Source organism: Symphalangus syndactylus, chromosome 7 (genome assembly GCF_028878055.3).
Source record: "Symphalangus syndactylus isolate Jambi chromosome 7, NHGRI_mSymSyn1-v2.1_pri, whole genome shotgun sequence".
NCBI lineage: Eukaryota > Metazoa > Chordata > Mammalia > Primates > Hylobatidae > Symphalangus > Symphalangus syndactylus.
Window position 1 is genome coordinate 101,826,417 of NC_072429.2, and position 283,237 is coordinate 102,109,653.

Here is a 283,237-nt window from a genome sequence, read left to right on the forward strand (position 1 = left end):
GTTTAGTCTTACCAGGGTCAGTCTTTTATTCTGTTCAGCCCTTCAACTGATTGGGTGAGGCCCACCCACATTATGTCTGCTTTACTCAAGACAAGTACTAATTTAAATGTTAATTTCATGTAAAACACTGATGTGGTTGGGCTGTGACCCCACCCAAATCTCATCTTGAATTGTAGCTTCCATAATTCCTTCATGCTGTGGGAGGGACTCAGTGGGAGATAATTGAATCATGGAGGTGGTTTCCACCATACTGTTCTCATGGTAGTGAATAAGTCCCACGAGTCCTGATGGCTTTATAAGGGCTTTCACTTGGCTCTCATTCTTCTTGTCTGCTGCCATATGAGATGTACCTTTCACCTGCCACCATGATTGTGAGGCCCTCCAGCCACGTGGAACTGTGAGTTCATTAAACCTCTTTCTTTTGTAAATTGCTTAGTCTTGGGTATGTCTTTATCAGCAGCCTGAAAACGGACTAACACACCCTCACAAAAACACCCAGAATAATGTTTGACTGACCATCTGGGCACCTTGAGGCCCTGTCAACTTGATGCATAAATTGAACATCTCAGGCAGCTCTTGCTTTCTCAGTTACAACAGGCCCCGAGCCTGGCCTTGGGGTTATTTGTTGTTTGATATATACAGAAATTAAACCCAAATTAAAAAAAAAGGACTGAAATCTCAATTCCTAACCATGGCATTATTTTTACATTTATACCACTCTGATGCCTGTTTACCACATTTTGTACGCATTGTTTTTACTGGTCTCTGGTCATCTGTCTCCCATTCTTCACAAGAATTGTTCCAAATCTTCTCCCCTTTTCACAGGGTCCCTTCCCAAAACTCCAGCTCTTTTGTGCTTTGCTTAAGATCTGGCCTCTTCCCAGATAGGAGAGATTGTTTACCTTGCTAAGGTCACACAGCTACTGTATGGTAAGACTGGGATTTAATTTGAAGCAGTTGGTCTTGGTAGTCATGGGAGCCTGCTGGGTGCTGGGTGCTAGGCACTGTGCCATGTGCTAAATGACCCAGACTTCCCCATGCTGGGTCCTCCTCATGCTGGGAGGGTGTGTCCTCTTCCAGCCAGCATGCCCTGCCCCTTCTGCATGCCACACTCTGCTCTGACCTTCCACCCAGCACCCGTCCCTCTGCACGCAGGCCTTTGGCGCTTTGTTTGCTCCTATAATTTTCTTCTCTTTTCTGTTCAGTTCTCTCCTTTTTATTTGCATTATATAAACACAGTTCTGTTTCTTTCATTAAGAAAACACCTCTCACAGGCACAATGGCTCACATCTATAATCTTAGCACTTCGGGAGGCTGAGGTGGGAGGATTGCTTGAGCCCAGGAGTTCAAGACCAGTCTGAGTAACATAGTGAGACCCCATCTCTCTTAAAAAAAAATAATTAGCCAGGCGTAGTGGTGCACACCTGTAGTCTCAGCCACTCAAGAGGCTGAGACAGGAGGATGGTTTGAGCCCAGGAGGTTGAGGCTGCAGTGAGCCAGGATCACACCACTGCACTCCAGCCTGGGCAACAGAACCAGATCCTGTCTCAAAAAAAAAGACAGCCCTTTTCTTTGACCCCTATGTCCCTCTCATTTGAGGAAGTATCTATCTTTTCATTTTCCTCCACATTTTTATTCTTTTTAACCTCCCAAGAGGCCCTCCACCTGCATTACGTGCCTTGCCCCATTAATAATGTACTAGTGCTATGTATGCTTGAGTGTACATAAATGTTTTATTGTGCATTAAGATCCATTCCCCATGCATATGCGCATGTACATTGCACTAATTACAGTGCACAGCATGTTATATTGCAAGATTACATAAAATAGATTCAACACTTGGATATTGTCCAGTACATTAATTCCTTTATTTTACATAGGAGATAATATCATTGATTGATTGTGCATGGCACATTAAGTCACATCAATCCTTAACAACATGCTTATCACTTCCAATAGGATTTCTTTGCCACCAAGCTTTGAGAAACCAGCAACCTACTCGGGAAATGTCCTTCTTGCTTTGGGCCCATAAAACCTGAGGGCTTCTAGACTTGAAACTATACCTGCCATGTGGTTCTTACTTCAGGGCCATAGATTTGAAACCACTCATTTGTTCCCCCTAAATAAGACATCTCAGTGACTAATGACTAACTAGCACAAGATCACATGGAAGTGTGGTGTCATGCATTTGGTATTTTTTAATTTTGGGGGGTGCTGTGATCCAACATGGCTGTCAATGCCTTGACACAGTCAACTAGATCATAGCTGCGCTTAAATAGAATGTTCTTTACTCACATAAAATCATTTGGTGCTAATAGATTCATGCTCAATGAACATAATAAAAACAAGATATAGACACAGACACATACAAGCAGTTCTTCCTGCCATGTATGATTAACTTTGTAAACCCCTCTACCCGCCTTAAGCTCTTATAGTATCTGAATAAGTCTTTTATTCTTGCCAACCCTGCCCAAATAAGAAACCTTGTATCTATTGACTGCTAGCTAAGGCTCCTATACATACTCACATGCTATTAAATTTAGTTACAAGTTCCTCTAGCATTAACCCAACTCCTAATTAAAGCATTTTTCAAAAATCCAAACATCAATTAAAAATTAGGCTTTCTAGGCTAAAAGTTTTTTTCTTACTAAGATTACCAAAAGAGCCCCCAATACTAACATAGCACATAATTTAGCAGTTTTTCCCCATGAGAGAATTTTCTAGATTTAAGTTGATGTAGCTCAGTCCACTAAAGTAAGGCACTGAAAATACCTAGATGAGTTTATGTAACTCTATAAACACACAGGTTTGGTTCTGGCCCTTCTATTAATTCTTAGTAAGATTACATGTGCAAGTATCTACATTGCATGTGTAATCAGCAAAGGAGCAAAAGGAGCAGGCATCAAGCACACTAATTGTAGCACATAACATCTTGCTCAGCCACACTTCTACAGAAAATAGCAATAATAAAAAGCAATAAACGAAAAGTTTGACTAAACTATGCTAATTTTCCTTAGGGTTAGTAAATTTCATGTCAGCCACCACAGTCATAAACCCAAATTAATAAAATCTGAAAAGCACGTTTGTGTTTAGGATAATACAAATAAACTACAAAAACGACTTTAATATGATCTGAATACACAATAGCTAAGACCTAAACTGGGATTAGATACCCCACTATGTTTAGCCATAAACTTAAAGTTATTCACTAGAGTACTATCAGCAACAGCTTAAAACTCAAAGGACTTGGTGGTATGGTGTTTCCATCCCCCCTAGAGGAGCCTGGTTCATAATTAATAAGCAATGATAAACCTCACTATTTCTTGTCAATTCAGCCTGTATACTACCATCTTCAGCAAACCCTAAAACGGTCATAAAGTAAGCACAAGTACTTACATGGAAACATTAGGTCAACATGTAGCTTATGAGATGGAAAGAAATGACTTACATTGTCTGATTAAAGTACACCCAACCCATGATAAGGCTTATGAAAGTACAGGCCAAAGGAGGATTTAGTAGTAAATTAAGAATAGAGAGCTTAATTGAATAAGGTTGTGAAGCACACGTAGACCGCCCATTACCTTCCTCAAATGCTTCAATAAACCCAAGTTTATAATTAACACAGACCCACCTATAAGAGGAGATGTCAGAACAAAGAATACGGGAAGGTGTGCTTGGACAAACCAAAGTGTAGTTTAACTCAAGGCACCTGGCTTATGCCTGGAAGATTTCATATTAATCTGACCACTTTGAACTAAAACTAACAAAATTTAACAGCTACATACCCATTTTAACCAAAACATTATTTACAACAGGGAGGACAGGAGATAGAAATTTATTTAGATGCTATAGAAAAAGTACTGTAAGGGAAAGATGAAAGAATAAACTGAAAAAAAAAAAAACAAAGCTTACCCCTTATGCCTTTTGCATAATGAATTAACTAGAACAATTTTACAAAGAAAACTTTAGCTAAAAACCCCAAAACCAGATGAGCTACTCCTGGACAGTTACAAGAACAAACTTGTCCATGTGGTGAAATTGTGAGAATATCCTTGAGTAGAGGTAAAATGCCAATCAAGCTGGGTGAGCGCTGAATTTCAATTCAACCTTAAATTGACCTAAAGAAATATTTAACCTTAATGTAAATTTAAGTGTTAATCTAAAGAGGGACAACACTTTAGAAACAGGAAACAGGCTTTTATAGAATGTAAACTATTAAATTCTCATAATTGGCTTAAAAGCAGCCACCAATTAAGAAAGGGTTCAAGCTCAACAATCAATATCTTAATTCCAACTATTTATATAAACTCCTAATATTTTACTGGACTAAGCTATCTATAAATAGAGGCGATTCTGTTAATATAAGTAACAATAAAAAATTTATCCTTGCATAAGCTTATATTAGATACTATAGCATTCCTAATGTTAGCTGATAGTTACCAACTCAGTAAATTAAACCAATCAATTGACTGTTTATCTAAACAAATATTGCAGGGTTCAGTGGCTCACACTTATAATTCCAAAGTTTTAGGAGTCCAAGGTGGGAGGATTGCTTGAGGCCATGAGTTCCAGACCCCATCTTTACAAAAAATAAACCAATTAGCCAGGTGTGGTGGCATGTGCCTGTAGTCCTCACTAATTGGGAAACTGAGGTAGGAGGATCCCTTGGGCCCAGAGTTGGAGGTTGCAGTGAGCCATGATCACGCCACTTGCACTCCATTCTGGGTGACAGAGTGAGATCTTTTCTCTAAAAACCAAAAAAGACCAATTGTTAATCCTACACAGGCATCCACTACTGCACTACTTAAGGAAAGATTAAAGAAACTGAAAGGAGCTCAGCAAATACAAACCCTGCCTATTTACCAAAAACATTACCTCTCATATACCTAGTATCAGACTAGTATGTCACCTGCCTTGTGACACATGTTTAACAGCTGCAGTATTGTGACCAGTGCAAAGGTAGCACAATCATTTGTTCCCTAAATAGGGACTTGTATGAATGACCACAAGAGGGTTCAAGTGTCTCTTACTTCCAGTTAGTGAAATTGACCTTCCTGCCCCTGCGGAAAGGCAGGGATATTAAAATAAAACAGGAAGACCCTATGGAACGTAAATGAATTAGTCTACATAACACAACTTTAACCTAACTATTCAAAGGAATAACACCTAATCTACCAGACTAAAAATTTTGGTTGAGGTGACTTCAGAGTACAACACAACATCCAAATGATTAAAATCTAGACTAGACCATTCAAAGTAACATAATCGCTTATTAACCTAAGCAATTTAATCAATGGAACAAATTACCCTAGGGATAACAACACAACCCTATTTTAGAGTTCGTTATCAACAACAGGGTTCGCGACCTCAATGTTGGATCAGGACGTTCCAAAAGTGTAGCTACTGTTAATGAGTGGTTCGTTTGTTCAATAATTAAATTTCTATGTGGTCTGAGTTCAGACCAGAGCAATCCAGATCTATTTCTACCTATTCAGTATTTCTCTTAGTACAAGAGAATAAGAGAAATAGAGCCCATTTCAAAAAACTTCCTCAGTTTTAATAGATTATATATAATCTCAACCTAATATACTATTAAATGTCCTGCCGAGAACAAGGGCTTATTAAGATGGCAGAGCCCAGTTATTGCATAAAACTTAAAACTTTACAATCAGCTCAACTCCTCTTCTTAACAGCATGTTTATAGTTAATCTTCTACTTATTAGCCCCCCTCTCCTTGCAATAGCATTACTAACAGCTGAATAAAAAGTATTAGATTATATACAGTTTCATAAAGGACCTAATATTGTAGACCCCTATGGCCCACTTCACTTCTTCACTAATGCCATAAAACTATTCACTAAAGAACCATTACGACCACTAACGTCTTCTATACTATCATATGCCATTGCACCCACCCTGGCCCTGGCCCTTGCACTTACTATGTGAATTCTACTAATCTTACTGTACCCACTAACTAACATGAATATAGGAACACTATTCATTTTAACCACATGAAGCCTACCCATGTATCCATCCTTCAATCAGGATGAACATCAGTTTTAAAATGTGCATTAATTGGTGCACTATGAGCAGTAGCACAAACAAATTTATATGAAGATATCCCAGCCATCATTATTAGTTCTCTCAATAAGCAAATCATTTACATTACCAACTTTAATTGATACCTGAGAATACATATGACTATTTTTTTCATCATGATCCTTAGCCATAGTATGATTTACTTCAACAACAGCAAAAACGAATGGAGCCTCATTCAACTTGACACAAGGTGTTGGAACTTGTGTCAGCCTTTAACATTCAGTATGCTGCAGGCCAATTTGTCCTATTTTTTTTTTATATAGCAGAGTACAACAACATCATTATAATAAATGCCCTAACCATCATCCATCGCCTAGAAGAACTCCATGATATTCACATACCAGAAATTTATATACTCAACTTCATCGTGAACACCCTTTTCCTGTCTTACAGTTCTTGACTTTGAGCATTATACCCATGATTCCAGTATGATGAACTCATGTACCTTCTACGAAAAAATTTCTAACCACTCAAATCAGCCTTATGCATATGACACATCTCAGTACCTATTTTACTACTGCATATTCCACCACACACATAAGAAATTTGTCTGATAAAATAGTTACCTTAAGAGAGTAAATGATAGAAATTTAAGTCGTCTTATTTCCAGAATGTTACGAATTGAACCTACTCTAAAGAATTCAAAAATCAGCCGGGCATGGTGGCTCCCACCTGCAATCTCAGCACTTTGGGAGGCCAAGGCGGGTGGATCACCTGAAGTCAAGAGTTCGAGACCAGCCTGGCCAACATGGTGAAACCCTGTCCCTACCAACAATACAAAAATTAGCTGGGTGTGGTGGCACATGCCTATAATCCCAGCTACTCTAGAGGCTAAGATAGGAGAATCGCTTGAACCTGGGAGGCAAAGGTTGCAGTGGGCGGAGATCTGGCCACTGCACTCCAGCCTGGGAGACAGAGTGAGACTCCATCTCAAAAAAAAAAAAAAAAAAAAAAAAAAATTCAAAAATCTCTGTGCTGCCTAATATACCATATTCTATAGTAAGGTCAGCTAAATAAGCTACCAGGCCCATATCCCTAAAAACATTGATTTATATTCTTTCCATACTAATTAATCCCCTATTTTTCTACTATTCTATTTACTCTCTTCATAGGAAAACAATCACAATATTTAGCTCACATTGACTAATAATCTAAATGGGATTAGAAACAAGTATATTAGCCATGATTCCCATTTTAATGAGAAAAGCAAATCCATGGTCCACAGAAGCAGCTACCAAATATTTCTTAACACAAGTAACCATATCTATACCCCTAATGATAGACAGCATCAGTAACATATTGTATTCTGGGGCAATTAACAGTCATAAAAATTCCCAACGAAACAGCATCCCTAGTAGTTACCATAGCACTAATGATAAAACTTGGACTCTCCCCATTCCATTTCTGAGTGCCAGAAGTAACACAAAGAATTTCATTAATATCGAGCATAATCCTATTAACATGACAAAAACTGGGACCAAGTTCAATTATATTTTCAGTATCATTATCATCAATTAATCCATCAATTAATCTAAATATAATACAAATAATTGCCATATTATCTATTCTAATAAGACGAGGAGAATTTAATCAAATGCAACTATGAAAACTCTTAGCCTATTAATTTGTCAACTGTACATATAGGCTGAATAATAACTATTCTTATTTATAATCCCCCACAATAATCATAAACCTTCTAAGTTGTATCATTCCAATGATTACCATATTCATAATATTTAGTTAAAACATAAATACCACAACATTATCACTATTGCACACATGAAATAAACTACCAATAATAACTTCTATAATCCTTATAACTGTTATTCTTAGGAGGCCTACCCCTACTTAGAGGATTTCTACCCAAGTAAATTAACATTCAAGAATGTTATTATGCCAACATTCATAATTATTTTCTTTTTTTCTTGCCCCCCATTCGTAACTATTACAGTGTTTCTCAACTTATATTTTTATGTATGACTATTCTTTATCATTAACTATATTTCCAACAACCAATAACAAAAACAAAATGACAATTGAAAAATAGAAAATGGCTTGGGTAACATAGTGAGACTTCATCTCTACTAAAAATTAAAAAAAAAAAAAAAGTAGCTGGGCATGGTTGCATGCTCCTGTAATCCCAGCTACAGGGAGGCTGAGGCGGGAGGATCACTTGATCCTGGGAGAGCAAGGCTGCAGTGAGCTGTGATCATGCCACTGCACTCCAGCCTGGGTGACAGAGGGAGTCCCGGTCTCAATAAAAAAATTAAAATATATACATATGAAACAAACATTCTCCCATCACTTGTTATACTATCAACTGTTTTCCGCCCACTTTCACCAATATTTTTAACATCAAACTAGTGATTTAGGTTAGATAGACTAAGAGCCTTCAAAGCTCTAAGCAAGTACCCTATACTTAATTCTTGAAACATAAGGATTCCAAGACTCTTACATCAATTGAATGAAAAAAAAAAACTTTAAGTGAAATCCTTACTAGATTGGTGAGATCCAACGTCACAAAAACTTAGTTAACAGCTAAAACATTCTAATCAGTTAGCTTCCATCTGCTTCTCCCGCTGTCGAGGGAAAAAAAGGCAGAAGAAGACCAGGCAGAATTGAAGCTGCTCCTTTGAATTGGCAATTCAGTGTGAACATTCACTTCAAGACTGGGTCAAAAGAGGGTTCAACCTCTGTCTGTAGATTTACAATCCAATACTTACTGAACTATTTTATCCTCTACCTGTGCTCGTTAACCCTTCATCAGTCTCAACAAACAACACAAGATAGTGACACTATAATTTCCTACGTGGTGTTTGAGCCAGAATAGTAGGGGCTACCCTAAATCTTGTAATCTGAGCAGAATTAGATCAACCAGGAGTCCTATTAAGTACAATCAAATTTATTTATTTATTTATTTATTTATTTATTTATTTATTTATAGACAGAGCCTCGCTCTGTTGCCCAGGCTGGAGTGCAGTGGTGCAAACTCAGCTCACTGCAACCTCTGCCCCCCTGGGCTCAAGCGATTCTCCTGCCTCAGCCTTCTGAGTAGGTGGGACTACAGGTGTGTGCCACCACCACATCTGGCTCATTTTCGTAGTTTTAGTTGAGACAGGGTTTCGCCATGTTGGGTAGGCTGGTCTTGAACTCCTGACCTCAGATGATCCACCTGCCTTGGCCTCACAAAGTGCTGGGATTATAGGTGTGAGCCACCGCGCCTGGCCAAGTGACAATCAAATTTATAATGTCATCAGCACTATATATTTATGGCATACCTACTCCAATTAGGCTTTTAATATGCAATATCACCTATGATAGAAGAACTTCTACACTTCCATGATTACACTTTAATCAGTTCTTGTGTCCATAATAATCGTTTTAATAGTTATGCCTATTTTAGTGAGAGGACTTGGCAACTGATTAGTCCCCTTATTAATCAGATACCCTGATTTAGCATCTCCCTGAATAAATAACATATGATTCTGACTTCTCCCACCATCATTTCTACTCCTGCTTGCTTCCTTAATAGTGGAAACCAGCACTGGCACAAGATTAGCCACCTTTAGGCAGAAGTCTTGAGCACGCAGGAGCCTCTGTAGATTTTGCCATTTTCTCATTACACCTAGCAGGTGTCTCATCAACCTTGGAAGCTATTAATTTATTACAATTATTAACATGAAACCACCAGCTGTGTCCCAATCTCAGACACCACTATTTGTCTGATAAGTGCTAATCACAGCTGTATTATCATTTCTCTCCCATTCTGTTCTAGCAGCCATATTCTTAAAAGACTGAAACCCTAATATCACTTTTTAAAAAATCTAGCTGCAAGAGGAGATCTAATTTTATATCAACATTTATTCTTATTTTTTTGCCACCTGGAAGTGTATATTATTATCTTCCCTGGCTTTGAAATAATCTCACATATTATAACCTATAATCCTGGGGAAAAGGAACCATTTGGTTATATAGGAATGGTGTGAGCCATGATATTAATTGGTTTTCTAGGCTTTATCATATGGGCTCATCGTATATTTACAATAGGGATAGACATTGACACTCAAGCATATTTTACGCCAGCCACTATAATCACTGGTATTCCCATAGGAGTTAGGGTTCAGCCAACTGGCAACCCCATGCAGCTATATTATGAGCTTAAGGCTTTATCTTCTTATTTACAGTTGGAGGCCTCACAGAAATGGAATCAGCTGACTCATTGCTCGACATTGTTCTTCACAACACATATTATGTGGCAGCACATTTCCACTGTGTTCTATCAATAGGAGCAGCCTTTGCCATTATAGGAGGATTTGTTCACTGATTCCCACTATTTTCAGGTTACACACTCAATTCAACCCAAGCCAAAATTTATTTTACAATTTTATTTGTAGGTATTAATTTAGCTTGCTTTCCACAATACCTCCTTAATTTATCAAGAATTCTCTGAGTTACTCCAATTACCCTGATGCATATAAAACATGCAATTCCATCTCATCGATAGGCTTATATATTTCATCAATGGCAGTAATACTAATAATCTTCACAATCTGAGAGACTTTCATGGTAGTGGAAAGAAGCCAAGAAGTGCCAAGAAAGTACCGAGAATTCTCAGTAGTGGAATGTTCAACTACAACTTGAATGGCCTCCTGGCTGCCCAGTAGCATATCAGACATTTGAAGAGCCTATTTACGCAAAAGCTTAAAATAAGAAACAAAGGGGCCTGGCACGATGGCTCACGCCTATAATCTCAGCACTTTGGGAGGCTGAGGCAGGTGGATCACCTGAGGTCAGGAGTTTGAGACCAGCCTGGCTAACATGGTGAAACCCCATTTCTACTACTAGAAGGTGGATTTTCTGAAGTCATGTTTTCTAGGATAAGGCATATATTGTCTTTGCTGTGCAATGATGCAGTTATATTTATCCATGTAAACCTAGTGAATTGTATTAATCACATGGAATATGTTTAATAAGAGAAGTTTCTGAGCTGAACACACCACATACCTTTAAACATGGAAACATAACTGTCTCTTCTCTTCTTCTTTCGCTGATTCCAAGCACCTCATCTTACCCGTCCGCCCTTGAAGCTGGACCACATTAGCCATTGAAGCATGTGCTGCAGTGCAGGGCTCTTAATCAGGGCCTGGAGAAGCCTCAGTGTGAGGGAGTGAATGAGGCACTGAGACAATCTCGCTTCAATATGGCTAATGCCTAATTAATTTAGTTCTCTGTCGTTTCTATTTCCCGCAAAAGAGAACAATTCAAATAATCCATAATCCCACATAATTATGTTATTTTTATAATGCATTACATTAAGTATGTATGTAGTATGTGTGTGTGTGTATATATAGATATAGTGTGTGTGTGTGTGTGTATATATATATATATATATATATATATATATATATATATATATATATATATATTGTAGTTGTGATTTTTTAAAATGTCCTATTTGGTAATCTGTTTTCACTTATCTAGCACATTCTTATTTAGTGTGCCTGATTACCCACTCTTAATTTTAATGCAAGTGTTCAGGCTATTTCCTTTTAATAGAAAAGGAAATGAAACCAGATATAGATGATCCTGTTAATTAAATCTATATTTATCTATAGAAGCAGCATGCCTGCTGACTTAGCTCTAAGAAACAGCAAGTCTTAAATAGAAAAGCAACAACCAGCTTTGCCTTATTTACTACTGAACTAAATTCCACCTACGAGCATTCTCAGAATCAAGTTCTATTTCCAATCTACATTATTCCTTGGGCTATTCTACGTAGACTTGTGATGGGGAAATCAGTTCTGAATTCACACTTCACATGGTATTTTGCTAGTGATCATTCTGGTGGCAGGGCCTGAAGTGGCTATAAGCCTTTGATATTCTAGTATGATTGTTTGCTTGTATGATGGGGGCTGCAGAGTGCCCCACTGTCTTGGCTTGAGGGGTAGCAAAGAGTTGAATCCAGAGCAAATCCTCCAGCTAACCGTGTCCAAGGGCAAGTGTGAGATGTTTCCCTTCCCTGTGCCATTGCCCTGATGGGTTCTAGGGACCTCTTCCCCTCAAAGAGGCTTTATGCATGTTCTGCAACATTAAAAGTAAGTCAGAAAGGGACCAAGTCTTGGGTGCAGACAGGTGCCACTCTTGGAGGATGGCTAGTGGATGACAGACAACCTATCAGAGAGGTCGTGGCATATACTGATGGTTTTCTCTTTAACAGAGTAGCTCCATATTCCTTTTCCATTCATCCCTGTGGGTAGCACTCACTTTCCCCTATAGAGATAGAATATGCCAGATATTCCTAGGCTCTACTGCAGCTAGGGGAGGGCACATGTGACCCAGTTCTAACCAATGAGATGTAAGGGGAAGTCAGTTGAGAGTTTCTAGGAAAGATTTTCTTCCTTGCTAAAACGAAAGATGCACAAGAATAGCACTCCTTCTCTGCCTTCTGGGGTTCTGTTTGTGGATGCTGTCACATGAGGGTGTGATGCTTGGAGCTGTGGCAGCCACTTGTACCCACGAGGTGACAGCCTAAGAGAAAGCTCATCCCTCTGAGATAGCAGGAGATAGAGCCTGGGTTCTTGATGGCAGTAAGCTGCTAAACCAGCCTTAAGACCTGTTTTTTAAGACTTCTTATGAGATAATTGTCTTTGTTAAGCTGTCTTTAGACAGAAGTGTTACTTGCAGCCAAAAGCATTGTAACGAGAAGTCAATGGGAATGACCTTCAGAAAGCTCCTCCACTCTGGTGGTGTTTGGTGCCCACCAGGATGGAAGGTGAGGCTGCTGAGTTAGCTCCTGAACCCATAGCTCTTTCAGGAATAAGGTCCCCTTGTCTTGGGCTCTGTTAACCTCTCCCTTTCTTCCTTCATCCCTGCTGCCCTCCCAGTCTCTACTTCCAACAGCCTGGGAAATCTCTTTTTTGTCTGAGTGTATAGAAATCTGACCCATACTCATCATAATTTTTCTGTGCTCTGAATTTTCTCAGGGCCTAAGCTTTTGAAACTAAAAATTGACCTCTTTTTGAGGGTTTTGTTTTTGTTTTTGTTTTTGTTTTGAGGTGGAGTCTCACTCTGTTGCCCAGGATAGAATGCAGTGGCATGATCTTGGCTCACTAACACCTCTGCCTCCCAGTTTCAAGCGGTTCTTCTGCCTCAGACTCCCAAGTAGCTGGGATTACAGGCACCTGCCACCATGCCTGGCTAATTTTTGTGTTTTTAGTATATATAGAGTTTCACCATGTTGGCCAAGCTGGTCTCAAACTCTTGACCTCAGGTGATCTGCCCACCTCAGCCTCCCAAAGTGCTGAGATTATAGGTGTCAGCCACTGCACCTGGCCAATAGACACGTCTTTTTTTTTTTCCTACCATAGCGTCTTTCAATTTGCAAAATATTCTAGATGCTTAAATGGGAAGAAAGCCAAGAGGATGTGTGTGTATATGTTGTAGTGGAGGACAGGGGTGGGGTGGGGGAAGGCTATGGTGGTGGTGACAGAGGATGTGGCAGATAGAAGAAGAAAAACACAGAAAGAAAACAGTGTTGAAGAATATTTTAATCCTTTTATCCAGTTTCAAACTCTAGCCTTTTTATTTATTTTTATTTTATTTTATTATATATATTTTTGAGACAGAGTCTCACTCCGTCGCCCAGGCTGGAGTACAGTGGGGTGATCTCGGCTCACTGCAACCTCCACGTCCTGGGTTCAAGAGATTCTCCTGCCTCAGCTTCCCAAGTAGCTGGGATTACAGACATCTGCCACCATGCCCAGCTAATTTTTGTATTTTTAGTAGAGAAGGGGTTTTGCCGTGTTGGGCCAGGCTGGTCTTGAACTCCTGACCTCAAGTGATCCTCCGGCCTTGGCCTTCCGTAATGAAACTCTAGCCTCTTTAGAGATGCTTGTCATGAACATTCACAGTCTTAATATTTAGAGGAGGACATGAGTAAAATCACAAATAACATTTTAAAACTTTTAAACTTTGCCCCTTTGTGATCTGTCAAGAAGGCAAAGCCATTTTCAAATCCGATAAGTAACTTTCATTTTCTCCAGTCATTAAAAAAATAGTTTCAGAGCTTCTGTGTGCTAGGGTCTAGGTGCTAGGGATATAGCAGTGTATGAAACAGAAAGAAATCCTGCCATCAAGGAGTGTATAGTCTAGAGGGGCAAGGCAACTAACAAACAAATAAAGCAAAAGAAAGAGAGAGAGAACCAGGAAGCACTGGAAGATGCTGGGGGAGGGACTGTCATTTTGATTAGGATGTCAGGGTTCCTGAGAAAGTGAGAGATCTGAGCAAAGGAGATAAGGAGGAAGCCATGAAGATACCTGGGATAGCAGCTCTGGGGCAGAGGAAACAGCAAGTACAAATACTGAAGGCAGGAGACCTCCGGGCATGGATGAAAACAGTTTATATTGGTGTGGCTGGAATGGAGCGGGCAAGGGGAAATTAGGAGGAGACCAGGTTTCCAGAGCTGATGTGCAGCCAGACTGAGGAGGGCCCTGCTTTGGGCAAGGGAAGCTTAGAAAAATGCCTCTTGGTTGACTTCCCTCTGAATGGCTGGCTAACTGATGCCACATCCTATACTCTTGGTTGTCAGAGGTCCCAACTTGCCTCTGGGTTTATTCTAAGCTGTAGTAGACAATTTTAAAGTCACCTGCATATCACGCAGCTGATGTGTAGGAATTTCTGGAGAAGCCTGAAAATTCAGACACCATTCCCTCAGGCACTAGGCAATCGAATTTTGTTTTACTTCTTTTGTACTCCGTCTCTGGCACATTTCTCTCTCTCTCTCTCTCTCTCTCTCTCTCTCCAGAGTCTCTCTCTGTCACCAAGGCACCAGTGTAGTGGCCCTATCTTGGCTTACTGCAGCCTGGACCTCCAGAGCTTAAGCGATCCTCCTACCTCAGCCTCCCAAGTAGCTGGAACCACAAGCACACACCACCACATCAGGCTAGTTTTTAATAGAGACAGGGTCTCACTGTGTTCCCCAGTCTGGTCTTGAACTCCTGGACTCAAGCAATCCTCCTACCTCAGCCTCCCAAAATGCTGGGGTTGCAGCCACCACTCCCTGTCCTTCTGGCACATTTCTGTTCATGATATTTCTCCTTCCAGAGGCAACAGTGACATTGAATATCTGCCATGTATATATGTATATGTATATATTTGCTGTTGAAGATTAAAGGAAACCAAAGTTGCATTTTAAAATCTTGGTAAAAGAATATGTCATCAAAAGTATATATTTATCATCAATCCTTTAAAAAGTGTACCACTTCGGTTGGCTTCTGTAGCCCCTTCTACTTGCTGTGTGTTGATATGGCATCTCCGTTATCTATGCGGATGTCGCTGTGGGTAATTTTTGTTCTTCTCTTGTGGAGGAACAGATTTAGCAGGAAACCCTGCTGCTCCCTACGTTGGTTCATCTCTCCCTTTGCATTTTGTCACACTGGGTCTTCCCCTTGTTGGTATGGTGGTGCAGCAGGGCTTCTGGCTGCAGAAGGTGGGTTGAAGGCTGGGAGGAGGCCACACTGGAGAATTCTGCAGGTTTGATGGGAACAACAGATAGAACTGAATTTCTTCTCCCATTGTCTAGTATTGACCCCACCTGTAGTGCCTCTGAAATTTTGACCTGGTATAAAATCTTCGAATGAACAGGGATTCTGAAGGACAGCCCATTTCTGCCTTTATCATCCATACATGTGCCTCAAACTGTTCTTGGCAGATGGGCAAAGGATTGAATAATTCCACCATATTAATGTATTTGTTTTTCACAATCTCTCTGCTCAGTTAACATTTACTTAATTATTTGTACCGTGTTCTAGTTGGAAATGCCCACCAGCTGCTCATCAACTCCATACCAAACCTTGGTGTTCTCAAAGGGAGATCTGAGTGTGCTGAGTGGGATGATCACGTCAGTCATTCCTCAGTAGACATCTACTGAGCCCCTGCTGTGTGGGGGTCATTGTTAGCTGTAGGAGTTACAGAGAAAAGAAAATATTTTAACTCTGGAGAAGCTCGTGGGTGTTTTTTAGCAGTATTGAAAGGACTCAAAAGATGTTTCATCCTTCAGCCCCAAGGTCCATTTTGATCCTTTCCTTGTGGATTGAGGATTTTTTTTTTTTTTGATGGAGTTTTGCTCTTGTTGCCCAGGCTGGAGTGCAATGACGTGATCTTGGCTCACTGCAAACTCCGCCTCCCAGGTTCAAGTGATTCTCCTGCCTCAGCCTCCCAAGTAGCTGAGATTACAGGCATGCACCACCACGCCTGGCTAATTTTGTATTTTTAGTAGAGATAGGATTTCTCCATGTTGGTCAGGCTGGTCTCAAACTCCCAATCTCAGGTGATCTGCCCGCCTCAGCCTCCCAAAGTGCTGGAATTACAGGCTTGAGCCACCATGCCCGGCTGGATTGAGGATCTTTATGTCCTACTGGGGCCAGAGGCTGGGAAGGCAGCTCCAGTTAGAGATGCTGATGATGATCTAGAAAGCAGTGAGGCTCAGAGAAGGCAAATGCCACCCCGGGGTCACCTGGTGGTCTGGTGAAGATGTTGGGGAGGGATCCCAGTCACTGCACTAAAAAATATTTTGGAGACGCCTGAATTTGGAAGTAGGAGAAAAGCTTAATTGCTATGACGCAGGAACATCTCCAAGGAGATGGGGAGGGCTTGACGCCTGCAGATGTTCCAGAACAGAGAAAGCTCTCTCCTTTCCTTCCTCCTCTTACCTGGCATGCTTCCTCACTCCAGGATCTGGAAGGAGTTCAGATGCTCTCCATTCTGGGGCCTGAGGACAGAACTCAAGAGTTAATCAATGTAATGTGCTTAGAACCACACCTGGCACAGAGTAAGCGCTATGTAAATGTCTGTTTATTGTTGTTACGCTATGATGATAACTGGTCTCAATGATCTAACCAAGCTTTTCATCTGAGTGGCTCATCAGCAGTGGGGTTGCTGGGCTGAACCCTATGCAGGCCACCTTTTCTCAGATGGCACATCTCTGCTGCAACCCTTGCCAGTACCATGTGACTAGAACCCTCTGCAGCCTGCGATTAGTACTTACCTGGGAAGGGTAGGAGCTGGGGGAGGCTTGCAGGCCCCACCCTCCTTAGAGCAGGACAGAGGGTTACAATGAGTTGCCTGCCATGGTCATTCTGGTTCTTTCCACATAGCAAAGAACTCCAGGACACATTTTGTACAGAGGGCAGCAAGAGGATTCCAATCACTTTGTGAGGAGGATGGAGGTTCTTATTTGGGAAGGGGGACTCTAGAGTACTCAGAAAGTGTCAAGAAATCCCAACATAACCTGCTGTTGGACAGGATGCCCTGTAACTATGGAGTGGGCAGGTTTTCTCATGTCCTTGGTGGTGTGAGACCTATTGGGTTATGACCTGATGGGTTAACCAATCCTGCCGAATCTCACCAGGATCCTTCCTAGAAGGTACTCAAGAATTTGTCTGGAAACTGGATTTAAAAAACAAAATAACAAAACAAAACCTCCCCAAAACAGGTAATTAGGGCTTCCCTGACAGCAGGGGGCTCCAGTCACCCACATGATAACTGTAAAGCAAACGTTTCCATTACAGATTTGTTTGGGTAGCGTGATTAGACATTGAGTTTAAGATACATGCTTAAAATTCTTTTACAGAGGAAATCTTAAGACTGCCATTATAGAAGCTGCCTAAAAAGTGAGACAAGAGTAATTACTTACAGTATCCAATATCTACCAGATATGTGGCATGATAATTATTAAAAATTCATAATACCGTTATCACCCACATTTCTAGAAGGTTTGCTAAGTGGCAGGCTCCATGCTAAGAAGCACTTTACAGTCATCATTTAATTGTCATAACAACGCTGTGATGGTAACAACTCTAAGAAACTAGATGCAGTGTCACTGCGGCCTGCCCGAAGTCACCTTCCTTAGCCCTGTCTGGCCCCAAAGCTGTGTTCTTAGAACCACTAGGGCAGGCCATACTGCCTAATGCCTGGAAAGTCACTCTTTTCCTTACGAACAGTTATTTGTGTTCTGGAAACCAGCCAAGCCCTTATAGGAAGACTCTTGTTTTGGATTTTGAGGAGCAGGGAGAGAGTATGTATCATGATCTGAAATACAAGGGAGAAAAAAGGGAAATGGTCTGATTTGTTCTGAAATCTGAAATTAAATAGAAGGTAGAATCTTTTCAGCCAAAGTGGGTTTTTGTCTCCTGTTGGGGCATTTTCCCAGAGGTCCATATTTTTAGACCCAAAGTCCTTTTTCCTCTCCTGTTGCTTTGGGATTAGGCCAGGAGGCAAGAAACTGGATTCTAGCCCGGGCTTCTCTCCTTAGCTTGGGTCAAATCCTTAGCCTCCTAGAATGTTCAGGGGTTTTATTTGCATGTAATGTGGGGATACTCACCCTGCCCCTTTCAGAGCTCAGGCTGGCAATGCTGAGTGTTGCACAGTAGTGCTGCATCACTGTGGTCAGGATGACGCAGGCAAAGAATCTAGGCACTCAATACAGAAGATGCACACCGACTTCCTTTTAAGGAGGGCCTGAGTGAGGGAATAGGCACGCTAGAGAGAGCAGAAAGCTCCGCAGAGGTATATTTTTGGGACTGATGCAAAATTCCATGCAGTGACGTTCCAGTGACTCAGCCCAGTGGGTGGAAGTGATTTTAAATAATGACAGTATCATCATCTCCCTCCTCCTACAGTGTCACACATCACTAAACACACACTCACCAGCCCCAGCTCTCCACAGGGCTGAAATGAATGGAGCCAACACATGTGGTTCTCTGAGCAACAGGGTAAAATAATACATTTTTTGTGCAAATGCTTTCTCTTCCCCGGAAACCAAATCTAGGTAAACAAAGGGTGATTTCTAAAAAGTCACCTTGCCCAGCCTCAAATTTTAAACAGTCCTCTGGGAGTTAAGTGATTATAATTGTAGCCACCACCATAAGGGAAGAGGCCACTTGAATTAATTAGAAAGGGAAGCCACCCAATTTCGGTTAAAAATATTCAGAAATTGGTAGCATTTTAGAAAAAAAACCCGCAGTAATTGGACCAGGCAGCTTACAGATGCCTCTTTTCCACAGAACAATAGGGGAATCAGCTCAGGAAAGAGGGTGCAGGTCATGACGAGTTTGGATCTAATAAGTGACCAGTGCAGGGGGTGGCTCCTGGAACCAAAACAATGCCCGGCACAGTGGGGAGTCTCGTGTCCTCCCGGAACCCGGGGGCCTCCAGAGGGAAAGGGTCAGTTAAGGATGTTGCTGGGGCTTCTGAAGGAGTGCAGTGACCCCAACAAAAATTAAAGCCCGGAGCTAGCAGTGGGGGAAACGAGAGTGGTTTCCTAGGAGCTGGCTTCTTGTGAATAAAAATGAGTCGGAGATAGAAAAGGTTGGATCGGAAAGGAAAAGAAATGCTGAGTGGCATCCACTGTGGGAGCCAGAGGTTGTGGGGAGGGGGGCAGGGTTGGAGCCTTCAATTTCATCCTCACCTTTGCTCATCCCAGAGCCTAAGTCTCCAGATCGAGAGCTGGAACCAGACGTGATTTATTTTGTATGCATCATCTTAAGAAACAGTCATCGTGTACTTTAAGGCCAAACACGAATTAAAAAAAAGAGGCTTAAGTCTCCCTGTTAAAAATAAGAGATTTCTCTCCCCTCCTTTTTCTTGGAGCATTTACTTTAGAAATCTTGTCATTGTGAATAATTTCTTCTCTCTTTGAAATGTATATAAACCCTTTCGAAGACTAGATTGGCATTTCCCAGCTTTATGACCTAGGAATGTCTTTCTCAAGGATCAGGAGGCCATCTCTTTGCAATGTAAGCATTAAGGGACGTAGTATCCCTATGTCCCAGTTTCTGAGGGAAGAGAGGGGCCTAACCTCAGTGGGCGCTTCGCTCCAAGTTGCAAAACCACCTTCTCTCATAAAGATAGGGGACGTTGGCCGGGCACGGTGGCTCACGCCTGTAATCCCAGCACTTTGGGAGGCCGAGGTGGGTGGATCACGAGGTCAGGAGTTCAAGACCAGCCTGGCCAACGTGGTGAAACCCCATCTCTACTGAAAATACAAAAATTAGCTGGGTATGATGGCATATGCCTGTAATCCCAGCTACTCGGGAGGCTGAGGCGGGAGAATTGCTTGAACCAGGACCCAGGAGGCAGAGGTAGCAGTGAGCCGAGATTGAGCCACTGCACTCCAGCCTGGGCGACAGAGCGAGACTCTGTCTCAAAAAAAAAAAACAAAAAAAAAACCAGAAACAAAAAAAAACCCAAAAAACCGAAAAAAAAGGGGGGGGACATTTGTTCGTCTTCTGAGTAAAGCCAATTAGCTAACACAGGCAAATAGTTCTGTCTAGTCCTCTTACTTGACAACTAGTTATTGTTCATCTTGAAAACATGTATGTATGGGTTGTACCTACTTGACTATATAAAGGGATGAGATTTCTTTCTGTCTTTGCAATCTCTCAGCAGATTGCCTGCAATGTGCACTACATTCTGGTTTAATGCTTATTCAATTCTCAAAGTGTTTTTGTTTTCTATTACTTTTGTGGGGAGGACTTCTGGGTTAGGAGAAGATTTTGTTTTTGGTTATATTTCCCCAACATATCTTACCATATGTCTGTTCTGTGCCTGGCCTCCTGGACTCAATGCGTATTTGGTAAGTACGATGTATGTCACCTTGGCTTTTTATAGCTAAAGTTCTCTTAAAGGACTCGAACATTTCCCAAGAGATGATCTTAAAGCTTGGTGAAGTAAGAATCAGATATTATTATTTTCATTTTGTGGTGGTCCCAGAAGGTAAGGGGCTTGTCCAAGCTCATGTAATCTGGAGAAAAGCAAGAAATTGTTAAATCTCTGTACTGCAAGACACTCCATGCCTGCTGCCATATCTCCCACCCTGCAGGAACCCATGCTACATGAATTTCCACTCTATTATAATATTATAGTTTTCTATCATCTGGAATATTCACTTTTCCCCCAAATCTCTGCTCCTGCTCTGTATCAGCATATTTGATCCACTCCTAAGTATAATATGTGTGCAAGACAAAGGGGGACACATGTCCACAGAAAGACCTGTTCATTAATGTTCACAGCAGTTCTATTCACCATCGCCCCAACCTGGAAGCAACCCAAACGCCTATCAACAGGCCAGTGGCTAAACCAGTTGTGGCGTATCCATACAATGGAATACTACTCAGCCACTCAAATAAACTACCTATACATACGTGCAACAACATTAGTGAATTTCAAAAGTATCATGCTGAGCTTAAAAAAAGCCAGATACAAAAGACTGCACATGAATCCATTTATGTAAATGTATGTAAAAGATTACCAGAGTCCATGTATGTAAAAGACTATACATGTGCCCGTTTATGTAAAATTCTCTAACAGGCAAACTAAGCTATAGTGATGGGAAGCAGCTCAGTTGTTGGCCAGGGTGGGAGTGAGAGAAACTGACTGCAAATGGACACAAGAACACTATGGGATGGCAGAAATGTTCTATCTCTTGGTTAGGATGGAGGATGCACACATGTATCATTCGTCAAAACTCAAAATGTGCACATAAATTGGGTGTCTTAGTCTGTTCAGCTGCTCTCCCAAAATATCACAAATTGGGTGACTTATTAACAACAGAAATTGACTTCTCACAGTTCTAGACGCTGGAAGTCCAAGAGCAGGGTGCCAGCACAATCAGGTTCTGATGAGGGCCCTCTTGACAACTTCTCGCTAAGTCCTCTCCTGGTGGAATAGATAGGGGAGCTCTCTGGGGTCTTTTTAACAAGGGCATTAATCCCACTCATGAAAGCTCCACCTTCATGATCTAATAGCCTCCCAAGGGCCCCACCTCCCAATACCATCACACTGGGGCTTAGGTTTCAACATACGAATTTTGGGGGGAACACAAATAGTCCACAGAAAAGGGCATAGTTGATTGTATATAAGTTATACTTCTGTAAAGCTTATTCAACAAATAATTATACATTTTTGTCTGTGCACAAAATTTGAAATAAAAAAGAAAAACAAAAACAAAATGCAGTTTGCTTTCTCAGCCAAGGTGACCTAGTTCACAGATGACAGGAGAGCGACCTTTCTGCAGAGCCCTCTGCATGCATCACAAGGGTTGCCCCTAGCCCATCCCCAATCTCTGAAAAGATGCAGACAGAGGGCTGGTCATAATAACCTGCAGCTGGGAGTGGTGTGTTCCCAGAGTTCTTCTCCCAGGAAAGCCTACACTGTCAGGAGAATCACATGCAGCCTACAGCTGGCGGGCTTTGTGATGAATCATGTTGCTTTTATAGGAAAGAAAGGGCTGTGATTCACATGTGTCATCGTTGATGGGAATATTAAGGGCTCCCTTCTCCTGGGGGAAAAATAGAAACCTCTCTCTTTAAATATTTCATTTCTTTCAAAACAAAAAGTCACTTCAGCTCCTCCCCACTGATTCATTTGAGAGAAAAAGCTGTCAGGCCCTGTATTTGGTTAAGGCAAATCCTTTCTCAGAACAAGATAGTGCTGTGTGTAGGAAAATCACCTAACTCTTGTCAGTGTTTATCAGATGTGGAGAGAAAACTTGCTTCTCTCTTTGTCATGTGACCCATCGCTCCTGCTGGCATCGTGCCATCAGCTGAGGGGTGATTGGGTTTCCCACCCACAGCAAGGGTTCAGGTAGGGGCCATGGGCCTGAATTGTAATTCAGTGTTTTGAAACAGATAGCACAGTTACTAGAGGCTGGGAAGGAAGGGGGATGAAGAAGGATTGGTGAATGCGTGCAAATATGCAGTTAGATAGGAGGAATACGTTCTAATGTTTGATAGCACAATAGGTGACTGTAGTTAACAACAATGTATTATGCATTTCAAAATAGCTAGTAGAGAAGACTTGAAATGCTCCCAACACAAAGAAATGATAAATACTCAAGGTGACAGATATCCCAAATGTCCTGATTTGATCATTACACATTGTGTGTGTTTCCAAATACCTATGTACCCTGTAAATATGTACAAATACCATGTATCATTTAAAAAATGAAAAAAATAAAATAGACATCATGAAGTCAGCAGATATCAGAATGGGATCTCAGAGAGATTTTAAAAGAGGACTTTGTACATAAATCAGATTTCTATTCACCTTAAGTACGGGCTTCCTTGAAGTCTTAAGGAAAGAAAATGAACCAGACTAGCATTTTCAGTCCAGAAATTGTGGGCTGGCAAATGATCTAAATTCTCTCCAGTAACTCCAGGAGCAAGGAAGCTGAGAAGAGGATTGGAGGGCCTGAGGCAGAGGGGACTGTGTGGTTGCTGATATGGGTCTCAACAGCCTGAGGAGCTGCTACTGGGGACAACTTGAGGCACACCAAGGTCACCCTCTACCCTGCCACCCTCAAGTCCCTCTTGCTTTTGGAAACCTCGAGTCTATGAAGCCCGTGAAGCCTCCTGAACCACCTCAGAGTGGCTGGTTTTACATTAACAACCAAACCCATCACCCTGTCCCCAGGGAGCTTAAGTCAGAGACTAAGGTGATTGAAGAAAAAAAGGAAGGAAATAGAATAAAGACAAGAGTCAGCTCAAAGCTTCCTCTTTCCTGGAATTAATGGCAGCCTCAATTTATTCTCATCTGTATTAAAAATTGTTAAGTAATTAATGTGTCCCTCTCTTCTGAAGCAGATGTCATGTAAGACACTAGGAAAACTGAGACCTAGTCCCTACTCTCAAAGAGTTCCTGGCTCAGTAGGGGAAGCTGATACAGAAACCTGATCTCATCATTCAATGTTTTAGAAACAGTAACAGTGATAACAGGCTGGTGGGGTGGAGTTGTGTAGAGAAAACAGAGACAGCATCCATGGTTCCAGACATCCTGATGATGACAATAATAATAGTTTACATTTATTAAATGCTTACTGTGTACCAGACATTGTGGTAGGTTTTTATTGCATATCTTCCCTTTTCCTTCCAGCAACTCTGTAGAGGAAGCAGTATCATCATCTTCAGGGTCACCTTGATGGCAGAGCCCACTCTACTCTGGTGGCCCTGGGGGTAAAAGGCATCCCTTCAGGAAGGACTGTCCTTTCACCAACACCACCTATGGCTGACAGCCAGCATGATTCATTTCTAGCTGTGCTTGGCTGTGAAGTTCAGCTGATCCTGCTCTAGCTATTTGGGCTGGTGTTGAGCTTCGAGGTGGCCCAGGGAGAGGGAAAGCTGAGACAGAGTTTGAGACCTGAGTAATGAAACGGAGCTGTCAGGGAGGTGGGGGTGGGAGTGAGAGATTTATGGACAAAGGCAGTGGTTTTGGGCTTGAATTGTGTCTTCCCCAAAAGATAAGTTGAAATTCTAACCGCCTGACTCCCTGCAGGATAAGACCTTATTTAAAAATAAGATTGTTGCAGATGACTTTAGGTCGTACTGGAGTAAGGGAGGCTTTTAATCCAATATAGCTGGTGTCCTCCTAAAAAGAGGAGAAAGACCCACAGAGAGAAGATGACCGCGTGAGAATGAAAGCAGACTGGAGTGATGCAACGACAAGCCAAGGGACACACAGCATTGCCTGTTGTCGCCAGATGCTAGGACAGAGGCATGGAACAGATTCTCCCTCAGAAGGAACCAGCCCTGCTGACACCTGGATTTCAGATACCTCCAGAATTGGGAGGGATCGATTTCTGTTTTAAGTGCCCAGTTTGTGGCCCTAGGATGCTAATCATAAACGCTAGCATGAGAAAGGGCTTGGTGAGTCTGAAGAAAGATCAGAAGTCTGGCGGGGCTGGCGGTGCTGAGTGAGAAGATGGGAGGGCCTCCATGATCCCTCTGGCTGGGCTGTGGGCCGCTGTGGCCAGCGTGCCTGTCACTGCCCCCTGGTGGCCACTGTGGGATACTTCGAGCTGCACACTGGCCTTGGGCCAAAGAAAGAACATTCAGATTGAGTTAAGAGAGCTGGGTTGAGCCTACCCCTCTATCGATTTCTAGTTAGGTAACTCGCATTGCCACTTTGCTCCTCTGTCACATGGGAGGATGATTATGACATTTGGCCCATCCATCTCTCAGGGTGTGAGTGGGGAGCAGGGAAAACTGTGTTTGGATGCTTATTGTGAATCATTTCTACCAGGATGTTAGGTGCAACTTCTCCTGTTACTCCACAGTTTCAGCAGAGACCCAGAAGGAAAGAAAAATAGCTGCTTATCTATGCAGGACTCATTAAATGATTATAAAATCCATTTCGAGACTTAGGTCCTGGTCCTTACCTACCGGGTGACCACATAAGAAGAGGCTGGGGGGACGGAGCAAGGGACAGGCAGAGGGGAGTTCTTTAGAATGAGAGCTGTTGGAGGGATAAGGCAGGAGTGTCTCCCTGTGCCCCATTCCTGTCCCTACCACCACCCCACAACAAGCCTCATGAGATTTTGAGGCTTCAAAACACCCCGTAGAGAGCTTGACAGGTGCACTGAGGAGTTGGAGGGAAAAAGGGACTCATACTTGAGACACATTTCAAACCCTAAAGGCCGAGCCTGGTTAGAGTGGCCTATGGTGGCAGGATGAAGAGAGGGGGTGCGCAGTGAGCTGCACTCACAGCCACAGGGTGCAGGAGGGTGCTTCCCACGGCTGGATGAGGACCCCACAGAAGAGAGCAGGCACTGAGTTACCTTGAATGGGACTCTGCCCCAAAGGATCATCTGCAAGGCAAGGCGATCCCAGCAGAGTAACTCAGTGGGGAGTGGACTTCAGAAGCCAGGGGCTGGGGAAGTCATACATGACATTGCTTGAGGAGCATCATCGGGGACCTCCAAGGAACCTACAGGAGTCCACATGGGAGAGAGGGAGCATGGGGTGTGTCATGCCCAGGGCACTGATTCCAGAAAACTCCTGCAGTCATCAAAAACTGCACTGGAGGCCGGGCGCGGTGGCTCACGCTTGTAATCCCAGCACTTTGGGAGGCCGAGGCGGGTGGATCACGAGGTCAGGAGATCGAGACCACAGTGAAACCCCGTCTCTACTAAAAATACAAAAAAAAATTAGCCGGGCGTGGTGGCGGGCGCCTGTAGTCCCAGCTACTCGGAGAGGCTGAGGCAGGAGAATGGCGTGAACCCGGGAGGCGGAGCTTGCAGTGAGCCGAGATCGGGCCACTGCACTCCAGCCTGGGTGATAGAGCAAGACTCCGTCTCAAAAAAAAAAAAAAAAAAAAAAAAAACTGCACTGGAGCTTTCCGCTCCTTATCCACATCCCCAAATTTGGAGGTGCCAGGAAAGTATTTGAGCAAGATAAGGAAATGGAAAGAAGTCCCCAGACTTCTCCTTCCCTGTGTTGAGTTTTTGAGCCCGTATCGGTTCTGAGTTTTAAAGTGGATGTGGGATTATAGCTTTGGTAGTCGACTAAACTATCTCAGAGTAGACTGAACTATCCCACAGTTTTATGGGGCCTCATTCTGCCCTATTCTGGACTTTCCAGTATCTGAAAAAGAAGACCCTTCATTAATAAAAGGGATGACTGGAAAAGCTATGGCACCTTTCTGAGAATTCATCCAGGCACAGGGAAAAATAATTTGAGAGAAGTTGCTCAAAGAGATAGAGGTCAGAAAGAGTCAAGACTTTTTCTGTTTGTACCATACTGAATATTACTCTCTCAACAAAGAAGTGTGGTTAGGTAAATGCTAGCCTTGGAGCCTTCTTTCCCAGAAATAAAAGGATCAACAGGGCCCACTCTCCTTATTGTATAGCCCAGTGAATATTTACTTAAGGGAATTAGCCCAGTGAATATTTACTTAAGGGAAATGTTTTAAACAGTTATCAAATATGGAGTATTAGAAGCCATTGTTCTCTTTCATTAATTTTATTTAGATTGAATCCTGATTTAGCAATAAAAATACATGTCTCCACTTAAGAAACGCTATTTCCCGTCAAAGAAGGAAATAAGACTTTCTTAAATTGTGCTTTGCTATGATGTTGTTGAATTGAGATGACTGGAAAAGATTATGATTAAGATATCAGTGTCATATGTCGTATAGGTTTGTAGGCACTTTGAAATGAATAGGAATGCATTAAGTCATAAAATATTATTAGAACAGCTGTATAGTTTACCAAGAATCTGATGTATACAGAGTACCACAAATTCTAGTGCTTGAGTCTCATACATATTGCTGTTGGCGTTTGTCAGAACTTCTTTGGCTAAGAGTAAAAGGCACCCAATTTAAACTAGCTTGAGCTGAAAAAGAATGCATTGGTTCATATAATTGGGAAGTGTCTAGGCATGAATTTGCTTTCAGAGATGGCTGAATATAGGGCTGCCTCTCTGTGTCTCAGCTCTGCTAATTATGTTTCCCTTCATTTCAACAAACTTTCCTCTTAGGTGGGCAAGATGTCTCTTGGTCCTTTTTGACTCCCGTGTTCCCTTCTTCCCAGCTCAGCAAACACAGTAGAAGGGAGGCTTGTTTCAGCAGAGTCCACAGAGCTAGAAATCCTAGAGACAATTCCACCCCTGAACCAACCTCTTTGGCCAAGAGATGGGAAGCCCTTATTGGCCAGCTTGGGTGATGTGCCCATCTCTGTAGTGGGAAGCTGGTGCACAATGATCTACAGTCCTATTAGGACCTCACAGAATGGGCAAAGGTCCCTAAGGGGAACCAGCAGAAGGGGATGGAATAGACTGCTGCTTCAGCCAATACAAGCCCATTTTTCCCTTTATTCACAGAATTGGCACTTTCTTGCCTGGAATTGGAATTGAAATGACATCCCTTCACTGTGAGCCACTATTCTTCCCATCCACTGAGTTAGTCTGCCTGTCTGAGACCAAATCATGCAACTACTGGCCTAGAGAAAGAAACTACTTTGAGTATGTGTAGTTTTCTCCCCAAAGTAGCAGGGTTTTATTTTTTATCCCATCTATCCATTTGTTTATTAATTATGTACATACATTTGCATTTGGGGAGGATTCAAGGTATCTTGTAACAGCACAAATATTATATAATCAGTAAGATGAGGGCTAAAAACAGCACATACCAAGTAAGAAGGGCATCAGAGAGATAATTGTCTAAAAGAGTCTAAGCTAAACATGGCAACTTGCAGTTCTGCTTTTGATACTGGCAAAATAAGCTTTCATTAGACCAACCCTCCCACAAATTGTACGTATAAACTCTGGACAATCAATACTTGGAAGATGGAAATAGCATGGGGTGAGTTTTTTTTTTGTTTTCATTGCTTCTCAGCTAAAGGCAGACCTCATTGTACCACATGGCAGATAGCTAAAATGCCAATCCAAAAGCTACAATCCTTCTGGCCTGAAGAATCAGATGATAACAGTCAGGGCAACCACAACTCCTGGAAAGTGAAAGAGGGGAAATCCAGACAGGGAAAGAGCCGGAGAGCCCCAAATTCCTTATATTTTGGCCAACTGTCTGACTGACCATTAAATCATGCATACGTAGTGCAGATTTCAAGCAACCCAGTGAATTGAGATTTGAGCTGCACCACGAGAGGCAGAGTTTGCAGTTGGAATCCAACCAAGTTAATTCCCTGCTAAAAGAAAATCAACCTTCACTGGAGGAGTATGGCAGAATCCAGACTCTGCACAGCCCAGCATTCACAACGTCCATGATACCATCCCAAATAACTCAACACACTAAGAAATAGGAAAATGTGCCACATTCTCAAGAAAAAAAGATAATTAGTGGAGGTTGATTTGGATATGACCCAGATGTTGGAATGAGCAGACTAATAAAAGCTTAAAATAATTTTCAAAGCAGGTATTATAATTACGCTAAATGATACAAAGAAAATATGCTGTGATGACTTACAAAAGAGGAAATCTCAGCAGAGAAATAGAACAATAAAAAGAACCAAATGAAAATTATAGAACTGAAACAAATATATACTTGAAATAAATTAAGTCATTAATGGGCTTAATAGCAAAATGGAGATGAAAAGAGGGAAAAGTCAGTAAATTTAAAGATAGTCTAGTAAAAGTTATCCTATCTGAAGGTGGGTACTTTGACTTAGCAAAGTGTAGCCCTAAGTTTACTGTTCACCAAAGCACAGAGGGAAACCAGGTGGGTTGTCAACTGAGTTGCTCACCTGAAGAGTTGTGACATTATGTTTAAGGGGCTCTAACAGCCAGCGCTTGCATATCCTGAGACACACCTTGGGCCAATTATTAATCTCTTTTCCCTCCACTCCAACACCCTCCTGTTCTCTGCTCTGTGATGCTGGGGTGGATATTCTGCAAACTGCATTTCTTTTTTGCCATCTAATTCCTTGTTAGGTTCTGCCAGCTACTTCTTTGTTAGGCTCTGCCACGTGGGCAATAGAGGGAAACCCGAAGACTGAAGGACAGAGAAGGGACCTCCTTTCTGTTTGTTTGTCAGTCTGTTTGCATTTCCCCTATAGCCCCTTCCCTACAGCTGTAAGTGGTCTGGTCTCCAGTTTGTTCCAACACGCTCCCTCTAGAGGTACCAGCACCTGCTGGGCAGTGCAGTGTCTTCTTCTTAGAGGTCTGTTGTGCCATTTGTATGTGTCCGTTTTTTAAGCATTTAATTTCTGACAACTTCAAACTCTTTTCTTTGTTCCCTCAACCTTAGAAATGATAGCTGCTTCCTGTATTTATGATCTCTGTGTAATTTGTTTTTCTTTTGAAATTTTCAGTCCTCTAATTCTTGTTTTAAATTTTCTGTTAAAACAACTCCTGGGGTTTCTATTTTCCTGACTTACCCCCAACTGATCTATATCCCTTTTTATTAACTGAAGTAGATCTCTGATTACCATATGTAGGGCTGGCAGTGGAAAAAATTGTGAAGAACGAAGTTTGTTCTTGGATCCAAGATACCTCCTTTCAGAGCCCTGATGCCCGGATATCCACCACAATTATGCAATGTCCCAGGCTCCTGCCAGCCCTAGACCCCTTCCATTCCATCACTCATACCCCTAGGGACTGCATTCTGATAGGTAGCAATAAGTGATCATGGATTTTGGTGAGATAAACTAGTTCCCTAATACGCAAGCTAAAGTGTTTCCCTCTCATATAACCTACTTCCTTGGCTTAGATAAACATACTTCTTAGAAAGGCCTTAATGGAATGTCAAAAATGGAGGAAATCTCAGATGTAGTAGCTAATCCATGGTTTTCATGCAGTAAACATAGAAATAGCCATCTCCTCTGTTCACGTGTAGAAACATGGGTGCTTGGATATTCTTTCTTCTTTCGATATCTTTTTATCTGGGCCACTGGGAAAGTTAAAGGAGCTCAGGCGTGAAAAAAACGAAACAAAACAAAACAAAACAACAACAACAACAACAAACCCTAGAGTTTCACAGACACTATTTGTTAGAAATACGCAAATTATTTGTAGCTGGTTACAGATAAATTAGTTTAATTTTCTCAAGTAGTCAGTTGAAATAAAATGTTCTAAACTTTGCTTTGAGTAATTGAATGTAATTTGAATTAGGGGTTGTGTGTAACTCTTGTATGTTTGAGAATCAACAACTATCCCCACTTCTTTCTGTAGAAAAGAAAGGATTTTATTTTCTGTGACTTTCAGATCACATGCCTTATGTATATTTCCATGCTAAGAAATACCCTCCTAACCCTGCAATTTAACCAACCAATCCAATGCTTTAAGATACTTCAAGATAATACAAGCAAGTCACAAGGCATATGGCTCAGTAAATGGTAACTATAATAATACTGTGTCCTATTGTATTTTCCAAAAATGGTCTTAACAATCTTTTCCTCCCCACATATTCTTTTGAAACCTTGCCACATCTCCATCAAGAGGGGGAATCTATGTCCCCTCCCCTCGAAACTGGATGGGCTTTTGTGACTGTCTTCCCTGGTAGAGCATGAAGAAAGTGATATCTGAGACTTATGATGCTAGGGCATCAAAGGTGATATTGTGCCTGCCTTCGTGCTGGACAGTCTTCATTGCAAAATGACACAGAGATAGAGAGGGTTGCTGGAGGAACTGGCGGTTCCAGTCGTCAGCTATTTGAGGCTTCTCATCCTAGGTGCAGACACACCAGTGACCCTTCAGAGAATTCTAGCCCCAGTCACCATCTGACTGTACCTGCATGAGAGAGAGAACCCCTAGACTCATGAGGTAATAATAAATTATTGTTATTGTTTGAAGCCACTCAGTTTTGGGCTGATTTGTTATGCAGCACTGGCTAATAGATATAATATTTAATGTTTGGCAGGTATTGATGATGAGTCACTTACTATGCTAAATGCTTTGCAGGGATTACCTCATTTAATTCTGATTATCCCAGAGATAAGAATTTTTATCCACCCTGAGAGAAGTTAAGTGATCTGTCCAATGTCACACAACAGTCAATCTGATATTTCAATCCAGACAGTCAGACTCTAGAGCCCCGAGCATGCAACCACTAAGCCCTACTGCATGCAGTTCTCCCCATATTCACTGCTTTTCTGCTGAGTAACAGCATCCCCTCTGACCCTGGCACACCCATTGCTCTGTCCTCCAGCAGCAGAGAAGCATGGTGGGTGAACAGACGGGTGCCAGCAAGGCCATATGGATCCAGCCAATGCTGAACCGCAATATTATCACTTTATTCCTTTGGCTTTAAGACTATGTGTTGTGTTTTTTAAAAACTACTCACTGGTGGTGGCAGTGGTGGATGGAGACATGCTATGTCATATTGCCCGTGTGCACTTGGTAAGGATGAGTTTGCAGGATGTCTTCCTATTGGAAGGTTTTAATGACGTCTGGGGATAGGAGAGGGAAAGAAAAAGAAAGAAAGAAGAAAAAAGAGACGGAGAGAAGGAGGGAGGGAGGGAGGAAGGAAGGAAGGAAGGAAAATAGTGAAAACATGGAACAGACACCCAGAAGGGAAAGGGTTTGGAGGAGGTCGAGGTGCCAGAGGCAAGCATTCATTTGTGTAAGATTCATTCATTCATTCATTGTCATTCAAACATTGTGTTGAATGTCCACTGCATGCTGTGCCCTGCATGGAATGCTAGCAATCAATCTACCCTCTAGCAAAGGGTTAAGTCCTACCCTAGTTCACTCATACAAATAGAGGTGCACACAATGTATCATGGGAGCACTTACTCCTCAATAGGCAGATGGATCAGAAAAGGATTCCTAGAAGAGGCGACAGCTGAGCTGAGGCTTAAAGGATAACATAGTTAACCAGGCCACAGGTGGTGAGTGTCAGGCCAGGAAACAGCACGAGCAAGGGCATGGGATAGGGTGCATGGGAGCAGGAGCACTTTTGAGCTGCTGGAGGTAAAATGCAAGTTAGGAAGCACTGAGAGATGAGCCTGGCTTACAGGTGGCAGAGAGGGCCTTGGTGGTCATTGTCAGAGCTGGGGTTTTGTCTTGTAAGTGATGCAGAGCCAGTGAATGGTCTTCAGGGGACTGTGAGAGACCATACATCACCAGCTCTTCCTCTTTCTTCTGCCAAACTCTGCCCAGCAGGATTTGGTGTCTAAATCCTGCACATTGAAGACCAACCCTTAAAATGAAATTTGTTCAAATTCCAGTGGCAAAATCAGAGAGGAAAATGTTCTATCAGAGAGAGGAAACCTTTCCCACCATGTCTGCAGCCCCTAATCTGTGAGGTCAATACGCCCAGCTGCATGGTCTTCTGGCAGAGATGTTATTGCTGTCATCCACAGCATGCTTCTAGGGTCAGGACTTAATTGAATTTAACAGCAGCTAAATGCTCAGCTAAAAAGAGAAGTTATGGGCCGGGTGCGGTGGCTCACGCCCGTAATCCCAGCACTTTGGGAGGCTGAGGAGGGTGGGTAATGAGGTCAGGAGTTCGAGACCAGCCTGGCCAACATAGTGAAACCCCATCTCTACTAAAAATACAAAAAATTAGCTGGGCATGGTGGTGGGCACCTGTAATTCCAGCCACTCGGGAGGCTGAGGCAGGAGAATCGCTTGAACCCAGGAGGTGGAGATTGCAGTGAGCCGAGATCATGCCATTGCACTCCAACCCAGGTGACAGTGCGAGATTCTGTCAAACAAAAAAAAAAGAGAGAGAAGTTATGGAAAATCGTGATGCTGCAGTGAAATGAAATCAGGCTGCTCTGTGTCAGGCTGCGATGTGGGGCCCTGTGTCATGAGTCACACACCAAAACAGGGAATCCCCTATTCTCATCTTGAAAAATTTCTTAGTAAAATAAAGTAAATAAGACCAAGAAAAATAAGGCTGCTATTATTTCAATCATTTAGTAAAAAAGAAAAGCTTTCTAGAACCGACAGAACATGCTGATGAACACTCTGCCCCCATATTTATCAGTCTGTATTGGCACTTTCTGTGTAACATACCTTTCTTTCCTACTAGAAATAGTTTCTCTAGTTCAGGATACTTACCATCTCCCAAAACTGTCCCTTCTTTGAATTCCTTTGACACTTAATACCTAAGTCACTCATTTGGCAACTTATGTTACCTTGTATGGTCTATTGTATTTCTATTCTGTTTATACATACTGACTCTTGAACTGGACTATAGACTCCGTCGAGGTAGGAGTCTTGCTTTGAACATTTTGTGTCCCCATTTGTTATTTGTTGAAAACAAGGCACGCTAAGGAAGGTGCTAGGGGCTGGATATGGGATAAGAGACCCTGGCCTACCTTCGGGGATTCACAATCTGGGGAATTTCCTCAGGTGGGGCACAAAACCTACCAGACAATCGTGCTTTCCTGCTGAACTTGGACCTGGGATGGGGTGGGGATGGGTGAGGCTGGAGCTGCTGCAGCAGCGTGCCTCCAATGCCTATAAATTTCCCTTTGGCTCTCATCCATCTGAGCTGAATTTTCTATCAACCAATAGAAAATACAGGCAGGTATTATGAAAGAGGGTGTTAGGAAATCCCATGCAATTATTCTACATGGCACAAATGTGTGGGTGCATATGCACCTGTGCATGTGTGACAGACAGAGAGAGAGGAAGGGCACTAGGAGGAAATGCCACCTGAACCGAATCTTGAAAGACCAACAGGAGTTAACCAAAGATGTTCCCGAGAGAGTGGCAGGTCTGGGCTTGCATCCTGGTGTCAGAGTCAGAGAAATTCCAGAAGCCTTCAGGGCCTCTGCACTCTATCCCAGTGCTTCCCCAAACTTCTGTTGAGGGTAAACTCTTTTGGAAGATGTTAATGAATGGATGTGCATAAGAAAACCATCTTCTGAGAACAAAATTGCTCTAGTTTCTGCATTACTGATTTTCTCTGAGCCTTTAATATGCTGATAGGCACCCAACAACAGAATCCTTTGTTGGCAGAGCACAAATTACCCTCTCTCTGTTGAACAGTTTTAGAAAGTTTATGAAACACTTTTCAATGAGGTGTGGAGTAATAAATGATTCAGCAACACTTAAGTCCTGCCACCCTAGGCCTAACTGGTTACACTGTCATGAAAATTGACAAATTACATGGTACCTAAGACAATATAAACATAATCTATTGGGCAAACAATTGCATGATGGATTACTGTAGACTTATCAATAGTTACTGCATAATTCAGTCTTTATTTTTGCATATGAAAGGCTCTCCAGCATTTTTCTGTAGCTCATTGGAATACAGTATAGATGGCCTGGATCAGTGCAATGTGCAACAAGAGGACTATATCGTCTCAGTAAAAACTGATGAGCCCATTTCAGAGACCCAGCAAGGGATCACCTGCATATACAGGCATCAGCAGAAACAGGAATTTGGGATTTTATCCTGAAGGTAGTGGAAGCTTTTGGAGGTCTTAACCAGGTGAATGCAATGATCAGGTGTATTTTAGAAAGCTCATTCACAGGGAGAGAGGACTTGAAGCAGAGTTGCTACTAGAGACGAAGAAACTAGTTAGGAAGTTATTTCAGGTAATGAGGGAGACATAATTTAGGGGCTAAACTAAGGAAGCAACAACAGGAACGGAGAGAAGGCACAGCTTGCGAAGCATTTAGGTGGTAGAACTGATTGACTCAGCTCTGAGGCAGCTGTGGGGGTGAGAAGCTGGGGTGGGTGAGGGTGGGAAGAGGGTGGGGAGGGTTGGAGGAGTCAAGAATGAACCATGACTTCTGGTTTGTGCAACAGAGTGAAGGGCTGAGGCCCCATGGTTTCCAGGCAGCCTGTGCCAGTGAGAGAAATGCAGAATAGAGTTTGATTTGAACTCTGGCTCTGTCAACGACTTGGTACTATGGCCTTGTGCAACCAAGTTAATGTCTCCAAGCCTTACTTTTATCCTTTGTAAAATGGGACGATGATACCCCTCTCTTGCATGTGTGAAATAACTAACACATAGTCTGTGCTTCAGAAGTGAAGTCACTGCTACTCAGAGAACACAGAAGAAGAAGCAGTTTACAGAGAAAGATGAGTTTCATTTTAGAAGCACTGCGCTTGAGGTGACTGGGACAGCCACGTGGAGGTGTCCGGTAAGGCATTAGATATATAGGTGTGGAACTCAGGAGAAAGATCTGGGCTGGAGAGAGTTCTAGGGGCCACTGACTTTTTGAAATTAGGCCAAGGCAAGGAGGTATATAAGAACAACCAGAGAGAGGTGGAGAGGGAGAGAAATGCAGACCCTAACGGACGGCCTTGGGAGCGTCACCATTCGACAGCTGAGGAAAGGAAGGAGAGCCGGCAAGGGAGATGTTCTGGAGCCTGCAGGGCTGTGCGGTCAGAAGGAGGTGCAAACCAGAGTCTGAAGACGCAGGTTTGAGTTTCAGCTCCCTTGCTGACTAGCTGTGTGATCCTCGCAATTCAGGTAACCTCTGTAAGCTTGTCTTCTCATTTGTCAAATGGGAATGCGGCTGATAATGTCTATTTCCTGGAGATTTTGGTGAGCTAAGGTGTATAATTTTTTTTTTTTTAAGCTAGAGAGCCTTATAAGTGGTTCCATGTGGTCATTTTTTCCCCCTAGACTGAATCGGCTTGCATCTAAAAGCAAGGTCACTTTAAGAGGGTCTCTATGACTCTGGCCTTGCTTGCTCAGCAGGAATTCCAGCCTGCTCGAATTCCTCTAGGCAGCTCTGGGATCCCTGGGCGGGAGGTACAGTACCTGATGCCTGAGTGCCCCAAGCCCCTTCCGAGGAAACAGGGCCTTATGCACAGGCCCTCATGTTGTCCCACTTGACTTCACCACCCTGGCTACACCTGGTGGGAATTGGGATGGGCCCTGTTCCCAGCGGAGCTGACAAGCAGATCAGCCAGCAGCTCCCCACGTCTGCCCGGGGTGAGACAGGAGAATATGGTCTGGAGGCAGGGAACATAAGACTGATTCATGCTGACTTCCTAGAACTAAATCAAATGGAAATACTTCAGCTGTTACAGGAAATATCCTCACCATTGACGCAAGGCATAAACCCAGTAAATGTCGTTGTAACTTTACTTGATCCTCTTCATTTACATAGGGCGTACACCAAGTGAGAAACCTCTAGAGGGTATTTAAACCCCAGAAAATTCTGTAACGGGGCTCTTGAATCCCTATGACCGGGCCCACTCCCACCTCATTTTCAGTAAATCTCTGCTTTTGTTGCTTCATTCTTTCCTTCCTTTGTTTGTAACTTTGTCTAATTCTTTGTTCAAGACCCCAAGAACCTGGACACCCTCCACCTGTAGCAGGGGGGCCATGTGACAGAGACCCTGCCCCTCTCTTGCACGGACATTTGGACTCAGCAAGCGAGGCCAGAGTCACGGAGACCCTCTTAAAATGACCTTGCTTTTAGATGCAGGCTGATTAGTTGCCAAAGCCGAGCAACTGGCAGGACGGGAGACGTGGTGACAGTGTCTGGGTGGCTCATGGAGCCCCTCACAGCCATGGGTGGTGGCAGGAAATGGGCAGAGGTGCCTGGTGCCCAGGGCAGGGCTAGTCTCCACCTGCCTTTGTCAAGCTGCTTCCTAGTTTCTTTTTTTTGGTCTGTGTTCTTGTGTGTCTCACAGTGCACTCCATTTGTTAAAGTAACTTGAGAACTTGGCCGTGTCTTGTGGCTTAGAGGAGCCTAATTGTCACGGGAGACTCTCAAGGTCTCTCAGGAGGGAGTGGGAGTTTTCTCAGAATAAAGAGCATCAGCTACAGTGAAGAATGGAAATGGGGCTAATGTTTATTGACTGGGGACTGGTGAGCGAGATCATGGCACCTCCACACACGATGAAATCCTGCAGCTGGAAAACAGAACGAGGAAGCTCTTTGTGTACTGATAAGGAGCGATCTGCAAGATAGTTTCCTAGGTGAAAAATGTGAGCTTCAGAATGGTGTAGCAAAATGAAACTCAGAAAATATCTCTAGAATAGTACATCTCATCTAATGATGCTGGTTGCCTATGAGGAGGGAAGCTGGGGGCCTGGGGACAGTGATAGGAGAAGAAATTTTCACTAAGCATTGTGTAATAATTTTCCTAAATCTTGAATCATGAAATTCAGTCACCTCTTTAAACAATCAAATCAGAAAAACATCTATTAAGAGCATGACCTATAAAGCTGAGCAAGTCCTATGCTTGGGCTTGCCTCCACAATTTATTCCTGGGTAAAGTTGAGCAAGTTACTCAACCTCTCTGAACTCATTTTGCTCATCTGTAACATAATCACAGGAATAATACCTGCCTGATAGGGCTGATGCCATTCAACCCTGATTGATTGGTTATTGTTGTTGTTTTGTTTTCTTTCCTTTTTTTTTTTTTTTTTTGAGACGGAGTCTCGCTCTGTTGCCCAGGCTGGAGTGCAGTGGCGCGATCTTGGCTCACTGCAGCCTCCGCCTCTTGGGTTCAAGCGATTCTCTTGCCTCAGCCTCCAGAGTAGCTGGGACTACAGGCGTGCGCCACCACGCCCGGCTGATTTTTGTATTTTTTAGTAGAGACGGGGTTTCACTGTGTTGGCCAGGCTGGTCTCGAACTCCAGACCTCAAGTAATCTGCCTGCCTCAGCCTCCCAAAGTGCTGAGATTACAGCTGTGTGCCACCACGCTTGGCTGTTGTTACTGGTTTTCACACAAGGCATTTTCCATTTCCCATTTTCCTCTTAGCCTAATAGCATGCTCCTTAAGCTACAAAACTGCAAAGCAGTGCTATCCGTTGTTTGCAGTTTTCCTTTTTTTGTTGGGTGCTCTCCATAAGATAAGAGCCGTTGAGGTTAGGCCAGGAAAATTAAAACCAGCCTCTATTGTACTCAAAATTAGCTCTTCTATTTGGAATGGGCTCATTGTCTTTGGACCCAGCCCATGCCTGACGCTCTCTCTCTTTAAAACGAGTTCTTTTCCTAACCCCTTCTTGGTCCCTCCTGCAAAGTTTTCTATGGATTATGTAAGCACTTCTAGATTCCCAGTGAACACAGTTTACCTTAAGCTATTAATTAAAACATTCGTTATTATTATGGCGCCCATTTCTCATTATCTTCGATCACAGTATTTTGTGCATTGTAGTCACTGAAGTGTGACCAACATTTCATTCCCGCATAGTGATGCCTCCAGGGCTTGTGGACTGGACAGTCTAGGGTCGTGCTCTGCTCTGCAGGAGACAGGCAGCACCCAAGCCAAGTCGGTTCCTACCTTCCTGGCACTAGGGCGTGCTATCTTGTTTAGCTATTTTCTTAGTTTTTATTTTTGCCTTTGAATGGATGGGCCTGCTGCATTTACATCTCCCTGCAAGGATAGCAAAAGCTATAGGAAGATGATTGTGGAAAGGAAAATAGGGTCTGTGCAACCAGCTGTCTGGCTTCCTCTCTGTGGGGAATGAGTGTGAAGACATTCCCAGGCTCAGTAGGTCTGGAATGGGACCGAGATATGTGCATTCTAGTAATTATTCAGGTGATATTCAAAGCCACAGATGGGTCTTTTATTTCATTCGTGATTTGCTTTTCCCATCTTTTCTTTAAAATGTGTCTGCCGACTCTCACTCATGGTGGCATTGCCCCTCCTGGGCCTGCTGATCTCTGACTGTGTATTTATTTGATCTTCATCTGTGGGAGTCTTCTTGGCTTAGGTTGGGGGTGCTCTCCTTAGGGAATATTTGCATCTGCTGCTTCTGAGAGCCATGGGTCACTGCCAGCTTGGAACCATTTAGAGCTCCTCATGAGTTCTGGTTTAATGAAGGTCTTAGGTTTGGCCTCCCCTCCTCATTGCTGGCCCAAGAGTGAGGATCTGGATCATTTGCTCTTAGGGTAGTTCTGCTCCTCCCTGCTTGCTCACTGCTGCCAGCTCTAATTTCTACTTATAGTTTGCTCCATTTCATGTGGAGGAGTCCCTTGGCAACATCCTCTATCTCCTACAAGCCCATCTCATCTATGTTTTATCTAGGATGTAATTGTTTTGCAGAAGGAGAGCTGTATTAGTCCATTCTCATGCTACTAATAAAGACATACCTGAGACTGGGTAATGTATAAAGGAAAGAAGTTTAATTGACTCACAGCTCCACAGGGCTGAGGAAGCCTCAGGAAACTTATAATCCTGGTGGAAGGGGAAACAGTCACATCCTTCTTCACATGGCGGCAGCAAGGAGAAGTGCCGAGCAAAAGGGGCAAACGTTCCTTATAAAACCATCAGATCTTGTGAGAACTCACTCACTGTCATGAGAACAGCATGAGGGTAACCGCCTCCATGATTCAATTACCTCCCACCGGGTCTCATACGTGGGGACTATGGGATTACAATTTAAGATGAGATTTAGGTGGGGACACAGCCAAACCATATCAAGGGCCTACGAGAATATTTGGTCTGAGATGTTATCAGTGGAAGTCTTTTCTTTTTTTTGATGTAGATGTTCTTATTTCTATGAGACAAAATGGTAATACACCTATTGTGAGGGAATTATTCATCAAACATATGCAGTTTTATCATTCTGCACTGTAGGAAGGTTGAAGGAACACATGTCTGGGTGTAGTTTGTGTGTTACTTCTCACAGAATTACTGGTGTATTATATTATGTTCTATTCTGGGTGTCTTGAGGCCTGATAAGACAAGCATGGCCATGAGAAATTCTATAATTCCGCTTGTGTCTCCACCTAGCTTTTTCTTCCCTTTTGTTCAGTAAAGGAGGTGTCTCTCTTGCATCAAAGCCCACCCCACACGGTGGGTTTTAGATCCCATCCCCTTCATCTTCTCAAGGACCCTGCTCCATTGGAATCCTCCCTCTGCTGCACCATCAACTCCCTCGCAGGGAGACAGTTCCCATCTGAAATGTGCTCTATTTCTCATCTTTAAAAGACCCACCCTTGGCCAGGTTTGGTGGTTCATGCCTGTAATCCCAACACTTTGGGAGGCTGAGGATCACTTGAGCCCAGGAGTTAAAGACCAACCTGGGCAACATGATGAAACCCCATCTTTACAAAAAATAAAAAATTAGCTGGGCATGGTGGCACCCAGAGAGCCAGGGGTCACTGCCAGCTTGGAACCATTTAGAGCTTCTCATGAGTTCTGGTTTAATGGTCTTAGGTTTGGCCTCTCCCCCTCGCTGCTGGCCCAAGAGTGAGGATCTCGATCATGGCACATCTACTATAATTTACTCTTAGGGTAGTTCTGCTCCTCTCTGCTTACTTACTGCTTCCAGGTACTTGGGAGGCTGAGGTGGGAGGATCACTTCAGCCCAGGTGGTCAAGGCTGTAGTGAGCCATGATCGTACCACTGCACTCCAGCCTGGCTGACAGAGCAAGACCCTGTCTCAAAGCAAAACAAAACCCACCCTTGACCCCACCTACCCTAATTCACTTTTCTATTCCTCTTAAGAACCAGATCTCTCAAAACATATGTCTATAGCTGCCACTTTTCCTTTTTCACTCTCCATTTGCCTTTGCTTTTATTTGGTTTCTATTTTTAGCAAGGTTATTTTCACATATTTTAAAGACTCAAGAGTTCTATAAGACTTACTATGAAAAACAACAGCCCTGGCCGGGTACAGTGGCTCACACCTGTAATCCCAGCACTTTGGAAGGCCGAGGCGGGTGGATCACGAGGTCAGGAGATCGAGACCATCCTGGCTGACACGGTGAAACCCCGTCTCTACTAAAAAATACAAAAAATTAGCCGGGCGAGGTGGCGGGCGCCTGTAGTCCCAGCTACCCGGGAGGCTGAGGCAGGAGAATGGCGTGAACCCTGGGGGGCGGAGCCTGCAGTGAGCCGAGATGGCGCCACTGCACTCCAGCCTGGGTGACAGCGAGACTCCGTCTCAAAAAAAAAAAAAAAAAAAAGAAAAACAACAGTCCTCTGCTTTCCCCATCAGAGACAACTGCTTACAACTCTTTTAGCTGGTTTTTCTTTTTGGCATTTAGCTCTGTGTTTCTGAATAAAATGCTAGTATTGTGTTACTTCATGATCCCTCAATTGTGAGCAGTAGCGATTGACTGCCCCTACAGAGGAGGAGGATTTAGCTCTCATTCTTTCCTCTTCCCATGGCACGCACATACATTCTTTCCACCTCCTACCATTCCTGCATGGTTACATCTTAACTTTCCTTGGTTCAATAATCCATGTTTACTTTATTTTGATTATATAGTGATATTGAGAGCAGAGCCATCTAGTAAGCTTAGACTACTTTTTCTTCCTTACACAACTTTTAATTTTCCTTGGGAATAATTTTTTATGTGCTTAGTTTTCTACTTATTACCAGTCCAACTTCAAACTGCCATACTTTATCTTTCTGCTCAAAACGTCTAGATTTATACTATTCGTTTTGTCCTCTTGAAGAATTCCTTCCAAAACCTCTGACTTTCTCCAATTTGGATTGTCTCCAAACCGCCCTCAAGACCTGGTGTAGCACTGTTTTGTTTTCTTGTGTTTTCTTTTTCTTTTAACTTTTATTTTAGGTTCAGGGGTACATGTGCAGATTTGTTATATGGGTAAACTTGTGTCATGGAAGTCTGGTGTACAGATTATTTAGTCACGCAAGTACTAAGCCTAGTACCTGATAGTTATTTTTTCTGATCCTCTCCCTCCTCCCACTCTCCACACTCAAGTAAACCCCAGTGTCTGTTGCTACCCTCTTTGTGTCCATGAATTCTTATCATTTAGCTCATACTTATAAGTGAGAACATACGATATTTGGTTTTCTGTTCCTGTATTAGTTTGCAAAGGATAATGGCCTCCAGCCCCATCCATGTTACGGCAAAGGACATGATCTCACTCTTTAAAATGGCTACATTTAATGGTGTGTATGTACCACATTTTCTGTATTTGAGCTACCATTGATGGGCATTTAGGTTGATCCTATGTCTTTGTTATTATGAATAGAACAGTTTCTTTAGAGGTCTTTTCATCAGTCTAGGGATTCCCTTCATCTTTTGCCTGGGCCCTGGCTCCAAACTTTCCCTTCCTGTTTTGGTGGAATGCATCTTCTAGTTACTTCTTCAGAAGTGCATGTGAGGTAAAATTTTTGAGACCTTGCAAATAAAAATGCCTTTATTTTGACTTTTCACTTAATTGATGGCTAGGAATAAAAAATCTAGGTTTAAAATAATTTATTCACAATTTTGAAGGCTACAGTCCACTGTATTCTAGCCTCCAGTCTTGTGATTGAGAATTCCAAAGACATTCTGATTCTTTTAAAACTTTTGTTTTTTATTTTTAGAGACAGGGTCTTGCTATGCTACCCAGGCTGGATATGAACTCCTAGGCTCAAGGGATCCTCCCACCGTAGCTTTCCAAGTAGCTGGGATGATAGACACTTGTCACCATTCCTATCTGGCGTTCTGATTCTTAATCTTATGTATGTGACGTATTTTTCTCTTGGAAGCCTGTAGGATCTTCTCTTTGTCCCCAGGTTTCTGAAGATTTATGATGGCATTCTTTGGAGGACGTTTAATCTGTTTTGACCGTTTAATTATAGAAAAATTTCTTGAATTATTTCATTGGTGATTTCTTCCCCTCTGTGCTCTCTTATCTCTTTCCGGAATCCCTATTATTTGGGTGTTGGACCTCCTAGACTGATCCTCTAATTTTCTTTTCTATATTCTGGGTTTGTTTTTTTTTTTTTTTGGCCTTTTTATGCCTCTGTTTCATTTTTCTAGCTCTCTACTAAGTTTTTTACTTCTTCCATCATATATTTAATTTCCAAGAGCTTTTTGTGGTTGTTGTTGATTGTTCTCTAAAGGTTCTATTTTATTTGTATTCTTTTCTTTTTTTAGGGTTATAACATCTCCTCTGATCTCTCTGAGGACATTAAATACAGTTTTCTTGACGTTTTCTTCCTCTATAATAGTTTCCATTTTTTCCAAGTAGCTCTTTTGCATTAGAGTCTTTCTTCAGATATCTTTTAATACCTGCTGTCTGCTTATCCTTGACTGCGGAAACAAAAAAGCTGATTTGAAGCTTTGTTCACCTGAGTGGAACTTACCCACTATGAGCTTCACAGTAGGGCAATCTGGCTTGACTATTTCCTTGGGCAGCCCTGATGTATCTTTAGGTGTTTTCTCTGGATTGGTTGGTTTTCCAAGAGAATCTTTCCTACTTGTGTTTTGGAAGGTGAAGAGGGAAAGAAGCCTGAAAGTCTCAGCACATGTAAGCATATAGTTTCTTAATCGTCCTATTTGATATCCCAGTCAAGAGACTCATTGTTTGATCTTTTCCAGAGAATGAATCCAGTCTTCTGCCAGGATGGGGAAGGGCATCTATTAAGAATATGGTAGGGGTCTGCAAATATAATTACTTTTTAAATTGCGTTCAACTAATTCTCCTTATTTTAATGCCAATTCCCACCCACTTGCCCTACCACTACTTTTAAAGTTCCTGGTGCCACTAACTCCTGAGACTTTGAAAAATTTGAGGTGCAAATGATGTTGGTTTTAAGTTTCCTCACTACTGACATAGGATTCCACCTTCTTCAGCCTGCTAAATTAGCTAAAACTTCTCCACATGGTTTCCAGCTTTCAAAATACTGTGGCGTTTTTGTCCTCTCCCCGTCTTACCACCCTCATGAGTTTAAGTTAAAGATAGTCACTTTAGTGTTTCTGTGTGTGCGTGTTTGGCTTCAAAAACAAGTAAAATTACATGCATGTGTTCCCATCTACTCATTAACCCACTTGCTCTGGCTGTGAACCTACCCCTCCACTGCCACTTTTACCAAATTCACCGGTGATGTTCATGTTCCCAACCCAGTGGGCTGTTTTTCATCCTTGACTCACACAAACACTCAGGAGCCTTAGTCAAAATTGAATGCTTTCTTCCTCACAGGTGCTCTTCTCTGGGCTTTTGTGACACTATACCTTTTTGGATTTGATTTCTGCTCCTTTGATTTCTCCTCCCCAGCTTTCTCCTCAAGTTCATTTTCCTCTGCCAGTCCTCTAAAGAGGGGCTTCCTCAAAGCGTGATCTCAGGCCATCCTCTTTCTATGTCTACCACTTTCTCCTTAGGAAATTGCACACTTTTGTTCATGGCTCCAACACTGATCTTCTTTTGATTCTTCATCTTCTCTATCTAATTGCCTACTTGTCTCCCAGGCATGTTTAACTCAAAATATCCAAAACAGACATCCTGATTTTTTTTCTCCAAATTTATTCCTCATTGTCTTCCTCACCTACCCAGATATACAAGCAGAAACTGAAAGTCATTCTTGTTTTCTCCCTCTTCCTTACTTCTGACATTTAAAATATCAGCAAGGCTTCTTACTCTACCTCCAGAATGTGTCTTGAATCTATCCATTTTCTCCATCATCACTGCCACTGCCTTAGTGTATAAATCACTATTTTCTCTTGCCTTGACTATTGTAACAATCTCCAAACTGATTTCCCTGCTTTTTCTCTGGGCTCCCCAAATCAGTTCTCCATACGAGTGATCTTTTATTTCTTTTCTTCTCTTTTTTTTTTTTTTTTTTTCTTGAGACAGTCTCATTTTGTCACCCAGGCTGCAGTGCAGTGGTGTGATCTCAGCTCACTGCAGCTTCCACCTCCTGGGTTCAAGTGATCCTCCTGCCTCAGCCTCCTGGGTAACTGGGATTACAGGTGCATGTCACCATGCCCAGCAATTTTTTGTTTTTGTTTTTGTATTTTTAGTACAGACAGGGTTTCACCGTGTTAGCTAGACTGGTCTTGAACTCCTGACCTCAAGTGATCCACCCACCTCAGTCTCCCAAAGTGCTGAGATTATAGGCATGAGTCACTGCTCCTGGCCGCAAGTGATATTTCAAAAACAGAAAATCAAATTATTCTCTCTTTTAATAAAAATACTTTTCATTGCCCCTAAAACAAAATCCAAACTTGTTACCATGTTTTCTGCACCAGACTTGCTTTTCCCACTGGAGCCCCTTGTTAATTCCCTGGATGCTACCACTTCTGGGTACTAGTCTCCTGCTAGGACATGGAGCTCTAGAGGTGCCAAAGGACATCTCTCTCCCACTGTGGTACATGTTGCTTCTGGTCAGAAGAGTGCCAAATGAGTGGAATCTATCCTTGAACATCAAAGAGCTTTGAGTGGAATTATTTTCCAAGTTTCACTTATAGCCTCCTCCTTTCTATAGGATTTGGCCACAGGTTCATGGAGGAAGGGAATTTGGGGAGCCGAGGAATGAGTAGGGCAGGAAGCACATACGAATGTCCTGCACCAGGCTGCACTAAGAACCTTCCCTCTGTTTGATGGCTAAGGCCTTGCTTTGTGAGCAAGCTTGCTGTCCTAAAACCTTCCTCCCAGAAGGATTCTCAGTCTGTCAAGCAAATAGAGGCCACCCAAGCCTTTGTCCAGATGTGTTTAGAAATATTTGAATAATTTAGCTTTAACCTATTCCCCACCACCACCACCGACTTTTCTTTTATTCTCTAATCACCACTATTCCCCCCTAGAATATCTGCGTGCATTCTTGAGGTACATTGTTCTTTCTAATGTAGGGCTTATTCAGTAGGGTGCTTTTTAAATATCTTTTTTAAAATCCTAAAATTCTGTTCTTTTTTGAGATGCTTTGATAAGAGTAAAACAACCTGCTTTCTGGCCTCTGTGATAGCAGCAGTTCTCTGAGATTCACTAAGTTGCTTGCTGGTAGCTGAGAACTTGAAATGCACATCAGTTAATTCAACCTTATGAAAGAATGTATCAGGAGACAAAATCAACAATGCAGATAATTCAAACATTCTACCAGCCCACACATCATTTTTCCTAACTTATTTCTCCTCAGAGCTGCCAGGCTAAAACTCTGTGCAACATAGATAATAAACAAATTCAAATCATCATTCTTATATTCATGGCCTGTTCCTGGATTTGGTCATATGACTGTTTATGAGGGAGTTCTCAACTGTGGAGGGAGTATTTTTTTTACCCTATTTTCAGTAACTGTTCTATTTTTCTCAGTTCTGAATAGGATTACTCACAGCATAGATGCTTCTTGGAATTGGAAAATTTTTCTCAAGGCCTTTAATCATTTCTGATTTTCCTCCCGTGAACTGTAGGATAGCACATGTGGCTTTCCTGCAATGGGATCGTCCTTCAAGAGGACCTCACAGGCTCTCCACCCGGACAGTGATGTAAGCAGCTGCAGCAGCCTTGGATGTTTCTGGATAGCCAGCCCCATGAGAACAGCTTTAAAATAGGAGACTGGCATTGTGATCAAGTGTGGACTTCGCTGTCATATAGATCTAGATTTAAATCCTGGCTTCAGTGTTTATGGATGATGTTGGACAAGTCATTTAACCTCCTTAAGTCTCAGAGTTCTCATTATGGAAATGGAGCTCTTAATAGTACCTACCCCCCAGTGTGGTTGTGAGGGTTGAGATCATCTATGTTCAAAGTGCTTATTATAAGGAGACTGGGACATGTAAGTGTTACATAAATGTTAGCTTTTATTAGTCACTGGAGTGGAGGAGAGAGGACTGCTGCCTCCCTGTCAATGTCCCCATCCTGGGAAGCCTGCCTGTGTGCACCAAGGCCCATCTGACCCACTGTATCAGAAAGCATGCCCTTCTAGGGAGCGACACCTCCCACCAAGCCCCCCAGTCAGTGTCCACGCTTTCCTCTCGGTTCAAAATGCAGCTGCATCTGTGCAGAAACCAGGTGTTGCCTGTGGGTTCTGCCTCGCTGGCCAGAGGTGGAAGAAGGAAAGAGGTAGAAGGAAGGAGGAAAGGAGAGGGGTCTTCATACTTCCAGAGCCCCACTAGGGGTTACCTTCGCTTGCCCCCACTCTTTTTGTCTTGCTCTGAGGATGCCAGGACTTTAAGGACATTGTCAGCGAGCATGTAAGTTCACCCCTGCAAGGTCAAAGGCAAGACAGAAAGAAGACCCAAATGTCCCAGTTAGTCAAGGAAAAACAATCACAAGAATAAAACATTTTTAAAGATTAAAATAATAGCTGCCATCTGTTGAGCAGTTGCTATGTGTTAGGACTTGTGTGAAACATGTTCACACAGTGTCTCTGCTTCCTCACAATACTGTGAAGTAGGTATTATGCTTAATTGAACATAGGTTCATTTAAGAAAACAAATGTAAATATCATTCTAATCCTTGATTTAATTACCTTAAATTCAGGCAGAAGCAGATCGGCTCACGCTAATGGGCAGTGTACCAGGAGCTTTGTGCCTAGGGACAACTTTCACCTTCAAAATGCCCTGCGGGCTGCCTCAGCTTCTTCTCCACCAGCCCCTGGGCTCCCAGCTCTCTCAGGAGGCAGTGTTTTGCTGGGTAATTACAGTGAAAGACCGGATTGTCCTGCTCATGTTACCCCCTTCTCCCTATTTACTATAATCAGGAAGTCATGTTTTTCATTTAGGATAAGGCAATTACTCTTCTGTTGACTGAAGTCCAGCAAAAAGCAAACTGAATCTCATTTCCACATTAATGTAATGGGGGCAGGATGGAGAGGCAGCCTGATTTCCTGGTGTCTCAGCCTCTCTCTTCTATGTCTGTATCTCCTCTGATGGAAGCATCAGTCATAATAGCAACAACCAATATGGCACTGAGAGAGTAAAGTATTGTAGTTCCTTTCCCTCATCTTGGGAAATGATGAATAAAAGTCACCATCTGCTCCCCTGAGCCTTGCTGTGGTGTGACCTAACTTTACACGCAAGTACAACACATGACCTGCCCCATCCTAAGAAGCAGTAGAATAATATGAAAAGGACTTTTTTTCTGCTCTGCCTGGGTAGACAAGCAACTCTTTGCAAAGGGAAAGGAATAAGATGTATCACGTCTCTTTAATGATTGAAGATCCAGGTTAACTGTGGTAGAATTAAGCAAAGAGCAAACAAATGTTCTGAATGTGTTTTCTTTTCTCTCAGAGAAAGAATCTCAGTCATCTGGACTGCTTTGTGCGATATGAAAATCTCTGAGAACCTTCAAGAGCCCAAGAAACAGTTCTCCTTCAAGCTGTATGCCATGGTCAGCGGTTAAAGAGAACATTCTGTTCCACTCCTCCAGCTCTGCCTTAGAAACCCAAGCCCTGCACTCCTAGGCTCCTGGCATCATACACTAGCACCAGCAATTTTTTGCCAAAAGCATCAGCCAAAATCTATTCTATTTCAGTTCCTCTCTTTTCGTCGGATTGTATTTTTACAGGTGATTGCTGATTCTCACACTGCTCTTCAGATTCATGTACAGCTGTGGTCTGAACGTGTGTGTTTTCTCAAAATTCAAGTTTAAAACTTAATCCTCAATGTGATAGTATCAACAGCTGTGGCCTTTTGGAAAGTGAAGGTGGAGCCCTTGTGAGTGGGATTAGAGCTCTTATAAAAGAGATTGAAGAGAGCTACCTAGCCCTTCCATCTCTTCTGCCTTGTGAGGACACAGTGTTCATCCCTTTTGTCTTCCCACCATTTGAAGATACAGAAAGAAGGTGCCATCTTGGAAGCAAAGAGCAGCCCTCACCAGACACCAAGTCTGCTGGCACCTTGATCCTGGACTGCCCAGCCTCCAGGACTGTGAGAAATGAATTTCTGTTGTTTATAAATTACCTAGTCTAAGGTATGCTGTTATAGTAGCAGGAATGGACTAAGACACACATTGTCAAAATCTTCATAAGTTAAAGGTGAAGGTACAATCAGAACTGGTGCATGGAATTGGAACCATAGGTCTTAGTAAACACTGTAAAAATGCACTATTCAAATCTATAGAAAATGCTCTCTCTCCAAGTTCAGAAAGAAGTTACAATCTGCTTTTCCTTTTTTTCTGAAGGGAAGTAAAATTCCATGTTTCTGGACTAAGAGATCTACACCCCAGTCTTTCTCTTTCTGATATTTATAGTAACCTTTGGCAAATTACTCAAGCTTTCTTTGTTCTAGTGAAAAGAAAGTGCACAGGACAGTATTACTAAGTGGCCTGAGCAACATTAGAAGTTGATAATGATGATTCCAAAGGCCTTTAAGAAGGTGTAATGCTACATGGATGTTTTTATTGAAACCTTCCCTGGGTTTTCAGAATTCTCTTTGGAATTAGTCCTGTGGGAATATGCCTTTTGGGATCTATTCTCACTTCTTATTCAGTCCCCCTTTTCTTGTGTTAAAATCTATAATTTGAAGTTATTCTGTCATTTAAAAATTAGGTCCATGACCTCATCATCACCGGGTTTTCCTCTCCAGGCCACTTCCAGTAGAATGTTGGTCATATTCCCATATGAGAGAACAAATCAGTTATTCATTACATCTGATCAACGAGCTAGTACTACACCATAAGGAAGTGTAGTAAAACCAGAAACTGGGAAACACCAGAAAAAATTTGCTTTGTCCTCTGTTTTAATTTGGGGTATGTTAAAGTGCCACAGGACATTAATCCAGGGACTGAGATAGACTCTTAAGTTTGGCAATCAGTGAAAGAACTTGCTGAATCTCTCTAGAATTCACCTAAAGGAGCCAGCCTCTCTTCTCATGAGAACAATTTATTTTAGGGTTAGTGGTGAAGTAATTCTACAGTGTTTAATTCCACATATAAACTTCATTTTCTATATAAATGTTTTGTTGTAACATATTCAATTACTTTCTTTTGTTGTTTTTCTGCAACATTCCCTTTTTCACATTTTCTAACCTCTTAAACCAAATAAAAAACTCACTTATCTTCTTGCCGTTGTAATATTTGCTTTCCTTTCTTGTTTACATTCTGTGATGATGTTTACCCGATCTGTCCACATCACCTGGATTCCAGGTGTACCATTCATTCCCTGGGGAAAGCAGTCGTTCTTCAAGGCAACAGATGCAAGAATGAGCTGATATTTTCTGATTTTTTTCTCCAGATGTGGGGAACGAAATTGGATCTTGTGCTTTTGGGTGCTAACTTTGAGCCCTCTTCCTTTACATCTAAATGACAATTTGTGGATCAATGAGGATGTGTCAACTAGCCAAGATCGAGGACCTGGAGGGATGCTCTGTGGAAACTGCTTTAAAATCCTTCAGAGGGAGGGCACGGAGCTCTGGTTCCGGTATGTTCACTGAATCTGGAGCAGTGGGGAAACTTGCTGAGATTTGGCATTCAAGACCAAAGAGATTTACCTAGGATCTGTACCCTGTTGGCCAGAATTATTGCTACTGTTGCTCCTCAATTATGCTACCTTTTCACTTGGAAAAAGGTGGAAACTTGTAAGGCAGTGAATCTATCTTTACTCCTTTTCAGATGGCTGATTCTAAAGGTAGGTTTAGGTTCCTGCCGACCCTTCTGTTCCATCCTGATTGTCCGCCTTACTGAAGGTCTCTTTTCTATAGCTCACAATAGTCGGGTAGAGCCCAGTGATGCCAAGCCACAGAAATGAGACCTTGGAGGGAGAAGCACTACAGGCCTTTGCTCCAGTTTCCATAGAAATGAGCCAGAGGTGGTACCGGTCACAGGGGTTCTTAAAGCCAAAGAGAATTTATTTTGAGAATCCCATCACATAGCAAATACCACTCTGTAGTAGTTTTTACAGGTGTAATTTATTTCATTGCTCTGGATAGCTTTGGCTTAGGCTTTCCAATGCCCTGTTGCAGCCTTTGTCCTTAGGAGAATTCTTTTTTTGTTGCTTTCAAACTTGATGGAAAAAGATAACCAATTCATGCCAGTCAAGCTACAGATTCTGAACAGAGGGTTTAAGATAATGTATTACATTTTACATATTTACATTTAATTTATGGCATTTATTCCTGAAGGTTTAGGAGAAAATTCAATCCCAACTAAAGAGCTATAATTAAAAGAGCACAGAGCCAGCAGCCAGAGGCCCCGAGCTCTGGCTGAAACTTCAGCTCTGCCAGAGATAACATTTCCTGTGTGACCTTGGGCAATTTTACAACTTTCTGAGCTATGATTTCCTAGTTGGTAAAATAAAAGGACTGGATTGGCTGCTCTTTAACTTTTTCTGGCTTCTGAATTTCTCTGAATCAATGGTGTTATGTAATGCCAAGAAAGAGATTCCATGAAAAAATGTAACTGCTCTGTCAATGAGGATTACTTAGAAATGGGTGTAAAAAAAATTTACTTGCAGGAAGGTTGTTAGCAGTAACATCACAAGGGAAGGAAAAAGAAAGGAAAGAAGAGAAAAAAACCTACCTATTTACCAGACTTCTGCAGTGTGCTAAGCAAATTCACAAACATTATCTCATGTGAAAAGACATAATAATTTCAGGGATTTCCCTCTTAAGGAAGAGAGATGACATTGTTGCTTGTTGCCCCAAAAGTGCTGTGATAGCAACATTCATGGAGTGTTTCTATGTGCCAGGCACTCTTTGAGGCCCTTTACACATACTGACACAATTCATTATTCCAATTTACAGATGATGCAGTTGAGGCATAAAGAGGTTAAGTAGCTTGCCCAAGACCATCCACTTAAGTAGCAGAGCCAAACTTTAAACTCAGAAAGTCAGGCTCTTGAAATTGCACTTTTAACTGTATCCCCACCTTGTCTCTTGCTATTCATTCATTAAGCAAATATTTGATGAGCACTGACTCTATGAAGGCGTTAAACTAATCCCTTTTGAAGATTCCAAGCATGTCACCATATCTTTGTCTTTAAGAAGCTTAAACTATACACAATAGATGATCAAAAATGTGTGTGAAATGAGTGACCACACTCAACCTTAGCCAGGCAGTACTTGATAACCATCTCCTGTATTCTGGAAATGTTCATAATTCCATTCAAGTAAGTAGACAGGGCCTGGCAAGAGGGGTCCCTGCTCTGGGCCCCTGCTCCAGAGGTCCCACAATGGTTCTCCAGCCCTGGTCCTCTCTATGGCCAAGGAATCCAGGGACCACAGAATGCATGTACCTGGAGCCTGAGTCTCAGCCCCTTCTAACCTCCCTGGTGGGTAGTTGAGACCTTGCAACTCTCTTCTCCAAACCCCCTGAGCCTACTTCCAAGGCTTGTACTGGAAGCAAACCCTATGAGGGCAGACCACATCTCCCAGGCACATGCTCCTCAGCCAGAGGGATGGCCAAGGTCAGCTATTTGTGGGAGGGGAGTCTGGACAGACCTTAGACCCATGGGCCCATAAGGACCTGTGTGTAGCAGGACTGAACTGAGGATAGAAAGAGGAGTGGGTGGGTCAATTCCACCCACAATCCCACTGCCATGTTCAGTGCAGAACTCCAAAGATTGAGAGAACTCTACATTAGAACCTGGCCTTTTAAGTTGTTATGAAGATAACTTGTCAAGGTAAGAGGACAGCTCATGTTTCAATTAAACTTGCTCACTTGGTTTATACCTTTTACAATGTAGACATATGGGCATGTGGGTTTCTATTTGGCCCCAGCATACCCCTCTACTTCATCTCATGTTTACTCTGTTTCCTGTGCTCACCAAGCTCCAGCTCTTTCAGTTTCTTTCGTTTTCTAGAACTCCCCCAGGACTGCCTAACTCAGATACTCTTTCTGGCCTGTCTGCTCTTTGGGTGGTGACATCACGAAGTGGCTGGTTATGAAAGGAGAACTGTGCTGTAGAACTGAGGAAAGCACAGGCTCTGCTAGAGATGTTAAGTATTCTCTCTCCCTGAAAGCTGGTTCTTCTGAAATCGGAATATTCAGGGGGGAAGGAAAAGGGGCACAGGGCATCTGAATTCCAAAGGACTAGGGAAGCCACTACTTCCCAGATAACTGCACTCCCTCTACCTTACACCTAAAACAAGGTTGAAGAGGCCTGTCAGGGCCATCTCAAAAGGAGAAGCAAAGCCTGCAGAGGAGGCCAGCCTGAGTCCTGGGGTGGGAACGGGTGCTGGGCTCAGCATGAGGAGGAGGAGACCCTGGCCACAGTTCCATGAATCTTTGCTCCCTTCCGCATTATGGATTCTGGTTAGTGCCTGCCGGAGGGATGTCTGACGGCTCTACCCTCAACTGGATCATCTTTAGCCCAAATTGCAATAGTTTAAGTGAATCAAATTACCGTAAAACGATACTTTATTATTCATTCACTGGACATTTACTGAGGGCCTACTATGTGCCAGGCCCTCAGAACTTGCCCTACCTATTGGATGCTACGTGCTAAATGTTATACACAAAGTACTCTAGTACATTCTATAAATTATATAGGATATAATGAGTACTATATTCTCTATGCTTTACATGTTGTATTAAACATCACACCCTATAGTCTACATACAATGGATAATACACAAAATATATATGTATTATGTCTACTAGAACAGTCTTTTGTCACAATAGGAATTTAGTAAATATACATTAATTGAATGAATGAATGAATGAACGAATATGATACTTAATACCATATTCTAGCAGAGCTTGGTCATTGAAGAGTTATTCTTCCAAACCCTTCCCTTTCCTACCCCCCTCTTGAAGGCTAAGAAGATTTTCATCTTTCACCACCTGTTCTGGATTCTTGGAACAGGTAAATTCATTGGCCTACCCAAGTCTGAGCTCTAGGTCTGAACCCGCATGGACCTGAGGGTGCACTGGGAAAAGAAAGGCTGACAACTGGATCCCGGGAATGTCACGGCCACCCTGGGCTTGGAGGGACCGGCCATGCCTCCAAGCCCCGCCCAGAGAGGGGGTTCAGGATGCTGCGTGGTTCAGGTGATCTATTGCTTTCTTGAGTTTAAAGTTCAGAGGATCATGAAGTCCCACAGCTGGAAGGGGTGTTAGTGACACTGCCTAGCCCAACTCTCTTAAAAATCATAGCCCTACTCCTGCCTCCCCAAATCAGATACAACAGGCATAGGCTCTGACTCTTCCTTAAGTCTTAGTGGCAATACTCTCTGGCCAGTTTTGCGGGGTTGCCCCCAGTTCCATTGCTTTTGTAATAGGTGGCCAGAAAGCTTGGGGTCCCGTGATAAGTGTTGCAGTTCTTTCCAGGATGGATGGAAAGAAGGAAGGAAGGATGGATGGATGAATGAATGAGTGGGTGAGCGGATGGATGGATGGATGGATGGATGGATGGATAGATGGGCCAGAAACTGGGAACGGTAATCCCGGCCAGACGGGTCCGAGCCCCTCGGGAGCCCCAGCCCTCCTCCCGCTGCGGGGCCGCTGCTCCTGCTCCCGGGCCAGCACGGAGCCCTGAGGGAGGGGGCGGGCGAGCTGGGGCCCTGGGGCGGCCAGGGCGCGGGGAGGGAGGACGGGGCGGTGGGGACTGGAGGCGAGGGAGGGCCTTGGAGGCGGAGAGGAGGGACGGGCGGGGAGAGGGCCCGGCCGAGGGGCGGCGGGCACCGCGGGAGCTCCGCGCGGCTGCAGCGCAGGCGGGAGCGGGGACGCGATGTCGCCGCCGCCGCCTCCTTGCGGGCCGGGGCTGCGCCTCCGGGGCTGAGCCGCCGCCAGAGCCGACAGCAGAGCAGCCGCCGGGCGCTCCCGCGGCGCAGGAGGATGGGCTGCGGCGGGAGCCGGGCGGATGCCATCGAGCCCCGCTACTACGAGAGCTGGACCCGGGAGACAGAATCCACCTGGCTCACCTACACCGACTCAGACGCGCCGCCCAGCGCCGCCGCCCCGGACAGCGGCCCCGAAGCGGGCGGCCTGCACTCGGGTAAGTGGCCCGGCGCCTGCAGACTCTCGCCCGCTCGCCCGCTACCCCGGGCGCCTTGGCCGGGGCACTGAGAGAGGAGCCGGTTCTCTGAGGAATTGATGGCGCGGCGGGGGTGGCTGGGAGGAAGCAGAGGCAGGACCTGCCCGCTGATCGGTGGACAGACGCAAGCCCAGGGAGCGGGGTCGACCAGAGCCCCTTACCGAAGGCTGCGCCGATCCCCAAGCTTCGGGCAGCCTAGTGCTGTTTGGCCTTGTCCAAAGCTTGCTCGTTGGTCGGCAGACCGGTGGGTGGGAGAACAGCCCACTTCCTCCGCACACATATCCCTCAGCGACCCACCCCCTGATCCGCCTGGGGCCGCCTCCGCCCCGCTTTGGCCCATCTGCCATCCCCTGGCCACCTGCGTACCCAGCCGGGTGACTTCTCATCCATTGGCACCTGGTGCCCCTCTCTCCCTGGATTTATACACAAGGCGCCTGCCTGGGATTGCCTGGGTGGAGTCTTGTCGCTTCGCCTTTCTCCCTCTAGAGAATGAGCCCACTCGCGGGCTTCAAAGACCAGAATCCCAGTTTAGGTCAAAATAAATGCACGCCCGCCCCATTGCTAGTTCTGCACTTTAGGTTACTTTGGGAGCAGTTGTTCCATAGCAAAGGACTTCTCTCCCTACTCTATGGTGTCCGAATGCTTTGTAGGAGGCAGGGCATACACGTGGATTTTGACCATAAATTAAATACTCTTGCCTAGGTCATTCCTCATCCAGCAGAAATCTGATAAAAGGAGATGCAAAGAATTGTCTGGTCAGGTCATAAGTCAGAAATTTTTTTTTTTTTTTTAGCGGAACAAGTAATTATAGTGCAGAGATGCAAACTGTTGCCACAGACTGATCTTTAATCATAAACATACTGGTGACATTAAAAGGAAAAAATCTCACTACTTATTACATGGATGTTGTCCAAAGCTAGGTCAATATATGGATAAAAATGTTTTAAGTGTTTCCTCACCCACTGATGTTATTGGCATTTTTGAATAATGAAATCTAAAATGGAAAATAGGGTTAATTTGAAGCATAATGTATATCATATGGAGGAGGAAGGAAATGCGAATTACTTTTACGAGGTTAAGAATCTTAAATCCATGCCTACTAAATAAGAGCTGTCACTTTAATCAAGAATAGGTTTCTCCATTTTTAAGGACCAAAGCTGGCTCCTTTTCCACATTAACTTTGTGACTTGGTTTTATTTTAAAATTGAGGACTGTCTGTGAAAGCTGTACAATACGTTACACTGTATTTGTCTCTAGTTTTTCTGACTCACAGTGGCAATCATAATGTTATTTTGTATTGCCAATGCTTTTAGCAAGTTACCAAATGGTGTGCTGGCTGAATTCAGTGTCAGCATGAGGATAGATATGAGCCTTATAGAGGGACCTGGTAAATGTTAGATGTGACAGAGTTTTCCAAGGAGGTGTGGTACTTCTCAGCAGAGAGTCAAAGGCCAGAGATGTACTCCAAAGAAATAAGGGTGAAAAGATCTAGCATAAAAAAATAATAATAATAAAAAACAACCAAAACCCCGTAAGTACAGCTTTAAGAAATGGTTGCCGTGGTGACTGGGAGTATATGGTGTGTGTGTGTGTGTGTGTGTGTGTGCGTATATGCATAAGTATGGGTATGGAATAGTTATTATGGGATGGCTCTATATGTACATACATGTTCCTCACAACTTTCCTGACACTCCTTGATTTATTACTCTGCCATACTAATTCATATCCCATCCATAATGAGATCTGGTCCCTGCAACAGGTGGGGCCTGGGACAGACACACTCATTCATGGTACCCTGCCAAACATGGGCCAGCCCTGCCAGACAGGTGGTCCTGAAGGCCTGCATCCTCCAGAGGAGAAGCTCCACTTCAGCCCCAGGACAGCACCCTGAAATTGGCAAGATGCTTGTATGGGCAGGGTCATTTTAATTTCCTAGGAATTTCTGTTAGCCTCAGGGGAGAGGGATATTTCTGAAGACCAAGATTAAATCAAGGCCTTCCTTGGGGGTGTACTGGCATTCCCTAAGGCCTTTGGGAATGGCTTGACTTCTGTGGGTTTTTCAGACTGGGAGCTGGTCATCTTTAGTCAGAATGGGTCATCTGTGAAAGCTACAGATCTCCTGGGTTTCAGCCACCCTGGGAGATTGGCCAGGATTCTGTATTCCTTTCATCTTCTCTGCCCCCTCACTCCCACCTCACCCACCCCCTGCCAGTGCTTTACTGGTGATTTTACCCCCAAGCTGCTGGGGGACACCTAATAGCCCCCAGTGGCTGCGTTGTGATAGGAGGCCAGAATGCCACTTTTTCCTGTTTACAGAAGTTGTTTTCTGAAGGGAGAGGCGGGTAGGAGTAAATGAAAGAGCTAGATTCAGGAGAGTCCAGACTGTGAAATCAACAAAAATGGCTTCCCTACTAGAATTCTAGAGCTGGAGAAGGTCTCTGGAAATCAGCCATGTGAGGCAAATGAGACTCTCAAGGGAATCATCCCCATCTGAACACTCCTTCAACCACTCACAGACTTTACCCCCAGTTCCCAAGAATCCCTTCTTTCTGGGACCTTAGTGATTCTCCTTTGGTGTCAAACTGAAGCCACCTATTCTCCTGGCTACTTCAGGACTTTTGAGGGCTAGGGGAGAAGCTAATTCATCTCTGAATCTTCTGTGCTGAACATACCTATGACTTTGTAAAAGTTTTCAGAATGAATGGATGCTCTGTCTGAACCTGTCCTCCATCCTGTCAGCTCTTCCTAGAGCCCCTTCTGCCTCTTCTTTGCAGTCCTTCCTACTGAGGTTTTCCCACTTGAATCAATTTAGCCTAAATTCTCCCAACGGCCTTTCTGATCAAAGAACTTCTCTTTAAAAAGTTCTCCCCAACTTTACCCTACTCCATTCAAACACCTGGCCCAACCCAAAGATTCCATTTCTTCTGTAGCCTCCCTGAACCCACAACCTCAACTCCACAAACACATCTGTCCAAGAAAAGTCCCATTTAATCATATCTGCTTTTAAATCTCACTTGTGTTTCTCTTAGCCTAATCCAGATTGAGGGTGTGTCACATGAGAGGTGTTCAGCAAATATTTGTTGAATGAATTCTGAATTTCACTGCAGGGAGGGGGCATGTTTTCTCCAGTTCCACAAAGAAGAGGGTTTCTTGCATCTTCTTCTTACTCAAAAAATGATCCTGAGCCTGTGGTTCCTGTTTTTGGAGATCATCTCCACTACTCAGTGGGACTGAATTAATTTTTTAGATTTGACTGTTATGTAGGCTAGAATTTAAGACCCAGCTGAAGCCATGGTATGTAATATCCATTGCTTTCCTGTGTCACCGAAGTCGGTCCCTCTGCTACAGAAAGGAATTAAATTGGTCTGACATAATTTAATCCTCGTAAAATCAGTCTGCTGGATTGATTTTTAATTCTGTTGCCTGGTGGGGGTCTCCAAGGAGAAAGGAAGTCTCTGAAGTTGCCATGACCCAACCTAGCTCAGTCATTCCATTCATTAATAACTTCCTAGCTTCATCTCAGTGTAATCACAAGCCCCATAAATTGCATCCTTAAGCACACTTTTTTTCCAATTTCTCCAGAGAAAACATTTCAAAACTTTCTAAAGAACTTCTACTTTACATTTTTAAATTGCTAAATAATTGTCTTAGTATAATAGAGGTTTGCAGAATTACAGACAGCAAAATGATTTACCTAAATAAACTGAAAGATAGTCAAATAAAATGGACAGTATTTAATATCACCATTACCCATCATTTATTAATGACTTACCGGGGCCTGGTGCTTTATTGGGCACTTTGAATTTTCTCATTGAATCCTCACTTCAGGAATGAGGCAGGAACTATAACCACCCTCCTTTTACAAGTGAGGAAATGAGGCTGGAAGTCTGCAAGTAACTTTTCCCAGTTCCAGCCTGGAATCTAGCTCTATCCATTTCCAAAGCCTCTACTCCTAAATACTGCCTTCCTGATTAATAGGGGATATGCTATGAAATTCTTGATTTTACAGTTCATGAAACTCAAAGTCAAGTCTGATCTCTTGATATTCTACTCTGATCTCAGACAGCACAATTGTCTTCTGCATCATCTCTAAGGATAGAATATCTTTTCCCTAAGGAAGGAGGCTTTCCCATACCTTTATGGAGCAGTTCTCTTGTGAGACTCTTCCTGCTTCCTTGTAATTTCTACCCGGTGAACTCCAGACCCGTGTGATCAAGTCTTGCACAGACAACTCTTCCAATATTTGAAGATGGCTGTCATATCTCTTACCATTGGTCTTCCAGGCCAAATACATGCAATTCCTTCAATCACTTCTCACACCTCATGTAGGCCTGACCACATTCTCTAAATACACTACTCGGTTTGTCAAAGTCCCTCTTGATACAAGGGACCTATGGCTAACTCCAAGCTACTGATGTCAGCTGAACAGCATAGGGCAATACAAGGTGTGCTATGACAGGCTCATTGAACAAACCTCTCTTGGTGCATGTAAAATCAGGTTAGGATTTGTTTGCTTTCCTGCTGTTGTTGTTGCCATATTACCTTGATGACTCACATTAAGCTTATGATTTGTTAAAATCCTTAGATCTTTCTTTATAATCAAATTTAAGTTTTACAGCATCAAGGACATTGTATTTTCTCTGCTATGTACCCAGCACCTGGTACAGTGACTAGAACATAGGTGGTGCTCAATAAATGTTTGTTGAATGAATGAATTTCTTTCCTTATGAATCCTGAATTGGTATAATTGACTTCAGTAACCCAAATAAGGAAATTTTGCATTTATTTCTGTTAAATTTCATCTTATTGGTTTCAGTTTAACGTTTAAATTTGCTGACCTTGATTCATTTTGATAGAGCTATGAAAACAATATTCTAGGTCTTTGTTTCTCTGTGTTGATAGAATAAGATAAAAGACATGTCTTTTTTTGCTCTTTTGTTCACTGAATAGACATTTGGCACAAAGATGACCTGAAGAAGTTACTATTATAGGGAAGACAAACATAAAAGTGGACAGCATTCAGGTCAGCATGGTCCATGGTCCATACTAGAAGGGCATGGAGAAAAGCATTAGAGGCATTCAGGAACGAAGCAGTTTTTTCTACCTGGGGAGGGGTCAGTGTGTATACAGACCCCTGCAGGAGCCCAGCAGAGAAAGGGGGACTGTCCCAGCCAACCCTCCCACCCCGGAGAGGAACAGGAGGGCAGCCCAGCTGGCCTGACTCCATCCCTGAGAGTGAGAGCACCTGTGGAGAAGACAGCCAGGGCTTCCTGGTGGATAAACCCCCTCCACCCACACCCCAGCTGCCTTGACTTACCTGTTACCACTTGTGGTTCTATCTTTGAATAACTAGTGATTAATGTCTGCTTCCCTCAAGGATGACTGTTAGGTTTGGTAAGGCAAGGGTTCTGTTGGGTTAGATAAGGGGTCATTTCACACACAGTCCTATCCCTGTACCTAATGCTGTTCTGGCTACATTAGGACCCTGAGTAATTTCTCATAAATGAATAAATCTAAAACTTCTGTTTGTCAATTTCTTCTTGTAGACCCCAGAGATGATGTTCTCTTTCCTCATCAGTTCTCTCTGCTCAACTTTTTGTTGTCTGTCTGGTGGGCTGCATAGTAAGAAAACATCCCCACCTTCCTTACACCCCTTTTGCCAAACACAAGCCTCTTTGTTATAAGTTGTTTCTTAAAATCACAGCAAGAGACAAGTGGTAAAAAACCTAGGCAGTTTGTAAAGGTTTAGGAAGCCTCATGTTCCCACGGCCCTTGTCTCCTGGGTAGAGTATCATGTTGTGCCGTTGGCTCTCCAGACACTTTGAGAGTCTAGTGATGGTACCTGTCACACCGCATTGCCAGGGCTTGGTCATTCCTCTGTCTCTCTAGTTAGTCTGTGAGCTCTTCCAGGTTGGGGACCACATGATTGACATTTGCATGCCTGTCATCTTTCGCACATTTGTTGAATGACTGTGAAAATGAATATATGAATGAATGATCTAGCTGTGCAAATGAAGCTTAGTCTGTCATTCTTATAACCTCTTTCCTGAGTCTCATCTTACATGCTTTTGTCTTAGATATCAGTCCATTGAACCTTGTCTTCATTGGACATTAGATAAAGCAATTCCAACCCTAACCAAAGATAAATTTAAGGTGACTCCACTGCAGGGTGTAGTAGTATCCTAAGTGCATTCCAGAATTTCCTCCAGAATATGTAGAAAGAATGAATAAGACCTACTATTTGATAGCACAATAGGATGACAGTACTCAATAATAGCTTAACTGTATATTTTAAAATAATTTAAAGAGTATAATTGGATTGTTTGTAACTCAAAGGATACGTGCAGATTTTTTTTCTGCAAAAAACATTGTAGATTTTTTTTTTTCTGCAAAAAACATTGCAGATTTTTTTTTTTCTTCGATTAATAGGCCCTGGTGGGAAGAACCTAGTCTTCTTTGAGTCAGAAAGGGATCTTTTCCTGGCTCATCCTGCACTCAGCAATCCCTCAGGTTTGGACTCCTGGAGGTCCCACCTTCACCCTGGAATCTGTGCACCTGTGATCCACAGCATCTTCCTGCTGATAAGGCCATTCTGCCCTTGTGAAGTTGGGTGTCTAAACCTGTTCTTGGATGATGGTGCTGGGCCATTCATCCCAGGAGCCCTCCCATGCCAGGCCTACAGCCTCGAGACACTCTCAGCAGACCTTTGGCCTCTGCTGCAAAATACTATCACTATGAAGACTCCTTCAGAGACTCTGGCCAGTCTATATGCCACATTTACTCTCCTCTGCAGAGCACACTCGAGGAGTTTACCCTGAGCCCAATTGTGATATAGCTCCTGCTAGCTTGGCTACCAGGAACGCATGCTTCCTCACATGCCTGACTCCCATTCTGTCTCATGCCCAACCACAGCCATCTCTCTTGAGAATGTTGTTCTTTTAGAATGTTATGTGCTGATTTGTGTCTCCCCCAATTCACATGTTGAAGCCCTAACCCCCCCTCTACCCCGGTACCTCAGAATGTGACCTTATTTGGAAAGAGAATCTTTAAAGAGGTAATCAAGTTGAAATGAGTTCATTAGGGTGGGCCCTAATCCAGAATGACTGGTGTCCTTATGAAAAGGGGAAATTTGGAGACAGAGACAGACACACAGGGAGAACTCCATGTGGAGATGAAGGCAGAGACTGGTGATGCTGCCACCAGCCAAGGAGCACCAAAGTCCACTGAAAACCACTGGAAGCTCAGAGAGAGGCAGGGGACGGATTCTCCCTTAGGGCCTTCAGAAGGAACCAACCCTGCTTTTTCATTTTTAATTTTTTCATTTTTCATTTTTTTATTTTTTTTCATTTTTAATTTTTTTCATTTTTAATTTCTGTGGGTACATAGTAGGTGTATGTATGTATGGAGCACATGAGATGTTTTGATACAGGCATGCAATGTGAAATAAGCACATCATGGAGAATGGGGTATCCATTACCTCAAGCATTTATCTTTTGAGTTGCAAACAATCCAGTTATACTTTGTTATTTTAAAATGTACGATTAAGTTATTATTGACTATAGTCACCTTATTGTGCTATCAAATAGTAGGTCTCATTCATTCTTTCTGCCTTTTTTTGTTTGTTTTTTGTAACCGGCCTGCTGATATCTTGGTCCTGGACTTCTGGCCCCTAGAACTGGGAAACAGCAGGTTTCCGTTGCTTAAGCCATGCGGTTTGTGGCACTTTGTTATGGCAGCCCTGCAAACTAATGCAAGTGTGTTTATGAGCACTAACACTATGAACATTTGCAAATAATAAGAGAGACGGATTTCCACTGTTACTTCCTCACACTTTTTTCTGAGATTGGACCTATTTCCTGGCTGTTTAGACTCAAATAGCATTTATTTGAATCTACTATTTGCATTTACTATATGTGAGAATTTTTCTTTTTGACATTAGTTTATATCACCCTCCGAAACAACCTCATAAACCATTGTTCTCCTCACTTGCCAGATGAGGAGCTGGGATTCAGTGAGATGAAGAGCTGGGATTCAGTGAGATGAAGCTCTGTCGCCCAGGCTGGAGTGCAGTGGCTCAATCTTAGCTCACTGCAACCTCTGCCTCCCGGGTTCAAGCGATTCTCCTCCCTCAGCCTCCCAAGTAGCTGGGAGTTCAGGTGCCTGCCACCATGCCCGGCTATTTTTTTCTATTTTTAGTAGAGACGGGGTTTCACTGTGTTAGCCAGGATGGTCTTGATCTCCTGACTTCGTGATCTGTCTGCTTCGGCCTCCCAAAGTGCTGCGATTACAGGCGTGAGCCACCTCGCCTGGCCTAGGCATTCGATTTTAACAACAGGCATTTATCAGCTGTGTGACCCTGAGCAAGTTTCTTAGCCTCTCCGGGTTTCAGTTTCCACATTGTAGGATGGGACTTACTGAAGAATTAATGCATTCACAAGTACAAAAGGCTTAGTGTTTCAGTGTTGTGCATTCTAGCAGCCAGGATCCCCTCACATCCTCAAGCTTGCACCAGGCTTGTCTTGCCAATCTCAAACCTTGGATCACCCTTCCCCTCTGTTCCTTACACTCTTGTTTTGGAGCTGCCCAGCATTTCTGGAAAAAGTCATGAATGTTGTGATTGCCCCTATGAGGAATTCATGCTCTAGAACAATGATCTCACCGCCTCTCAGCAATTGTATTCATTCCTCATTAATATGCAGTGACAGACCCCATATAATAGCCCCCGGTGCTATCCTATACTTTCCCTCTGAATATAAAAAAAAAAAATCACAGACTTGCTGTGAATTCTCCCATTTTTCCTTCCAGTGACCCAGCATACATCCTTCTTGCCATATGACCGTTTCTAAACATCTTTAGCCATCCTTTCCTCCTAGTCTGTCCGTTTGAATTCTAAGTGCACTGACAAGGTTGCTCCTTGTGTAACCATATACAGGAACCTCACAGCGGCTCCATTTGGATGAAGGTCTACTCTGCATCTCCATGGGCCCTCCCCAAGCCCAAGCCACATCCGTCTTCCACTTGAACATCTGCCATAGCCTGCTTCCATTCATACCCTTGACAATTCATTCTTCATGTCATAGGCAGAACGATCTTTTAAAAACATATGTCAGGTCCTGTCACTCTCTTGTTTAATGCCTTCTGATAGCTTCCTGTTCTACTATGTGTAGAATAAAATCCCAGTCCCTTCCTTGGCCTCCAGGGGCCTGCATGACAAGGTCCCTGCTGCTTTTCCAGCATGATTTCATTGTTTACTCTGCTCTGTTTTTCGCTCAGCGTGTTCCGGCCATGCTTGATTCCCCTCTGTTCTCTGAATACATGGAGCCCCTTCCTGTCACAGGCCTTCACACTTGCTGCAACGCGCTTCCTCCCCACACCCGCTGCAACGCACTTCCTCCCCACACCCGCCCCCTCTGTGTGGTTAACTCCTCTTCACCCTTTGGTTCTCAGTTCAGATGTCACCTCCTCAGAGAGACCAGCCTTCCCCAGTGGCCATCTGGTCATTTCCTTCCTAACACCACAGCCTGTCATTGTCTTGTTCATTTACTGTTTATTTCTTGACTCTTTCACTCCGAGAGGTCAAGGATCTGACAGACTCACCCACTGTTACAGTCCAAGTGCTTAGAACAGTGCCCAGCACAGAGTAGGCACTCGGTGGATCTTTATTGAATGAAGGGAACCCTCCTCACCTTTTGTACCAGTTAGGGATTGCATCTGGCCGCCTGAACAGAAACCAACTCCAGGAATGGGATTTAGCCCGTGGAAGGTCTGCACAGAGGTCTGGAGGTCGGCGGCCACACCCAGTCACGGACACTATCGAGGAGCTGGGCTCCTTTGGGTTTACTGCTCTGCCATCCTTAGTGTGTGGATTTCATCCTCATGGCTGCGAGATGCTGCACCATCTTATTTCAAATGGGAAGAAGGAGAAGGGCAGAAAGGGGCATTCTGCCTGATCTGTTCCTTATCTGTAAAATGACAGTTTTCCTAGAACCCAGTAAACTTTGCTTGGGTCTTATTGGTCAGAAGTGTATGACGTAGGTGTTCTGGGCTGCAAGGGTGTCTAGGAACTCAAGACTTTTAGCTTTTTACCCTATATTGACCAGGCATTGGATGTGGGCTTCCCCAGCAAGGGGATGTGATGTTGTGTGAGGTCATTTCCTTCCACACAGGGAACTTTCAAGCTACCCTAAAAGTATCAGGGTCCTCTTGGCAAAGGAAAAATGGGGAGAACAGATACTGGGCAGGCTGCCAGCAGAGTGGTCACTTCTTTCATCCTAAAGCTGTGGTCAGAGAGGTGAGAAGATTTGCTGGAACAAGAGAGAAGGGGGAAAGGAATTAGGTAAGTGAGGAGGGAGAGAAGTTCTGCCAGAAACCAAGCTGACATGATTGCTAGTATTACAATTTTGCCATAACAACAATAATAATATTGTTTTTAATATTTTCAAGTTTCAAGTAAGTTCATAAGGTGAACATTTTCTGGAAAAACTACATGTGCTAATATTGAAATAATTTTAAAAATAATGCTGCAATACCTTAAACTTTAATCTTTTGGAATGATCTTTTAACTTCAGACTGTGCTGTGTACATGAAATGCATGGTGGACATTCCCTTGTCTTCTGCCTTATTTTCCTGCAAGGTTAATGCCACAGAGACTGATGTGCCAGCTAATATTCCACGGCACCAATTTCCAGTTAGTGGGAACATTTGTGGAAGTCTGCTGTGCAGGGTCACACTGCTGCTCACGCTGGGAGCTTCTGTTGGAGAAGCAGCTCACAGCCAACTGGCAAATTTAAAGAGCTGACAGTGTTTTCTGTGGAAGTTCAAAAAACCCAACCTGCTGCTGTCTCTAGGGCTTGTGGACTTTAGGGCATGAAGAAACTGGAAAGGCTTGCAGAAAATAGCAGGGCAGTTCGGGAAACCGGTCGCCATAACAACAGGGCATGGCAGCAGTTACAATGGAAGCAGAGATTGCCTGTGCACCCTTCCTAAGAGGAATGATTCAGGCTTAAGCACCTCAGTAAACAACTGGCGTGTTGGAAACCAAGGCCTCATTAAACGATTACCTCCAAGAATCACTTTTCAAGGGCAGTCTTCATAGCAGTCAGGCTCACACTTTCTTGCTGGGGTGATAAGTGACGATGTACAAGCACAAACGAACACAGCTACGACCTCATGGTGTGGCTTCCATTAATTGGGTGCTCAGCATGTGCCGGGCTTTGCAGATTTATTACCTAACTCTGTTATTTCCATTTTACAGAAGGGGGTAGTCAGAGCGGTGGGATGGCTTGTCTAAGTGTACACGGGCTGTGAGCAGCAGGGTGGGGTTTGGAACTCAGGTCTGTCTCATTCTGAGCTCTGTGGTCTTTCCTGTACACCAGTCCCTTCATGGATTGTTAGCTTCTGTCCTCACCGCCTTTCACCTAGATATCTGCAACAACTTTTGGACTAGTCTTCCCACCCCCAGTCACTCCCACTCCAATCCCCTTCACATTGTTGCCAGGTGAATACTGCCCAAGTACAGCTGGGATCATTATTGTGTTATTCTTCTACTCAAAGCCTTTCATGATTTCCAACTATCTACTGAATGCACATGTCTTAGTGTGGAATTCAAGGCTTTCTCTCCAGCCTCTCCATACAGACTTTGGGGTGATGGGTGTGGCAATGGGATCAGGTGCCTCAAAGGGCATCCCACCTGATCCCACAGCCCCACCTGTCACCCCAAAGGCCTGCTGCTCCTGCCCTTCTGCTTCAGTTATGTGTTCCCTGATAGCACACACCATTTAGGGCACTTACTCCCATTTGAGTTTTCTTATTTATGATTGTGACTTATCTCTGCTATTATACTGTATACTCTTAAAGACAGAGCCGAGAAACAGACTCTGAGATAAACCCTTACTGGAGAGAGCTCCACTAACACCACCTGTGATGTGGGCCTCTTACCTATCTCAAGCTATATATATACATATATATATATATATATATATACACACATATATATACATATATATATACACACACATATATATCTATATATGGAGAATGGTATAATAAACCTCCATGTACCCATCATCAGCTTCAACAGTTATCAACATATTGCAAACTTTGTTTCATCTCTGCCTCCATTCCACTTCACCAATTAAATATTTTTGAAGCAAATTCCACAAGTCATGTAACTTCATCCATGAATACTTCAGTATGAATCTCTAATAAACTGGGACTCTTTAAAAAAGATATTAGATTGGACCATATCTATTAGATTGGGCCAAAAAGATATTAGATTGGACCATTTTGTTATTTCTGTAGGTTGAAATAGTGTAATATTAGCAATTTCATATACTTCAAACTAATATATAACCACAATACCATCATCACACCTAAAAATTAATGAAAATTTCTTAATTCTCTAATGTAATAATAATTCAGTCAGCATCCCAGTTTCTCTAACAGGGTGAGGGGCACAGTCCAGGGCAGAGGGAGGAGTGGAATGGCTGTTGTAATAGGGGCTTCAGCTGATGCCCTGGGGAGCTCTGGAGCTGGGATGGCCATTCAGCAATTGAGAAGACCGGGCCTTTTTACCCTGTATCAGCCAGGTGTTGGATGCAGGCTTCCCCCAGCAAGGAGATGTAACCTTGGGTAAGGTCATTTCCTTCCATAGGAGCAGTGCCTGGAGAGGCACTCAGCTGTGATCCTTTAGCGGCTAACTCTCCCAGCAGCTGGAGAATCTGGTGCTGCAGTCCCACAGGAAGACCTGGCGGGGGGGGGGACTGTAATCACCTTACTCATCTTTCTGCTTCCCTAGTGGCTGCATATCAGATTCACCTGGGGAATCTCAAACAAAGGTCCCACCCCAGCACTTCTGATTTGGTAGTGGGGGTGAGGCTAGAAAACCTGCAGTGTCTCCATGTACTCTAGGTCAGGGGAGAGTGAAATTTCCTGGGTCTGGGGTGGACCTGAGATTCTGCGTGTTTGACAGGCTTCCAAGTGATGCTGATGCTGCTGGTACAGAGGTCCGAGATCAGAGGTTGGCAAACTTTTTCTGTCAAGGGATAGAGGGTAAATATTTTAGGTTTTGTGGGCCACGTGATTTCTTTTGCAACTACTTAACTTCTCTGTTTTCAATGCCAAAACAGCGACAGACAATACATAAATGAATGAGCGTGTCTGTGTTCCAATGCCCACTGCTGTCCTAGGTGATTTTGAAGCACAGCCAGATTTAAGAGCCACTGTCTTTAATCCCCAGGCAGTGTGGAAGAGAGAAAAAAAACATAGGATTTGCAGTTACTAGTCCTAGCCCTCAAAAACATCTCTAAATAGCTCAGCACATGCTGAATACTCAAATAATGTTTCTAGAATAATGAACAGACAATGAATTAATGGAATTAAGTTCATTTCTCACCTTGAAGGTAGTTTTTAAAGTATCTCGGATAACATTTGTTCATCAAAGTATTAGAGATTTTATTATGCAAATCATGCTCTTGAGTTGTGTGGGATTCAGGAAGAATATGGCATCACGCAGAGTAAGGTAGAGGGTGCTTGAAGATCAATTTCATCTTCTCAAGGAGTTCTCCTTGCCTTGGGCTCTGAGGAATGTTGGGATGCCTTAGTCCCTTCAGCACAGGTCACTGTTGATTTAGAGAGTTCGGTGCAGCTACCATGGCCTGAGTTGTTTTCTCAGCTGAATCAGATTCAGACAGGGCTTCTTCTGAAAGGGTGGAATGCTCTTTTAAGAGGTGTGAGGAATAATCATCTCCCTGTGTCTCTCTGAGTTTCACTTACCTTTCCTTAACTCTCAGTTATTGCCACAGGCTGTAATGCCAGAAATAAGGGTTTTTGGAAAGCGCTGCATGTCTGCTTGGTTGTGAGTCTGGGCGGCTGATGAATGGGTTGCTGTTATGGTGTTTACTTTTCTGAAGCAGGTGTTCCTTTGCAGAGGCGGGGGGCTTCCAGCCATTATGTAAGCTTTCAGAAAATACCCAATGATCTTCTTAGAGAAAAAGCACCATTTAAATAGAAGCTACTAAAATTGTTAACACAGGGACCCAGAGAGAGTGTGCCCATGCCCTTTAGCCATATTTGTCTCTTTTGCATATAAATTCAAAATTCAAACACTGACTATTCTTGGGATCCCAAAACCCTGTAGCAGTAAGCAAAAAATTAGTGTGGAATGTATATGATATACAAAAAAGTTATATGAAAAGGTGATCTGAGTATGTGTGTAGGTACACACACACACACACACACACCACACAAATGGAGATTATATCTTCAACTGAGCATCAAACACCATCTGGTTGCAATTGCTCAAAACAATTCTAGAACTCCTTAATTGTAGCCTTAGACATTTTTTAATATAACATCTCAAACATATATGAAAATTTGAAACTTTATACACACATTTTACTTTTGTATTTCAGGAAAAATTACTGTTTCTTTCATTTCAGTTTAATTTTGTTTTATATTGGTCAAACATTTACATGGTTCTAAAGACAAATCTATAAAATAAGCTACATATAAAAAGTTTGGCTTTCATCATCTCTGCCCCTTTTCCTCTGATTCCTTTGTCATCCTATAGATAACCATTTTATTAGTTTTTGGTTTATCTTTTCTTTTTCAAATAAGCAAACATACGCACACATACACACAAATCTCTATATCTATATCTGTATCTATATATTTAGATGCTTTTCATTTTTAAGATAAAAGGCAGCATACTATACCTACTGTTCTGTCCCTTGGCTTTCACTGAAGACTATATCCCAGATATCACTTCAAAGCACTATATAAATTCCTCATTCCTTTTTATAGCTGCATAGCGCTCGATTGTGTGGATGTGTCCTAGTTTATTAAACCAGTCTCCTACTGATGGCCATTAGGGCTGTTCCCAATCTTTTACTGTAACAGATAGTCTTGTCCATGTGTCTTTTCATTTTTTGCCGGCGTAGATTTAGGTAGATCCCTGAAAAGTGGTACGGCTGGGCCAAATGCTGAGTGCAAATGTAATTTTGCTAGATATTGCCAAATTTCCCCCCAGAGGCCTTGTGCCATTTTGCATTCCCATCAGCAGCATATGAAAGTGCCTGTTTCCCCATAGCCCTGCCAGCAGGGTATATTATCAAACTTAGGGATTTTTATCACTTTAGTTGGTAAGGAATCGTAGCTCAGTTAGTTTTAGTGTGCCTCTCTAAGAATGAAGTTGCCATCTTTTTATACAATTCTGGAAAAACTGCCATTTCTGCCCTATATACAATCTGTTCACATCTCTGGGCCTGTTCTTTGTTTGTTTTTTGTTTTCGTTTTTTCGAAACAGAGTTTTGCCCTGTCACTCAGGCTGAAGCACAGTGGTACGATCACGGTTCACTGTAGCCTTGATCTCCTGATCTCAAGCAGTTTTTCTACCTCAGCCTCCCAAGTAGCTGGGACCATAAGTGAGCTACCACGCCCAGCAAATTAAAAATTTTTTTTCATAGAGATGGGGTTTTGCCATGTTGCCCATGCTGGTCTCCAACTCCTGGGCTGAAGCAATTCTCCCACCTTGGCCTCCGGAAGTGTTGGGATTACAGGCATGAGCCGCCATGCCCAGCTTGGGCCTGTTCTTTTGCCCATATTCACTAGTTGTAAATCTTCATCCTTTGAAGGTGACTGAAATATTTTGAAAAGCAGAAAGTCAAAAAGCAAAAACCTAAAGTTATTTGTTGAATAAAATTGCTGGGGTTTTGCTGGCAGATGGAACAGCTGGGACTGGCTGGGCATCTCTCTCAGTACAGTCCCAGGACTTCTCCATATGCTCTTTCTGCAAGGGATAGTTTGGGCTTCCTCACAGCATGGTGGCCCAGGGCAGTCAGCATGTTTGCATAACTGCTCAGAACTCCGGTGCAAACCCCAGCTAGCAAGGTAGAAGCTGAATTGCCTTTTATGTCCTAGTCTTGGAAATTATACAGTGTTATTTCTCCTGTATTCTATTGGTTATAAATGAGTCACAAGCTTGCTCAGATTTAAAGGGAGGGGAATCAGACTCCACTTCTTGATGGAGGAATGGCAAGTTTCTAGAAGAGCATGGCAGTTTTAATAACTATGAAGGACCTGAGATTTTACCCTACAAGTTAGCCCGTCACAGTTTCTTGAATACTGGTAAGACGTGAGACTCCAGCGTCAGAAACAAAGGACGTTACCACTGTGACATCACAAACCTTTTGAGCATTAGCATATTTGCATCAGTCCTTGTTCCCTCAAGCCTTACTGGGGAGAAGCAGACGGGTCCAGATAGATTCCTGCACATGTATTACAGGAAATTTCCATTCCTATTAATCTACTGAAACTCTTCTCACAAAGAGTACCAATTACCTTGTAAGTGGAGAGTCAGTACCCCTGTCCCTTTCTGCAGCTTTCAGCACCACTGACCTGGCCAATCTCCTCTGCCTACCCTTACTCCGCATTTTGGAAATGGACCTGCTCCCTCAGTTTCACTACACCACCATTTCCCTTCCACCTCTGATTACATCTTCTCTGTCTCGTCCTCTTTTTTAGTTCCTCTTTCCTGATTTGTCACATGCTCCACCCACGTCTCTTCACACCCTTACCCAGTTCTCTTCTCCCATCCAGCAGTCTCTCCCAGAGGACTTACCTCCTGCTGGCGTTATCCTCCCAGTGGCTGCTTCCCGCCATATCTGCTCTTGATTCCAGACCACATTTCCAACTATCACAAGGCATCCAAATACTGTCAGCCAAGTTCCTCAAATTCAACTTGCCCCAAACCAAATTAACCTCTTCTCCCTCACACCTGCCCACCCTATGGTGCCATCCCTCTTTGTTCATCAGAATCATCTCTGGTTGTTCAGGTGTAAGACTTTGGGGTTATTTTTGTTTTACTCCTATCTTTCTCTGCGCATCTAATCAGGCACCAACTTTTACGGTCTGTCTCTGAAATGAATGGTTGCAGTGAATTGCTCCTTTCTTTCCAGGCCCAACTGCCACCCTAGTTCAGGCCCTCATTAATGCTCCCCTTCAAATCACCTACCACTGCCCTTCCTGGATGTGGGGGCATCTTGGTGGCTAGGCATTCATTCCCTTCCTCCCCTATTGCTCCATGTGTGTCTCTTACAAAATCACAAGCTCAGTTGAATTTTGTGTATTTATCACACAGAAAATCCTTTCCTTCCTTCCTTCCTTCCTTCCTTCCTTCCTTCCTTCCTTCCTTCCTTCCTTCCCACAAATATTCTTCAGCAGCCACCCTAGAGTGAGTGCTATTTTAGATGCTGGGGCTGGAGCAGTGGACAAGACCAAGATTCTTCTCTCAGAGCTTACATTTTGGTTTGAGCTAATGGTGGTGGGTAGAGAAAGAAATAACCAAGGTAATTTCAGACATTGGTAATTTCAGACATTGGTAATTTCAGACATTGGTAAGCACTGTGAAGAAAACCAAGATAATGAAATAGAGAGTGACTGGAGATGGGGAAGCCTAGCAGATTGGGTGGTGAGGGGAGGGGTCTTTGAGGAAGGAGCTAACTTGTGAGTGAAGAGCAGGAGCTGCCTTGGGAGCATCAGGGCATAGAGTGCTCCAGGAAGGGCCCCCAGCAGTGCAAAGGCCCTGAGACAGGAATGAGCTTAATGTGATTGAGGCACAGAGTGAGGTGAAAGTAACTGGGGGAAACTGGGAGGGGGATGTGGGGCAGGAGAAGATGTCTGTAAGGAGGTAGACTATTTAGGACCTTGTGAGTAATGGGCAGGGATTCGGGCTTTATTCCAGTGCCAGTGGAAGCAGGGATAGGATTGTGTGTCCCCACTGGAACCTCTAAACCTCTCATTTACTTCTGACTTTTCTTCAGTTCATTTCTCACATTCCTGCCAAAGAGTCTTTCTGGAGGATGGATGTGATCGTGTCACTCTTGTGCCCAGTAATATTTCATGACCGCTATTTCCTACTAGACAAATGATGAAATTCTTGGCATGGCATTCCAGGCCTTCAGCCATCAGGTCTGAGTCTTCTATTCCTACCAATTCCACACTATTGAGTCCTCACTAGGCCTGCCCTTTCCTTCCTTCTCTGTTCTTTAGTCTTGCAGCTTCCTCCGATGCAACATTTTACCTTCACCCTTACTCATTGTACAAATCTAACCCAAAGGTCACCCCCTATGCAAAGCCTCCCTAGGCCCTCCCCAAGTGGAACGAATCTCTGTTTTCCCCATACGCCTTTTCTTCTCATTGCTATTTCCACTGCTGTATGGTCAGCCTTGTGCACATGTGCACAGGTCTATCCTTCCCCAGGAATGAGTGTTTCTTGGAGTCAGGAATTGGGTCTGGCTCATTACCTGTCCCCTAAAAAGGCTTGCCATTACTGTTGTCTGAGACTGACAAGCAGGAACACACTTACTTTGGTATCTGTCTTGCATTTGAAGAAAGTGATAGGCTATTGCTTGGTTACAAAACTGTGGGATTTGGGGCATGGCTTCATGGACATCCAGCTGTGTGGTTGCATAGCTGCATAATTGTGTGACTGTTTAGCTGCATGATAATATGGAAGCATAGCGGTCTGGCCATAGTTTGCATGGTTCCATGGCTGGGTGGCTCCACAACTTTGACAGAAAACCTTCCCTTTGCATTTCTGTGAGTTACATCATGATTTCTACCAGCATTCTGAAGCTGACTGTATTTTCCACAGGAGAGCCATTGGCATCTTGGGTGGGACTGCAGCAAGCATTGCTAAACACTAAGCATCCCTTCACTCTCCTACCAAATGCAGTATGACCCCCTTGTCATCAAGACAACCCAAAATGCCCCTGTTCCTTTACAAACTTCCCCTCTCCCTACCTGTTAAAATCCCTAGATTATGAGCACAAGGGGAGTAAGGTGAAGGAAAAGCTACAAAAAAATCATGTTCCGTTCATCAGAAAAAGCTTGGAGCTGAAAAAGGATCCAAATAATCATTGAGTACAAACGCTGAGGTTTTTAGGAGGCAATCAAGACCCAAGAGTTTCACGGCCTTGCCTGGAGTCTCATAGTTTGTCAGCAACAGAACAAAAACTAGAATGCATTTTCTTATCTGTAAGATGGAGATTTATGACTTATTTGTTTTTGCGTAACAAATACTTGTATATTTTACTTCTTCAGCCCGCCACTGTTCTAATTGTAAAATAAAACTAATTGAATACTTGTGGCAACCTCATGGGATCAGATTACCCCTGCTTGGCAGATGAGCCACATAGTTAGTAAGACACTTACCCTCTTTGTGCCACAGTTCTCCTACAAAATACACCCCCAGAACGTTGAGGTGCACATTGAATTCTGTAATGTAATGTATGCTGAGGACTCAGCCAGTGCTTGATACATGCTAGCCATCATTTATTACAGCTGTGACTGTCTCTTCCTGTGTGACTGGGGCTCCTCCCAGGGGACTCCACTGCATCGAATTGTGTAAGTGCAACTCCTTTCAGTTGTCCCAGGTCTAAGTATCATCCAAGCAGGTTCTCTACTGTTTGCTTTTCCTGAAATGGCCACACACGGTCAGTGCGGGATGAGGACATGTCCTTGGGAGAGGAGGTCATCTTTGCATCATGTCCTTTAGGGACTCAGAATTTAATTTTCTGCCACTCCATGTCTTGCTTGATTCTTAGAGTCACTCGCTTCTGTAACCTTTGTTCCTGCTAGTGTCTGCTCTTGGAAGGCCGCAGGCCCACCTGCTATTTGTTTTGTTCTAGAGAGTGGGAGAACCAAGAGGGAAGAGAGACAGATAAAGAGAAGGAGAAGCTAAATTTCCGTCATTGAAAAAGAGCCAAAGAGCCCTGCTTCCTCACACTCTTTTTTTTTTTAAGCCTCAGGAATATTTTCTTTGTTTCCAGGGACCTCCTTGAATCCAGGCTTGAAGTGAAGCAGATGTGTGGGTGGGTAGAGGAGACGAAGGGCCTGAGGGCAGAAACCGTTTTGTTTTTTTGTTTTTGGAATGGACAGTGACACTGGCAAGGAGATTCTCCCACAGTCAGCATGCTGGGGAAAGAAAGATAGTGATTTTACTGTTGTCTTGAAAGATCCGATTTTATTTTTTTGAAAACCTCCAGAATGCTTAAATAAATATATTTGAATGCATCTCTGGGTTGTTGAATTTGTTCAAACTCAATGAACACATTAACTATTAATGAGGTGCTTGTGCTCCTTTGAAAGCCTGGTAATAATCCTCTTAAAAGAAAATTGTACCTGTTTAATATCTTTCTTTGTGTATAATGCTAAATACAGCGTCTAAATTGGACTTATAATCCACAATGCCCAAAGTGACTTCACTTGGCACAGTCAAAGGACACTTTAAGGATGCTTTAAATCTAAACGGACTCTGAAAATACACATCTTCCAGGTTAATTCTAATGATTGGTTTGTAAGACAAATGGGGAACCTATTTCTAAGAATGATACCTGGAGTGAAATGGAATGCTTTGCCTTCATGAGTCTCTTAAGTCCACTATTATGACCTAAATGGTCCCATGAGTATTTATTTATTTTGCTACCTAAATTTTAATTTTCTTTGATGTGGATTTTGCCATTGGGATTATATAGAAATAGACATTATTGAAAGGCTTAAGATACTAAGATAGACCAAATATAAATGTCTTTTCAGACAGAGCAGTGGCCTTACCCTAAATGAATGAATGAATTTATTTATTTGACAATGATGTAGGGTGCACTTTCAAAGTGCTAGACATAGTCCTAGGCACTCAGGCTAGATCTAGGAGGAGCCCTTGTGGAGTTTGCAGTCTAGAGCAGCACTGTCCAGAGACTCAATGTTCTTTGCATTGTCCAATAAGCCTTGTGACTATGGATCACTGGAAACAGGGCTAGTGCTGCTGAAGAACTGAATTTTTCACATGATTTAATGTTAATTTAAATTAGCATAGCCCAGTGGAGCTGGCGGCTACCATATTGGACAGCACAGGCAGAAGAGGTAGATAGCAAACGAACTCATACAATTTATTATTATTGTTGCAAGTGCTACAAAAGAGAAGTCAGATATGATGAAAAGTTGGTATGGGGAACATTTCTAGCAAAAGGAACAGCATGTGCAAAGGCCTTGAGGCAGGAAGAGTTTGGCATTTTCCAGCTTTGGAGGACAGCAATGTTATTGGAGCATCATGCAAGCCATGAGTGAGGGGAGGCAGTGCTGGGAGCAGGAAAGGCTGGATCACATGGGAGCCTGTAGGCCACAATGAGGAGCTTGGACTTTATCCTAAGAGCAATGAGAAGCCTTGGATGGGTTTTGAGCAGGAAAGTCCCTTGATCCAATTACATTAAAGTTTTAAAAAGATATTCAACAAATACAGCTTCTGTTTTTAGCACAGATGCCAATATCTCAGATAAGTCTTAGCTGACCCTTAGATTGGGTGACATTTCCCAGTTTTATTTTTTCATAGTTCCTGACTTCTCTTTCAGAGCACTTACATTTGTAAGTAACTAGTTGTGTAAACTAGTTTGTTACTTATTTCTCCATCTACCTGTGTTGTCCAGCGTGGTAACCACTAGCTCTACTGGGCTATATACCACATGAATAAAATTTAGACAAATGGTTCTAAAAGGCTTGCTATGAAAATCAACCCTGTTATGCGTCCCAGTTTATCAGTTCTCTTGGAGTAACTACTGTCAACTATTTTTTTTTTTTTTTTTTTTTTTTTTTTTTTTTTGAGACGGAGTCTCGCTCTGTTGCCCAGGCTGGAGTGCAGTGGCGCAGTCTCGGCTCACTGCAAGCTCCGCCTCCCGGGTTCACGCCATTCTCCCGTCTCAGCCTCTCCGAGTAGCTGGGACTACAGGCGCCCGCCACCACGCCAGGCTAATTTTTTGTAGTTTTAGTAGAGACGGGGTTTCACCGTGGTCTCGATCTCCTGACCTCGTGATCCGCCCGCCTCGGCCTCCCAAAGTGCTGGGATTACAAGCGTGTACTGTCAACTATTTAAGCTCATTCTCTTTTTTCATTTCCTTGTCTCTAAATAATTGGCAAGTCATACTCTTTCTTGATGTTTCGGTCTAAGGCCTGATCTATTGATTACCCTCATGAAAGGTGAGGATTTCACTCTTTCACCTCCATCCCACCACTGCCAACACATTGTAGCATAACTCGGTTAGATCAGTGTTCTTTGTTGGTATTTTGTTGACACTTTTCGCAGCTAAACCAGATTAGGATTACTTTTCCTTTCACAGACAATATTTTATGTTTGCTGCATTAAAAAGTGTGTTTTTTTTTAAATGTGAACTCATCACTAATTCACATCAAACCCTCCTCTGGTTGTATAAATCTCCTTTCAACATGTTTAAGTACATTAGGAATTCTATCACAATTTTTTTTTTTTTTATTGCCCTTAGAGCTTTCTGACCTGCTTCAATCTGGGCTGGTTGCTGTCCAGGCTGGCTGCATACCTCTTGGCCTTGACTCTTTCTTTGACATTAACCTGAGGATTTCCTTGGCCTCTCTCCTGTGTTGAATTGATCTCATAGTTCCTGTATTCTGTGTCTTTCTCTTCCTTGGTTTGTTCTCTTGTTTGGCCAAGAACATCCTCAAGTAGCTTTCTATGTGAGAGGTGACTTTTTTGAAACTTTACTTTTCAAAAAAATTTTTATGCCTTCTACATTTAATCAATAGCTTGGCGAGGTATAAAATCACATTTCCTTAGGGTTTTGAAGGTGTTGTTGACAAGTCTGATGTCATTCTGATTCTCAATCCTTTGTATGAGATTTGTCCTTTCCTCCTGGCCCCATCTCCCTGTGTGCCTTTAAAAAAATATCTCATAGCCTTCAATTATGAAACCATTTTCTCAAGTTATTATTATTATTATTATTTGCCCTAGCCTGTCCTCTAATTTTCTTATCTTTCCTCTCCTATCTTCCATCCTACTTTTTTGGAGATTTCTTCCATATTGTCTTCCAAATTTTCTTTTGAATTTTTCATTCCCTCTACCTTAGTTTTAATTTTTAAGAACTCTCTTTTGGTTCTCTGAATGTTCCTTTTCATAGCTTCTCCTTCTTAGTTTTTTAGATGCAATATCTTTCTGATTATAACATTAATTAGGTTTTTTTTCCCCTTATAGACTTTGTTTATTCAAGTTTATGTCCCCCCTCCCCCCGTCTGTTTTGTTGGCCTTTCTCTTGTTTGGAGGCTTTCCTCTAATGTCTGCTGGCCCTGAACTGTTGGCTCGTATTTAAGGAGAGGGCACTCCGATGTTGCTTGGAAGCTCCATTTATGAAGTTGGGGCTTAAGGTCTGTCGTCTTCACTGTAGAGTATCTGACTGGATCATTCCTTTCAGGAACTTTTGATGTCTGTATTTTCAGGCCTTTTTGAGGGAAAGGGAGTGATCAGATTCCACTGAGCAGACTCTCCCAATTTCCTACCTGGAGGGCACATGCCTGACTGAGTAGGGGAAGAAGCCTGGAGTCCCAGTGCTTCATATTTTCAGCACAATAGCCCCGACCTCTATTTTTCTAAGTGATCCTCGGTCCAGAAAGTTTCACCAGGAAGTTTTTTATTAGAAAACAAAACAATAACTTCTTTCAGGGTGAAGGAGGGGCAGTCATTCAGATTTGATATTTTTGGGAGAGGTCCTTGGGTTCTAACTGCTTCTGAAGCCAGTTTTCCACAAATCCTTTCTCTCCCCCTTCCAAAGGTATCTAGTGGCTTCCATTCCTGAGTTCCTTGGGGATAGAGGGATAAAAACCACGTTGTACTCAAGTTTCCCTTTTTTCCCCTTAGGATTCAGATTTCTTGAACTGCTAAGATAGTAAGCACTTGCTTATCTTCTTTCCAGCTTCCAAAATTTTGTAGTACATTTTCTCTCTCCTCTTTTTCTATAAGTTTATGCCTCTAAAAGTTCTCTTATGTTTGTTTTAGTGGGATTTGGGAGTGGGACAGAGCTCACTGCATTTGCAATGACAAAATTTGCCATTTAAAAACTGGAATTCAATGAGCCTTTTTTTTTTTAAAGCCCGTTGGTTATGTTGTAGAAAATGGACTTCATGGTTCTGTTGGTTTTGTGTTGGATGATATAGAGAGTAGAATTGTATCCCCCAGAAAGACATGTTGAAGTCCTAACTCTCAGTACTTGTGAGTGTGGCCTTATTTGGAAATAGGGTCTTTACAGATGTAATCAAGGTAAGATGAGATTATAAGATATTAAGGTGAACCTTAATCCAATGGCTGGTGTTCTTGTAAGAAAAAGGAAATTTGGACACAGACACAGAGAGAGAGGAGAATGCCATGTGCAGTGAAGGCAGAGATTGAAGTGATGCATCTACAAACCAAGGAACACTATGGACTGTCTGCAGCCACTGCAAGCTAGGAGAGGGCATGGAACTGATTCTCAGTTCCTCCAGAAGGAACCAACCCTGCCAACAGTTTAATTTCAGACTTCTAGCTCCCAGAACTGTGAGACAATACATTTCTGTTGTTTTCAATCACCCAGTTTTTGGTTCTTCGTTACGGCAGTCCCATGAAACTAATACAGATAGGTATTAAGTTACGTGATTTAGTGTTCTTAGAAATGGGGCCCTTTGAGAAACTTTCAGTATTCTTAGAAATGGAAGATGCTTTGAGAAATGGAAGGTGATTTTCCCTGAAGCAGCAATTTATTCTCTATATCATTTGTTATCTGGCAGTTTCATTGAGTAAATGTCTTAATTATTCTTCAACACTATAAAATTGTCATGGTATAGAACATATCTGATATGTCTTCTTATTCTGGCTAACTTTTAAAATGCCAATCTGATTTATTTGGAAAGATATCAAGCCAAACAGAGCCAGCTGAACACTGAGAAAGCTAATCAGAAGAAAGGGAGAAAAAGAAAGGGAAAATAGAGAGAGAGAAGGAGAGAAGGGAAGAGAAGGGAAGGGAAGGGAGAAAGAAAGGAAAGGGAGAGAGGGAGGGAGGAAGGAAAGAGAGAGGAAGAAGGAAGGAAGGACAGAAAGAAAGAAAGGAAGGAAGGAAAGAGAAGAAAGAAAGAGAAGGAAGCGGGGAGGGAGGATGAAAGAGTGAGAGAAAGAGAGAAAGAAAGAAGGAAGGAGGAAAGAGCAAGGAAGGAAGGAGAAAGAAAGAAAGGCAAGAGAGGAAGGAAGGAAGGAAAAAAGGAAGGAAAGGAGGAAGGAAGGAAGGAAAGAAAGAAAGAAAAGAGAAAGAAGGAAAGAAAGAGAAAGAAAGAAAGAAGAAAGAAAGAAAGAGAAAGAAAGAAGAAAGAAAGAAAGAAAGAAAGAAAGAAAGAAAGAAAGAAAGAAAGAAAGAAAGAAAGAAAGAAAGAAAGAGTGAGTCCAAATATATCTTCATTCATTTTGACCTAAACTCTGGAAAATCTTCCAGCAATATGAACCCAATATCCAGATTCTAGTTCCTCCACACAGATTCTTCTATGGACTTTCTGTTTTTGCAGTTGCCCTGGGGCTATAGCTTTTCCCAAAGAGCTAGAAAACACTAGTTCTAAAGGACACATTAATAAATGCAGGTGACCACAAGGACTTGTGGAGAACAAAGAGAAACAATGAGAAGAGCCCTAGGAAAGACCTCACTAGCAGATTTTCTGTCTCCTTTGTGTCTGTTTACCTCTCAGGTCAGAGTGAGAACCTAGCTGGATGCAGGAAACCCAGGCAAAATCTGCTTCCCAGTAGAGTTCACTATTGGTGAAGAAATAGCCCCAAAACTAGATTTCACACAGTTCAAAAGCCAATTCTCCCAAAATAAATTTGCCGGTTAGTGAACCCACCTGAATACCTAAGGTCTTTCCCCAGGTTTTGATTCTGCCTCAACATTGCTGCAGCTGCCTTGGCTTGGAATTGTTAGTCCAGGAATTCTTCTAAGTGTGAATGACTGGGCTTTCTTTTAAATCCATTTTTGCTGTTTTATGTCCCCTAAACTCTCTCTTTGGGCTTCTGCTCTGCTCCTGTTCCTGCCCCTGCCTGTATCTACTTCTGTTTCCATGGGGTAGTGTTTGGGAAATTGGAATCTTGGGTCCTTTTTTTACCCCTCTTTAATGAAAAGAACATTTGACTAGCTCTTGGCTAGTCTTTTTGGCCTTTCAGTGAAATGGTTGTTGGTGAATTACAGCTTGATAAAATGATCCAGAGGCCAGATATCCTATCCAAGAAAGCATCTTTTGCTTTAGGAAGGCAATAGAAGGTCATTAGGATTAGGTAGACTGAATTCTATTCTGGCTTGCTTTTTTTTTTTTTTTTTTGAGACAGAGTCTCGCTCTATTGCCCAGGCTGGAGTACAGTACAGTGACACCATCTCAGCTCACTGCAACCTCGGCCTCCCGGGTTCAGCCAATTCTCCTGCCTCAGCATCCTGAGTAGCAGGGATTACAGGCACCCACCACCATGCCTGGCTAATTTTTGGTAGAGATGTGGTTTCTACCATGTTGGCCAGGCTGGTCTCGAACTCCTGACCTCAGGTGATCCCCCTGCCTCAGCCTCCCAAAGTGCTGGGATTACAGACATGAGCCACCATGCCCAGCCTCTGACTTGTTTTTCACTCATTGAGGTAGAGCTCTATATCCCCAAGCTCCAGTTTCCCTGTAAAATGGAGATAATATTGCCAACTTCACAGATGTAGAGATTAAATGACCCTGGGGATAACCTGAATGCTTTATTTAAAAATTATGATTTACTTAAAAATGTGCATATTAAATCAGGTAAATTTACTCCTTATAGCTTATAAACAATTATAAAACAACAAAAAAATGATTTACAAAGGAGAGAGGTGCAAACCAGGCCAGTGACATTCTGAATAATAGCATTAATCTAATATAACAAATAGTTTTGTTTTATGGAAACTGAATCACAAATATTGCTTTTAGTGGTAGAAAGATACATTTGCTTATTTTCCATTTCACTTTTGCCCACTGGATCCTTTTGATTTTTGAGGCACGATGGGCCATCATTTGAATTGTTATCACTGTCACAGTTATTTTTCATTTTAATGGTGATGCCAGCTTTAGCCATCCACTGCACTTACTGCAAGTTGGTGCATCTAAGGATGGGAACTGTGTGGCCACACAGATGTGGATGCCACTGTTTCCATCACAGGGCTCCTGCACAGGTGACGATTCAATTCTGTCTCGCCCTCTTCTATATTTAAATGACTCAGAAGTTTTCATCCATGATGCCATTTTGCCATAATGAAGTATAGAGATCTCATTTATATCTTCCTTTTTTCATACTTCAAGACTATTGAAGGAATTGATGCCATTTCAGCCTTTAAAACAATACATATGTCAGCACCAAATCATGGAATCCTACTAAGTTGAGATCATTTGGATGATTCCAAATTTGCTAATAATATTTTTTTTCACAATTACTGTGAAACAGAAGAATGATAGTAAATCCTCAGATCCCCCCAGGAATTTGCTGACTGTCACATTTTTAGGCAAATTGGCCAAAATGTAGGAAAGTGTCTGGCATGTAGTAGGTACTTGGTAAAGAAAAGTTTTTTATGAAATTCATGCCAAAACCATCCAGTAAGGCCAGAGATTTCCAAACTTTATATTTAAAGTTCCATCAACTGGACTTCAATGATTCTATGTCTCAAAATTTAAAAAGCATTAGGGAAAACATTACTCAACTTAAACCTTGACAAAGTTGAATTGGAATATTAAGTAACTAGCAACACTGGCGCTAGAAGTGAGTAAAGTTATCTGCACAGTGCAAAATTAGCCATGGTCCTTGCCCACAGACTTGTAGTCTACATAAGAACCAAAAGGGCCTGAAGAAATTACTGTGAAACCTATCATATTAAGGAGCAAGAGGCTATGGAAAGGACACCTATTCTCACAATGAGAAAGGATGTCGTTGTAGAGAAACTGGAGGCCTTCACCCATAGACAATCCAGAGCATGAAAATTACAGGGCCAGGACACAGAGCAGCTTTTGGAAGATTCAAACCCCAGAAGCTGATAGCTGTTCAGACTGTGAAAGGGATCCTGAATCCATTCTGCCAGCCTCCCCCATCAAGATGGAGTTCTCACAGGAAAGGACAAATGGACAAATTCCAATGTGGTTGTCAGGGAACCCTCTGGCAAAGCACCAAAAAAAAAAAAAAAAAAAAAAAAAGTGCCAGTGTGTCCTGGGAATAAAGGAGAAAGTCATTTGTATGTTTTCTGGGAAGCAACTGTGGTGAGACTGGAATTTCGCACATCAGGCACAGCCAGGGGCCTGATGGCAAAGGAAACTGCATGCTAAGCCCCAGGAAGGGCTTCCTTCACAGACTCACAGCATGGCCTGCTACTCTTCCAGCCATGACCTTGGGACTCTGCTGCAAGGATGCCAGTTAGCTGATTTTCTGGGCTCAACTTGTGAACTGCAAAGATGCAGGCAAGGGGCAGAGAAAACCCTGGATGAATGCAGTTGGAAATAGATCATAGGCAAATGGTAATTCATAGATGTTTGGATCTGGAAGAGACCTGAGGATAAAGCCACTTTTTTAGACTCACTCCAAGAAGGCACCTTGGCCATGCTTCGTGGTTCGATAAGCTTGGGAAATGCTCTATACCCTGAACTCCTCTCTTAGAGAGCCACAGTGTAATTCCCATAGTAATGGTTGGAACTATGTCACATGGCCACATCTAGCTGCAAGGGAAGCTGGGGAACATCTTTTAGCTGAGCAGCAACAGACCAGCTAAAAGCCAAGATTCTGTTACAATAGCAAAAGCAAAGGCCTCATACTGGAAGGCAGCCAGCAATCTGACAACAGTCCCCCAAATTCTGGGGCATCATTTTGAAAAAATGGTAACCACTGCTAAAGGGGGCTTTTCCCTTCCATTTCCATTGCATGGAATTATACCAGTTGATCTCTACCCAGGATAACTCCAGGACAGAGCCTGTGAGCCTGTGGCAGAACTTCCTCACTCCCTGCAGTTACTCAGCTCTCTGCTCTCCCTGCCCTAAACAGTTGAAAGCCCAGAGAACTTTTTCTCAGGCCTCCTCATTTTGACTCAGCTCTGTCTTTCTCAGGGCTAAGCACCAGAGACCTCATCTCTGCTTCACTTTCTTTCTCTCTACACAACCCCAAGTTTACTCACTTTCCTTTATTAACACAATTCTCTAATAGTGTGAACTACAACAAAAGGCAATATTGTGTGCTTTCATGAAAGCAAAAATATAAACGATTGAAAATGTGTGCAATTCAAATAGCTCAGAAATGATTTGTGTTTCTTTGTTTACTTATGTTGTAATTTCAGAATTGTTTTGTCATCATTTCTGAATGATATCCTTCTGTGAGGTTCCTGACATGATTCCTCTCTTTCCTAGTTAAATGGGGAAAGGAATTCATGTGTAAATCCATTAATTTGGGAGAATCTTGGAAGTCACCACCCCCAAGCAAATAGGCTTTACTTCAGCAATTTGGAAGTGGTACCTTAAAACCTTTGATTTCAATGTTCAAATTTATAGCACTGGAGTTGAATTTGAAGCAGGATTGAATTAAGAATAACTCCACTGAAGGCCAGGAAACTGCCTTTGGGTGGCATTTGTCTGGGCATGACCTCAGTTGTGGGCAGTCTCACTGGAGTAAAGAGCTCAAACCCCAAGGTGGCTTTTGAGACAAGGCCTGGGTGGAGAAGTCCTGCCTTGCCCACAGCAGAGCCACGCTGGGGGTGTCGTCTGTTTATACCACTAATCCTACCCTGGACCAGGTCCCTGCTTTACATAGTATCCTCTCAATTAATTTCTAGAGTTTAGCGTCACTATTTCCATTTTGTAGGTGAAGAAATTGAGGGTTCGAGATATAAAAGAAGCTGCCCGAAGTTACACAGTTGAAAGTGCCAGACTCAAGCCAAGCTTTGCTTTACTCTAAAACCCTTTTTTGAGACCACTGAGTCCCAGACTTTTGGAATTCACTGGCCAGTAAAAAGGAAAAAAAATGTGTGAGATTTAAAAGAAAAAAAGGTGTGAGTGTGCGTGCATACTGAACAAGGTGCTAACTTTTTATTTAGGGGGGCATGAAAAAGACCTGTCATTTATTACTTCTACCATTTCACAAGAAAGGCTCTCTCACGCATACATGCACACATGCACATGCACACACGCTGCAGAAAGCACTGCTAAATTAATTCAGCAAGTATGTACTAGCACTTATGATGTGCTAGGCACTGTTCTAGTCATTGCAGAATATAATAGTGACAAAAAAACCCAAAAATTCCTGCCCTCGTGCTTAAAGCCTAGGTGCAGGGTAATAGATTTAAAAGAAAGAAGAAGGAAAGGACATAGTATTAATGTTAGAACTAAGTGCCATAAGAAAAAAAAAAGAGAGAGGAGAGGGATAGATATATGAGGAAGGAAGCCCTTCCTTAAGAAGGGACAGAAACACACTGATCTTGCTAAGAAAGGGAGTGAGCAATCCTAGCGCCCACACTAACCCACCACACTATCTCATTTTTCTCATTGTACCATGTGCCAGGGAAATTGTCTCTGTGGCCTGCCTTTTGGAAACCTCTGCCCTGTGCTGTCCTAGCTCCACAGAAGTTGAAATGGGAGGGACCTGCATGAAGGGTTCAGACTCTGCTTCTGGTTCATTTCCTATCTGGGAAATTTTTCATTTTGCCCCAATATGAATCAATAGTTCGAAGGAAGAACTGTGAATAGAAAACTTCTGCTTTCTGAGGGCAAAGGCTGCAGGGCCCTCACATGCCTTCCTGCTGTGCTACCTCCCCATTTGCTAGACTTGCTGAGTTAGTTTGAGCTGGTGGGTACTTGTTTCATCTCCCAAGTGTTTCTAGCCTCTTGTGGGAAGAAAATTTAGACAAAGTATGCTTGTGCTCATTTTATGAAGGTTTTCCTCTGGGTTTTTGTTGAAGTTGTTAAAAGGGCTATTTCTCAAACTTCATAAAGATGGAGAGCATATATGGAACTCAAAATTTCCTTTTCTCCTTTTCTCACTCTCTCTGTGTGTGGGTTTTTTTTTTTTTTTTTGAGACAGGCTCTCATTCTATTGCCCAGTGGAGTGCAGTGACATGATCTCGGCTCACTGTAGCTTCAAATTCCTGGGCCCAAGTGATCCTCCCACCTCAGCCTCCCAAGTAGCTGAGACCTGAGACTACTGGTGTGCACCACCACTCCCAACTAATTTTTGTATTTTTTGTAGAGACGGGGTCTTACTATGTTGCCCAGGCTGGTCTCAAACTCCTGGCCTTGAGTGATGTTCCCACCTTGGCCTCTCAAAGCACTGGGAGTTTATAGGTATAAGCCACTGTACCTGGTCTTCTTCTTCTCTAGATAGCCACCTATCCCATGCAAAATTCCCCACCATCTTGGCAGTCTGTGTTCCCCTAGGACCGCAGTTTCTGGTTTTTACTCTGAGTACAGCATTCCAATTTCTCACAGAATTCCAATTTCTCACAGTAAATAGGGCAAGGTGGTGCTTGGAATCACAGAGGCTAGAGTTCTAATTGTTGCTTTACCTCTTACTAGGCTGAGACCTTGGGAAAATTACTTGAACTTTCTCAGTCCTAGTTTTCTTATCTGTTGTGTTAGGGTAACAAGAGTCCTTACCTCATAAGATTGATGTGGACATTAAATGAAATAATATACCATAAAATTTATTGAAATTTATATGTGCCATGCACTAATCTAAGAGCTTTGTGTATATTAACTAGTTGAATCCTCCACAAATTCCTTAAAATCAGAGCTATTATTTTAGAGAAGAAGGAACTAAATCACATAGAAGTTAGGCTGCTTGCTCAAGATCACTGTGTGTTCCTAGTATGTAGAGTGATGGTTTTCATTAATATAATCTCTGGTGGGGAAATTAGGAACCATCTGGTCTTGTCATTGGAGCTCAGCTATCAAGTTGCTACTTAAAAGGTAGTTTCATTAAAAAGCAGAGGACTATATCAAAGTATATTTCTCAAAATGTTAAAAACTTAATTATCATACAAATAAATAGTGAGCAGGTATCACTATCTTTTTAACTCATTGATGAGGGTCACGGCTGGATGATAAAGTCAGCTCAAAAGAGAATATGAGGATGTGATTATTAGAAGGGTGACATGAAGAATCCTTGTGGTGATGGAGCTGTTCTGTATCTTGGTTGCAGTGGTGGATAAGTAAAAGTGCACATGTAATAAAATCATATAGGATTAAGTACAAATATACAAATGAGTACCAATTAAAACTGGGGAAATCTAAATAGGACGGGTGGATTGTACCAATGTCAGTACCCTGGATAGGATCTTGTACTACAATTCTGTAAGATGTTACCATTGGCAGAAATTAGAAAAGAGCATGGAGATCACTCTGTACAGTTTCTTACAACAATCTATAGATGATTTTGAAATAAAAAGTTTAATTTAGGCTGGGCGCAGTGACTCACGCCTGTAATCCCAGCACTTTGGGAGGCTGAGGTGGGCGGATCACAAGGTCAGAAGTTCAAGACCAGCCTGGCCAACATGGTGAAACCCTGTCTCTACTAAAAATACAAAACTTAGCTGGGCATGGTGGCTTGTGCCTGTAATCCCAGCTACTCGGGAGGCTGAGGCAGGAGAATTGCTTGAACCGGAACCCGGGAGGCAGAGGTTGCAGTGAGCCGAGATTGCACCACTGCACTCCAGCCTGGGATACAGAGTGAGACTCTGTCTCAAAAAAAAAAAAAAAAATTAATTTAAAAACAAAATAAATAAATGGCTCAGAACAAAAGGGAATATGAGAAACTTTTAAAAATTGTTGGTGGAAAGAAGGAAAGCTGAGATAAAATTGCTAAATTAAATACAAAACTAGTTACATCCTAAAGGACAAAACAAAACAAAAACAAAAAAATCCCACAAAACCCAAACCCATAGTCTTTGGGGTTCTCTTCTCAATCACACAGAAAAGAAACTCATCACGCATGATCAGTTCTCAGAATTGTAAACTGTTTGGCACTAATCAAATGTGCAAACCAAGTTGCATGCTCTAGGCCGGGATCTCTCAATGCCTCCAGCACTATGGAAATTTTGGGCCCAAATAATTCTTTGTTGGGAGTGCTGTCATGGGCACTGTAGGATGTTTAGTAGCATGTGTGGCCTCTACAGCTGAAACATCTCCACATGTCCACTGGGGGTAAAGTCATGCTGGGTAGGAACCCCAGAACACCTTTAGGTGAGCTTGTTGGAAAGTGCTCCTAGCATTAAGGTTAATCATCTTTTCCGCATTATCCCAAACTCTGGATAATTGTTCTTCACAAATAAAACTACCATTTGCAGGGTCACTGTGCTGAATAGAAGCGCAATGTGCTCTAGGTGGAGTCACAGACTTTTAGCAGAGCAGGGTCCTTAGAGATTTCTAGGCCTGCTTCACCCTCCTCGTTTGCCAGCTGAGGAATACCAGTGGAGATGGCTCAGCTAAAGGTACATAGCTAGTTCATGTGGGTGTGTCCAATTCAATCCTGTCTTCTTCCAAATGGATGTGAAGCAGTCACTATGAAGTCTTTAAAACTTTGTGGGTGCCAATTACGTGCCAGACCCTGCGCTGGGCTCACAGCCAGGTGATGGCTAACACAAGGTCCTGCTCTTGAGGCACTGATGATCTTCCTGGGGAGATGAGGATGTAGGCAAATAATTACTGTGGGAACGATATTCAGTAGTGCAGGCTGAGGATGAAGGCTGCGATGGCCTTAGAGTCTCAGGAATAAGCCCGAGGGGAGTCTGACGAGGACCAGAATTCCCAGCTCCATGATCAAAGAGAGGTGGTTGTCTCATTGCAGAGGGAAGTTGTTGTTCCTGGCTCAGAGGGATTGTGAGGCCCAAAAGCGAATCTGCCCACAGTGCAGGCCTGGGCCAGGTTCTGGGATTACTGGGAGGCCCAGAAGACAATGATAAGCAGGGGAAGTGCAGAAATGGGGAGCTGTGAAGAGCAAGTGGAAGAAAGGAGCAGATTTATAGCCAACAGATCAGGCCAAAGATAGGACAGGGTGGGCGAGTGGGAGGAATGCAATTCTGAGATGGAGAAATTAAGGCAACTAGAGTTCCAGGAAGAAGAGAACAACTGGGTAAAATCACAGCACTGTTTAGAGCACAGTGGTGCCCGTGGTTTACTGTTAGTGGTCAGTATGGTTTCCAGAAATCTAACTGCATGAATGGCACCCAGGATCTGAATCTGGGACTTCCTGGCTGGCTGCACCCTGCAAGGCTCATGTGCTTGGCCTCAGAGAGGAGAGGGACTGGAACTGGGACTCAGAACAAAAATTTGGCAGAGCAAGAATTCAGGTCTGGCTGGCACAGGAGCTGCTTCCAAGATATTTTATATCCAAAGCACCAACCTCACATGTTGTGGCAGTTACAGGAAGGAGGCTTCCAACTTTAGCATCCTTCAAGCCCTTGCCTCATTCCTCGTGACTCACCAGGGAGAGAGAAACTGGAAAACAGGGACCAGAAGGATGTAGGGAGAGGATTAGACAAAATAAGGGCCAGAGCAAGGTGCAAAGTGGGGATGCTGCCCGACAGTTCTTTGGGATTCAGCGGGCAAGCCTTCCTTGGGGAAACCCTTTCAGGCAAGGAGGAGAACAAGTTGAGATATAAAGCAATGATTGTGTGAAAATAGATAGGATTGAAAATGAACCAAGACAAAATTGTATCTGCCCAACTTCTTGAATCCAGGTGACTCTGGATGACAAAACATCTATGTAATAGCGTTTCTGTTATTCTTTCCATTCTGGATAATTGGATTAGAAAACTCTAGTAAACCTCAGTTATAGCATCCCTGAAAACACAGCTCAAAAGGGGAAAAGTTGAAGAGAGCTGGCTTTCCTTTCTCTGGGATATAAGATATAGAGTTTAGGTTTGGTGATGAGGTTTTGAGGCCTTTCAGAATATTAAAAGGAAGAGAGAGAATTCTCAGGAAAGGGTGGAGGTGCTGTAGGAACTGACTATCCCACAAGGGTTCCTTCCTGCCACTCCCCAGAGGTGAGTGGTTGTGCTCTGGAGGTGGAAGAGGAGGGAATTAGCAATTTTGGAGTGTTCATCTTTGCAAAAGCTCCCTGGGTGCGTCAGGCTGTGAGCAGGGTGTTGTAGGAATATCTTTTTTTTGTTTGTTTTTGAGACAGAGTCTCGCTCTGTCACCCAGGCTGGAGTGCAGTGGCGCAATCTCAGCTCACTGCAAGCTCCGCCTCCCGGGTTCATACCATTCTCCTGCCTCAGCCTCCTGAGTAGCGGAGACTACAGTCTCCCACCACCACGCCTGGCTAATTTTTTGTATTTTTAGTAGAGATGGGGGTTTCACCATGTTAGCCAGGATGGTCTCGATCTCCTGACCTCGTGATCTGCCCACCTTGGCCTCCCAAAGTGCTGGGATTACGGGCGTGAGCCACGGCGCCCGGCCAGGAATATCTTTAGGTAACCCCATGCCGCTAACAAAATTCCCTATGTGCTGTAGCTAAATAGTTTCTGTCTTAGTGTACATTGATTTCCTTGGGACCTAGGACCACAGCTACAGGGGATTTGGACCTAATAGCCATAGCAAAATAAAAGAGAATTTGGTTAATAGTAGGTAATATTAAAACTAATATTCATTAGCAGTTTCTATGGGCCAAACATGCTGCATACTGGTGGTGGTACCCACTTAGGTAGCAGGTGAAAAGTTGGCTTCTTTTAACCTGGGATTTTGCAACCAAAGTTAAGAACTCCAAGTCTATATTATAGAACATACCTTATGCTGTTCACTGAACATAAAAAATGTATTCATATATGTAGCCGTACTTTATATACTGGATAGATTGTGCAGTGTCGTTCTGGGGCTGACTCCGGATCCCTCTCCATGAGGATTTTGGGTGAAGCACCTAGCTGGGCATGAGACATGAAATTTCCTTTCTGCTTCATCCAGAGCCTTTTCTTCCTTTATCTTCCTCATTCTGCATCCTTTTCTGTTTCATATCGCACCCTGGTTTGCCACAGAATTAATTAGCTTCCAAGGAACCCTCATTTCTTCATCTGCGGGTGTGCAACATCTCAACTCTACATTTTCTGAGGCTACAGCCAGCTCCCTTCCCAGTATCCTACTGTTTAGATCTGCACAAGGCTAGGGCTTTGGGCTTTTGAACATTTACTCCCCTTTGATGTGAACTCTGCAAAGTGCTTGATTCAGCTGCTCTTTTGCCCAGATAGCTTTTATTGCTTTCTGGTTCATTCTGTAGGGTTGAGAAGAGGGACAGAAAGACTTAACATGTGGTTATATATGGAACACCTGAGGTTTTTTTTTTTAATTTTAATTTTTTTTTATTATTAAACTTTAGGTTTTAGGGTACATGTGCACAATGTGCAGGTTTGTTACATATGTATCCATGTGCCATGTTGTTTTGCTGCACCCATTAACTCGTCATTTAGCATTAGGTATATCTCCTAATGCTGTCCCTCCCCCCTCCCCCCACCCCACAACAGTCCCTGGAGTGTGATGTTCCCCTTCCTGTGTCCATGAGTTCTCATTAGAACACCTGAGCTTTTAAGAGAACAAATTTTCCAGCTGACAATCAATATCTCTAGTGAGACTTAAATGTGGATTTAACATGAAGTAAGTGACAAGACTCACACTGTCTTCATGACTTCTGGAATCCAGAGGTAGGAGCAGGTAGGAAGAGGTTTCCATCCTCACAGTGTTTGACTGTGAAGTCCTGATAGTAGAGACCCTGTGTTATTGATTATTATTGTGTTGTCCACTTGGTCCATACGTCTCCATCAAGAAGGTGCTAACTGACCAGGAATTCCTGAGGTCTGCATGAATCCCAAGATACTTATCCATGAGAGAGCTTTCATGGGTAAGCTTTTTCAGCTGCAAGTGACAGAATGACCTACCAGGCTGCTAAGTAGCAAGAAATTTGTTATCTCCATAGCAAGAAACTCAGAGGCAGGGAGGCTCCAGGGCGAGCTAACTCCATAGTACAGGGAGGCCAGGCTTCCAGGACTTCTTCCCCATGAGGACAGGTCTTCATTCACTCTCAGGCAACACCATTCAGAGGCAGGAAAGGAAGTTTCCTCCATTATCTTTTTCTCAGAAGCCCCACAGAAGATGACCTTGACATATCATGGGACAGAATTAAATCACATTCTCACCATAGAACACATCACTGGGAAATGAGAGGATTTAACCATTATTATCTCAAACCAGTCATGTTTTGTTTCCTGGGGATGGGAGAAGTGCTGCTGGGGAGCTGGGAGAGCCAGGATTGCCATTTCAGCCTTTGTCATAGGAGATGAGGTCTGCCAAGGAGAGTGAGAATGGCTGTTGGGTGGACACCAGCAAGATGGCCAAGAGTCCTTTGTCAGAATCCCAAAGGTGATAGGAAGTGGAGAAAAACGTGTAATGTCTTATTTCCCTTTTGAGTCCTAACCACTTCCACTGTTCTTATTTTCCTGGTTTTGCCCATTAGCCCATTAGCCTCTTGTCTTTGCACTTGCCTGGAGAGACAACAGTTTAGGGGCTCTGCTGGTTCAAGAAGGACTGTGCAGGTAGCATGGCCACACACCATGTACAGGTAAAAGAGGGTATGGGGGGACCAGATCTGGGGAGGTGGGTATGGGACAACCCTGCAAAACCAGGTAATCTATAGCTTGGGAGAGCCTCTCAGGCCCAGGTGTCATGAAGCACATTTTCCGGCAGTGGATGGACACTCAGGCTTCAGTATGACTGCCATGGAATTGCTAGCAGTGGTCAGTTCTTTTCCAACAAAGTTGCAGTGAGTAGCTATCCAGCCCCACCACCTCTGCTCCACATCTGCTCATGAACCTAGGCATATAATTACTGAAGCTGGTTGCAGGCATAGAAGTTATGGTTGTGTCACTGGAATACCTAAGTTTACAGAGCACCATCAGGTATTAACTGAATTCCTGGGCATGGTCCCTGAAAACAGAATGGGAAACTCCCATAATGTCAAGTGTGTTTGTTTCCATTGCTACTGCAACAAACTACAACAACTTTAGTGGCTTGAACAATATAAATGTATTATCTCCCAGCTCCATAGGTTAGAAGCCTGATATGTTGTCATAGAGCTGCATGCCCTACTGGAGGCTCCTTGGGAGAATCCATTTCCTTTCCTTTTCCAGCTTCTAGAGGCAGCCTGCATGACTTTGTTCATGGCCGCTTCCTTCATTTTCAAAACTAGCAACATTGCATCTCTCTGTGCCTTTAAAAACAGTCATATCTCCTTTGAGTCTCTCTTCTCTGGTTCCCTCTTTTACCTTTAAGGACTTTGGTGATTACATTGGGCCCACCAGGATATTTCACGACAATGTATTTTAAGACCAGCTGATTATCAACCTTAATTCTACTTACAACCTGAATTCTCTTTTGCTGTGGAACCTCATATATTCACAGGTTCTGGCGCTTAGGAGTGGACATCTTTGGGACTGAGGGTTATTCTGCCTTCATACCATGTCACCAGAGTTGTGCTAATACACAGAGAGCTGCAGGGGATGAGATCTGCCATTCATTGAGCACCTACTGTGTGGCAGACAGTGTTAGGTACTTTATAAATGATTTCACTGCATCCTCCAACATTCAATCCCTAATTTACAAGTGAGACAATGCTGGCTCTGAGAGGCTTAGTGACTTGCCCAAAGTCACATAGCTGGTGATGACAGAACTCAGTCCATCTGTCCTCCAGTCCATGCTGCCTTGTGTTACCCTTTGCTCTCTCCCAGATAGTTCCAGAGGCTTCAGCATGTGCATGAGCACATGTGAGTGTATATGGGAGGGAGGACAAAAACATAGTAAAAAGTCATCTTCTGAACTTGAAGCTAAAGAGGTTCAACTTAAAATAGATGAGCGTGGCAACCAGATATGGTGACTCACCCAGGGCAGAACTGGTGACTGTTCAGCTGCTAACAACCAGGATGCAGGCTCAAGAGAACCATGTGGACTAAACCACAGAGAACCATCATTTATTCTGTTGATTTATGACTTACCTGAGTCTGATCAGTGTGGGAACTGGGTAATAAGAATGTCTCAGTGTTTATCCAGCCGTCTGTAAAGGAGAGATCTACGTCCTTGGGCGCGGTGGCATGATGGGCAGTGGAGCAGTGTTCTTGTCTCCGGCTTCACCACTCCCTAATCTCCGAAGAATAGCCTCAACACCTAATTCTCTGTGCACTGATTCTGTACATACCAGGCAGCTTTCTGCTTGATTTGATATCTTTATAGCTGATTGCCTCTATTGCAAAAGCGTAATTTGAAGCCTCAGCCAGGCCCTGGTTGCTGCAAGATGATTACTTGACTCAATCTGGATGGTCTCTGCTCATTCCGAACTCTCCCGACTCCCATCATGGCCCCACCCTCTCCAGGGAGCACCACGCTTTCTACTCATTGCAAAGAAATGGGCCCATAAAATTCTTCAAATTGTCTCCTCCTACTTTTCTATTTTTTCCTCTGTGTTTTCATCTTCTTTTGGATTGTTCTTCATTTCTTATGTTTTTCCCTATAATAGTTTGGAGTCTTTGCATTCTCTTTCTATTCTAATGGTTATCCTAAAGTTTATACACACATAATTTATCAAAGTATAAAGATATCAACATCATTCCCTATTCCTATGTCAATTTAATTTCTTGCTATAACAAAGACATCAGTGCTTCAGAGTAACATATGGGGCTCTGCCCCAGGCCTCAAAATTAAATGACTCCCCAGAGACTGAGACCAATGACACCTCACTGAGCGATCTGGGGAGACTGGAGGGATTGGGATTGTAAACTGGATTCTCTATGATACTATGTTTCTTTCCTCCCCAAAATGGCACCATTTTTCATTTGAGAAAGGATTATCATCTAGCACTGGGGATGAACATAACCAAATCATTAATGAAATAGTCACAAGTGTACAAAGGACTTTGAACTTGAAATACAAGTCACTGTGGCCATGGGCCTTATAGGGACCTTTGGTTACTTGTTCATCTCCTTAACTGCTTAGTACATTGCCTGGGGAGCACAAGCCCAGTCTTCATCTCTTGTTCGTATGAAACCTTATTTGTCTTCTCTGCTTGTTCTGGCATCTTGGGTTAGTTCTCATTGTAGCCCACATTGCCCATTTCCACACCTGAGCAAATGTGAGTGTTGAGTAGATCTGGAGAACGGGATGCCCAGCCTCTTCAGGGCTAGGGACCCAGCCTCATTCATCCGTGAGTCTCCCTCAGGGCCCATCTGGTAACAGCATCCAAGGAACACTCATCACCTTACTGGATGTCCAGGAGTTGCTTCTCTTTATGAGGGGCTCCCCAGCATGTAGTAAGGCACCTGCTAAGTGTCAGGTCTGCTCTAGCCACTTTTTTTATGCTACCTTCACAATCATCCTGCGAGGAGGCAACTATGGTCTCTGCTTTATTAGATAAGGAAATTGAGACTTGCAGAAGGAACTTGCCTAAGATCACATAACAAGTAGGTGGTGGTGAAGGGTCTGAACCCCAGCGCTGTTTGATGGCAAAGCCAATTCTCATGACACTATAGCCCCTCAGCATTAGACATAAAAGGGCCAATAAAAATGCAGTGAATAAATGGATCTGGTTACTTTTGAAAATTCCAAAGGGCCCTGCTTCTTCCACCAAGCTCCATGTCTGCCCCAATAGAGATGATTTTTTGTCTGTCTCAAGGCCTCTTCATTCAAACTAATCTTCCTGCTACCCCAGGGACTCTTGATTAAATTTGCCCAGGAAACCCCTTCCTGCTTTCTCTCAGTATGAGCCTCCCAATCCACACACTGCAACGTCCATGCCCCAGAAATAGAGAATGCATTGAGTTTAAACAGTGCTTTCTGGAGTTTCTTATCCTTGGCTATAAGTAAATGAACTTGTGACTGAGCAGATGATAATGGATAATCTTGAGCCGAGCTATTTGATATGGTTCAAGGTTATGCAATTTTCCAAGTTTAATCCAAATGTCCTCAAGTCCCACTGGTCTTTGGATATAAATGGGCTCACATGGAAAGCAGTGAGCTCAGAGAGCTGTTTCACTGTTTCATGCCACTACTTGTTCTCTCAGGATCTTAGCCCTTTTGCAAGTCTCCCAAAGTATTTCAGCTGGCCCTTACAGGTAATATTGGCCACGTGCTGTTCTGCTACCATTGCGGATCCTATTTTTGCTTTTTCTTCTTTCATTTTCTGCTTTAAGAAAGTGCCCCCTCCCTCGATGTTCTTCCTCCCATCCCATACACACACCCCAGGCACTGTCATATCTTCCAGGCATATTTATTTTTGTGGCTGGGCATGATTGCCACTTCTAGTGGGCACTGAAGTCCCCTCTTAATTATTGCCACAGCCACCAATGCTTGAGAGCAGTGGTTCTCAACTGGTGGCTTCGCAATGTCTAGAGACATTTTGGGTTGTTATAATACAAGGTGGGAGTGGGGATGCTATTGGCATCCAGTCGGGTAGAGACCAGGAGTGCTGCTAAACATCCTGGAATACTCAGGACAGTTCCTTACAATAAAAAAATTACCCATCCCAAATGTCAATATTGCTGAGACTGAGAAACCTTGCTCCAGAGCCAGGGTGTGCGGAACAAACAGAGTTGCATTGTAAAGCAGGAGAGGAGACTCTCATCCCTTTTTGTGTTAAGCTATAAGCTTAGAGGGGCCCCCAAATAATGTTGCTTGTACTCTATGTCTTAGTTAATATTTTGGCAGACAGCTTTCTGTTTTTTGCTTATGGCCCCTCATCTCTTTGGGGTCAGGCTATGGACAGGACACATGCTCCTCCCCTCTGACCTCTGGGGCTTGGCTTATCTTCACACTGGGTAAGGCTTGCTGGGCCTGGGTCCTTCTTCCCTTAGAGGGAGTTATTTTGGTGAGACCCCTTAATCCCTAATGCAGATATGCTTCTGGCACCCACCAGTTGGTCCTGACACATCTGGACCCCAGTGTAGATCCCAGCTTCCATGCAAACAAGATAGAGAATCTTTTGTGACTTGGTGTCCAAGGAGTGCTGAACTTAGGTGAGTGCTAATAAAGATTACAGCTTGAAGTTTACACTGTGTGTCAGTTAGGGATCTTTCGGTGGCAAGTAATAAATTAACAAACAAACATCCAAAAAAACAAAGTAAAACTCGAAGCAAAGAAACAGGTCTATATTGGCTCAGGTAACAGGAAGGCCTAGGAGAGGGCTGGCTTGGAGTAAGGCTGGGTTCAAGTCGCCTGATGTCATGGACCCAGCATCTCCCTCTCTCAAACCCCTTATTCTGTTGGCTTCATTCTCAAAAAGGCCCTCCCTTTGCCATGGCCAGACCACTGCCACAGCCCCACCTCATAGCTCCCAGATTCAAGTCCAATGGATAGAGCCATTTTTCTAGTAGCTCCTGTAGAAGCCCTAAGATTTACTAACTCGGGCCGTGTGATGCCCCTGAACCACAGGGTCTACAAGAAGGTTGAGTGTCACTGGCTTTGCCCTTGGTCATGGGCTCTGACCCCACACAGTCTGAAAGTGGGGATGGGGTTACTGGGAAAAGGATAAGGGATGTTGAGGGACAGGCAGCTGCACATGGCTTAGAAGTTCAGGCTCTGTATAACAGGCTGTGGTATTAGGTCAGGAAGGGAATCACTAATGAAGAATGTATCCTTTTAAAATAATAAGAAAGAGTGGATAATTTTGTGTTTTAGGAAGTCAGAATGCAGGGTGTGTGGAGCAGAGGGGCTCAAAAATGTAGAGATTTCTAAAGGAATTCTGTGAGATAAAATATACCTGTATGTTCCTCTACTTACAGTTTTCATAGCCCAGTAATCAGGCACACGCTCCCCTTCCTCAACCTTTCAGTATCTTGAAGTTATAAACTGTTTGACCTTTGCTCGATAACATGCCAAGATGTATTCAACAGTGAGAAAGGAGTACATATATTTTTAAATCTTTGTTCATGTTATAGATTTTCTCTAATTGCTTGTAAAATCTCACATCTTTATTTTAATCGATGACTTTCTAAAACAATGTCTCATTATTTTCTTTGAAACATTGAAAGTGGAGATCGGAGTACCTTTTAGTTCCATTAGACTTCAAAGTGCATTTTTTGACATATGCAATACTATTTTTAAATATAACTGTTAAATAAAAATACATTTTTAAGGAAACAAGGATAGTAGTGAGGCTTAAATAAAATAAAGCAACTAATTCAGTGCCTGGCAGGTAGTGTGTTCCCCATGAATAGAAACTTCTCTCATGAAGAAAATAAAGCAACTAATTCAGTGCCTGGCAGGTAGTGTGTTCCCCATGAATAGAAACTCCTCTCATGAAGAAAAAAGAAATAGAATACATCCACTACAACTTGTAGACATGGAGATGTTCATGTTTGTTAAGAGGTTATGACCTAAGAGATAGCTTCACCTTAAATCTTTGGTTTTAAAATATGTAATTTAATAATTATAATTTAATAGTGTAACATGAATTAGAGATCAAATTGTGCGAGAACTTTCAAACATTATTGTATTTTTCATGCTTTATATGGATAAAAACATAGCATAAATATGATCAAAAACTGAAATACTAAAGCTCCCTTGAGATCTTTCTTCTTCCAGGATTAGCAGAGACAGCTGAGCAAAGTGAGAGATTTCTGTTCCCAAGGGAATAGACAGCCCAGCTGGCGGGAGAAAACTTGGACACTTGGAATAAGAAAGGGATCGTTTAGGGTTAAGCTGTGTGACACTGACTGCAGATGGCAGGCATCAGCAAGCAAGGCACTGATCAGAGGTCGCCCCCTCACCAGACTGGAAAGGTGAAAGAGGGAGGAAGAGCATTCCAGGTGGGGGATCATGTGGAGCAATAACACCTAGGTGGGCATGAGCCTGGCCTTTCTGAGGAGCCTAGGGATACCCACCTGACCAGAACCGAGCTTGATGATTACCATGAGCCCACAGGATGGAGCTCTTGCAAGCCAGACCGAGGTGTTTGGACCAGATGCAGTGGGGCAATACGGTGTGAAGGAGAAAGACATGCTGAGGGAAGATCCGTCTTCCTGTCGTGATTAGGATGTGCTGGACAGTGGGGAGGAGACTGGAGTCAAGGAGGCCAGCTGGAGGTTACTGCAGTAATCTAGAGGTGAGATGAGGTGAGCTGGACCTTTCCAGTGGAAGCATAAATAGAGAACAAAGGGTGATTTGAGGAGATACGCAGGGATTAGTGTCAGACGTGATTATGGGGAATGAAGGAGAAGGGAAGGGAAATGATAGGTCACCAGTTTTTAAGGCCAGAGGTTAGAAAATTGGTGGCATGTCTGACAGAAATGGCAGAGTCAGGAAGGGGAACTGGCTTGAAGGTAACATGGTAAATGCAGTTTGGACGTATTGAGTCTAAAGTGACTCAAGAAATCTCCATGTGAGAAAGTTAGACTTTCAGCTAGTTCTGCAGGGCTGTCAACATCACTTCCTGAATCTCTCCCTCACATCTCTCTTAAATATCTCTTGAACTCGTCCTGTTCAACTCCACCCCCATCCCACTGTTTGAGTTGAGGTTCTCATCACCTCTTGCTTCCAATTACTACCATGATGATAGGTCTAGCCAATTTTCCTTCCTCCAGTCTCACCCCCTTTCATCCATTCTCCTCCATGTCTTTGAACTTTTCTCTCATATTTTCATTAAGCCTATATTTCTGTTTTCTTGACTATTCAGCAATTATCTAGGGATATTATAAAGTGTTGCAATGGAATATGAATGAGACTTTCTTTGCTTTTCTTTGAAAAAAGCAAGTAAAGGATTTAGATGACTTTCCAATAACTTAGGAGTGTTGAACATTATTTCCTTTAATCTAATGGCACTCCAGGACTAGACCACAAGGATGACATGATTTATAAGGACTTCATTGATTTCCATCTTCAAATCCTGCCCTAGATCTGAGTGCCTGCAGGGTGAAGATGGCAGTTTATGCCTCTGTGAGTCCCAGAGCCTGGTGAAATGGCTGGCATATATAGACAGTCAGCAAATCCCAGTTGAGATGAACTAATGGGAGCAGAGAGTTGGGTATCAGATGTGAGTTAAATTAGTTGAAAACAGGTTGAGCACAGTGGCTTACACCTGTAATTCTAGCACTTTGGGAGGCTGAGGTGGGTGGATTGCCTGAGCTCAGCAGTTTGAGACCATACTGGACAACATGGTGAAACCCCATCTCTACTAATAAAATACAAGAAACTAGCTGGGCATGGTGGCACATGCCTGTAGACTCAGCTACTGGGAGGCTGAGGCAGAAAAATTGCTTGAACCCCGGAGGCAGAGATTGCAGTGAGCCGAGATTGCACCACTGTACTCCAGCCTGGGTGACAAGAGTGAGACTGTCTAAAAAAAAAAAAAGTTGAAAACAGATGTGGTTTCTGAGAGAGGAATATCTTAGAACAAAGAGTGGGGAACCACTTCTTAGGGTGACCACCTTCTTGGTGATGCATGAGCTACGTGTGCTGATTTCTAGGACAGAAACTGCCAAGCCCTGGGTCAGTAGTGTAGAGTCTTGATAAGCCAGTCCCAGTTCTTCCCTAAGTCTCTGCATGACCTTGAGTTCATGAGGTTTTCCACAGGGATTCTTGTATATCCCTGCAGGGTGATCCAGATATTTTGAATGGGAAACAAAGAAATGGAAACAAAGAAATATCAGTTTTGCTGTTGTTTTACACTGAAGAAAAACTACCGTACAGGATTTCAATTTTTCTGTCTTCACATGCCCTGGTTCTAGTGTGCCAAACCAAGCAGAACTTCTGGTTCAAAATGGAATCCATGCATTTAGAGTGGGGTCAGATCACACAAGCAGGTTATGGACTTTACAGATGATGATGTTCAAGCTGTTCCATCAGAAAAGCCAGCCCCCTCCATAAATATCAAGAACAGGAATACGATTTAAGGCAAAGCCAACTGCATCTACTCCCGGAACTTTGCAGGCACTTGTCAAAAGGGGGAGCTCAAATTAGATTTCTCACAAGAAAAAGTAAGCTTAAACTTGTTTTCCAAGCTACCCAGGGAAAGCTGCAGAGACAGGAATGGGGGCTTAAGAGTCAATTGCCGCATTTCAGAAATACAAAATCAAATCAGCTCACTTGGAGTTTTTGTTTTATGCTTTCAGTAGAAAACTCATAGCATCAGTGTCTTATGTGACTGCCACAACAGAGAGTTTGGGTGTCACCAACTACTTAATTATTATTATTATTGTTACTATTATTATTTGAGATGGAGTTTCACTCTTGTTGCCCAGGCTGGAGTGCAATGGTACGATCTCAGCTCACCACAACCTCCGCCTCCCGGGGTCAAGCAATTCTCCTGTCTCAGCCTCCCGAGTAGCTTGGATTATAGGCATGTGCCACCACGCCTGGCTAATTTTTGTATTTTTAGTAGAGACCGGGTTTCATCATATTGGTTAGGCTGGTCTCGAACTCCCAACCTCAGGTGACCCACCCACCTCAGCCTCCCAAAGTGCTGGGATTACAGGCGTGAGCCACTGCACCTGGCCAACTACTTAATTATTGATAGTGAGCTATGTAGTGAGTAGGTTGTCAAACATAATCCTGTTCATCCTGTGTCCTTTCTAAACTGTTACTGAAATCCTTCTCATTTAGATTGTGGCTATAGACACAGGATTATCCTTATTAATTCACCATTGTTTTGCTTTTCCCCCTTTCAGTTGCACTTATCAGGTGAGTTTTTTGGCAAAAGCCATCATTCTGAAGTGGCACAATTCCCAAATACAGCCTTCTGAGAGAGATTTCCAATTCAGTGAGTCCAGCTGGGAAGATAATACATTTAGATGGCCAAGGGAAACTCTAAAAGGAGACAGCACCCCAAGGCAAGGCTCCCTTGGCTGGACTCCGTACCTCCAGGCTTGAGCCCTTCTAGTGGATCCTTCACACAGCTCCTGGGCTGCCGTTGCCATGGGACAGCATCCACTCCTTAGCAAGATACATATGGCCATGCATGACTTGGCCTGTGCTTCTCTGTGGCCCATTCTGTGCTTTGCCACCAGCAATACCTCTTAGACTTCTCTCTTACCAGCATCCCATATATCACCACCGGGGGCAAGGACTGAGCCTCTCTCCCTCCCCTCTGCTCCCCCAGCCCTAGAGCAGAGCCTAGCACATCAGAGAGGTGCAGTGAGTATTTGGTGTAGAACTCCATGATCTGCAACCCCGTGGTCTGTTTTTCTATGGCTCTGTCCACTTCTATTCAGCATAACCAAGTTTCAGTAGCTAGCCAAGCCCCCAATTATCTGTCCTTCTAAAGAAGGTGAGGCATAGAAAGAGCTTGTGAACATTATGCTTTATGGCTTACCCCTGTCACAGGCCTGTGATATGCATGCATTAAACAGACCCTGATAGAGCAGCAATCTGCTCTGTAAATCTGGGTCTCCTGCTTCAGCTCAACCTCTGATCTCCTGGTTGGCCTCCTGGGGCCCCTTAGTATCTGGATTTTAGTTCCTTTAGGAGTCGCTATATCCTGGCCAACTTGGCAAAGTTGATCTTTGGTGACATTCCCTTATCCCTGCCTCTTTTCTCCATTTTCTTTCACCCACTCAGTGCCCTCTCTTGCTCTCAAGAAAGGATCTGAAATCAGCCTTTTGCACATTGTTGCACCTGGGAGTGGGGAACTGTGAAATTAGCCCTCACTGTGTGTCAGCTCACCTACTCTTTCTTCTTTGATGGGAACAAATAGATGGGAGCAAGACATCTTTGGAGTCACACAGATCTGGGTGTTGAGTCCTGGGTCCATCACTGGTTGGTTGTCTTTTAGCAAGTTATTTGGCCTCTCTGAGCCACTGTTTCCTAGTCTGTAAAATGGGAATAACAATGCCCACTTGCAGGAGTAAATATGGCACGTGGTCAATATTACTATTTAGCCTCTTCTGAAAGGTCATACAAGGGACAGAGCTGGGATTTGAACCCAGGCCTGTCTGACTCCAAAAGCAGTGCCCACACCATGATAGCACATTCTTCTCTGGTACATAGTGAACCAGCCACCAAAGATGCTTGTTGGGTGAACATGAATTTAAGTCATCAGTGCAGAGATGCTTAAGGCCCCAAGAGGTTCAGTTTCAAAATGGAGTCAAATTCAGAGATATGCCAATGAAGAAAGAAAAAGCAACTCAAATCCTGCTTTGTCTTGCAAGAAAAAATATCAAAAAGGAAGTCGTTTTCTTTTGATGCAAAGAAAACCTCTTTGAAATCCTCTTACTCTCAGACTTTCGTATGAAGCAGGGAGAGATTTTACCCAAATCTTCTTTCCCTGATACCACTCTTCTGCTTCTCCATCCCTTTTCCACCTAAAGCCTATTAAATAAATCAACTTAATATTTCTCTTTTCTTTGACTTGCTTTCCACTGGCTAATTACCGGGACTCCTTAACCCTGAAGGAAGCCATCAGATCATTCTAGCAAATAAGAATCTTTTGCCTTTAAGGATTAGGGGAAGTAGAGAGACATTGCAAATACACACAATATAATGTAGTCTTTTCTTTAATTCCTGTCACAGAATGATGTGAATTTATCATTTTCTCTCTCCTTCTTCAACCTAGAAGCAAACTGTGAGGTCATTGTAACAAATAAGAATCCTGTGCCTTGAACAGTTTGGGAGAGCTGAGTAAAAGTTACCATATTCTCTCTCCTGGAGGTAACTAAAATTTAAAGCTTAGTGAGAATCATAGTATAATAAAAGATCAGATTCTCAGCTGTCAGTCCATTCATGTTGTTATAACAAAATATCTGAGATTGGGTCATTTATAAATTAAACACAAATTTGTTTCTCACAGTTCTAGAGGCTGGAAAGTCCAAGACCAAGGGGCCAGCAGGTTCAGTGTTTGGGGAAGAACCATTCCTCATAGACGGTGCCATCTAGGTGCCCTCACATGGCAGAAGAGACAAAGGGCAAAATGGGCACAAATGCTGTGTCCTCACATGGTGGAAGAGCAAAAAATGGCCTAAGCTAGTTCCCTTCAGCCTATTTATACAGCAGTGATTCATAAGACTCTGCCCTTATGACTTAATCACTTTCCCATATGCCCTACCTTTTAATACCATCACAGTTGGGGAGTAAGTTTCAACATGAATTTTGGAGGGGACACAAACATTCAAATCATACCACCTGGGCAAGGAATTTTAAGCATCAGTGAAAAGGAGGTACATTTTGGAGGCTGGAGACCCTTCCTGTTCTGCACAAAGTTGGCTCTGTAGACCTTCTAGTCCCAGAATCAAAAAGTTTGGGGGTCAGGCCCTCAGCACCTTACTGGAGTCCCATCATCAAATCTCCCCTTCCCAGCAGCGATGTAGCCATCTGTGGCAAGAAGGAAGGAAAGCCCTATATGACTCCGGTCTACATGAACCCTCACCAGCCCCTGTGCAGTATCCCTAGCCCCATCACCAAGCTCTTCCTGTGAGCTGAGTTCAGCGTGATCTTTACCAAGCTGAGGTTGGAGAACTGCTTTTGCTACAGAGCTTTGATGTCCATGAGGAGAAGGTATTTCTCCTTCCTGCAGCACAAACCCCCAAATGGCAAATGCAATCGCTCATAACTTCAGGAGGAACCTGGAGAAGGCTCAACGTACTGTCCTCAAGTTTTCACCCAGCCCTGAACTCTGGAAAGACACCAGCTTTCACTGGGAGTCCCTGGGAACCATAGCAACCCCTTACAAGGAGGGTGAGACAAGTGGCTGGCACCCTATGACAAGTCTCTGTCAGGGCTGACTTCACTGTTTATGCGAGCTGTTCCTTTCACTCCCTGATATCTCCATAGGAATTAGAACAGCAAGCATGGTTCATGTTTGTACTTGCTTTCTTTGGAATTTCAGCTGTTTGGTACATCAAGGGAAAAAACACTTTAACACATAGAGATCCATATGGCAGCTTCTTCCTGCAGTGATGATACCTACTCTGGCAACCGGCTCAACAGTTCAAGACTCTTTCAACAAATATTGTTTGAGCAACCCAAGCATGGTCCTTGTCTTCATGGAGCTCCCAGACCAATGGGGCAAGCAGACATGGAACAAATGATACCAACAGTGATGAATGCTCCAAAGAGAAGTGCACTACTGTAGGAGTGCAGGGGAGTCCAACCTGGTCTTGAGGAGGAGTCTGGGAAGGTGCCCCTTCCCCAAAAATTCGTGTTTAAGTCAAGATGGAGAATTAGGCCAATTGGGAGAGCCTTCAGAGTAGAAGGAACAGTGTTATAAAGACTGTGAGGTGCCTTCAATGTCCCATAAGGCTGGAGCATAGAGGACGGAGAGAAGTGCATAAACCCATCAGGCCAGAAGAAGCAGGAGAGCTCACAAAGAGCCTTGCAGGGCACACAGGGATTGGTGTGTCTATCCCTTAGGTCATTAAGAAGTTGATGAAGAGGTAAGCCATGATCACATTTGTAGTTTTTGTTTTTGTTGTTATTCTTACTGTTTTTCGAGATAGGGTCTCATTCTGTTGCCCAGGCTGGAGTGCAGTGGTGCAATCTCAGCTTACTGCAACCTCCACCTCCCAGGTTCAAGTGATCCTCCCACCTCAGCCTCCCAAATAGCTGGGACTACAGGCATGCACCACCACGCCTGGCTAATTTTTTTATTTTTTGTAGAAAAGAGTTTTTGCCATGTTGCCCACACTGGTCTTGAACTCCTGGACTCAAGCAATCCTCCTGTCTTGACCTCCCAAAGTGTTGGGATTACAGGTGTGAGACACCACACCTGGCCAGATTTTTAGCTCTAAAAGAATGCACTGGCTACCCATTGTAGAATGAAGTCCACAGGCCGCCATCCTTTCTCATCTTAGTTTGGCAGCCTCACTCAGCCCCCTTAATTGGATTACCAAAGGTCTGCAGCACCCTGGCTTGATGAGCCTCCCTGGAATTATTTCCCACCTCAGAGCAATCCTCCCTGGAGCACAAATTGACCAACACCAGCTGGCTGTACCCCTGACACGGGAGCTGTTGAGTGCAGAAAATGAGCCTCGTGGTGGCTTCTGAGTATTAGGGAATCAGTGTCTAATCTTTAGTGGGTGACCCAGAGGGTTGAGCTCCTGGCAGGAGAACATTTCATGGGTCTGGGGAGAAGAAAATGCACCAAGGTAGTTTAATTAAATATGCTCATTTTCTCACTGGCTACACTTCAGTGTGACCTACTTAATTCTGAAGGCAAGTTACTTGGATTTTAAAGATATGCTTCACCCTAGAGGAGTAAGACATTTGAACTGTGGATTACCTTTAAAGCAACAAACAAAAGGCTTTCATTTATTCTGATGACACCATACACCTACTAATTATTGCCTAGCTCTGAAAAGGGAAAATATGATTCATTGTAGATTTTTTTTTTAATAATGTAAGTTAACACAAATGCATGTGAAAGGAAAGATTTTAGAGTCTGGCAGATCTGGGCGGAAGCCTGGCACTGGCACCAGCAGCAGGACCTCAGGCACTTTAAATTGCCTGACCCTCAGTTTCCTCTTCTTAAAAAAAAAAAAAAAAAAGAGGTGGCAGGGAGTGGGGATCATAACATCTACCTACAACATTGTTGTGACAATGAAGCAGAGCTGGGAATCAAATTCCAACTCCATGATATTAGATATGAATTGTTTTTCGAGTCTTTCCATCTTTGTATCCTTAGGTCTGAACATAAGGCTGGCACGAATCCACAAATGTATATTTCATTTCATTTCTTCTTTCAACCTTTGTATTAGGCCATTCTTATGTTGCTATAAAGAAATACTTGAGGCTGGGTAATTTATAAAGAAAAGAGGCTTAATTGGCTCATGGTTCCACAGGCTTTACAGAAAGCATAGTATTGTCATCTGCTTCTGGTGAGGCCTTAGAAGTTTACGATCATGGTGGAAGGTGACAGGCAGCCAGCGTGTCACAGGGCAAGAGCGGGAGCAAGAGTGGTGGGGGAGGTGCCACACACTTTTAAACAGCCAGATGTTGCATGAACTCATTCATCATCAAAGGGATGGTGCTAAGCCGTTCATGAAGGATATGCCCCATGATCCAAATACCTCCCACCCAGCCCCACCTCTAACACAGGATTACATTTCAAGATGAGATTTGGAGGAGACACGTATCCAAACTATATCAGGCTTCATCCCAAAGATGCCCAGTCTTTCCTTTTAAACATTGCTCAAGAATCCTCTGCTCTGTGAGGACTAACCATGCCTGATTTGAGCCATTAAGTATCCCACAGGTTCTTATGAACAACTGTAATCTTTTTCCATCTACATGTACTGTTAGGGTGCCTTGAGGAACATTACCATCTGACTGCCCTACAGAAAGTTGGGCATCTCAACCATTGATTTAAAAAGGTAGGACTTTTTTTGTAAAATAGGCATTGCAGTGTATTGATTCCTATGTGGTGTTTCTGTTCTTATGTGTCATTATATTTGATTACTATTTTGATAGCATATTTGATGATTGAATGTGATATAATAACTAAAAAATAAATAGCCTAATATTCTGGGTGAGTCTAAAGCTATTACTAATTAGAAAAGACAAAATGTGACATGGCTCCATTTCTTAAAAATCATTCTTATTTCATGAGTAATATATCAAAAAAGGTAGAAATGTTATAGATAATGCCCTTTTGATCACCCCGTGATCCTGGTCCCCTGACTTTTCCCCAAGGACAAACAAACATTGTTACCAGTTTGTTGGGCATCTCTCTAGTTTGTTTTCTGTGTGTATATGTGTGTGTATGTATCCCTGTACAAAAATAGCATAACATAGATATAACATTGTTTTTTAAACATAAAAGCTGGCCAGGCGCCATGGCTCACGCCTGTAATCCCAGCACTTCGGGAGGTTGAGACAGGCAGATTACCTGAGGTCAGGAATTTCAGACCAGCCGGGGCAACATGGTGAAACCCTGTCTGTATTAAAAAAAAAAAAAAATTGCCAGGCGTGGTGGTGCACACCTGTAGTTCCAGCTACTCAGGAGGCTGAGGCAGGAGAATTGCTTGAACCCAGGAGACAGAGGTTGCAGTGAGCCAAGATTGTGCCACCGCACTCCAGCCTAGGCAACAGAGTGAGACTCTGAAAGCTGTCATTTGTACGTATTTATGCTCTACTTGCTTTTCCATTCATCACTATATATTTCTATCTATATAAATCTACTTTATTAGCTTTAAATTGCTATATAGAATTCCATAGTCTAGATAAACCACAATTTATTTAGTAATTATGCAACTGATGAACGGCTACATTGATTATATTTTTCATTATTACAGTGGTGTAAAGAACATCTTCAACAACCCCCTTTGTGCAATGGTTAAGAGGTTTTCTAAAGCAGATATTGAAGACTGAAATTGCTGAGTCATTTTGATGTGCACATTTTAAACATGAATAGGCTCTGCCAATTGCCCTCCAAAATGGACAGTTTTACTTGCACTTCCACCAGCAGTATATGAGAGAATGTGTTAACACACATCCTTTCAACATGTAATAATATCACACTTTTTAACTTTTGCCATTCTGATGGGTAAGAAATGATATATTATTTAAATTTCGCATAGCTCTATTTTTCAGTAATTCTTCAATAAGCCACAAGTTTCCAATTAAATTACAGACACATAAAGGGTTCAGATAGGCAAGTGTTTTATATCCTCCTCTAACAGCACAGTGCTAGGCACAGGGTAAGCACCCAAGGGATACTAGATAATTGATTGATTGCTTTGAGCGATTTTAAAATTTCAAGACTTAAAACAATTCAGCTGATTGAATTCAAGTTTTGATTGGCCAAAATATATTTCTTACATCTAATAAAGGTATGTAATCTAATTTCTTTCTTTCTTTTTTTTTTAACTTTTAAATTCAGGGGTACAAGTATTAAGTTTGTTACATAGGTAAACTTGTGTCATGGGGGTTTGTTGCACAGATTATTTCATTACCCAGGTATTAAATCTAGTACCCATCAGTTATTTTTCCTGATCTTCTCCCTCCTTCCACCCTCCACCCTCCAGTAGGCCTCAGTGTGTGTTGTTTCCCCCTATGTGTCCATGTGTTCTCATCATTAAGCTCCACTTATCAGTGAGAACATGTGGCATTTGTTTTTCTGTTCCTGTATTAGTGTGCTAAGAATAATGGTCTCCAGCTCCATCCATGTTACTGCAAAGGACATGATCTTGTTCTTTTTTATGGCTGCATAGTATTCCATGGTGTATATATACAACATTTTCTTTATCTAGTCTATCACCAAGGGGCATTTAAGTTGATTCCATGTCTTTACCATTGTGAATAGTGCTGCAATGAACATGCATGGGCATGTGTCTTTATAATACAATGAGGTACCATCTAACACCAGTCAGAATGGTTATTATTAAAGAGTCAAAAAATAACAGATGCTGGTGAGGTTGTGGAGAAAAAGGACACTTATATACTGTTGGTGGGAATGTAAATTAGTTCAGCCATTCTGGAAGACAGTGTGGCAAATCCTCAAAGACTGAAAGACAGAAATACCATTCAACCCAGCAATCCCATTACTAGGTATATACCCAAAGGAATATCATCTAATTTCTAATATCCAGCTCAGAGAAAAATTTAGTGCCAACTACAGTTGATGTGGAAATAGCCTAATGAAAAGGCTAGTTGTACTAAGGTCAGAAAATGTCAAGGAGTAAAAAACAAATGAAAACAACCAGGAAAACAGCTGCCACTTCCTTAAAAAGCTAACCACCCCCCCAAAATAATTTAACCAAGTAGTAAAAGACAACAGGGAATGTCTTACTCTGTTCTGGCTTAGACTGAAATACCTATACTGGTAATTTATAAGCAACAGAAAATTATTTCTCACAGTTCTGGAGGCTGAGAAGTCCAAGATCAAGGCACCAACAGATTCAGTGTCTGATGAAGGCTTGCTCTCTTCTTCAAAGATGGCACCTCTTGCTGTGTTCTCACATGGTGGAAGGGTCCATGAGCTCTCTTCAACCTCTTTTATAAGGGCACCAATCTCATTCATGAAGACAGAACCGTCATGGCAATTGCTTCCTAAAGGTCCTGCCTCTTAATACTATTGCATTGGGGCTTAGATTTATACATATGAATTTTGGGGGGACACCAACATTCAGACCATAGCAGGGAGGAAAATTGCATTAGAATACTTTTTCCCTAAAGAAAAATTCCAGTGACTAAGAAAAAGAGTCTAAAGTGAAGGCCATCACGCATCCTATCGTACTAAGTACCTTTGGAGCAGTTTAAGGGAGTCACCTCCAGGGCGTTTTAAAATCTCTGACTGATTAGATCTGCTGACTCTGTGGAAAGAGGTCAGGCTACAAGCAGGGCAAATTGTCTGGATATGTAACGAAGTGAAGTAAGAATCAAAGATCAGAGTAGATCTCTGTATTCAAGCAGAAAGGAGGCCATGATGGGCAGGGCCTTGGCCAAGGAAAGTCAGCAACTCTTCCTGAGTAAACCAGCCACCAGAGGGGCAGTATGATTCTGACGACCACCCCTCATATGCAACCCCTGGGACTTTGTTCCCAGGCACCTGTTGGTCACCCTAGGGGAGCATTCCATGGTAAGGGTGCTGCTTGTTGGGATTTTACAGGTAAACAATTCCCTGGAGAGACCATTTGAGCTTGAGTAAGGTGAGATCTATACTGTGTCACATGGAAGAGGAAGGAGGAGTTAGACATGTGGATGGATAAGACATATTGCCTTCTAAATGTTCTCCACTTTGCCTTGTTCTCCCTATCTTAAGGAGAATTGTGTTAATGCCCATTCAAATTCTTCTCTTTCTTCTCCCTCCGATGAGAATTCAGTCTTTGCCATCTATGCCCTGTATCCTGTCTGGTGTAGAATTGAGAAACTAGGCAGAAACAGGGAGAAGCAGCAAGGAAACTAAGGTGGTTGGGGATAGGATTTAGCTGAGAGACTGCAACCTACTGCTAAACTAGAAGCCTCAGATATAAACCCAGCACCCAGCATAATGCCTGGCACATAGTAGGTACCAAATAAATAGTTTTCAAATAATTAGCTGATTGAAAGACAAGTGACAAAGGAAAGAATAAATCATCTATGATGAGGAAGAAGCAGATGAAGGAAGAATGAAACAGGAGAAATGTTGGCAGATAAAGGTGGAAAATGGAATTGTATTATTGTATAGTCTCAATTTTTAGAATCTATGCATGTCTATGCACTGAATGAAGGGACACAGTAGGCAAAATGTCAATAATAGTTATTCCTGGTAGATAAGATTATGAGTAATTTTGTTTACTTTTTTCTTACCAATATAGTACAGTTTTCTACATGAAACACCTATTTCTTATGTGAGAAGATCATAAATGTTATTTTATAAAAAGAAATGCAAGGTAATATGGGCTGAGCTGTGTACCCCTAAAATTCATGGCTTGAAGGCCTTTCTCCAGTGCCTCAGAATGTGGTTATAATTGAAGACAGGGCCTTTAAAGAGGTAATTAAGGTAAGATGAGGTTATTTGGGTAGGCACAAATCCAATATGACTGGTGTCATAAGAAGAGATTAGGACACAGACACACTCAGAGGGAAGATCATGTGAAGACAGAGGGAGAAGACAGCTATCTACAAGCCAAAGAGAGGGGTCTCAGGAGAAACCAACCTGTTGACACCTTGATCTTGGACTTCCAGCCTACAGGACTATGAGAAAATAAATATCTCTTGGTTAAGCCATCAGTCTGTGGTACTTTGTTATGGCAGCCTGAGCAGACTAATACAGGAGGTACATATTTTAAAAGTGTCAGAGAATGATTCAAGGAGACACAAAGAGGAAAGAGAAGAGCATAAGAGAAGTGTTTTGAGCAATTTGGGAGGAAGGCTCTGGTAAAATATAGAGTATTGTTACAATCCTAGCAATATTGCATACCTTAGAATAGTAAGATATAAACACATTTGGTGGGAGAGAGCTGAATTTCATGACCGAGTTGGGACACCCCACAGTAATTAACACAAAGATATGGCAGTACCTGCCTCGAAGAATCTGCTCTGTGGTGCTCTTGAAGCAAAGGTGAAGTTTCAAGGAAGGGAGGCACCTCTGAAAGGAGCAAAGGGAGAGAGGAAAGTAAGTACACCCTCAGAGAAGGCTGGCAGGTCCAAAGAGTAGCACTAGAGAGAAGGCAAGTGAGATTTTTACTTTTCCTTTTGGCTGCCTTCCAGTTCATTAGCTTGTCTGTTGTCTCCTGGGCATCTTTTTGGGAAGAGAAGAATTCAGGCCCATTTCACCAAAGACAAACAGGACTCTCCTTGCTTCTGCCTCCTGTCCTGTCAGTTCCAGTTGTCGGTGTCAGCAGGCTCCTGCCTCACATGCTGCTGGGTACCATGGGGAAGCCATTTCCCCTACCAAACCCTATGGCCAACGGCAGATGTTACAGGCTGGTGGTTCATCACAGGGAACAGTGGTCTTCCAATATCTTCCTCAGGACCGATGTCCTTTGGGGGCTGTTGCTAGTGCTACATTGTCTACTATACGAGTCCATTAGTCAGTTTCTCTCTGTGATCATTGCTGTTCAAATCTAAATGTGCTTCTATATTTTCTTTAGTCAATAAACATTCCAAAATGTATCACTCACCATTTGAAAAATGACAGCTTTGTTGAGGTATAATTCACATACCATACAATTGACCCACTTAAAGCATACAATTAAATGATTTTTTAAATTCTTGGGGTTGTGCAACCATCCCCACAATCAATTTTAGAACATTTTCATTGCATCAGAAAGAAACCCTGAACCTATTAACAGTCACTCTCATTTCCTCCCAAACCCCCAGCCCTACACAACCACTACTTTTCTATCTATAGAATTGCCTATTTCTGAACATTTCATATAAATGGAATTATATAATATGTGGCCTTCCGTAACTGGCTTCTTTCACGTAGTGTAATGTTTTCAAGGTTCATCAATGTCGTAGTATGTATCAGTACTTCATTTTTTGTCAAACTGCCAAATAATATTCCATTGTATATACATACTATATTTTATTTATCTATCCATCAATTGATGGATATTTGGGTTGTTTCTACTTTTTGGCTATTATAAATAAGATTGCTAAGAACACTCATGAACAAGTTTTTGTGTGGATATAGGCTTTCGTTTCGCTTGGGTGTATACCCTAGAGGAATTTCTGGGTTATGGTACCACTATGTTCAACCTTTTACGGAATTGCAGACTGAAAGCAGCTGTCCCATTTTGTCTTCCCACCAGCAGCGTATGAGATTTCCAAATTCTCTACATTTCTGAGAACATTTATTCTCTATCTTTTTTTTATTATAGCCCCGTCCTAGTGGGTGTGAAGTGGTATCTCCTTGTGGTTTTTGATGTGCATTTCTTTGATAGCTAATGATGCTGAGTATCTTTTCATGTGTTTATTGGCCATTTGCATATCTTCTGTAAAGAAATGTCTACTCAGGTCCTTTGCTGATGTTTTATTTGGATTATTTATCTTTTTTATCATTGAGTTGTAGGAGTTCTTTGAAAGTTAGTTCCTTACCAAATATATAATTTGTAAACTTTTTCTCCTATTCTGTGGATTGTCTTTTCACTTTCTTCATGGTGTCCTTTGAATCACAGAAGTTTTCAGTTTTGATAATGCTCATTATATCTATTTTTCATTGTTGTTGCTTGTGCTTTTAGGGTCATTTCTAAGAAACAATTGGATAATCCAAGGTCGTGAAGACTTACACCTATATTTTCCTTTCGGTGTTTTATGATTTTAGCCCTTACATTTAGATCTTTGATCCTTTTGACTTAGTTTTTGTATATGGTGTGAGGTAGGGGGTACACTTCATTATTTTGCATGTAGATATTCAGTTGTCATAGCATATGTATTGCAAAACTATTCTTTACCCATTGAAGTGTCTTGGCACCATTGTCCAGAAAAAAATGACCATAAATTTAAGGGTTGCTCAATATTTTCTAAGAATGTGTTTGTAATAGCCATGCAAAAGGTCACATATTAGAGTATTATACATAGTATGAGGCAAACAATTTCTCATCAGATTGAAGAAATGACACTGTCCCATTCTATTTCATTTTAAAGATGAAACAAATTCTTAGTGGCTGAGCAATCACAGCTTGTTCTACTTATACCTCAGTTTAGACAAAATTATTATCTGCCATGTGTTCAGGACCTGAGAGCCCAGACAATGTTTGATGAACCAGAGTTTCACTGGCTGTGACTTTAGGAGATTCTTTCCATATTGATTGCCAATGTCTTATACTTTGGTTTTCTGTCATTGAGAAGAATGACTTGCAGGTTGTTTCTGATGATTTTGGACCAACTCTCTGTGACCACCTTCACCAAGGAAAGCCAGGTGCTCAAGCTAAGGAGAAATTACCCCTTGACCTGGTCTCCACATGGCTTCCAGCTACCATTTTTAATTTCTGTACACTTCCCTCCTGCCCAGCTCCATTTCCAAAATAGCAAGAAGCTTTGGCAAGGAATCCCTGGGGTTGCAATTTATCAGCAAGCTGTGGACACAGCTATTTCCTATCTTTTGGCAAAGTTCAGTGATTTGACTTGTCTCCTGCATGGAATGAAAATTTTGTGAAGGGTGTCAAACAAGACATACTCTAGGGGCACATAAATGTCTCCTAATTTACTGATACAGACTTCACTATGGAAAAAATGTAGATGAGTACTTTGTGACCCTCAAAACTAACACAAGTGTTGATCTCTGTGTCAGATAGATAGATGATAGATAGATAGATAGATAGATAGATAGATAGATAGATAGATAGGTCTATATATATCTATAATATAGATGAGCCTCTGCAGTCTTTAGAATCCCCTGCCTTAGAATCCCTGGGGGTGGGATACAGGGAACTTGTTAAGATGCATATTCCTGGGCCCCTACTGAATCAGAAGTTCTGGGGGAATGAATGTAGAGATCTGCATTTTAACAGACACCCCAGGTGAGTTTCATGTAGTTTCATGCATTCAAATTTGAGAACTGCCTACTTGGGAGTATTTGCTAATACCACAAGCTTTGGAAACATACAGAACCTGGGTTAAACTTCAATCTCTTCTTCTGTAAAATAAGAGTAATTCTCCCGTCTCCCCAGCACGAGAGATGTGGTGTGGAGTAGACATGCAAATAGAGCCCAGGGTTTAGTACAGTGCAACTTTCACAACAATGTCCCCACTCTGGGGCACTTGATGAGCATTTTGCATAACCCCAGTAGGGTTGCCAGATAAAATTGAAGACACCCAGTTAAACTTTTATCTCAGAAAAATAATAAGTTTTGAATATAAGTGTGGCAGCAGTGCTGAGGGCAGTTTCCAGAGTCTAGGGTTGGTGGAAAGATTTAGGAAGTTGTCCCTTGATAGCCTCCATGCCTCAACTTCCAGCCTTCCCAGAAACACTGTGAGCTCCCAGATTATTTTAATAAATCCTTTCTTAAAGCTTTAATTCTCCAATCAATTTCTGTTGCTTACAGCTGAGAACCCTGACTGATACAGCATCTGCAACTCTCTACTCAACAACTGACCATCTATCTGTCTTCCATTCTCCTCACTTGCCTGAGCTCTCCCTGAAGTCATCAGGGAGACTTAACTGAACAATCTCTCAGGCTTTTCTTGCTGAGAGATTTTCTTGGAGAAGTATGCAGAGGACATGCTCCACCCAAGACAACCTGCAAGGAAGGAGCTAGGGAAATAAAAATCTGACCTCAATGTGCCGCCGCAGACACTTCCCCTCTAAAGCTAGCTCCTCCCATTGGTCAAACCCCACTAGAAGCCAGTGGACAAGAGAGCTGTTGACATGTGCATTCAGGTCAGTCTCCTGGGACACAGAGCAGGGTAGAGAGAAGGGGAGAGTGAGACTGGAGGGGCAGAAGAAATATATCCAACAAGCAGGGTATGTATATTGTCTTGGCTTTGGTTCCCTAGAAACAGCCTGAGATGGAGATTTTGTGCAAGTGACTCCTAGGGGCATTCCTGGGAGGACAGTGTGAAGGAGGGAGGGAGAGAAGCAGGATGGGGCAGGACAAGGAGCTGAGCAAAGATGTGGTTTCAGGATTAGTCTAGCCTCAGCCTGATCCTATGGGTCACTTTGCAGTGAAATTGCTTAGAAGCAAAGGAGCTGGGCTGTTGTACCCACTCTCCCCACCAACAGGTTTTTAGTTGGTCATTAGCATAGACTGCCACTGATATTAATATAACCGGCAAGGCTTCTCCTGGTAAGGGGGCTCCCTTCAGCCAAGGGCAAGCCTTAGGAGAAGAAGCCAGGGGTGAGCTGTTAGCTACCAACATCCACCACACCTGGGGATGGGTGCAGGGTCAGGTGTGTGGATCTGGGCAGGCACTAATAGCATCTGTTGGAAGGACATACAGCTCTATTGACAGGTCCAGGGGAGGAAAAAATAACTTTCTTTCCACTCTTAGTTCTTAGCTGTGATTAATTCTGTAATGAAAGACAGATTAATAAGATAAAAGCAAACAGAAGCTCATTAACATGTATCTTTTACATATACATGGGAGATATCTAGGCAATTACTAAATCTCAAAGAAGTGGCTTGGAATTCCAGCATATGTAGCATCTTCAACGAAAACCAGTAAATTTTTAGAGAAGTGACAAGACAAAGGAAAAGGACTTTGAGTCTCTAGGGGTGAAAAATTATGCGAAGGCAGATAGACAGTAGATAAAGGCTAGTTAGTAAAGCTTGTTAATGTAGATTCCTCTGGTGCCCTCTCCAGGCTGATAAGGGTCTAAAGTTGTCTTCAGTGATCAACCTTTGTCTTTCCTGGTAGAGAGGGGAAGAAGCCTTTCCTCTTGTTTAGTGACCAGTGAAAAGTAAATTTATGCCCTACTTTTAGGCAAATGGCAGGCGGAGGGGGCGGGTGGGAGGCGGTGGCAGAGAACTACTTCTCCATTGCCTTCAGCTTAAAATAATCCTTATGCCAAAGTGGCATATTTTGGGGTGGCATATTCTGGTCTCCTACACAGGACATATCGCTGGGTGAGGAGGTAAAAAAAATTATTTTTCCTTTGTGTTTTTCTGAATTCTAAAAGTTTTCTAACATTGAATCTATTTTTCATAACTAGAAAATATGAGTTAAATAAAATCCATGCAGCAAAATCACCTGGTTTGTTACAGATAGAAGTAACAGAAAATTACCTTATATTCCTAACCCCTTGAGGTGTCCTCTTGGCCACACTGGGCAGATGACCCCTGCTTATTGTTTGGCAAATGCCAATCCCCCAAGCTGGCCCTTCTTGTCACAGAGCTTCTCTGTTTCATCATACTCAGTAAGCCAGTGGCTTAGCACTTAGCTGGTTGTGTGACTCATAAGTCAGGAATGCAACCAGTGTGGCTAATGGAGAGGGGCAAGAGGTGGGGATAGGCTGTGCCACCAATCATCAGTGCAATATGTGTGCAGGCATTTTTAGAACCTTTAGATATGGTCTCATTTAATCTTTACAATCGCCCCATGAAGGTGGCAGTATTATCTCCATTTAATAGATGAGGAAGTCTAGACTGGGGGGTTAAGAAACCAAAGTTGTAATTTTTGTTTGGCCACCAATGAAAAATAAAAACTCTAGACCAAATGATGGATTTTTAAACTGCGTTTCTAGCAGCCCTTAGGCTTAGCAAAGATGCCAGGGATAGGAGGAGCTGCTGAGAGGGAAGGACTGGCCATTGGCACCTCAGTTATGGCAGCTCTGCCTTGGTCTGTTTTATGGGTTGGCAGGGATGGCTTCGTGAATGTGCAGCCAGTGCAGCCTCACAGGGCCTGCTGGGCTCACAAGGGGCCCTGCGCTTAGGATCTAATGCTCTGCAGGCACCATCTTGAAATCCTTCATAATTTTGTCTTTTAATGTGTGTTTTATAAGTAAATCCAATGGACAATGGAGCGTGTCCCCGGGCTTGGAGCTCTAAATCATACTTGGCCCCACTTGCTGTTGCCTTTCTGCCTCCCTGGGATATATTCCCTGCTGACTGCTCTTGATCCTGGTGCATAAGGCCTCTCCTTGTTTCCCTGCTGCCCTCCTCGTGGATCAGCTACTGGATTGCATTGGGGGAAGGGAGAAGGGAGCTGTGTTTCATGTCCTTCAACCCCCAGAGGGACCTGGCCATAGGCATAGGGAGGATTGGGGGCAAGTGTGCCCCTTGAAGTGTCTCAGGTATGACAAGGGAGTGGCCATCCCCATCCAGGCTGGCAGCATCATGGTGCATTCAGTGGATGGCTCAGTAGGGTCCTCTCACAGACCTTTGACCCAGGTGCCAAGTCATGACACACATAGAAAATGGCAACATCTGGAGGCTGGGTGTGGGGGCTCACACCTGTAATCCCAGCACTTTGGGAGGCCAAGGTGGGTGGATCACTTGAGGCCAGGAGTTTGAGACCAGCCTAGCCAACACGGTGAGACTCCATCTCCACTTAAAATACAAAAATTGGCTGGGTGTGGTAGTGCATGCCTGTAGTCCTAGCTACTCAGGAGGCTGTGGCAGTTCAGTTGCTTGAACCCAGGAGGCAGAGGCTGCAGTAAGTTGAGATCATGCCACTGCACTCCACCGTAGGCGACAGAACGAGACTCCATCTCAACAAAACAAGGCAATATCTGTATGGCACACTGGGGTAAACAGCAAGCAAAGGGAGCCCTGGCCAGCCTTGACTCCCATTCAGCAGCCCCAAGGGCTGAAGGCAGTTCTACCCTAGGCTTAGGAAATGAAGTCTTTACCTTGGTCTTGGGCTTCAGACACCCCTTGCCCCTTTCACCCCTATCAGCCCCACCCTTCCTACAGGGTGTGTTATCCAGAGGCCAAAGGGACGTATCTACCAAAGCCTCAGCCCTCCTTCAGAATTCGTTGCTTTTGTTCCCCCAGTCCATCACAGACAAATATGTGGTCCTACTTTGTGTGATTAATACACAACTCGCCCCACTTGTGACTCAACCCATGAGTTTAAAAGCACTCAACCTAGTTTGCACCCTGCTCAATCAGTAAGTTCAGTCAGACAAGTCTGCCTTTGGATGTTCTGGCAATGTCAAGTTGCTATAGAAATTTGTAAATGCTTTCACTCAGTTCTTATACGTATCCCACAGCAGAGAGTAACAACAGTTTGGTCCCTGGAGGACACCGAGTAGCACTATTCTAGGCTCTTCTGTGGGCACTGGGACCCTGGAATCCAGTCTGAATCACACCAAATCCAAATCCACACCAAGCCTGCTTCCAGGGTCTTCATGGGCCTGTTTTCCTGATCTCTTCTGCAGGTGTACACTGCCCTAGCCCCAGGCTGTTTGCAGGGAGGAGTGGGCAGAGATGAGACATGTGTACTGTGGTGTTCATACACATGCATCTCAGGCCCCTTTAGGTACAGGATGGAGAACAGGTGGGAATGGGAAGAGCAGGGGCAGGCTGTAATTGGTGGAGGAAGGAAGCCACAAGGATTTGGGGCAAGCCTAGCTGCAGGAATCCATTTCTCTGTTCACCTTGAATCCATCACAGCACTCCAATGTGCTGAGGCCTGACAGTCAGGGAGCTCTGGACCAGATATTTTCCACTGTGACTTTCAATGTTTTGAATTCTGATTTCTATCCCATGGTCACAGTTGAAAGCTCTTTAGCTTTTGGCAGAGCAAGTGGGTGACACACAGATAGGTGTTCTGCGGACACTGCCATCTCACTGTGTGGGAACTGCAGTCTTAGCAACTCTGCCAGTCAACACCCTCCCGCCCTTGATATACAAAAATAGACTCTGCTTCCGATGCCTGCCCCATGGCAAATAATTTCTCAACACCCAGGGAAAGGATTTTGTTTGTTTTTCTTTACGTTTGATTAAAAGCAAGCCCAGGCAAATACCCCAAAGGAAAAAGAAACAAATGACTTTACAATTAAAATATAAACCTACACAATTAGTCATTAGGCATATAAATAATATAACATCTTTAGTAAATCAAGAAGCATTACTCCAAGCAATGAGATACTTTATTTTGCCTCTTAAATTGACAAAGATGAAAACCAGAAAAGAAAATATTCAGTATTTGTCAGGATTTAGGGAATATTGCTGTCTTATATACTGTTGGCAGATGGTCAACAGAAGACAGACTTGTAGAGGTACATTTGAAAATATATTGCAAAAGACTTAAAAATGTACATATCCTTTGAAATCTTGAAAACATTGTTTCATAGTCTTCTTATGAAACAATGTTTTCATAAGATGAGTGAAAAGTTGATGTCAGTCTCGCTCTTGATTTTTTTTTCCTCTTCTGAAGCTGTCCTTGATATCATTGATGTTCTGAAACTTCACTAAGGTCTGTCTTAGGTTGGGCTTCTCTTTTTACTTATCTTGCCAAGTATTTGGTAGCCTACTTCAAATTGAGGTTTCACATCTTTCTTTGGTTCTAAGAAATCTTTATTATTTCTGTGAATATTGCTTCCCCTCAATCTTCTCTAGCCTCTCATGTAAAACTCTTATTAGATCAAGGCTTAATTTACTGGATTTCTATCCTGCATTTCCTAATAATGTTCAGCCCTCTGTGCTACCATGGAGAATTCCTTGCTGCCCTTTCAGCTCACTAAACTGCTGTTTCTGTCTATCGTGTTATTCAGCTTCTGTATTGAGGGCTTTTTCTTTCAACATTTAAGATTATTATTTCAAATATCTCTGATTGAACATTTTTGGGTAACTCTTGTCCTCATTTTGTGGTTGTATTATCTTCATTCTTCTGAGCAGATTGACTACACTTATTGAAAATTCTTTTCTGAATACCATATTAACTCCATTTCTTTTGGGGATCTCCATTGCAGAGTTAGTTGTCTCTTTTTTATGATGTTGGCCTTCCTCAAATGTTTGCTCACTCTTGTTTTTGTACTGGTTTTTGTAACTGAAGTTTCCTGCTAGAATGTCATCTGCATCTATTTGAGAGAGCCATTTGGAGAGCAGGGATGGGAACTACTATTGGCCTAACTCTTGGCACTATTTTCAAAATATGAGTCTCCTTAACTTGGGTTTTTCTTTCTCTCAGGTGTCTCCAGCTCCTGAGAGCACTGCCCTTCTCTCTAGTCCCTGCCACTCACAGACTGCTCTATTGTTGCTGACTGGCCTCAGCAGGTGGAAGAGTAGAAAGGCTGGGCTACCTTGCTGCTCCTTGCCTCCCTGTAACTATGGCAGAAACTCTGTCAGCTTCTAACATCATGCTTGGCATTCCCTGTCATGCTTCCTGGGCCACCTTTTCTCTTTCCAACAAGATTCTGTTCATCCTTTATTAACTCCTCAGTGTAGTCCTCTCCTTTTCAGTGAGGCTATTTATTTAAACTTCTATCATTTCTTGGCATTTGTTGTAAAAGGCACACATACTCAGTCCAACACTTCGAGCTGGAGCTATTAAAAAAAATCTCTGTATTGGCCGAGCATGTTATCTCATGCCTGTAATCTCAGCACTTTAGAAGACTTAGGTGGGAGGATTGCTCAAGGCCAGGAGTTCATGACCAGCCTGGGCAACATAGTGAGACCCTGTCTCTACAAAAATTAGCTGGGCGTGGTGAAACGTGCCTTTAGTCCCAGCTACTTGGAAAGCTGAGGTGAGAGGATCGCTTGAGCCCGGGAGTTTGAGACTGCAGCAAACTATGATCATGCCACTACACTCTAGCCTAGGCAACAGAGTGAGACCGTCTCTCTAAAAAACAAAACAAAACAAAAACCCAACATTTATATAACCTTCAAGCCAGTAATCCCACTTCTAGGAATTTATCCCAAGGAAGTAATTTAAAATAAAGCTTTAACCACAAGGCATTTCATCACAGTAGGATTTATTACAAAAATGTGGAAACAAATATCCAAGCAAAGGGGATTGGGTAAATAAATGATGACACAGACATGTGAAAAATAATATGGCAGAATATTTAATGGTATAGAAAAAAGTCATCAAGGTATCATTAAGTAAAAATTTCAGGTTACAGAACTGTTTTAAAATCTCCTTTTTGTAAAAAGCATACATGTTCTTATAGAAAATGGTAGCTCTGCATGGTGGGATTTCTGGCAACTTTTGTTTTTTCATTTTGACTATCTTTTTCTCCACCATTTTGGGATTGTTTGCAACATCTGCCATGTGCAAGCTTCTGGTTCCATCCTCTGCTTACCTCCCCCAGGCGTGCTGGAAGATGGACTGCCCTCCAATGGTGTGCCCCGATCTACAGCCCCAGGTGGAATACCCAACCCAGAGAAGAAGACGAACTGTGAGACCCAGGGCCCAAATCCCCAGAGCCTCAGCTCAGGCCCTCTGACCCAGAAACAGAACGGCCTTCAGACCACAGAGGTAGGGTTGCAGCCACAGAATGAACTGGGGACTGGAGAATGGGGGCAGGGCTTGCTTCAGGGCAGAGCCACCGAGCAGCTGTGTCCAGGGAGGGACCAGGGATGGCTCACCTTGGAAATAAAAAGTCTCTACCCCACCCATGTAAAAATTGCTGCAAACCCCACCCCAAAACCCTGCCTTGAGGGTTGCTGCTTTTTGTTTCCATGTGTATGTTTGCTTAAGCACAGCTTTATTCAAGGATCTTGTTTTCTGTGGCCACTGTCACCATGTTGATGGTGAGGACTGTGCTGGTTAGAGGAACCAGTCTTAGGCCAGGCAGCTGGCCAGTCTCAGGGCTTGGCAGGGTGGGGAGTGGGCAGAGGAAGGAAAGAGAAGACCAGAGTGGTTGGAAACAAGCCTGGCATTTTACTCAGGCCCTCCAACCAGGTGGGCAGTGGAAGGGCCCCCAAAGGTGGCTCTCATAGCAGAAAGTGGTGACAGCATCATCCCCAGACTGTTGGAAGAGGCAGGGCAGTGATGTCCCTGGACGTGGCTGGCATCCTTTCTTTTCTCCCAGAGCTATTGTTGGGAAGCTCCTCTTATGGGTACAGGAGGGGCAGCCCAGAATGAGCACTCTCAGTAGGCTGGGCTCAGGCATCTGCAGTCTCTTCCTCTTCCACCCAGTTCCTCCTTCTGACTTCCTTATCTTCCCTATGCCCCACCTCCTTCAAAATCCGCTGCTTACCCTAGGCTCCATACCCATTTTCTCCTATCTCTTCTGTCAAAATGATACTGAACCAGGTTCATTCTGTCTGTGCACAGCAAACCAATCACTGTGACAATGGGTTTTGCAAAAGAGAAAGTTTATTCATGAGGCAGCCAAGTGAGAAGGCAGAAGAACAGATCCCAAATCTGCCTCCACAAAGAGGGTTTAGGGCTATCTATGAGATAAAGAAGCCAGGTAATCTAAGGCATGGGGAAAGATGATTGGCAGTGGGGGATAATGAGATAATCAGTGGTCTGTGCTTGCCTAGTCATGGTTCATGGCTCTTCACAGGACTCATATTCAGAAAATGGCTGTGTTTGCATGATCTTCAGGAAGAGTTTTGGCCTTCTAACTTCAAAAGGTCACCTCTTGGGCATTTCTACAAACCCAGTTGAAGGGTCAGTGATCTCAACTGGCTTTAACTGGACAAGAGCTAACCCCAAGTTCCTGAAAAACAACTTTAAGCAACTGTTACAGTGGTGATCTATATGTCAGATATGTAGTTTGTAACAAAGCTAGTGGATTGGTTAGCTATGGGACTTTCAGCTATATAGGTTTTAAGATTAACTAGAAGTAAGTGATTAAAAGCAAGCAATGCAGGTTAAGTTTGATAGGCTTAATCAGGTTAGCCCCCCATTCCAAAAACTTACTGGTCCTGTCCCCTAGGGCCAATGCCACCTGTTTTCTGAGAGTACAACTCATTATCTAATGATGGAATTCTTGCTCATATCAGTGAGTTGCCTCTCTAAGTTTTGGTCAGAAAACCTGTTGCAAATTCATCTCTAAAGCTCATTAACTAAGGGCCTTTCAGAAATGACTTAATCTCCCAGAATCTCAGGTTCATTATCCACACAATGGAAATAATACCAAAATGAGTGAACAGATGGGCCTGTTCTTATAAACTAGGATATAGATAAGAATGGCAGTAAGGATTAACAGGGAATAGTTAGGCACACAGCACCATAATCTACTTAAACGAAACACTAACGGTGGCCCTGCAGACACTGGAGAAGGTAATGGGGGGTGTAGACTTCAGGGTTGTGGTGTCCTTCCTAGAGTTTTGTATTGTCTACTTTGCCTGTGCATAAGCTGGCCTTCTAGAGACCTAATCATCATTGCCATCTCTCAAGACAGTCTGGACCCACAGAACTATGTAAAGAAGCTTGGTGACTGCTCTACCACAGGCCCAGATATTTGTCTTCTAGTCTCCTTCCCACAGTTGTGCCCTTACCCTCTGAGCCAGGATGAGCCGTGGTCAAGAGGAAGCAGCTTTGCCTGGTGGATGGCATGATCCATACACTTGTTTCCCCACCTCATTTCCTGGCCCCCTCATCCATCACTTTAAAATTGTGTTTTGCAGTTTACAAAGTGCTTTTAAGTCTACTGGCTCCTTAAGTTCCCCTAAGAGCATGGTGAAGTAAGCATTATCCCCATTTTATAGACAAGGAAACTGAGGTTCATTTGATTGAGTTACATGAATAAGGCCATGTAAGTGCTGTAGAAGGTTGTTGGTAACTTTAAATTGGAAAAGGTTTCTATTAAGAAGATAGAACATAAGAGCTTCAAGTACATTTTAAAAATGAATAGTGTATTAGTCAGTTGTTACCTCAATAATGCTGCATAACAAAACACAGCAACATTCAGTTGCTTGAGACAACACCTCCCCCCACCCCCACCACTGCCACCATGGTCAGCTGTAACTTAAATAGGCTCAGTCTGACTTTTCCAGGGCTGTCTCAGTCTGTTCCATATATATTATTCTGGAAACCAGGCCAAGAAAGCAGCAGCTTTCTGGGGTATATTCTTATGACTATGGCAGAAACCCAAGGGGGCAAAACCAAACTGCTTGAACACATTTCATGTCTCTGCTCACATCATACTGACTAATATCCCATTGGCCAAAGCAAGTCAAATGGACAAGCCCAACTTTAAGCAGGGAAACATACTCTGTCCAAAGTGGAGAGAGAGCAAAGAATTCGGAGCAATAATGCAGGCTACACATACTACATACATACTACCACATACTACATACATACACAAAAAATAATGCAGGCTACACATACTACATACGTACTACCACATACTACATACATACACAAAGAAATGCAACTCATAACTTCAATGAATTCTTATAAGGTGGCACATCCATGTAACCATCATGCAGATGAAGACATAGAACATTATCACCAGCCCAGAAATCCACAATGTCTCCATTCTTCTCACCCCTAGTATTATAGATCAGTTTGGTTTATCTTTGAGACTTTTATAAATAGAATCATACAAGTGTGACCTTTTTCATGTCTGGCTTCTTTTGCTCAACATTATCCTTGTGAAAATCACCCATGTTGTTCTGAGTTGCAATAATTTTCTCATTTTCATTGTTATGTATATTTCCTTATATGAATACACTGCAATTTAACCATTTTACTTGATAAACATTTGGATTGTTTCCAGTTTGGGGCTATTGTGAACAATACAGCTTTTAATGTTTGTGTGCATGTCCTTTGGTGGATAGCACTTCTTTTGGGAATATACCTAGGAGTGGAATTGCTGGGTCATAGGACAGGAGTATATTTGACTTTCATAGGCATTGACAAATAGTTTTCCAAAGTGGTTATGCTGCTTTATACTCTAACTAGCAGTGGTTGAGTTCCAGTTATGGAACAAAAGAATTAAAAATCAGTAAGTTGTGCTTAGTCTGTCTTCCTTGTGGTAGCAACAACTTATTTATTTATTCATTTATCTATTTATTTATAGATGGGGTCTCACTCTATCACCCAGGCTGGAGTGCAGTGGTTCGGTCACTGCTCTCTGCAGCCTCCAATGCCTGGGCTCAAGTGCAGCCTCCTAACTAACTGGGACCATAGGCACGCACCACCATGCCCAGCCACTTTGTTAATTATTTGAAGAGAGGAGATCTCACTATGTTGCCCAGGCTGGTCTCAAACTCCTGAGCTCAAGCAATCCTTCTGCCTCAGCCTCCCTAAGTGCTAGGATTATAGGTGTGAGCCACTGCACCTGGCCACTACCAACTATTTATTCATGTGTGGTCTAGGTATGACATAGGGTGCTGAGCACTTTGTTATATTATCTCTTAATCCTCACAATAACTCTAAAATGTTGACATTGTTGTCTCCAATTTACAGATGGGAATTGAGACTCAGATATAGCTAGGGAAAGCACGCCCCCATGCCACACACACACACACACACCCCACACACATTTTGGGAGCTCATGGGCCTTTAAAATGGGGCAGGCAGAGTCAGCCCCCATAGGGCTTCAGCAGCAGTGGAAACTGTCACAGGGGAGTGATGACCACACACACCTGCCCAATGCAGCACCCCTGGGCAGATGATGCATATCGATGAGCAGCCTGTGCAGCTTTTGTTTTCATAATTAAATGAACATGGCTGTGTTGTAACTATTTTCAAAATAAGATCAGGGAGCTGATAACTTCAGTTTTAAGGGTTTATATTTAAAAGATAATCAGTGGTCTTCACATCCCGAGACCTCACCAGTCACTGGCCATTCTGAGTCCCTCAAAGGCCAAGGCAAAGGTTTTCTGTCTAAGATGTTAGTTTAGAAGCTAAGTTTACCTGTGATTGATGCTTCTGTCAGCAGAGCTACCTTATACCAACCCTCAGGCCGGCTCTCAACTGCCTACTATTTGCCCAAAGAAAATACTTTTCTTCCTATTCTCTCCTGGGCCTTTGATATACTGTTTTTTTCCTAGTGTGTCTCTTAGACTCTGGGCCAAAGCTTTGTGCATTTTCAGTATCTGGTTCAGTCAGTATCCACTTGCCTCTTCCAGTCTTCCATTGAACCCCTATATGAGCTATTAGCATTTCACCACACCCCCCTTAGGCACCATCAGGCCACCTGGTTGGTGGTTTTTTGGCATTTTTTTAAAGCTTTCCTTCTCTAGAAGACCCCTTTCATGAAGCATGTGTCCTCATCCACAGGCCTACTGCAGTGCTGCCATTCAGATTTACAAAACAAATTTGTATGTGAAAGGCAATCCTTGCCAGGCCTGGAAAATTTTTTCATCAGTTCCTATAACTACTCTTAAGATTCCTTCATCAAATGTTCATTGAGTGCTTTCTAGGTGCTAGGCACTGTTCCAGTGCCAAGGATCCAGGGGTAGAAAAGACAGACATGGCTTTTGATCTGAAGCAGCTGCTAGTTTTAATGGAGTTGGGTTGGGAGCCAAATAATATAGAATAAATAAAGCATTTAGACTCTGAATGGGCTATGAAGGAAGTAGAAGGTCACTAGTCAGGGGTAGCAGCTACTCTATTTAATGCAAGTGCCACCTCACATTTAAACTGTTTTCCGAAGGGTGATGGGGCAACTAATGTTGCTTATGGCTGTGAGCGATAGCACCTTGTGTTTGGAGCCCTTCTCCACTTCATGTCCCATCAAACAAACCATATCTTCCTTTTTGTCAATTTCCTCCAATCCCCCCACCTTATGCCTGGTGTTAATAGGTTGTTAACTGGCAAGAAGATTGTGGCAAAAATGATCTTTCATAAATTGGAACTGACTGTCTCGGTGGGGAGCTCTTTCTCTTTCTCTATTGCACCTTGATTTCCCCAGTCATTTGGGGCCTTACTGACTCCACAGTGTCTGATAAATCACTGGCGTGGTCTCCTTCATCCAGCTCCCTACCTGAGCTCAGCAAACAACACGAGAGGCAGCGCTGTAGTTGCTTGTCTTCTCCCGCTATTTAGTTGTTCAGGAACTTTGGGCTGCCTCCAAACATTTACTCTCTAACCTGAATGTGCCATTTCCTTAGGCTTAGGACTCTTATTCCCCCCCTCTCCAACCCCTTAAAATACCTCCTCAAGTATTCAGCTACAGTAAAAGTGTATATGTGGCTATAGCTCAAGTAGAAAAGGCTCTGACATGTGGCTGGCCTTGCAGGGAACCCTCCTGTCTTCAGAAGCTGCATATTTTCAAGTTGCTTTATTATTCTTGACAAAGTGACCGGACCGTGCTGAAGGAATTAGCACAGGGACTGATTCTCAGCCAAGGAGTTTTCTCCTCCTCCTCCTCCCCCCTCCCCCAGTGTCTGGTCAACATCATTGGCAAGGCCTGGCCCAGTCTGGGAAAGACAGGTGAAGGTCCACAGAGATATGAGACCTGATCAAGACAGGAGGTTAGGACCAGCCCAGGATTTCTCCTGGATAAGACTAATATAAGACATATCAAGGGAGAGTTTGGAAAGCAAATATGAGTCTCTCCCAGAAAAACAAAAACAGACATTAAAAGGAGAGAGCGAACAACAGAAACCTCTGGGAAAACCAAAGAAAGGGAAAGCTATTAGAAGGGCACCTTGGCGTCCTCTCTAGTGCGAGCCTGGGGAAAAAAGGAAGGAATTTAGCAATACAGAGATGTGCACCTACCTACTGGCTGCTACCTCTTGTAGAGATTTGTAAGACTCGGTATTCATGTAAGGGTCTGCAGTCAAACCAGTTCAACTGGAAGGCTCTCAGGGCGGAGACTGCCTTATTTTTCTTTCTATTCTTCCCTTGAATCCTGAGCCTACTTCAGGGTTATGAACCTAACAGGTACTCGCTACCTACGTGTTGATTAACTGAGACAGCCTAGTCATCACTCAGATTAGAAAAGGTTCCCATAGCTTCGACCCCACCCATCCCAGCTCTGCACCACTACCCTGTGATGACTGTTCTGTGGTTGCCCAGTTGCTTTTCTAAAGCAGGTTCTGCTGCCTTCCTAATATCTGATCTTCTATCTGAGGTTCAAGTTGAAAAGCAACAACTCCTTTTGGCACTTGATACAAACTCCCGGGGTAAGTCTAAGTGTAGATGGGGAAGGGGGCTGTGGTCTGCATAGAATGTGCTCCAGGCTTGGAGGATTCTTGAGAGTTTTACCTGCAGCATAGTCTGACCCCTGCATTCTGAGGCTAGCAGCTGGCCCTTGGTGGAGTTGCTAAGATCAAATGTCCCCTGACTGACCTTGCATTAATGCCGTACAAATTCACAAAGCAGCAGCAAATAAATTCACAGAATTTGAGAACAATTAGGGTGTGTTATTGTGTATCTTCCTTTCATGAGACCTGTCTGAAAAGAAGTCAAACATCTTGGAGTTGCAGCTGCCAAAGCTCTCGTCTTTAATCTTTTGGGAAGGAAGACAGGATAAAACTAATATTTTGAAGTGCCTACAACGTGCCAGACACACTATGACATCATTTTTAACCCTTACAACTCTAAAAGGTAAGCAGCATCATTTCCTACCTGGGAAAACAGAGGCTCAGAAATTAGATATCTGGTCAACATGGCCCAAGGAGTCATGATTTGGCTGTGTTCAAATTCAAACCCAGGTCTGTCTCCATCTAAGCCCCAAGTTCTTCCTTCCCATTATCTGAAACTTAATTGTGGAGAATTTACAGTGAGCTTGGCAGAGTTGTGAGAGAGGGGATATGAAACCTGGGGCCACCATCTTTAGTTTGACTCATCACCCATATTGACATTGGCCTTGAGTTAATTGCATTTGCCTGAGTGGTTTCAGCTGCCTCACTGGGAAAGCGAATACAGTAACATTCCCACCTGTCTCTCAGGGATGGGGCAAGGGATGATTAATCATGGATGTAATTGAAATCTTGTAGGAAAGTTCTGGGACACTGAGGCAGGGCAATGCACACAGTTTCTGTTCCCAGGGATTTTTCTTTTCTTTCTGAAGATTTATCTTCACACATGTGTTCATGGTCAAATTACTTATTGAGTGTCTATTATGCGACAGGTACTAAATTAGAGTGTGGCGATACTATAATGAACGAAATAGACTAGGTTCCTACTGTCTTGAAGTTTACAATATGAGGAGGAAGTAAAAAAGAAGTGAAAAATAAATGCATAATTTAAACTGTGGTTAAAGGCCAGGAAGGAAGTAAAGAATATAGGGAGAGAGAATAACAGAGCCCTATGCTTCTATATGCCTAGAAAATCCCTGCAACATTCCATAAGAAAATATTAGCCATAATTATCTCTGGGGAAGGCACTAGAAGCCCTTCTCTACTCTTTGAATTTCTTTTTGCCATAATTATGTCTTCCTTTTATAATTAAAAATACTACTTATACAGAAAAATTGGTGTCTCACACATCGTAATCTCAGAAGCCGTGTTTTTCTTTGTTGTCTGCGAAGAACTATGAAAAGGTTTGTATAATCCCATGTTAGGTACAGATATATTTGTGGAATTCAAGCAAAGCTGAGAACATCTTTATTTCCATTTGGGGGTAAAGTGAGTAAAGGCTGAACAAAGGTAGCTGCAGTCTTGAATCCAGGTCTCCAGGAGCAGCCAAGCTGTCCCAACCTCCACAGGAAATGGGCTGATTATTGACATCTGAACCCCAAGATAAACAAGTCCATCTGGGTCAGAGACTGCCAAGAGGTTATCACGGTCAATCTGGTTACCCTTGAGAAATGGCAGACTACTTTTAATTAAAGAGGCAGTATCAAGAAGACTAAAATCTATGATTCATGGGGTACTAAAGCTGCAGAAATTAAAATGAGGTAAGGAAAGAGTTGAAAAGCTGTAAAACTAGGTGAAAAACCAAAGGTGGCCCATTAACAAGAGTCAATGGTGATAAAACTCACAAAACAAGAATGTTAGAAGTAGAGGAAGGATTGGCACGGCTGCATGAGAGAAAGGTGCTAATTAGGTTCCTCTCATTATGGAATTGGGGACCATACTTTTTTTTTTTTAAAGCCAATAATTGCAATAGAAACACATTTTCTTTTCCTGTCATTAAAAAGGGATGGGGGCGTGATGTTAAATAAAAAGGTTTGGCTGGCTGAAAACTACATCAGAGGGGAAAATATGTTGTATAAAGCATCACAGGCACTGAGGGACAAAATGGTGTGATTGTTTCTTGTATTTATGTTGCTCTTCTCAGCGGAGGGCAAAACAACTCACTTCTCCAAACTTCTAGATAAAATATCTGGCATTGTAGTTCTTTTTCTCATATTCTTTCTCTCTCTTGTTTGGGCTTGAAATCTAAGGTTTTTGAGTTGTAACTAGATTGTGTTGATGAAAAGAGTCAAACTCTAAAATATTTGAAGAGATTTATTCTGAACCAAATATGAGTGACCATGGCCCATGACACAGCCCTCAGGAGATCCTGAGAATATGTGCCCAAGGTGGTTGGGGCACAGCTTGGTTTTATATATTTTAGGGAGGCATGAGACATCAATCAAATACATTTAAGGAATACATTGGTTTGGTTTAAAAAGGCGGGACAGCTCAAAGCAAACTGGGCAGGCAGGGGGCAGGGGCTTCCAGGCTATAGGTAAATTTAAACATTTTCTTGTTGAGTTTGTCTAAAGACCTGGGATCCGTAGAAAGGAATTTTCAGATTAAGGAAAGGGATTGTGGAGACCAAGTTTTATTGTGTAGAGGAAGCTCTTAGATGGCAGACTTTAGAGAGAGCAGGTTGTAAATTTTTTACAGACTTATAGAGGTGGCTGGCTCTTAGTTGATTATCTCCTGGATCTGGGAAGGAAGGAAGGAAAACAAAGGGGAAAAAGGATTCTTTATAGAATGTGGATTTTTCCCACAAGAGACTCTGTGGGGCAATTTCAAGATATGTCAAGGAAATATATTTTGGGGTAAAACATTTTGATTTTCTTCCTTGTTATGCCAGAGTCAGACTGGAAAGTAAGACACAATATACAGGGTCAAACAAAACCTATCTGATGAGAATTTATGGTTTGTAGGTCATGACTCCCCAGGCACCTTAGATAGGAATTTGGGCAAGATAAAAAAAATCAGAGTTTAGTCCTCAATTGCAACGACTACCAACCTCTTAAACATCCTCATGGCTGCTTTTGGTTGGGTACTTTTCTGGTGATGTCTCAGATTCAAAAGCTTCTCTTTCATAAAACATTTCTGAGAAAATGCATTGTTGTTCTAATTGTTTAATTTGCTAACTTAAATGCAGTGTCATTAGTTGAAAGTGGATTTGTTTATGGCTTGGAACCTTTTGAGCCCATATCATGGGAGTTACAGAACTCTAGTTTATCCTTTATCTGGAAGCACAACTTTTAGAGTTATTGTTGTTGCCATTTAGAAGTAGTAGTAGCAGTAGTCATCATTTCAGTATAATGAGGCTTTATATTTTAATTTGCTGTTTGACTGACATCATCTTTTTACAAATAAAATTAATGATAATGGCTATAATTGAGGTGACTAACCGTCCTGGTTTGCTGGGGCCTGAGTAGGTTTCTGGGATGTGGGACCTTTAGTTTTAAAACTTTTTGGCAGGCCGGGCGTAGTGGCTGGCTCACGCCTCTAATTCCAGCACTTTGGGAGGCTGAGGTGGGCAGATCACAAGGTCAGGAGATTGAGACCATCCTGGCCAACATAGTGAAACCCTGTCTCTACTAAAAATACAAAAATTAGCTAGGCGTGGTGCACGCCTGTAATCCAGCTACACGGCAGGAGAATCTCTTGAACCTGGGAGGCAGAGATTGCAGTGAGCAAAGATTGAGCCACTGCACTCCAGCCTGGCGACAGAGCGAGACTGTCTCAAAACAAAACCAACAAAAAAACTTCTCGGCCCTGGATAAACCAGGATAAACTAGGAGAAGTTGGTAACCCTCTCAATATTATGTGACATACTTAATTCTCTCAAAGAAAAGTAAAAAGCAGGCATTATTTGCTTCATTTTTCAGATAATAGAACTGAGACTCAAATGTCAAAGCAACATGTCTTGTTGCAGCTAACTGGCAGCAAAGGCTTGCTCCATGCCCAGGTCTATCTGGCCCCAAAGTTTGTGCTCTGAACATTTCCATTGTGCAGGCTTATAATATACAGATTTAAGAAATGACCCTATTGTAATTGGGATTACAATTATATATATATATATATCTGTGGCTGTTATAGGAATGACTACTTTGTAACCTCTTAAATAGGCTTGGAAATCCAACTACTGGATTTTTGCTTAGATTTTTAAGCTTAGAAGTGTAGGCTGAAATAGCTTTGTATCATCTGTGTGTCATCTTTAATAAACTTTTGTGAAATCTTACCAACAGTCTTTTCTAAAGAAAAGGATTTCTGCAGTTTGGAACATTTCCATTTCCATTCTGGAAAGCCCTCTTACCTCCCACCAATTTGAGGGGAATGCTGCACTCAATTTAGCTCACTTTAAAGAAGGCCTCTGCATTGTAGTCCATGCCCCAGTCCTCAAAGCTATTTAGTGACACCCGAAATGGAAGACAGATGGAATTGGTCTCATAATCACCACGGTTTTCTTTAGGAAACAGAATCACTGCCTTCTTTTCCTTCACAACGCTTTGTGTGTGTGTGCATATGTGCATGTGCATCTGCGTGCGTCTGTGTGTGTGTGTGGTTTAGCAGGCATGGGGCAGTCCAATGTGAACTCAGAAAATGAAGTAACTACTGTTGATGAAAAGAGTCAAACTCTGTAAAATATCTGAAGAGATTTATTCTGAGCCAAATATGAGTGACCGTGGCCCATGACACAACCCTCAGCAGGTCCTGAGAACATGTGCCCAAGGTGGGCAGGGCACAGCTTGGTTTTATGTATTTTAGGGAGGCATGAGACATCAATCAAATACATTTAAGAAATACATTGGTTTGGCTCAGAAAGGCGGGACAACTCAAAGCAGAGTGGGTGGGCGGGGGGCGGGGCCTTCCAGACTATAGGTAAATTTAAATATTTTCTGGTAGACAATTGGTTGCGTTTATCTGAAGACCTAGGATCAATAGAAAGGAAATGTTCAGGTTAAGATAAAGGATTGTGGAGACCAAGTTTTGTTGTGCAGAGGAAGCTCTCAGATAGCCGACTTCAGGGAGAGCAGGTTGTAAAATGTTTCTTATCCGGCCTAAAAGGGCACCTAGCTCTTAGTTGATTATCACCTGGATGTGGAAAGGAAGGAAGGAAAAAAAAGGAGGGGGAAAGTGGATTCTCTATAGAATGTGGATTTTTCCCACAAGGGATGGCTTTGCAGGGCCATTTCAAAATATAGCAGAAAAACGTTTTGGCGTAAAATATTTTTATTTTCTTCCTTGTTATGCCAGAGTCAGATTGCAAAGTAAGTCACGATATACAGGGTTAAATAAAACCCATCTGATGAGAATTTATGGTTTGTAGGGCATGACTCCCCAGACCCCTTAGATAGGAGTGGGCAAGATTAAAAAAATCAGAGCTCAGTCCTCACTACTCTTCGAAAGAATGCTTTAAAGGACAGGAGGAGTTACAGACAAATAACAAGAGATGCTTAGTTTCAAGGTTGTGTGATTTTATCAGTTCTCTGCTTTTGGGGAAAAATAAGCCCATAAAAGTCTTTGCTAGCCCTGGTGCCAGTTCAGGCTCAGAAAACCTGAGCGTAAGACTGAGCCCTAAATAGTATTGCCTACTGGTTGTTAAAGCAAGGGTACGCTGACAAGTGTGGTGCATTTATTCATACATTCACTTATTCAAACAAAGTTAAACTGAGAGCTTATGATGTCTCAGAACAGTGCTAGGCACCGGGAACACAGAGGAAAGCAATGACATCCTATCTCATGAAATCAATAGATAAGACTAAAATTATGTAGAGTCAAAATTATCCTTAAATGTTCCTCAAATCACCCATAAAGTATGATCTTAGGTTAGGTTCCCTAAACGCAGAACCCGAGATAAGGATGTAAGTAATTGAAAGGATGCAAGTAATTCTCATGCAAGTAATTGAAAAAGTACCCTCAGGTGAAACCTGCATGGTAATGGAGGAAGCAGGGCAGGGCAGAGGATCAGATTCAGCAAATGTGTGAGTTCAGTCAGCTGAACAGCTCTAGTCTAGACTCAGCCTGATCCCACAAGGAGCCCTGGGGCACGCAAAGCACCATGGATTTGTACCCTCAAGAGGCAAAGGGGCAGCCTTTTGTATCCTAACAATCAGGCATGGGATATGGGCCTCTCCAGGACATGGGCCTGTTTGGCATCCCTGGAGGAGGTGGCTCCAATCAGATGAGGGCAATTCTCAAAAGAAGAGTGTGCTGTGAGCAGTTAGCAGCCAACAGTCACAGCAGCTGGGAGGGTGCTCTGGCAGAGTAAAGGGAATCTAGAGAGGGGTGTCGCCATCAGCTACACAAGGACACAGGATTTATGTGACATGTTAGAAACATACATATCGTTTGTTAATAAATACAACAGAACAATGGATTTTTCTTCATCAGTGCAATAGTTTACCATTTATTTGGATCCACTACAGAGGAAGTAGTTTGTGTTCAGGGGCCATGTTGTTTGAAAAATGTGCATCTCTCAACACCCAGCACAAGGAGGTGCTCATGCCTGGAGCGGTGTACCCACAGGATCTGGCGCAGGCTATGTTCCCAGGAGGCAGACCGAGATGTCATTATACAGGATGTTAGGAAGTGCCCTTGAGGCCAACACCTGTGGAAAGGGATGATGGAAGCAGGAGTGGGTTAATGGAGAAGTCCAGCCACAATGCAAGCTGACAACAGCTTCAGCCACCCCTGCCCCATGCAGCTAAATGGCTTGTGGGAGCTGACCTGTTTAGGGCCCAAATGGTCAGACCTTTATGCCCTTCCATTTACCTGCACATTGGGCCATCTTGGGAAGGGCATGAACTTGAGTGAGGTGGCTCTCTGCAGCTGATGCTGTCCCCAACTGGAGGCTATTTGCTGACTGTTCTCCCTGCAGCGAGGCAGCAGGTCCTTTCTGGAATGGGGCTGGGCAGCAAATAACTGTATCCATGCACTAGTGGAGGTGACTCACGGGCTCACTCGTGTTCACCCCCAACACACAATCACAAGAATAGGCACAACACTGCCCCTCACCAATGTTGTTTTCTCTTTCGGGGGATGGAGAGTCAGGGACTGGACACATACTTAAAGAACCTACAATTTAATTAATGCTTTAATGTTCAATATTAATTCAGAACTTTTGTCATTGGTTTATCCTTAGTTAGAAGTGGATAGTCTATCCTACTTTTTAAGGTTATTTTTTTCCCATTTTCATTTAGTGACAGTCATTGTACTAAGTACCTTACATGCATTACCTTATTTAATCCATACAAAAACCTTATGAGAGAGATAATATTATTATTCCCCATTTTACAGATAAGGGTTAGAGAGGTTGGAAAAACTTGCCCATAGTGAAATCATATAGCCAGTATTTGAACCAAGTCTCTCTGACTCCAAAGCTCAAACCCTTAACCACTCTGCTAAAGCCAACTATGAAAACTTTCACATTACCCTTTGATGGACCATAGCTTATTCACTCATTCACTCAACAATGTTTTAATGAACATGCCCTATTCCAGGCTCTGTGCTGTCTTGGTATTAAAGATTCAACAAAGAAACCTCTGATAGGAAGCATATGTGCATGCATTCTTGTGGGTCATTCTTCCTGACTGTGTGTGTGTGTGTATTTGTGATAATCTCAAGAGATTAATGCAAATTGTGAGGACTTTCGCATATTTCTGTGAAAGGAAAATAAAAATCTCAGGACCCCAAACTCACTATGGAAAGGGAAAAGTTAAGCTTAGGAGCTAAGTCACCCAAAACTGCCTTCCATTTTGTTCCTACACAGATAACTGCAAAGATAGAAGGCCACATACCTTCCAGGGGGACTCCCTCACAATTTCTCACAAAGAAATTCCTTGTGGGCCCTAAGATCTTTACCCTAAAACAGAGTTCTGTTGGATTTCACCCCATGTAAATTAACAGCTTATCTTCACAGGTATGGGACAAAGACAGGACTAGGAGTCATCCCTCTGCTCACTTGGGACAAATGCATATTTTACTCATTAACTATTCTATGTTTCTTTTGTCTTATGTAAAAAATGCAAGTTCATTGAGCATGAGACAAATTCATATTTGAGTGTTCCTCTATCCCCTCCTTTCACACATAAAATGTGGATTCAGTGAATGCTCATCAAAGCCTCAAAAGAATGTAACTGTTTGCCCCTTTTCTCTACCCTCCCTTTTCCTTTCCTCTTTCCCCTACTGCCCACTCTTTCCCCCTTAAATATTGAAGTCCTCAAACCCTCTTTGGGAATTTTTGCACAGATCACAAATGTTCCTGTGATTTGTGTTCCTTTTTCCCAGGCACATTCTCAACTATGGCACAATAAACCTCTAAATTGATTGAGACTTGCCTCGGTCATTTTCTTTGGTTTACATTTCCTAGTAACTCAATTCACTGTTTTCAACTTAACAGGCTAAAAGAGATGCTAAGAGAATGTCTGCAAAAGAAGTCACCATTAATGTAACAGATAGCATCCAACAGATGGACAGAAGTCGAAGAATCACAAAGAACTGTGTCAACTAGCAGAGAGACCAAGCAGAAGGGCAGACGGACTTCTTCAGTGTCCTTCACGGCACTGGATCCCATCAAAGAACCTTGAAGAAGTGGCTACCCCTTGCTGGACCTGAATGCTACTCAGTCCCTGGCAAGACTGTCTTACCTGGCAGCAAACTGCTGCCTGATTTGTTGGGACCTTCTGAGCCTTCTACTTATCATGTAAATGTATTGGCACAGTGCTTACATATGTTAATAAACTGCAAATGTGCAGTTCAGTTTGTCTCTTTGCAACTCCTGTAATACAGTCTGGTGTAAAAGTAGTGAGTTAAAGCTACAGGTCAGTTTATGAAACAGAAAAGTAGGATTGCATTTTCAGGGTGAAAGAGTCACACCTTAGTGCTAAACTCTCCTGCCTATGATAGTGTGTTCTGTTTCAGGCAAGCTTATTCTTTCCTTCTTTCATTTTAAATATTATCATTACAAATCTTACCAGGTTCACTTGAAAGCTGGCTTTCATCCAACTCTAAACCCACATATTGAAAAAATCAAAGTACAGGAAAACTCCTTATTATCCTTGTTTCCTTAGCTTGGTATGAGACAGATCAGATCCAGTTTCCCATGCACCAACCCACTGCCCATGGCATGTCTTTGGGAGGTGTCTGTGAAGCAGTCATACCTGCTCCTCATCTGCCTGGAAAGTCCTCCTATTCTGGTGTCCATGTTGGCCTCCAGTCCTTAATGTCACCATGCTTGTGGCCAATGCATCCAAATAAGGATACCCCTCAGGGCTCAGCTAGACATTGCAATTTTGCATAGCTTTCCAGTTCCCTTTGCTTGTCTTCTTGACTGTCTTCCCTCTCTATCGGGGTCACTTGCAATTGTTAATCAAAGATTGAGCACTGCGTAGGAGAGGGAGATGATCCAGAGATATGTGGCAGCAGGCATGGCTTCCCCTTGGCCTCTCTGTACACTGCCCCAGGACTGTCATTTTGGCATCTGCAAAGGAATCACTTTAGAAAGCCAGCACCTGGTTGATGTGTATTCACACTGACATTAGATTGATGTGCACTGCATTAGAAATGAGGTAGCTGACACAGGAAAAGGATGTTTTGATAGGAGTAATTTTCTAGTATGTCTTGAAACATGTTCATCTGGAAGTATTTTCCTCCAAAGTAAAGCAGTATGATTTTTCAAGGATTGTTAACATGCCTGGGATTGGGAAAGATAGGACTAAAGTTGTGCCAACTATACCAATAAATTCCATGTTTAGCAGAAATAGGCAGCCTATTGGTGTTATGTTTATGTAACATAGTCCAGAGAACTGACATGCAGGTCAAAAGTCAGATACGCAACCTCCTTATCTGCTAACTCTGTTATTCTTCAAACACAAGTGGGTAGTGTCATTTTTCCTTCCTTCCTTCCATTGGCAGATTGTATATTTATTCATTAAACATTAAATGTCCATCCTGTGCCAGGTACTATGCAGATGTTGAGGGATTTGGCATCTGGTTAGTCATGACTATCTATCCTGAATCTAACAGTGACTTCATAACTAGGAGACTGAATTAGACCCTTAAGGTATAGTGTGTGTTGCAAATCACTCTGCAGTGGAATCTTTTATATTCAGGGTAGGTTTGTGTCTTAAACTAGATGTTCTAATCACTGTACAAGACTTTACCATACACAAAACTATAGTTTTTCTAAACCTTCATCATTTTGTGATTCTTTGAGAAAGGGCTTTTAGGAACTTTATGTTCTAAAAAATGTTTTTAATAATAATAAAATAAAATAAAAACCTGTGATTCATATGTCCCCACTGGCATTACTCAGCAGGAGCCCCCAGCTGCCAAAGGTTGGCAGTGATCCTGCGAGTTCAAGGGCTCTTTCTCCCTGGGGATGTGCTTTGTGGCTTCTCTTTACAGCTTTGTTTCTGCATCAGTTCACTGCTGCATGTTGTTTGGAATTTATCACCTTAGGAAAGTGTCTCTGTTTTATATAGAAACACTTTCTCACTTACAGGGGAGAAGGAAATGCAGGGCATATGATCTGGCCCTCCCCAGAACGATCTGGATTTCACGGAGACAGCAACCAGAAGTTAAACCATGTGACTAAAAATGCATCTGGCTACTTTTTCATGTGTGTATGAGACAGAAACTAATCCTTACTATCCTATTAGGATAACACTTTTCATTGCAAAGTTTGTGGCAATAAAGTCATTAATTTTAAACATATATGGGCAGTTACAGAGAATCTTTACTGAAACCTTAAATTTGTATGCAGAGCTATTTAGACTATTTTTTAAAAACGAAGATCTTTTATATAAGTGATCCCTGTGAATCCTCCAAAAAGCCTTGTGAAGTAAGTAAGGAGAATGCTGTTAGCACCAATTTACACTTATAGAAATATTTATAGTCCAGTCAACTAGTAACTTTTGGTGCAGACATTCAAGTTGGGGAAGCCTGTCTGCAAATTCAGTTCTTTTCCTACCACCACATGGTGCCAACATGGCAAGAAGGTCTGGAGTAACTGGGAGTTGAGGCCATTTAGAGGGGAATTGTCATGGAGCCTCAGGCTGGGCTGAGTCCAAGTCTAAAAGGACAATTTGGGTGATTGGAGGGGGCTAGAGAGAGAGGATTGAAGAGGGCTGGTAGTGAAGGCAGTGATTGGAAAGGGCCAGTGAGTTCTCAGGGAGTTTGGGTCTGGTCTAGGCTCACTTATCCCTCCAGAGAGAGTGACCTTGACCTGTTGTGAGAGGTCAGAACACTGAGAGGGACTTTATAATTCAGAGAAAATAGAAATTGCACCCCTTGGAATAACTGCTTAGACCTAAAGGTAAGGGAAGCCAGGGACCTCCCATGTTGCTGCCAATGTCCTGAGCATGGCTTGGATGTACAGGTAACAGACAGCAGCCCCTCACCCTTTATTCATGGCCCACTTTCACAGTGCTTTCCACAACCCACCCCCACCTCCCAGGGTACCTGAACACACTCCCGTTTGCACTGCCTGTCTGAGTCCTGCTAACCTGCATCTGTTTTTGATCCTCACCAGCCAGACTTGTGGGATGCCCCATGTGACACTGAAGTGCATCCCATTCACATTTGCTGCTCTAAGCAGGGTTCACAACACTGGCAGCTCCTCTGCTGAAATCAGGTGACAGAGCTGCTGTGTTTAGCTGTCATGGTGTCAGAACTTAGGAATTTCACATAAATAGCCAGCTCTGGCATAGACTCCTACTTTAGAACTCCAGTATCCATCCTTCCCTTCTTTCTTAGTTGAGCACATGTCCACTTAGAACAAACATTACACTTTCCAGCCTCCCTTGCAGCTAGAAGTTGCTGCATGATTAAGTTCTAGACAATGAAATGAAATATAAGTGAGGCATAGAAGCGTCCAGGAAGTCAGGCCCTTTCTTTCCCCTTTTGCTTCCTGGTGTGCAGAATGAGGAAGTAATGGCTGGAGCTACCTCAGTCCATTGGGCCATAAAGTAACTTCGAGAATGAAAGCCATGCCAAGATGAGCAACAAGTTAGAAGAAGCATGAGTCCCTAATTCCACTGAGCTTCATGAGTCTTGGACTATATACCCCAAACCTCTTTTTGTGGGAAAGAAATATACTTCACTTCACTTAAGTTGCTGTTTCAAATGATTACTCACAGCCAAAACTAATTCTTTTTCTTTTCAAGTCTGAGAAATTGAACAAAACTAATTCTAATTTGTATGCATGTACTTGCATCTTTCAAAAAATTGGAAGATCACTCACCCTTGGGGTCTTGGCTGCTTGGCCACATCTGGCTGGAGCTGATGAGTCTGCATTAGCTGGAGCTGGGGGGTCTCCAGATTGTGATGGTCCCTACCACTCATCGTGGTTTACATATGGTAACCTCCCCATTTCTGTTACCTGCCAGAACCGAGAGACATTTGAGATTTTAACTCCTGCTCCACTGTATGTTCCCAAACATGTTGTTTTCACACTCTTTTCAGGAGTCATTGAGATATATAAGGTCCTTTCCTCCTGTTTCACCAGTCTAGAAAGTGGCCAATCTCAGGAGAATTTTCTGAGCAAATTATGAATATTACCTAATATTTAAAATCATGCATTCACTTGCTCATTTATTTAATTCAAATATATTTACTGAGACTCTTCAATGTGCCAGAAGTTGGGATGTGGTGAAAGATACAACAGATCTGGTCCCTACCCTCACGGAGATGGCAAAATAGTAGAGGAAACAGACAATAACAACATAAAGAAATAAGTTATTACAGTAACTTAAGATGGGGATAAATGCTGAAAAGAATGTTAATAGAAGAATGAGCTGGACAGAAGCAGGAAGGGAAGCAGGAGGCCGTTTAGGAGGCTACAGCTATAGTCCTAGGAAGAGATGTCAGTGCAAGGAATAGGGTAATGGTTGCAAAGATGGATGAAAATAGATGGATGCTGAGAACATTTTAGAAGTAGAAACATTAGGACTTGCTGATGGACTGGGTGTAGAAAGTGAAGTCAGGGAGAAATCAGGGTAATTCCTAAGTTTTTTGGTTTGAGCAACAGGGTTCTTGGCAAGATAGGCGAAAACAGGATGGGAAAAGTTTTTTTGGGGGAGGCAGTGAAAATCAAAAAGAACCATTCTGGACCTATTAAGTATGAAATAACCAAGGGGAGGTGTCCAGTAGGGAACTGGATGTACGAGTCCAAAGTTCAAGGAATTGGTCAAGGGTAGAGCTGTGCATGTGGGGGTCATCAACACATGGAAGATATTTAATGGCACAGGAGTTAGTTCACCTGATGAGAAGCTAGTGAGGAAAGTCTAGGGCTGTGCCAGAAGACACTCCAACATTCAGGGAGTTGGTGGTGGAGGAAGAGTCAGCAGAGGGTACTGAGAATTGCTGAGGCAGTTAGGAAGAAAATGGGGAGCTCATTTACTGAAGCCAACATTAAAAAAAAATGTTTCATGAAGGGAGAAGTGGTCAGTCATGGTGAATGCTGCCAAAAGGTTAAATCACGTGAGAACAGAGATGTGACTCCAACTAGCACCATGAAGGTGACTGGTGATCTTAACAAGAACAATTCTAGCAGAGAAGTGGTCATAGAGCCAGACTACAGAGGTTGATGACGGGAGGGATGGCGAGGAAGTGGAGAGAATGAAAAAACTGTCTTTTGAGAAATGTTGCTATGAAACAAAGCAAAAAGAGGCCAGCAATTGGAGAAAGAGATGGGTCAAGGAGAAGTTGTAAAAAGTGGGACATACTAGAGTATGTTTCTCAACAATTGCAAGGATTCCTTAGGGTGAGGTTGAAGCTGGAAGGGTAGGGTCATTATCCACAGAGTAAAAAAGTCCTTGAGGAAGTGAGAAGAGAACAGATCCAGGGCACAGGTAACCATATTGAAATTTAAAACCTCTGTATGATAAACATTCACATAAAGACATAATAGTCTATTAGAAGATATCTACAGCCCATGTATCAAAGAGTTAGTATAGTGATATACATTAAAAAATGAGAATTTCATAAGCAAAAGACAAATGACCAAGAGAAAATACCATGAACAGGCAGGAGGAAAGCTGAATGGCCAATAAAAATATAAAAAGATCCTCAATGTCATCAGTAATTAGGCAAATTTGGGTTTAAAAAAAAGAGATGCCACTTTTTAACCTATCTGATTAGCAAAGTTTTTAAAACGTGATAATATCAGTGTTGGGAAGGGTGTGGGAAAGAAGTAATGTCAGACACTGCTGGTTGAAATGGAATTAGTGATACTATGTTGGATGGTGTAGGGCAGACAAAGCTTTACCTCTCCCTTCATAGGAACCCCAGCAGGGCCTGAGAATTAGATTGACACAAAACAGACTAGCAGGAGAGGAACATACAGATTTATTTAATTGTAAGTTTTATGTGACTTGAGAGACTTTATAAAGAAATGACGGCCCAAAGAAGTTGCAAAATCTCAATGCTTTCCTACTATGTTGGACAAAATGAGGCAGTTGTGAAAAAGTAATTAAAATATACAGGAAAGCTAAAGAAAGATAAGAGTTGTCCTAACAAAATTCGATTGTTTACAGAGAATTGTCTCTGTCTCTGGTGATAAAGATATTCCTTTCCTCCTGATACAGAGAGGGCATCTTTTACATGGGAGTTTTATATGCTTTCAGGAAAAAAAGAGAACTCAGAAAATTCTGCTTGAAGAACTAAGCACGTTGGCTCATACCTGTAATCCCAGTACTTTGAGAGGCTGAGGTGGGAGGATCACTTGAGGTCAGGAATTCAAGACCAGCTTGGGCAACATAGCAAGACCCCATCTCTACAAAAAGAAGAAAGAAAAGAAAGAAAGAAAGAAAGAAAGAAAGAAAGAAAGAAAGAAAGAAAGAAAGAAAGAAAGAAAGAGGAAAGAAAGAAGAAAGAAAGAGAAAGAAAGAAAGAAAGAAGAAAGAAAGAAAGAAAGAAAGAAAGAAAGAAAGAAAGAAAGAAAGAAAGAAAGAAAGAAAGAAAGAAAAAGAAAATTAGCCAGTCATGGTGGTGTGCACCCGTAGTCCCAGCTACTCAGGAGGCTGAGGCAGGTGTATCACTTGAGCCCAGGAGATCAAGGCTGCAGTGAGCCAAGGTCGTGCCACTGCCCTCAGCCTGGGTGACAGAGTGAGACATTGTCTCAAAAAAAAAAAAAGTTCTGTTTGCACCCACTTTTTAAAAGTGCTTTTAGCTCAAAATCACCCTTATGCCAAAACGGCATATTCTGGAGAGGCATATTCTGCCACTCTTCAGTGTCAACTTAGCCAACTTATTCAAATTTAAAATGTCTATATTCTTTGGCCAAACAATTCCATTTTTAAATATACACCTGTCAAGGGCTGAACTGTGTCCCCCCCAAATTCAAATTCATATGTTGAAATCCTAACCCCCAATACCTGAGAATGTGACTGACTGTATTTGTAAATAGTGTCTTTCAAGAGGTAAGTAAGGTAAAATAATGTCATTTGGATGGGTCATAATTCAATATGACTGGTGTTCTTATAAGATTAGGAGATTAGGACAGGCACACACAGAGGGAAGACCATATGAAGACAAAAGAGAAAATGATCACCTACAAACCAAGGAGAGAGGCTTCAGAAGAAACCAACCTTGCCTCAGACTTCTAGCATCTAGGACTATGAGAAAATAAATTTTAGTTTTTCAAGCCCACTGGTCTGCAATATTTTGTTATGGCAACCCTAGCAATCTAATACAATACCCTAGAAAAATATCTGCACATTTTTATGAGGCAGGTATTTGTGGGACAGGACTCAGACTTGTAGAACTTGATTGAAAGGAATCAGAATGGCAGAGGACAAAAGAGCACAGGACTACAGCAGACACCACTGGCTCTACCTTCCCTTCAACCCCTTTACTGCACCCATGCTGACTTCTAACTGCAGCACCTGCTCTCTGTGGCCTGAAGTCTTTATCTCACCACTCCCATGGCAGGAGTTGCCAGGACATTGGTGCTATTGATGCTTCTTCATTCCTATCCTCATCCCAGCACCTGTCAATCAGTCAATGACTGATGAGAGCTCCTTCAACCTTGGGTGGGGTAATGCTGAGATATGTATTTTATACAAGCTTCTAGAGTTTTCCCAGCTGTATTAAGTTCCAGTTACCCAGCAGGTAGCTGGTTTAATAACGCATTCCTTTACTAGATGCTTCCTTGATCAATCTCCAGGGTAGAGTCATTGTTGTAGTTGCAGGCTTCTATATAAACAGCATCATCTCTCTTGTCTTTCTTCTTTATTATCATAGTCAAACATCATCTTTTCCACAACTTGGTTTCCACCAGTAGATAGTCCTCCACTTCCTCCCTAGCATGAGATATGCATCCCACTGCCACTGGTCTATAAATGTTCTGTTTATGTATATTGTACCACAATAAAAGATGTTAAGACCAATAAATAAGTAAATAAATGTTCTGTTTTGCTTCAGAGGGAATCTCTGATTTATCCTAGATATAAGAAGTTACTTGGAAAGGAGCCCCAAGAGATACCTTAACAGAAGTCACAAACTACATGCTTTCAGGGGACAGGCAGGTGATATAAAAGGATGCTGTAGGGCATTGTGAGTAGTGGGAGCTGGGATGAGAAGGAAAATGCATACACACTTAAGAGCACCACACAGTGTGCCTGTCACTCTCCCTGATGAAGAAAGACATTTGCAATAGCTGACTCAACTAAAAATTGTTAAGATGGCACTTCACGAAATGTGGTGCCCAGTACAGATTTACTGACTAATTGAGATTTCATAATCAGTAGTTGCTTGGGATGCCAGAAAAGTCTTCCACTGTCAGTGAGCCCTCTGCTCCATGGCTCCACTTCATCACTTTGCATTTCCTTCTCAGGCCTCTACCATCTCACTTCTGATTCCACTACTCCAACTGAAACTACACTCTAGGGTCACGAATACTCTAACTGCCAAAGTCAATGACACCATCTAAGTCCTCATCCTGCTGGACCTCTCTGCATCTGTTAAAATAAATTTTCATTTTTAAAGCCCACTGGTCTGTCGTATTTTGTTAGGGCAGCCCTAGGATGGGTTTCCTCAAAGTTTCGTCAACTTTTGCATTTGGAAATGCTACCCTGCTTTTGGTCACCCCCGTCTTTCTGATTCTACTCTTTGTCAGTCTCCTTTGCCGATTCCTCTTCCTGTCCCTTAATTTCTGGTATTCCTCAAGGTTCCCTTTTCAACCTTTCCTCTTCAGACTCTACCCAATTTTCCTTAACAAGTTAATCTGATCTCATGGCCTCAACAACTTAGATGCTATTTCCACTCTATCCCAAGCTCCTATGCCATATTTCCAAATGACCATTGCACACCTCCCCTTGGATGGCGTGTGTGGCAGGGATTTTGTACCTATTCTTTAAAGCCCATTCTCTTCCTTCCTAGGAACCCAGCTTGGATATATTTCCCAAGTTCCCTTTCAATGAGCTCCCAAATCATTTCAGCAATATTTGATTCTTCTTAAATTACTTCAAAATATCCCACAATTTGAATTTTTATGGTCTCTCATGGGAGATCATAAAAGCCAGCAGCAGAAAAATTTATGCTTAATTATCTTAGGAATGTGGATCTGATGTGATTAGACAATGGCTCACCCAGGTTTTTTGTTTTTGTTTTTGTTTTTGTTTTTAGTTCAGCATAGAGCTAAGGCTAGGAGTACTTAAGCCAGAGGGAGATTTGCAATTTCAGTTTCTTAGATGGGAGTTCTCCAGGTAGAGCTCCACCTTAAAAGGAAAAGGGTTAAGTGATAGTGCCCTTTCTGAGCCAAATAGACTTTCATAACATTATCATGTGCTTGGAAGATAGCTGAAAATTTGTTTGCCTTTTAAATTTGATTCCATTATCCAGAGACTCTCTCCCTCTGTTCTAATAAATACATCAGCTATAGGATGGCCTGTGAAGCAAGGTGTTGCAGCCAGCCTTCACAGGCTTCGGGTACAGAAGACCAATCCTAACTGGACATCTCATGGCTGTGTGCCTTGGGGCAAATTGTGGAGCCTCTCAGGGCTCACCTCCATCAATGAAAATAATAGCATCTTTTTGAGGGTGTACTATGAAGATAAAGGGAGATAACAAATGTGGATAACATGGTGTCTGCCATATGATCATAATTATCGCCACGCGTCAGATACTGTACTAGATGCTTCGCACACTGTCCCATCAATCATACAGTCCTGCCAGGTAAGGCTTCTCAGCCCCCACTTTACAGATGAGGAAATGGAGACTTAAAGGCCCAAGGCCGACCAGGCATGGTGGCTCACGCCTGTAATCCCAGCACTTTGGGAGGCCCAGGAGGGCAGATCACCTGATGTCAGGAGTTCAAGACCAGCCTGGACAACATGGTGAAACCCCTGTCTCTACTAAAAATACAAAAATTAGCCAGGTGTGGTGGCACATGCCTGTAATCTCAGCTACTCGGGAGGCTGAGGCACAAGAATCGCTTGAACCCGGGAGTCGGAAGTTGTGGTGAGCCGAGATGGTGCAACTGCTCGTCAGCCTGGGCAACAGAGTGAGACCCTGTCTTAAAAAATTAGAACAAACAAAACCAAAAAAACACAGCTAGTAAATTGCAGAGTTGGGATTTGAACCCATGTCTGCCTGTCTATGAAAACCCATGTTCTGTCTATTAAACCATGAGTAAGTGCTCAATAAATATTCATTTCCTTTTTGTCACTATGCAAGTAACTTCACAGCCCTTTGTACAGCATCACATCTTGGCAATTCCAAGTTGTCAGTGCCACTCTAGGATCAACTATAGCACCCTAGATACAATTCTGCAAAATTTCAGCTTTGTTTTTTTTTTTCTTAACAGCAATAAAGCAGTAGCAGTGTTTCCCATTGTGTCACAATATTAAAATTCATTTGAAGGTAATACTAATAAATTTGTTCTTTTTTTCTAAAACATATTAGAAATCTAAGCATTATCTAGGTACCATAGTAATCACTTTATCCTCTTCCTTCTTGAATAGGAAAGTGAAGGCCTGAGCTAGCTGGGTCCCCAAAGAGAAAGGAAATGCAAATATAGGAGGTATACAATGTCTTGTACTCATTGGCCTCTTAACTATTGCTTGTGGAAAGCAACACATATAATTATTTTCTAGTTTTAAAAAATAACAGGTGGAGGCCAGGTACAGTGGCTCACACCTGTAATCCCAGCACTTTGGGAAGCCGAGGTGGATGGATCACCTGAGGTCAGGAGTTTGAGACCAGCCTGACCAATATGGTGAAACCCTGTCTCTATTAAAAATACAAAAATTAGCCAGGCATGGTGGTGTGCGCCTGTAGTCCCAGCTACTCAGGAGGCTGAGACAGGAGAATTGCTTGAACCTGGGAGGCAGAGGCTGCAGTGAGCCGAGATTGCATCACTGCACTCCAGCCTGGGCAAGAGAGAGAGACTCCACCTCAAAAAAATAATAATAAAATTAAAAAATAACAGGTGGAAAGAATTACGATTGTATAGCACACTGACTGGCTATATGGCTGCACATTGGAATCACCTGAGGAGGTTTAAAAACTATTGCTGCCTGGGTCCCACCCCCTAGAGATTCTGGCTTAACTGGTCCGGGGTACAACCTAGAATCAAGATGTTTAAAAATTCCCCAGATGGTCCTGATGTACAGCCAGGTTTGAGAATCACTGGCTCAGCAGATCACAGATGGAATTCATGTCTCAAAAACTCCATAAGGCAGCCTTAAGTCAGACTTCCTGGGTTGAATGCCAGCTTCACCACCTACTAGGTTTGTAACCTTGGCAAGTCATTTCAGTTCCCCATGTTCCCTTTTGCCCATTTGGAAAATGAGGCTCAAAATATCTCATGATATCGGGAGGATTTAGTAAGGATATATTGATAAAGCACTTAGCACAGTCTCTAGCATAGGAAGGTAAACACAAGGTTATTATTGTTGAACTGTGATTCAGCCCTGATTTTCAGGACATAAGCAAGACTGGCATAGAAAATTCAGCTGTCAAGGGTAAATGTACCAGAAGGCTGGCCCTTTATTTAAGTACTTTGTTCTCATCCACCACAAAATGAACCTGTTTTCAAGATAAGCGCTTCTTGTCTAACACAAAATGGACCTTAGACAGCCCTGGGGTGAGGAAAGTAATATCTCAAGAAACCATCCTAAGGAGCATGTACTTGTTGGTTCTGGGAAGAAGCACTGACTCCAGATAATGTAGAGGAAGAAATCTCTTTATTTGGTTTGGGCTCTAGGAACTTTATGATGTCCCTTTAAACTTGACATCTTTCATTTGCAGACTCTTTGGCGGGTAGTTTTCTCCAAACTAGTAACTGGCAAGGGAGACATGATTTTGGATGTAAAGATGTGATTTGTTAGGAGTTGTAGGGCAGTGAATTTGGGGCTTTCACATCTTTCCTTTGTACAGATAAACTGCCTAAAAGTTAGCATCAAATATGCAATGTTGTTCTCCAGGCAGACATAATACTCATACCCAGCAGTGTGACAAGGCCAGCAACACTCCCTGTAGATCCAGGAAAGACCCAAGTAAATATGTGTATTCAAATACATCAATTGAGTGAGCAAAGAAAGTTAGATTAAATCCCTTTAAAAAAGAGATGCTTCCAAAACAGTTTTTTATTTGAGATCTTCGAAAGAGGAAGAACTGGAGTTAGAGATTTCTTTATTGATTTATTTATTTTATTTTTATTTATTTATTTTTGAGACGGAGTTCTGCTCTTGTTGCCCAGGCTGGAGTGCAATGGCATGATCTCGGCTCACCACAACCTCTGCCTCCTGCGTTCAAGCAATTCTCCTGCCTCAGCCTCCTGAATAGCTGGGATTGCAGGCATGAGCCACCACACCCGGCTAATTTTGTATTTTTAGTAGAGACGGGGTTTCTCCATGTTGGCCAGGCTGGTCTTGAATGCCCAACCTCAGGTGATCCTCCCACCTCGGCCTCCCGAAGTGCTGGGATTACAGGCATGAGCCTCCGTGCCCAGCAGAGTTTTTATTTTTAAAGGATCCCTCTGACTACTATTAACAGAAGTAGATGGATTTGGGATACATTTTAGAGGTTGAACTGACACAACTTTCTGTTTTGGCCTGGAATTGGTACACAGAGCAGATGAGAAAATCAAAGAGGATTCCTAGATATTTGGTTGATGTCATTTTGTGGGAAATAGAAGGTATGTGGAAGAATAGGTTTAGGAGAGAAAATCAAGAGTTCTTTGGGCCTGGGCACAGTGGCTCATGCCTATAATCCCAACACTTTGGGAGGCCGAGGCAGATGGCTTGAGACCAGCCTGGGCAACATGGTGAAACCCTGTCTCTATAAAAAACAGAAAAGGAAAAATTAGCTGGGTGTGGTGGCATGGACCTATAGTCCCAGCTACTTGAGAGGCTGAGGTAGGAGGATCACCTGAGCCCAGGAATTTGAGGCTGCAGTGAGCCATGATCGTGCCACTGCACTCCAACCTAGGTGATAGAGTGAGACCCTATCTCAAAAAACAAAACAAAAAAAACAAAACAAAACAAAAACAAAAAAGAGTTCTGTTTAGGCATGAAAGTATTTAATGTTTATCAGACATTTGGGTGGAGATGTTGAGTAGGCAGTTGGAAATTCAAGTCTGTAGCTTAGGGATGAGAGCAGGTGGTCTCTCAGCAGTCACTGGCAATGCATGATTTGTGGGACTGCAGGAGCTCATCATGGAAGAGAATAGAAAGAAGCTCTTTCTCCTCATTCTGTAGATGAAGGAACTATGCTCAGAATAGATGTATCTGTTTTCACAGTGAATCAGCAATAGAATCAGGATAAGAATCCAAATTTAATCCCACTGAGGGATTCCAGGGTGCAGGACTTGCAGTGCTAAAACCATGGAAGTTCCAGGCAGCCAAGGAAGATTGATCACCCTATGCCTAGGCCAGTGATCACCTAACCATTTTCTCCTTTGGCGACCTGGAAGTGATTGATTGCTGTGAGTGCTTTGTTTATTGTTTTCAAGAGAAGATTGTTTTCATTCTTTTCTATGTCAATGAAATATTATGTTCATTTGGACGCAGACTTAGCTTTTCCCGAGAGGAAATTACAAAGTGGTAATTACCATGTTTTCTTGCTCCTCCTGGAATAATCAGAGCAAGAAAGACAATATTTTTGATGGTGGCACACGATTAACTCTCAAGACAAAGCTGAAATCTCAGCTGGAGGGAGAGGGGCAGGAGAGAATAAAGTGCCTCAAACTGAGCTCAGCATCTCCCTGAACTCAGCCACTCCTCCTGACTCTTCTGCTTATGTTGCTATCACATCTTTTCTCTCCCCTTTATCTCTCCCTTCCTGATACCACTCCAGTTTCCTAGCTCTATAAATTTGTCCTCATCAACATGCCTTGCATCTGACATTCAATGACCCACTATACACAAAATTGCTCAAAACAGAAACTCTGGAGTCACCCTTGACCTTCCTTTCTCCCTCTCTGATGGAATCTTTTCTCCCACACTTCCCAAATGCCTCTTATGCCTGTCTTTTCCTCTCATGTCTCACAACCACCACCTTAGCACAGGCCACCAAAATCCCTGGATTTCTGTAGAAGTCTACCGCATTATCTCCCACTTTGCCTCTAATCCAGGCTCCACACTGATGACAAAATTATCTTTTTAAAATGCAAATCTGATTATAGCACTTGTTGCCTTCATCATTTATGCTTTTTAAATTTTAAAATTTTTATTTATACATAAAAGTTGTACATATTTTGGGAATGCCGGTGCTATTTTGATGCCTGTCTTCAATGTGTAATGATCAAATCAGGGTCATTGGAATATCCTTCACCTCAAACATTGATCTTTTCTTTGTGTTGGGAACATTACAATTCTTCTCTTCCAGCTATTCTGAAATACACAATAAATTATTGTTAACTATAATATCCCTACTGTACTATCAAATACTAGGACCTATGCCTTTTCTCTAACTGTATTTTTGTACCCCTTAAGATTCAGACTTTACTAAGACTGGCTTCCTCCATATTTACTTCAAAATCTGGCTCCTTCCATCACTTCCAGTCAGTTTCTATATTCAGATCAGATCTTTTTGGATCCTCTCATTGGGAAGATGGGAGATCGTCTTATGTTTGAGGTTGCTTTGCTTGTGGCAGTGATTCAGTGCCTGAATGTAAAGGAAACATCTCTCCTTCCTCTCAGCTGGGATCCCTACCTTCAGTCACCCTCGCTGCAATTCAGCCTATCCTGCTGCGCAGCGAGAGGAGTGGCTGTGGTGTGCTGGGAGTATTGATCTTGGAGTCAAGAGACTCCAATAGAATTCTATCTCTGTCACTTTCAATCCGTCTGACTTTGGGCAAGTCATTTAACTTGTCTGAACTTCATTTGCCTAATCTGTAAAGTGAAGGCAGTCCATAAATGTTAATTAAAACTGAAGCTTCCTTGCTCTAAATTTTTAGTAACTCTCATTGCCGGACTTACCCAATTTCTCAGTCTGGCTGGTTTTCAAAACCCTCCCTCTGTCTGCAGCTTTAACCAACTTGCACATACTTTGTGCTACACACCAGGCTACTTGCAGCCCTCTGGACACCCATCACACTGTGCCTTAGGCACAAATGTCCACTGGAGCATCTCTCTCGTCACTGTTGTCACACTCATTCACCTTCTGAGGTTCAGTTCCATTGCTACCTCATTCTGCAATGAAACTTTTCTTAATCCCTCAACCAAATGTAACCTCTCCCACTGCTAAATGCCCGGTCTCTCTATATATAGTTTATGGTACCAATCTATTCATGTTACAGAAGTTCTTGTGCTTGTCTAGTAAGTGATTAGGATCCTCCACTTTATTGTAAGGACCTTAGCATCATAGGACACATTATGTTGAGCATTCTATGTCCTCAACAATTATTTATTAAACTTAAAGTACTTATGGGACAAGGGCATTAGCAAAATCCATCATCTAAATGACTAAATAGGAATCTATTAATTCATTTGTTCGCTTATCAAGCATTCACTGTTTCTTAAATCCTGGAGATTTATAGAGAATTTTAGACAGAATTCCAACCTTGAATGATCTCATAACATAATCAGACAGCTAAAATATAATGTGATAAATACATAATAGGAAATCAGCAGATAAATAAACATGATTACAAATACTTTATTTTATTGATTATAGTGAAATGCCTCAAAAGATTCCATTTTAGTCTTTGTAAAGTCCCACAGTTTAGATACACAAACCCATCCATGTCTGCTTAGGCAGAAGGAGCAGGGAATTACTATTTGTTGAATGCCTTTTAGGTGCTGTATTAGTTCTTGTACTGCTATAAAGAATACCCGAGGCTGGGCAATTTATAAAGAAAAGAGGTTTAATTGGCTCATAGTTCCACAGGCTGTACAGGAGGCACGGCAGGGGAGGCCTCAGGAAACTTACAATCATGGCAGAAGGTGAACAGGAAGCAGGCACACTGTACATGGCTGGAGCAGGAGGAAAAGTGGGGTGGGGAGGTGCCACACACTTTTAGACAACCAGATCTCACGAGAACTCTATCATGAGAACAGCTCTAGGGAGATGGTGATAAACCATTAGAAATCACCCCCATGATTCAATCACCTCCCAACAGGTCCCACTTCCAACATAACAGATAACATTTCAACATGAGATTTGGGTGGGGATACAGATCCAAACCATATCTGGTGCCAAGCAATATATACACATTATTTCATTGTCAGAGGTATTGTGGGATATTGTTATAATCCCCACTTTATAGCTGAGGAAACTTAGGTTAAGAATTGTCACATAACTTGTGTAAGGCCTTATAATTAGAAGTCCTGAGTCAGTTTTCAAACCCATGACTCTTTGATATCAACTGGCCTGTGACATCAACTTTTTAGACGACAAACAGACAGCAACCTAAGGGCCTGCGGGTAGTCTGTCCCAGGAACTTGAGCTACTGATTTGGAACTACAGGAATTTGCTTCTTGGCCTGAAGACTTAGATATCAAAGGGACCAGGGATTTTTGGCCAGGCTAAGATAAGATTTAGAGGAGTCATTCAACCAGGAAATATGGTAAGATAGTCCAGGTGACAACTCAGGAAAGAACTGCCACTTTGAAGCCGGAACACAAAACCCTCTCCCTGAAGTTCTATCTTTGAAAAATTCACCTCTTTTGAAGCACCCTCCAAGGGAAAGGAGCCAAGGGCTGCTCCTGTTCTAAGTTTTATCTGCTAACCTCAGCTTCCACTCAGTCACCTCATTAGAACAATGGAATGTGGTGAAACTGTAAGCACAGAATGATGAAGGTGGGAGTGCCGTCAGGAGGAACACCACGCTGTGATTTCCAAGAATGTAGAAAAAGAAGCTAACATTCTCAAGACTTTGTGGAAAGATTAAGGAGACAGCTTTCTAGGGGGGAAAATGCAATAATTCCTCTAACAGATGTGTTTGCCACAAAATAGATAGAGACAAATTGTATTGTATAATGCAAAAACGTTTTCAAATATTTGTACAAAAAAGTGAGGTGGTAAAGAACAGACTGCTATTTTTCTGTCTTTACTCAAAGATCTCTAAATTCCACTAAAATTATGTTTTCCATTGTAGAGGGCAGAGCTATGGCCAGACAAGGCTCTTTCTGCATTCAAATTGAAAAGTGGGGAGAACTGTGCTTATTTCTGCAGCTGGTGCTAACACCAGTCCATAGATTTAGGTGTTCAAGAAATGCAAAAATTTGTTTAAGTTTTGTAACTCAAAATCTACCATAGTCTTCATTCTTCCAGGTGAAAGAAACTTAATCTCAGCCTATTTAGGGTTTCCACTTTTCCTAAGAGTTATATCTTCGTACCAGGTATACCAAAAGGCTGGGGCGGGGGTGCACACGAGAGACAGTATCCGGACATATGTCCCTATCCATCCACACTGCCATCCACTGAGGTAGACTTTGGTCTGCATGATGACTCATTCCAGTCTGCAAAGTCCTTTCCTATCCAGTGGTTTTCTTACACTCTTGTGGGCGCACAGGAAACATTCTGTGGCTTCCAAGCCACACTGGGTCCAGGAAAGCAACCCCGTGCTTCTAAGACCCTATCTGCTTCCATGCGGTTTGGGGGCCTATGAAGTTATTCCACTGCCCTGTGCTATGCAGGGCTGCAATAGCCTCTGCCGTCCAGGTCCTTTAGCCAGGACCAACCACACTGCCCCTTCTCCATGGATATTTTCCCTCCCTTCTGGGGACTCACTTGGGAAAGCACCTCTAGTACCCTCACTGTCTCAACCCAATCTTTCAAATCTATCTTGAGATTCTCATGCTCTCTTCTCCCTCTCAGGACCACACCTTTAAAACTCCAAAACCAAGTGGATAATCTGACTGGAAGGAGAGAAGGAGGCCATGGGGTAGCAGAAAGTATGAGGGGGAAGGACCAGGTAGGTCTTGTCTCAAAATGGCACTCACAGTTTTCTGTTTTGTTGTTGAGTCTAAATGATCCTCTCTTCCCAAAACAAACAAACAAGGAACATGTTTTTTAAAATTTAAAGACATATTTCAAGCTGTTTATAGCCCAATTCATTTAGCTTTGATGATCTCTCCTATTTCCGACAGTTACAAATGCAAATGTTCTCTTTGGGAAATCAAATGTTACTTTGAGTCCCTGGGATGTTTATGCAGAGCTATCAGAGAGGGAGGCAATTTATGACATGGGAATACAAACTTAGCCAGGGGTAGGGGGGCACATTTTCCTCACACTCTAAGACAGGACTAATAGCTATAATTTCACCTGCATTCCTGGATATCAGCCCTTTCTTGCCCCAGGCTCTGGCATGATGCCTCCCAAGATAAGGGTCTGATAACAGACCTGGCTATACAGGAAAGCAAAGTAGGTCATCCTAGTTAAATGATTTGAGGGCAATTACCCTCCATTTGAGGATGCCGCCTGCTCCAGGCATCTTCTTTACCAGCTTGCTGTGGGCTCTCCCCTTCCTCTGGGGAAAATTTGTTTCATCAAGGTTATTTCTTTGTTTTAGAAAGCATAGATTTGAAGACCCTGCCTTGACTCCATACAGACAGAAAGCCCTTCCAGATGGCTTTTGATTTCTCCTGGCACCTGCAGACTGCAGGGCAACCAAAGGAACTGGGATGCTTGCAGTGTTCTCTGTTCATTCATAGAGTCTTCCCATCTCTTTTCTCTCTTCCCCACAGCAAGTCCTCTTCTGAACCCTCATTGCCAAATATCTGCATGTTGTTATGGAGCTGTCTCAGCATGGGGCCTTTGACGCCTGTATCCTCACACCCTTAGAAGATCCTGAGAAAGGAAGATGACATGTGAGAAACTTCAATGTCTTCCTGCCATGAGCAATGTCTTCGTGCAATCAGCCTCCAACTCTATGCATCCAAAGGTGGTAGAATTTGTTAGCAAATTTGTTCAGCAAATTTTAGTTACAAGCCGGAGCATAATTTTCTTAGCTTTTATGAAGTCCTTCAGAACTACAAGTGTTGAAACAATGTGCTGAAGATAGTTTTCATTTTTCATCGGAAAACAATTTCTAACCCACTCCAGTTTCAAGAGGAGCCCTGGGAAATACACAAAAGACTGAAAATTCCCTTATTCTGCCAATTTCTCCATTTACTATGGAGGTAACCTGGAGAAAATGGTTTGAATCTTTGTGCTCAGTTCCTACTCAGAATTCAAGTTGGAGAGAGCAATGTTGATTACATTTCTAGCAGCAGCAAATACAATGGGAAGTAAAGCTCTTTTGGTATGTGTCAGGGTAATTTTTATCATAAACAATTGGGTTCTCACACATTAGTCATACAAAAGTATTAGGTCCATAATAATGTGTTCATTCTCCAATTTTGACATTTAACATTAAGTTTTGTATAGAGATTTTTCAACCATAGCTGCACATTAGAATAATCTGGGGATTTTCAAAGCAATAGTTAAGCCACACACAATCTCAGAGATTCTGACTTAATTGCTTTGGGGTGAAAGTCAAGGTGTCAGCATTTTATTCAAATCTTCACAGGTGATTCTAATCTGAAGCTGGGGTGTGGAACCACTAATAGAGAGAACATAATGCAGGCTTTGGGGTTGGACAGACTTTGGTTCAAATCCCTGCTCTACCACTAATCGGTTGTGTGATTTGGGGGGAACTACTTAATGATTTTAAGCCTAAATTTCCTCCTCTGTCAAAAGGAAGATGGAGTAGTCATATAGTTTGAATATATGTCCCCATCAAATCTCATGTTGAAATTTAATCCCCGACCTGGGAGGTGGGCCTGGTGGGAGGTGTTTGGGTCATGGGAGCGGATTCCTCATGGCCTGGTGCTGTCCTTGAGCTAATGAGTGGGTTCTCGCAAGAGCTGGTTGTTTAAAAGTGTGGCGCCTGCTGCAGTCACTGCTGCTCCTGCTTCATATTCTGCCATAAGTAAAAGCTCCCTGAGGCCTCCCCAGAAGTGGAGCAGATGCCAGCAACAGCTTGTACAGCTTGCAGAACCATGAACCAACTGAACCTCTATTCTTTATAAGTTACCCAGTCTCAGGTATTTCTTTATAGCAACACAAGAACAGCTTAATACAAGTAGTGTTTAAGGGGCAGTATTAAAGATTAAATGACGTAACTGGCATATGTAAAACATGAATTTCCTGGCACAGAATAGGTATGCTATGAATATCGGTGCTCATCCTCCCCTTTTATACTTGATCATTTTTAAGATTCAAGTGCTAATCCTTGAGGGAAATGGGGGAAACCCTATGGACCTAGTGATTGGAATTGAAGTGAAGGCAGATTTGGTGTTGATCAGAGTAGAGAATAAGGAGGATGAGGTCAAATCTCAATTTTCTGTGTGACGAATAATCATACAAGGGTTGCAAATCACAGTTCCATAATCGCAGCTCTCAGAACATTCTGGTACAGTTTCCTTTTTAAAAATTAAACCTTCTGGTACCATACTGTAGAATCTATATTTTAAATTTAATATTCAATAAAGTTTTCCTGAGGTGTTTTCAGATATGAAAAATCACTTGGATATTCTGTTCCATGCACTTTATTTGTTCTCTAATATTGGCTATCAGTAGGAAATTTACAACTTCACAGTTGTATTTACAACAACATTCACAAAAGATAATTTATTGAAGATACTCCACCTGTTCCTCCTAAACTCCTATTTTGCCCCCGTTTTGTGCTGAACCCTTATTAACCTCAACAAAGAAGCTTCCATGTTCAAGAGGCCAAAGAAGAGACCCTGAGCCAGGACACGAGACATGGGGTTTTATTAGGGGCTCACAAACAGCAGAGAGAGCCCAGTGGCGGTGGGCTGGACAACGTATCCACCTTCCTGCAGTCCAGTGGCAGCGGGCTGGACAGGAAAACTGCAATGGCTTGAAAATATCCAGTGTACATAGTATTTTCACTTAACACCCTCCCCTTAACAACCTCCACTTGGCAACCTTCGTATAACCCAAAACTCAGGGCCTCAATCCCCTGTATGGCCTGTGTTCCACAGGATGAGACAGGGGCTTAGATGTTCTTCATAGACAAGGAGCAAATCTCAGGGTTGGCCACTCCCAGATTCTATAGTTTGAAACACTCATTCAGGTGCGTCTGCCATATAGGGTCATGATCAGGGTATGCTTACATTATTGCTATCAGGTACATTTCCTCTATACCACCTGCCAAGAAAGAGCCCTGAGATTGCTGTCTAAATGTCTTAAAATAAAAGCTGTGAAGAAAGACGATGCTATCCAGGCCATCAGCAAATAACAAAAACCCTGTGAGCAAGAACATGACTCATGCTCCGTGCTATATCTTTGAGGGCTCAAGGTGATCTTCTCTGGTAAAAAGCTCGAGATGCCAGAAAAACCCCTGGACAGGCTGAGGGCAATTGGAACAAGGAATTCAAAAGAACAGAAAAGTGAGGAAGAGCAGGTTTGGGGAGAGTGGAAAGAAAGACATGCTCCAATCGTTGAGATAAACCGGGTAATGTGGAACTGGGCCCAACTGATTGCTCTGTTGGAAACCAGCTGAGCCAAGAGTCTAAGAATTTGGTAATTCTGGGTCAGATCCTTTTCGTCTTAGCACTAACAAATTAGGAGCTAGCCTAGCACAGGGAATGACTCATTGTTGTATTGCTTTCTTTCCTCACCTCCCCTCTCGTTTTTTAAAAAATGGGGACAGGGTTTTGCTTTGTTGCCCAGGCTGGTCTTGAACTCCTGGGCTCAGTTGATCCTTCTGCCTCAGCCTCCCAAAGTGCTGGGAGTACAGGCATGAGCCACCACAGCCTGCCTCTTCCCTCTTTTTGAGGATGTAGATATAAGATACTATTTTTTTTAAATTAAATAGCTAGAAGGGAACCTGGGTCATTTAATCTAGACCGTCTTCAGCAGAGCAACGCTCAACTTATAAATAAATCTCCAATTCATACACACACACACACACACACACACACACACACACACAGCTGGGTAAAATTTCCTTATAAAAGTTGAAATATAAATATATTTTATGTCATATAGTATAGACTAAGAGTTTTGGCTCAGGAGCAGCACAAATGTGTATGCTAATCCCAGCTTCCCAATTACGAGCCATGTCGCTATCTTGCTAAGTCTCAGTTTCCTCATCTTTGGACTGAGAATAATAATAGCATCTACCTCACAGATTTGATGTGAGGATGAAGTGCTAGTGCTGGACACAAACGACCACTCCAAGTAGTGAGCTATTGATGTTAAAAATATGGGGAAAATCACATATTTATAATTGATGACATATGGTATGGAAAACACTTAAAACAGTGTCTGGCACATGGTAGGTGCTGATTAAACCTTAGCCGTTATCACTGATGTCATCACCCTCTTCTTCCTCCTCATCACCATACTAGACTGCATTTCATTTCCTAGATGATATTAAGTCCAAGTTATTTTTGTGATACCTTTCTTTCTTTCCCCTCTAATTGCCAATGCACTTCTCCTAATATGAGTGATATGTATCTCAATATTTCCCAAAATTACTCAAAAAAGTATTAAATCACCTCCACATAGCCATGAGATAATATTGGATATATAAATAATATATATTTTTAATTGGTATTTCAAAATGTTATTTCCATATACAGCTATTGTATTTTGTAACCCAAAAGTCAGGATACAACGTTATATCCGTGGTCTGACAAGGGGACAGAACACTTAGAATTGAGCCTTCCCCACATCAGCTTGACTACATTCGATGATAGAAATGTATTAGACTTGACCAGGCTTTGTCCTCAAAATTGCTTCCTAATCAAATTCTGGCCTAGGAACTCCTTGGCATGCCTCCATGCAAAGATGGAATGGGTCTCTTCTTGAGGAGAGTACTGGTGGGTTCCTCCCTGGTGCAATAGGATGCCAGCCTTCCTCTTCATTGTCTGGTTTCTAGGATATCTGCTGTCAAACAGGGTCTCTATCTACCAGTATTCCAGAGCCTTGCAAGAGAGAGTAGCATCAAACAGTCTGGTCTGCTTCTATCAAAAGCCTCCCCAATAAAAAAGATATATACTTGTTATTGGCTGAAGAATATACTGTTTTTCACCTTTCCAGGTACTCTAAATTACAGACTTCTATCACATTGAATCTAAGGCTGCCTATACATATTAACAACTGATGTTTATTGAGCACTAACTAGTGCTAGGCATTATATAAGCACTTTACTTTCATTATCTTACTTTATATATTTTATATATATATATATAAAGCAGAAATACAGAAAGAGCCTAGACCCAGAAAACATCCATGAATAGCTGCACTGGCCATGGATGGCCCAACCTTGTGCTACTCCTGAGCTGTAGCTCTTAGTCTATACTATATAACATAAAATATATTTATATTATAACTTTTATAAGGAAAATTTTCCCCATTTTGTGTATATATAGTGTGTGTGTATATATATATATATGTTTTTTTTTTTTTTTGAGGCAATTCCTTACTCTGTCACCTAGGCTGGAGTGTAGTGGTGTAATCATGGCTCACTGCAGCCTTGACCTCCTGGGCTCAGGCAATCTTCCCACCTCAGCCTCCCAAGTAGCTGGGACTACAGGTGCATGATACCACACCTGACTAATTTTTAAACATTGTTTTGTAGAGACAGGGTCCCACTATGTTGTCAAGGATGTCAAAATAAGTCTGAATGACAGTCTCTTATTATCCTCCTATGGCTGATGCTGTATATTGGCTACTCATAAACAATGTACATTTCTTTCCTCCTTCATGACTGAAATGCTGATGTGAGAATGAAGGTGCCACAGCCATTTTGCAACCATAAGGCAACAAGCATGAAGACAGAGGCCTCCATGCTAAGGACATCAAAGCAGAAACACAGAAAAAGCCTGGACCCAGAAAACATCCATGAATAGCTGCATTGGCCATGGATGGCCCGACCCTGGACTTATTATATCAGAAAAATAACCCCCTAAGTAATTCTGATAGATTTTTTTCCTTCTTCGAGCCAAACACGTTTCAAATTGATGTACTTCATTTTATGAACGAGGAAACTAAAGCTCAGTGAGTTTGGGTAATTTCTCCAAAGTCCTGTGGCCAGTAGATGCTAGAAACAGGATTTGTACCCACATCTGCCCAGCACCAACACACATGCTCTTACTCACAAGAGCACTGCAGTGCCCTCCCATCACTGTATCTGCATCAGTTCACCACGTCTCATCCTTCCCAAACCATGTGTCACAGAACTCAGATATTATTCATAGATATGCCTCAGCAGAAAGGTTTTGGTGGTAAGTTAAGTTCTAAGAACACAGAGTTTTGTATTCCCTTTTTGTAGAGAACCAACAAAGCATATCAAAATGTCAGTTTCCAAAAAAAAAAAAAACAACTAAAAACCTATTATTAAGAAACCTGCTTGACTTTGATTAATTCAGTGGTTCCCAAACTTATTTGAGTATGGAACACATTTTCTTAAATGACTTTCCTATAAATATCTTCCAGAACATTGTTCCCTTGAATACCAATTTGGGAGATCACTCACTGAATTTTAAGCATTATTTCCTCAGCTTTGGTTTAAAGTAAAAGGAAAGTGAGTAACAATTTTGTCCATTCTGCACCTCCCGGTCCCCTATGAAGTCCCAAAGGATAAATTTCTTTGAGAATCTGGTGCCCAGGGCAAAATATGTACCTCCTGAGGAAGCTATTTGCTTCCTTTTTAAAAACAAAAGTATGTGACTTACAGAGTTTCTCCTTTTGTTTTGGCTTTCTGGAGGCTGAGACAAATAGGAAGCAATTATCAGCTCAGGTTCCTGGGTTTTACGGATTTGTTGGTTTTTTTTTTTAATCTGATCTTGATTTTCCTTGTCTTAATTCTGTATTTGAGTTTTATTTAGCATTATTGTATATGTTCTTGTGAATGACATTATGTTTGTGGAATACAGTGGAGTACAAATTCATTAAATAAAAATCAAGACTGACCTGAGGCTGGGCGCAATGGCTCATGCCTGTAATCCCAGCACTTTGGAGGCTGATGTGGGTGGACCACAAGTTCAGGAGTTTAAGACCAGCCTGGCCAGTACCATACTGAAATCTCGTCTCTACTCAAAATACAAAAATTAGCCAGGTGTGGTGGCGGGCACCTGTAGTCCCAGCTACTTCGGAGGCTGAGGCAGGAGAATCGCTTGAACGCAGGAGGTGGAGGTTGCAGTGAGCCAAGATCGTGCCACTGCACTCCAGCCTGGGTGACAGAGTGAGGTTCTGTCTCAAAAAAAAAAAAAAAAAAAAAAAAAACTGACCTGAAAAATACAAGTCATAGGGCCTGTTTGTCAACATGATTGTACTGATAGTATCTGATCGAAGATTCAGTGTAGTTTTTAATAATTGATACTATAAAACTTGAAATTACGGCTTATGAATATCTAATGAGAGGAAGGAATAGATTTTCAAATGGGGATATATCTTGGAGATAGAACATAAATGCCTTTGCTGAACTTTTATTGAAATTAATTATACTTCTCTAGATTGCCAAGCTAAATCAATAACTATACCATCAAATTCAGTAATCAAATTAATCACAACCTTGCAAAAATAAAATAAAATTAAGAAAGACATGCCCTGTGATACATACCTATTTCAGGAAACCTAGTTAACCATGGTTGAATAGCCATCACTTCCTTAAGAAGGAATACAATTTGCTATAATTGTCAACACAGAGGAGCAGTAAGTTATTTATGAAGTTGGTGACTTGTGCCATTTATTGAAGAGTCAACCCAACAAGCTCCAGATCAATAAACAAATGTCAACTAAGGGACATACTGTGAAATAGAGTAGGCAATACAAAGAAATATGATCCTGCAGCTGCTATGAGAGAACACTCAAGTATTAAGAAGGGGCTAGGAGAAGCAGCTCAGAATGTTATTTGCGGCTTTTGTTTTAAAACAAACTCCTATAGCGCTGCTTTCAGACATCGTCAATTGTATTGATAATCTTTCATTTTTCTATATGGCCTCTCTTAGATCTTTAAAACCCTAAAGTCCAGATTTTAATCCGAGACATGGTGACTGCTTAGATAAATTTCATGTGTGAAGATAGAACATTTAAAAATATTAGCATTTGTTTCTGTCTCTCTACTTTTTCAGGCAGCAAAAAGATGTCCTCTTGGTGGCTTTCAGAAAAGGGTTCTTGCAATATAAATGCAAAGAAACAAAAGGGATCTGATTTTATCTTTTGAGTTTCTATGTCAATCTGTGGACCCATGGCTGAAAAAACAGCTTGAGAGAAAAGAGTTTTCAAGAATGAAAGCCAAATCCCTCTTAGAGTTGGTTAGCCTACATAAAACAGAGAATGGAAAATCTTGAATACAGTTTATTTCTCTTTCTTGTAGAAGAAGTCTGGTAGATAGGCTAGAGTGGCGTGGTTATCAGAGATTCAGACTCTGTCTATATTTCAGTTACCTCCTAGTACTAGCTTGCAGCCTCAAGATTACCTGCTGGTACAAGATGGTTGCTAGAGCTCCAACCATCATAACTACATCTGAGGCAATAGGAACTAGGGAAAGGCAAAGAGTAGCCCTTCCCGCTGAGTCAGATCACTTATGCAGCCGTCTCAGAAGTACCAGGCAACTCTTATGATTATATTTCATTTGTCTGATTGTAGTTACATGACCATGCTGGGCTTCAAGGGAGCCTGGAAAACATAATTTTTTAGCAGGGCACACAGCTGATTAAAAAAAAAAAAAAAACCAGCACTTGTTACTGAAGCAGAAAGGGAGAATGGATGTAGGGTTGCAAATAACAGTCCCTGCCACATCCCTAAAGAACCCAAGGGGTAAAGTTGATACCGTAAGTGTAAGTTGAGAATAATTCTTGATTATGCAGGTGCAAATTTTCTAACCCCAGATGAGATAAACATCCTTTGGACTGGAGGATGAGCAAAATAACAGAAAGGAAGTGAAAAGAAAATAGATGTTGTGCATCCCCACACGGGTCCCTGTGCCCTAAGAGTCATCATCAGATCCTCCAGAGGGGGCACCAGAAACCTCAGATAGACTGGCAGACCCAAAGCAGAGAAGTCCTGTGTCTTGCACCTGATAGAGGCCTGGTAGATAACAAGCTTCATGGCATTTCCCCTGACCTGCCTGGTGAGATATCCATACTGAAAATGGCAGCCTGGCACGTCTAGGCAGCAAAGCCTGCGACAACTCCATGAGATCCCGTGTGATCCTACAGTAGTTTGGAAGAGCACCCAAAACGTCCCAAGGCCTTCACACTCCATTATGAGGGGCTCAAAAGTAGCTGAGAGGGGCCAGCAGGTTTGAAGACTAAGTCAGAGATGAGAAGGATATGGGGTAATCTTCCTGGACCAACTACCAGAAACCAGATGGGGAACCCAGATGTCCTAGAAATTTCCTTTGGGGATGATGTACAACTCCATAGATGCCAGCAGGGACAGATGCCTCCCCCTCCCTCAACACGTGGCTCTGTGAAAACTCCTCAGAATTTAGACATGATCTAGGGAACAGAGGGTGGCAAAAACCCTGAACTGACTGGGGTGGGGGGGAACGCAGATTTGAAAGTGAAAATTCTGATTTGACTGTGTTTTCTTTAAAATGGCTGGGGTTAAATTATCCTACCAGGCAGAATGGAGATTTAAAATTAAAATTCAGTTATAGAAAAAATTATTTTGTACAACTGAGTGTGTGACTTGTGAAAATTCATCTGCAAAACATGCTTTCTCAGTTTGCCAATTCTCACGTCTAAAAGTCACTTTTGAAAGCTCAGAATTTTGGTACATTCTTCACTGATGTATGAAAAAGTTGTAACAAATGTGTATTTTGCTGTTTCGTCATTGCTTCAATAATATTGTACCTCATACTCATGACTCACAAATACCCTTTTTAGCCCTTGCCAACAAGTCAGGCATTGTATTTGTACAACAAATACAAATAAAATTTGTATTTCCCAACACTTTAGCTGCATCTAAGTGCCCAATTTGTCCTAGCTTGTTCAGGACTTTACTGGTTTTAGCAATATAGTCCAGTACCCCAGAAATCCTCCCAACGATCTCAGACAAACCAGGATGGTTGGTTACCCTCTCTGCATCAGAATCACCTGGAGGACTTGTTAAAGCACAGATTCCCGGGCTGCACTCCTAGAGCTTTTAATTCAATAGAAGTGGGGGGTTGGGGCTCAAGATCTTTTATTTGTAACAAGCTCCCAGGCTACAAATCTAGGGACCTTGTTGCACTGACCAAAGACACAGGTCACAGTTTTTTCCCAACATTAACATAATAAAGCAATTGTGTCGATCCATAACCAACATAATAATGACAAATGAATGATGGATTCTTAGCAAAAGCTTTGACCAAGGTCTCAAGTTTTTCTCCTTTTCTTTTATAGCAGTTCCCTGAACAGGGCAGCTCTGTGGAGCTGTACCAGAGTTCATTCGTGGGAGGTAAGCTTAGAACTTGCCCCTTAGCCCTTCCAGAGGTTCATTAAGCATCTAATTTTTCATATTAAATCCCTTTCTGCTAAAACCAGCAAGAGTGTTCTGTTATCTGTAACTAATCTTGATGGACACATCATGGGGACACTGTGCCACAGGGTTTGATAAGTGGTAGAAGAAGGGGGAAAAAAGTTTGTGCACATTTCAGGGACAAGAGGAAAAGGAAAAGCAGAGATTTCCTGTGAGTGCAAAGGCCTGTCTAGGCAAAGATGCCCCTGCCCACCTTGGGCCATTTACAAGGAAAACACTTACAAACCCAGCAGTAGAAAACCGTATCAATACATTCCTGAACAATTACTACAGTCAGCAGAGATGACATCATTCTCCTTCCCATCAGAACAATAAGCCTGGCTCTAACTCTAAAAACAATAAAAGCAAAACGTGTTTCTCTAACAGATGGAAATGAATAGGTTTGAAGTTGATAGTGATCTTTCTGTGGTCTAAAAGGCCTCACCCAGTACAGATATCTTACCCTAGACAATTACAAATGTAAACACAACCAAACACAGTGAACACCCCTGAGCCGAGTGAAGACTGCCAGAACCAGAGACCCAGGTCCTGGCATACTCAGACATTTAAGGACAATCTAGAAGAAAGGAGTCCCTACATTTTCACACATCTCCAAAGAAATCAACTTCAGAGCCATTCCTTTTGAATTTTTATTTAAGCCTTAAAAGTTAATTCACCATGTAAGGTAGAGAGGCAAAAAGAGACGACAGATATACTCTCCACTACCAGGTCACTAATCTGCTAAATCAAGCATGGCAGGGAAGCAGGTAAACCATGAAATCTCAATGTAGATGACCCTTGATTTTAACTCAAACATGCCGATTAAATCTTTGACATTGGATTGTGCATATGTAAGGAACCAGTGTTAGATGTTAAAGCTAATATTTCTCCCGATGAAGCAGCACCTTTGCTAGGACATAGTGAGTTGGTAAGTGTGCACTGACGACCCCGTCCTACAGCAGTGGCATCCACACACTCAGGGAAGTACCACACATCGCTATAGTCTGATTCTCTTATAGTGTTATGGACAACTTACACCATCTCTGATTCACTTAAAAAATTCTCAGCTGACTTGCAAAATAATTGCAACAGACTCTCTTTGTGTAAACTTGATTACTATTTTGTAAGGTCCCATTTTTATAAGGCCAAGGAATCCGTGAAATCCGTTTTTTTTCCTTCTTTTAAAACTTGAATTTTTATCCCAATAGATATTTTTTACCCATAGGACTTAATACAAAGTATAAAACTGTCATATGTTATGGTTTTTACAGTTTTATTTCTGCTTTTCTTTCCTGCTGCACTTGCAATGAACTTACTGTAATAATTGTATCCATTCATTAGAAGGCACTTTATATCCAACAAATCTTCAAGTCACAGGGTTTGTAAGAGGAAAAGAGTGGTTAAGAATATAATGACTAGTTTCTACTCTTGAATATTTCCAATCTTTCCTCAACACAGCAGCAGGCCCTTTGTGAGATTTAAACCCAAAAACGGCTCTCTCTGCTGAAAATCCCTCAATGGTTTCCCATTGCATTCAGAATAAAAAGACGCCCCTTTACAAGGCCTACAATAACAGGCCGCTCATCTAGGGTATTATGTGAGTTAATAAATGTAAAATTCTTAGAACTGTGCCTGGCACACAGCAAGTGCTCAGTGAATTCTAGCTGTCCTTCTCCTTCATTCTCGCCCTCTCCCTCTTCCTCCATGCTTACCTGGCAAGGCTTCCCATGACCTCTCCCTTGCCTCACTCTGCTGTCAGCCACCTTCTCCCTCCTCCAGTATGCTGCATTCACACTGGTCATCCTCCAGATTCTTGAACACATCAAGCTTTTGCCTATTTCAGAATCCTTCCCCAAGCGGTTCCTTCCCTGTCGTCCAGGTGGCCCCTTCTCATCTTTTAGGCCTAAATGGCTCCTCCTCAGAAGAACTTCCTTTTCTGCCTAATCTAAATTGGTCCCCCTATTATTTTCCCACAGACTAAATTCTTTTCTTTTAGTGTCCTAATTACAACTTGTAATTGATACTTGTTTGTTTTAAATGTTCAGTGTCATTCTTTCCCATCAGCCCTTAACTCTCTCTGTTAGGAAAGAGGACAGATGTTTTGTTTGCTGTTTATACTCAGTGTTTAACACTGTGTTTGCCATCTAGAGGAAACTCAATTAGTAAGGAAGGAGAAAAAGAAAAATTATTTAAAAGTAAATTCAATATTTATTAAATGTTTACTATGTGGCTAGGCATTCTACTAAATACTTAGCATGTACTAGTTCCTCTAATCTTTCAAATATCTATGAGCTATGTTATTATCTCTTTTTCACATTTGTAAAAAGTAGAACTCAAAGAATGATGTAAGCCATACCGGGACTAAGTGTCAGAGCTGAGATTTGAACTGAGGTCTTTGTAGCTCTAAATCATTTGCTTTTCCTCTCATACCAAGTTGCTTCTAGTAACAAGGGAGTGGAAGTATGTGAAATTACACAATATGATAAATAGCTACTTCTGCTTCATTTATGGCATGTAAAATTTCCCTGAGTAAGTGGTTCAGTTGTCCTTCTGGAACTGAAATATCAATGAGACAATTTTGCTGCCATGTAATGAGCTTTTCCCCGGGCATGTGCTGTATCTTTTATCAGCCCAAGTAATACTTCAGGGCTTTTGTACACACCATGTATTAATTATATGACTTCAAAATATTGAGTAGTGCTCCCTCAAGGGCGTGCTCCCTCAAGGGCTGTGTTTTCTGTCAGGTGCCACTGTGGACTTGGGTTTGTTAAATGAGAAAGTGATCAATTTTCAGAGCAACCAGAAGAATACTCTGCAGAGTGAGCTCAATGGAAAGAAAGCAATCAAGTGTTAAGGGATAAGGGGAAATAATGGCAAGAGGCTGGGGGTGGAGGGGAGATCTATTGGTTCCAAATCAGATGCGCTCAGTCTTAAAATCAGTAACATCTCCAGTTATACCAGTGATTACTCCCAGACTAAAGGCTCTTTGACTCCCATTTCATTTCCCAAATAGTGAGATGTTCTTGAATATCAAATTGAAAATTAGAGAGCCAAGAAAACAAGAGAGAAATAATAATATTTAACATTTACTATGCTAGGTCTTTTACATGAATTAACTTATTTTGTCCTCGAAAACCCTCATGGTAGACACTAATATTATTCCCAATAAACAGATGAGTAAGCTGAGGCACAGAAAGGTAAAACAAGTTGCAGTGTGGTCTTACTAAAAATTGTATTGGATGATAAAATCAGCAAGAATGATGGAATAAGAACCATTGAATATCATCTCCTCTACAAAAGCAACAAAAACACTAGAAAAAATTATGTCAACTTCTTCAGAATCCTGGATATTAACCAAAAGCTTGCAACAATTCAGGAAGCATTAATTCAAGAAAAATGACTGAATCTTAACAAATTTTTTTGACATTTTAACTTGCTTTGTTTCTATGCCTCTCTCCCACCTCTGTGGTAGCCTTGAAAACAAATAGCCCACTGTTACTGTGAAAACCAGAAGCTTCTGGGGGACACACAATGGGGTTGGAGTTCTTTCAAAGCCTCATTTTCAGAGAATTGTCATTGCTTGACCTGTCTGCGAATTCCCTGGAAAACCCCACTTGCAGAGTTTGCCTTTATCTGACCTACTAGAGCTTGCCCAGTGACAACATTTTCCCCAAGAGTGTTTATTGAAAACAATCAGTGGCAGTTATATACAATGAAACAGCTGTATGAAGCAGCAATAACAATTTGGGTAAGCAAAAAATCGGACCAAAAAACTTAGAAAAATCTGGGGAATGATGTTCCACAGGGGGCTTTGACAAGTTCCAACATATTCCTGGAAATCTAGAAGTCCATGCATGTGTATAGAGCTGTGTACAGGCCCAGGAAATACTTAAGAAAGTCCTAAGCTCATTTCTCTGGCTGACTTTGAGGCTCTGCACAAGCAAGAAGTAGAAATTTGGCTGTGTATAGTGGCTCACGCCTAGAATCCCAGCACTTTGGGAAGTTGAGGCAGGAGTATTGCTTGAAGCCAGGAGTTCAAGACCAGTCTGGGCAACATAAAGAGGCCTCATCTGTACAAAAAATGGAAAAAATATCCAGGTATGGTGACGTACACCTGTAGTCCCAGCTACTTGGAAGGCTGAGGCTGGAGAATCTGTGAGCCCAGGAGTTGAGGCTGCGGTGAGCTATGATTATGCCACTGCACTCCAGCCTGGGTGATACAGCAAGACCCCTATCTCTAAAAATAAAATAGGCCAGGTGTGGTGGCTCACGCTTATAATCCCAGCACTTTGGGAGGCCAAGGCAGGCAGACCACCTGAGGTCGCGAGTTCCAGACCAGCCTGACCAACATGGAGAAACCCTGTCTCCACTAAAAACACAAAATTAGCCAGGCGTGGTGGCGCATGCCTATAATCCCAGCTACTCGGGAAAGCTGAGGCAGGAGAATCACTTGAATCCGGGAGGCGGAGGTTGCGGTGAGCTGAGATCGCGCCATTGCACTCCAGTCTGGGCAACAAAAGCGAAACTCCATCTCAAGGAAAATAAAAAGTCAATAAAAAATAAAAAGAGGTTGAGGTTGTAAATGGTGTGCCTAAGCATTGATGGTATGTCCCAACATGTACACAAAACCTCTTAGCAAAGGCTAGAGCACTTAACCGGTTTCAGGTATTTAAGGATCTCTGCATCCAATTATTAGCTGACCACAAAGCTGACTGAGCAGATTTCAATGGCTATACACTACAATGAATATAGACCTTACAGAATAAGTTTAGAAATGCCATTAAACAAACAACAATAAGAAAAAACAGAAATAACAACAATCCTGGGGAAGGAGGAAGAATCAGATTTTCAAAGTCGCTATATTTTATAATTTAAAATGTCTAATTTTCAACAAAATAAGAGAGATATTTTAAAAATCAAGAAAGTATGGCCCATACACAGAGGGAAACAAAAGTAGTCATTATAAATATTCACTAAGGAAGCCCAGATGTTGGACTTAATATCCAAAGACTTTAAAATACCTATTTAAATATTTTCAACTAACTAAAGAAATATTATGTCTAAAGAATTAAAAGAATATATGAGAACAATTTCTCACCAAATAGAGAATATCAATAAGGAGATGGAAAGTACCAAAAAGAATTAATAAAAATTCTATAGTTGGCAAGTAGAACAACTGAAATTTAAAAATTATCTAGAGGGATTCAAAAGCAGATTCAAGCTAGCAGTAGAAAGAACCATCAAATCTAAAGATAGGCCAATTGACATTATCCAGTTTGAAGATTAGAGAGAGAAGAAAAAAGGAATGAAGAAAAATAAACAGAGCCTTAGACATCTGTGGGACACATCACGCATGTCAACATACTCATAATGAGAGTGCCAGAAAAGGAGAAAAGAAACAAGAGCAGAAATAATATTTGCAGACATAATGACTGAAAACTTGCCAAATTTGATGAAAAACATTAATTTACAATCCAAGAAGTCTCTACAAGCTCCAAGTACAATAAAACTCAAGAAGATCCACCCATAGACACATTATTGTCAAGTTGTCAAAAGACAAAGATACAATTTTGAAAGCAACAAGAGGGAAGTGATTCATCACATACAAGTGATCTTCAATAAGATTAACAGGTAATTTCTCCTCAGAAACTGGAGGTCAGAAAGCAGAGGGATGGGGTGGGGGTGGGGGCATCCTGTCAACCAAGACTTTTATATCCAGCAGAACTAACCTCTGAAAATAAAGGAGAAATTAAGATAAACAAAAACTGAAAGAATTTGTCACTAGCAGACTTGTACTACAAGAAACACTAAAGAGAGTGTTTCAGGCTGAAATGAATAAAAACCAGATAGTAAGTCAAATACAAATGAAGAAATAAAGAGCACTGGTAGGGCTGGGCTCAGTGGCTCACACCTATAATCCCAACATTTTGGGAGGCCAAGGCAGGAAGATCACTTGAGGCCAGAAGTTCAAGGCCAGCCTGGGCAACATAGCAAGACACTGTCTCTACAAAAAAATTTAAAAATTAGCCAGGTGTGGTGGCATGCACCTGTAGTCCTACATACTTGGGAGGCTGAGGCAGGAGGATTCCTCGATCCCAGGAGTTTGAGGCGGTAGTGAACTATGATGGCAACTGCACTCCAGCCTAGGCAACAGGGCAATACCCTGTCTCTGGAAAAAAAATAAAAGAGTGCTGGCAAAAGTAACTACATTGGCTGATATAAAAGATAGTATAAATCTTTTGTTTGTAACTCTTTTTTTCTTCCTATCTAATTTAAAATGCAACTATATAAAGTACTAATGTAAATCTGTTTTATTAGGCAGATAATATATAGAGATGTAGTCTGTATGACAACAATAAGACAAAGGAGTGGTGGGGCAGAACTATATAGGATAAAATGTGTGTATACTACTGAAATTAAGCTGGTATTAATCCTAACTAGATTGTTATAAATCAAGATATTAATTATGGCTGGAAGTGCTAGCCTCCCGAGTAGCTGTAAACCAACCAGTTGGTTTACAGCTACTCGGGAGGCTGAGGTGGGAGGATTGCTTGAGAACAGGAGTTTGAGACCAGCCTGAGCAATATAGCAAGACTCTATTTTTAAAATTTTTTAAATTTAATTTACTTTAAAAAAGATACTAATTATAATTCCCAGGACAACTACTATGAATGTAACTAAAAATATGTATAGTAAAAGAAATAACAAGGGAATTAAGATTATACACCAGAAAATATTTATCACAAAAAAGGCAATAATGGATGAATAAAGGAATAAAACATAAAAGATGAATAGAAAACAAATATAAAAATTACTTACATAAATCTTACCTTATCAGTAATTACATTGAATGTAAATAAATTGAACATTTTAATTAAAAGACAGAACTACATTTTGTAAAAAAAACAAAAACAAAACATGATCCAACTTTATGCCAGGTACAAGAGACTCCTTTAGATTAAAAGACACAAATAGATTGAAAGTTAAAATATGGGGAAAATATAGCATGTAAACAGTAACCGAAAGAGAGATGAAGTGGCTGTACTAATATCAGAGAAAATAGACTTTAAAATATGATGGTAAAAGACTCAGTCCAGCAAAAACATACAACAATATACATACACATGCACCTAACAACATGAAGCAAAACTGACAGACTTGAAAGGAAATGAAAATAATTCAACAATAATAGTTGGAGACTTCAATATCCCACTTTTAATAACAGAAAAACCAGACAAAAAATCAGCAAGAAAACTGACTTGAACAACATTATAAACCAACTAGACCTAACAGACATGGATGAACCTTGAAAACACTATGCTACACTTTTTCACACAAAAAGTCACATATTATGTGATTCCATTTATATAGATTGTTTAGAACATAGAGTACAGAGAGTAGATTAGCGGTTTCTGGGAGTTGTGGGGAGGAGAAAAAGGGAAGTGACCACTAATACGATTTTTTTTTTTTTTTGAGATGGACTCTCACTCTGTCACCAGGCTGGAGTGTGCAGTGGAGGGATCTCGGTTCACTGTAACCTCTGACTCCCTGCTTCAAGCGATTCTCCTGCCTCAGCCTCCTGAGTAGTTGGGATTACAAGCATGTGCTACCATGTCCAGCTAATTTTTGTATTTTTAGTAGAGATGGGGTTTCATCACGTTGGCGAGGATGGTCTCCATCTCCTGACCTCATGATCTGCCTGCCTCGGCCTCCCAAAGTGCTGGGATTATAGGTGTGAGTCACCACGCCCAGCCATAATATTTATTTTGAGGGTGATAAAAATGTTCTGGAATTTGATAGTGGTGATGTTTGCACAACAGTCTGAATATACTAAATACAACTAAATTGTAAGCTTTAAAGGGGTAAAATTTTATGGTATGTAAATTAAATCTCAATAAAAATTATATGAAGTTGGGAGTTAGTTGTGTCTTAACACACCTTCAGCTATTTTCACTTGTGAATTATCTAGAAATATACCATATATTATTCAAGACTTCTGAGGGTGCTCCATTACCAGTTCATTACTTTATATTAGATGTTGCTGTCCCAGAGTTCTCTTTTAAAACATATATCAATTGCCTTAAGGGTAATTGCCATATGAAGTCTCTAACTCCCTCATGTGAGTGGATTTTTAGTCCCCAGAGAATGGGCAAAGAATGGGACACCAGCTTTTTCAGGCTCATGACTCTGTTTAGCCCAGAGGGGAGGAGAAAGAAACATTCCTATTTCCAATTATCAGATAACTCTGTGTCCTTAGAAATGAGTTTTAACCTTTCTAAGCATTTCCTTGTAATTTGCTAAGTGAACTAATATTAATTGCCATTCATGTGTCACTGGAGTTTTGCTAAGATTTATGAGATATTAAGCCTGAGTCAACCAAGCTGGGAAGGGCAGTAATGCGGCCCAGCAGAGAAGGATGAAGAATGGAAAAGAAAGACAGAAGAACAACCACTTTCTCTTTATCCACAAAATAATACTTGTTTGGCCCACATCATAGGGGTACTGCAAGGATCAAAGGATGTTGTGTCTGTGTAAGTGCTTTGCATCCACAATACGCCACACAAATGAGAGGAATCATCACTGTTTAATGAGCTAGAGAAACAGTTCACTACATTATTAGTGGTCTGAGTTACTGTTCAGTTCTCATGTGTAGGATCTTGCCCAAATTTTTCATAGAAAAAATTGGTATTTAAAAGATTGGTGTGTTACAAATATGAAATAATAGCATTGTCATTAATGATTATAAATTATTCAGCAACTGTGATTGAATGACATATCAACAAAAGTCTAAAGTACTTGAACAACATTATAAACCAACTAGACCTAATAGACATGGATGAACCTTGAAAACACTATGCTACATAATCAAATGTTCTCAATATGTTGACAGAATTTGAGCAGAATCAAGACAAAGATTTAAAAGCACTTTGTTAATGGGAAAATGCCAAATAAATGCCAGTTATTATTATTAATTGAACTAAGAAACTTTTATTCATTTTAATTTTTAAGCTCATGTTGAAAAATATTAACCAATTTCTAATGCAGTCCCATGACAGTATTTATTGTGCCATCTGCTGGAAGTTTCTGAAAAAGTGATGAGGTGAAGATGAACAAAATGATAAACAGCACAGCACATTGTATTTTAAGTACACATATTTCTATTCTTCACATATTAAAATTAATGTAGGTAAAGTTCCTGGCATGCATTTCTTGTATTAATATTTGCTATGTAAAACATTTTAATGCTAAATAAATGGATGTGTGTCTTGAATTATAGCATCATCATTCACTCATTCACCAACATGTTTTGAGCTCTTGCTGTCTCTGCCAGGCCCTGTGCTAAGAACCAAGCATGCAAGGAGGTATAAGTCACTGTCCCTGCTCACATGGCATTTCGGGCCTCCATTTGGTGGGGCAGAAGACAGATTCACAAACAACTAATGTAACACACTGGAAAACAAAAGCTCCATGGGGGAAACTGAGGAGGGGGCTCTCAAATCCAAGGGATGGTAGTTTTTTCCACAAAATATTGAAATCCACTATCTTTGCATAATTGGGGGAAAGAGAGAAGAATTACTGAAGAAAAATCAAACTAAGGAAATGAAGCCACCAGGCGAGTAGAAAATAAAGGTATAAAGAAAACAAAACTTTCTCCAATCCTGTGAAACATCACAGGTGTCAAGCGGTCTCCGTGATCATCAGATTAGATTTAAATTAGTCTAGCCTTCTGCCTATTAAATGCACCATAGATTTCAATATAGAATATATAAACTCTGCAGACCAATATATTTATGATGAAACCCCAACATAATTTGCCCTACAATGAATTCAGACATAAGACAACTGTAATGAGCTTTCATCTTACTCAGCAGGCTCATCCCAATCAGTTTGCCAACCCCACAAAAATGCAATCCTGCATTTTACATGACTGAAATTTTTGGACCCCACCCAGAGAGCTTTAGTGGGGACTAACAGGTATGTGAAATAAAAGTTATCTTTAGACCAGTGGTTCACAAACTTTAATGTGCATAAAAATCCCTGGAGAGCTTCTTAAAACGCCGATTGCTGTCCCCTTCGCCCCCAACCCCGAGAGTTTCTCATTCAGAAGGTCCTAGGCACTGTCTGAGAATTTGCATTTCTAACAAGTTCCCAGGTAATGTTGATGCTGCTGGCCCAGAGACCACATTTGAGAACTACTGCCTCAGACTATGGCAACACAAAGGAAACGAGGACAAAATATTCATCAGCTTTATAAGCATTTTAAAATAACTTATGGTGGTTTGTTCTGATTTTATTTTATTTATTTATTTTTTTATTATTATACTTTCGGTTTTAGGGTACATGTGCACAATGTGTAGGTTTGTTACATATGTATTCATGTGCCATGTTGGTTTGCTGCACCCATTAACTCGTCATTTAGCATTAGGTATATCTCCTAATGCTGTCCCTCCCCCCCCCCCAACCCACAACAGTCCCCAGAGTGTGATGTTCCCCTTCCTGTGTCCATGGGTTCTCACTGTTCAATTCCCACCTATGAGTGAGAACATGCGGTGTTTGGTTTTTTGTCCTTGCGATAGTTTACTGACTGATGTTTTCCAGTTTCATCCATGTCCCTACAAAGGACATGAACTCATCATTTTTTATGGCTGCATAGTATTCCATGGTGTATATGTGCCACATTTTCTTAATCCAGTCTATCGTTGTTGGACATTTGGGTTGGTTCCAAGTCTTCGCTATTGTGAATAGTGCCACAATAAACACACGTGTGCATGTGTCTTTATAGCAGCATGATTTATAGTCCTTTGGATATATACCCAGTAATGGGATGGCTGGGTCAAATGGTATTTCTAGTTCTGGATCCCTGAGGAATCGCCACACTGACTTCCACAATGGTTGAACTAGTTTACAGTCCCACCAACAGTGTAAAAGTGTTCCTATTTCTCCACATCCTCTCCAGCACCTGTTGTTTCCTGACTTTTTAATGATCGCCATTCTAACTGGTGTGAGATGGTATCTCATTGTGGTTTTGATTTGCATTTCTCTGATGGCCAGTGATGATGAGCATTTTTTCATGTGTTTGTTGGCTGCATATTGTCTTCTTTTGAGAAGTGTCTGTTCATGTCCTTCGCCCACTTTTTGATGGGGTTGTTTGTTTTTTTCTTGTAAATTTGTTTGAGTTCATTGTAGATTCTGGATACTAGCCCTAGATTTGTTCTGATTTTAAAAGAAATACAGGGTATATTGAAAAAACTGAAAAATAGAGACAATTACAAAGAAGAAAAGGAAAATCACTTAAAATTTCAACACCCAGAAATAATCACTATAAACATTTAGTATCTTTCATTCCATGTTTCTTTTGATGTGTGTATGTCCACACCTATACATAATTGAACTCCTTCAGTGTATACAATTTTGGCATCTGATTTTTTCTTTGGGTATCATATTTTGAGACTATTCCGTATTATCTAAAAGTTAGCCAATAGAGAGTACATCAATGATCAGGAAATTGTCTTGAGCAGCTAGGGTTTAAAATCATGGGACCTCTGGAAAATGGGAAGAACACACCACAGACTTGACCCATTCAAGAGGCAAGGAAGCTGGGGAATTTATCTTATATTTTTTCTTTGTCATTAGTTGAGGGCCAGTGTTTCCAAGACTATTAACTTTTCAATACTGCTGGCCTTCCAATGCTTGGCCAAGAGTAAGCCCTAAGAAAGTCACAGGTGATTCCAGTAGGATGCCACTGGTATGTAAAGGAATGATGAATAAGTATGGATAGGCTATGGGCGGGTAATCAATAACAGCTGTTACAGGCAACAAATCTAGAGTGAGGATGAAGCCTCCCACAGAGATGACTTTGAGAAGCACATCCATCTAGTCTTCTATTACATTCATTTGTTTTTTAAAATATCAGTCCTATTGTTAAACAGTTACATCTTGCATTCTTTCTATTGAAGCAGTTTTTATAGATATTGTCTTTCTGGAGATGTTCTTATGAACTAAGCCTTACATCTTGCTATACTCATGGCTTGGAAACGAAGTACCCTTCATCAGCTTGCTCTGACACCATACCTTCCAGCATTCCTTCATGCTGTATTATTTTCTGTAGTAGTTCAGCGTATCTTAGACGCCTGTGGTTGTCTCCATTTTAGCTCTCTTTCTACAGGTGGTAGAGTTTTCTGAGATTAATGTATTCCACTTTTCTCCAAATCATTTAAGCTGTCTTCCAGTCAGTACCACCTTACTATGGGTAGGGCAGCTCCAAGCTGTTTCCATGTTTATCTTCTTAGTGTGATTTTAGGGATGCTGAAAATCTTGCCTGCCCCAAATTCTGGCCTGGTAGAGACAGCCTGTAAGAGAGCTCATGGGAACAGTTATATCTAGGGGCCAGTTATTCTATGGCAATTCGCTTTTGGAGTCCCTGAGCTGTCAAGAAAGTCTTAGCTGAGCTATGGGAAGTTAAAAGGAGAATCCATGCATGTGGGAAAAGAGAGTCAGAGTTCCCTGGGGGCATTGTGGTGGTGACAGCTGTGATGAATGTGAGATTCCTAAGGGAAAGGAAGATCTCAGAGGACAGGAGATAGGTCTCTAACATCAGTTGCCTTTCAGTGTCAATTTCCCACCCACTGATAACTTTAGAGGATGACAGTGTGGTTTTATTGAGGAAGATGATAGTTCCTTATATGTGTACTGAACATCATAGGTACATGAACTAAACAATGGATAGTAAATGAATCTCCAAAAGCAAGAGATGAGTTCCCTTGCTCAAGAAAGTGATACTGGACCAGCCCTAGCCACCTTTAAAGGAGCACTACAGAATGGTAGAAGAGCAGTAATAGACCACTCAGTCATTGAGGATAGAAAGGGTTATACTTGTTTGAGTTCAAACCACTTTGAGATCCTCAATAATAACTGTGTCTCTTATATAAGGTTCAGCAGTATTCTTCTATGAAAAATAAGCAAGTCACATAAACCCTCTGAAGCCAAGGCTACCTCATACATAAAATGGATGTTGGGACTATACTAGGCCCTATAAATGGCATCCATATTTCCCATTCAAGTTCAAAACCAATCATGGGATAGCCAAAGAGGTCAGATAGCTAGAAACTACAACACCAACTTTATTACTAAACGAGCTGATACTGGAAAACCTGGGCTTAGGTGCACAGCAACAGTGGGCTTCCTACTACTGCATGCTAGAATTGGGCAGGCATATTCACCCAATCACTGGCTCAGATGGACAGCAGAGACCTCTTCATTCCTTCCTTCAGGCATGGAGAGGCAGGAGTAAATGCACACTAGCTGCTGGTGGGCAGATTTGACAGAGACAAAGACAGAAATGGGAGAGAAATAGGAGAGAAATGGATCAACAGTGCTTGTAAAGATCTTTCTTCCAAACTCTTCCTATAGGGAATACAAAGTTATGGGTGTATTGTACTAATGAAAGCTTCTCTGCCTGGAGACAGGCAGAGTAATAGGAATAAGCAATCATCCTCTCCAATAAGGATAATCCTACTTACTTGGCAGAGTTGCTGCAAGGCTTAAATGAGGTAAAATCACATTCATGGTTCATCACATGGGCTTAAGCTTCCGACAGCTCTGAATTTGGAACCATGCTCTGTAACTATTAGCTGGCCTTGGCAGAATACTAAACTCTTTAGCCTCAGTTTCCTAACAAATAAAATGAACATAATAATTGTTTATTTCATAAGGTTGTCTTAAGAATCGACAAACAGCATTTAGCAAAGAGCTGGACACATAAGAACTCAATACCTACTAGATATTTAATCATATTAAGGCATGTAACACAGTATCTAGTACATGGGCTTAGTAAATAGCAGTGGTGGTGGTAATTATTGTTGTTGTTATTTTTATTGGCCTAGAATTGTTCCTAGGCCTCCTAAATGCTATTATTTTCTAGGAAAGGAGGTCTTTTCAGTACTGTTGTTAAGACTACTTTCATTGGTTTTGACTTCTAACTTCAACACAGCCCTACTTGCAAGCAGTGTATAGAAACTATCAGCTGAGTCAGGACCATTTCCTGAGCCTTTCCCAACACCTCTGCTATTTAGAGGTCAGATGTCAGCAGCAATTCAAGAAAAAGATGCCCATATTAGGAGAACTCTCAGATCCCCATGGAGCTACATTGCCCAACACCATCTGTGTTGGTTTCATGCCGTAACACTCATCAATTCCCAATTGACAGCAGCACTGGTTCTATTCCAGTAATTGTGACAAAGAACATAACACTCAGAAACTCCAGGAGCAAAGAGATACATGTGTTCACTTAGTGTGGATAAAGGATTTTTGCTCTCTAAACTACCAGAGATCTAATAAACATTCCTTGAACCTGTGATACACTGTCCTATATCCAACTTTCTCACAATCTCTTACTTTTGTTAAAAGAGCTTTATTAAAATATAATTCACATACCATACAATTCACCCATTTAATTGTTTTAGTAGAAACACAAGGTTGTGCAACCATCATCACAATCTAATTTTAGAACATTTTTGTCTCCCCTGAAAGAAACCCAGTGTCCACCAGCAGTAATCTCCATTCCCCTGTTAGGCCCTCTCTAGCCCCACACAAATGCTAACATATTTTCTGTCATTATACATTTTCTTATTCTGAACATTTTACATAAATGGCCACATATAAAATGTGGTCTTTTGGCTCCTTTCACCTAGCATAATGGTTTCAAGGCCCATCTATGTTGCAGCGTGTATTAGAACTTCATGCCTTTTTATGGCCAAATAATACTCCATTGTATGAGTATTGTACATGTTACTTATCCATTCACCAGTTGATGAAAATTTGGGTTGTTCTCACTTTTTTTGGCTGTTCTGAATAATGCTACTCTGAACATTTTGTGTAGACATAGGTTTTTATTTCTCTTGGATACAATTCCTGGGTCATTTGATAACCTTAAGTTTAATTTTTTAAAGAATTGCCAAATTGTTATAGAAAGCAATTGCTACATTTTACATTCCCACCAGCAAAAATTAGCATCCCAGTGATATAGTTTGGCTCTGTGTTCCCAGCCAAATCTCATGTTGAATTGTACTCCAGTGTTGGAGGAGGGGTCTGGTGGGAGGTGATTGAATCATGGTGAGGGGATTTCCCCTGTGCTGTTCTCATGATAGTGAGTTCTCACAGAATCTTGTTGTTCAAAAGTGTGTAGCACCTCCCCACTTTGCTCTCTTCCCCTTCCTCTAAACATGTAGGACGTGTCTGCTTCCCCTTCACCTTCTGCTATATTCTAAGTTTCCTGAGGCCTCCCCAGCCATGCTTCCTGTACAACCTGTGGAACCATGAGCCAATTAAACTTCTATAAATTATCCCATTTGAAGAAGTTCTTTTTAGCAATTTGAGAATGGACTAATACAGAAAATTGGCAACAGAGAGGTGAGTCATTGTTATACAGATACCTGAAAATGCAAAAGCAATTTTGGAACTGGGTAACAGGCAGAGTTTGGAACAGTTTGGAGGGGTCAGAAGAAGAAAGGAAGATGAAGTAAAGTTTGGAACTTCCTAGAGACTTGTTAAATTGTTATGACCAAAATGCTGACAGTGAAATGGACAATAAAGTCAAGGCTGAAGTCATCTCAGATGGAGATGAGGAACTTATTGGGAATGGAGCAAAGGTCACCTTTGCTATGCTTTAGCAAAGAGACTGGTGGCATTGTGCCCATACTCTAGGGATCTTTGGAACTTTGAACTTGAGAGTGATGATTTAGGGTATATGGCAGAAGAAATTTTTAAGCAGCAAAGTATTCTAGAAGTGACCTGGCTGCTTCTAATATGGTTGTATGCATGAACAAAGAGATGATCTACAACTGTAACTTGTATTTTAAAGGGAAGCAGAGCATAAAAGTTTACAAAATTTGCAACCTGACCATGTGATAGAAAAGAAAAATCCATTTTCTGGGGAGGAATTCAATCCAGCTGCAGAAATCTGCATAAGTAAAGAGGAGCCAAATGTTAACAGCCAAGATAATGGGGAAAAGAATTGGAAGGCATTTCAGACCTTCACAGCAGCCTCCCTCCCATACAGGCCCAGAGGCCTAGAAGGGAAGAGTAGTTTCAGAAGTCAGGCCTGAGGCCCTGCTGCCCTGTGCAACCTCAGGACATTTCTCCCTGTGTCCCAGACAGTTTGGCTCCAGCCTTGGCTTAAAGGGCCCCAGATACACCTCAGGCCACTGCTCCAGAGGGTACAAGCCATAAACCTTGGTGGCTTCCATGTGGTATTAAGCCTGCAGATGTGCAGAGGGCAAGAGTTGAGGCTTGGGAGCCTTCACTTGGATTTCAGAAGATATATGGAAACATCTGGATGCCCAGGCAGAAGTCTGCTGTGGGGGTGGAGCCCTCATGGATAACCTCTTCCAGGGAAGTGTGGAGTGGAAATGTGGGGTTGGAGTTCCCACACAGAGTCCCCACTGGGGCACTGCTTAATGGAACTGTGAGGAGACGGCCACAATCCTCCAGACCCCAGAATGGTAGATCCACTGACAACCTGCATCATGTGTCTGGAAAAGCCACAGATAACACCAGTCCATGAAAGCAGCCCTGGGGACTGTACCCTACAGTGGCACAGGGGTGGAGGTGCCCGAGGCCTTGGGAGCCCACCCCTTGCATCAGTGTGGCCTGGATGTGAGACATGAAGTCAAAGGAGATTATTTTGGAACTTTGAGATTTAATTGACTGCCCTACTGGATTTCAACTTGTATGGGCCTGGTAGCCCCTTTGTTTTAGCCAATTTTTCTCCCTTTTGGAATGGAAGCATTTTTCCAGTGTCTGTACCCCCACTGTATCTTGGAAGTAACTAACTTATTTTGATTTTACAGGCTCATAGGCAGAAGGGACTTGCCTTGTCTCAGATGAGACTCTGGACTTAGGCTTTTGAGTTAATGCTGGAATGAGTTAAGACTCTGGGGGACTGTTGAGAAGACATGATTGTGTTTTGAAATGTGAGAAGAACATGAGATTTGGGAGGGGCTGGGGGCAGGAAGATATGATTTAGCTCTGTGTCCCCACCCAAATCACATGTCAAATTGTAATCTCCAGTGTTGGAGGAGGGGCCTGGTGGGAGGTGATTGGATCATTGGGGCGGATTTCCTCTTCGCTGTTCTCATGACAGTGAGTGAGATCTCATGAGATCTGGTTGTTTAAAAGTATCTAGCACCTCCCCGTTCACTCTCTTCCTCCTGCTCCAGCCACGTAGGACATGTCTGTTTCCCCTTCACCTTCTGCCATGATTGTAAGTTTCCTGAGGCCTCTCCAGCAATGCTTCCTGTACAGCCTGTGAAACCATGAGCCAACTAAACTTCTTTTCTTTATAAATTACCTTGTCTCGGTAGTTCTTTATAGCAATATGAGAACAAGCTAATATACACATTTTCTCCACATCCTCACCCACATTTGTTATTGTCTCTTTTTTTCTCATAACTATTCTAGCATGTGTGAAATGGAATTTCGTTTTAGTTTTTATTTCCATTTTCCCAATGATGTTGAGCGTCTTTTCATGTGTTTATTGGCCATTTATATATCTTCTTGGAAAAAATTACAATTCAAGTACTTTCCTCATTTTTTACCAGGTTATTTGTTTTATTGTTGAGTTGTAAGAGTTTTCCATATGTTCTTGATACAATAACCTTATTAGACACGTGATTTCCAGATTTCACCCATTCTGTCATTATTTTTCATTGTCTTCATACTTTCTTTGAAGCACAAAAGGCTTTAATTTTTCGGTAGTCCAATTTATTTATTTTTCTTTGGTTTCTTGTGCTTTAGGTGCAATATCTAAGAAACCACTGCCTAATCCAAGTTCATAAAGATTACTCCTATGCTTTCTTCTAAGAGTTTTATAGCTTTAGCTCTTATATTTAGGTCTTTGATGCATTTTGAGTTAATTTTCGTGTATGATGTGAATAAAGGTCTACATCCATTCTTCTGCATGTGGATATCCTTTGCAGAAAAGACTATTCTTTCACCTATTGATGTCAAAACTAAACTAACCAGGGATTTATGAGTTTATTTCTGGACTCTCCATTCTATTCCATTGATCTATATGTCTATCCTTATGCCTATAACACACAATCTTGATTACTTGAAGTTTGTGGTAAGTTTTGGAATCAGGAGTGTGAGTACTCCAAATTTGTTCTTTTCTTGTCATTATTGTTTTGGCTATTCTAGATGTCTTTCATTTCCATATGAATTTTAGGATCAGGTTTTCCATGAGGTGTATACCATAAGTTTTCGTACATTATGTTTTGTTTTCATTCATCTTGAATATTTTCTAATTTTCCTTGTGATTTTTTTTCTTCAAACCATGGTTAATAACATGTTGTTTAATTTTTACATATTTATCAGTTTCCCACATGTCTGTTATTGATTTCTAATCTAATTCCACTATGATTGGAAAAGATACTTGGTATTATTTCATTCTCCTTAAATTTATTGAGGTTTGTTTTGTGGCCTACCATATAGTCTATTCTATAAAATGTTCCATGCTCACTTGAGCAAAATGTGTATTCTGCTGCAAATGTGTATTCTGAGCAAAATGTTGATGGAGTGTATCCTATAGATCTCTGTTAGGTCAGGTTGGTTTATGGCCCCATTCAACTCTCTCATCTCCTTATTGATCTTCTGCCTCATTTTTCTATCCATTATTGAAACTGGAGTATTGAAATCTCCAACTATTATTGGGAATTCGGGGGGAGGTTTTATTGTCATTATTGTTGTTTTGAGACAGGATCCCACTGTGTTGCCCAGGCTGTAGTGTAACGACCATTATAGTTCACTACAGCCTTGAACTCCTGGGCCCAAGTGATCCTCCTGCCTCAGCCTCCCAAGTAGCTGGAACTATAAATGCACACCACCAAGCCCAGTTTATTGTTTTTTGTAGAGACAGGGTCTTGCTTTGTTGTCCTATTGCCTTCTGGCCTTCACTGTTGTGGTGAAAAGCTGGCTGTTAATCTTAGGATTTCCTTGTATGTGATGAGTTATTTTTGTCATGCTGTTTGTAAGATTTTCTTTTTGTCTTTCCACATTTTAAAAGTGGAAAGTGATTGTGTTTATCTTAATTGGAATTCACTGACCTTCTTAGAGGTATATGTTTTCTACCAAATTTGGGACATTTTCAGCCATTGTTTCTTCAAAAATGTTTTCAGTCCTTTTTCTCCCCTAATTTGGTGACTCACACTAATGTATATGTGGGTGTCCTTAATAGTGTCTCACATTTTTCTGAGACTTTGTTCCTTGTTCTTTATTCTTTATTCTGTCTGTTTTTCAAACTGAATCATCTCAAAAGATCTATCTTCAAGTTCAATGTTTCTTCTACAAGCTCAAATCTACTGTTGAACCCCTCTAGTGAATTTTTTATTTCAGTTATTGCAATTTTCAACTCCAAATTTCCACTTGGTTATTTTAAATAATATCTGTACTTTTACTGATATTCTCTATTTTATGAGACACTGTCATCATACCTTCTTTTAATTCTTTATGGTTTTCTTTAGCCCTTTTAACATATTTAGAATTGCTTCTTTAAAGTCTCTATCTGCTTAGTTTATCATCTGGGTCCTTTTGAAGTCAGGTTCTATTTCTACTAATTCTTTTCCTATGTATGGGTAACATTTTCCTGGTTCTTAGTATGTCTCATAATTTTTTTGAAAACTGGACATTTTAATTAATGTAACAACTCTGGATACAGATTCCCCCTCACCCCACCCCAGGAGAGTGTTGTTTTCCTTGTTATTTGCTTATTTGTTAGGTGATTTAGCTGAACTAATGCCATGACGTCTCTTTCCCCTGCAGTGTGCAGCCTCTGATGTCTCTGCTCAGATTTTTTTCCCCTTGATTTTATCTTTTAACCTGGATAACTACAGATTGTCCTTGGATTGGCATAAGCAACTTACTGGTCAAAGGTTGTGCTTAAGTTCATTCAGCTAGTTGGATTTGTACTCTAATACTGGATGTATGTGTGATTTGTAATCTATTGTCACAATTCAGGGAGTTTATTTTTATTTATTTTTGTCCTACATTTAGCCAGTGATAACTAGCTTGAAGATTCCCTCTCTGATCATTCCTAGGAGGATAAAGCTTTGGGCATGCACATATTATTCCAGAGAGTCGGGGATGACTATGATTATTTTTAAGCCTGACTTCCTAGGAGTCATCCTTGTGGCAAAGTAGTATATTGTGTAGTCAGTATTTGCTCATGGGGTTATTTTATGAGCTGGGGTAGGGATGAGTTGTGGTCCCAGTATCCTTTGTCTGCAATGCCTGAGATAGAGCTTCTGCTTATCAATAGTGACTGGAAGGCAGAATAGAGACCCAGTTCTCTCCGCCATGGCTGTCTGAAATTACCTTTTTCTGCAGAATTACATACATTAAATACAACTCTTTTTAATTACATACATCACATACACTAAAATAATTTATCTGCAGAATTACAGAGATTCTGCAACATGGTACTGAGGGTTAGGGGAGAGAATTTCTAGTGGCCTGCCCTTTCATGGTGAACCATGACCCCAGACTGAGGGAAAGAGACAGAGCCCCTGTCTTCTTAGCTGCAAACACTTGGAGTAGAACTTTTGTAACACAGAGCTGGAGGCAGAGGCGAGAGTAATGTAGCTGGTTGCAGCTCAAATGCCACAAGCTGCCACTGTTCTTAACAAAATTTAGTAGACTTTCTTGAATGAATGTTTCTTCATTGTCATATTCCCTTCAGACAATTTCCAGATACTTTGAATGATTTTTTAAAAATAGTTTTCATCAGTTATATAATGTTTTGCTGGTGAGAAGATCCATGTAACTCCTGAGCCATCATTTTGGAAGTCTCACCTCATCCTTTTTTACTATTTCTGTCCCTGATCAACAGTTGGTGGGAAGAGCATGAATAAGCAGGAAGTCAACAATCAAATGTCTCCTTTGTGGAAAGTTCTCTTAAGCAGTTAGATTCATAGAAACTATAGATTCTATAGAAACTCATAGATACTATAGATTTCTATATCGTATATTATGGATTTATTATTAGAAATAATAGGAGAATTTACATTCTGGGATCTTCCCATCTTCTGTATCTTCAACCCCTTTAACCATTGATGAGTAGTATTAACTTTGAATATGTTAAGTACAGTAGGTGTAAGTTGTAATTTTTTTGAGACCAAAATCAGCTGCTTAATCATGGAATTAATCAAATTGATTATTTTCGTATCCCTAATAAATCTGATTTTAGGTTTGTCAATAAAAATTTAGGGTAAGATTAAAGATCAAGGGAAGATCTATAATTTCTAAATTTTAAAAAATATTTCTATGTAAGTAGTAACTGTTCACCATAGAAAAAAGAGTTATAGCTCTGCTTCTCAAAGTATTTTGATTGTTTAGGCTTTCATTCTAGCTAATATTCACTCCAGCTTTGGTCTAGATAATAGTCATTCTACATTTGGTTAAATCTTAACTCTTTTCATTTTCTTTCAACCATAACTTACTGGTTAAGATCTTAGACTCAGAGTTGGAGTCTAGTTAGAAACAATCTAGGTATTTCAAATTGAGGAGTTAATAGAAAAAATAGTTACAAGTGCTGGAAGGGCTGAAAGAGTAAAAATGAGACTATGAGATAACTGAGAAATTAGCAACTGCAGGAATCTGCTACCACCCTAAGGCTGGAGCAAAAGAAAGGAAGAAATTGCTGTTACCAGTCCCGTCAGGCATTCATCTCTATTACTGCTGAGGCTTGCTATTGCTGCCAGAACCACTGACACATCACCGGGGCCTGCAGCTGCCACGACTGCTACACACTGCTTACCAGCAGCTATAGCCCACAGCCAGTGCTGCTAAAATTGCTAAATGACACCAGAGCCTGTAGCCATCAGAGGTTGTTAGAGGAAGAACAGTGGTTTCTCCCACCTCCCATCAGTGCTTTCCATTGGCACTAAGAGTTTATTGAAAGAAAATGTTGTTTACAGGGTCTAGAATTCAGGATTCTCATAAGCACCTCCTGACATGAAGCAGAATTTTCTGCTGTGATGGAAATGTTCTGTAATCTGTGTTGTCTGATACAACAGCCCCTAATTACATGGGGACTATTGAGCACTTGAAATGTGTATGAGATGACTAGGAACAAAATTTTAAATTAGTTTAATTTAAAGAGCCACATGTGGCTAGTGGTTTCCATACTGGACAGCATAGATTTAGCATCTACAATGCAAAGCAGATAATAGAAGTGTGAGATTGGAGCTAGGAGTAGGCAGGCAAATGATTGGCAGCAGATCATAATGCTCAGACAGACGTGGTTCCCACCCTGGCTCTGTCACTCACAAGCCACAGCTTGTGGCAAGTTCCTGTGGAACAGCCTTGGGCAAGTTCCTCAATCTCTGCGAGCCATCTGGAAAAGTGACAATAATAATAATACTTCTTAGGATTAAAGAGTTATTGGAACAACTAAACAAGATGATGCAACCATTCTGCAAAAACCTGACTAAGTGCCCAGTAAATGTTCATTATAACTATCACTTAAAAGAAATATTTTCAAAACTTTAATCATGGGGAACAGAGTAAGATGCAGAAAGCCTATGGAGAGATGGTAGTCCAATTTGTCTCCTAATGTTCCTTTTAGCTATAATTTTGTGAATGTATTTGCTAAATATTTTCTTTCTCCCTTTTTTCTATGTTATTGTCTTTTTGTCTAGCTGGTAATTTCAATGTCTTCTTATTCTTCTTATAGTATGGATCATTTTTCCTAGACTTAATTGTCATACATTGTGGAAGTTTCATACTATTATGGAAGACTGACTTAATTATCATATGTTATGGAAGTTCATGATTATGTCAAAATAATGTTTGTTGGACCTGGCACCATGATATAAGTTTTCTTGCTCTTTGCTCTTTTGTTCCCAGGGGTGATTTTTCTGACACCACTCTGACATGCTAAGACTTTAACCAGAACACACTGCACTGTTTATGTTGACTTTTCCTTATCATATGCTTAAAGATAAAAAAGAGTTATAAATATTTACAAGTGTTTTATAATAGTTCGAATACATTTCAGAGGCTTAATTTATTAAGAAATATCATATTTTGTGCCAAACCTAGCCATCTCTCCTGTAATCTCTTTTGCTCTTTCAGTGGTTTAAGAGAATAGATGAGCATCTAGAGATATATCTCTTAGATAAATAATGTTGATACAGCCTATATATTGTCAGCTGCTTAAAGAACAATATTCCAGTTGAAATGACAGGAATCTCACAAGACAGAACCACTCTTGCAACTGTGTTAAAGGAGCACCTTTGTTTAAGAGAGAAATGGTGCTAATGAGACACACCTGGGAGTGAAATGATTTTCTCATGGGGCAAAAAACAACAACAAAAAAAATTTTCATTGCTCAACTACATCTTAGACATAGTATTTTTCTTAGATAACTTACAGGGAGCCTTTGGAAAAAGAAGAGTAAACATAAAACAATGCTGAGTCCTAAATGGAACCAAACCCAACAATAACAAGATGAGCTGCATGCAGCTACAGTGGGCTGCTATTCATAATATGTGATGGCACATCAGGCCTTTCACCAAAGTCAGGCAATGCTGTGTATTGCACTGAATTTTTACTGTGGATTCTCTATTAACACTAGTGGGAGCTCTTTACATTAAAAAAGTCGTTAAGTCCCACAACTGTTCTGCAATCCTCTCCTCATATTAAATCTACTCATCATGTCTGGGGGAGTTATCTTTAAGGAAATCATTTGCCAAGACTCAGATTTTTAAAAAACATTCTAAGGCACTAGAATATGGAAGTGAATAATTTGCTCCAGTCTTCCTTTCCACCTCTGAACAAAATGTAGCCAGTGAAAGGAAATTAGCCCCTGGTCATTAGTGCTTTTCAAAACAGACTATCTAGTTGCCTGACCTTTCAGTTACAGCTACTGTGACGCCCCATATTCTGTTTAACACTGTATATAACTCCTGGCATAATGCCTGAACAAAGAGGGCAATTTCTCTCCAATTTTGACTTTCCAGATAGTCATACTTGATCACCAAAGCCAGGGTGGCCTGGCACATTCCTGGGTAGCCAAGATGCTCACAATTATGGGATTATTTCATCTAGAAGGGCTGTGAATTTCCATTTTCATGCACTTTCTATACTCCAACACTCCTACATAATTCTATTTCTGATAAAGGAAGTAAAGGAACAATCTGGAGGAAGCAATTGCTGGACTATCAGGTACCCTGGGGACCACAGAACTGGTCCCTTTCCTTACACATTGAGGTGAAGACTCCAAGAGCTGGAGTGAATTGACCTATTTTCTTCTGATTCTTTCCAGGGCACCGTGCTACTCATAACAAAAATGTATTGAATAAAATGCACAGTTTCCACTTAGTGGAGAGTGGGCAGTGCAGGGACGCACTAAGTGTCAGGCACCAAGCTAAGGGTTTTATATACCTTCTTTCTTACAGTTCTCATGCCAAAGCTTGGAATTCTTCTTCTTATTTTACATATTTATACACTGAGGTTTGAGGGTTTAAATAACAGAGTTAGTAAATGACTGAGCCAGTATTCAAATACAGATATGTCTGACTGCAAAGGCCATTTCCTCAAACCACTATGCTATACTCTACTGTATATGCAGAATAATACTCATTCTAAAGAAGGAAGCATTGTTGGTTGGGCACAGTGGCTCAAGCCTTTAATTCCAGCACTCTGGCAGGCTAAGGTAGTTGGACCACCTGAGGTCAGGAGTTCAAGACCAGCCTGGTCAACATGGCGAAACCTCGTCTCTACTGAAAATACGAAAATTGGCCAGACACAGTGGCTCATGCCTGAAATCCCAGCACTTTGGGAGGCCGAAGGGGGTGGATCACCTGAGGTCAGGAGTTTGAGACCAGCCTGGCCAACATGGCAAAACTCCATCTCTACTAAAAATTAAAAAACTAGCCAGGTGTGGAGGCGGGCGCCCGTAGTCCCAGCTACTCGGGAGGCTGAGGCAGGAGAATGGATTGAACCTAAGAAGTGGAGGTTGTAGTGAGCCAAGATCATGCCACTGCACTCTAGCCCTAGGCAACAGAGAGAGATTCTGTCTAAAAAACAAAAAAGGAAGCATTGTCAAGACATGAAGAATAATTTGAGATCACAACAGGAGATGGTGAGATCACAGAAAACATATCCAGAATATTATTATCCCTTAATAATAATGATTAATAGCTACCATTAACTGAGTGTCCAGTATAGGCCAGGCACTTTATATTTGTTATTTTATTTAACTATTACAATCTCCCTGTGAGGTAGGGATAATCGTACCCATTTTTTAGGTGAGGAAACTGAGAATTAGAGAAATTAAATAACTTTCCCCAGTCTCACACAGTTGGCAGATAGTAAAATGAGGCTTAAATCCAAATCTAAGTGACTTGAAACCCCACACCTCACTTACCTTAAGATGCATTCCTGACCCATGGAAACTGCTTAATATATATTGAGCATATGAATAAATAAAGGACTATGAATAAACAGTGGCTGGAATGGAGCATGTATCTGTTATGTAATGCCCATGTTGGCCTTGATTAGAAGCTCTTAAAAACAAATGAGTAACAAATACATGTTTTGTTTTGCTCCAAAAGGTAGAACTGGGACAAATCAGTGGAAATTGCAGACTTCCTGTGGCTTCCTGTACAGGAACCTGGCTTCAAAGAGTCCATTGCCTGAATGACCTTCAATTCTGTGATTCAGAGATTCTGTGAGAGTCTGTGTCTCTACAGAGGGATAATAAGGGAAAGCACTCCCACAGTGAGAGCTGCCTAGTAAAACAGTGACCTACCCATTTTTGAAGATGTTCCAGGTACATGACTACATGCCAGAAATGCTGAACAAGAAATTACTAAATTGTGTAGTGTAGAAGATTGTTTGGAAGATGGCTGCAGTTATTCCCTTTCCTTTATTCATTCTCCTTTGCAAGATGACTCCTAAGCTCCTCCCATTGAGAGATGGTATTTCCCCAACCCTTGAATCTGTGCTGGCCTTGTGACTGGCTTAGCCCAAAAGAATGCAGCAGAAGACATTTCATGCCAATTCTAAGTCTAGGCTTCAAAAAGCCTTGCATAGTTTCAATCTCCTTTTTGAAACCCTGAGGCTACCAAGTGAACAAACTGTAGCTAGACTAGCCTGCTGGAGGATTAGAGGCTACATGGAAGAGAATAGAAATGTCCCAGTAAACAGTTAGCCAACCTCTAGAAGCAGAAGCACCTAGCTGCCTTGTAGCTCACCACATATTCATGGGCAAGCTCAGTGGAGACCAGAAGAACCAACTAGTTGACCCATAAACTCAAGGGCAATAAGAAATGGTTGCTGCATGATTCTCATAAGCACCTCCTGATATGAAGGGAAGATAAAAGAAATGCCTGATGTCCCTGTCAGAATAGTTCATGCCACTATCATCTGCCTGTATGTCAGAAGGCCTCCAGGGGCTTTCCTCAATGGACATAGTAACATCCAACATTAATTGGGCATCTTACTACTTGCCAGGCAATAGTCTTAGTGTTTTGCATAAATTAATTCTTAAGCCTCACAACAAGCAGCAAAAAATTGATTATTGTTATGAAACTGATTTCACAGATATAGAAACCATGGCAGAGAACTTAAGAAACTTACCTAAGGTACAGAGTTAGTAAATGCCCAGCCCAGTATTGGAACCCAGAAAGTCTAAAGCCACAGTTCTTGCTATTAGCCACACCACATTGCCTCCTGCTAGTCGTCCTAAGGGGAAGGTTGTGTGCAGGGACTATACTTGCACTCACAAAAGCTAGTAGTTGTATTTCCTGATTATTTTCACCAGGCTTTCTTTGCAGAGTCTGGGATGTCACCAAATACCTTGTTCATTTTCCACGCTTCTCCCACCTGAAAGTCATTTTCTTACTGCCTGTTTCTGAGTAATCTCACTATTAAGCTTGAAACCTAGAATCTATGATCAGGAGAAATGTTTTAAAAGACTCATTACCAAAAACATGGGAGCAAGTGGAAGAAACACTGCTTTTCCAAAAGAGAATTCGTTCTCCAGTATGAGAGTTTCCATTCGATTCACAATTGGAAATGCGTGTAAATCAGGTTTAAGAAACATATGAGATGGGCTTATGCAAAGGCCTTAAGTAGGGAATCAAATGCTAAATAAAATGTTAAAAGCAGGTTTAATAATCATGCCTGACATCCAAGATGGGTCAGTTTTTTTTTCTCCTAGATATAGTTTCCCTGAAGCTCAAGATAATTACAAAATGTCTTAAATCCCTGTTTTTCTTATTGAATACAATGGACTGCCAACATTTCAACTACAGTTAAACCAGCCCAACAGGAAAAAAGCCAAGGAATGTGTCTATTCCAACATTTTCTGCAAAGTCTGGTAGTATATAGCTCTCTGTTTTGAGATACCTTAAATGGAAATTCCATTTACAAAACTGGATGAAACATGACCAACATATATATACTTTTCTAGAAATTTCTTCTGCCTTATCTAATTTCCCCATTAGAGGAGGCAGTATCACTTATTTCCCTGCCATTGTGGGTTTTTTCCCAGATACCTCTTGGGGCCCTGGTGCAGTTCTCCCCACCCCTAACGCACACACACACAGAGTACAACTTAGTAATTGTTGACTTAATTAATGTGGGGCAGTGGGAATCCCCTAGGACCCCCATCCCCATCCCCCGCCCACTGCTAGGGATTTGACCACTGCCTCTAGGCAGAGTAGTGTCAATGCCTGTGTGTCTGCACAGACCTTGCTTTTATTTCACCCACTATGTAACTAATGTTTTAGGAAACTCTGGTAATTTCAACTCCCTCTTGCCCACGGCTTTTTAAGGCCCAGATAGAAGCCTCCAACCCCTTCCACCCTTTAAATTAACCACCAGACTCTCGAAAGCAAGATGTCAGTCGTGTTCTGGGAAGTTTTCACGGAATCCTTCCTGCCCCCTCCTCCCCTCCCCTCCCCCCTCCCCTCCCCTCTCCTCCTCTCTCCTCTCCTCTCCTCTCCTCTCCTTTTCAACTATATTTTTTTGAGAAGCTTTAGGTTCACAGCAAAACTGAGCAGAAAATACAGAGATTTCCCATATCGCCCCCTGCCCTCACACATGCACAGCCTCCCTGACTATGAACATCCCCCACCAGATGGTATATTTGTTATGATCCATGCACCTACGTTGACACATCATTATCACCCAAAGTCTGTAGTTTGTGTTAGAGTTCACTCTTGACGTTTTATATTCTGTGGGTTTTGACACATGCACAATGACATGCATCTGCCATGATAGTATCATACAGAGTAGTTTCACTGCCCCCAAACCCCAAATCCTTTATGCTCTGCTTATTTATTCTTCTCTCCCTCCTAACCCCTGGCAACAACCAATCTTTTTTTTTTTTTTTTTTTGAGACAGAATTTTGCTCTTGTTGTCCAGGCTGGAATGCAATGGCGCAATCTCAGCTTGCCGCAACCTCTGCCTCCCGGGTTCAAGCAATTCTCCTGCCTCAGCCTCCTGAGTAGCTGGGATCACAGGCACGTGCCACCACGGCCGGCTAATTTTGTATTTTTAGTAAAGATGGGGTTTCCCCATTTTTGTCAGGCTGGTCTCGAACTCCCGACCTCAGCCTTGGGTGATCCACCTGCCTTGGCCTCCCAAAGTGCTGGGATTACAGGTGTGAGCCACCGCACCTGGCCCAATCTTTTTACTGTCTACATAGTTTTGCCTATGCATAGTTTTCTATATTTTCAAAATGTCACATAGTTGCAATCATACTGTGGTGTTTTGACTTTTCAGATTAGCTTATTTCACTTAGTAATATGCATTTAAGTTTTCTTCATGTCTTTTCATGGCTTGATAGCCCATCTTTCTAGTGCTGAATAGGATTCCATTTTCTGGATGTACCACAGTTTATCCATTCACTTACCGATGGACATCTTGGTTACCTCCAAATTTTGACAATTATAAACATAGCTGCTACAAACATCCATGTACAGGTTTTAGTGTCAACATAAATTTTCTATACCTTTGGGTAAATACCAAGGAGTGTAATTATTGGATCATATGGAGGGAGTATGTCTAGTTTAATATGAAACAACCAAACAGTCTTCCAAAGTGACTATACGATTTTGCATCCCCACCAGGAAAGATTGAGAGTTCCTGTTACTGTACTTTCTTGCCAGCATTTAGTGTTGTCACTGCTTTGGATTTTGACCATTTTAATAGCTGTGTATGGTACATCATTGTTGTTTTTACCTTTGTGTATTTATTTCATTTTTGCCTTTTGCTTTTTTGTCTATACTATACTGTGAAATTTTCCTATTTTCCTCCAACATGTTTTCATAAAAGTCATGCATGATTGATGTGAAAGGCAGGCAACAGTCTCCTTTCCACATGAGACTCCCACTTATTCCATGCAGGCATAAGGGACCCAAAGTTGATAATTTCTTATACTTGCTTGGAAATATATATTTTATCTCCCCTCTCTATGTTTGTCCCTCCCATTATATTCCAGTCTCACCCAACTCAAGCCTAGACCTGCCAATTGTGTGTTTTTTTTAACTAAAGAAAATTTTATGTAGGAAGACATACTGTAATTTTCAGTTTGTCTTGTAACTACAGTAAGACCATAGAATGGCATTTACAATCTCAGATGTCTCTAGTTGTTAAACGACCCATATAATTCTCTTATTGTCATTTATGTTACAATGAATTTGCATTTATTCTATCCAGAGTTCTTACTAAGATAGAAATACTTTATAAATAAGATTCTTGTTTAAATAATCTCTCTCTCTTGAATATTATCTTTAAGATTATAATCCATTCAATTTGAGCAAAAGTATAATCATTTTAGTTAGGGCCATGTTTTAAAATTAAAAATAAAAGTGATCATCCAAAATTACATTTAAAAAGAGTCAAGACTGACCCATGTTTTTATTGTGAATTAAGCTGTTCATTAGTGGAGTTACTTGGAGGCTGAATCCACATTGAGGATAACTCAATTCTACTTTCAGACATGGCAGTGTGGGGAAAAATCCAACCCAGGGCAAGAGGATAATGAAGAGGACCGTTTGATGAAAATAAATTCTTCATCATTAATGGAGAAGGTGGAGGGCCAGGCCGAGCAACGAGAGAGGAGAGTTTCCTCTTCCCACAAATTCTTCCTTTGGCAGCAAGAATCTCTGGATTGGAGGAAGGAGTGGACGGACAAAAGCTGGCAGGGCTTACCTGGTTTGAAGATCTCTGCAATAAAGATCTTCCATGTATATGGGCTGCTCAGGGCTCCATCTCCCCTCAAATAAATAAATAAATGAATACATAAATACATAGTTTTAAGTTTTGTCAAATTTATGCATACAAAAGTTAACTAGTAATACAAGGTTTATTATTCAAAAAAATATATGTCAGCAACCTCCTCTTCCACCATTCTCCCTTTCAAAGGAGAAATCAATTAAACTCTTCTAGATGTTATTAACTGCCTCAAAACCCATCTGAATTGCCCAACTTCCCTGGTCTCCACTATATTATTTTCCTCCATTCAAGAGAGCGAATTTTGATTGTGAGGTTCTTAAAGCTTATACAATTTTGAGACCTTTTTAAAGAAAAATAATGTAAGATTCCAAAATATCAAATTAGATTGAGCCTTGGAAAGGTCCCTGATGCTTAAGCTTCATTATTCATAGTACATCTGCTTCTGCCTTCAAGTGAGAACATACAAGATCCTTTGTATTAAATTATCCCATTGCTGCCTCTAAACCATCTCCCCATCCACATACCATGTCGAGATCACCAAATCTCTCAATAATTTTACATTCAAGTAGCTCCCCAAAACCCACCTCCTCTATAAAATCTGTTCTATTGAACTGAAATATAGTCATATTTCTTTAATTCCACTTTCTCTAAAAATTTAACTCCATGTTTTCCTTCACTTCTCAACCTATGATACATATTTATCCCATTGTGCTTATTTTTTATATTTCTTTTCCCCTAGCTTTATTAAGGTAGAATTGGCAAATAAAAATTGTGTATATTCAAGACATACAATGTGATAATTTGATATACATAAACATTGTGAAATGATTACTACAATCAAGTTAATTAACACATTCATCACCTTACATAGTTACCATTTTGTGGTATGTGTATGTGTGTGTGTGTATGTGTGTGTGCGGTGAGACACTTAAGATCTACTTTCTTAGCAAATTTCAAGTATATAATACAGTATACAACTATAGTCACCATGTTGTACATTAGATCCCCAGAACTTATTCATCTTATTTTTGTTTATTTTATTGAGACGGAGTCTCGTTCTGTCACCCAGGCTGGAGTGCAGTGGTGCGATCTCGGTTCACTGCAACCTCTGCCTCCCAGGTTCAAGTGATTCTCCTGTCTCAGCCTCCCGAGTAGCTGGGACTACAGGTGCCTGCCACCATGCCCAGCTAATTGTTTGTATTTTTAGTAGAGACACAGTTTCACTGTGTTAGCCAGGATGGCCTCGATCTCCTGACCTCGTGATCCATCTACCTTGGCCTGCCAAAGTGCTGGGATTACAGGTGTGAGACACCCTGCCCAACCCAGAACTTATTCATCTTATAACTGAAATTTTTTCTCCTTTGACCAACAGCTTCCCATTTCCCCCATCCCCCATCCCCCTAGCGACCACCTTTCTACTTGCTGCTTCTGTGATTTTGACTCTTTTAGATTCCACATATAAGTGAGATCTTACAGTATTTGTCTTTCTGTGTCTGGCTTATTTCACTCGGTATTACATCCTCCGGGTTTATCTGTGTTGCTGCAAATGGCAGGATTTCCTTCTTTTATGGCTGAATTATATTTCATTGTATACTTATATCATGTTTTCTTTAACCATTAATCTACCAACAAATGCTTAAGTAGTTTCTATATCTTGGCTATTGTGAATAATGCTACAATGAACATGGACATGAATATACCTTTTCAACATACTGACTTCAGTTCTTTTGGATATACAACCATAAGCATGATTGCTGGATTATATGGTAGTTCCATTTTTAATTTTTTGAGGAACCTCCATACTGTTTTCCATATGGCATACAGGCAAACTTAGGAGATATTTCAGGTTTGGTTCCAGACCACCACAATAAAGTAAATTTTGCAACAAAGCAAGTCACATAATTATTTGGTTTCCCAGTGCACATAAAACTTTTGTTCACAATATACTGTAGCCTAATCAAGTGTGTGATAGCATTATGTCTAAAAAACAATGTAAAATACCTTATTGCTAAAAAAATGCTAACAATCATCTGAGCCTTTAATGAGCCATAATCTTTTTGCTGGTGGAGGGTCTTGCCTTGATGTTGATGGCTGCTGACTGATCAGGGTGATGGTTGGTGAAGGCTGCAGTAGCTGTAGCAATTTCTTAAAATAAGACAACAATGAACTGTACCTTATTGATTGACTCTTCCTTGCACAAAAGATTTCTCTGAAGCATATGATGCTGTTTGATGCCATTTTATCCACAGAACTTCCTTTAAAATTGGAGTCAATCCTCTTCAGCTGTGTTACTGCTTTATTAACTAAGTTACATAATATTCTAAATCCTTTGCTATCATTTCAACAATATTCATACTTTCACCAGGAGTAGATTCCACCTCAAGAAACCACTTTCTTTGCTCGTCTGTAAAAAGCAACTCTTTATCCATTAAAGTTTGATCGTGAGATGGCAGCAATTCAGTCACATCTTCAGGCTCCACTTCTAATTCTAGTTCTCTTGCAATTTCTACCACATCTGCAGTTCCTTCTTCCACTTCAATCTTGAACACCTTAAAGGTCATCCATGAGGGTTGCAATCAACTTTTTCCAAACTCTCACTTATGGTGTTTTTTGTTTTTCGGTTTTCTTTTGTTTGTTTTTTTTTTGAGACAGGGTTTTGCTCTGTTGCCCAGGCTAGAGTGCAGTGGCACAATCTTGGCTCACTGCAGCCTCAACTTCCCAGGCCCAAGCCATCCTCCTGCCTCAGCCACCCAATTCGCTGGGACTACAAGCACGCACCACCATGCTTGGCTAATTTTTTGTACTTTTAGTAGAGATGGGGTTTTGCCATGTTGCCCAGGCTGGTCTTGAATCCTGGGCTCAAGCAATCTGACCACCTCAGCCTCCCAAAGTGTGGGATTACAGGCATGAGCCACTGCGCCCAGCCTCTATGTTGATATTTTGACCTCCCATGAATTATGAATGTTTTTCATAGCATCTGGAATGCTGAATCCTTTCCAGAAGGTTTCAATTTACTTTGCCTAGATCTATCAGATGAATCACCCTCTCTGGCAGCTATAGCCTTATGAAATTTGTTTCTTAAATAATAAGACTTGAAAGTCAGAATTACTCCTTGATCCATGGGCTGCAGAATAGATGTTGTGCTAGCAGGCATGAAAACATTAATCTCCTTGTATATTTGCATCAGAGATCTTGGGTGACCAGATATATTCTCAATGAGCAGTAATATTTTGAAATAAATCTTTTTTCTGAGCAATAGGTCTCAAGAGTGGGCTTAAAATATTCAGTAAGCCATGCTGTAAACAGATGTGCTGTCATCCAGACCTCGTTGTTCCATTTATTGAGCACAGGCAGAGTGGATTTAGCATAATTTTTAAGGGCCTTGGAGTTTCTGAAATGGTAAATAAGAATTGGCTTCAACTTAAAGTCACCAGCTGCATTAGCCTTTAATGAGAGTCATTCTATCCTTAAAAGCTTTGAAGCAGGTATTGACATCTTCTCTCTAGCTACCAAAGTCTTAGACGGCATCTTCTTCCAACATAAGGCTGTTTAGTCTCCACTGAAAATCTGTTATTTAATGTAGCCACCTTCATCAATGATCTTAGATGTTCTGGATAATTTACTGCAGTTTCTCCATTAGAACTTGCTGCTTCCCTTCCACTTTTATATTATGGAGACGGCTTCTTTCCTTAAACCTCATGAACCAACCTCTGCTAGCTCTGCAGCTTCCTCACCTCTCTCAGCCTTCATAGAATTGAAGTGAGTTAGAACCTTGTTCTGGATTAGGCTTTTGCTTAAGGGAATGTTATGGCTGGTTTGATCTTCTATCCAGACCATTCAAACTTTGTCCATATCAGCAATAGGGCTGTTTTGCTTTCTTATCATTTTTGTGTTCACTAGAGTAGCACTTTTAATTTCCTTCAAGAACTTTTCCTTTGCATCACAACTTTGCTAACTCTTTGGCACAAGAGACCTACCTCTCCGCCTGTCTCAGCTTTCAACGTGCCTTCTTCACTAAGCTTAATTATTTCCAGCTTTTGACTCAAAGTGAGAGATATGTGACTCTTCCTGTCACCTGAACATTTAGAGGCCACTGTAGGATTATTAATTGGCCTAATATTGTTGTATCTCTGGGAGCAGGGAGGCCCAAGGAGAGGAAGAGAGATGGGGAAAACAGTCAGTCAGTAGAGCAGTCAGAACATACTTAACATTTTTCTGGTAAGTTCGCCATCTTCTATGGGCATGGTTTGCAGTGCTCCCAAATAATTAAATAGTAACATCAATGATCACTGGTCACAGATCACCATAACAGACATAATAAAAATAAAAAAGTTTGAAATATTGTAAGAATTAAAAAATCTGACATAGAGACATGAAATGAGCACAGATCACTGGGAAAATGGCACCAATGACTTGCTCCATGCAGGGTTTCCAGAAATCTTCCATTTGTAAAAAGCACAGTATCTATGAAGCACAATAAAGCAAAATGCAATGAAATGAGGTATTCCTCCACTAATTTACATTCCCACCAGTAGTGTGACAAGTTTCCCTCTTGTCCATATCTTGCCAGTATTTATCTCATCATGTTGATAATAGCCACCCTAAGAGGTATAAGATGTATCTCATTGTGGTTTTGATTTGCATTTCCCTGATGATTAGTGATGTCGAGCACCTTCTCGTATACTTATTAGCTATTGGAATGTTTTATTTGGTAAAACATCTATTCAGGTCCTTTTCCTATTTTTTAGTTATTTGTTCTTTGGTTGGTTTTGTTTCGTTTTGTTTTTGTTTTGTATTTTTTGCTATTAAGTTGTATGGGTTCCCTATATATTTTAGATATTAACTTCTTATCAGATATGTAGTTTGCAAATACTTTCTCCCAGTCCATAGGATTGCCTTTCCATTCTGTTGATTGTTTCCTTTGCTGTGCAGAAGCTTTTTAGTTTGATGTAGTTCTACTTATGTAATTTTGCTTTTGTTGTCTGTGCTTTTGATGTCGTATCGAAAAAAATTATTGCCAAGACCAATGTCAAGGAGCTTTTCCCTTATGTTTTCTTCTAGGAGTTTTACGTGTTGGCTCTTATATTTAAGTCTTTAATCCATTTCAAGTTAATTTTTTCACATTGTATAAGAAAAGGGCCCAATTTCATTTTTTGGCATGTGGATATCTAGTTTTTTCAACATCATTTACTGAAGAAACTATCGTTTCCCTATTGTACATTCTTGGTGCCCTTGTCAAAGATTAGCTGATTGTGTGTACATATATATAGTTATATATATTATATATACACAAAATATATATATAATATATATATACACAAAATATATATATAATATATTATATATATAGGCTTATTTCTGAGCTCTCTCTACTGTTCCATTGGTCTGTTTTTATACCAGCATCATACTGGTTTGATTAATGTAGCTTTGTAATACAGTTTGAAATCAGACAGTGTGATGCCTCTAGTTTTGTTCCTCTTTCTCAAGATTGCTTTGGCTAGCCAGGGTCTTTTGTGGTTCCATATGACTTCTAGGATTATTTTTTCTATTTCTGTGAAAAATGCCACTGAAATTTTGATATAAATTGCATCAAATCTATAGATTGCTTTGAGTACTATGGACATTTTAACAATATTAATTATTCTAATCCATTTGTTTTTAATGTAATTTTAAAAATCAGAGTTATTAGCAGCCCATGAACCACAATTGGTATAAAGTTGGTTCTGCACATCAAAGAAAATTAATTTAGCTATTGTCTAAATTACTAAATTGCAGCAAGAAGCCCTTTTCTAGATGCTACAAGCTTTATAAAGGGAAAATACTATTTCTAATATTCGACTTAACATGGCTGCTTTGGTTAAAAAAAGGATAACATATTAAATATTTAAAATGACCAGATGGTAGGTTTTAATCCACTAAAAACAAACCCAGCAGGGCAAACTCACAGGCACAAAATATAACTCAAAGCATTAGTAGAGCTGAGGCTGTTTTTCTTTAGCATTATGAATCTCTTTATTTGTAATGACTATACCAGAGCTCCAAAGAGCTCTTATACATCAAACTGTCATTAAAATATGTGGCTCTTTCCTGCAGTATCATGTTACTACTGCACTGAAAATTTTATTTTTCCAGTAATACCAGAGGTAGTAATTAGAAGGTCTATTATTTCTGGCCAACCATAATGGATACAACCATAATGGACACAACCCAAAGGTTAATTGCTGTGCTACAAACACTGCAGCAATTAGCTTTCAGAGTAGGGAGTGACAGGGAATGTATTTCAAGTGAAAGTTAGTTTTTAAATAGAAACTATCCTCTACGTCATGTGCGTAAACTTCCCTAAATTAAGTCAGTGCATGATCAAATTCACAATGTTACATGGAGGGAGTGAAGCCATGGTAGAGCTTTCAAGGGTTAGGGAAAGAAGTATTTGGGAGAGAACTTCATGAGGGAAGGGGTTCATACCACTGGAAGTTCTAACTGCTTCCTCCCAAGTTCCTCTTTGCTTCTGTACTCTTCTATGCCTCTGCTCAGCCCAGCCTCCTCCAGCTGGAGTCCCTCTACTGCTGTTTGTTCTTCAAACTGCTAATGTCTCAGCATCAGGTCAGTGGCCACAAGCAGGCCTATCCCCCAGTATGTGTATAGGGCCCAGGCAGGAGTACAAAGGAGGACACCATGCTATATGTCCACATAGCTAAAATTCATATATCAAACTAACAAACTGCTACTTGAAATATGTTCTATCCTCCTACCTTGAAAAAGTGTACTTTTATAAAGACAGAAATGTTTTTAATGTGTAATGCTATGTTTTAATGAGTAGGCAAAATATCAAAAGTAGATAAATTCAATTATTATGGCACGTGTTTGCACAGTCTCGTGATAGGCTAGAGATGTTCAGGTAAGTAATTAAATAAAAACTTACACAGTTTACAAATTACATATTTACCCCTGTGAAATTTACTTTCTTCCCTTCATTTTAGCAAAATCCTTTAATTATATTGTCATAATCAAAATTTTCATATAGTCAGTATTCTATGAATACTAATACCAAATCACATAACTTTTCTGAATTATTGCAGCTCTTGGGGTTTTTCAACTTGATTTTAACTTGGAGAAACTTTGCTTTGCTAAGGCAGTAGCAACTGGAATTATCAATAAAATTCTTAAAGTCATATTTTTAAAAATGAGAAATTAAGGTTTGTAGTGTGGCATGTACGGAGCTTAGCTGTTACTCTGCCCTGACAAAAAGTAGAAAGTTGCACAAACTGAAAATCAACAACTTTTCCCAGATCTAGCAGAGAAGTGGGGACACAGAGCAAGCCACTGCCCCCAAAGTTGGAGAGACAAACAGGCAGATACACAGAATCACAATTTACTAGAGCAGAAACCCACCAGCAGAAACCTCCAGGGGCACGAGTACAGGGTAGGAAGACCAGAACTGTAACTGATGAATTGCTAGAGGCTCAGTGTGGTCAAGACTAAGTGTTTAAAACTCCAGGGGGTCAGCTGAGCACTGTGGCTCACACCTGTAATCCCAGCACTTTGGGAGGCCTAGGCAGGCAGATCACGAGGTCAGGAGACAGAGAGCATCCTGGCCAATATGGCGAAACCCCATCTCTACTAAAAATACAAAAATTAGCTGGGCATGGTGGTGTGCACCTATAATTCCAGCTACTCGGGAGGTTGAGGTGGGAGAATCATTTGAAGCCGGGAGGCAGAGGTTGCAGTGAGCCAAGATCGCGCCACTGCACACCAGCTTGGCAACAGAGCGACACACACACACACACACACACACACACACCACACAAAGGGGAGGAGCCTAGTCTTTGGAGGGCACACTCACACTTCTATAAGTTTTACCTCCAGGACTTCTTCCAGGTTCTCTCAGTGAAAATCAAAGAAAAATCACCTCCTACATCCAACAGGGAGAGGTGAAAAGTAACCATTTTGAAATATGTCAAAATATTCTGTTCTTTTTAACAAGGCCTGCCCTCAACAGAAACTACTTTACCCTGACCTATTACAGTTTTAGCAGAGCCTAACCAAGCTGGTAGATGGGAAATATCCAACCCCAGCCCCCTCTAGACATCCTGTCCCACCTAACAAGGGGGATAAAAACTAAGAAGCACTTGTGAAGTTCCCAGCCTAGGGACACAAGCTCACTAAGAGTGAAATCTAATCATAGGTCTACAGAATGCTTCCCCTCCTCCCACATCTTACCACCACATCACTAAAGCCCATTTACTCCAGTGCCTTTCACCCAGTACATCATGTCCAGCTTTCAACTAAAAATTACAAGGCACACTATACAGCAAAAAACATAGTTTGAAGAGACAAAGCAATCATCAGAACTAGACTCATATGGCAGAGATGTTGGAATTATCAGACCAGGAACTTCAAATAACTGTGATTAATATACTAAGGGCTGTAAAGGTAAACGTGAACAACTTGAAAGAACAGGTGGTTAATGTAAGCAGAAATGAAAATTTTAAGGAAGAATAAGAATTGCTAGCGATATAAAATTCTATAACAGAAATGAAGAATGCCTTTGATGGATTCATTAATAGATTGGACATGCTTGAGAAAAGAATCTCTGAGTTTGAGGATATGTCAATGGAAACTTCCAAAATTGAAAAATAAAGAGAAAAAGGACTTAAAAAAAAAAGAAACAATATCCAAGAACTGTGAAACAACTACAAAAGTATAACATATGTGTAACAGGAATACCAGGAGAAGAAATAGAGAAAGGAACAGAAGAAATATTTGAAGCAATAGTGACTGAAAATTTCCCCAAATTAATGTCAGTCACCAACAATGTTAGATCAACTCTCTAAAATCTCTTCCAGAAGATAGAAGCAAAGGGAATACTTCCTAGCAGCATTGCCCTAATACCAAAACCAGACAAAAACATTACTAGCAAAGAAAACTATAAACCAATATATCTCTTGAACAAAGATGTAAAAATCCTCAACAAAATATTAGCTAGTGGAATCCAGCAATGCATAAAAAGAACTGTACAGCATAACCAAGATTTATCCCAGGTATGCAAGGCTGGTCCAATATTTGAAAAATTCATTCATGTAATCTACCATAACAATAGCCTAAAGAAGAAAAATCACATGATCACATCAGTAAATGCAGAAAACGCATTTGACAAAATCCAACACATTTTCATCATAAAAACGTTCAGCAAACCAGGGACAGAGGGGTAACTTTCTCACTTGCTAAAGAACATCTACAAAAACCCTAAGGTAACAACATACTTAATGATGAGGAACTTACCTACAGAGGAACAAAAATAAATAATGACTTCCAACTTCTCAGAAACCACGTAGACAAGAATAGAGATGGAGTAAAAGTGTTGAGAGAAAAAAACTACCAACCTATAATTCTGTACCTTGCAAAATTAGCCTTCAAAAGTAAAAGTCTGTTTCTTCTACTTTTGATCACCGCTGTCCCCTAGCACCAGCCCAGAGGAACAATGCAAAGAGAAAGAGAAGGAAAATGAGGAAAACTGTCAGATAGTTCCATATCCACAGATGAAGAAATTAAAGAGGATCTGAATAATTTGCTCAAGTTCACACAGCAAGTAAGTGCTGGAGCTAGGTTTTGAACCCAGGCATTTTGAACTCCAAAGTTTGTGTTCTTAATCTCGTACATTGGGATGAAATTTGTACAGTGAAAGACAAGCCATAATATAGATGATTGCCTAATAAGTATTCCAAATCCATCCTGACACAAAAAAAATCATTCTAGTTCATCACTGCTCACTATGTAATTAAATACAATGAAAAATAAAACAGGCTTTACTTCTGTATAAATCAACTTACTACAAATTTTCCTTCCAAATCATGGAACAAGTATTCACTTGAATTTCAAAACTATCATTTTCAAATGATACTTTAAAAGTATCGTTTTCAAATGATACTTTAAAAAGTATCGTTTTCAAATGATACTTTAAAAAGTATCGTTTTCAAATGATACTTTCAGTGATACTTCACTGCCTTGTAGTCACTGGAGCCTGATCACAAAAAGATCATTAAGTTCTTAGAAACTGGGGAGAAATAGTCTTCCGATGTAGAAAATTAGAAATTTAGGGGAAAATATTCTTCCTACATAGAAATTTATTCTGCAATACATCAACTATCCAGCTTTTAATGATGTTAATATTTCTTTATCACTACCTGTCTCCCAACATCAGTCCTAAGCTTTTGATAAAACTGGGGAGGAATTCCCCACTCCAAATTCAAGTCTTTCCCCTACAGATTTCAAAACTCTTACTCTGGTTGCTCAGGGTTGTCCTTCTAGGTATGGAAATATGACATTCCTTTTCTGCAACAGGATGATTTATCTGACAAGAATAGCCTCCCATTTACAAGTTACTTTGCATTTTTCAAAGTACTTCTACAAGTTCATTTGTTTCTCATACAATTCTGTCTGTTTCATAGGAGGGTCTTACAGGTTAGGTGTAAACATCTGTAACGAACTTGGCACTATTTGACTTACAGCCAGTGCTCAATTAACGTTAACCATCATTACAACTATTGTCATTCCTATACTGTGAGGAAACTATGCCCCTGAAAGATTAGCGTAATTTATCTAATATCTATGACAGAGTTGGTACCCCAAACTAGGTTGATTTCTACAGCAGTTCAACTTCCTATTAGGGTTTGTATCAATAAAACTGTAGGACCCGCCAGGGCTGGAATCTCACTGCTACCTGAGCATCCGGTTGGTGACCAGACTCCCCGAATTAATAAAAGGATTTGTTGTTGCTGTTTTTATAGCAGTTGTCCAGGAAGTATCTCCTTTCGAACTCAAGTCACTTGGGCAATTGACTTTACAAAGCAAATTGGCCCCGTTTAAGGATTCTTGGCTCCTGAAATCCGCAAGGAAGTGGGTTCTTTCAGAGGGAGCACCAAGAGCTTCAAAAAATCCTTCTAAGGTGAACCACTCCAGACCCGGATAGTGAGATGAGGGTCAGCCTTGTGCCTCGGGGGTCGTAACAGACGGCAAGGTGGAGGGGGCTTCCCGGCCCCGCAGCCGGACCTGGGCACCTCGAGCCGGTTCACCGGGGCCAGGTCCTGGCGGACCGCGGAGTCAGCCCGGGCGGCCCAGCGCAGGCGGTTCCCGGGCGCAGGGCCAGTCCCACCGCCGCCGCCGCCGCCGCCGCCGCGAGCCCGGACCTGCCCGCCCGACCTGGCGGCGCAGTCTCGCGGGATCGCTCAGCTCTCGCTCCCCGTGCAGCTCTCGAGGCAGCTCCACTCCCGGACGCTCCCCGGAGCCGTCTCAGGTCGCTGGGGGCACGGTGGGCTAGACGGGGACGGGAAGGGACAGCGGCCTTCGACCGCCCCCCGAGGTGAGGCTCCCACTGCCGGGACTGGGCAGGGGCCGGGCGGGTGCCGGGGGAAGCGGGGAGGGCCTCGAGGGGCGCGAGGGGCCGCGGCTGGGATGAGGCGCGCCGGGAGCCGCAGGTGCTGGGGAGGCGGCGGCGGCGGGACGGCCCGCACCCGAGTTTCCTCGGAAGTGGGAACCGGCTCTGAAAGGCGATGCCGGGGCCCCGCGGCACCGCGCAGGCCAGGAACGCTGCTGTCTGGCTCTAGGCCTGGGGCAGGTGCCCGGGTGTGGGGCGCTGGCAGACTGGGCATCAGTGTGTGTTGGGGCGCGGGTAATTCGTAATCCGGGGCCCACAGCCTTCCTCCAGCAAGGGGACTGTGTTCGCCCATCCCCCAGGACAGATTTGCGCACTTTCCTTTCGACGGCAGCACTACACCCTCCTAGCCAGTGAAAACTGCAATGTTGCTCTGCCACTGGAGGAATCCTAAAAGTGTCCCTCTTGTTGGCCTTATGAAAAGCGAGAAACTTACATACACAGAAGACTGCCACAAAAACTGACTCTTTAGAATCTTTTACAAGTTTAAGAACTCTCTGGGTCTTAAGGAATTTCCCAGGGCCTTAGTTTTCTTGTACTTAATAAGCTTTCCAAAAGGGCCCTTAGATTGTATGCTTATATTAATCCTTTATAATTTACTCCGTATCACCAGCGTTCCTTGTTTCCTCCATCTTACTCTTGCCATTCCCTCTTTTTAACCCTGTATTCCATACAGCACCAACCTCCTAGCATCGGTTTCCTAGAGGTGCAGCTTCCTTAGCAAATTATATATTCCATGCTAAGGCAGGTGGAAGAGTATCTCGCTAGGACAGAATTTTCCGTTGTTTTTCCAGTGTTTGTTACCTGGGATGAAAATCTTAACTCTGCACTTTGACTCCACATTTGAGTTTATGACAAATGTTGCTGATACACCCTCCTTTTGTTTTTACAGTAATTGACCCAGGACTCATTTTCAGGAAAGCCTGAAAATGAGTAAAATACCGAAATGAGGAATTTGAACATTTTATCTTTGGATGGGGATCTTCTGAGGATGCAAAGAGTGATTCATCCAAGCCATGTGGTAAAATCAGGAATTTGAAGAAAATGGAAATGTTTACATTTTTGTTGACGTGTATTTTTCTACCCCTGGTAAGAGGGCACAGTCTCTTCACCTGTGAACCAATTACTGTTCCCAGATGTATGAAAATGGCCTACAACATGACATTTTTCCCTAATCTGATGGGTCATTATGACCAGAGTATTGCCGCGGTGGAAATGGAGGTGAGTAGTGCTTCATACCTTTATAGAAAAGTAGTTTATGCTCTGTTCTAGAATAAACTAGTAATGTGACTTATTTTTAAACAGAGCCGATTTCTTCAAGTTGTGTACACGTTGTGTTTTGAAAAGTCCTTTTGAAAATTAAGTCCCTCTACTGACTTAATGTTTTGTGTACCTTTGCAGCCCTGTTTAGTAGATTCGTTTAAATAGGGTTCATTTTATATACCGAAGTATGGTTACACATGATTTCTAAATACCTTGTACCTGGAAAATATTTTGTTTTCCTAAATCAAGTATGATAGTTCCTCTAGAAATGCAAATTCTGAATATTTTTCTAATTCACTGAACATGTAATATTTATTGCCTGGACTAAAAGTGAAGAAATTTACATGTTTTTATAAGTAGTTGTAATATTCACTTGGTACAGTTTTTCTGAAATAAATAAATTATCAGAATATTTTGTTGCTGTAGACTGTATTTTAAGGCTATCGCAAAGTCACTAAAAAGTGACTTTGTTTTCTAAGCATAGCACTTATATGTTCTTTATAAGATACTTGTTATAAGAAATCACTTGGGAGGAGTACAGTGACACTAAAGATTGCCTTAGGTGCCTTAGTTACCTGTCTCTGGTTTAGAGATATGCAAATTACTAGGGAGTGTGGGAAGAAAGCTACCTGTACAGACAGGAACCTGCCTTCCCATACAGATTTGTTAGGTTGTTAAGTCTCCTGAAGGAAACTACACACATGCATTGTTTTTGTAGTTTTTCTCCAGAAAAACAGAATAATAAAGGCTTTTTTTCCTCAGATTGTTGCTAAGAGAGGAAATCCCTACAAATTTAATATATATACTATTTTTAAAATTGATTAGATTTGATTTTGCAGCTTTGAAAGTTTTCTATTGTTCAATTGAGTAGTTGTCTGACTGCCTCATTGTGGACTCATGTCTGGAATAGGAAAGCTTATAAATACTAAGTAGATGTTATTTAAAAGGATAGTACAGATTATATTATTGTTATCTTTCAGTGTTTTTTTTCAAACCGATGCAAGATGTCCTTTTGAACACTGAACAAATGATGCACTGAGACTTTCATTAATCAGAACCATTTTGATGGTTCAATCTGATTCAATATGAAGTATATAGTGAGAACACTGTGAAGCAATAATTACATCATTCATTCACTTTTTCTCTGATGATAATATGTTTTGTAGTGTTCATGTTTTAATAGTGTTCCTAAATTTTTTAAATCTGATTTCCTTTGTATGTGGTAACTACATACATTTTAAGGTTTTTGTTTTTTCTTTTAGAGATGGGGTCTTACTATGTTGCCCAGGCTGGTATCAAACTCCTAGGCTCAAGTATCAAACTCCTGCCTCAGCATCCCAAAGTGCTAGGATTACAGGCGCGAGCTACTGCACCCAGCTGACCATTTTAAGTTTGAATGCTAACAGTGACCTTATAAATTCACACCACTTAGACTTAAGAGAGATGCATCCCTGCTGTTAAATGCCTGTAATTATAAGATGGTAGCAACTAGCTTTGTTCTACACGTCTTTTTAAAACCAATTGTTTTTTACTTTAAAAAAAAATTACTTTTTAATTTACCTAGCTTCTTTCCCAAGTAGTTTTGTGCCTGGATATTATCAAGAAGGCTTTTTGTTCTTACCTCTTTTATATGATTGCTAACACTACCAATCTCTTCATTATATAATTTTCCACATATAACTAACCTTTCTCATAGCCTTTACTAATGAAGTTTTTTTTTTTTTTTTTGCTATAAATCATACTTCAGTAAGTTTAAGGATACAAAAGAAGACAGCCATCAAGCAGTCACAATACCAGCATTAACCTAAGTCTATAGAAGAAAGGAAAGAGAAATGAAAAGGCAAAAATAATGTCAACCTGGGTCAGACTTTTAATCCCTATATGTAATTTTTTAGTGTATACTGTTGTGTTTTTCCTACTGCCCCATTCCTATTTATCCTTATACAGTAGTATTCTCTTTTAGTTCCTGTATTTGAATGTCCTATAAGTTGAGAGTTGTAAGTGACCCTAAAGATCATACAGAGCTTCTTAACCTTTTTTGTACCATTAACCCCTTCTCCAAAATAAGAGAAGTTTTAATATTTAAATAAATAAAATGGGTAGGATTACAAAGAAAACAAATTATATTGAAATATACTTATAGCTCAGGTAAAGAACCCCTGAACCCTTCATTATACAGATGAAGAAACTGAAAATTTGAGCACTCCGATCTGATAGTCTTCTCTGTCTACATGGACCATAATGTCATCTTTAACTGGTTTTTTTTAGGCCCTTGTCCTGATTGGATAAACAAGATAATATTTCTTATGATTTAGAATGCAATGTGTAAATTTCAGACTTTGCTACTTATTTGCAAACTTCATTTAGATAAGAATTAAATGGGTGATTGTTTTACCTCTGTTTAGCTCTGTCTCTCTTTTTCCTTCTTACAAGTGCCTTGAATACAAAGTCTTGTTAGACCAAAAATAAAATCTCTGTGGCGCACACCTGTAGTCCCATCTACTCTGGAGGCTGAGTGGGAGGATCACTTAAGCCCAAGAGTTGGAGGTTGCAGTGAGCTGTGATGGTTCCACTGCACTCCAGTCTGGGCAACAGGGTGAGACCTTGACTCAACAAAACAAAATGAAAACAACAACAACAAAAACAAAGCAAAAGTTAACTCCCTAATCTTCAGTCTCTCTAGTGGTGCCACAATGATTTTATTATAATTCAAATTTGTGCAGTCCACTTTAGGGTTAAAATCCTTCATCATTTTCCCTAAAGCTGGGGAAATAAAGACCTGATTCTAGAGCACCCCAGGCCCTTCATGTGGGACCCTGGCTGCTTGTCCAGTCTCTCATCTTGTACCTTCCCACATTACACACTCTGCTTCAGCCAACTGACCTATTTGGAGAATTCAAATCCATATTACTGTCCGTCACCTCCGTATCTTTATACATACTCTATCCTCTGGTGAGCGATCTGTCTACCTACCTTTCTTCACCTGCTCAATTCCTTCAGGTCTCAGTTAAAGCAATAACTGTTTTTAGCGAACCCTTCTTTCACCTTTCTCCTGAGCATATTTAATCAGCCCACTCTACACCCTTACAGTACTTACAATGTACAGTTGTTCTTATACTTATCATGCTATTTTACAGTGATCTACATGTCTCTAGATTGAGAGTTTGTTGAAGGTAGGGATGGTGTTTTTTTTTTTCATCTGTATCCCTAATACTGAGTACAATGCCTCTGAGCATGGTAGAGGCTACATAAAAGCTAAATAAAGAAAAAGGTAGGATTTTATGTCCCAATAAGGTAGCAAAGGGAATTTTCCCTCCAAATCTTTACGTTCCACTTCTATCATCTACAGTGTCCAAGTCAAAGACATGCTAATATTTTTAGGTGGTTTACATACCATTCTTTTTCATTCTGTCTGAGCCTAGCTCTAATGAAATATATCAGTTGACATCCTCTATTTTGTTTCCCACATTAGGTCTACACATATTCATTAGAATTTGTTTAAAGAATTTGATTTTTAACCATTTCTAGTTATTTATATGAAGTAAAGGAATTCAACTTTTGATTGGACCATTGGATTATAAGCTATATGAGTCAGTTTTTTTTTTTTCAAACATTGTACTTTAGTCCTTAAGTGTATATTCCAGTTGAGTACTAAATTGTAGCTGCTTGTAACTTGGCTTTTACTAAAAATGTGTTTTATAGCTTCTCTAAAGATCAGATTGGGTTTTACACCTCCAACCCAATTACCTTTAGTTTCTGCTGGTTCCTATTGAATTTCCAGGATTCACTGTGAATTAGTGTTAGGATGAGAGGCTGAAAAATTGCCTGATGGCTATGGCAGTGAACTACTCTCTTAGCCACCAAAAATTCTGTATAAGTCAAAAGATCTATCTCACTCCTTTTTTGTTTCTAGTTTTCATTTTGTAACAGCTAGCCTGTTTTATGGAATTTAAGCATTTATGGTCATTTTTAATCCGTGATTATATGAGATGGTTTAGAGCAATGGTTCTTAAACTTTAGTTCATAGACCAGCAGCTTGTGAGCTTTTTGGAAATGCAAGTTCACAGACTCCTATCCCAACTTACTGAATCATGATCTCTGAAGATGGAGCCCAGCTGTGGTTTCACAAGCTGCCCAGGTGTTTCTTTTGAGTGTTAAAGTTCAAGACCCACTGGTTTAGAAATTTGGATTGCAAATTTTTACTGTAAAAGACCAAATTATTTTGACTTTCCAGACCATACAGTCTCCATCACAGCTATTCAACTTTGAAATTGTAGCACAGAAGCAGTCACAGACAATATGCCAACAAATGAGTGTGGCTGTGTTTCAATAAAACTTTATTTACAAAAACAGGCGGTGGGCTATATTTGGCCCAGGGGCTACAGTTTGCTGAACCTTGGTTTAAGTACTTGAAAATGTTTTAAAGATAGTATAAAATGTAATAAGTGGACATTATTGTGCATCCTTATGTTAATACATTACCTGAGTTATATGTTACTTACTTTCCACATCAAATTTTTAAAGTAAAATTTATCACAAAGCAAAAGGATCTGACTGAGACATCTTGGTTCTTTAGTTTTGTTTCAGAGATTGCTTAAAATGAGGGACTTCAGTTTTTTCCTTATTTTATTATGTGAACCTGAAATCATTTGTATTACAAAGAGTTAATTTACAATTCTGCATAGTAACGGGGCTTTGTAATGAAAAGGATGTACAGTCTAACTCTCCCAAGTGGAAAAACAAATGGCTGCTGGCTTTCCATTGTGTTCCTTTTGTTTCATATCTAGAGCATTGTTTCACAAATTGTGAGATTGAGGTCCCTTGAGAGACTGATTTCATCCAGAAAGAGCTAAGACTGATCTAGGGAAAATGGAAACAGGAATGTTGTATTTTTCTTTTTCAATTGCCTTCATCGAGGTCTAGGCAAAAACCAGGTCACGTATTGTGTTTGGAACAGCAAGTGGTCATTCCCCTTTTAAACAGTCTAAAGGGAAGTGGACCAAAAGAAAAAAAAAAAACTTTCCTTTCCACCTGTTAATATGTGCTGTTAGAATGTCTCTATTCAATTAAAAATAAATGGAGAAAAACTGGATAGATGGACTTTTAAGGAAAATATCTATTTCTGTTGTATAGTAGCTTTTAAGCATTTTTATTTTCTTGCTTTTAGAAGAGTCCAGTCCCTTCCTGCTTTCACCTTTCTTCCATATTCTCTACCCTTGTATGTCCATACACAAAGAAAGAAAATGTTTAGTGAGATTAACCTGTTTGTTTTTCAGGAAAGACTATCTGAAAATAACTGTAGCTATTCTGAAAGTAAGACATTAATCATATAAAATGAAATAAATACTGAGAAGTGTTCCAAGCCAGTTGTGTGTATAATGACTACTGTTGTGTTTTAAAGGTAGAAACCTTCCTTCGTGATGTTGCATTGCAGTAGTAGGGAAAGTCCCTTGACTCCTTCTTTTGAATCTGCAGAATAAGGGCAGGCCTGTATGTGAAGAGAAATATGGGCAGGCCTGTACGTGAAGAGAAAGGATATTTCTCCTGGGAGGCTCTGCTGATAAGCACAAGGTTCCTAGTCCATTCCTTAGTATTCCATGGGAAGACTGTCGTGATTATTTCCTTTCCCCAAGAATGTGGCATGTAAATAATGAAGCTTTATTACTCTAGGTTATATATTTGTCATGTGTTTATTCATATTTATTGAATATGTACCTGAATATGTAGCTTTCCCAGAATTACAGTTTTTCAAGTTCTAAGGTTTACATTAAAAAAGTAATTGATTCTAGACACATTCCTTTGTAGTAGCAATCAGTTAATATGTACATTTGTCTAATTTCCAGAGGTACTCTCTTTTGGAGAAATGATTTAAATTTTCTAATGGTCCCTCACAAGAAATAGTTTAAAAATAACAAGTTTTCCATTATGGAAATAATGTAAATTCCTGCTTTTTGTTCTCTTGTATTCCAGGCTCCACTTTACATTTTTTAAAGAAGCTGACTTGCCTGAGATTGATCACATTCATGAAACTATGTAGCAAAATTTGCACCACTTTCCTATACAGTAATCCATTGACATTCTCAAAGAATTTACTCAAGACTTTTGTAACCACTTTAACAGTATTTGCCCAGTGAAGTGTAACTGAAAACATTTAAGGGCCCCTTTAGACTTTAGTGAGCCTGTTGTTTTGCTAAGTTTCATCACTTTTTTTTTTTTTTTTTTGAGACAGAGTCTCGCTCTGTCGCCCAAGCCGGAGGGCAGTGGCGCCATCTCGCTCACTGCAAGCTCCGCCTCCTGGGTTCACGCCATTCTCCTGCCTCAGCCTCCTGAGTAGCTGGGACTACAGGTGCCTGCCACCACGCCTGGCTAATTTTTTTGTATTTTTTTAGTAGAGATGGGGTTTCACCACTTTGGCCAGGCTGGTCTTGAACTCCTGACCTCGTGATCCACCCACCTCAGCCTCCCAAAGTGCTGGGATTACAGGTGTGAGCCACCGCTCCTGGCCCCAGGTTCATCACTTTTTTTCAATCACATTTTTAATTTCTTTCACTCAGTTTTAATCACTATCACTGTAAATCGACTTTGTTTTTGGTGCCAATTTAGAGCAAGAAATATAGCTTTTCTCACTGCATGGGAGTTACTGTGTATGTCACCATGAGTAGAAAGCACAAATCCTGATCTTAGGATCAGATGCTTTGGAGCCACTTGGTCTTGTTCACTGATGGTGTGGCTTGCTTCCATGTGCCAGTGGGATTCTGATTCATGCTTCAGAAAAGTGACAAACATTTACGTAACCCATATTTTCAGTACTCAGGGAAGCAAGGCACTGCCAAGATACTGCTGCTGGACCACTCTGCTTAGGTTATGCTTTATATATTTTTAAGAAACCAAACAGTTCCTTCTTTTGATCCCTCTCAATTAAAATTCTAGCCCAGACTTTCCCTTCAGGATCTTACAGTGCCACCAACCCCAGGCCCATATTATGGTTCCTTTCATTATCATATTATTATAGCATCAGGAGCTAGCTGGTCCTTTCCCTGTATATTTCACTGAGACTAGCTGGTGTTTATTCATTCAACAAATATTTGAATGCCTAAATAAATAAATATTTGAAGCACTGTTCAGGTACTCGACATGCAGTAATGCACAAACAGACCTATATGCCCTCATAGAATTTATATTCTGGTGGAGGGAATGTAAAACAACCTATCTGTTTTTGTCATTGTACTTTCAGTTCTACTTTTTGACAAAGGCTTATTTTCTTAGATTACTTTTTTGCCCTCGTTTACTCATTTCCAAAAAATACTTTTAGACTTATTTTAATATTATTTTGCCCTGGTCATTCCTTCATTGATTTTATATAGCTCTTAATTCTTTTAACTCTGAAAAAGGAGCCTGCTTTCCTTGTGTTCCAAGGTGTATTCTTTTTTCATGTCCTTTCCACCTTAGATAGGGTACGCAGACTGGTTAAGCAGAAAAGGAATTGATTATAAGAGTAGCAGGTAGCTCATAGAACCAGCAGGTGGGCTAGAATTCAAGCTCAGGCTGTAAGGAACATGCCACAGCTAAGATGCTGGCACAGGTATGGTCTACTTGGGAACTTATAAGCAAGGGATTTCAGTGAGGACAACTCTTGGATGGAAAGGATCCAGGATACTTCTTAACCTGACACTAGATAGTTGGTTGATCCTGCTGGGACATGATACCATATTGAGGGCTTAAGGTTGGTTACTGCTCTGCTTCTGGCAAATGAACTACTCAGCAATAGCCAGATCATCCCAAGAAGGAAAGTCTATGCTATTGGATCTGGGCACTCTTCTGCCACCATGGCCCTTTTGTTCCTGAGCCTGTTAAGCCTATACTGGTGTAACTAGAGAAAAGGCTGATTGACATCCACAGAGTAGATTATTTATTCTACACATTTAAGAGCCTCCTCTGTTTTGGGGCCTTTGGGTTTGCATTCACATGCAAAAAAAAAATTTTTTTTTTTTTTGAGATTATAGGCCCATTTTGGAGAAGTCCAGTCACATACTGCTTTTCTGGACTCCTAATACCAATTCTCTAGAATTCTTCCAAGCTCTTGTTGTTTGCAAGTCCCTATCTTGTTGTACCATTAGATATAGCCCATGAATCAATGTAACTTCTTAACTGAGACCATCTTTCTACTGATAACATAGACAGTGATTAAAGTTCTGCCTGCTAGGGCCACCTCTGAATGGAGTTATAATCCTATAGTAGCTCACTCTTGGCTGGGGCCAGCTATTGTAAGCCAGGCTGTAATTGTTTCTTCATGAGTCATTTGGTCAGAGGGAACTCTGCTTGAAGACATAGGTGTGTTTTAAGGAAAGGATTATAATATGGCAGAAGCAGGCATTCTGAGAATGCAAGCAATATGCTACTTTCCCATATCTTTGAGATGTATCCAGCCACTTGAAGATGGAATGCAATTGGTCCCTGACATCACGAGTAGTTGAGTTCAGTAACACTCAATTCATGAGAGGTAACTTGACTTGATGATCTCTAGATGTTCTCTCCTGTTTAGTTTCTATGAGGAACTAGTAGCAAAAGCCAAGGTCCCTTTTAATTATGTAGGGTTAATCTCCTCATCTGCACTTGTATCTTACTATGGCATCTAGGGAACATGTCTATGGCCTCATCAGCTTTATGTCTTCGATAAGTTAGATTAGTGTGATGTCCTGTGAAGTTGGTGATATGTTTCACTGACTGAAATTGAGGCACAGAGCTGAAGAGCTGATGTTCCCCTAAGGCTGAAGCTCTTAAGCTTTGGTGTGCATCAGAATCATCTGAAGGACTTGTTAAAACACAGATCACTGGCTCCACCCCTGAGTTCCTGAATCAATAGGTCTGGGATGGGATGGAAAAATTCCACATCTAACAAGTTCCTAGGGGATGCTGATGCTGCTCACTCAGGGGCCACTTGTTTTGAACCACTGCTCTAAGGCAAGTTGGCAAAGATATGTTGCTGTCCCTGCTGGGTGAGAACAAATTGCTTTTGTAGAAGAAAGAACTGGCTAGCTTAGAGAGGCATACAAAGTGCTTGAGCTTTACTATTTGCTGCAGCAAAGAGACCACATCTGGAGAATCACATTAGCCAATTGAGTTGAGGTTGCTTAAGACAATCCACTGGAAAGTTGAAATGAACAGGTGGTAGGAACTGTTACCCCTGAATATGTTTCTAGTGGTGTTGCCAATCTCCGAAAATCTCCTTGATCTGCAGTATTGTTTTTGATTTTCTATCATGGTAGGGAGGGAGACCTCTAATGGTTTTTGTTTGGCCCCTACCATAATAACATTTATCCAGGAAACAAATATGTCTATTGTGCTTTTGCTAAATAAATAAATATTTTAGATGTACATACATGGACTTGGAAAATTGCAGTGGGTTGGATTTAGGTCTCACTGAACCCCTGTCAAAAGCCCATTTATCATCTTACCTCCAAAAGCCCAGTCTCTGAAGCTAGCACACTGAATCTAGAATCTCTGAGAAATAACCCCATATCAGTACGTCTTAGCCCCATCTAAAATTGTATTCTTTCCTTCTCAGTTCATAACCCTCAGAAACCAATATAAATTAACAGTCTTACAACTAGTTTGTAGGTCTTTTTTTCAGATTTGATTTTGACTTGATGCTCCCAAGGTGTGCTGGGGTGAAACTCTAGTTACAGGTTGAGACATTGAAGACTGGTGGGGTGGGGTAGGGGACTATTTATTTTCTTCTTACAGAAAGGGTCTACCTTGAGAGCTGTAGGTTCAGAGCACTCTGCGATATCCTGAGCCTTGTCATGTGTCCCCACTACAGAACTCTGGGTCTCAGTTTCCTAGTTACAATATCACCAGCTCTCTTATGTGAATGGGAAGCACATTAAACTGATATAATTTAGCCACCTGCAGATGAAACTGTGCTTGGTTTTCAACTCCTTGAGCCTTAAGTCCTTTTCGTCCTTTTGTGTGTGTGTTTCATTTTTTTTAAAGACAGGGTCTCACTCTGTTTCCTGGGCTGGAGTGCAGTGGCACAATCATAGCTCACTGCAACCTGAAACTCCTGGGCTCAAGTGAGCCTCAGGCCTCAGCCCCGGAAGCAGCTGGGACTGTAGGGCTGTGTGCATCCACAACCTGCTAATTTTTTTTTTAAGAGAGAGGGTCTTGCTATGTTGCCCCAGCTGGTCTCGACATCCTGGCATAAAGCAGTCCTTCCACCTTGGCCTCCCAAAGTGCTGAGATTACAGGTATGAGCCACCATGCCCAGCCTAGCGTTTTGCTCCCCACCTTGAGTCAAAAATTCAGAGATGCCAGTTTGTTATTCTCTTCCTAAACCAAGCAGTACCGTTAGAAGTCCTCACCCTACCCTACAATCTGATAACTCATGCTCTTTATGTTATTTTCTGGTTCTCTGGCAGCAGCCACTCATTTGATCTCCCACAGCCTCGTGTTCATGGGGCATATCATTCTATTATGTACAGAGAAGCTAAGCTAAAACCAAGCTAAGTGGTTACAAGGATAACTTAATTCACTTTGCCATGGGTTGCCAGATTTCCATCTTTAAATACTAACAGGATGCTCACTGCCTTTGGCCTTAGACCGGAAACCCAGTTCTAGAGTTCCTCCTGTTTTGCTGAGATCACTTGCAAACCATTCTTTATGTTTTTTTCTGTACTAGTTAGTCTTCTTGATTACAAACAACAGAAACCAATTCTGACTAAGCAGAAAATTGATGGATATTGGACAGCTTGTAAGATCAATGGGAAGGCAGGAGAACCGGATTCAAAATGTAAGGAGGAGCAAAGGGAACTGGGGCATAGCTAAGGTCATACCATAGGATTAGTTTGTCACCAGTGCCAATACCATTGGATACTTCCTGAGCCATTATCTCTGGATGCTTATTTGGCCACTGCAAGGATTACTGATCACATTGCAGCTTCCTTAAATAATCTGACTATATCTGTTCTTTTGCATAACCCTCTCCCCAGGAATCACAATACCCAGAGTATACAAATGGCCAAGCTTAGATTAGGTGCCTGTGTTTTCATTGCCAGGCTGTATCCCTGCATCCCTCTTAGCTTCCATGGTGTCTTACCTACTTTTGGATTCCCCCAAATAGTAAATATTCACTCTAGAGCACAGTGCAAAACAGTATTACTCTCTGGGAACAGTGGTTCATACCTGTAATCCCAGCATTTTGGGAGGCTGATGCAGGAGAATCACTTGAGCTCAGGAGTTTAAGACCAGTCTGGGCAACACAGACTCTATCTCTACTTGGGAGGCTGAGGCCTGAGGCTCACTTGAGCCCAGGAAATTGGAGGCTGCAATGAACTATGATTGTGCCACTGCACTCCAGCCTGGGCCACAGAGTGAGAACCAGTCTCTTAAAAAAAAAAAGTGTTACTTACCAAGGAGAAAATTTCACTGTAGCACCTACAGTTGTTTTGAAATTGATCTCCAGTTCTTCTACTCAATTCTTTGTTACCCTCTTCATAAACTTTTGAGCCATAAATCTCCTTAGTGATCATCTAATTCATCACTGTCACTTTACTGATGGATACTCTGAGACTCAGAAACAGAAAACTGCCTGCCAAAGGTAGCACAGGTAGTTAAACTAAATAGTTAGAATTAAAGTATTAGAATTAAGTAAGAGTTAGAACTTAGTTAGAAATAAAATGCTAGCATTATTTCCAGCAAAGGATTATATAAAAAACTCCATGTATTTTCATTCTCATTTTTCATTTATCTTACTGTTGGCTCAGGCTGTTTTTCACGATAGAGATGTGAATTGCCTTCTCAGTTGCCCTCTTCTTTCTCATCTTTGCCAGTACTAATAGTAACTGCTATTTCCAGGGATTTCTGCCAGGGACTGACCATTTCCTTAAAGGAGCCTACCTTTTATTTCTTGATTTTTGAAACTAATTAATAGCACTGTTTTTGTTATTGAATGGTAGAATCTCAGAACCAATATTAATAGTTATTAGATGAGTTTTTTGAGAATGAAATTTGAAAGGAGGAGTTTGTAAGTGAGATCATGAAAGCACTGGGTTACTAAGAGAGTTGAAGAAGGTGGTATCACTAAAGGAGAGTAAAAGGAACAGACTGATGCGACCAGGTTTGATATTTGCTCAATCCATGGATTTGCACTTTAATTCATGAGTTTAATTCACAGCTTTGGCACTTACCATGCTAAATGCTAGTTTAATGATGTGATGAAATTCATAGCATAAAATTAAGGACATAAGAAATATCTCAATGAGTCATGTTAGATTTGGTTTCTGGGAATGGTACCCAGGACATTTTGAGGAAGAACATAAAACATTTCAATCACGATTTTTACTTCAAAAGACTGTGAAAATATGTTCATCCTAGTTATGTTTCAACTGATTGGTATAATGAGTTCAATACTAGGCTGACTACCCATCATTTAAAGTGCTGCGATTTGTTCTGAAAGTACTCCATATGATGGAATACTTGCTCTTGCTTCAGGAGATAACGCATCATCTAGAATGTGATCAATATAGCTTGAGGTTTTATAGTCTTTGATATGTATCCCGTGAACATTTATTTTTTTTTAACTGAAGAGTTTCTTTCATGTGGAAGAGTCCCAATCCTCTTGATATATTTTCTTCCCTTCATCCTCATTGGCATTTTTGCCTGTCTCTGTGCTTTGGGAAAGGGTAATTTTCAGGGAGAAATGGGTAGCAGCACAGAGTGAAAGTTAAAGAGGACATACTCTGGAGTCATAGGAACATAGGTTCATATCCTAGTTCTGCTTCTTACTACTATTGTGACTATACAAGTTACTTAACCTCTCAGAGCCTCAGTTGCCTCAGCTGCAAGGTGGAGAGAAGAACAGGTTGTGATAAAGGAAAATGGTATGTGAAAAAGCACAGTGCCTGGTTTACGGTAAGTGCCAAATAAGCCAACGCTCTGATTTATTATCAGTAGCCATAGAATTGGTAAAAGTAGCATTCGATCAGGAATGAGGATACCTAGCTTCTAATTCAGAGTACATTTTGGAATGTGAGTAACAATTTTAATAAGAAATTGGCTTCAGTTTTGTCTCTTGATCCAAGGGCTTAGATTAGGTCAGTGGTTTTCCAACTGTGATCTCTGGAGGTGCTCTGAGGTCACTGGTAGAAAGGGGAATGGTGAGAAGTATCTCAGCAGGGAGAGCTTCCTTTTCAGCCCAAGAAACTATGCCTTTATTTAGTTAGTATATCGGCCTCCTTTTAACTTCTCATAAAGAAAATGTTTCTTGGCAAAATGTGCATGTGCGCACACACAGACACACATACACTTCGAAAATAATTAATTTAAAGGTTTTCTCTCAAGTCCCTTCCAAGTCTAAAATTCTTTAAGTCTATTCATCTACAACTGAACTTGAAAGTTGGTAGCCCACACTGGATCTGACCTGAGACTTGATTTTTCTGTGTGTGTGTGTGCATGTGTGTGTGGCAGGGGAGGGGGGCCCTGTTTCAAATGTGTAGATTAAAGTGCCAAAATCTACAATTTGGGAAATTACACATAACAATCTAGGTTCTGTTTTCTTGGGAAAAATGGATATACCTGACAATTCTATGCCCCGATTTCCAAATAATAGTCTGCTGGAGTTGAGTAGCAGCTGCTTCCCAAATACTCCCTATTGTCTTACAGGCATTTGCATTTACCTGCCTAGCCTCTGAAGGTATCTGAGTTTTCAGCATTCAGTTTATCCTCTACACAGTGCAGGAACATCAACGTTATTGGATTAGCCAACTTTGGCACTGTAGAAGAATTAAATTAGGGAAGTGACTTGTGTTTTCCATGTAAGAAAATTGTTTTTGTATAGCAAAAGTACATATATTGCATTCATTTTGCCTGCCCTTGAACTATATAATTACTTCTTAAGTGCTGACCACCAGTTAATCATGGCTTCTGAGTTAGAAGAACTAAATAAACATAGTGTGTTTTAGTTCTTTCTGCCAAAGGATCTGATTACCAGATAGTCAAAAAATTTAGGAACTAGGCTTTTTTGGGACAGTAAACAAAGAGTTTACTACAGTTTACTAGTTGCCCACAGCTCGCCTTCTCCTACCTCAGGCTCAGAGGAGGATTTGCACACCGTCTGGGCACTCTCTCCTCTTCACGATGGAGGAAACTGAGAAAAGTACCATGCTGTTTGCGCTCCAAGTTCCTGTAAGGTGACAAAGGATCTAATCTCAGAGCATCATTCAAATAAAAGCAATAACATATGTCAACCATGGCAACCCTGTCTCTGCTCAGTCACTTGCCCCATCAGGACAAGGGAACTTCCCACTGGTCCCAACATCCTTCATAGCTATTGTCCTCTAACTGTTGGGTGTGGGTGCTGTATATGCCCTTTAAGTCAGACTTGTTAATTGTAGTCTGTAATCAAGGCTTATATTTACCTATTAATTTGTGTCTGCTTGACCGTTCATTTACCAAAGAAGATATATTGAAATTTCTCATGACCATGGAATTGTCCATTTCTCCTTATAGTTTTATTGCTTTTTGTTTATATGTTTTAAGGCTATTTTTAAGGTGTATACAGTGCTCAGCAATGCATTTCAAAGTATATTTGTTGCACTTCATCCAGAACCTGAATGTTTTGTGGCAGGAGATATTTAATTGGCCATACTGATGAAAGAAGTTGTCATTCCTTCTTTTTATCTTTCAAAAATTTCCCAAAGCTTATAGGGAGCCCTTTCTTTATTTTTTTAATGCAGTTATGGATTTTGTTTTTTACCTTTAAACCTTTTCTTTCATTTCAGTGGCATTTCGAGTAGAAGGAGATGCTAATATATAGAGTCAGTGTATTTCCCTTGAATCAGAATTTTCATCTTCTCTCACTCTACTTATTCTCCTTAGGTAATTTCAGCCAATTATTTCAATTACCACTTTTATACTGATGACTTTTAAATCCATATCCTTAATTTAAAGTCTCACTTCTACATAGCTTTATTTAACTGCCTGCTAGTAGATATTGCACACTCAAATGTGCACTTCAGACTGTCCATCAACTGGTAAATGGTTAAGAAAATTATGGTACAGCCATACAGTGGAATATTACTCAGCAATTAAAAGGAATGAACTACTGATGCATCAGACAACATGACTGAATCACAAAACAATGATGCTAAGTGAAAGAAGCCAGACAAAAAAGAAAACACACTATATGATTCCACTTATGTAAAATTATAGAAAATACCACTCCACAGTGACAGAAGGCAGATCAGTTGTTGTCAGGCGTGAGAGTTACTGAGGGGGTGAGGAGGATGGAAGGGCAGGAGGGATGACAAGGGAGCCAGAGGAAACTTCTGGTGGTGAGAGATATATTTATTACCTTGATTGTGATAATCATTTCAAAACTTACCAAATTGTACACTTTATACATGTTCAGTTTATCATACATCAGCTATACCTGAATAAAGCTGGAAAAGAAAACCCTCAATACTAAAAGGCTTTGAACAGAAAAATAACAGTCCTTGCCCGCCCTTTTCCATGCATATCCCAGTCCTGCCCTTGAGAGGCAGCCTCTTTGAACTCTTTTCCTCTGGTATGCAGGCCACATTCTAACTAACAGGTTTACTCTGTTGGTTATAGATTAATCAGTTTAGAACTTTAGGCTGTTTCTGTTTATTCTTTCCTATTAGGGTAGTTGATAATTCATTTCTCTTACCCTGCCACTTTTACATCTCCTCCTAATATGGTTTTTTATTAAATGAATAGTCAGTGATAATATTACTAGAAATATTAAATATTGTACACTGCTGAGTCAGGTAGTATACTTTGATTAGATTTATTTTTTTAATACCCTCCCAACAATTAACACAGTAGTTGTATTTTCCTTTGTTTTTTATGTAACAATGTCTGACTGTTTTTAGATATCCTAACAGACTTGTCATACACCTAGCAGCAATTTTCCTAGTGCTCAAAATAACATATAATCTGTCAATCTCAATCCCCGCTCCTTTCCCTTGGAGACCTTTCTCCTTCAGCCATCTGCCCTTCTGTCAAATGTGTTCTGATTGCTTCTGGACTAGATCTGTAGTTGTCACATGGAGAATTTCTCTTGTCATTCTTCAGTGTTCAATCAGCTAGTTCCTGGGTCCCATATTATTTTCCTTCCTGGTTTATTCATATATTCCTTTAATTTGTTTCAGGAATATTACATCTTCTAGTTGCTTCCTAAACAGGGATACTTGAAAGTTTAAATTTTGTATTCCTTACAGTGCCAAAAATGTCAATAGTCTACCCTCTAAATGTTTGGGTGGATATAGAATTCTAGGTTGAAATGCATTTTTTCTTTAGAATTTTATAGTTATTTTTTCATTTTCTTCTAGCTTCTGATATTGTCAAATATTCAAATTTTAATTTAGTTACATGTATTCTGTTTTTCTTCCCCCTCTGGGAACATTTATCATCTTCTCTTTGTCTTGATGCTCTGAAATGTTTTATTGATATGCTTTGTCAGTGTTCATTTATTGTTTTGGAGAATCATGCATTTATTCTGTAAATATAGAGAAATGGCCATGTAGCAGACACTGCTTTAGGCACTGGAGATAGAGCAGTGAACAAAATAGACAAAATCCTTTCCCTCTTAGAATTTACATTCTAGTGGTGAAGGCAAAAATTAAATAAACTAGTACACGATGAAATGTCAGATAGTAATAAGGACTTAAGAGAAATGCAAACCACGGTAATGGGAAAGATAAGAGCAGGATAATTTTAGATAGGATGGGCAGGAATGCCTCTTTGAGGTGAATTGAGCAGAGACTCAAATGAGGGCACAAGACTCACTATCTGGGTGAAGAGGTGAGGGGAACAGCAAGTGCAAAGACTCTGAGACAGAAATACACATGGAACTATAAGAAGCAGAAGTCCAGTTTAGTGGCAATGGAGTAAATAAGAGACAAAGTGGTCAGAAATGAAACTGGAGACATAGTGGGGAACCCAGAAATTTAAGGGCTCATGGGAATTGGAAAAGACTTTGGAATTTATTTTATTGGAGTCTTTGAACAAGGATAAACTTACATTTTAAAGAATCACATTGGTTGGAAAATTGACTGTAAGATTAGCAAGTGTGGGAAGTAGTGAGACCTGTTAGGAGGCCATTTTAGTGGTTGAGTTGAAAGATAATAGTGGCTTAGACTGGGTGGTAATAGTGAGAAATGGTCAGATTTGGAATATACTTTAAAGGGAGAGCCAACAGGATTTGCTGATGGGTTGGAGATGGGGTGAAAGAAGAGAGGAGTAAAGAATGAGTTGTAAGACCAGCCTGGCCAACATGGTGAAACCTCGTCTCTACTAAAAATACAAAAATTAGCTGGGCATAGTGGCATGCGCCTATAGTCCTAGCTGCTCGGGAAGCTGAGGCAGGAGAATTGCTTGAACCTGGGAGGCGGAGGTTGCGTTGAGCTGAGATTATGCCACTGCACTCCAGCCTGGGCAACAGAGCAAGACTGTGTCTCAAAAAAAGAAAGAAAGAGAGAGAGAGAAAGAAATAAAAAGGAAGGAAGGAGGGAGGGAGGGAAGGAAGGAAGGGAGGGAGAGAGGGAGGGAGGAAGGGTTGTAAGATTATTGGCCTGAGCAACTTGGTGAATGGTGGCATTATTTACTGAGATGGAGAGTACTAAGGGAGTGTTTGGGAGGCAGAGATACAGTGGGATTGAGTTGTATTTTGCATACTTTCAGTTCAAGATGCCCATTAACAGCCAAATGGAGTTGTCCCAGAGCAGATGCTCATTCAAGTCTGTGGTTCACAGTAGAGATGGGGACTGGGTGAGTTTCCCCTGAGAGTCAGTAGAGATAGAGAAGAGGTCTTGGGGACTGAGCTCTGGAGCACTTCAGTGATCATAATTGGGAAATGGAAGAGGACTAGAAAAGGAACAGCCAGTGAGACAGCCAGAAATCCAAGAGAATTCGTGTCCTAGAAGACAAGTGCAAAAGGGGCCTCAAAAGGAAGCTAGGAGTCACTGTGTCGATTGCTGTTAAGAGCTGAGTAGAAGGAATGTTCAGAATTTACCATCAGATTTGACAATGTGGAGTTTGTTGGTGACTCTGACAAGTGATTTCACTGGAATAATCCATATCTTCTTGAAAAATATATGATTGAATAAAATATTAGTATTCCATTGTGTATGAAGAGTTCATAAGTCTGATAGAGGGAGATTTAAAGATTCTTTTGGAGTATAAATATATACTTTAAACAGTAAATATGTTAATTTTATTCATTTGTTATTAAAATGTTTTCTAACTGTATCTTGATGTCTTTAATAGCATTTTCTTCCTCTCGCAAATCTGGAATGTTCACCAAACATTGAAACTTTCCTCTGCAAAGCATTTGTACCAACCTGCACAGAGCAAATTCATGTGGTTCCACCTTGTCGTAAACTTTGTGAGAAAGTATATTCTGATTGCAAAAAATTAATTGACACTTTTGGGATCCGATGGCCTGAGGAGCTTGAATGTGACAGGTAAACTATGTTTTTCATGGAAAGCTACTAACGGTATTTTACTACTGGTACTAGCTCTCTGGGATGTTAGTGACAAGCTTTCATTATTTAATTCCGTAAATGTTTATTACACACTTAATATATGTCAGGCACTAGGATGCTAAGTGCTGTGGACACAAAGGTGGGCAAAAAGCAGACTTGGTTCTTGCTCTCAGGGAACTTACAGTGAGGTGAGAGGGACAGACAGTAATCAAATAATTATGCAAATAAGTGCAAAATTATGACTGTGATAGATACAACAAAGGAAAGGTAGATAATTCTATGGGAATATATAATGATACCTTTGACTTAAACTGGGGAAAAGGGAAGGAAATGACTATTGAGCTAAAGTATGAAGGATAAGGGTAAGACAGAGGTAACTAGGCAATGAGAGGAGGGAAGAGCATTTTGGGCAGTGGGAATAGCTTATTTAGAGACCCTGCAGAGCCCCTGAACAGGGAGTGAGGGAGCATGGCATATACAAGGAATTCAAAAGCTAGTATAGCTGGAGTGATGAGAGTAAGAAAGAATATGGTGCAAGATAAGGAAAGAGAGAGAACCAGCAGTCAGACCATCCAGGGCCCATCTTGCATATTTTTATGCTGAAAGCAATGAGGTCTTCAGTATTTTAAGATAGGAATGGGTAGCACAATCCTGTGAGCTTCTGTGTAGAGCATGGCACCTGTGTCAGTCTCCTGAGGGTTGGGCAGAACTCTGCGGCAGTTTCTGTTAGGAATCCAGGACACTTCCATCCTGCAACTCTGTCAGCCAGGTGGATGGGAGAGAGAAGGTAGAGAACTCATGCCTTTTCTTGAGTGCCTCAGATGGGAAGTGTTGTATCTTTTCCACATGCATTCCTGTTGGCAAGATGTCAGTCATGTGGTTATAACTGAAACAAATAGGGAAAATAGTAAATGTGTGTCCCGAAGGAAAAAAAGCATTCAAGGCAGAGGACATGTCAGGTGCTGCCAGCCAAAAAGAACATTACCTTATGCTATTTCACTAGAGTTATTGGGGCAAAGGACAGATCGCAGTAGGTGAAGGAGTGAAGAGAAAGTGAAGCCAGAAACAGAGTTCTTAGGGAAGCTGGCTATAAAAGAGGAAAGTTTATGAGTTTAATGGGAAAGAACTATTTTAAGAACTACTAGGAAAAAGGAAGAGGCAAGCATATACGGGGTAGAAGAGGTCATTAATAGTAGTTTTCTAAGAAGGAGGTAGGATCCCAAGCATAGATGACATTTTGGCTATGGATAGGAGGAACATCTGTTGTAACAGTAGGAAAGGATAGGATGGTTGTGGATATAGGTAGGTTTGTATGTTTGGTAAGAGTTGTTGCAATAATTTCTTTCTGATGGTTTCTATTTCCATTGTGACATAGTAAGAGTCAAGGAGGTCCTCTGTTGTGAGTCTGGGAAAGAAGGGTATGTGTTCGAGAGAAGTGGTCATCATGGAGCATGGGAGAATGAGTCAACTAGGGAGGCTTCGTAACATTTTAGGTAAATCAGGTGATCCTGAATTTGTGGATCTCATCTGGCCTGTTGAGAACTTCTCCAGCTGTGGTGGGATGCTTGGGGCTAAGCACAGAGAAGGCAGATAGTTGTGCTCATCTGTGGTTGGGGTTTTGTCAGATGGATTCAGTGCAAAGATAAAGGTGCACTAAAAAATGAAGGATAATGAGAAGGCTGTTACTGAAACAATAGCCTGTGAAAGTCTAAATGGATGGGGAGCGAAATGAAGAGAGAAATGAACTAATGTATGGAGACAAGCTGGAGGAGATCTATCCCAATGAGGTATTTTTTTTAAAGGCATAATGAGGATTTTTTTAAAAATGAATTGCAAGGATAGGAGCTTGCAGACGAAGGGCAGGAAGCTTGAGTTGATTTTTGGAGATAGTGTGTACTGCAGGTTGTGGCAGCGTTCCTTGTGTGACTTTGATTACAGGTGGCCACTGCGGGTTAGGGATAATCATTGGAGATGAGGAGGCGAAAGAGCCGAGAAGCCAGAGTATGGATGGCTTATTCTTGGTCAAGTCACCAAGGATGATGACAGCAAAAGGAAAGGAGAGAAAACTGATGATTCATTCAACTCATATTTCTTGCACTCTTACTGTGTGCCAGGACTGTTCTAGGCACTAGAGTTATAACAGGCAAAAATTCCTGCCATCGTGGACCTTATATTTTAGTGGAGGGAAGGAGAAGATTCAGTAAATAAGTAATATTTATATGAGAAGATGGTGAGGCCTGTGGAGAAAATACTTGCTCTTTCATTATGAGATTGCCTACTCAGTTTCAAAGCAGGAGAGGTTAAAACTTAAAAAAATTTACACTGGCACCTATGCTTAATTTCTAACTCTGTTGGAGTTTTGGTCTTCGTAACTTGATTTTTTGATAAATGGATAGTTTTTAAATAATTAATCTAAATCAAATTTATTCATGTTTGAGAATGCTTGATACATCGAATTGGGAAGTAGAATTCATTTTTTAAAATTATTTAAGCCCTATATTAAACCATATCCCATTAATATAAAGCAAACCCATAAACATCCTTTTATACAATGTTAGTTGGGTCAGCTGCACATAGAAATAATTCTAGTATGGCCTATACTGGAGAATATTTTTTCATTTCTATAAATAAGACCTTCAGGCTTTTGTGGCATCTTATTTACTTTGAAAACACACACAAAGAAAGAGGGGAACCTCTGATTAAAACACAAAATCTAGCTCATTGAAAGATTTCTAGCATAATGAAAGATTTAACATAACTGTGGTAAAAACATGAAGGCTGCATCTATTATTTGAGAAACGGCAGAACTGTGTAGTTATGGCATGCATTAGGCTCTTGGTTCCCCAGGAGAATGCCTTTGCCTTGGAAGAAAAAGGTGCATTCATTCTTTGAGGTCTGTAGTCTCCTCAGCTCATCAGAGCACAGGCACATTCTTTTCTACGTGAAGAGTTTTGTAAACTGAACTTTGTTTTCAGTTCTGGCTCCAGCCATCCTCAGGTAGCTTGCCAATAGATGAATCCCATTCGTTTGACCCATGACGCTCCTTCTTTTCATTTCTCCCTCTTTCCCCACAGCAGTGCATGTCCACCATACCACCTGAGTCTGTGGAATCTTATTTTCTGTTATACTTCTTTCCTTACACTCATTTTCCTGTCTTTATTATGATAGTCTAACTTTTTCTCCACAAAGGTATAGCTGCCTTGCTTTCATGAAAACACACTTTCCTAATGTGATTTAACAGAGGCCTTTCCATACCTCAGCCACTATGCTATGACAGATTTTATAATTAATAAGTGCATTTCAAAGTGAAAACATTACAAACATGCTTAACAGATGTTTTTATAACATGAAATATTCTACTGCATTAAGATCAAAATGCTGACTATACTTGTTCCGTATATCTTCAGACCAGTGTTAATGTAATATTTTGGCAAGGTGAATGGTCTTTTTTGGATATAAAAATCTCAGCATAAGCCAGGCATGGTGGTACACAGCTGTGTTCTCAGCTATTTTAGAGGATTGCTTGAGTCCAGGAAATCAAGACCAGCCTGGGTAACATAGCGAGACCCAGTCTCCATAAAAAAAGAAAAAAAAAAAGGTATCTCAGGCATATACAGGCATATATTTAAAAGAAATATTCTATCTGGACCTTTCTGTGATAGTGAATAAACTTGATGAATACTGACTGACTTGATCATTTGCAATTAGAGTTCATGTGGAGAAAGTAAGATTTTAAGCACAATTAACTTATGGATGAATGTATCCATTCACTGACCTTTTCCACATTAGTCTTGATTAATTTTTTTTCCTATTCTCTAGACAGTGGAGGCTGGTAATTTATTCTACTGATACAGTGAGACCTCATATAATAAATTGGGGAAAGAAACTGGTTAGCTTTTTGTTTTATTTTTAGGCTGAAGAAAGTATAGAACCTATGTGGAATTTACACACTTCTGGTAGATACATAATCATTTTCAAGAACAATTGAGTAACATATAGTAAAATGGCAAATGCTCAACCCTGCATCCTAGGAAATCCCCTCCCATAGAAACCCTTACACAGAGAGTCGTGCACAAGAATATTGATTGTAGATTATTCCTAATTCTTTTAATGGGAAAAAATCTAAAAGTCCATCATAGAAGAATGATTAGTAAATTGTGATGTACTTACACACTGCAATACTACCATACAGTTGATAAAATGAATGTAGTTGACCCACATCTGTCGACATGGATAAATCTAGAAAATACAGTGTTAAATTTTAAAACGTAAGTTATAGCGTGCTATATACAGCATGGTGTCATTTATATAAAGTTCAAAACCTGAAAAACAATACTTTATAAGGTTATAGTAAATAATATAATAAAAATATTTTAAAATGCTTGAGAGTAAAAACCGAATTTGTGGTAATGAATACTTCTGAGGAGAGAGAGAAGGAAATAAGACCAGAAAGGGGTCCCCACCGTATCTATAATGTTATACTGCTTTATTTTAAAAGATATAAAGCAAAATTGATATAATATTATGTTTTAATAAAGCTGGTAGATTTTTTTTGTATTTCATTTTATGGGCATATGTTTTAGTCTGTTCTTATCTAAGGTATATTTAAAATGCTTTCTCATTTAAAACCTCCAGTACTTTTTTTTTTCTTTCCTTGAGACAGAGTCTGTCTCTGTCTCCCAGGCTGGAGTGCAGTGGCTCGGTCTTGTCTCACTGCAACCTCCGCCTCCCAGTTCAAGTGATTCTCCTGCCTCAGCTTCCCAAGTAGCTGGGATTACACGCACCTGTCTCCACGCCCAGCTAATTTTTGTATTTTTAGTAGAGACGGGGTTTCACCATGTTGGCCAGGCTGGTCTTGAACACCTGACCTCAAGTTATCCACCTGCCTCGGCCTCCCAAAGTGCTGGAATTATAGGCATGAGCCACCATACCTGGCCAAAACCTCCAATACTTTTTAAACCATTATAGATCCCCCAAAATAATACTGGTATGTACAAACTCAACTTAGTGATAAAGTTCTGCACGAGATGGAAATATCTCCATCTATCACTCAGGACTGTCCATAAACGAGGGAGGCAAAGAGCCCAACCTGAACAAAATGGTGATGTTCATTAAGCTGGTCCTCAGCCTGCCTCTTGCTGGTATACTTGCCTTTCTTCAAAAACTTGAACTCTATCCTGTCAATCCAGGGAAGGATCTCATTTCATTCATTTTAATTATCATCACTTTAGTTATATGGTTGCTTTACTTTTCTTATGGGCATTAGAAAATAAAAGTGAATAGACGACATATTTCATATGATATAAAGACATATTTCATATGCTATAAAGAGACAAGCCAGTACTTATCTGGAGCCTACCAATTAAGATAAATTATTTTAAATATTTAGTCTTTAAAACAAATTATTTTAAAATTATGAATTGGCTAATTTTTTCCAAGTAAGTGCATTTTCATGTCACCTGCTTTGTATTTAATATAAATTATTGTGTGAGGCCCCATTAACAGCCACAAGTTTTTAGTCAACTTCAAAAATTTCTACTCAACTCTTATCTGTAATCCATTTAGATTTATATCTCTTCCCATCAATCATGAATACATACGGTAATATTTTATAGTTGGAAAGCATTGCTTAACATAGTGAATCAATAAAAATGTTGATTTCATATATTTAATTTTTATAATCTTTACAGATTACAATACTGTGATGAGACCATTCCTGTAACTTTTGATCCACACACAGAATTTCTTGGTCCTCAGAAGAAAACAGAACAAGTCCAAAGAGACATTGGATTTTGGTGTCCAAGGCATCTTAAGACTTCTGGGGGACAAGGATATAAGTTTCTGGGAATTGACCAATGTGCGCCTCCATGCCCCAACATGTATTTTAAAAGTGATGAGCTAGAGTTTGCGAAAAGTTTTATTGGAACAGTTTCAATATTTTGTCTTTGTGCAACTCTGTTCACATTCCTTACTTTTTTAATTGATGTTAGAAGATTCAGATACCCAGAGAGACCAATTATATATTACTCTGTCTGTTACAGCATTGTATCTCTTATGTACTTCATTGGATTTTTGCTAGGCGATAGCACAGCCTGCAATAAGGCAGATGAGAAGCTAGAACTTGGTGACACTGTTGTCCTAGGCTCTCAAAATAAGGCTTGCACCGTTTTGTTCATGCTTTTGTATTTTTTCACAATGGCTGGCACTGTGTGGTGGGTGATTCTTACCATTACTTGGTTCTTAGCTGCAGGAAGAAAATGGAGTTGTGAAGCCATCGAACAAAAAGCAGTGTGGTTTCATGCTGTTGCATGGGGAACACCAGGTTTCCTGACTGTTATGCTTCTTGCTATGAACAAAGTTGAAGGAGACAACATTAGTGGAGTTTGCTTTGTTGGTCTTTATGACCTGGATGCTTCTCGCTACTTTGTACTCTTGCCACTGTGCCTTTGTGTGTTTGTTGGGCTCTCTCTTCTTTTAGCTGGCATTATTTCCTTAAATCATGTTCGACAAGTCATACAACATGATGGCCGGAACCAAGAAAAACTAAAGAAATTCATGATTCGAATTGGAGTCTTCAGCGGCTTGTATCTTGTGCCATTAGTGACACTTCTCGGATGTTACGTCTATGAGCAAGTGAACAGGATTACTTGGGAGATAACTTGGGTCTCTGATCATTGTCGTCAGTACCATATCCCATGTCCTTATCAGGTAAAAGCTATCACTTGGATTATGTCTCTATTTACATTTAATGTAGAAAATGTTCCATCGAAATATACTTGTCATGGATGTAAAAGTTGATTTCAGGTGAGAAAATGCAAGAGCCATAGATAAGGATTTCCTATACATCAACTGAAACTGGGATGAATGTTTCATGACTTCCTTCCTCAAGCTTTAGCTTCAATTGTATAGTAAAGCACTTCCTTTATTCTCTGAAAAATTAAATTGAGCTGCAAAGGCAGATTAATAGCAATAAAGAGCAGAGTCAGAAGAACAGACCTTGACATTGGGAGAAAAACAGAAGTCACTTTTGTCGCGTTGGCAATTATTTTTAATTTTTTAGTTAGTAGTAAAAAATCTTATTTGGATATATTTAATTTGATCATATTATCTTATCGCTTTTTACATGGTGTATACTTACAAAAACAGAATTTGCTTTTTGCCTGACTCTTCTGTCATTTCTCAATTGAAAAAAACACAGTTGTAACAAAATATGTTTTATCTATTTCTGATTCTTATGATTAGTATAAGGGTGGTGTTTTTAAAATTAATAAATTTCTGAAAATACAAAATTTCTTAAAGCATTTTAGTTGAAGTTTTGTAAATATAAATTTGGTTTTGTTTTAATAGATTTTAGACATTATTCCTGACTCTGTGCGGTATTAACTGCATTGAACATGAGCACTGCCATCACAGTGTATCAAATTAAGCAATGGGAAGGTCGAACTATTTCATAAAATAGCTTGTATTTCAGAAAGTTACTGCTTTATAACATTGTGGAACCTATTTTTTATGTTGGTATGTGGGGATACTAGTATTACTTGCCTTATACCTTGTCCATAATCTATTATCCATAGTTTGTTTTTACCATATACTTAATAAGAGGCTGTGTCTTAAAGTGATCCTGCTATATTAATAATGACTCCTAGATTCCTCAGTCTTTTTGGCAAGGTTGGGGAGAGGAAACTATTACATGTTGCTAAAAAGTTTAAGATCTATGGTTTTCAAGTTTAAGATCTGTGGTTATTATGTTTTATGTAAGAAACTGTAAAATATAATAGGATAGAATTAGAAAATTATAATCTTCAAGTGGAGAAGGATATAATATTCCTATAGTTATAGAAATTATAAAAGATTGCTAAATTTGACTAAGTAAAAAAAAATTTTTTTAAAGATTCTGTATAAAAAAAAAAAAAAAACCAATCCATAATCAATGTCAAAAGACTAACTGGGAAAGTTTATTTGCATATGACATCATAGTTGAAAGGCTAATTTCTCTAATTTATAAAGAGTTGCTACAGATCAATAAGAAAAAAAACCATCCATCTGATATAAAAATGAGAAAAGAGTAGGAAAAATGTTCACAGGAAATAAAAATGAAAAAACTATTCTTAAACATGTGAAAAAGTTATAGTAAAATAAATGTAAAATTAAAATTAAATTATATTTCCATGTATGATATGGCAGACATCTTAAAGGTGTTCTAACCACTGTGTGGTGAAACAATAGCAAAATACATATTTTCAGACTTTGCTATTAAGAGTTAGTTCAACCTTCTGTTGAAGCAATTTCACAGTACGTATAGATGTATAATGTGTATACACTGATCCTGCCCTTCTGGGAATTTATAGACCGATTTGCTTACAAATGTGAGAAATTAAATAATACCAAGATAGTCACTACAACATTATTTGCAAATGACAATAGATTGGAAGTAAGTATCTATTAATAGGGATAGTAGAATAAGTTATGGTTCACTCACACAATGCAACAGCCTTTACAAAGAATAAAGAGCTCTGGCTGGGTGCAGTGGCTCACGCCTGTAATCCTAGCATTTTGAGAGGCTGAGGAGGGCAGATTGCCTGAGCTCAAGAGTTCAAGACCAGCCTGGGCAACATGGTAAAACCCCATCTCTACTAAAATACAAAAAAATTAGCCAGGCATGGTGGCATGCGCTTGTAGTCCCAGCTACTCGGGAGGCTGAGGCGGGAGAATTGCTTGAACGCAGGAGGCGGAGGTTGCAGTGAGCCGAGATCACGCCACTGCACTCCAGCCTGGGTGACAGAGTGAGACTCCATCTCAAAAAAATAATAGTAAAATAAAAAATAGAAGAAATAAAGAGCTCTATTTGTACTGATACAGAATGGTCTCCAAGAAATATTAGTAAGTGAAAAAGGCAAGAAATGCAGAGTACGTAATATCTTGAGCCTTGTGCAATGTTTAAGGTTAGAATTTCAAAGTTTATGCCTAAATGAAAAGTATAATTTCAATTCTTAGGAAATTTTCACATTTTACTGATACTTAATTTACTTTAACCAAGTTTTTATAATATAAATATTAATAATGTATAAAAGCTGTAAAATATTTGTTATGATGAGTTTAAATGTATTTTTGTGGTAGATTATAGTGGGAGAAAATAGATAAATATTTAGAGGCAAATATTCTGGCAATTATAAGAGGCTGTATCTATCGAGAAAAAAATGCGAGGAAATCATGCCAAGATTTAGGAGATTATTCTTAAATATATTTCAGTATTTTCCCCTTTCTAGAGATTTGGTACATAAAGCTTCTTTGTTCAGCATTTAGATAAAAAATGTGTTGCACTTAGAGCATGCTTCATTATATTATTTCAAACCTTTTTAGTAAAACAGTTGAAGACATAACTTTTGTTCGTTTTATATTGACAATATAGACTTCTTTCCACTTTAAGTGCATCACTGAAAATATTATTATTCACTATTTTTTGTAGGCAAAAGCAAAAGCTCGACCGGAATTGGCTTTATTTATGATAAAATACCTGATGACATTAATTGTTGGCATCTCTGCTGTCTTCTGGGTTGGAAGCAAAAAGACATGCACAGAATGGGCTGGGTTTTTTAAACGAAATCGCAAGAGAGAGTAAGAAACTATTGAATTGTCTGACACGATTTTGAAATAAATAGATCAAAATACCAAGGAACTGTTCAAATCAATGTACTAGAGTTTCATTGTATCAACTATTATTTCAATTTGATTAGCCAACTGAAGTTTGGAAATTTTTTTCATGAAAGAGACATGCTTTATTTTTGCATTTGTTACAATAGTCTTTGACATATACTATTCTATTTGAAATATGAATGAAAGATTTATGAAAGGCATATTTTCTTTTCATGATTTATAGTATATCCAGTATTATTACTGCTGTCATTGGATTCATTATTTTGGGTACAGCATTTTAAATAATTTTATCCTTTTTATCAATGATAAAAGATTAAATAAGACTTAAGTATATATAAAGAAACCTATAAAGTATGATTCAAATATAAGTGATGTGTTATGGTCATTATTTACTAACTTTAAATCTTATTACACACAGCTATGACCTAAAATTTCACTTATTTGTCTTACTTAAGATGTTAAAAATTCAAACTTATGGAATATTCTATAACAATATTGATTTATATTTATGAGTAATTCATTTTAGTTATATATATATATATATATATATATATATACACACACACACTATATACAAGGTACTATAGCTTTTTAAAAATTGTTCCCCATTGGTTTGATTAACTCATTTCAGAACTGTAGACCATTTCACAAATAAGTTTTTGAAGTCTGAAGAATCGTATTTAACTGGATTTTTTTGCACTATTATTATATGTCTATCATATTTATATACTCACACTAATTTCAGTGTAACTTGCTAATTTTTAATGTTAGAAAGAAAAGACATATTTAAATGAAGACCGTTAATTATATTCTCTATCCTTTTCTTGTGGTTTACTTTTATATTACATATTTATATACAATACAAATACAGTATTATGTATAGTACGTTTATGCTGTTTTGAGCCTCCTTGCCCTCATCCTTTGATTCTTGCCTTTTTAATTTCTTGCCAGTTTACTATTTATACTGACAAAAGCAACTTAGAGTTTATACACAAAAGATTTTATAAAATCAATTTATGTCCTAGTATTTATAATCCCAGATTTTATAATAATATAAACCATAGAATTTTCAACTTTAGTGACTAAGGATTTTTGGCAAAAGATATGTGATATCCTTTATAGCCTCTACTTTATAGCCACACTTCTAATTTGAGTAAATCCTCTCCTTCAATTTTCTTATAGTCCAATCAGTGAAAGTCGAAGAGTACTACAGGAATCATGTGAGTTTTTCTTAAAGCACAATTCTAAAGTTAAACACAAAAAGAAGCACTATAAACCAAGTTCACACAAGCTGAAGGTCATTTCCAAATCCATGGGAACCAGCACAGGAGCTACAGCAAATCATGGCACTTCTGCAGTAGCAATTACTAGCCATGATTACCTAGGACAAGAAACTTTGACAGAAATCCAAACCTCACCAGAAACATCAATGAGAGAGGTGAAAGCGGACGGAGCTAGCACCCCCAGGTTAAGAGAACAGGACTGTGGTGAACCTGCCTCGCCAGCAGCATCCATCTCCAGACTCTCTGGGGAACAGGTCGACAGGAAGGGCCAGGCAGGCAGTGTGTCTAAAAGTGCACGGAGTGAAGGAAGGTGAGATTTGATTTTATGTAAAATCATCACATTTTAAATACTGCATTACACATTTTTTATTAAAGCATAACATATCTGGAAAGCATTTTGTGATATATATTTTTTTTTTTTTTTGAGACGGAGTCTCGCTCTGTCGCCCAGGCTGGAGTGCAGTGGCGCAATCTCGGCTCACTGCAAGCTCCGCCTCCTGGGTTCACGCCATTCTCCTGCCTCAGCCTCTCCGAGTAGCTGGGACTACAGGCGCCCGCCACCACGCCCGGCTAATTTTTTGTATTTTTAGTAGAGACGGGGTTTCACTGTGGTCTCGATCTCCTGACCTCGTGATCCGCCTGCCTCGGCCTCCCAAAGTGCTGGGATTACAAGCGTGAGCCACCGCGCCCGGCCGCATTTTGTGATATATTATGTCTGTACTCTTACCCCAAGGAAGTTTGGGTTCAGCCTATAAATATGCTATTTAGTAGTTTAATTCTTAGCTTTGAGAACAGCTTTAATATATGTTGTTCAAGTAGGAATGTTCATTTCTGTGGCAATTGTTAAGAGTTCCTTGTACATTTAAGTAAATGCAATTTACCTGAAATACAGGCTAAGTTTTAATTAATACTACATTATAATTCTGTCTAAAAAGTGTCACCTTATACAAAATTATAATGTGTCATTTTATCTAAAATTATTTTATTTTCTGAACATGAAAAGATATTGACATTATCTTTAATGAATTTTCTCAAATGGCCGTAAGTGACCAAAACACAAGTAAGCCAGAATGCAGACAGCTAATTGCATTACGATCTCGAGGTTATCTTACCTAGTCCTCTCAGTCTAGGCTAAATGCACCTTCTCTGTGATCCTATGGCAGCTTTCATATATTTGGATTGTAATTAGATACATGCTTTATCTTCTCGTAGATTTGTAACCTTCTCAATGGGAGAGCTAAAGTCTTACTCATCTTTATGTTCCCAGTTTCTTACATGGTACTGATCCGTGGTGGGAAATCAATAAAACATTTGTTAAGCTGAGGACAGGAATCCTGCCTTATTAATTCTATTCCCCACAAGATTCCATGTTCAGCCCATATATGAGTACTGCTTGATGAAGTTTTTGAAGTCAGTGAAAATTATATTTTAAACAATTATTTGGCCAGGCACGGTGGCTCACGCCTGTAATCCCGGCACTTTGGGAGGCCAAGGTGGGCAGATCACAAGGTCAGGAGATCAAGACCATTCTGGCTAACATGGTGAAACCCCATCTCTACTAAAAATACAAAAAATTAGCCGGGCGTGGTGGCACCCACCTGTAGTCCCAGCTACTTGGGAGGCTGAGGTAGGAGAATCACTCGAACCCAAGAGGCGGAGGTTGCAGTGAGCCGAGATCGCGCTATTGCACTCCAGCCTGGCAACAGAGTGAGACTCTGTCTTAAAAAAAAAAAAAATTATTTGTATTTTGAAGTGTTAAAGTACACCTAAAGACTTTTAGCTACTTATTCTCTGATAAAGGTGGACACTGGTTAGGTGTAAAACTCATGAAAAATGGCATCATATTTGTGTTTGTGGATGTGTGTGTGTCAACTTTTTTTCTTTTATCTAGGATTAGTCCGAAGAGTGATATTACTGACACTGGCCTGGCACAGAGCAACAATTTGCAGGTCCCCAGTTCTTCAGAACCAAGCAGCCTCAAAGGTTCCACATCTCTGCTTGTTCACCCGGTTTCAGGAGTGAGAAAAGAGCAGGGAGGTGGTTGTCATTCAGATACTTGAAGAACATTTTCTCTCGTTACTCAGAAGCAAATTTGTGTTACACTGGAAGTGACCTATGCACTGTTTTGTAAGAATCACTGTTACATTCTTCTTTTGCACTTAAAGCTGCATTGCCTACTGTTATACTGGAAAAAATAGAGTTCAAGAATAATATGACTCATTTCATACAAAGGTTAATGACAATATACCTGAAAACAGAAATGTGCAGGTTAATAATATTTTTTTAATAGTGTGGGAGGACAGAGTTAGAGGAATCTTCCTTTTCTATTTATGAAGATTCTACTCTTGGTAAGAGTATTTTAAGATGTACTATGCTATTTTACTTTTTTGATATAAAATCAAGATATTTCTTTGCTGAAGTATTTAAATCTTATCCTCATATCTTTTTATACATATTTGAAAATAAGCTTATATGTATTCAAACTTTTTTGAAATCCTATTCAAGTATTTTTATCATGCTATTGTGATATTTTAGCACTTTGGTAGCTTTTACACTGAATTTCTAAGAAAATTGTAAAATAGTATTCTTTTATACTATAAAAAAAGATATATCAAAAAGTCTTATAATAGGAATTTAACTTTAAAAACCCACTTATTGATACCTTACCATCTAAAATGTGTGATTTTTATCGTCTCATTGTTTTAGGAATTTCACAGATCTAAATTATGTAACTGAAATAAGGTGCTTACTCAAAGAGTGTCCGCTATTGATTGTATTATGCTGCTCACTGATCCTTCTACATATTTAAAATAAAATGTCCTAAAGGGTTAGTAGACAAAATGTTAGTCTTTTGTATATTAGGCCAAGTGCAATTGATTTCCTTTCTTTCATGTTTCATGACCACCCATTGATTGTATTATAACCACTTACAGTTGCTTATATTTTTTCTTTGTTTTAACTTTTGTTTTTTAACATTTAGAATGTTACATTTTGTATTATACAGTATCTTTCTCAGACATTTTGTAGAATTCGTTTCGGCAGCTCACTAGGATTTTGCTGAACATTAAAAAGTGTGATAGCGATATTAGTGCCAATCAAATGGAAAAAAGGTAGTCCCAATAAACAAGACACAATGTTTTTATACAACATACTTTAAAATATTAAGGAGTTTTCTTCATTTTGTTTCCTGTTAAGTATTATTCTTTGAACAAGGTTTTCTGATGCCTTGGGTTTTCTCTCAATTTAGCATTTGCTTTCTTTTTTTTTCTCTATTTAGCATTCTGTTAAGGCACAAAAGCTATGTACTGTATGGGAAATGTTGAAATATTACCTTTTCCACATTTTAAACAGACAACTTTGAATATAAAAACTTCGTTTTGTGTGATCTTTTCGTTAATAAAATTATCTTTGTATAAGAATTATGGAGTATTCTGTGGTTAGGTATAGTAGTTCTGGCCAAGGAAGTAGTGTAACTTTTTAGACTAGTGACTCCATGGCTGGTAAGTCAGAGGCTTCTTTTTAACCTTGAAGGAGAGTACAGTCAAGACTCTTGTTTTTTGTCACTCTTTCCAAAAATGTAAATTATACAGCTATATTAACTGTAACTTTTTAAAGCCGGTGGGAAAGATCTGGAGTGTGAGGGGTGAAGCAAAAGGAACCCAGGACCCTTTTTTCACTCCTAACAGTGGATTAGGTGATACAGAAAAACCTCCCAAAAAAGAAGGCTAGAATATGTGGATGAAATAAAACAATAGGCAGATTTCTGTGATGGGGGAAAAAAAGAAATAAAATAATATTACCCCCAAACATGAAAAAAATAATAAGATAGTGAGGAATTGCCAGGTTAAGATCTGGGAGAAGAGAGAAATTCTCATTACAAAGCCCAACATTTGGAGCTGCTTTTGCCCAGGAGCATTTGATGACTTGGAAAGGGTGGCTGAGAAGTGGATCAGTGCTATTGACAGCCTCAAAGGGCTGGAAGACAATGGGTCTGCAACCACCCTACATTTAGAATTGTGACCTCAAAGGGCTGGATCCTAAAAGTACATGTGAGTTGTACATAAAGCAGCCCTGCTTCAAGTTGTCTGGGTAGATAGAAAAAGTTCAAACCCTGAAATTAGATTAAGGTAGCTCAAGCACCAGGTAAATGAGAATCTTCTCTGGAGGAAGAAAATGTTATTTCATATAATCTAAAAGTACCACAGTGCTCATCATACAATCAAACAATCAGGTATGCAAAAAAGACAATTTTTTGTTCATTAAAACATGAACAAGAATTGGCACAAGCAAGAGAAAAAGATCCCCAGGTACTGCTGATGTATTACTAGATGTACATCATGTAACTTAAAAGTACAAGCAAGGAAAACAATAAGATACTACACACCTATAAGAATGGGCAGCACATAGTGACTTCCTTCCAAAGAATCCAAAGTACAGGTGGTACAGGGAGAGCAGCATTTACAGTGGAGAAACCTGACAAACTCTCAGTGAGAGCTACCTCACTACTCAGAAGGCGATCAAAGTCAAAACAGTGGTAGGTCATGTTGAGAGTGTTACCTTTCATATGAGGTGATGAAAATTGCAGTTTACCTCTGATCTTCCCAAAACCTATAACCTCACTCTAGTTGTGAAATATGAGATGAATGTCAGCAGATGGATATTTTATAAGATAGCTGACCAGTCCTCCTCAAAAGGAGTCAAAATCCTCAAGTACAAGGAAAGTTTAAGAAACTATCACAGCCAAGAGGAGCTGAAGGAGACATGACAACTAAATGTAATGTGGTATCTTGGAAAAGAAAAAAGCACATTAGATAAAAACTAAGGAAATTTGAATAAAGCTTAGTCATCCAAATCAGCTAAATGTTCTTTATAATTTTCTTCCTTCTGCTTGCTTTTTCTCACCTTTTAGTCAGATATTGGACTCCTGGATGGATCCTTTAATTTTCTTATCTTTCCTTTCCTTTTGCCCATCTCTTTGGATTTTTTTTCTTTGAAACTTTATCAAATGTATTTTTTAATTTTTGATTGAAGTTTTTTTGGCTATCGTTTTTTAATTTCACAGCATTTTAAAAATTTTGTTCTTTTTTCATAGTACCTTTTTGTTTTATGATTGTTTTATGTATACTGTTTTTCAAGATACACAATTTACTTTTTAAAGATCATACAGGAAACATTAATTTGTAATATTTATTTTGTAGCAGATGACTTTATTAAAGTCCCTCAATCCCTCTAATAATTCTGAAGTTGATTTTTCCTGGATTTTCTAGGTGGATGATCTTTTCCTCTCAAATAATGGTAATTTTATTTCTCGGCTATTAACTGGAACTTCTAGCCAGTTAACATTAATAGTAGTAGCAGCAGACATCGTTGTCTTGTTTCTTTATTTTAAAGAAAATTCCTATAGTACTTAATCATGAAGAACAATGTTGGCATTTGACATAAGATAGGTATTTCTTAATGAGTTAAAAGAATCCTATTCCATCTTATAAGTTTTTAAAAATGAGCAATATGTACTGAATTTTATCAAATGCCCTTTTGCTACCAGGATTAGTCAGTATGGGGCTAATTTCTATAACAATCCTCAAAATTGTAGTAGCTTTAGAAACTTATTCATGCGACAGGTGTGAATGTTCTTGAGGTAGCCTTCCAAATTCAAGCAACCATCACTTCTATCTTGTGGCTCTGCTATCTCTCATTGAGTAAGAAAGAGAGAGAATAAATGACTGCACAGAAAAAGTTTCATGAGCTAGAGCTGAAAGTGACATGCAGGCCGGGCGCAGTGGCTCACGCCTGAAATCTCAGCACTTTGGGAGGCCGAGGCGGGCTGATCACGAGGTCAGCAGATCGAGATCATCCTGGCTAGCACGGTGAAACCCCGTCTCTACTACAAATACAAAAAATTAGCCGGGTGCAGTGGCGGACGCCTGTCGTCCCAGTTACTCAGGAGGCTGAGGCAGGAGAATGGTGTGAACCCGGGAGGCGGAGCTTGCAGTGAGCTAAGACCACACCACTGCACTCCAGCCTGGGTGACAGAGCAAGACTCCGTCTCAAAAAAAAAAAAAAAAAGGAAAGAAAGTGACATGCAACATTTCCAGCTGCATTTCATTTACCAGAACTCAGGCATAAATCTAGATGTCTTCCTGACCGGGAGGAGAAACAGATTTACTAAGCCATTGGCCAGCATTTCAATCCACCAATGTGATGTGTTAAATAAATTTCCTAACATAATGCAATCCTTTAATTCCTTGAATAACCCTACTTGATCATGATGTATCATTTAATACTTCTGGATGTGATTTGTTAGTGATTTATTTAGGAGTTTTTAAATGTGCATCTATATGTACCTATATTCTAAATTATTTACCAGCCCTGGGCAATATTACAATATTTGTAATAAGTAAGCTTGAATTTTAAAACTATTTATTTTTAACAGCAAAATTCAGAAGCATTATTTAATTTTTTAAAAAAGCATTTTTTCTTTTTCATGGGACCAGAATCTTTGGGGCAAAAAAAAAAAAAGCCTGCTGTCAACCAGCCTGACCAACATGGTGAAACCCTGTCTCTACTAAAAATACAAAAATTAGCTGGGCGTGGTGGTGGGCGCCTGTAATCCCAGCTACTCAGGAGGCTGAGGCAGGAGAATTGCCTGAACCCAGAAGGCAGAGATTGCAGTGAGCCAAGATTGCTCCATTGCACTCCAGCCTGGGTGACAGAGCGAGACTCCATTTCAAAAAAAAAAAAAGCCTGCTGTCTCAGAAAAGGTGACATTAATTTTTATAAGAATTACATAACAGTTTTCAGCCAAGAAAGTTGACTTAAATTACATAACATATTTACATTTACAATAACAATATTGGCACGAGCACTGTGCAGCTAAACCCAAAGCAGCAAAGTCTGCTAGAAACCCTCACTTTGAAAGTCTGCTACAAACCTTCAACAAAATTTTATGAAATGCCGTGTTTCAAAAAGACCCAGGACCCCCACTGGGATCCACCACCACTATGCTGTTAATGGTTCTGAAGAAATCTTCCATACACTTTCTTGATCAAACTAGAATGAAAACAGATCATAATTGCCAGCCATCATCAAAATCAGTTTTAGTGCTTTCTTACTCTTTCATCTTCTCAGCAACTTACCACAGGTGGGTGTTTCCAGTTCCTACTGCTGGAAAGTTTTAACCTTGCCAAGCAGGCAGCTACTGTCAGGAAATGAAAGATACAATTTGTAACAACCACAAGAAGTCCTGCAGTTGCTTTTCTGCATGGAAGGCATGATATTTAATACCTTACTGCCCACTGCACAAGTCAGATACTTAAATTCCAAGCTTTAACCGTGGCCCCTGTGATCTGTCATGTGCAGAAAAATCAAAACTTTCATTAACTCACAGTGAACATGTGTCCACAAAGAGCAAGAAAAAGTTAAAAGATTAATCCAAAATGATCAAAGACATTGAGATCCAGAGCCAGGCGGTAGTGGAGAGAAGCATAGTAAAGTTCGTTATGAATATTACTGCAAGATGGGAGCCAAATGGAAGCAGTATGGAAAGAAATACAATGAAATGAAAAGGAGAAAAGACTTGCGGCAGTAAATACTAATTAGAAATAAAAACAGATGGAAAATTATTGCTAAGGTGAGTAAATTTAGCAGCCGATTCTGAGGTTTGTATTTTCTATCCCTAGAAGGAAAAAAGAGCCAGAGAAAACGTTGAAGAGCAGGTTTTCTAATTTTCCACCACAAAAAGAAAAAGGACATGAAGGAGGACGAACCTACTTAAGTCTTGACAGAAACGTCTTAGAGAACGTTTTCAAATAAATTATTTTCTAAACACATGCCATAGTTCATCTTCATTAATACTGAACACACTTTAAGTATTTTCTATTTCACTTAGATTAGGTTTTAACAAACATACCTAGTGTAGAGTCTATTAAAGCTTACATTTAATACCTATGTTTATATACTGTTAATTATAATAATTATAATTATAATACATTTAGAATATGTTGAAAAGAGAGGCACAAAATCGATAGAGTTTAAGAAAAAAATTTTTTCTAAAGTGGCAAGAAAATGAAATATCTGAATATCTTTTTTCCCAAGTGCTAACTAGAATAAAACTGTCTAGTTTGTGGGTTTATTTCCTTAGGGACCTATTCCAGGATCTAATTAGTTTCACTGTCAGGAAAGAAGTCTGAATATACATACTACACATTATCTAGAGAAACTCACCAGCAAGGTAAGAGCTTCCCTCATGGTTTTAGTCCTTCCTGTCAGCCCAGTGTCCCCTCATGAGAATTCTCATAAAACAGAAACCTCCAGACTTGTAAATAAAGTTGACCACTGGCAAAACCCTTGCTGGCATTTCCAGCCTCTTAACCGCCACCTCTATTAGTGCAGGCTCCATGTGAAAAAGAATGACACGCTGTGTTTCTGGAGTTGACCTTGTTGGCAGGCTGTGGGCAAATAAAAGGATGCAGTAAAACAAAACAGGAGGGCTGTGTTTCCTCAACTGACAGGCATCACTGCCTCCTTGTCACGCATCCTCAGGCTCTGGGGAGGCCTTTCCAGGCCTACCACATGGACACTGAGCAATCCAAAGCTGTTCTTTTACGAAAGCAAAGACCATGAACTTGGCATACAACATAACCAAGAGTGGGGGGAGGGCACCTCGGGGGCACTGTAGACAAGGCAGAGTCTGGCTACCTGGACACTCTGAAGAGATCAAACACAATATAAAAACACAGCCTCCACTCAACAAGAGTACGAGTGACAGGGGAGACTGCATTCACCCTTGCAAGGGGGACGAACATCTAAAGAATTAGCAGGTAATCCATATGAAATCTAACTGCACGGACATGGAAGTTTCTTCTATTAGTCTGTTCTCACGCTACTCATAAAGACATACCCAAGATTGGGTGACTTATAAAGAAAAGAGATTTAATTGACTCACAGTTCCACATGGCTGGGGAGGCCTCACAATCATGGCAGAAGACGAAGGGGAAGCAAAACACATCTTACATGGCAGCAGGCAAGAGGGCATGTGCAGGGGAACTCTCACCATCAGATCTCGTGAGATTTATTCACCTTAACAAGAAAAACCTGCCCCCATGATTCAGTTACCTCCCACTGTGTCCCTCCCATGACACGTAGGGATTATTACAATTCAAGGTGAGATTTGGGTGGGGACATACAGCCAAACCATATCAATTCCCAAAATATTTTTTAGCAAAAAAAAAACTTGCAAAATTATACTTACACAATAATACCATGTATATAAACAACATCCACCCCACAAAACCACACTAATATTTTCTATTGTTACTTATAAATGCATCTACATGCATAACGATACCATGTGTGTTAACAACCTTCACCCCATGGAACAATACTATATGTTTTCTATGGTTACTTGTATATAAATGCATAGGGAAAGTTCAGGAAAATATAGAAACATGGGTTATCTCTATGGAGGGGGTCAGTATTTTAAGTGATGAACAAAGCAGACTTTAGCCTGATCTGTAATGTTTACATTTTTATAAGGAGACTCTATTAATATATCATATGTCATCATTAAGAACCTGCTTATTTATTTACTTATTTATTTTGAAATAGTCTTGCTTTGTCACCTAGGCTGGAGTGCAGTGGCGCAACCTTTGCTCAGTGCAACATCAGCCTCCTGGGTTCAACTGATTCTCCTGCCTCAACCTCCCAAGTAGCTGGGATTACAGGTGCCTGCCACCACACCCAGCTAATTTTTGTATTTCTAATAGAGACAGTTTTCACCACGTTGGCCAGGCTGGTCTTGAATTCTTGACGTCAAGTGATCCGCCTGCCTTGGCCTCTCAAAGTGCTGGGATTACAGGGGTGAGCCACCTCACACAGCCAAGAATCTGCTTTTTTAAAAAGAAAATCCACTAAGCACAAATCTAGCTAATTTGTGGGTTCGGCCACATCTACCTGAGTCTGAGCCTGAAGCAGCCATTGTTTCTGGGGATGTGGGCCACACACCTGCAGGCCAGGGAGGGGCAGCCCACACCACTGAGGTCGGGAAAAGCCACCGGTGCATCCAGTTCAAACTCCCCTTAGCTCCTCGATCCTGTGCTTCACCTTTCCCTGGAACCACATTCTCTTTAGTTGGCAATCACCACATGTTTATTGGGAACCTCTGTGCCTGCTTCTTTATCTTTAGTCCCTTCTCCAGATTTGACTCCCATCCCTACAAATAAAGCCTAGACCTGCTTTGTTCCTGCACAGTGAAGACGGAGGAGCCTCCCAGGGTGGGACATCAGGGACACAGGCGAAGGAGATGAAGCTGAGGTATGCTTCATTCAGTGGAACACCCACCAGGGCCGATTCCTCCTGTCCACGCCCTAGTGCACACACCACCAGTACCTCAAGTGCCCCCAGCAGTGGGCAACTCGTCACCACAATTTACTTCTATATGCCTCAACCTCAAGTTGAGAAACTGCTCAAAAGTGAGATCTGAGGTTAGGGAGAATCTAAGGCATTCATGGCTTTCTGCAGAAGATAAACCCCTGTTTTTCTCTGGAAACTCCAGCAATATATTCACTCATGTCCCTTAGAGCCATGCAGTTGACCCAGGCCCTTGAGTTCTGGACAGAGGCACAGGAGCCCATGGAGCTGAAAACGGTGGCTGTTTATAGCTCGCTTTGTCCTAGTAGCCATGGCTAAGTGTTCATGGGGACCATCGAATTTTGATCAGCAGTTCCCAACTTGTTGGATAGTTCCTACATAGGCTGAACTGTGACGGGCCTAAGTTTCTTGTCTGTACTTGACTACTGCCTAAGCTGCTAAGAGATTAGGTTTTGATTTTAGAATTTAACGTAGTCCTTTCCCTCTAGACCAGACGAGTCAACTTTTCCTCTTAATATGTTTGCCAATAGCAAAAATAACTTTCCTAACCATCTGACACTTAAACCAAAGATTCATTATTTTTAACCAAGAGGACAAAATGTTCCAATAAGAATACTTAATACATCAGTGAAAAGTAAGCCCCAGCTGTGGCCCGGGAGACCACTACAGCCTCCCAGAGATATTCTTCTATCACTGCTGGATCTGCCATTCAACCTCTAGAATATAGCCAAGAAGAAAAAAGTATATTATATTTTGGCAAGATAACATAGACACTATACACCCTGAACTCGTTGACACTCAAGAGCTTTTTTCTGTCTTTAAAATTTTTGTTTTGTTTTGTTTTGTTTTGAGATGAAGTCTTGCTCTGTCACCCAGGCTGGAGTGCAGTGGTGTGATCTCGTCTACTGCAACCTCTGCCTCCCAGGTTCAAGTGATTCTCCTGCCTCAGCCTCCCAAGTAGCTGGCACTACAGGCATGTGCCACTACACCCAGCTAATTTTTGTATTTTTAGTAGAGACAGGGTTTCACCATGTTGGTTGGCTAGGATGATCCGCCCGCCTCAGCCTCCCAGAGTGCTGGGATTACGGACGTGATCCACTACACCTGGACAAAATTTTTTTAAAATTTTTTAATTGACACATAATAGTTGTACATATTTGTGGGATACACAACAACATTTTGATATATATAATGTGTAGTGATCACGTCAGGGTTTGGGTTGATTTTATGGTTTTTGCAGAACTAGAGGCTGGTATTCAGACTGGGATGCATGTTACAGTTCCTCCTCCTCATTTTCCAAGAGTGGGGGGAGGTGATAAAGTCCACTGTCATCTGTACTTCAAGCTCTAGACCAGGTCCTCATGGCACGGAGCTCAAGATATACCAAGGAGTTAAGATTATGTCTCAGACATAGAACAGAGACCCATGGGAATAATAGAACCTTATGATTTAAAAAATATTTTACTAAGACCCTTCTTCCATATTTCTCTGGATCGGGACACGGGACCATTTACTGGTTATAAAGCCCTGTTTACTAAGGCAAACTAAAAGGTGTAATTGGCATCCTAGGTTTTAAAATTTATAAATATCAAGTGCATGTCTGTGTATGTGTGTGTGCGTATCTGTGTGTGTGTGTCTCTCTGTGTGTGTGTGTGTGTTTGTGTGTGTGAAGCTTTTGGAACACCACTTAAGAATTCCTAAGAAAACCCCACGTCAAGCCTCTATCACACACACTCAGGTAAACAGGTCTGCTCTGAAGACCAAATTTTGCCTTGGGTGATGTGTTCTAAGATCTAATCTTGGGAGGATCAGGAGGCCAGGAACACAAGCAAGCCCATTTGACTCTCACAATAAGCCACATTCTCCAGTGGCAGGTTTAACATCAACATACATTCTCAAAAATCAGGGGGAGGTATAACTAAATGAGCATTCACTCAGACAAACTACAGAGGTATTTGGTAAATCTATTTGTAAATAAAGTGAAAAAGAAGAGGCTCTGCTTTCTTCTTAGCCCTGTGTTGATAATTAGTTAGAGAAAATATTGAAAGAGGTCGTATGCACAGTCCTGTGTCAAAATAAGAATTCCTGTTACCCTGGAACAATACTCTGGTTTCTCACTTATATGAAGTCTTACACAATAGCTGGTCCAGAAACAATTCCACTCATCAAAAAATGAATAGCAATTTTAAAGTGGAACTGAGGACCTATACAATAAATCTACAAGAAAAAGAAAAGAAACAAGACAAACAAATGACAGACACAGAATACCTCCCAGAAAATATTGCTATAGGGTAGATAACATGTTTGACAAAATGTATCATTTTTACAAGTTTTAGAAATCAGTGAAACAATCAACACTGTAAAAGAAATACACAGTATAAGAGCTTGGAGATGACATGGGGAAAAGATACAAGGAGGCAAAACATGAATTACTGCCAAAACTCAGGAAAGAAATAGAAAAGAATTGGAAGCAGCACATTTCCTATAACATGATAATGGACACCGAGAAGAGGACTGAAAATAGTAAAATAAATAAAAATGACTAAGAGTTAAAGACATTGAAAGAGAACATGGTAGTTACAGAAGACAAAGAAAATTAGCATTTATATAACTAGTGACCCCAAAGAAGATAAATAACAGAACATATAATATCTAATGAGAGGCCAAGCATGGTGGCTCATGCCTGTAATCTGGCACTTTGGGAGGCCCAGGCAGGCGGATCACTTGAGGCTAGGAGTTTGAGGCCACTCTGGCCAACATGGCAAAACTCCATCTCTACTAAAAATACAAAAATCAGCCGAGTGTGGTGGTGCATGCCTGTAGTCCTAGCTACTCGGGAGGCTGAGGCAGGAGAATCACTTGAACCTGGAAAGCAGAAGTTGCAGTGAGCTGAGATCACACCACTGCACTCCTTGGAAAACTGTGGCAACCCAACAAAGACAGGGCCACCAAGACCTTAATCATTTAGGAATGACAGTTTGGGTCTTCACTTGGAAAAAAGCCTCCAACCAAATGAAAGGCTGGCAGACGAAGAGGGAAACATGGGGTGGGTGAGGGAAGAGGCAGCTATAGGATATCAGCTTAGGCCTCAGAACATCCCCTCTTTCTGACACTACCTAGATGAAAGCATTGGTTTGTCGCTGATTTAAGTTTTATTTCGGGAGCATAAGCATTACCCTACAGTAGTCATGGTGATATTTAAAGGATTTTGTTACTTTTACCCAAAAGAAAAATAAATATTTTAAAGTTTTTTTTATTTTGTTTTGTTTTTTGAGTCTCACTGTGTTGCCCAGGCTGCAGTTCAGTGGCACAATCTCGGCTCCCTGCAGCTTCCACCTCCCGGGTTCAAGTGATTATCCTGCCTCAGACTCCCGAGAAGCCGAGATTACAGGCACAGGCCACCGAGCCTGGCTAATTTTTGTATTTTTAGTAGAGACAAGGTTTTGCCATGTTGGCCAGGATGGTCTTGAACTCCCGGCCTCAAGTGATCCCCCTGCCTCAGCCTCCCAAATGCTGCGATTACAGGCATGAGCCACCACGCCCAGCTTAAAGTATTTTGATATCAAATAATTCTTGCTGTGCAGCTCCCAACACATTGAATCAATGAAGGGCATTCATTCCCTCAGTAGAACATCAGATACAGCCAAGAGCACAGGGGTCAGGGGATGCGAGTGACTAAATGTGTCCTGGCCCCATACAGCCAGATCGGTTGCAAAGAGGAAAGGTGCCAGGGTGGGTGTGGGATTCCTGAGACCTAAACTGGATCCTGGTTTTCAGACTGGAAAGATCCCAAGGCATCAGACTCTCCAAAAAGAGAACTGCTTGGGCAGGAAGGAGCTCTAAGGGCTGAATGTGGGACGAGGCAGAGAGAGGGCCAGAGGCAGCCACCTCTCCAGAGTGCCCCTTGACTCCCTGCATCATTGATGGACTCTAGAAATAGCCAAGTGCTCCCAGAAATAACCACAAATTATGGTATCTGTCAGGCACCATCTCAGGGATAAGGATCTAATGGAAAACACTAAAGGTCCTTGCTCTCATGAAACTTACATTCCAGGAGGTATCAGGCAATAAGCAAGTTACTGAATAAACAAACAAGGTCAATTCAGATAGGGAAGGTATTAAATAATGGAATATTACTTAATGATATTAATTGAAGCATCATTTATAACAGAAGCTAAAGTGTCTACAAATATGCAACTGGTTATATAATTTATTCCATTCCATGGAATACTGTGAAAATACTAAATTAATTAAAAGACAAGGAAGAACTGCAAGCGTTCACAGGGAAAGATGTCCAGGATTCACTGTTAGTGAAAAAAGCAGGTTATAGCATAATATGTATATGATAATCCTATTTGGTTTATATTCTAATGCAGTTGTATATGCATAATGACTAGAAATATATGTACCAAACTACAGACAATCGTTATTTTAGAGGAGTGAGATTATGGTGGGGGTCAATAGCAGGGAAAACTTTTACTTTCTACATTATGCACTTCTACATTGTTTGATTTCAAAATAAGCGTACACTATTCCCCATCTATCTCCAAAATAGTGGTGGAGGAAGAGAGTGGTAGCTCAATGTGGCAAGAAAGAACAGACTGTTTTGCAAACTTCTATTCTTTGTTTAATTTGACGCTTCAGGTAAATTGAGCATATTGCATTTCAAGCTATATATCAAGATATAAATGAAAATAAGCAACTTTATGAATTTCATTATCTTAAACACTATTCTAGAAGTTTCCAAATTATTTCTTACCAGATAAACTCTTTTTCAATTTTTTAAAAGATAAAATATGCTTGTTTCTGGAACACAACATGTAAAATTTCATTGATTCTATATATGATGTTAATGTATAAAATGCAAAGTTGGTTTTTACCTTCTACTGTAACTTGGTTTAGAACTTAACTTTGATGAGTGTCCTGTGTCTCTGGATAGAGATCTTAGAAATATTTGATATGTTTTAGCCCTATACAGAATTCTAAGTTAAATATTTCAAGATGGCTTTGGTCAGCCAAGCCTGACTGCTGGTATGCAGACATGAGCAAATCACTAAGAAAAATAATTAAAACCCTTACTTGGGATAGGCAGCTTGGAAACCAGCATATCTGTTGAACATATTAACAATGACTCATAACCACATGAGTTAAATATACTGAGGAATTAAGTGTTTAGCTCATAGTTCTGGGTGTCCTGAGGTCTGGGATTACTATAACTCCAATAGAAAATAGTGATTGGATTAGATACTGGACTCAACTCCCAACTTCAAGGCCAAGAGTTTGCTAATAATGTACCCTGTAGGACTCAGACGGGAGGGGAACCTCCCTGCCTCCTTCTGCCTGCTGTTTTCCAGGACTCTGTCAGGCAAGAGGGGGAAAATATCTTCTCAGCAGGCCGTGGTGTGACTTGGACTATTGCTTCAGATGCAAAGTCCAAAAATCTCAGAACAAAAGGAGTTCTGGTGACAAGTTGTAAGGAGAAAGAAAGTTGTAGGTGACAAGTTGTAAGGAGAAAGAAAATTGTACTTCCTCACCATCTTAGGGGATCCCCAGGAACCCTCAGTACAATGCAACTTGTATCTGGGCCTCCTCCAGCAGTGGAAGCAGCAGATGGGTGTCTGCTGGCAATCTGTCATCTTCTCTTTCTGCATGCTCCTGACCTTGGGAGTCACAGCTCTGCAATGGGAACACTCCAGAGCTCTGGGCCTCCAGGGACAAACTACTCTCTGGAAAGGAGCTGATGTGCTTGCTTACCTTAAACTGTAAATGCTGTTGGGGCGTAATCTTCCCAGATACATGGAAAAAAAATTATAGAATTTTGCTAAGTTAGAAAAAGAAAAAACTACTAATACATGCAACAATGGATGAATCTCAAAAATATTACACCGAGCAAAGGAAACCAGACACAATGTGCACACAAAAACCACATCATCCAGAAGTGGGCGAGTGACAGGTTAGCCTGGGAAGGGTCATATGGTTGTATAGCCACGTCTATCATCTCTCCATAAAATGTGTGGGCCTATGTCATCTATTTGGGCTTCATCCAAAGTTCCGAGGAAAAAGGAACAATCATCTTTAACACATCTGTGTCCTCAACCAAAAGCTGTCAATTGCCAACTAAATATCCATTCCTCCATTCTTTTTTATTGCAAAACTTCAATTTATTCAAGTAGCAATTCTATTCTACATGGGGAAATTAGTCCTAGGAGCCCAGGAGTTTCTTCTTGATTTGCCTAAGTCCATTGTGGTCATCTCATTCACGGGATTAAGGATTATTTTAGGGTTGAGTATGTGGTCTCCTTCTGGCCAATGAGATGTGTATAGAGCAGGGGGCTCCTGAGAAAGATTATCTTCCTCAAGAAAGAAATAATACAAGAGATGGTCCTCTTATTCCTCTAGACATTGTTGCATCCATCAGGGACACCTGAGTTGGCTGTCTCCCAGGGAGGATGATAGTTTGAGGACAAAGCCAGAATCTTAAAGTGGCAGAACCTAAAGATGGAAAAAAACTTGAATCCTTGATCATGCGGTTGAGCTCTGAATTAATTCAACCCAGAGCAGCCCTCCTTCTTAACTTCTTGTTAAAATAGAAAATAAATTTCCTTATTGTTTAAGTCATACTGAGTTGGAGTTTATATCACACGCTGCTGACAGCACCTTAACTGATTTAACAATCAAATTTTTGGGGGGTGATGCATATTTCCCAATATAGTGTCTATCACATAAAAGATGCTCAGTCAATGTTTGTTGAAATATTATAAGAAATGCATATGGCTTGGCACGTGGCTCATGCTTGTAATCCCAGCACTTTGAGTGGCCGAGGCAGGCAGATCACTTGAGGTCAGGTGCTCAAGACCAGCCTGGCCAAGATGGTGAAACCCCGCCTCTACTAAAAATACAAAAATTAGCCAGGCATGGCGGCACAAACCTATAATCCCAGCTACTTGGGAGTCTGAGGCAGAAGAATTGCTTGAACCTGGGGGACAGAGGTTGCAGTGAGCTGAGATAGCTCAACTGCACTCCAGCCTGGGCGACAGAGTGAGACTCTGCCAAAAAAAAAAAGTATATATCAGACAATTTGATAACTACAGATACATCATTCCATCCAAATAAGTCTGAATTTGAGCTTATTTATACTACAAAATGAGTAAAAAAGTAAGAGGACATGTAGGATTTATGTGGAGTGAGGCCATCTGGGAATCACTGATGGTCAGGCGTATCAGGAAGCCAGGCACAGTGGCTCATGCCTGTAGTATCAGCTACTCAGGAGGCTAAAGCAGGAAGATAGTGTGAGCCCAGGAGTTTGAGGCTGCACTGAGCTATGATCACACCATTCCACTCCAGCCTGGGCGACAGAGAGAGACTCTGTCTCCAGATAGATAGATAGATGATAGATAGACATAGATAGATAGATGATAGATAGATAGATAGATAGATGATAGATAGATAGATAGATAGATAGATAGATAGATAGATAGATAGACAGACAGATAGATGAATGTAGCAGGGAAAGCAACAGAAAAACCATCTGGCTGGGGAAATGTGATTTACAACTACAGGAACTTCAACCTTCAGTATGAAATCCTTGAAAATTCTGCTATAAACATGAGGGAATGATCGCAAGGCAGGATAAGTAACAAGCTGCAAGCTTTTCTGAATCTGAAGCCTCATTAAGATTAAGCAAACAGATACTGAGCTTCTAGAACAAACGTTTGGAAGCTTTTTGTTACGCCCTGAGTTCCTCTACTCTTCTGTACTTAGATAAATCTCACTCCATACAGATCTGCTTTGCATATTGCCACAGCCAAAGCGATTTTTACAATGAAGGTGATGGCAAGTCCAGTAAGCCTTTGTTCAAAAGATTACCCAGAGCCATGGTTTCGTGGGGACCTTAATCGACACTGTACTATTCCACCCAATCATCCCCATTGATTTAAAATGGACTTTATTTTTTTACAGCAGTTTTAGGTTCACAGCAAGGTTGAGCAGATGATGCAGAGAATTCTGAAATCCTCCCTTGCCCCTACTATCAACATCCACCACTAGAGTGGGGCATGTGTGGCAAGTGATGAGCCTATATTGATGCATCATTATCATCCAAAGCCCATAGTGTACATCAGGGTTTACTCTTCATGCACTTGGCAAATGTATAATGACATATATCCACCATTATAGTATCGTACAGAGTAGTTTTGATATCTTGTTTATAAGGTTATAAAATGCATATGCATTTCATTGTTACTGGTATAGTTAACTACAGCAGGCAGAATAGATGAGGGAATGGAACAATCACCTTACACCTCTTTCAAACAGATAAACTGGTGGAGGATTCTGTAAGTGAAAATTTATCACAAGAATTGAGCCTTTCTTTTTTAGTGTGCAAACAAAGAACACACCACTGGAAATAAAGACCAGTGTGGAAACAAACAACCAGTGAACTGAAGTGCAATAATGATGATTATTATAGAGGTATGGTAGCAGTCATGAAAAGCAATTTGAAATAAATGCCTAATAATTGAGTTTCTGCTAAATAGCCAATACTCCAGGAACTAAAAGACATACTGAGTCTAGGAAAAGAATCTGAGCATTGTGAGAATCTGAGCCTAAGTTTCATCTGAGGAATTAGCAAGAGATAACAAACTGCTTGTGGAAATGACTAACCAGAAAATCCAGTGTGTCAGTGACATTCTCCAGACATACACAAGGCTTCTTAGTAAGAGGGGCCCCACACATGATCCTCCAAAGAGAAAAAAAGCACATTCCATCAAGAGTATTGTAGAATCCTGGGGAGACAGGAAGCAAACATAATATGGACAATCCACTGAGTAAGTGGGGAAGTTTGCAAAGTTTCTTGGATTTTGCATAAAATATTTATAAAAATCTTCTCTGGAACATTCCATTGTAACCACAAATAAGCTGGAGCTACTTACCTAAAAACAGAGCTGGGTTCTGTGATTAGCTTTTGTGTGCTAGAAAAACTACTGGTACACGAAGAGAGTGGGTATCATGGGTTAACATCTATGCATGGCTCTTGATGATACATCCTTCGAACCTGGGGACTTATTTCCCATGGTGCTTTATCCTAAGCCCAACTCCTGGAGGTCTCTCATTTCCAAAAGATAACTAGAGCTGAAAAGACTGGTAGGAGGTTGGGTAAACAAGCCAAAGACTTTGTTGTGATTGACAGGAAAGGGAAAATGGTAAGAGGGTCACTGCTGAGTAAGACTATGTTCTGTGGCAGACACTCTTGTGTGCTCAGCAATCAATTACCACACCACCACTCACCCTTCTTTTTTGCTATAAAACCCAAATGTTGTTCATTATCCTCCAGGTGGCCATGTCCTTCAGGGGAGACACTGTCTCTTTCTAGCCTCATGGGGTTAATATCCCTTGCCAAGTGACTTGTTCCAGGAAACAGGCATGTGAGACAATCTTGGCCAGTGAGACCTGGAGGGAAGCCTGCAGGGAGGACTCTGGGAAGAATTTTCCCACTCTTGAAAGGGAACACATAAAGGACCCTTTCATGTGTGGGAAGGTCAGGAAGGAGGAAATGCATGCTGTGCACAAAGGCTAATGGCAAGGAGACGGACAGGAGACGAACAGCACCAGGGTGCCAAGAAAATCAACGAACTCCAAAGCCCAAGAGATCACCGAAGATTCAGGAGACGATGCCGTGCCAAAGTCTCAGGCTTAGGAACAGAATCAATAGTCCAAGAATCTGGGAAGACCAACAGGTGCTTCACAGGGTGACACTTACTTCTGATCTCATACTAGGGATATTTGTTCTCCGTTGTGAGTTTAACTCCATTGCACAGGTGTGTGTGGGCTCAGCTGCGTGTGTGAGGTAAAGGAGAATCTGAGTTATTCCCACGTGGGTGGATCTTGATCACAGCACAGACTAAGGTTCTGCTCCTATCACAGGGCCCTCTCCCTGTTTTTCTCCTACTTCTCTGGCCTCTTCAGTGGAGCTCTTTCCTTCTTCTGCCCATCTCATAGTCATCTGTTCTCAAAATATGGCCCAGAAACCCTTGGGTGTCCCTTGGGCACTTTCAGGGAGAATGTGACAATTAAAACTATTTTCATAATAATACCAAGGTGTTATTTGCTATTTTCACTCTCCTCCTCTTACACATCCGATAGTAGAATTTCCAAGAAATATGATGTGACTTTTTTTTGTTTTGAAAATATAGCTTTTTAAATTAAAACCTGTTATTTATTCTAACAGATAATGGGTTAATTACTGCTATCTTAAAATGAACTAAAAAATAATTTTTAAATTTCTCGGTTTCAAATTCTATTGCATGGTTCCTTGATTAGCACCATCAGAGCTTATTAGAAATGCAGAATCTTGAGCCAGGTGCAGTGACATGCACCTGCAGTCCCAGCGACTGGGGAGGCTGAGGCAAGAGGATCACTTAAGCCCTGGAGTTTGTGGCTGTAGTCTGCTATGATTGCAACTGTGAATAGTCACTGCACTCCAACCTGGCAACGTATCTATACCTTGTTTCTTAAAATAAAAAAATAAATAAATAAATGCAGATTCTTGGGCCCCTTCCCAGAACTATTAACTCAGAAACCCTGGAGGTGGGGCCCAGCAATCCTGTTTCACAAGCCCTCTGGGGGATGCTCATGAACATGGAAGTTTAAGAACCTCTGCTGTCATACACCAGTCCCCCAAAATTTCTCCAAGGTGACCAGAAATACATTCCCAAGTCTTCTGAACACAAGTCCCCAAGAGGCCGTGGCTCCCACATGGGTTATGCACCTGTGTTAGGATACTAGAGCTGTCATAACAAAATACCTCAGACTGGGTGGCTTAAACAACAGAAATTTCTTTCCTACAGTTCTGGATGCTCAAACTCTGAGATGAAGATATCTGTAGGTTTGGTGTTACCTGAAGCCTCTCTCCTTGGCTTGCAGGCGACTGCTTTCTCCCTGGAGCATCACATGGTTTTTTCTCTGTGCAGGTGCATCTCTGGTGTTTCTCTGTGTGTCCAAAGTTCCTCTTCTTATAAGAACACCAGTCATATTGGACTAGGTGCACCCTAATGACCTCATTTTAACTGAATCATCGCTTTAAAGGCCCCATCTCCAAATACAATCATGCGCTGAGGTTCTGGGGGTTAGAGTTTTAACATATCCACATTTGAGGGGACACAATTAAGCCCATAACAGCGTCTAACTGTTAATAACTTTATTTACACTATTGGTGGGGGAGCATCTAAGAAAGCTGGTAGGCTCTAGAAACTGAGGCTTCAGAAACATCCTGCTCAGAAATTGCTCTCCTGTCTAGTCACAGAGTGCTTACGTTTACTGTTTGACTTGTTAAAATGCAAATATTCCTAGGAAGCATTCACTGAAACACCAGTTACTTTCCCCATATAATCATGTTGCCTTCTCTCTGGCTGAGATTAGGTCTAAGGAACTAGGAATTCAGGCCCGATGTGAGCTGTAAAGTACAACAAAGTCAGTAATCCTTGATGGCAATTTGGAGATGGGTGGAGAGACACAGACGCTATGGAGGGGATCCCTGGAGGAAGGTGGGAAAACCTCTGTGGGTCTATCTGGGCTCACTGCTTAGATCACTGTGGAGCAGGAGAAAGGAAAGTGGTGAAGGGCAGTTGGCTTGGATTTTCTGATTGTTTCTGCGGAAGGGGAAGGAGAGTGAGAGCAGGCACATAATGAACAGTTACAATAGGCATTCAGAAGGAGAGGTCGAAGGGAAAGTGAGTGTTATGTACAGTGATGGCCCCTACTATCATTGGCGGGGTCAATTAATCACCCTGCTGCCAGATTCTAAAACTGACGGGAAGAAAATGTCAGTTTATTAATGGTAAAGCAGGCTTATACAATGCAGCTGGACAAAAGCCAGCCCCCTGAAGCACCTGCTGCTCCCAAACATTGCTGCAAACCCAGCCTCGATATGTCAGATAATTGGCCAAACCCACTGGAAATGATGGTGACAGGAGCCCATTAAATAGGCCCAAATCTTCACCATCTGCTCTGCCTCTTCATCACAGTCCTTCCCCATGGACAGACTACTAGATTTCCTTTCTTGCTTCTCCATCTCCTTTCTCCACAAAAGATGCTTGAACCAGGCCCTGCATGTCTCCAAGCACCATAGTTCTAGGATAGAGTTGAACATTACATAACATGTGCATTTCCAGACAAGACTAGGCCCTGAAGCCCAAAGGTTTTTTGTTGTCATTGTTGCTGTTCTTGAGATGGAGTTTTGCTCTTGTTGCTCAGGCTGGAGTGCAGAGGCACGATCTCAGCTCACTGCAATCTCTGCCTCCCAGGTTCAAGCAATTCTCCTGCCTCAGCCCCCAAAATAGCTGGGATTACAGGCGTGTGCCACCATGCCCAGCTAATTTTGTATTTTTAGTAGAGATGGGGTTTCTCCATGTTGGTCAGGCTGGTCTTGAACTCCTGACCTCACGTGATCTGCCCTCCTGGGCCTCCCAAAGTGCTAGGATTACAGGCATGAGCCACCATGCCTGGCCGAAGCCCAAAGGTTTTCACCACCCATTCTGAGCTCTCAATACTCATTGCTATTGCATCTGTAAACACATTTACTAAACTTCCCTCATCCTACAACTATAACATAATTTGCACATTGGTTTGTATCCATACTAAAATCCCACACTTCCATATTCGGGTATCCACCCTCTAGGATGAGGCATAAGAAATAAGTCAAGCTGCTTAGCCTCAGTGTACCTTCCGGCCCTGTCTTCCTCAGCTACCCTGCTTGACTTGGTGGTCATCTCCATGTTGACGAGTCCTCCACCAAGCTTCAGAACTGTCTTTCCAACTGCCTATAGGACAGCTTTCTCAGGTGTTCCTCAGGCACCTTCAATCAAAAAGGTCCAAGATTGCATTTGTTTATTTATGCCCTGAAAATTGTTCCTTTTGCTATACTTTATATCCCAGTTTATGATCACAATCCATGGATTGTCCCCTAAGCTAGAAATCTAGAGAGGGGAGAAGAATCACTGCGGTTTTCTCACTCTGGTTGCATTTCCTAGATTTTTCTCACCACCCAGCTCAGTTCCTTGTCATCTCTAACCTCTACTAGTGGGCCCCAATCTCTTTTCTCCCAAGAAACAAATATTCATGCATCATCACAGCAGATGTGTGCAGGGCACTCTATGGCCATCAACATGCAGCACTAATGAAACAGGCTTCAGATCCTGGGCAGTTTCCAGGCCCTGAAGGAACCAGAGACCATCCTCAGACTGATCAGACACAGCACTGTGGCTGAGAGCCACTGGCTTGCATGACAGCAATAGCTTTCTAAATGATCTTCCTGGATACAGCGTGGCTCCCTCAAGTCCTGCCTCTCCATGCAGCCAAAAGTTTCTGCCTAAACAAACCTGACCAGGCCAGTCCTAGTTAACAACCACCCAAAACTTCCAACAGACTCCAGGACAAAACCAGTCAGGGCTTCCCAGGGAACACAGGGCTCACCATGCACTGACCCCCGCTACTCCCTCCAGCCTCATTTCTGGACACTCTCTGCCTTGCACCATAAGCTGTGGCAACCCCAGCTGTACAGCTTCTTGAATTTGGGGCTGTTCCCTGCCATTCCTCATACTGCCACCTTAACCAAATGCCCTTCCTTTTATTACTCTCCATGTTGATTCCCCCAAATCCCAGTATCTGCCCTTTGCCTGGCTAACTCCAACCTGCTGTTTATAATGGCCAGGTATTGCCTCCTCCAGGAAGCCTTCCATGGCCTCTTCCTCTCTTCGATTTCCCCATCTCGGGCAACCTATACTCACTTTTACCATGGCACCAATCACCCTGCTCTGCACTCAGCACGTTAGAAATCTTTCTTTCTAAGCACAGAGCTCTTTGAGGACAGAGACCATATCTTTTTCTTATCATCTTTCCCAGTGCCTAGCACAGGAACCTAATTCATAGCAGGTGCTCCATAAATGTTAGCTGAGTGAATGAATGAATGACTTTCAGGAATAACGGAGAAACCTCATGTGACAGAGTTAACAGGGCACCATATATTAGAGGCAGTCCAAAGTGCAGGAGGTGATTTACACCATTGCCAGGTGAGGCAGGGCTGGGGGTGGGGGAGGGGTGTGGGATATCCCCACAATGAAATGTCCTGCAATAAAATCGAGAAAAAAGTGGAGTGCCTAATCCCTGCTTTTTAAAGTATGGGGTCTGTCCCCCACAGCCTTGCCACTCTTAAACTGTCTGTGATTCAAGACTGTTTTGAGACTACGCATCCATTTTCAGTCCCTGAGACATGTACTACCTACCAAGCTCAATTTCCGAGAGTTAAACATTGCCCTCTCATATCATATTTCTAGAATATAATCTTTGTCTTCCAAGATCAACCACAATTGCCATATGCAAACTACCCTCAAATAGGGGGCCTCACAGAGGTACCGCTGCACATTTAGACAGTACCTGTGTTCCTGCCTACTCACCACCAGGGCAATTGGACTATTAACACAATGCAAACATCAGCCCAAAAAGCTCGCTTCCACTCTTGGCACTTCCTGGAACACAGCAGATCATCTCAGGAAGGTTACACCATCCCCTTGAGCACAACAGACCAAGGCTTTTCTCTCCCTTCTGTGACAGCCCTTCAGGTTTTTGCATCTTGCTTCCCTTAGCTAGGCTTCTCCATTTTTTCAACAATTCCTTCTTTTGAGATGGTTTCTAAACCCCTTCACAATCATGCTCACTTTACTTAGAAGCATTCCTGTTCTGTATTCACAAAATGTTGCTCTTAAACTGTGTTATCTAGAGTAGAACCCAGTACTGGAGAGCTGTTCTTAAGCACGCACAACAGTTTACATCTGTCAGTGCACTTATTTATTATAGTGGTTATAATGCCACTAAGATTGCCTTGGTTTTCAGTAGCCATAGCCTAGCCTTGATAATTGTAAATATGAAGCAGTATAATGATAATTAAGCCAGGCGTGGTGGTACACACCTGTAATCCGAGCACTTTGGGAGGCTAAGGCCAGCAGATCACCTGAGGTCAGGAGTTTGAGACCAGCCTGGCTAACACGGTGAAATCCCATCTCTACTTAAAAAATACAAAAATTAGCTGGGCGGGGTGGTGTGTGCCTGTAGCCCCAGCTATTCGGGAGGCTGAGGCATAAGAATAGCTTGAACCAGCAGGCAGAGGTTGCAGTGAGCTGAGATCACGCTCCTATACTCCAGCCTGGGCAACAGACTGAGACTCTGTCTCAAAAATTTTAAAAAAAAAAAAGATAATTAGAGTAGAAATGCAGGATTTTATCTTTGTCTATGTGCATGAATATGGGGTGGCAAGGCAGGGTGACTGGGAGGTAGCCCAGGAATGTTATATTCCAGCCATAAACTTGAAATGTTGCCAGACACTTAATACAGGGTTACCAAGATGCAGAGGTTCCTGGAGACATATTGAGCAGATGCTGAGGATATACCCCGGCTCTTAGAAGAATTCTACCTAAAAGAAAAGGCAGAAAGGAGTAAGGCAAGGGTGCAAATTTCCTGTGATACCCAAGGGAAGAATCACCTTAACAATTAAGGCCCATGCCAAGCACTCCAGTTATCTGATGAAGAAATTTTACCATGAAACCATGAAGGGGTAGAGCCCCAGGTCATCCCTTCTTACCCTTAGCATGAGAGTCACATACAACTGGTGATAGCATCTAACCTGGTGCATTTAAACCTCAAAAGAAAATTTGTGTACAGCTGGGATTAGTAGATGTGTATATCTGTTTAATGGATACATGAGAATTTTTATTATCTCTCATTTTTCAATTTCCGGTGATTTTCTTCTGTATAAGAATTCATTGGTTTTCACTTAGCTAGTGAGTAATTCAATATCTGCATGCTTCCCTGTACCCATTATACCCTCATCTATTCAGCTGATATTTTTCTTGCTTTGGAGCATGCAGCTAGAGCATTATATTGCTATCTCTTCTAGCTTTGGGTCATCTATAAATTTTGAAGCATGCTTTTCTATACAGTCCATAAATTAAGGGATCAACAGTGTCCACAAAAATGGGAATCATTGGCCAGTTGCCATGGCTCTTGCCTGTAATCTCAGCACCTTGGGAGACTGAGGCAGGCAGATCACTTGAGCCCAGGAGCTCAAGACCAGCCTAGGCAACATGGTGAAACCCCATCTCTACCAAAAAAAATTACAAAATTTAACCAGCATGGTGGTATGTGCCTGTGGTCCCAGGTACTTGGGTGGCTGAGGTGGGAGGATTGCTTGAGCCCAAGCGGAGAAGGTTGCAGTGAGTCGTGATTGCACCTCTGCACTCCAGCCTGGGCAACAGAGTGAGACCCTATCTCAAAAAAAAAAAAAAAAAAAGTAGTTATCATTAACTAGCCAAGAGTTAGAAGGAAAAGGTGATAGGAGGATGTTTCTGATAACTCTGATAATACTACCATAGCATCTGATAATATTGCCAATGGATTATTTTCAAATCACAGTAAAGAACATGGGAAGGGAGTTTGCCTAGATTTAATTTTAATTTTCTACACAGTGGTTAGCAAGTCTTAACAACCAGTAATCTCTTTGCCATATTGACAATGAATTATTCCATTATCTCGTTTTGTTCTTTGAACAGTTACCAATTTCTTCTTTTGTATGTGTATCAGTCCATTCTCACACTGCTATAAATACCTGAAACTGGGTAATTTATAAAGAAAAACAGGCTTAATTGGCTCACGGTTCCGCAGACTGTACAGGAAGTATGGCTGGGGAGGCCTGAGGAAACATCCAATCATGGCGGAAGGGGAAGCAGGCATGTCCTACATGGCCGGAGCTGGAGGAAGCGAGTAAAGGAGGAAAAGCTACACACTTGTATTAAACAACCAGATCTCTTGAGAACTCATTCACTATCACCAGAACAGCAACAGGACAATCCGCCCCCATGATCCAATCACCTCCCACCAGGACCCTCCTCCAGAATTCGGGGTTACAATTCAACATGAGGTTTGGGAGGGGGCACAAATCCAAACCATGTCAGTATCCAAACCTCTTAACCTTTCTCTCTCCTGTCACCCATCAATTGCATTTTTTCACTTTTTAGCATTATCTATCGGATAGTTTAGGGAGAGGTAAAACTATATTCAGCTTGCTTTGCCATTTACTAAAATCCCTGTGAAGTGAGGAAGGAGATTAAAATTATTGGCTTATTTGAATTTCCACTACAACAACATGACTTTATACCAACAATGCAATTGCATCTCTAACAGAGGAGCTGGAGAAGAAAAACGAGAAATCATAGTGCAGCTGATGGAGTTGGAGATTTGTGGAGGGAGACTGGAGAACTGGACATATTTTTTAAACCTAAGTGTTTTGAGATGCCGTTTCAAAACTCCTGCTTACTTTGGCTTCCTTTTATCAAAAACAGGTGGTTCTTTGTACTTTGAAAGAGACACACAGGCTGCAAAGAGTCATCTGAACTGCCGAGAAATGTCTTTAATCTTGACCATTTTCAAACACAGATCTCCACAGTGAACAATTTTCTGAGGAATTCTTACAAAGCAGAGTCTGTTCAGAGGATGCTGATTAAAAAAACCTCTGTACACAGAGCATAATGAAGAGGGGAAGAAAATGTATGGCTTCGGGTAACTTAATAAAAAGGGAGAAAATTTGACCAGAAATGAAAGATTACCCACATTGAAAGCATATAGTATGCTATGATTCAGAATAAATGAAATAGAATTCTTCCGGGTCTAAGAAACCAGCACTTCCTCCCAAGCACTGCAGAGAGTGTTAGCTTCCAGTTGTATAAATATGCAGAAATAAAAAAGATGCATGTAGAACGTACTTATCATAATTGCAGGCCAGAGACTTTCAGTCATCTTGCACCAATAATTTAGGGTCTATGATTTTCCATCAACTTGTATTCTCTTAGAACAACAAAAATTCCAATCACTCATAAACTGGTAAGGATGGTGTATATTTAATGTCTATCAGTACAGAGTGTGGGTAGGTTGACCATTTAATACCAGTCCAAACAGCCTTGTAATCTAGGTGTTTAGGAATGTGGGTGAAGATGCCACACTGTTGGATTTTATGGCTATTTGTGTGCATGTGAACATGAGCCAGTGGAGGGAGAAATGTAGTTACCTCCTTCTGGGACTGATTGGTGCTGTTTGCCTTCAGATCCATTCTTTGAGCTTCCTTGGCTCTGCTCCAACCTCTGCAGGCTATTTTCCAGGCTCCTGTTTCATAGGCCTTCAGTTGGGCACAGCCAATCAAAGATTGGAGGATAGAAATAAGAGAGAAGCCAAAATATTCCTCATCTGCCTTCTCTGCTACAAGTGGCTCTTCTGGCAGTGGCTTCATCTTTTTCACAAGCCCAACATGACTCCAACTTTGATTGGACACCACAAGTCTCTCCATCTTAGGGGTGGTAGCAGTTTACAAGCTACTGCCAATTTGGGATGGAGGTGCCTAACTGTGCTCTGTTTAGCTTGTAGTCTGTGTGGATGATCCATTTCTCACATTAAATTAACTCTTTTAAAATAATCAGAGTCGTTTCTGTTTCCCAGATGGACCCTGACTGATAAAACTGATGTATAGATTAGGTGTTTTCCCCTGAATCATGACTTCCTTTAATCTAGATGGAATCCCCTAATTATCTAACTAAAGTAACAATAGCTAATATGTCTGGAGCACTTTTGTTTTTTTTTGAGACGGAGTCTTGCTCTGTCGCCCAGGCTGGAGTGTGGAAGTGCGATCTCGGTTCACTGCAACTTCCACCTCCCAGGTTCAAGCAATTATCCTGCCTCAGCCTCCCGAGTAGCTGGGATTACAGGCACGCGCCACCATACCAGGCTAATTTTTGTATTTTTAGTAGAGACAGAGTTTTGCCATGTTGGCCAGGCTGGTCTCAAACTCCTGACCTCATGATCCACCCACCGTGGCCTCCCAAAGTGCTGGTACTACAGGCATGAGCCACCGTGCCTGGCCTCCCAGTTGGTCTTCACATAATAATTGTATGAAGAAGGTACTAACACTATCCTCATCTGAGGAACTTGAAATTCAATTAGATTTTAGGTAACTTGTCCAAGTGTTCATTAAGTGGCTGAGTCAGAATTCAACCATCGTTTGTATAACCAAGGTCCAGTGTTCTCACTTTTAATCACTGTATTATGTTGCCTTTGAACATATTGTACTTATAAAAAATGTAGCTAGGCAGGGTATGGTGGCTCGCACCTGTAATCCCAGCACGTCGTGAGGCCAAGGCAGGAGAATCACTTAAAGCCAGGAGTTTGAGACAAGCCTGGGCAACATAGCCAGACCTTGTCTCTACAAAAATAAAAACTAAAAATTAGCCAGGTGTGGTGGTGCGTACCTGTCATTCCTAGCTACTTGGAAGGCTGAGGTGGGATAGGATTGCTAGAGCCCAGGAGTTTGAGGCTGCAGTAAGCTATGATCACACACTGCACTCCAGCTTGGGCAACAGAGAAAGACCCTGTCTCAAAAAAAATTTCAAAAAGTGGATAAAAGTCAAGTATCTTACAATTAAAACAAACTCGTGTCACAGGAAATAAAAGAACTTACGGAATCATATTACCGAAAAGTACCAGCTCACTTCAAGGCAGGGTCCAAATGATGTTTTGGGTCTTTATGTCTTTCTTTCCCTCTATCTCTTGGAAGAGCTCTCTCCAGTGGCAGACAAAACAGCAACTGGCAGCCCAAACTCATACTCTGCTAGCTTAGGAAGGCCAGCAGAAAGAGCCAGCATGTGCTGCGAATGGCTTTAAAAATAAAAAATCCTAGGGAAAGCCCTGATTAGTCTGGTTAAGATCATCTGCTCATCTCTGAACCAATTACTGTGGCTAACTGAATGGGGCCCTGCAATTATTGGGGCCTGGATAACACTCCCCATCTCAGTGGTGGTGGGTCAAAGCCCTACTTGACCTACAGAGAATGAGAATGGGTTCCCTACTCTAAAGAAGTATTCTGTCACCAGAAGAAATCAAAGAAGTGGTTTTAAAGACACAAAGGCAAAGGCTGTTCAACAGAGGAGAGTTCACATCCCTTCTTGACCACAGAAATATAATGAATTCCCTAGATATTTCCCACTCTTGGTAAACAATGTTTGAAACATATTTTCCTCATTTTGCACATGTTCTTTAGTTTTTATATTGTCATGCCCTGGGTTATTTTCTATTGTTTTCAACTCTAAGCCCTCCCTCTATACTCTGCTCTGAAATGCTAGGTCTGGAGGCTAAAAACTACATCTCCCAGATGTTCTTACCAGCTGGCTTCCTGTTATGGTCCAATGATTGGACAATTGGAGGCACTAGAAAGACACAGCAAGGCACAAGGAGAGAAAAAGTAACTCACTTCAAATTACAGATTCCTGCTAGCTCCACACTGACAGCAAAGCCTAGTTTAGCTTCTCTCACCACTTCCAGTGCCAGCTGTGCTTTGCCCCCATTGATGGCTCAATCCCCATGCACTTGGTGCTCCAGGAAGAAGCCTAAGAACTGAGCCAGCGTAGGGGTGGAACTTCTTCTAAGTTCAAGCTTCTAGGACCTCCTCACAGACACTTCCTCCCTTTTGTTTTTCTAGGCCTGCAGGTGGTAGCCGCTTCTATCAGTACCTATCTGGCTTACCTCAGCATCCTGGTTTTCCAACAGCTGGGTAATCAATTTCCTGCATCTACTCTGGTTGAAATATCTAGCTTGGTTTATGTTACTCTGACTAAACAGGTTCTTCTTATCTTCATTCCAGTGACTGTCCCATTGATGCTAAAAAATTGGCACTTGCAGCCCATTTATATCTCTATTTCAGCTATACAAAATTTATGAGCTCTTATAATTAATATCAGCACTTTTTAATTGTTTTCTTTTTATAAAATAGGAATGTACAAAATAGTGGAACAATTGCACAAATACCGCTACACAAGGATAGACATGCTGTTGGAACTAAACTTTTGACTGGCAGGCAGTAATCACATGATACTTTGAAATGTTTATCATTAGCTGATACATGAAAGATACACTTGGTACAAGGATGACTGAGAAATATGTGACCACTTAACATTTTAAAAGTCGAGAACTGCTTGTAATTGCTTTCCTGCAAAGGAAATATAACAACTTCGGTGGCCACCTGCGGCCACTAGCGTAATCAGAACATTTTTATTAACCATCTTGATCTTCTTGAGCAAGCCTGATACAGTTTTGTGCTTTAAGGAGACAAGTGATGAAAATCAAACACTTCTAACCACAGCTAATCACCTCATACAGTAGGCAGAGTTCTAAGATGACCCCCAAAATTCCTGTCTTCTTGTAGACAAGTCTTGTATAATCCCCGCCCTTGGGTGTGAGTGAACCTGTGACTATGATATATGTCACTGTCATGATTATATTATATTATACAGCAGAAAGATTTTACAGGTATAATTAAGGTCCCCAATCAGTTGACTTTAACTTAAAAGGGATATTATCCTTGGTGGGACTGACTTAATTGTGTGAGCCCTTAAAAGGGACTACATCCTTCCTGAAGTCAGAGATTTCAGACATGAGGTAGAGCTCCTTTAAAGAGGGCCACATGGCAGGAATCTGAGACCAATTTCTGGTACCTGAGAATGATCCCTAACCCACAGAAAGCAAGAAAATGGGAACATCAGTCACACAGCCATAAGGAAATAAATCCTTCCAACATCCTAAAGAAGCTTGGAGGGGCTATTTTTTTTCTTTCCCCAGTTGAGCTTCCAGATGAGGATGCACCTGGTGGGCACCTTGACTTCAGCCTAGGATAATACTGAGCAGAGGACTTAGCTAGCCATGCTGAACTCCTGACTCACAAAAATGGTGAGACAGTAAATATGTGTTATGTTAAGCTACTACATTTGAGGCAACTTGTTACAAGTAACAGAAATGTAATATAATATATAGGGGGGGTGGGAATTCCTACTGCAATAGCAGCAAAATATATAATAGCCACAATAAGAAAAGGGCACAGTGGCTCATACCTGTAATCTCAGTATTTTAGGAGGCCGAGGTTGGCAGGTGACTTTAGCTCAGGAGTTTGAGACCAGCCTGTGCAACACGATGAGACCACACCTCTACAAAAAAATACAAGCCAAGCATGGTAGTTTCTGCCTGTAGTACCAGCTATTCAGGAGGCTGAGGTGGGAGGACTGCTTGAGCTCGGGAGGTGGAGGTTGCAGTGAGCCATGATCATGCCACTGTATTCCAGCCTGGGCAACAGAGTAAGACTATGCCTCAAAAAAAAAAAAAAAAAAAAGAAAAGAAAGAAAGAAAGAAATGCATAAGAAGCTAAATTTTAAAAATTATAAAACTTCACTGATCAATAAAAGGGAATTTAGAAAAATGGGGAGACATATTACATCCCCATGAGGAAAGATTAAGTGTTTTAAATACATCAATATTTAAATAATTTTTATGTCCAATAAAAATGCATTAACAGCCCAACAGAAAAAAAAGTGAAGGACTTGAACAGAAATGTTGGAAGAATTGGAAATAGCCAATAAACTTGGAAATGACCAATAAATATGGTCAATTTTAAAGTGGCAAACATTTCAAATACAGTAATATTTAAAGTTGAGGGTGTAAGAGATGTGTGCCTTCATCACCGGGTGTATGATACAATGGGTGTATCAAGTGGTATAATTTTTATAAAATGTAATTTTATATTGCATATCAAGAGTCTTTAAAAAGTTCATCCTCTTTGATTTAGTAATTTCACTCCTAGTATTCTATCCATAAGATATAATGATATGTGTGCTAAATGATTTTGTAGAATGATATTCAATGCAGTGTTTTTTATAAGTTGAAAATAACCTATGATAGCAAAATTTCCAGCATATATTCCACTTCAGATGATTGAACTAAGTCAAACTACACTCATTCCCCTCGATAATGATTGGTTAGGAAACTGACGTGTGGTCCAGTCCTGGCTGAAGACATGACCAAGTTCTGTAACATGACTTTGGAGGAGATTCCCTGTCCCTATCAATGACAGAGAGAGGAAACTGTAGCTCATCTTTTCTGGATATTTCTGTGCCTGAATGTGGTGTGTAAGACCATCTGATTATCAGGAGTGGAGAAAGCCAGAGGGTAAAACTGACCCACTGAAGATGACAGAACAGAATGATGGAAAGACCTGGGCATTCTCTTGCCTCAGGGACTTTGCATTGGAATACCCACTGCCTGGAATGGTCTTCTCATAGATACCTGCAAGCTTACTTACTTCCCTACCTTCAAGCCTTTGTTCAAATGCCACCTACTTATGAGACCGAGCCTGACCACTCTATGCAAAATTACAATTGGTTTCCTCTATACTGCCACTAACACTTTTAGTTCCTCTTCCATCTTCTATTATATTCCATAGAATTTATCATGAACATACTTATATAATGCATTTATTATATCTATTGTTTACTGCCTGTCACGACAAACTAACTTGTAAGCCCTTTGAGGGCTGGGATGTTTATTATTATTATTTATTGATAAATCCCTGTAGTCTTGAACAGGGCTGAGAACATAGTGGGACTTTGATAAACATTTGTTCAATGAATGAATGAATGAATCCAGCAGTAGTGATGGATTCAAGATTCAAAACTTGCATCTACTGACTTCAAATTTCACAGCTGCCCCCCTTGATGGTGTGCTGCTTTCAAACAGAAGAAAGACTATTAAGGGCACAAGTGAATGGACTTGCTATGCATAGTTTTAGAAAGCAAAACCGGGGCATATGGATCAAAACTTCATGGAGCTTCTTAAGGGAACAGCTTCTTCAGCTAATCCCAACCCACATTCTCCAGAGTGCAGCTCGCTGCTAACTCTGGTTTTACCATTCCCTTGGGGCCCTTTCACTTTAATCCGTTTTTGTCCTTATGACAGCTGAGTCCAAAGGCACTTTTTTGCTTTTGTTTCTTGTTTTTGTTTTTTAGAGACAGGGTCTTGTTCTGTCACCTAGGTTGGAGGGCAGTGGTGTGATCATAGCTCACTGCAGCCTCCAACTCCTAGATTCAAGCAATCCTCCTGCCTCAGCCTCTCAAGTAGCTGGGAGTATCGGCACACAACACCATGTTCAGCTAATCTTTTTATTTTTTGTAGAGATGGGGAGTTCACTATGTTGCCCAGGCCAGTCTTGAACTCCTGACCTCAAATGATCCTCCTACCTCAGCCTCCCAAAGTGCTGGGATTACAGGCATAAGCCACCATGTCTGGTCTTCTTTGCCTTTAAGCCTTTCAACCTTTGGCTCAAGTGTACACAATTCTTTCCTCAATCTCCAGTAGTCACACTGTGGAAGGCTACGTTATTCAAAAGGAATATTATTAAATACTGCACATGAACTAAGAATTCTCCAACCTTAGTACAGCCCTGCTTTGATGCTTTGACCTTTGGAAAGTTCTTTGAGCTCTCTGAGTTGCGTTTAATTTTGTGCATCAATTGTAAAATAAATGCATTGAAATAGATTATCTCTAAAACTCTCATGAACTCTCAAAACCTATGATTCTACTCTACCAAAGAATTAGAACTTGCATCACATGAACTAAGTAGTGATAAACTATGCCCAACAGTCTTAATTAACCCATTCATTTCTCTTTCCAATTCCTTTCAATAGAGATTTTTTTTTGGTTGGGAATGGGCATTATATGCGCATGAAAAATACTACTTGAAGCTACTTCTAATTATTAACTACTTAAGTATTTAAATTTAAAAACCAAGTTTTTCTTAAGTTTTCAAGCTCAACATGGAAGATTCAGCTTCAACTGACTCATTTATTTAAAAGATTCAATTTACCTAAAATTTAGCTATATTTAAAAACTGAATTAAATTATTTTACACATTTTAAACGGCACTTACAAATTTAATACATCTAATTTTCTCAAATGCCAAATGCCTATCAGGGCAAACTTTAAAATCTAACGCGAAAGCCTGGTACAATGGTGCTATAGTTAGTCCAGGTACTCTGGAGGGTAAGGTGGGAGGATTGTTGACCAGGAATTCTAGACCAGCCTGGACAACATCGTGAGACCCTGCCTCAAAAAATGAAAAATACTTTTTAAAAAATCTAGTAAGAAGAATAATTTAAAACACCCAAGCTCTTCTTTTAAATCTAATAATCAAGCTTATAAATGTAGTAGTTAAGTTTTATCAAACATTTAAAACCTTTACAAACTTGACTAAATTTTGTTATTCATTTCAAATTAATATCAGAAATCTAATGTGTTACATTTTCTTAAATGTCTCAAAAGTTTCAGTAACATTAGAATGTTAATGTTTAACTAAAACATGTCATCGTAATTGTTAAAAGAGTTATTCCTAAAATTAGGCTTTAAAATTAGAATCTCCAAAAGCCTGTTTGTTATTTTGTGGTTCAGAAAGGGTCACTCTGGAAATAGCCTTCAGGATACAAAAATAACCCATAATCTCTAAACAGAACTAAAATCTATAATGGCAGAATGAGCTCAAGTTTTAGACCAAGAAAACTCAGCTGGACTGAGAGAGTAAATCCAGGGATGGAAAGATAAATGCCTTTGCAAACCCGTGGAAGTATAAAAGTAAGCATAGAGACAGTGTAGTTAATAAACCTATAGTGGTATACTTTTGTGCTAATTTTAGGACCTCGGAGACAGGATACATGAAAATCCTCTTAATGCTGTAAAGCATTTATACATTATTGTATATTATCTTTAAATTCATGATATCTGGCTTACTTTACATTGTAATTTGGTTAATTCTGAGAATGTATAGTTTAAAAATGCCTGGATGTTAATGCAGGGCTAGTGTTTTGCTGAAACCCAGTCTGGACCCTACATTTACACAGAGCGACCATTTGATGTCAGTGGGTGATAGCTGCAGCAACAGCAACAGCAGGCACTGGAACTGGAATTGGCTAAAAGACAGACTTTTTGGTGGTTGACTGCTCTCCTTTCCAGAGACTGCTGCCATTATAGTGGTTTGGCTGCTAAAAGGCAACAGCTGGGACTTTGTTCAGTTTTATACAGGGTCAGTTTCGTTTCTTTTCTTTTCTTTTTCTTTTTTTTTTTTTTTTTTTAATACTTTTAAGTTCTGGGATACATGTGCAGAACATGCAGGTTTGTTACATAGGTATACACATGCCATGGTGGTTTGCTGCACCCATCAACCTGTCACCAACATTAGGTATTTCTCCTAATGTTATCCTTTCCCTAGCCCCCCACCCTGACAGGCCCCAGTGTGTGATGTTCCCCTTCCTGTGTCCATGTGTTCTCATTGTTAAACTCCCACTTATGAGAACATGCAGTGTATGGTTTTCTGTTCCTGTGTTAGTTTGCTGAGAATGATGGTTTCCAGCTTCATCCATGTCCCTGCAAAGGGCATAAACTTATCCTTTTATATGGCTGCATAGTATTCCATGGTGTATATATGCCACATTTTCTTTATTCAGTCTATCACTGATGGGCATTTGGGTTGGTTCCAAGTCTTTGCTAATGTGAATAGTGCCACAATAAACATACATGTGCATGTGTCTTTACAGCACAATGATTTATAATCCTCTGGGTATATACCCAGTAATGGGATGGCTGAGTCAAATGGTGTTTCTGATTCTAGATCCTTGAGGAATTGCCACACTATCTTCCACAATGGTTGAAGTAATTTACGCTCCCACTAACAGTGTAAAAGCGTTTCTATTTCTCCACATCCTTTCCAGCAACTGTTGTTTCCTGACTTTTTAATGATCACCATTATAACTAGGGTGAGATGGTATCTCATTGTGGTTTTGATTTGCATTTCTCTAATGACCAGTGATGATGAGCTTTTTTCCATATGATTGTTGGCCACATAAATGTCTTCTTTTGATAAGTGTCTGTTCACATCCTTTGCCCATTTTTTGATGGGTTCATTTGTTTTTTTCTTGTAAACTTGTTTGAGTGCCTTATAGATTCTGGATATTAGCCCTTTGTCAGATGGATAGATTGCAAAAATTTTCTCCCATTCTGTAGGTTGCCTGTTCACTCTGATGACAGTTTCTTTTGCTGTGCAGAAGCTCTTTAGTTTAATTAGATCTCATTTGTCAATTTTGCTTTTGTTCCCATTGCTTTTGGTGTTTTAGTCATGAAGTTTTTGCCCATGCCTATGACCTGAGTGGTATTGCCTAGGTTTTCTTCTAGGGTTTTTATGGTTTTAGGTTTAATGTTTAATTCTTTAATCCATCTTGAGTTAATTTTTGTGTAAGGTGTAAGGAAGGGGTCCAGTTTCAGTTTTCTGCATATGGCTAGCCAGTCTTCCCAACACTATTAAATAGGTAATCCTTTCCCCGTTGCTTGTTAGTGTTAGGTTTGTCAAAGATGAGATGGTTGTAGATGTGTGGTGTTATTTCTGAGGCCTCTGTTCAGTTCCATTGGTCTATATCTCTGTTTTGGTACCAGTACCATGCTGTTTTGGTTACTGTAGCCTTGTAGTATAGTTTGAAGTCAGGTAGTGTGATGCCTCCAGCTTTGTTCTTTTTGCCCAGGATTGTCTTGGCTATATATGGGCTCCTTTTTGGTTCCATATGAAGTTTAAAGTAGTTTTTTTCTAATTCTGTGAAGAAAGCCAATGGTACCTTGATAGGAATAGCATTGAATCTACAAATTACTTTGAGCAGTATGGCCATTTTCACAATATTGATTCTTCCTATCCATGAGCATGGAATGTTTTTCTATTTGTTTGTGTCCCCTCTAATTTCCTTGAGCAGTGGTTTGAAGTTCTCCTTGAAGAGGTCCTTCACATCCCTTGTAAGTTGGATTCCTAGGTATTTTATTCTTTTAGTAGCAGTTGCGAATGGGAGTTCACTCATGATTTGGCTCTCTGTTTGTCTGTTATTGGTGTATAGGGATGCTTGTGATTTTTGCACATTGATTTTGTATCCTGAGACTTTGCTGAAGTTGCTTATCAGCTTAAGGATATTTTTGGCTGAGACAATGCGCTTTTCTAAATATACAATCATGTCATCTGCAAACAGAGGCAATTTGACTTCCTCTCTTCCTATTTGAATACCCTTTATTTCTTTCTCTTGCCTGATTGCCCTGGCCAGAACTTCCAATACTATGTTGAATAGGAGTGGTGAGAGAGGGCATCCTTGTCTTGTGCCAGTTTTCAAAGGGAATGCTTCCAGGTTTTGCCCATTCAGTATGATATTGGCTGTGGGTTTGTCATAAATAGCTCTTATTATTTTGAGATAAGTTCCATCAATACCTAGTTTATTGAGATTTTTAGCATTAAGGGCTGTTGAATTTTATCAAAGGCCTTTTCTGCATCTATTGAGATAATCATGTGGTTTTTGTTTTTGGTTCTGTTTATGTGATGGATTACATTGATTGATTTGCATATGTTGAACCAGCCTTACATCCCAGGGATGAAGCTGACTTGATCGTGGTGGATAAGCTTTTTGATGTGCTGCTGGATTCGGTTTGCCAGTATTTTATTGAGGATTTTCGCACTGATGTTCATCAGGGATATCGGCTTGAAATTTTCTTTTCTTTTTTTTTTTTTTTGGTTTCAGGATGATGCTGGCCTCATAAAATGAGTTGGGGAGGAGTCCCTTTTTTTCTATTGTTTGGAATAGTTTCAGAAGGAATGGTAGCAGCTTCTCTTTGTACCTCTGGTAGAATTTGGGTATGAATCCATCTGGTCCTGGGCTTTTTTTGGTTGATAGGCTATTAATGACTGCCTCAATTTCAGAACTTGTTATTGGTCTATTCAGGGATTCGACTTCTTCCTGGTTTAGTCTTGGGAGGGTGTATGTGTCCAGGAATTTATCTATTTCTTCTAGATTTTCTAGTTTATTTGTGTAGAGGTGTTTATAGTATTCTCTGGTGGTAGTTTATATTTCTGTGGGATCAGCAGTGATATCCCCTTTATAATTTTTTATTGTATCTATTCGATTCTTCTCTCTTTTATTTTTTATTAGTCTGACTAGTGGTCTATCTTTTTATTAATCTTTTCAAAAAACCAGCTCTTGGGTTCATTGATTTTTTTGAAGGGTTTTTCATGTCTCTATCTCCTTCAGTTCTGCTCTAATCTTAGTTATTAGTTATATCTTGTCTTCTGCTAGCTTTTGAATTTGTTTGCTCTTGCTTCTCTAGTTCTTTTAATTGTGATGTTAGGGTGTCGATTTGAGATCTTTCCCATTTTCTTCTGTGAGCATTTAGTGCTATAAATTTCCCTCTAAACACTGCTTTAGCTGTGTCCCAGAGATTCTGGTATCTTGCGTATTTGTTCTCATTGGTTTCAAAGAACTTATTTATTTCTGCCTTAATTTCGTTATCTACCCAGTAGTTATTCAGGAGCAGGTTGTTCCGTTTCCATGTAGTTGTGTGGTTTTGAGTGAGTTTCTTAATCCTGAGTTCTAATTTGATTGCACTGTGGTCTGAGAGACTGTTTGTTATGATTTTCATTCTTTTGCATTTGCTGAGGAGTGTTTTTACTTCCAATTATGTGGTCAATTTTAGAATAAGTGCGATGTGGTGCTGAAAAGAATGTATACTCTGTTGTTTTGGGATGGAGAGTTCTGTAGATGTCTATTAGGTCTGCTTGGTCCAGAGCTGAGTTCAAGTCCTGAGTATCCTTGTTAATTTTCTGTCTCATTGATCTGTCTAATATTGACAGTGGGGTGTTAATGTCTCCCACTATTATTGTGTGGGACTCTAAGTCTCTTCGTAGGTCTCTAAGAACTTGATTTATGAACCTGGGTGCTCCTGTATTGGGTGCATATATATATTTAGGATAGTTAGCTCTTCTTGTTGCAGTGATCCCTTTACCATTATATAATGTCCTTCTTTGTCTTTTTTGATCTTTGTTGGTTTAAAGTCTGTTTTATCAGAGACTAGGATTGCAACCCCATACGAGGCCAGTTTCATGGGCATATGACCTGTGCTGTCACACAGGGCCAGGCACTTAGAAGGACCCCACACGTGATTTATTGCTTTGTTGACACCATTTTGCAATTCTGAATAATTTTTAACAAAAGCCCCCGCATTTTCATTTTGCACTGGGTGGGGCAAATTATATAACCAGCCCTGGCTTTACAGTTCATTTGGATTTTTGCTGCTTCTAGAAAAACAAGTGAAATTTACCTTTAGTTAGTTAACCAGCCCAGGGCTGGGCATTCTCAGAACTGCCCTGACCTGCTTCCCTACTAGACTGTGCCCTGTCTTTAATATCCATCAGCTGGACTCACCAACTCCGGAAAACCTGCATGGGTCTATAAGGAGACCCCTGCTGAGCTGAATTTGACTTCACAGTATTACCATCCGTCACAACCTCATGTTGTTATGGGTGTGGCAAGACTTCTGTTATGCCTGATTCCAGCCAGTTATATGTAAAGGATCTCCTGCTCCAACCTGGTCCTAGCTGGTGGATAGCCTGGGTCCTGAGAATGCTTTCTTCTAGAATGGACAGGCCAAAGGAGGACAGAGGGGGTTACAAAAAGATAATATCCATCAGAGGCAAAGAGTACTCAAAAGTGAACTTCTACCATTTCCACTGGATATTGATTAACTTCCCTGAGCCTCAGTTTCCTCATTCGTTTATGAGAGTAGCCCAGGAGGCATCTACCCCTCCCAACCCGCCAGGATTGCTGAGAGGACAGAGTACGCATGCAAGGTTTTGCAATGTGCCAGAGCTTAGTAACTGTTAGCACTTATGAAAACAGCATTTATACATCATTTGGGTCATGGGACTCTTGGAAAACCTGATGATACCTATGGTTTCTTCCTGCCCCCACCCCACTCCCACCTTCCAGCCTCCAAAAATGTCACCTCCAAGAAACAAATAGGGCAGGGCGCGGTGGCTCACGCCTGTAATCCCAGCACTTTGGGAGGCCGAGGCAGGCGGATCACAAAGTCAGGAGATCGAGACTCTCCTGGCTAACACGGTGAAACCCCGTCTCTACTAAAAATACAAAAAATTAGCCGGGCGTGGTGGCGGGCGCCTGCAGTCCCAGCTGCTCTGGAGGCTGAGGCAGGAGAATGGGGTGAACCTGGGAGGCAGAGCTTGCAGTGAGCCTAGATGGCGCCACTGCACTCCAGCCTGGGCGACAGAGCGAGACTCTGTCTCAAAAACAAACAAACAGAGCTCCGGTCTCCAGCTCCCAGCCCCAGCGACACAGAAGACTGGTGATTTCTGCATTTCTGCTTGAGGTACCGGTTTCATCTCACTAGGGAGTGCCTAACAGTGGGTGCAGGACAGTCGGTGAAGCGCACTGTGCGCGAGCTGAAGCAGGGCGAGGCATTGCCTCACTCGGGAAGCGCAAGGGGTCAGGGAGTTCCCTTTCCTAGTCAAAGAAAGGGGAAACAGACGGCACCTGGAATATCGGGTCAGTCCCATCCTAATACTGCGCTTTTCCAACGGGCCTGGAAAACGGCACACTAGCAGATTGTGTCCCGCACCTGGCTCGGAGGGTCCTAAGCCCACAGAGTCTCGCTGATTGCTAGCACAGCAGTCTGAGATCAAGCTGCAAGGCGGCAATGAGGCTGGGGGAGGGGCGCCCGCCATTGCCCAGGCTTGCTTAGGTAAACAAAGCAGCCAGGAAGCTCGAACTGGGTGGAGCCCACCACAGCTCAAGGAGGCCTGCCTGCCTCTGTAGGCTCCACCTCTGGGGGCAGGACACAGACAAACAAAAACCCAGCAAGAACCTCCACAGACTTAAATGTCCCTGTCTGACTGACAGCTTTGAAGAGAGTAGTGGTTCTCCCAGCACGCAGCTGGAGATCTGAGAACGGACAGACTGCCTCCTAAAGTGGGTCCCTCACCCCTGAGCAGCCTAACTGGGAGGCACCCCCCCAGTAGGGACAGACTGACACCTCATTCAACCGGGTACTCCTCTGAAACAAAACTTTCAGAGGAACTATCAGACAGCTGAATTTGTGGTCTCACGAAAATCCGCTGTTCTGCAGCCACCGCTGCTGACACCCAGCCAAACAGGGTCTGGAGTGGACCTCTAGTAAACTCCAACAGACCTGCAGCTGAGGGTCCTGTCTGGTAGAAGGAAAACTAACAAACAGAAAGGACATCCACACCAAATATCCATCTGTACATCACCATCATCAAAGACAAAAAGTAGATAAAACCACAAAGATGGGGAAAAAACAGACCAAAAAAACTGGAAACTCTAAAAAACAGAGCACCTCTCCTCCTCCAAAGGAACGCAGTTCCTCACCAGCAACGGAACAAAGCTGGATGGAGGATGACTTTGATGAGTTGAGAGAAGAAGGCTTCAGATGATCAAACTACTCTGAGCTACGAGAGGAAATTCAAAACAATAGCAAAGAAGTTAAAAACTTTGAAAAAAAATTAGAAGAATGGATAACTAGAATAACCAATGGAGAGAAGGGCTTCAAGGAGCTGATGGAGCTGAAAGCCAAGTTTCGAGAACTACGCGAAGATTGCAGAAGCCTCAGTAGCAGATGCGATCAACTGGAAGAAAGGGTATCGCTGATGGAAGATGAAATGAATGAAATGAAGAGAGAAGGAAAGTTTAGAGAAAAAAGAATAAAAAGAAATGAACAAAGCCTCCAAGAAATTTGGGACTATGTGAAAAGACCAAACCTACGTCTGATTGGTGTACCTGAAAATGATGGGGAGAAGGGAACCAAGTTGGAAAACACTCTGCAAGATATTATCCAGGAGAACTTCCCCAATCTAGCAAGGCAGGCCAGCATTCAGATTCAGGAAATACAGAGAACGCCACAAAGATACTCCTCGAGAAGGGCAACTCCAAGACACATAATTGTCAGATTCACCAAAGTTGAAATGAAGGAAAAAATGTTAAGGGCAGCCAGAGAGAAAGGTCGGGTTACCCACAAAGGGAAGCCCATCAGACTAACAGCTGATCTCTCAGCAGAAACTCTACAAGCCAGAAGAGAGTGGGGGCCGATATTCAACATTCTTAAAGAAAAGAATTTTCAACCCAGAATTTCCTATCCCGCCAAACTAAGCTTCATAAGTGAAGGAGAAATAAAATACTTTACAGACAAGCAAACGCTGAGTGATTTTGTCACCACCAGGCCTGCCCTAAAAGAGCTCCTGAAGGAAGCACTAAACATGGAAAGGAACAACCGGTACCAGCCACTGCAAAAACATGCCAAACTGTAAAGACCATCAAGGCTAGGAAGAAACTATAGCATCTAATGAGCAAAATAACCAACTAACATCATAATGACAGGATCAGATTCACACATAACAATATTAACGTTAAATGTAAATGGGCTAAATGCTCCAATCAAAAGACACAGACTGGCAAACTGGATAAGGAGTCAGGACCCATCAGTGTGCTGTATTCAGGAAACCCATCTCACGTGCAGAGACACACATAGACTCAAAATAAAGGGATGGAGGAAGATCTATCAAGCAACTGGAAAACAAAAAAAGGCAGGGGTTGCAATCCTAGTCTCTGATAAAATAGACTTTAAACCAACAAAGATCAAAAGAGACAAAGAAGGCCATTACATAATGGTAAAGGGATCAATCCAACAAGAAGAGCTAACTATCCTAAATATATATGCACCCAACACAGGAGCACCCAGATTCATAAAGCAAGTCCTCAGTGACCTACAAAGGGACTTAAACTCCCATACAATAATAATGGGAGATTTTAACACCCCACTGTCAGCATTAGACAGATCAACGAGACAGAAAGTTAACAAGGATATCCAGGAATTGAACTCAGCTCTACATAAAGTGGACCTAATAGACATCTACAGAACTCTCCACCCCAAGTCAACAGAATATACATTTTTTTCAGCACCACACCACACCTATTCCAAAATTGACCACATAGTTGGAAGTAAAGCTCTCCTCAGCAAATGTAAAAGAACAGAAATGATAACAAACTGTCTCTCAGACCACAGTGCAATCAAACTAGAACTCAGGATTAAGAAACTCACTCAAAACCGCTCAACTACATGGAAACTGAACAACCTGCTCCTGAATGACTATTGGGTTCATAATGAAATGAAGGCAGAAATAAAGATGTTCTTTGAAACCAATGAGAACAAAGACACAACATACCAGAATCTCTGGGACACGTTCAAAGCAGTGTGTAGAGGGAAATTTATAGCACTAAATGCCCACAAGAGAAAGCAGGAAAGATCCAAAATTGACACCCTAACATCACAATTAAAAGAACTAGAAAAGCAAGAGCAAACACATTCAGAAGCTAGCAGAAGGCTAGAAATAACTAAAATCAGAGCAGAACTGAAGGAGATAGAGACACAAAAAACCCTTCAAAAAATTAATGAATCCAGGAGCTGGTTTTTTGAAAAGATCAACAAAATTGATGGACCGCTAGCAAGACTAATAAAGAAGAAAAGAGAGAAGAATCAAATAGATGCAATAAAAAACGAAAAAGGGGATATCACCACCGATCCCACAGAAATACAATCTACCATCAGAGAATACCACAAACACCTCTATGCAAATAAACTAGAAAATCTAGAAGAAATGGATAAATTCCTCGACAAATACACCCTCCCAAGACTAAACCAGGAAGAAGTTGAATCTCTGAATAGACCAATAACAGGTTCTGAAATTGTGGCAATAATCAATAGCTTACCAACCAAAAAGAGTCCAGGACCTGATGGATTCACAGCTGAATTCTACCAGAGGTACAAGGAGGAACTGGTAGCATTCCTTCTGAAACTATTCCAATCGACAGAAAAAGAGGGAATCCTCCCTAACACATTTTACGAAGCCAGCATCATCCTGATACCAAAACCTGGCAGAGACATAACCAAAAAAGAGAATTTCAGACCAATATCCTTGATGAACATTGATGCAAAAATCCTCAATAAAATACTGGCAAACCGAATCCAGCAGCACATCAAAAAGCTTATCCACCATGATCAAGTGGGCTTCATCCCTGGGATGCAAGGCTGGTTCAACATACGCAAATCAATAAATGTAATCCAGCATATAAACAGAACCAAAGACAAAAACCACATGATTATCTCAATAGATGCAGAAAAGGCCTTTGACAAAATTCAACAACGCTTCATGCTAAAAACTCTCAATAAATTAGGTATTGATGGGATGTATCTCAAAATAATAAGAGCTATCTACGACAAACCCACAGCCAATATCATACTGAATGGGCAAAAACTGGAAGCATTC

General features: G+C 41.2%; 2 protein-coding genes, 3 long non-coding RNA genes and 1 other non-coding gene across 12 annotated transcripts; 4 read left to right on the forward strand and 2 right to left on the reverse strand.

The window, feature by feature from the left end:
- The first annotated feature begins 35,072 nt into the window (after positions 1–35,072).
- LOC134737130 (uncharacterized) lies at positions 35,073–49,943 on the forward strand. Of its 3 annotated transcripts, XR_010121724.1 has the most exons (4): positions 35,084–35,765; positions 46,351–46,425; positions 47,423–47,575; positions 48,172–49,943. It is a non-coding gene; the product is annotated as an uncharacterized lncRNA (long non-coding RNA). The 3 variants fall into 3 exon arrangements; XR_010121725.1 differs by lacking the exon at positions 47,423–47,575 and having other exon boundaries at positions 35,087–35,765; XR_010121726.1 differs by lacking the exons at positions 46,351–46,425; positions 47,423–47,575 and having other exon boundaries at positions 35,073–35,765.
- A 4,519-nt stretch (positions 49,944–54,462) lies between these two features.
- Positions 54,463–139,189, forward strand: BAALC (BAALC binder of MAP3K1 and KLF4). Of its 4 annotated transcripts, XM_055286956.2 has the most exons (4): positions 54,471–54,815; positions 109,491–109,595; positions 121,759–121,925; positions 136,875–139,189. In XM_055286956.2, exons 1-4 carry the CDS (start codon positions 54,656–54,658, stop codon positions 136,983–136,985), a joined length of 543 nt encoding a protein of 180 aa, XP_055142931.1. In that variant the 5' UTR covers positions 54,471–54,655; the 3' UTR covers positions 136,986–139,189. The 4 variants fall into 4 exon arrangements, 3 of the variants coding, with proteins under 3 accessions (XP_055142933.1, XP_055142931.1, XP_055142932.1); XR_008659051.2 differs by lacking the exons at positions 109,491–109,595; positions 136,875–139,189 and adding an exon at positions 92,182–92,286 and having other exon boundaries at positions 54,463–54,815; positions 121,759–121,842; XM_055286957.2 differs by lacking the exon at positions 109,491–109,595 and having other exon boundaries at positions 54,482–54,815.
- On the reverse strand, positions 96,953–116,804 carry LOC129486693 (uncharacterized). Its single transcript, XR_008659057.2, has 3 exons — positions 116,786–116,804; positions 111,635–111,702; positions 96,953–100,293 (listed from the first exon to the last, which is right to left on the reverse strand). It is a non-coding gene; the product is annotated as an uncharacterized lncRNA (long non-coding RNA).
- LOC129486691 (uncharacterized) lies at positions 134,853–206,816 on the reverse strand. The gene is made up of 3 exons (XR_008659054.2): positions 206,352–206,816; positions 195,608–195,672; positions 134,853–135,083 (listed from the first exon to the last, which is right to left on the reverse strand). It is a non-coding gene; the product is annotated as an uncharacterized lncRNA (long non-coding RNA).
- FZD6 (frizzled class receptor 6) lies at positions 206,751–241,184 on the forward strand. Of its 2 annotated transcripts, XM_063642891.1 has the most exons (8): positions 206,859–206,990; positions 207,955–208,083; positions 208,199–208,283; positions 226,611–226,807; positions 232,519–233,536; positions 236,295–236,443; positions 237,665–238,075; positions 239,657–241,184. In XM_063642891.1, exons 3-8 carry the CDS (start codon positions 208,203–208,205, stop codon positions 239,823–239,825), a joined length of 2,025 nt encoding a protein of 674 aa, XP_063498961.1. In that variant the 5' UTR covers positions 206,859–206,990; positions 207,955–208,083; positions 208,199–208,202; the 3' UTR covers positions 239,826–241,184. The 2 variants fall into 2 exon arrangements, with proteins under 2 accessions (XP_055142935.1, XP_063498961.1); XM_055286960.2 differs by having other exon boundaries at positions 206,751–206,990; positions 207,955–208,283.
- LOC129487120 (small nucleolar RNA ZL63) lies at positions 217,067–217,109 on the forward strand. The gene has a single exon (XR_008659238.1). It is a non-coding gene; the product is annotated as a small nucleolar RNA ZL63 (small nucleolar RNA).
- Positions 241,185–283,237: the final 42,053 nt, after the last annotated feature.

Coding starts and splice junctions, on each gene's coding strand:
- BAALC (XM_055286956.2), top strand. CDS start 54,656: ATGGGCTGCGGCGGGAGCCGGGCGGATGCCATCGAGCCCCGCTACTAC. Junction 109,596..121,758: donor TCTTGCTGTGTTCTCACATG/GTGGAAGGGTCC, acceptor TACCTCCCCCAG/GCGTGCTGGAAGATGGACTG. Junction 121,926..136,874: donor ACGGCCTTCAGACCACAGAG/GTAGGGTTGCAG, acceptor TCAACTTAACAG/GCTAAAAGAGATGCTAAGAG.
- FZD6 (XM_055286960.2), top strand. CDS start 208,107: ATGGAAATGTTTACATTTTTGTTGACGTGTATTTTTCTACCCCTGGTA. Junction 233,537..236,294: donor ATATCCCATGTCCTTATCAG/GTAAAAGCTATC, acceptor TATTTTTTGTAG/GCAAAAGCAAAAGCTCGACC. Junction 238,076..239,656: donor AGTGCACGGAGTGAAGGAAG/GTGAGATTTGAT, acceptor TCTTTTATCTAG/GATTAGTCCGAAGAGTGATA.